General features: G+C 44.0%; 8 protein-coding genes and 1 non-coding gene across 20 annotated transcripts; 5 read left to right on the top strand and 4 right to left on the bottom strand.

The window, feature by feature from the left end:
- Nucleotides 1–70,850: 70,850 nt before the first annotated feature.
- Nucleotides 70,851–73,311, bottom strand: Actrt3 (actin related protein T3). Its single transcript, XM_057757269.1, has 2 exons — nucleotides 73,097–73,311; nucleotides 70,851–72,383 (listed from the first exon to the last, which is right to left on the bottom strand). The coding sequence occupies exons 1-2, from the start codon at nucleotides 73,294–73,296 to the stop codon at nucleotides 71,468–71,470; spliced, it is 1,116 nt and encodes a 371-aa protein (XP_057613252.1). The 5' UTR covers nucleotides 73,297–73,311; the 3' UTR covers nucleotides 70,851–71,467.
- A 1,247-nt stretch (nucleotides 73,312–74,558) lies between these two features.
- On the top strand, nucleotides 74,559–74,631 carry Trnav-aac (transfer RNA valine (anticodon AAC)). The gene has a single exon. It is a non-coding gene; the product is annotated as a tRNA-Val (tRNA).
- Nucleotides 74,632–75,524: 893 nt separating this feature from the next.
- Mynn (myoneurin) lies at nucleotides 75,525–98,149 on the top strand. 6 transcript variants are annotated; one of them, XM_057756821.1, is made up of 9 exons: nucleotides 75,525–76,098; nucleotides 76,906–77,197; nucleotides 83,676–84,055; nucleotides 84,149–84,469; nucleotides 85,651–85,810; nucleotides 90,768–90,946; nucleotides 91,780–91,863; nucleotides 93,182–93,268; nucleotides 95,873–98,149. In XM_057756821.1, exons 2-9 carry the CDS (start codon nucleotides 76,932–76,934, stop codon nucleotides 96,130–96,132), a joined length of 1,737 nt encoding a protein of 578 aa, XP_057612804.1. In that variant the 5' UTR covers nucleotides 75,525–76,098; nucleotides 76,906–76,931; the 3' UTR covers nucleotides 96,133–98,149. The 6 variants fall into 6 exon arrangements, with proteins under 6 accessions (XP_057612804.1, XP_057612801.1, XP_057612803.1 ...); XM_057756818.1 differs by having other exon boundaries at nucleotides 83,676–84,469; nucleotides 95,873–98,148; XM_057756824.1 differs by lacking the exon at nucleotides 75,525–76,098 and adding an exon at nucleotides 77,680–77,799 and having other exon boundaries at nucleotides 77,160–77,197; nucleotides 83,676–84,469; nucleotides 95,873–98,148.
- Nucleotides 98,150–105,416: 7,267 nt separating this feature from the next.
- On the bottom strand, nucleotides 105,417–137,080 carry Lrrc34 (leucine rich repeat containing 34). Its single transcript, XM_057756825.1, has 11 exons — nucleotides 136,965–137,080; nucleotides 136,383–136,505; nucleotides 135,091–135,212; nucleotides 134,927–134,991; nucleotides 134,314–134,397; nucleotides 117,710–117,838; nucleotides 114,476–114,571; nucleotides 110,821–110,975; nucleotides 110,102–110,257; nucleotides 109,197–109,323; nucleotides 105,417–105,981 (listed from the first exon to the last, which is right to left on the bottom strand). The coding sequence occupies exons 2-11, from the start codon at nucleotides 136,490–136,492 to the stop codon at nucleotides 105,778–105,780; spliced, it is 1,248 nt and encodes a 415-aa protein (XP_057612808.1). The 5' UTR covers nucleotides 136,493–136,505; nucleotides 136,965–137,080; the 3' UTR covers nucleotides 105,417–105,777.
- A 638-nt stretch (nucleotides 137,081–137,718) lies between these two features.
- On the top strand, nucleotides 137,719–157,327 carry Lrriq4 (leucine rich repeats and IQ motif containing 4). Its single transcript, XM_057756738.1, has 7 exons — nucleotides 137,719–137,750; nucleotides 139,974–141,024; nucleotides 145,196–145,369; nucleotides 148,059–148,197; nucleotides 149,160–149,356; nucleotides 152,236–152,364; nucleotides 156,362–157,327. The coding sequence occupies exons 1-7, from the start codon at nucleotides 137,719–137,721 to the stop codon at nucleotides 157,325–157,327; spliced, it is 2,688 nt and encodes an 895-aa protein (XP_057612721.1).
- LOC130866020 (ral guanine nucleotide dissociation stimulator-like) lies at nucleotides 156,716–187,417 on the top strand. 7 transcript variants are annotated; one of them, XM_057757246.1, is made up of 10 exons: nucleotides 156,719–156,772; nucleotides 159,379–159,463; nucleotides 162,984–163,092; nucleotides 164,765–164,870; nucleotides 173,033–173,237; nucleotides 175,332–175,424; nucleotides 181,577–182,064; nucleotides 182,571–182,618; nucleotides 183,084–183,284; nucleotides 185,825–187,417. In XM_057757246.1, the coding sequence occupies exons 7-9, from the start codon at nucleotides 181,664–181,666 to the stop codon at nucleotides 183,271–183,273; spliced, it is 639 nt and encodes a 212-aa protein (XP_057613229.1). In that variant the 5' UTR covers nucleotides 156,719–156,772; nucleotides 159,379–159,463; nucleotides 162,984–163,092; nucleotides 164,765–164,870; nucleotides 173,033–173,237; nucleotides 175,332–175,424; nucleotides 181,577–181,663; the 3' UTR covers nucleotides 183,274–183,284; nucleotides 185,825–187,417. The 7 variants fall into 7 exon arrangements, with proteins under 7 accessions (XP_057613227.1, XP_057613231.1, XP_057613229.1 ...); XM_057757245.1 differs by having other exon boundaries at nucleotides 160,589–163,092; XM_057757244.1 differs by having other exon boundaries at nucleotides 156,716–156,772; nucleotides 159,379–163,092.
- Nucleotides 187,418–187,665: 248 nt separating this feature from the next.
- Anxa5 (annexin A5) lies at nucleotides 187,666–216,841 on the bottom strand. The gene is made up of 13 exons (XM_057757242.1): nucleotides 216,695–216,841; nucleotides 216,536–216,572; nucleotides 204,148–204,232; nucleotides 202,982–203,076; nucleotides 202,560–202,673; nucleotides 201,195–201,285; nucleotides 198,478–198,557; nucleotides 197,390–197,446; nucleotides 193,142–193,235; nucleotides 191,962–192,057; nucleotides 190,206–190,264; nucleotides 189,897–190,019; nucleotides 187,666–188,958 (listed from the first exon to the last, which is right to left on the bottom strand). Exons 2-13 carry the CDS (start codon nucleotides 216,542–216,544, stop codon nucleotides 188,896–188,898), a joined length of 966 nt encoding a protein of 321 aa, XP_057613225.1. The 5' UTR covers nucleotides 216,545–216,572; nucleotides 216,695–216,841; the 3' UTR covers nucleotides 187,666–188,895.
- A 9,031-nt stretch (nucleotides 216,842–225,872) lies between these two features.
- On the top strand, nucleotides 225,873–228,114 carry Dhrsx (dehydrogenase/reductase X-linked). Its single transcript, XM_057757024.1, has one exon. It carries the CDS (start codon nucleotides 225,889–225,891, stop codon nucleotides 226,894–226,896), a length of 1,008 nt encoding a protein of 335 aa, XP_057613007.1. The 5' UTR covers nucleotides 225,873–225,888; the 3' UTR covers nucleotides 226,897–228,114.
- Nucleotides 228,115–256,453: 28,339 nt separating this feature from the next.
- Nucleotides 256,454–263,199, bottom strand: Smim43 (small integral membrane protein 43). Its single transcript, XM_057757238.1, has 3 exons — nucleotides 262,781–263,199; nucleotides 261,969–262,073; nucleotides 256,454–257,805 (listed from the first exon to the last, which is right to left on the bottom strand). Exon 1 carries the CDS (start codon nucleotides 263,008–263,010, stop codon nucleotides 262,819–262,821), a length of 192 nt encoding a protein of 63 aa, XP_057613221.1. The 5' UTR covers nucleotides 263,011–263,199; the 3' UTR covers nucleotides 256,454–257,805; nucleotides 261,969–262,073; nucleotides 262,781–262,818.
- Nucleotides 263,200–288,358: the final 25,159 nt, after the last annotated feature.

Here is a 288,358-nt window from a genome sequence, read left to right as displayed (position 1 = left end):
CTGCGAATTTTAAGATTTTAAGAGTTAATCTATTGAAGATTCAAATGCCTGTTCTCCATTTTAATCAACTGTGTGAATGAGTTTAGACAGATAACTGAGCTTCTCTGCGTCCCCATAATAACTGGAACTATTTATAGTTCCAAATTCTGATGTTCTGAAAGTTAGAATAGACAAGGCTTCATGTGTGTGTATGTATGTGCACGAGAGTGTGCATGTGTGTGTGAGTGTATGTGAGTGTGTGTGTGTGTGTGTGTGTGTGTGTGTGTGTGTGTGGTCTTGAGCTCTGTCTTTCTCATTCACAGCTGCAATGGGATATTTTCCCCCCTCTGGTCAGTCGGCTGTCTCTGCAAATAACGGAACCCAAGGGTGTGATGTGTATGAAATTGCTGTAACTGGATCTTCACCGTAACCTTGCAGCTTTGAATGGGCACCAGTGTGCGTATGGGTTTGGGTTACACAGTTTTAAAAGATGCTTGTGTCTGTGAGTCCTGACAAATCAGTTCCTAATACCAAGCTACTGTCAATATGCGGCACCAAAGAAGGTCCAGACCGTCCCCAGACAGGCTGACAACCCAGCAGACCCCAGCACAACAGAAAGATGCCTCTCTCTTCCCTGGCTGCACAACACAACTTCCAGAAAGGTTATTTCAAGATGTCTACAGTTCCCAGTTACCCTGTTCTGTGAGTTGAAAGCCACAGAGGAATTCCAACAGAAAGCAATTTTTAGCAAAGTTCTTTTTCTTTCATCCTTTTTGAAATCCTTTTCTGTTTCCTCAGCACTTTTCACTTTAACTCTCCACAACTGTGGCTGCTGCCTTTACTTTCAGTACATGAAATCATTAAGGTTAGTTCACTGCCAGGAGATGGGAGATTTGTTATACTTTTTTATAGAGGGTACTTTAATATTATTTATTCAGATGTATGGTTGTGGTTGACATGAGAATATCAACACACAATCAAACCATATCAGTTCTCCTAATGGACTTTAAAGCTTATAATAGATTTCCACAGCTTTTAAAAGTGTGATCTACAGAATCCATGCTGAGATGGTTATGAACAAGACTGTAACCAGAACCTCAGTACTCAATAACTTAATTCTCTTGAATTGAGTCCAAGGCAGACCTGGAAACCTTCAAATTCCTCTATAGAGTGAGTGCGTCCTAAAACCACGACAGTGTGACACAGGTGTGCTGGGCTTACAAGAGCCACATCACAATATGGCGGCCCGCTTCATGCTGTTTATTAAATGATGAGTCCTCCAGGACACTAAAAAATACGATTTGACCTCCAAAATTTGATTTATACTCACTTTCCCTAGAAACGTAGTAGCCATTTTAAATGGTGGTGCATGTCCCATTTCAAACCGCTCAATCCTTTCAAAGACTAAGGTCAAGAAGCATGCCACAGCTCTGGGACTGGGAAAGCAACAGTTTCTACACAGAATAGTCCTGCCCAGAAACAAATGCTGGGCTGATCTACAGAACTCTCTCCACTTGGAGTTCTCAAGTAGGCATGATAGATAGAGGTCAACAGGTACTGAGCTTTGTTCTAGAAAACACCATGATCTTTACTAGGTGTAACTCTGCAAATCAACTCTATAAGCACTTTTAGAACACCCTTCTTAAAACTGAAGAAGAGTCGGGCAGGAAAATAGCAAGTTCAAAGCTAGCCAGAACTACATGATGAGACTTTGTCTCAAAACAAAACCACCAGAACACTATAAACAAACAAGGAAAACTCAGAAAGAACGTTCTGTTTTGAAGAATTAAAGAATTCTAACATTAGCCTGAGCACATATACACATAAAAATAATTGTCCGTAGGCAAAAATATCGCCATCCAAGTCAAACCTAGGTTTTCCCCTAATCTGTTTGGAATTGGACTAGAATTCTAATATTGGACGTTCATGGGCACTTTAGAGACAGTTGACTCCTGAATGCAGCCCAAAGAAACCAAGATAATGAAGAGTATTTAGATGTCGCTCTTCTTGTTTTGATAATGTCCTGCCAAGATTTTCATATTCGTGTCCAAAATGTCGAAGGCCAAATTGGCATGCCACCTTCTTTATCAAACTCAATGAGCAATTCAGCATTTCACATGCCATCCCCAGTGGGGACATTCAGATGTGTTGCATTGGCTCAGGAACCTCCTTTTTTTTTAATATTTATTTATGTATTATTTATACAATATTCTGTCTGTGTGTATGTCTGCAGGCCAGAAGAGGGCACCAGACCCCATTACAAATGGTCGTGAGCCACTATGTGGTTGCCAGGAATTGAACTCAGGACTTTTGGAAGAACAGGCAATGCTCTTAAACCACTGAGCCATCTCTCCAGCCCAGGCACCTCCTTTTCTAATACATCCCTGACTGTCCACTTCCTACAGGCATTTCTGGTGGCATCATTGTACTCCAAGTGCTCAAAGGTTCAGAAGCGTGATCTATGCCCTGAAAACCCAGGAATCTGGGAATCTGAGGCAGGAGGATCTCCAGATTGAGGTCAGACTGTGGTACATTGTGATATCCTGTCTGAAAAAAAAAATGTAAGAACTATTCAAAATCTGTCAGTTAATTTCAAGATACAGACCCTTAAAACTGCCTTTCAATTATAGGTATTCTATGGAGGGAAACATGAAGAGGTAGGACAAAAAAATCAGGTACCCAACAGAAAAAGCATAAAGAATCTTACTCAGGGGTTAATGAGATGGCTCAGTAATTAAGAACACTTGTTGCTCTTACAGAGACGCCAGGTTCAGTTCCCAGCCTCCACATGGCATCTTACAACAGTCTTTAACTCCTGTTCCAGGGGAATTTGACACCCTCCCCTGGCCTCTGTGGGTACCAGCATGCTTTACAGGAGGTCCACAGGCATCCATGTAGGCAAAACACACACTCACGTAGAAAATAATAACAAATAAACCTTTTAAATAGGATAAATCTGCCTGAGGTGTGGGATTCAGGAAGAACTAAGTTTGGGACTATGGAGTGGGTGCATATTATGGCAAAACCATTTATGGATTTGTCTTGGAAAGAATCAGGGAATCTTAATCCTCTGAGTGGGGGACTGTGCCATCATACCTGTGCCTCAGTGAGGCCAAGCAGACTGAGGCACACTCGGCCTGGCCCTCTACTGAGATCCAGGCGAGTACCACTCCAGTAACTTGGAGATGTAGTTCTGTCCTCCAGCATCAACAATCAATTTCCTGTGGCATTCTTACTTACTCTATGTGTTGGCTTTGTCTGGGCCTCTGTTATTTCTCTTGGTGGACTTAAATTCATTGAGGGAATATTTGCACCTAACTCTTCTGGCACCTAATTCTAACATTTTCTAAATGTAGGGCTTTCGTTTTGAAAGAACTTCAACGCGTGCTAGGCCAGCTCCGTTTTAAACCCTGCCTCCTTTTCAGTTGTTGGTGTCTTCCTCTTCTCTAACAAGTAATATGTTGGATTTTCTTAGTCTTTGTCAAAAAAAAAAAAATCTATCATTTTTTATGCTTGATTCTGAATAACTTCCTCATACCTATGTTCAAGTTCAGTATTCTTCTTTTTTTTTTTTTTTTGGATTTTCGAGACAGGGTTTCTCCGTAGCTTTTGGTTCCTGTCTTAGAACTAGCTCTTGTAGACCAGGCTGGTCTCGAACTCACAGATCCGCCTGCCTCTGCCTCCCGAGTGCTGGGATTAAAGGCGTGCGCCACCACCGCCCGGCCAGTATTCTTTCTTTAGTTGTGTCTAATAAGCAATTTAACCTTTCAATTAATTTTTAAACTTTCTAAGATTTATATTTAATTGTTTTAAAATGTGCTAATTATTGTTTCATTGGCCCTATTGACTCTTGTTTTTGACCTCAAGGTTAGGATTTTTTAAAAATTTTAAACATGTTTATTTTATGGCTGTATTAATTCCTAGGGTTCTGATTTCTAATCCCATTCTTTGTAATACTGAGCATTGCTGGTGGCTTTTATGTCAGCCTGACACAATTTAGAGTCATCTAAAAAGAGAACCTCAGCTGAGGAAATATCTCCACGAGACATGAGATTGGGTTGTTTGGACATTTCTCAATTACTGATCAATGGGGGAAGGGTGCAGTCCCCTGTGGGTGGTGTCATTCATGAGCTGGTAGTCCTAGATTCCATAAGAATGCAGTTTGAGCAAGCCATGTGGAGCAAGCCAGTAAGCAGCACTCCTCCATGGCCTCTACCTCCAGGTTCTTGCCTTATTTGAGTTCCTACACTGATGGACTAAGACATAGAAGCCAAATAAACAATTTCCTTCCCAACTTGCTTTTGGACATGGGGTTTCATTAGAGCCATAGCCGCCCTAACTAGAAAAGGCATATTGTTTCCCTGTGTTGTAGAATTGTAAAATGTGGCTTCCCCCACTGCGGAAACTGTGTTCAAAATGACTTGAGGACATATCCTTCCAGGAATGTTTCTGTCCCTTTTTGTCGCCGTCTCCGAGGCTATCATCAATTATTTTCATTAATGTAACCATCTGAGGTTTCCATTGCATAGAGGAAGTGTCATGAAAACTACAGATATAGGCTACAGGCCTCTTGGGAACAATTGCCAGGACACTGTTCTGTTTCCTAGAGGCTAAATGGCTTAGGGGCCTCCTTCTTGTCTCTGTTCAGAATGAGCTAATAAGTTTCCACACTCGTTCAGTGAAAGAGCACATGTTCCAGATGTGGCTCTATGCTCTTGTTCTGAGCTCAGCCTCCCCAATCACGTCAGACTAGAGCTCTGGGTCCTGGTCCCAGGAATGGCTGAGACCTAAATCCTGAGTTTTCAAGGTATTTGTCTTTACTTCTTATGACCTAAGCTGCCAAACTTTGGGTTCCCTCTTAGGTTTGACCCCAGAAACTTTCCTCACTTTTGTCCAAGAACGATTGTGTTATTAAGCATAGGTACTTCAGCAATTTGTGAAGTAAAAAGCTGCAGATTATTTAATGCATTAAACTAACAGGAAACCTAGACCTGTGGTGATTTGCTGTTAGTGAACTTCCGATTCATTTTTTTTCTTATTTTTCTTTTTATTTTAAAAGAAATCTGTAGGCCCCAAAGCAAATGTCGCTTGTAAGTAGAATCACACACACCCCCCAAAAAAAAACTTTCCACATATTTTAATCAACCTAAAATTTATCTCTACCTCCCTTCTCCACCCACCAAATGCACCTTCCACATCTGAGATCCAGCCTTCCCCTACTGTTTTCCGTGACAGTAACAACTCCAAAGCAACAATGATGATTTATGCAGCGGTTGAACGCTTGCACTGTTAACCGCTGTGCTGTTGTTATTTACACGGCTTCTTTCGTAGGAATAATTCTGTCATTTCTAATCTTATTTTATAGCAGGACTAACTGATGTTCCTTAAGTTTAAGAAACTTTGAGAAGGAAACTAACTTGCAGGAAGTTAGCCCCATGAAATCTCTAATGCTTGTCTGGGTTCTCTCCCAATAACAAAGCAATCCTTACATAGTTAATACCAACAGAGAGTGGAGGGGATACTGTTCAGTATAGTATGGTATGGTATGGTATGGTATGGTATGGTATGGTATGGTATGGTATGGTATGGTATGGTATGGTATAGTATATATAGTATAGTAAATATAGTATAGTATAGTATATATAGTATAGTATAGTATATATAGTATAGTATGTATAGTATATATAGTATAGTATATATAGTATAGTATAGTATATAAGTATAGTATAGAATAGTATAGTATAGTGTATATAGTATATGTAGTATAGTATAGTATATATAGTATAGAATAGTATAGTATAGAGTAGAATAGTATAGTATAGTATAGTATATATAGTATAGCATAGCATGGCATAGTATAGTATATATAGAATAGTATAGTATAGTATATGTAGTATAGTATAGCATATATAGTATAGCATATATAGTATAGTATATATAGTATAGTATAGAATAGTATAGTATAGTGTATATAGTATAGTGTAGTATATGTAGTATAGTATAGTATAGTATAGTATATATAGTATAGTATAGAATAGTATAGTATAGAATAGTATAGTATAGTATATATAGTATAGTATATATAGTATAGTATAGCATAGCATAGTATAGTGTATATATAGTATAGTATAGTATATGTAGTATAGTATATATAGTATAGTATAGTATAGTATAGTATAGTATAGTATAGTATAGTATGTATAGTATAGTATAGTATAGTATAGTATAGTATAGTATAGTGCAAAGAGTTACAGTGCCTGACAATTAAGGCACAATTCAATATAATTAATAATGCAAGGAAAGTGTCTGAAGTCTACTGAAGAAAAAGTGTGAGCTGTTGGTGGCACGCAGGGGGGAGGGAGGTCAGAGAGCTCGCAAAGGAGACTTTCCAGGGAATAAACCAGCAGGAGGCCAGCCAGGCCCTTGACATCATTAGCTATCTGGTCAAGTCACATCAAATCTGACCAACTGTATCCTTGTACTTCTCCTCTTAGACAGTGAAGACTCTACCAGGTTGAATCTTCCATCCTCTAGGCTATCGCAGTGGTTTTATGTCATTCACTTACCTCACCCGACCCGGAATTCCAACAGTGTGTGCACTGCTCCTTCAGGGGTAGACTTGGCTCAGTATCCCATGTACTTTGCACTATACCTGGTGAATGACGAGAAAGTCTTTCGAGTCTTGGTCAGTATTTATGTGTAGTTGATGTGCTTCTGAGCTACTGGTTGGTTGATTTGTTGGTTGGTTGGTTGATTTGTTGGTTGGTTGGTTGGTTGGTTGGCTGGCTGGCTGGCTGGCTGGCTGGCTGGCTGGTTGGTTGGGAGTTTAGTGACAATTTTAAAATACAGCCCCCAATTTTTATGACACTGTCCTCATGAAGAAGTGAAATCTCTATCTCTTCTCCATGAAGCATGGAAGACTGGTGATTGTTTCAGTGAAAAGAAAAATGCAGCCAGACCTTCAAGACACACAACCTTCAAGACCTGACCATAAAAGCTCCTGCAGCTGTGGCCCGTGTTTATTGTAACCTCTGCCTTTTGTATGTGCCCAAACTGTAACAGTCATGCTGTTATAGTTTATTGTCTCTGGAAGGCTCAGCTGAGTCCGGCCCTTGCACTATCCCAGCAGAGGAACCTAAAAGGTGAATGAAGAAGTGACCAGATGAGCCCATATCCCAGCGACTGGCGTCACCTCCAGCCATTTGAGTATTTCCAGTTGAGGACCCAGACGATGATGAGGCTAGCAGCAGCATGTACCCCAGGCATAAGAAAACCGGGCATAGCTATATCTCTATGTTGGTGTGTTTGGTATGCAGCAGTCAGTAACTAGAGTGTTGCTTTTATTGGACATTCGTGATGGAATTACTGATAGCATGGTCAGATCAAGCTGATAGCGTAAGGGACTTCCTTTGTGCTCGTAAAAAGGACTAGGTGGGGGCTGCCCTTGTGTTCAGAATCAAAAGTCTACACTTGAATTTCAGCTTTCTCGACATGCTTTGAGCACTTGGCTGGCGCCTATATGCTGAATCTGTTTCACTGATTCTATCTTGACCCATGCCTGAACTCAGCCAGGACGGATGGGAATAGTGACTTCTTGGCCATTGTGGCCACCTCCTCTTGGAGCTGGGCCTTGCCTCTTCATCACTCATATTACTGGAATGCCTGCCAACTACTTATTCTGCTGTTGTTACCCAGAATTCCTAGCGCCAATTCAACGTTCGTATTCAGGACCAATGACTGAGTACTGGCTTCCTTCCAGGCTGCTACCTTGGCTTCACCAAGACAGCTCCAACTTCACGCCCAACCATCATACCCCAGATGGCACTTCTTATCAGGAGTTGTTAACAAACAGCTTGGCAAGAGACCCACCCTCCTCTCTGCAATTAGTCCAGGCAAATTGTCTAACAGTAAACACACCTGCAGAGATACGGAGAGAGAATGTGCAATATAAGACTGTGCTCAGTGGGGGACAATTGGCTCTCTCTGGATCCCAGAGGACAAGGCAATAGGAACTCCTGAGACATCTGTTCTGTTCCCAGGCATCACTCATGCTAAGAAGTGGGCAGAGCCTGGCATAGAAGGTCATGCTTATGATCCCTGTACTTGGAAGATTGAAGGAGGAGGATAAGAAATTCAAGGTCATACTTGGAGACACAGTCTGAGGGCCAGCATGGGCCGTGAGAGACCCTGTCTGAAAAAGGAAAAGGATTAGGAAAAAGAGCAAAAGGGGAAAGGAGGAAAAAGAGGAGGAGAAAGAGGAGGTGGAAGAGGAGGAGGACTAGCTAGGAGGTAAAGGAGAGGAGGAAGGAGAGAGGAAACGGAATTTTTGAGGTGATCCCTGTGCTGTGGGAGGGCTCTTCTGGCTTCTATGTGAAGCATGTGAGCCTGACTAGGCCTTCCCAAAGATCTGAGGACTGTGTAATCTCCCCTAGTAAAACTCTTCTGCCTACTCCACCCAGAGTAGATTATTTTATCTGGAGTTAAGAGCCTGGGTCTCTCATCCCCAATATCTTGTTCTTACAAGTCACTTAGATATCCTACAGCTCTAGACTGTTTATTTGATTTTTTTTTTTTACTTGCAGTTCTCAGTGGAAATACAAAGGATGGACTCTGAGCCTTACTTTAGCAGTAGGACACGAACAGGGACTAGGCAGAAATGTGAAAAACAAACACAGAAACCTACCACACACCCAGCTAGGCCCAGCAGTACATCTGAGCACTAGAGAACAGGAGGCAGAAGGATCTGGAGCTTGGCTACCCTGGGTTGCATGATAAGGCAGAGGTTGGGGGTAGAGGTCAGGTGATAGGGTGTTTGCCTGCGTGCAAGCTTACGTCTGAAGTCTGATCTCTAGGACCGTGTCATCTGGAGACGGTGGTGCACACCTGTAACCCCAGTATTTAGGGGGTGAAAGCAAGGAGGTCACAAGTTCTAGATCATTCTTTGTTACATAGCAAGTTAGAGACCAGCCTCATACACATGAGAGTCTTTCCCAGAAAGAAAAGAAGAAACAAGTATGCACACACACACACAAACACACACACACCACAGTCAGTCAGATATGACATATTAAAAGAGCATTACATTAGGTAAAAAAAAATATTTTTGTTACTGTTTTGTTTTGGGTGTTTGTTTATTTATTTGTTGAGACAGAATCTGTCTGCATGGTTCTGGTTATTGTGGAATATTTGTACACTGTGTGAAGAAGTGTTGCTGTGATTGGTGTAATAAAAAGCTGAACAGCCAATCGCTAGGCAGGAGCGATAGGCGGAACTTCTGGGCAGAGAGAGGAGGAGAAGAAAATTGAGGCATGCAGGAGACTATGGAGATGTGGATCAAGTCAGACACATCGTAGAATATAGATTAATAAAAATATGGGTTAATTTAAGTTATAAGACTAGTGGGAAAAGTTTAAACTAATGGCTAAGCTTTCATAACTAATAAGTCAGTCTCCATGTTGTTATTTCTGAGCCGGCAGCACAAAGGAAAGCCCAGCTACATATGGCATCCAGTGTGGAAGCTCAAACATTCCTACAGGGCCTGAGAAAGCAGTCTCTCAGGCAGGCTCAGGTCTTTTAAGAGGCCGTGCTGTACCGCCTAGCACTTGAGCAGTCAGTACTGGACACAAATTCCCAGAGCTGGGGCAAGTAACTGCAGCTCTAGTCCAGTACCCACTGACGTGAGACTAGGCTCTCACAGAACTGAAGGTGGGGCAGAGGCACCCACCAGCTGGCCATATGCTAAACAGTGTATTTGGCTCACACAGTCAGAGGCGGCTGCAGACACAGGGGAAAAAAAAAAGACAAGTCCAGGCCAAGAAAACCTCTAAACAAGTCATTGTGTTCAAAAATGCAGTTAGATGCTAAAGAAAGAAAAGGGAGTATAGACAGTCATAAAAAATAAACAATTAAAAAAGAAAGAAGTCTTTAAAGAGAGAGTAAAACAATGTAAAAAGAGTAAACCCTGTAAAGATGAAAAACGCACAGGGCGCCTGGATCCTGGATGTTGCTTTGTTGACTTTAAATTTTTAAATGATAATGAAGAAAACAATAGCTGCTGAGAGACACTGGATTATGGAAACTGCTAAATTAAATTAACCTGTATATATTTTAAAAGGTGTTAACTTCAAAATGGAAGTCAAAAAACATGTTAAAAGCCCGGCAGTGGTGACACACGCCTTTAATCCCAGCATTCAGCAAGCAGAAGCCAGGAAGATCTCTGTGATTCGAGGTTAGCCTGGTCTACAAGAGCTAGTTCTAGGACAGGCTCCAAAAACTACAGAGAAACCCGACTCGAAAAACCAAACAAACAAAAATACATTGTATTGGGGAAGGGGTTATGCCATTGTTTCCACAGGAAACAAAAAATTATGGTTCTCTTCTTACTGGAGATCAGATTTGATTGGGGGAGATCCCCTGAAAATCTTGGCTACAGACGTGAAAAAACCAAGAAACTACAGGACAGGTGATGTACATGCTGATCCCTCTTCTATGGGAACAGCTCTGAGACTGGATGAGATATGATGAATCTTGTTGGCTACAGAGTCCTCATGACTTATTATTACATGTCATCGTTTCGTATGGCATGAACAGAGGTTTGGAATACAGTCCAAACAAGCTTATAAAGTTGACAGATGTCTTCATCTGCTCAAAGATAAAACAAAAAAATTATCTCTAACTGATTTATGTACACAACACATTCCATACTTGTATTAATGTGTATATATATATATATATATATATATATATATATATATATTACCTTTAAAAGCTTGTGTCTCTTCAGGGGGAAAAAAAAAAGGACCAGAAACCAATGAAGACATAGCCCAAGCAGTCCAGCCTCATAGCGCCTCTGTTACAGTTTCCTCACAATTTTACCTTGAGAACAACTTCAAAGCTGCTGAGATGGTCCAGCCTTACAAACTATTCCAGCCAGAACTTCAGATAAGCTCTACACTTTCCCATCACACAGAGACTAAACAAAAAAATAATACAGCTAGCTCTCCCAAAACTGATAATTATCTCAGTTTTCTCAGGGTTCCCTAAAGATGCTGACACCCCCCCAAAAAAAAAAAACAAAAAAAAAAAAACAAGAAGCAGTTGAAAGAACACAACGTCCACATTCTCAGAAAATGGGGTGGGTGGTTTTTGGTAATTCAATGGATTAGGGATGCTTACCATCATTTAAGGGGGTGGCTACAAATTGTTACTGGTCATAGTCAGGAAGAACACTAAGCAAAGGAGATTAAATTCAGGGATCCCCTTCTAAAACAACAAAAAGGGGGAGGATATAGGAATAGAGAATAGAAAGGCAACTATTAATCTCAAATATTTTACATTGGTATGGTTTTTTTATATAGATACAAATTTAAGTATATTTTTGTTTTTATATACTGTATATGTTTCTACTTTTGTTTAAGGTATTATACCTATGCAGCTCATTTTAAAGTGTAATATAAATTTTTAGTCCTTGAAAGCTATTATTATAAACTACTTAGGATAATTAAGAAATGCAGGTTACTAGTTAGTCATCTATAATGATGAAGCTTGTAGTCAGGTATTTCAGAACAACACTCCAGAGATCTACAGAATATGACACTTAAGATGTTTTACTAATATAAGGCTTTTCATGACACTGAGACACGTCCGCTCCTGGAAGCACCTACTACTTCAAAAAAGATGATGAACATTGAAGAACCTCCATATAGAGTCTACTTTCTGTGTGACAAAATTAGCCACTGGGGAAAGAAATTTCCCTTGCCTCAACTGCTGACAGAACACTATCCAAATTGGAGAAGCAGGAAACAGAAGAAGGCAACTGCCAAACTTTACCAAGACAAAGTGGGATGGCCCTTCAAAATTCCTCCTTCACAGAAAAGTCTGTCAGATATTTTAGGCCTGTAGGCTGAATATGTAGGCAGAGGAACCCTGGAGCGACTATCCAGGCAGCCAAATGTCTCTGTCATTTCTTAGTTTTGGGAGTTGCTTGCTTTGCACTTCCTGTTTAATCAGGTAGGATAGTTATGGTTTTCCTTATTGCCAAATTCAGAAAAGAAACTCACATAAGACATGTAAAGTTTATAGAGGTTGAAAGACATTAAAAACTTTAGTTGTTTATCTAAGAATATGTTAATGTCTAAAGGGATATTTTTAGGATGGTAATACAAGTTATGATAAAAAATAGTTTAGACATAAAACAGTAGATTCATGAAGATAGAACAGACAATAGAGTAATTTCTCCAAATTAGGCAAATACAAATGGATTAGGCATTGTGAATGTAACCTTTATTTGGTAATTGTTCTTTTTTTTTTTTCTTTTTGGTTTTTCAAGACAGGATTTCTCTGTGTAACAGTCCTAGCTATCCTGGAATTAGCTCTCTAGATCAGGCTGGCCTTAAACTCACAGAGATCCACCTGCCTCTGCCTCCTGAGTGCTGGGATTAAAGGTGTGCGCCCGTTGCCCAGCTGATAATTGTTTTTATTTTATTAGTTTTACTATGTAAAAGCTAAAAACCCTTCCTTTTTATTTATACAAAAGGGGAAATGTTTTGGTATATTTATACACTGTGTGAAGATGTGTTGCTGTGATTGATATAGTAAAAAGCTGGGTGGCCAATAGCAAGGCAGGAGAGATAGGCAGAAATCCTGGGCAGAGAGAGGAAGAGAAGGCAAATGAAGCATGCGAAGAAGACACACAGAATGGGAGAGAAGTACAATCTATATGGTAGAACATAGATTAATTTTAAAAATGGATTAATTTAAAAGAGCTAGTAGGAAAAGCTTAAGCTAATGGCCAAGCTTTCATAATTAATACGTCTCCACGTCATTATTTGTGATATGGCTGCCCTAAGGAAAGTCCAACTACATCTGGTTGTTCTGGGACTTACTATGTGGACCAGGCTGACCATGAACACACAGAGCTCTACCTGCCTCTGCCTCCTGAGTGCTGCTGGCATTAAAGGCATGCATCACCACACCTGGCATATTAACTAAAGTTTTTAGTGTTCACATTGATAAGTAATCAAAGTATTGTAATGATAATAAAGCATTTTAACTGCTTATCTTTTAAGTTTCATATTCAAATTACTTTTGAGGGAAATGCTTCATAAAGGATATAATATGTTTTATAGTGAAATGTCTATGGAGTTTACGCTTGGAGAAGAATATTTTTATTGGCTAGGATGTCTAATCAACAAAAGTTCAGAAATTGCTGCTGTGAACTCAAAGCAGTCATTCCTCAATGAGTTTCAGAAGACTACTTACACAGCTTTACTTGGTTTGGAGATTTCTAGTAGCAAAAATCTTTCTTCAGGATCCTGTCACTAAAAACAAATGATTTGCTTCCACAGGGTTTCCCACCTCTTCTCTCCTGAAGGGTCATGAGAGCTGCAGTTTGCACCGTTGATAAACTAGACCTCTCTCTCTTTTTACTGCTCAGGAAGCTAAGTCCCAGAAAGGAACCATCATGGCTGACGGTAACCTGATGACAGAACTGGATCCCAGCTTACAGTTCCTGAATATCTTCTCGGCTCAGTCTTCCTATTATAAGAAATGGTTTCGCTTAAACACATTTACACAGAAAGTTGGAAGTTCTCGTTTGTGCCGCTGGATGTTTTGTTGCTGTTTGGTTTGGTTTGGGGATTTTGTGTTGACTTTTAGTTTGTTCATTTGTTGACTTCCGAGCTGTTTGAGAGCTGTTTGGAAATCTGAAGCTGGAGGTTATCTGAAAAACTAGAGGGAAGTGTTGAAGAAGCTCTCTGTCAACCGGTCCTCAGCACCTGGAAGCAGAGTTGCTGCTGTAAACGCTTCTTAAAGGGTGATCGTTGTGTGCTTTCTTGGTTTTCATCAAGTGAATCTGGCTTGGAAGCCCAGCCAAAGCCTTCCCCCTGGATCCCATCACCAGCACTGTCATCTGATGGAAACACAGCGTTGCCCCAAGCCCTGTCTCTCGCTCACACATGTGGACTCTAACCAACAGAGAAATAAACTATAGCGACTCCAGGCTAGCATCTCTGAACTTGGCCGAGATTGATGACAATGGTAATGAAAACACTCCTTTCCCTGACAAACACTACTAGTAAGTCAACACTTAAAAGGGGATAGCTTTAGGAGCAAATACCGCATTAGCTCTTGTCATTGAGATTCCTTTTGGCAGTAATATATTCTGGGGATTAAGTTAAACCAAATGTTTGAAACAATGGAAACACGGTCGGTCGTGTTAACAGCTAGGATTGCTGTCCCTAGCATTTACTGTAGTTACATTCAAATTTACCCTTTGGACATGGTTTGATTATTTTCACCCCTTTTCGGTACATTTTATTTTAGTTTAAAACCAATAAAAAAAATCCTTTAACACTTCCAATGTCTTGCAGTTTATTTTCTCTTAAATGTATATGCATTTTTATTTTTATTTCTTATGGCAGTAAGCAATGAAAGCCCTGTTTGAACAAATTCTATAATTTTTTTTGCCCACATTTAACCCCATTTGGTACCCACAAGTTTTAGAACCAGCTATAGCTCTGGTTACTAGGTGGCATTATTCTTTGATTACTCTTTGATTTCACATCTGTTTTCCTCCACTTAATTCCTTTACACATAGGTGAGCAAAAGCCCTGTTTAGAGCTTACAGCCTGGGAGCATATCTCTCTGGGCCCTATCAGCTCACCTCCTGAGAGCTCCTGAAATGACTCTGGCCACTCCTGTTTGAATAATTCAACAATACTGGTAACTTCTTCACTGCACACAGGCAAACACACTTTGATATTCATAGTGCTTAGTAGTTCTAAAACTGTTCTGACCCAGTATTTTTGTTAACCGGTATGAAGGCAATCATTTTTATCTCATTAGACCACAGAAATATCTTAAGCGTTATTTTATTTCATACTTTTTATTATGTGTGTTTTGCCTACGTGCATATCTGTACACTAGGCGCATGCAGTGTCTCAAAGGTCAGATGGCGTCAGATGCCCTGGAACTGGAGGTACAGGAGGATGTGAGCTGCTGTGTGGCTCCTAGGAACCAGACCCAGGTCCTCTGGAATAACAGGCATCCAATGGTTCATCCCTCTTCTCTGGCACATTCCTTTGTCAGAGTCCTCTAGCATTGTTAAATTTACTGCCACATTGCCCCCATCCTAGAACTAGATCTCCCAACATTCCTGGGGGAAAACATATTAACCTTGACAACATTTTAATTTTGAATCAATAGCAAAAGAATCAATTGAACATGCAGCACAGATCAAAGCCCTATTATGCTTTGGATTGTCAGTTTCCCACATTGCACACCCCACTCTATCCCAAATCTGTACCTCTCTGCCCAGCCTATCACCCTTGGCTGATGATCTGGTCTCACCATTTGGGGAAAGAAATAGAAATCTCAAGAGATTTCTATTCAAGAGACTATGTCTATCTTTTTTCCTCCGTGTCTACAAACTTACCCTCATATATGCCCATGCTTTTAAATAAAAAGATCTATTTTTAGTTACACATGTGTGTATGTGCACATGAAGCCAGAAGACAGCAGCAGATTCCCTGAATGTAGTTACATGTGGTTGTGAGCTGCCCAATATGGGTACCAGGAACAGAACTCGCCAATCCTCAAGAGCCAAGTGCTTGTAACCCTGAGGCATCTCTCCAGCCCCATATGAGAGCTTTCTGCTCTCCTCCTCCATTATGAGTAAAGATTTCTTCTGAGCTGGAAAGATGGGTTATCAGTTAAGATCACTTGCTGCTCTTCCAGAGGACCCAAGTTTGGTACCCAGCATCCACACCAGATGGCATAACTGCCTTTAACTTCAGCTCCTTTTTTGGACCTCTATGGACACTGGCATGTGCATGGTAGACACAAACACAAAAACACACACATACACATAAATAAATGTAAAATGAATCTTTAAAAAATGGCAAGAGCTAGATATATGTCTCAGTGGCTAAAAGCACTGGACTTGCTGAGGTCCTGAGTTCAATTCCCAATATGTACATGGCATCTCAAAATTGTCTGTAACTGTAGACTCTTGTGATCCGATGCACTCTTCTGGTATACAGACACAAATGCAAACACAACACCAATAAACATAAACTATATAAACAAGCAATAAAAAGAGCCCCCCCCAATCAAAGGCTGACCAACCACTTTGTGTGATTCAATTTTGTACGCTAACTCAGCCATTCCTTCTAAATTAGTTGTCATCCATACCAATACATTACTAAGTTTTCTTCATGGCATTTGCTCAACAAATAAAGTAATTTTAGCTGATATTCCTAGAGCACCAAAAGCTTCATTAGAAGATAGTCTCTAGGTGTAATGAAAAGACTTAGGTGAGATGATGAAATTTTTTTTTAAAGACTTATTTATTTACTTATTATGTATACAACATTCCTTCCATGTGTGCCTGCATGCCAGAAGAGGGCACCAGATCTCATTATAGATGGCTGTGAGCCACCATGTGGTTGCTGGGAATTGAACTCAAGACCTCTGGAAGAGCAGCCAGTGCTCTTAACCGCTGAGCCATCTCTCCAGCCCCAATGATGAAATTAAAGAACACTGAAGTCTCCACCTCATCTTTAAGAGCATGGCTGCATCATACAGTACTGTGCTTCCTCAAATGGCCTTTGCAGTGGTTTGAAATACAATATAATTACTTTCCCACTTTAGCGGGAATACCCAGGTTCTTTAATAATAAGTCTCATGGGCCAGAGGGCTTTCGACCATGAATTCTGTTTACCTGTCAACAAGGAGCAACAACTCTGCATTCTGCCTTTGGTAACGGTACTGAGCCCACCAGTATGCAAACCCTGCAGCGACTTAGTGATCTGTCTACGCATTGATCTGGTCCTTCCTACCCATGCTATCAAAGCTCTTTCCCCACCATGCTAAGAAATGACTGCTTTCTCTGCTGAATTTTCTTTTAATAGAAGATTGCAACATGTTTCCCTTCTAAGTGGCAACACCTCTTCTTTCAAAATTTCAAGCACATACACAATAAATAAATGCAATTTATTTATTTATAAATAGAGCTGACATATTGTCCCTCTGAACAACACTGAAGTTCTGCTAGGCAAAAGAAAAGGGGGGACTGGTTGGTGTCGAGCCGTGTCTGACTCCGACTCACAAGGACATTGACATTCACACTATGGGATGATTGGCACAAATTATTGCCTCCAGGTTGAGGCAGAGGTAGTGGAGGGCTTTACCTAGGACTTATCACTTGAATTGAATTCCAAATGAAAAAAAAAAAAAAAAACAGAATTGCCAAGATTTAAAAAAGGAAAGGGCTATTTCAGGAGAAGACCAAGGGGGCTGACGGGCACTGAAGGAGGGTGGCCATTCATCAGAACACACTCAGCCACCACGGAAAGAAATGCAGCTCAGATGAGCAGCATAGAGGCAAGTGCCTGCATGTGGCTGGCACAAGCCGTTCAACCAATGTCACCAAGTTTCCCTTCCCTCTTTCTGATTCTATGTTGGATGGTAAGCCAGTACAGGCTTGAATCCCACTAGACAGCACCCCAACAGAGACAATGAGGATGTGTATACATCTCACTGGAATGAGTACGTCTGTGTACATCATTCTGGCCTAGCATGTTGGAGAGGAAAACAAGATGTAATGGCTGGCCAAGGTTGATTTTATGCCTATCCTGGAGCACTACATAAACTGCTTGAACCTGTAGCAGCAAAAAGGGCCGCCTAGCAGAAAACTGGGGGTAAATAAAGAGTACCACCAATTTGAAAATGTTTCCTACAGAAAGTAAATTATTTGAGCACACAAGATACTGATGAATTAACTGATTTCAGTGGGAGACATGAAGCCTCTGAAATGAGACTAGGTTTTAGGTTGGTGATTTTTGGCATTGAATAAACTGGTGACCATCCACCACCCACAGAAGACCAAGTTAGGATGGGAGGAGGACGCAGAAGTGAGAGATAGCGGTCGTTCTAACAGCAGCAGTAGCTACACATACTGAGAAGCTGCAGAGAGGAAGAGCAAAGCACAGGAAATACAGGTCTAGCACTGTGGTGTAACAGTTTATATATTTTTCTCTTTTTTCAACCTATAGATCATTTGCATATATATTAAGGCTCCCTGTCTAGTGTTTTTACGGGGCTCCTGAGTGTGCAAACAAGTCGGTCTCTGCATCTGTGTCTGTTTCCTGTGCCTTTTCTTTGACTCTTTTCCTTCTGTTTGCTTTGTCCTATCCTGATGTGTTGGTTTTTTGTTTTATCTTAACTTATTTTATTATTGTCTCTTAGAAGCCTAAGGGGGGTGGATCCAGATGGGAGGGGAGGTGGAGAGGAACTGGGAGGAATAAAGGGAGGGGCAACTGCAATCAAAATACACTTTGTAGAGAAGAAACGCTATTGTCAATAAAAGAGTAAAAAGGTACTAATCCCATTCATAATCACCTCCCCAACACCCCACCTCTGATTACTGTCACCCAGGGATTTGGGTTTCAAGCTGTGAATTTATAGGGGGAGCACAAGCATTCAAACCACAGCACCTGCGCTTTCTCCACACGTAGCTAATACTTAAATCAAATTATAACCAGGAAGTTTGCTGGCAAGTGCTTAGGAATATGAACTGAGATGCTGTTGGTAAGATCCAAATGTTCCACGTACTGGATTCCAACCATCTAACTCAGTCATTTTCAAATCCTACTTCTATTTTATTAGAAACAGGGCACAGTGCAGGAGAAAGTACTACAAAGAATGCACACGCAGACCTATAGATGCACACACACAGACTCTGCCCCCCTCTCTGTGCTCTGGCTGAATGGTAGCCTACCCAGAGTCCCATCCTGGCAAACCCACAACCCGGAGGAGGCCAGAAGAGCCATGGGGAGAGGAATGCCAGAGGCAAGGTAAGTCGCCAACTTGTCTGGTTTCACATTCACAATAGAAACTTCAGGGTACAGCCTCAACAGGTTCACGCGTTCCAGGGTAGGGTGTGTGGATTAGGAAAATTAGGTAGGCCAGGTGGTGGTGGCGGCACACGCCTTTAATCCCAGCACTTGGGAGGCAGAGGTAGGCGGATCTCTGTGAGTGTGAGGCCAGTCTGGTCTACAAGAGCTAGTTCCAGGATAGTTAGGGCTGTTACACAGAGGAAACCTGCCTTGAGGGGGGTAAGGGGAGTGAACAACAAAAAAAAAAAAAACAGAAAAATTAGGTCAGAGAAACAGAAATTTGAAAGAAAGACAGAGACATAGAATAGAACCGGGAGGACTACCTAGTATACACTGAATACTGAATACACCCACGTTTATTTTCCATACACTTATATACCCCAATCCAAAAGGAGGGGGAAGAAGGCAAAAGACTGCTTTAACATAACACAAAGGACAGCCAGAACAATTACTTGCTTCAATACTTGAGATACTAAACCACTATTTTCTGAGTTAAGCATTCTGATGTTTGGGGCAGGAATATACCTTAGATCAAGTATCCTGTAGGCAGCCACTCCCTGAGTCAAACCTGTTTTTAAACGAAGGAGCAGGAATAGCCTTGAATTTTCTGTCCTTTGCTAGAGGTGGGGTGGATCCACCTTTATGGGCAATCTTAATATCCAAAACAACAAGTGGCCACACCTTAACACACAGCATATCTTGTCTGTAGCCACACCTTAAGTCAGACCTATTGTCGATAACTTTGAAAGAGCAAGAGTAGGGGCAAATACTCTAACCTACAGTCAAGACGGAGCAGACCCACACCTGTGGGTCCCCACAGGGAGTCCACGAAGCTGTTTCCTAACAGGTTTAACTAATAAGGGAGGGCCCATCCTGAATGTGGGCAGCGCCATTCCCTGGCCTGAGACCCCAGACTGAATGAAAAGGAGAAAGCAAACTGAGTGCTGTAATTTGTCACGTGACTGACGTCTCAGTTCCTGACACCAGGCCTTCCCTGCCAACAAGTACTGTTCCTTCACACTGTGAACCAGAAAATTGCTTCCTTTGCTTTTTTCAGGTATTTCATCACCACAATGGGAAAAGCTGCGAATACACAGGCTGTGCAGAGACACAGGAACACGGACGACTGTGGTACACCTGGAGCACTGTCCTGGACCACAGTAGCCAGATTGTGCCTGAAATCACAGTGCTTGGGACGGGGAGGCAGGAGGATCGTGGGTCTGAGGATGCCTGGGCTGCATCGGGAGGTCCCAGTCAGTCTCAGTTACACAGTGGAAAAAAACAAACAAAAACAGAATACCCTATTTGGTGAGGAGATATTGAGAAGAGCGAGTAAACAATCCCCTGGTGGAGAGGCCTGTTATCCCAGCTGTCCAGGGTGCAGAAGCAGGAGAATCAAGCAGCAAGCTCAAGGCCAGGGATGAGGGAGACAGCTCAGTGGTAACGTGCTTGGCATGGAAGCACAAAGACCTAAGGGTTTGGGTCTCCGGCACTCAGGTTAAAGGCAGGTGGGACCGCAAAGACCTGTCATCTCAGAACTGGGGAGTCAGGGACAGGATGACCCCTGGGGCTGACTGAACCACCAGCCTGGCCAAACTGGTAAGCTCCACGGTAAGAGACCTTGCCTCAGAAAGTAAGGAGGAAGAGACTTGATGGCCTCCACATACAAGCGTGCACACACGCGTTACAGCTCTGAGGGGGAAGCCTTCCCCAAAGGAAGTGTCACAGCTCCGAGGGACAACATACGCTGGCAGCTGGGAGCCAAGGGATACCACGAAGTCACACCATACAACAAACCTCACAGAAGAAATTTATTAGGAAGGAAAAACCTGAGATGGCTGTCTCTGCTCAGGCAAGAAGCAGCAGAGAACTGAGCAGAAGACAGGGTTTATAGAGGGTTCCTTGGGGGCGGACAGGACTTTCCAGGGTGGAGATTTCTAGAGTGGGGATTAGAGAAATTTCAAGTCCTGAGCTTGGTTTTTTTTTTTTTTTACTCTGTAAGACGGAGCTTGACCACCTGTGTCTGAAGCTGTCATGATGAGATTTCAATTTTAGAAATATTAGTTTCTTCTGTGGGAAAGGTGCAGTCAGCCCAAGAGCAGTAAGTAGTTAAGGGGTCTATACTATAGCTCAGGCAACCATTGCACACCCTTAACCCCTCGTGCTAGGGATGTGCCGCCACACTCCTAGGCCTCCAGCAGAAGGCACCTGCATCTCATCAGCAGCAAGCTTTCTCTCATGCCTATAGCAGGCCTGAAGTGTCAGAGATGAATGCCCTGGCTACATCCTCAGCCAGGGAGGACCGGGCTGGTGAATAGTTCTGGGGCATCTGTTCTGCCTCAATTGAGAGTAAGCTCCAGGCCACAGTGGCAGCCAGCTGGAGAGCAGACATTCTGGCTGCTCGCCCTGGTCTCCCTTTTACTTGTGTTCTGTGTTGAAAACGCCGTCCTTGTGCCCTCCACGGCTCACATAAATTACTTAGGTCTTCCTCCCAGCCCGTGCTTTTGGTGGAATCTCAACCAAGATGAGTCCGCCATGGGTGAGGAAGGATGAGGCCTGTAGAAAGCAAAGAATGTGGAGCTGTGGAGGGGACCTGGTTCAGATCCGAGCACAGTTCAATCCCCCAGAACCCACGGAAAAAGAGTCAGGTGGAGTGTTACATGCGCGCAGTCTCAGCAAATGTTGCCTGCTTATAATCTCAGCACTGGGGAGGTAGTGGAGAATGAAGATCCCTGGGGCTCCCGGACCAGCCAGTTGAGCTTCATTGCCAAGTCCCAGGCGCTGCAACACCTTCTCAAGAGAAAGATGACTAGTACTCCTGAGGAAAGACACAGGAGGGTGTCTTCCGGTTTCCACACACAAACAGGAGTGCACACAGATAAACATACAGCACCACAGACAAAGGAAATAGGCTGGAGATGTGTTCCAAAAATGTTGAGACTAACTAGGAAAGGCACTAGGGAATTACGGGAATCCACCCAGGCTTCTGATTTGAGTGACTGTGGACTCACCACGCAGTGAAGCAAAGGTGAAGGAAGATGAAGGCTCCGAGCTGACCACTGAGAGCTAGCTAAGCATGTGAGTGGAGAAGTGGAATATTGGACACACCAACTGGACCTGAGAAGACTGGCCCAAGTGGAGATTTGTATTTAGTACAACGACTTCTGTCATTTTTGTGGTCAGTACATAAATCCCTTTCATATTTGTGAAGAATAAAGACTAAATGGAGGCAGAAGCCTGTCCTCCCTGAGAGATGTCACATTTGTTTACATGTAGGGGGTGTGCATGACAATCTGTTATTCAGAGTGGTGTAGCAGAACTGATGGTCTGAGTGACTGCAGCTATACCCTCCCCTTTCTATAGGTCCCCACAGGTCATCTTTGGAGAAGAACACCAAGAATTCATACTAGTTCATCACCATGGTCAACTATGCACCAAATGCTGATTGAAAAGGGGCGGGGGGATCAATGTTACATTTCTTATCCTGAGAGACAGATCTGTGGATTAGCTTTTAGTTGTTGTTGCTGTAAGCATAACTATGCACATGGAACACTGTTTCACATATCCCAGTCTGGCCTCAGACTCACTACTTAGCTGAGGATGTCCTTGAACTCCTGATCCTGCTGCATTCACCTCCCAAGTGCTGAGGCTGTGGGTACGTACCACCACACATGGTTTATACAATGCTGGGTATGGAACTCGGCTCTCAGACCTCCAGTCCACCCACCTGTGTGCCGCCAGCGTCTTTCTGTGGTAAACGATAGACATTTTCCTCTCCTTGGCAGCCACCAAAGAAATAAGAATTCTGCCTTCCCACTCCTGACCCTGAGGAAGGCTCCCCTCGTGTGGTCTCCAGTCTTGTCACTGTGTCACTTGGCTCTGTAAGCTTTGCAGGACCCTCTCCATCCCACACACACACACCCCTCCCCTGCTCCCCACGAGAAGGAACTTGGACTGGTTTCTCAAGGACTGTCTAGAGAGTTTGTGAGGGACACCAGTTTGGGCGACTGAAAGGGAACCCATTCCCACGGCTGGAATAAAATCTCTGCCTTTGGGGGCTCCCTCCCATCCCATTCATCCTTTGGGGGCTCCCTCCCATCCCATTCATCCTTTGGGGGCTCCCTCCCATCGCATTCATCTTGCTTGAACATCCTGCACTTCCCGGCTTTATTCGCTCGCCATTTTATCCCAGCATCCTATGGAGAATTTGATCAGAAGAGAAGCTCAGCGTATAAACTCGCCACACCTGCACATTTTATTGCAAGTGTGTTGTTTGTTTGCTTGATTCAGATGGGAAGGAATGGTGGGAAATTAAGAACCACAGGAAAGCTGTCCTCACAGTTCGGTTCCTCTGCTGCCGTGGGCTCCTTTCCAGTTGGTGCAGCAAGAGATCCGGGGCCTGTATTTGCTTTTCTTGGCATCTTCAGAGGTGATGTCTACAGCTGAAGACACTGGGGCTGTTGCCAGAAGCCCTGTTGGAGCTGGGACTATGTGATTTCAGGTTCTAAGATCTCATCTGCTCGCAACGATGGGGAACATTTTGATCTTGGCAGAGACTCTCATGCCGACACTCCAAACTCACCAGCTTCTTCTCCCTGCTTCTCAGATCCCAAGCAGAGCAACCGAGTGACTTCTGGACACACACAACTGGGTAGCAACACCATCTCTGGAATTCCCCGTGTCTCCCTGGGGGAACTTGTCACTGTGGACACAAACACGATTACCAACTACTAGTGACCTGGCAGCACTTTAACACGTTCCCAGGAGAGCAAAGAAGAGCAAAACGTCCTTTCCTGGTAGCTGGCTCCACTGTCCTGCCCACTTCAAACCGGGAAAGTAAATGTTTTGGCTGTGCAGCTGAGCACTGGCTGAATGCAGCAAAACAAACCCCATGCCTGGAAAGTACAGTATTCATGTATTTACAGCCAAGGGTCTTGATCTATGATACGACCTCCTGCACATGTCTCTACTCTAGCCTGCTCTCTCTCTACTCTCTGACATTCTTTTCTTTTTTTTTTTTTTTTTTTTTTTTGGTTTTTCGAGACAGGGTTTCTCTGTGGCTTTGGAGCATGTCCTGGAAATAGCTCTGTAGACCAGGCTGGTCTCGAACTCACAGAGATCCGCCTGCCTTTGCCTCCCAAGTGCTGGGATTAAAGGCGTGCGCCACCATCGCCCGACTTTACTCTCTGACATTCTTGTCTTAGGTTTTTCTGCTATGCCTTATTTTTCCTCAGAATCTTGTTATATTGTTTGTCCTGCTTCCACTGACTTCTCCCCACTGCCCATGTTTGTAACTCATATTGACTGCATAAAGTCTCCAAACTGTCTTTGATGAGAACAAAGCATTTCTGGAAGCACAAGAGTGTGGAGCTTTGAGGCAGCCTGCTTCTGTAACTGAGCAAAGCAAAGTTATACTCCCGAGCGTGGGGGGAGCAGCTTGACACAACCCTTGCACGATGTTCTTGTACATCCTAGTGTGTATATCCCTTAAAGGATTCTGGGATCTTACCTCCCCACCCATTAATTCTCCAGTTGCTGGTCCTCACCTTCTGTGTCATGATGAGACCAGTACCACTATGTGATAAGTGCAGAAAAAGCAACTGGGCGGTGGTGATGCATGCCTTTAATCCCATCACTCAGGAGGACGAGACAGGCAGATCTCTGTGAGTTTGAGGCCAGCCTGGTCTCCGGAGTGAGTTCTAAGACAGGCTCCAAAGCTACAGAGAAACCCTTTAAAAAAAAAAAAACAGCAAAAGAAGAAGGAGGAGGAAGAGAAAGAGAGAAAGAAGAGGAAGAGGAGGAAGAAGAGGAGGAGGAGGAAAAGGAAGAAGAAGAAGAAGAAGAGGAGGAGGAGGAGGAGGAGGAGGAGGAGGAGGAGGAGGAGGAGGAGGAGAAAGAAGATAGATAGATAGATAGATAGATAGATAGATAGATAGATAGATAGATAGATGATAGATAAGATAGATAATGTCTTCTCATGGCTTAAATTGAGAAGTCTAGGGCTGTAAAGACAGCTCAGTGGCTACAGGCATCAGTTGCTCCTGCCGAGGACCTGGTTTGGTTCCCACCACCCACATGGCAGCTCACAACCATCTAGAATTCCATTTCCAGGGGATCCAGCACCCTCTTCTGATCTCAGCTGGCAGCAGGCAAGCACATAGTGTAAGCAAATACTCATACACACAAAATAAAAATTCATCAAAAGACATATTAAACAATCCCACTACCCTGACTCTCCCATCATGTTTTCTGAATGTCTGCATTCTACTTGTATGTTTCCTTTGCTTCATAGCAAATTACCATAAATTTAGAGACTGAAAGCAAAGCCTGTGTGTTACCTCATAGTTTCTACAAGCCAGAAGTCTGAGCAATGTTACTGGTTTTCTGTGTAAGGCATTCCAAAGCTGAAATCTTGGTGCTGGGTGGTGGGACTTCAGTCCCTAATATCAGGGTCTTCTCCTGTGCTCCCCAGTTCTGTGTGTACAGGACTGAAGTGAGGTCCTTGGGGGTTGTTGCTTGTTTGTTCTATTGACTGTTTTGTTAGTTACTCTCAGAAGCTACCCTAATCACAGAGCTGTCTCCAAATCCAGGGTGACAAAGGGCCTTTTTCTTTTTTTCTAGCTCAGCTAGACAGCATCGTATTGGCTGTGCTACTCACACTCGAGGAGAGACCATACAAGGAATAAAATTCTGCCAGCAAGCTCTACTGATGTTGGGCTACCTACAAACCCAGAATGTACCCTTTTTCCTTAAAACAATGGCACATCAATAACTTCCCCCATCCTGTTTCTGTGGTCAGTATGTGTGGAGGCCACGCCACTGTGGTGTGCACAGTCTTTGTTCCACTCACGTTACTATACTATGCCTTATTCTAGTGTTCCCTAACTGGTGGCTGCTCAGACACATCCTGGTCTTCGCTCTACTATGTGACAAAGTCATCCTCTAATGAAAAGCTTTGAATAATCATTTCTTTGTCTGGGTCAATGAAATTCGCTGCATGAACTTCTCTTTATAGAGACAGCATCACTTTGTTCCCTTTCTCCCAAATATTTTAGCACAGTTTGCAGCTTCAGAGTCTTCCTTTGTGTGACGAGGTTGAGTAACTTGAGTAATTTAAGAGAAAAGTCATATTTCTTGTTCTGTGGATGGTTCATGTTCTTTGCTGATTTGTGTTGGTTTGTTGATATGCCCTCAATTCCTAGAAGCAGCTAATCCTTTTTTTGTGATAAAAAAATGTAAAATAATCTGCAAGTTTGTTCTTGTCTTTTGACTTCTAATGTTGTTTTGCTATAAAGAAATTTCTCAAATATGCAATTGAATTTGGTGATCTATCACCTTTGGATTTTGAACTGAAAGGCAGTCCTGATTCCATTTTTTTTAAGGGAAGCCACCAAGTTTTTTGTTTGCTTTTTTGTTTTCTTGTGTCAGTAGCTTCTTTCTTTCTTTTGTTTTTTTGTTTGTTTGTTTTGTTTTGTTTTGTTTTGGAGATAGGGTTTCTCTAAATAGCCCTGGCTCTCCAGGAACTCTTTCTGTAGACCATGCTGGCTTTGAATTCAGAGCGGGTGTGCACCATGCCTAACCAGTTTCATTTTTTCATATTTAAATCCTGGTGCTCTTGGAACTCAAGGTTTTAATCTAGGACTACCACTTTCAAATCTCTCCAATCAGTATTTTTTTTTTTTTTACTTCTCAAGGAAGGGGAGGAATAATGGCCACTGGAAGGCAGTGTAGAGAAGACCCTCTTCCTGGGTGCTGCTCCGCTCAAGTGTAATAGAGGGGACCACACGGATCCAGGGTCTGGCAGCACGCATACCAACATCCAGACACTCCGATGGGCTGAACTTGAAGAACTCAACAATCAGGAATGAGCAGTGAGAGCGGGAAGATGAGTCACTGATTTCCGAGTTATGGTGCTGCCTGCTGTTGGATTGCTGGGTTGGTTTTCAGTGTTGTGGAATGAACTTGGGCCTTGAGCATGCTGGGGAAGCTCTGGCAGCCTTCTGTGTTCCTATTCTTGAGAAAGTACCTCCTTGTCAGCAAAGGTTACGAAATTTTTAAGCCCTAGTGTCCTATGGTTCTTTCCAAGTCTTCAAGAATGTTCTCAATGTTCTTTGAATCTTCAAAGTTTAAATACAGTAATAGGTACCTTTGGCAAACCATTTGTAGATTTGAAGAACGCACAAACTTGTGTGACCATGCCAGCACTCATGCTACAGAACAGGCTGACAACTCCTAAAACATTCTCTCAGGCTACTACTGTTAGTGCTTCCCAAAGCAGAAAACCCATCTGCTCTTCACCCCAGAGCTTTGCCTGCTCCAGAATTACGTCATACACATGGAATCCTGCTGCTGTGGTCTGTGTTTCTGTCCTCCCCGAATCATGTGCTGAAACCTGATCCCCTGTGTGTTTGTGTTAAGAGGTGGGAACATGGGGAGGGGGTTAAGTCAGAAGTGCAGAGAATTGACATGTAGGATTAGTGTTCTGATAAGAGAGGCCCCAGGACCTGCAAGGTGGCTCTATAGGTGAAGGCGCCCCTTCGTCAGGCCGGATGACCTGAGTTCCATCCTTGGTACCCACCTGATGGAGAGAGAGAAAGCACTTCTAGGGTGCTCCTCTGACTTTCAGAGGCAGGCCATGGCATGAACACGCACGTGCGCAGATGCACATATGCACACACACAGAGGGTAAACAAAAATGCAGTAAAAGAAAAAGAGGCCTGAAGGACCTTTCTCCTCTTACTGTGTGAGAACGTACACTGGTCATCATCTGTGGGAAACTGGCCTTCAGTGGACACTGCTCTTCTCCCACCTGGAACATGGTCTCGCCAGTCTCCTAAATGGTGTGCACTAAATTTACATTGTTTATAAATTACTCAGTTTAGGCTACTGTGTTATATTTACCCTCAGCTACCTACTGTGCAGTCTTTTGAGAGTGGCTTCTGTCCCTCTAACACAACACTCTGGAGACTCATTCATGCTGTTATAAATGAAACAAGCTCTTGTTTTTCCTTCTGCAGGATAGGGTGCTATTAGATCAGTGTCATGGTTTGTGCAGGGTGAAGTTTCTAACTTCATGTTTCCAGTTTTCGGGGACTAAAAACATTACAACCGTATCTATAACATAGAGATCTTCTCTCTCCCTCGTGTGTGTGTGTGTGTGTTCTTTTTTTAGACAGGGTTCCATTGTATAGCCCAGGCTGGCCTGTAACTTGTGATAGCCCTGCCTCCACCTTCCAAGTGCTAGGTTATAGGTGTAAGTAGCCACACCCAGACTCTCTCCTTCCTTTTCTCTATTTTCTCTCTCTTCCCTTCTCTTTCATTTTTCTTTCCTTTTTTAAAGCAACTAGTACATTTTTTCACTGCTAGTAAAACACTCAGTTGATTTTTCAAGATGTGTTTTAATATGCTATGTACTTACTAAACTTATTTAGTTCTAGGAGTTCTTTTAGATGCCTTTTTTTCCCAAAGATTTTAGAAATTATGTGAATGCATGTCTGTCTTTGTGGAGGTTACACACATGCATGTGGTTCCTGAGGAGGCCACAAGAGGGCATCAGACCCCCTGGAGCTGATGGTAGGAAGCTGCCGTACATTAGCACTGGAACTGTAAACGCTGGTCCTCTGCAAAAGCAGTGTGTTCTCTTAACCACTGAGCATCTCTCCAGTCTTGCCTCTTACGTAGACAGTCATCTGTTAGTAGAAACAGTTTCATTTCTTCCTCTCTTGCCATCCTTAGGCATCTTTCCCTTGCCTCACTGTATCTACTGACTTCCAGTTGTTGGGTAGGTTGGATGGAAGTGGGCAGGCTGTGTTCTCCCCAATCCCAGGAAAACACTGTTCTATCAAGAAGCAGAACACCGATGCAGGGGGTTTGTAGATCCATTTAATAATGTTAAGTGGTCCACTTCTATGGCCTGCCACAGGGCATGGTAGGCTATAGCTGAGAGCTGAGTACACGCCTTCCCCTCACACTGTTCTGGCAAGGGTGTGTTATTACAGCAAAAGGAAAAGCTAAAACACTTATATTTCCACCACGAATAGACATTGAGCTTTGCCATATGGGTCTTCCTCATCTGTTACTTTATCAAATGGTTTTTATTCTCTGAGAGGTTATATATAATGGGTTACACTGATTGAGTTTTGGATGCTGAATCTTGTATTCCTGGTGCAAGCCCTACTGTATGTACATTATCTCTTTATATATTGCTAGATTCGATATTCTCTTATTTAATTGGGGATTTTGCAGTTATATTCAGGAAGGAGATTAATCGATAGATTTCTTGTAATGTATGCCTGCTTTTGGAATCAGAACAACATTGGCCTCATATAATTAAACTAGGAAGATGTCAGGCTTTTGTGTTTTCTAGAAGAGATTACACAGTGCTGATGTGATTTCCTTCTCTGTTTGATAGAATTAACTACCGGAACAATCTGAGCCTGGTTTGTTTGTCAGAAGATTTAAAAATACAAACAAACTTCTTTAAAAGATATAGGTCTCAGGTGGTGGTGGTAGCACACACCTTTAATCCCAGCAGAGGCAGTCGAATCTCTGAGTTCAAGGCCAGCCTGGTCTACAGAGCAAGTTCCAGGACAACCAGAGCTACACAGAGAAACTCTGCTGAAAAACCCACACATAGATAGATAGATAGATAGATAGATAGATAGATAGATAGATAGATAGACAGACAGATATACAGATAGATGATAGATAGATAGATAGATAGATAGATAGATAGATAGATAGATAGATAGATAGATATTTAAAAGACACAGGCCTCTCCATTTTATCTCAGGAAGTGCTGGATATGTGTGCCTTTTGAGTGGTTTTATTTTTTATACACTGATGTGGGATTTCCCCTCTGTGTGCTGTGATTATCATTAATGAATAAAGAAACTGTCTTGAGCACATGATAGAATAGAACAGAGGTAGGTGGGGAAAACTAAACTGAATGCTGGGAGAAAGAAGGCAGAGTTAGGGAGAAGTCATGTAGCCCTGCTGGAGATAGACATCGGAACTTTACCAGGTAAGCCACTGTCATATGGAGATGGGTTAAATTAAGATATAAGAGTTAGCCAATTAGAAGCTAGAGCTAAAGGGCCAAGCAGTGTTTTAAATAATATAGTTTCTGTGTGATTATTTTGGGAGTCTGGGTGGCCCGGAAATGAACAAGTGCCCTCCTCATTACAACAATAGACTTGGAGAGGTTAATAAGTAGATGTTTCTAACTATTCTTTTTACTCCAGTGTTGACAGCTGGAGCTGGAACCTTGTGATGTTAAGCACTTGCTCTACCTCCAAACGCACCTTTACCCTTTTTACTCTTCTTTTAACAAGATTGGGCTCTAGGTGGCATTTTTTCTTCTGCTCCTGATGTTGGTAATAAGTGATTGTCTTAGTCACTGTGGGTGGAGGATGGTGAAGGATGGAGACTTTACATCACTGCCACGCTGAGATGCTGTATGTGGGTCCAGTTAGAAGACACAAAGCTTTCTAATTCAGAGATGAAGTTCAGCCTGTCTGCAGCAGTTTCATGGACACAGATTCCTATGAGACAACGCAAAGGGCGGATGATACCTGAGATTGTAACCAGTTGTGTCAGAGGAGAGAAAGACTGTGCTTAGGGAGTCAGCGTCTTCTCTATTGAATGGGCATCTTAGGTTTTTCTCCTGTTGCTGTTGACAAGAGACTCTAACAAAAGCAGCGCAAAGGAGAAATGGCTGATTCGGCTCACAGTGTCCAGCTGTAGTTCACCAGTCAGCAAAGGCACAGAAACAAGAGCTTGAGGCAGCTGGTCCCAGCACATCTGCAGACAAGCTGGCAGTGGCGACTGTATGCTAACTCTCAGTCCACTTTCTCTAAAACGGTCCTGTCAACATTAAAGTGGGTTTTCCCATGTCAGTTATTAAGAGAATCTCCCCATGTGCTCAGAGGTCCATGTCCTGGGTAATGGTGGATTCTGTCAAATTGACACCACCACCCATGACAGTGAGTGTGTCCTTCCTTTGCTCTGCAGGGACATCATCCCAGTTACACAAGACAGTAAGCACGCCTGGTGTTAGACGGTGATACTATCTTCTGAGGATGTGTATTGACACTGACAGAAAGTCTGTAACAAAACATAGTCAGTGTCCTACTCTAAGCATCCCGAGCATAAGCCAGCCCTTCTCTAGATGCACGAGAGCCTGGGTTCCATGCTCGATACCTCAAAAAGAAATTAAAGAGTGAACCATCCCCCGTATAATTTTCTAATTCCCTGGCTAGAAATTTAGCATTAAATTAATCATTCCAAAACAATGGTTCAATTTGTGTTCATTGACTATTGTTTTTCTTTAGTCTATTTTTTTCCCATTTTTTGAGATGAAGTTTCACATCTAGCTCAGGCTGACCTAGGATTCACTATGTAACAGGCTGTCCTTGAATTTGCTGCAGTGTCCCAGCCTACTAAGTTCTGGCATGATAGGCATGTGCCACCATTCCCAGGGGCAGTGTTACTTTTTTCCTCTTTTATAATTTCATAATGGAATGTCACTATGCACCTGCTTTCATGAGAAACAAAGGCCCAAGAAGAGATCTTGAAACCAAGGATCATGATGTACGTGCTCGATGCCTGTATCTGAAGACAGATGTCATAACCTGCAGACAGAGCACCCGTATTCTGAAGCATCCCCACCACTGAGCAATATAGTGGCTTTCAAGTAAGGGCATGAATGGGTAATTACCTCAGTGGCAACAAGACGGAACTAGAACATGCTGCCCTCCCAAGTCTATTCACAAAGGTCATCTTTGGCCCTGGAATAAAGTCCCCATCAAACTTGTTAGTACAGGAAGAAAATGGAAAACAGAAGCTAAAAGAAGAAAGATAAGAAGCAAAAGATTTTGGGTGGGGTATGATCAAAGAGTTATTCACTGCAAGCTCTTTGGACTCTTAATCCTCCTAAAGACCCCTGGTGCTATGATTCACACCAAGAAAAGTGAACGAGCTTGTCCAAATTTACACTGGGTAGACCCAAGCCTCGCAGCAAATGAAAAACAAAAAGAGAATATAAGGTAGAGGAAGGGGTGAGAGGAAGGAAACACTGAGGATGTTATAAAAGTCATTTTATAAGGTACACACACGCGTGCGCATGCACGTACACCCACACACTCACACACATACACACACATATATACACACACGCACACACTCACGCACATACACACGTGCGTGCGCACGTGCACACACACACACACACTGTATCACAGTCACTCTACCCAGGGGATAGTGGTCCTTCCAGAAGTCATAAGTTTCCAAAGGGAAAGGGGAGGTGTCTCACAGTTGGAACTGGGCTTTTCATTTGGAAGGCTATGCTGAGAGTTTTCCTGGAAGGAATTAAAGGGATTATGGGGGGGGGGTTATAAGCAAAACACATTATGTGTATGTGTTTAATAATTAATAAAATATTACTTTATAACTGATATTTTAACAAAATATTATTTTATTTATTTATTTTTAAATTTATTTATTTATTATGTATACAATATTCTGTCTGTGTATATGCCTGAAGGTCAGAAGAGGGCACCAAACCCCATTACAGATGGTTGTGAGCCACCATGTGGTTGCTGGGAATTGAACTCATGACCTTTGGAAGAGCAGGCAATGCTCTTAACCTCTGAGCCATCTCTCCAGCCCCCAAAATATTATTTTTTAAAAATAGTGTGAAGTAATAGGAAAATGTGGCTGAGAAATCATGAGACATGGATTTTCTACTTAATAAATTTGCACCATTTCTCATGATATGGCACAGGAACTGTGGCAGGCTAAGGAAGACTCCATGTGGTAGCAAAACCTAAAGGTGGCACACTGGGGTGGCACAAGCATCACCAAGGGCATTCTTGCTGTTTTCAATACTTCTGCTTATATAAATATACTTGTATGTCTTCTGAGAACTGAGTATCCAAATCATCTTTTATACTTATTTGTGTCTGTGTGCGCGCGTGCGTGCGTGTGTGCATGCGTGTGTGTGTGTGTGTGTGTGTGTGTGTGTGTGTGTGTGTGTGTGATGAGGGGGCATGCCCATACCACCACATGCATGTGGATGTCAGAAGAAAACTTAAGGGAACTGGTTCTCTCCTTCTACCATGTTGGTCCTCGGAACTCACTCAGGTAATGGGACCTGGTGGCAAATGCCTTTATCTGCTGAGCCGTTTCAGTGGCTCTGAATTGTCAGATGCCCTTACGTATAGTGAATATTAATGCTAGTCAGAGGGAGAGATCACAGACATTTCTTCCCATTCTCACGCTATCTTGTCACGCTGCTGATTGGCTCCTTTGTACACAGAAGCTTTTGAGTTCAAGATAATCCCACTGGGCTATTTTTACCTTTAATGTCTGTGTTTTAGTGTCCAATCTTCAGAATCCCTTAAGTTTTGAAGGAAGAGTAAAAGTCACAATCTATAAGAATTACAAGCTAACAGCGTTGGTCCAAGTATCCAACCTTGCCATCCAACCTGGAGGGTAATGCATATTCAAACATACCTTTTAAAAAATATATCTATTTATTTATTATGTATACGATATTCTGTCTGTGTGTATGCCTGCAGGCCAGAAGAGGGCACCAGACCCCATTACAGATGGTTGTGAGCCACCATGTGGTTGCTGGGAATTGAACTCAGGACCTTTGGAAGAGCAGGCAATGCTCTTAACCTCTGAGCCATCTCTCCAGGCCCTCAAACATATCTTTTGCTCTGCTCATAAAGTTGGTAAGAAAAAAGAATCCCACAAACTAACTTGGAAAATAATAAAGTTTTTTTTCTATTAACAAATTTATAATAAATCTGATTAATATAAATATATTCACATCAAATTTAATGAAGATAATACAAATCTGCCCTAATGTCAACATTTAAAAATATAAAATAAAGCATAAGAATAGAATATTAGCTTGCATGACTCAACCTGGAACTATTCCCTTTTATTAATGGCTGTGTGATCTTGAATCAATTACTCATATTTTCTAAGTCTTCCAAGATTGGAAAAGCAATGGCTATATTGCAGTTTGTTTGATGACAGGTGGCTATGAAACCAAAATAGAATTAATTACATCAATTTCTCTTTCCTTCCATCAACTCCTCCTATGCATCCCACTCTGTCTGTCTGTCTGTCTGTCTGTCTATCTGTCTATCTACCTATCTATCTATCTATCTACCTATCTATCTATTTATCTATCTATCTAATTCCTGCTCCCTCCCCACCTCTAATGGCTTCTTTTTTATTTTGTTTTATATACACACACACACTTTGGTAGATACATAAATGGATATATATATATATATATATATATTCCTAAATTTATAAATACACTTACACTGCCTTATGTTCCATGTATATATATGCCTCAGAGTTGACCATTTGGTATTGAGTAACCAAGTGGGACTCTTCCTTGGGAAAACTATTTTCTACTGCTCTCAGCGTTCTTTAGTTGCCTGTAGGTTTTACCCAGGGTTGGGACCCTGTGCTATATCCCCCTTTGTGTTACCATGCCTGCTGGTATTGTTCTTCCTTAGGACCTGTTGAAGAAGCCATACTGTGGAGACTTCATGGGTAGAGCTGCCCTGACATGTCTGGGAGATGCACTCTCACAGCAGACATCCTGGTCCTCTGGCTCTTAGGATCTCCCCACCTCCCTCTTCCCGGGTGTTCCCTCCACTGTAAACGCAAGAGCTGCATCGCAGATGGGTCAGTTGGCGCTGGGCACCACACAATCACTTATCATCTGCATTTTTATCAGCAGTGGTTTTCTGAAGTGGTTGTGACTCTTGCAAAGAGAAGTTTCTTTGTTGAGGAAGAATATACATTGAAGGCTACACGTACCTATGAGCATAAGGAGAAGTATTTATCATGTAGTTAAGGCCTATGCTGGTAGGCTGGAGAGATGGCTCAGTGGTTAAGAGCCTTGGCTACTCTTCCAAAGGTCCTGAGTTCAATTCCCAGCAACCATATGGAGACTCACGTCCATCTATAATAATATCTGGTGCCCTCTTCTGGCCTGCAGGCATACATGCATGAAGAACACTATATACATAATAAATAAATAAATAAATCTTTTTAAAAAAAAAAAGAATTATGCTGGTTTACTAAAGTGGAAGCTGTGACTTCTCTAAGACCCATGACCTCACTCACTTTGGGTAGCTGGCTAGGCTTCCAGATATCAGGCATGATTTCCCTGTTGTTGAGTAGGCCTCAAGTCCAGTGTCATTTCTGCACCCTTGGAGTTATTATGTCATGCTTGTCATGCTGTGGCTCATAGGCCCTGTCTTTGTCAGGGTTTCTATTTCTGTGGTGAAACACCATGACCAGAAGTCACTTGGGGAGGAGAGGGTTTATTTGACACACACTTCCACACATAGTTCATTACTGAAGGAAATCAAAGCAGGAATTCAAGCGGGAAGCCGGGTTGGAACCTGGAGGCAGGAGCTGATGCAGAGGCCATGGAGGGTGCTGCTTACTGGCTTGCTCATCTTGGTTTTCTCAGCCTACTTTCTTGTATAACCCAGATCACTAGCTCAGGAAAGGCACCAACCACTCCCCCATCAGTCACTAAGTTTTTTTTTTCTTTAAGATTTTATTTATTTATTATGTATAAAGTGTTCTGCCTGCATCTATGCCTGCAATCCAGAAGAGGGCACCAGATCCCATTACAGATGGTTGTGAGCCACCATGTGGTTGCTGGAAATTGAACTCAGAACCTTTGGAAGAGCAGGCAGTGCTCTTAACCACTGAGCTATATGTCCAGCCCATCATCAGTCACTAGTTTTAAAAATGCCTCCCAGCTTGATCTTTGGAGGCGTTTTCTTAACTGACATCCCATCCTTTCACATAACTCTAGCTGATATCAAGGTGATGTAAAGCTACAAGTTCCACAGCTGGGTGGGACTATTAGTTGTGTCTCTCCCTTGAATACTTACACAGCACCTGCAGAAGGATTTCTTAAAACATTGTCACCTATGACAGAAAGAAATTCTTCCTTTTTAATAACCATTTCCCCATTTCAATAGCTCTCTCCTTTAGATCAGACAGCGTATGTCTGAAAGGACCTGAACAGAATAATGCAGAAAAGTTGTCTGTAGTTGGCCGGGGGCTCTCGGAGGCACTTACCATAATCTGTTTAATTACTCCAGCATGCTGTGTGGCTGCTGTGCTGGGGTCACCAGAAAACGCAACCATGTGGTACGTGGGATACAGAACATCTTCTACTGATTGAAGTCTATCCCCTGTGGAAATGTTTTAACGGGGTCCTTGAAGCATGTCCTAAGAAATGCTGTCAACATGTATTCTTCCTTGTCAGGCCTTTATTTTGTCAGGAATCTCTAGAGTTCCGTCTTTCTGTCTGTGGTTTACCGCTGTGTCTCCCATCTGTTCTCAAAGGTGGCATAGCTATGTTCAACAAAACAGAGGGTAGCTGACTTAGGGAGGAACATCGGCAACACTGCTTCTCGAGAGAAATCTCCCCATCAAATAAATCACCAGCACAGTCATCATGTTCTGCTATGCAACAGTCACACCCATACTACCTGATCATGCACGTGGAAAAGAACAGACAGCAGAGACAGCAAAGGAGAACATCCAATCAGCCACGTGGTGATGCTGTAAACCCCTAGCAGGGAGAATTTCAAAAGAAGGAAAAGGCTATAAGGAAATGGATAGCTTACTCGGAATTTATAGAACAGAAAGATTTTTTTTAAATAACAACAACATCTTCGACTCTAGCAAAAGTAAAAGATGAGTAATCATCTAAGAATCTACAGCTGAGCCAGGCACAGTGGAAATACCATTTTGTAGCACCCTGCAAGCCCGGGACAGAGGCTAACAAGAACACTGTGCATTAATTTTTCATTTTCCCACTTAACTGTACATCAGAATGCTGCTATAGAAGGCAACAGTAGGAACCCTATCAAATTACAAATGTATATACTCTTGACCTTTCCATACTATGCACTTTCTCTGCACTCACAGTCACACATGGGCAAAGGACTCTAAGTCAATTGGTAAAACACTCTTTAAAATAGTGGAAGGTTAGGTAGAGCCAGGGGTAGTGGTACCCACTTAGCAGGTTGAGGCAGGAGGACTGAGAGCTTGAGATCAGTCTGGAACACACTGTAAGACTCAGTCTGGGACCAGTCTGACAGTTTAAATGGTTGTAGCAAGTCTGACAACCAGAGTGAGATCCCCAGGACCAACACTATAGAAGGAAATAAATTTTCCAGGTGGTTCTGCGTTCTCCTGTATATACACACATACACAATAAACAAATGTTTAAAAATATCAAATCAAATGCCATTTATTGGCTATTAACTAAATAAATTAGAGCATATCACACAACTGACTACATCAGCTGGAAAAAAGAGAGAGAAAATGTTCTTTGGGGGAATTTTTGAAATAAAGTCTTCCTGACTTCCTGACCAAGTCTCCTGAGTTCTGGCACTACAAGTGTGTGTCAGCATGCCCAGTTTAAAATAAATGAATTATTTACAGGCCTAGGGATATAGTTCAGAGCTAGAGTACTTGCCTAGGATACATGAGGTCCTAGATTTGATACTCAACACCAAGACACACTAAAAATTATTTACATATTTTCCTATATTAATTGCATAATTACTTATGAATTTTCCCATATCACTATGTGAAAGGTTTCATGACACAATGTGAAGTAAAGGAAGTTTGCATCTTTAGATCTCCCATCCTCTTGGATTGGTAGGATAAACATAGTAAAAAATGGCAATCTTGCCGGGCGGTGGTGGCGCATGCCTTTAATCCCAGCACTCGGGAGGCAGAGGCAGGCGGATCTCTGTGAGTTCGAGGCCAGCCTGGTCTACAAAGGGAGTTCCAGGACAGGCTCCAAAGCTACAGAGAAACCCTGTCTCGAAACCCCCCCCCCAAAAAAAAAGAAAGAAAAGAAAAGAAAAAAACCCAGAATAGCCAACATAACCCTATATAATAAAGGAACTTCTGAGGCATCACCATCCCCGACCTCAAGCTCTATTTTAGAGCTACAGTAACAAAAACAGCCTTGTATTGGCATAAAAATAGACAGATGGACAAATGGAATCAAATCAAAGACCCTAATATTAATCCACACACCTATGAAAACTTGATTTTTGACAAACAAGCTGAAATTGTACAATAGAAAAAAGAAAGCAACTTCAACAAATGGTGCTGGCATAACTGGATGTCATCACATAGAAGAATGAAAACAAATCCATATCTACCGCCATGCACAAAACTCAAGTCCAAATGGATCAAAGACCACACACAACATTAAGCCCAACCACACTGAACCTCATAGAAGAGAAAGTGGAAAGTACACTTGAATGCATTGGCATAGGAGACTAATTCCTAAATATAACACCAGTAGCACAGACACTGAGAGCAACAATTAATAAATGGGACCTCCTGAAACTGAGAAGATTCTGTAAGGCAAAGGACACAGTCAACAAAACAAAGCAACAGCCTTTGGAATGGGAAAAGATCTTCCATCAACCCCACATCTGACAGAAGATTGATCTCCAAAATATACAAAGAACTCAAGAAACTAGACACCAAAATATCAAGTAACCCAATTAAAAAATGGGGTACTGATCTAAATAGAGAATTCTCAATAGAAGAAACTCAGATGGCTAAAAGACATTTAAGGAATTGCTCGATATCCTTAACCATCAGGGAAATGAAAATCAAAACAACTCTGAGATACCATCTTACACCTGTCAGAATGGCTAGGATCAGAAACACTGATGGCAGCTTATGCTGCTGGAGGATGTGGAGAAAGGGGAACCCTCCTCCACTGCTGGTGGGAGTGCGAACTTGTACGGCTACTTTAGAAATCAGTATGGTGGTTTCTCAGAAAAATGGGAATCAATCTACCTCAAGACCCAACAATACCACTTTTAGACATATATCCAAAGGAAGCGCACTCATACCACAAGGACATTTGCTCAACTATGTTCATAGCAGCATTATTCGTAATAGCCAGAACCTGGAAACCTAGATTCCCATCAACCGAAGAATGGATAAAGAAAATATGGTGGCGGGGAGGAGGCAGAAATCTTTAATAAATAAATAAACATTATATGACTAAACATACAAGAAAAAAAGAAAAGAAAATATGGTACTTTTACACAATGGAGTACTACTCAGTGGTTAAAAAAGAAAAAGCAATGAAATCTTGAAATTTGCAAGCAAATTAACAGAAATGGAAAAAAACATCCTGAGTGAGGTAACCCAGACCCCAAAGAACAAACATGACATGTATTCACTCATAACTGGATATTAGACATAAAGTGAAGGATAACCAGCCTGAAGCTAAGTAACAAAGAGAACCCTAAGAGAGACATACATGAATTCACCTAGAAAGTAGAAATAGACATGATCTCCTGAAACCTTTATTAATAAGTGATGGAAGCAGATGCAGAGATCCACAACTAATCACTGGGCAGAGTTTCCAGAGTCCCGTCAAAGAGAGGGAGGAGTGATAATATGAGCAAAGGGGTCAAGACCATGATGGGGACACCCACAGAAACAGCTGACCCTAAATAATGGGCGCTCAGTCCGGACTGACAACCAGGGAACCTGCATAAGAGGGTTCTAGGCCCCCTGAAAGCAGGCGACAGTGAGTGGCCTGGGCAGCTTGTGGGGCCACTGGCAGTGGGACCAGGAGCAATCCCTAATGAATGGTCTGGCTTTGGGGGCCCATTTTCTACAAAGAGAAACCTTGCTCAGCCTAGACACAAGGGGGAGGGCCTTGGTCCTGCCTCAACTTGGTGATGTGACAGATTTGTTGACTCCCCATGGGAGGGCTTACTCTCTCTGAGGAGCAGGTGGGGGTGCAGTGAGTAGAAGGTGCTGGGGGTGGGAAGAAGGACGGAGGGGGAACTGGGATTCTTATGTAATAAAATAAAATATATATATAAATAAAGGAAGCTAGGGACAGGAGAGTGTGTATGCTCTATGCATGGCCCAGTTTCCATTCAGCTGCTATTCCACAAAGCTCCAACCAAAAGCAACCCGTGGGGCTTGCCCTAGCTCTCGTTCTCTCTGGCTGTCTCCAGCTGGAAGAAATGGTAAAAGCAGGAGCAAGAGAGCCAAGCCCACAGACTGTCAGGACAAAGGCAATGCACAAGTTCCGAATACTGGTACACAGGAGGCCTCAAAGAAGACATCTTTTCAGGAAGACACCGCTCTCAATAGAGAAGGTCGTTCGTGTCTTAAGCAGACCCTACACAGATTACTAGCTAACATTTTTAAATATTTGTCATCTAAATTTAAAGTTATATATGTTGTAGTAATCAAATAGCAGGATTCATGTGATATACCACTGAGAGGATAATAATCTACAATATGACAAATACAATAGAAAATAAAATCTAGAATTTTTTTCAAATGAAAATGATCCCGCCTCAGTCTGCACAGAAGAATTAAAATTAGGTCATGAAGTGATCGTATCCACCTTAATTCTTCTCACTTGTTATTTGAATGCTTTTGAGAATCAATCAGACGAGAGTCCCGCCTTGGAGAATAAAAGAAAAGGAATGAATATAGAGGAGAAGTCAGGCAGTGAATACCTATTCACAGCCGCCCCCAGCCGCATGCTGTTAAACAGGACGTGTGACGCCTCCTGACGCGGAGGGAAGCTTGCAGTCTTAAGACCTTAGGTCCGCACTTACCTTTGTAGAGTAGAAGCCATAAAACTAGATGAGAGTAAAGGCTGCTGTGCAACAAGACAGATGTGTTATAAAGAAACACGCCATTTCCTATGTACGTAGACAGACATAAACACCAAGGGTGTCCTTAGCTGGTCTCGGTGCATTCAGTTATAGCCATCTTAATATGATGAGAGAAATGAACTTTGGGATTTTGCCTAAAGTAAGATATCTTATAAATAGTAAAGGCAAAATGAGCAGGGATCCTAAAAGAGTACCCTTCAACTGCGAAACCCATCGCCTCACAGGGAGCAATGAGAGAAATAGCTTTCCTCCGTAGAAAACACCCACAAAGACGGACTGAAAATAATTCCCTTCATTTAACTATAAATCCATCAGAACTTCCTGGAATATGAGCACTTCACTTCTGTAGCACCTATGTTCAGTAGATCGCACATTCTGCTCCCTTCTCGGGATTTCAAGAGTTCTCAGTGAGAAATTTAAAACAAAAAGGTCAATGTAAACCTTCAGAATCCTAAAGAGTTTTGTGCAGAAATCAACACTTGCCAACACCAGCAGACATAGAAATAGATCCAATCTTATTCCCCTTTGAAATTCCAAAACATTTACTCTCTGGGCTGTAGAGATAAGCTCAACAGTTAAGAATGCTTACTGCTCTTGCACAGGACCCAAGTTTGTTTTCCAGTTCCTATGATTGACAGCTCACAGCTACCTGAAACTCCAGCTCCAAGGGATCCCCTGTGCTCCCCTGGCCTCCTTCAACACTGCACGCACACACACACACACATTTAAAAATAAAGATAAAAAGTATTTAGGGCTGGAGAGAGAACTCAGTGGTTAAGTGCACATTCTGCTCTTCCAGAGGACCCAGGTTTGATTCCTGGAACTCACGTGGTACTTGTACCATCTGTAACTCCAGTTCCAGAGAACTCAACAACCTTTTTACTGGCCTCTTGGGTCACAAAGCACAGACATACATGCAGGCAAATCACTCATACACATAAAATTAAATTTTAAAAATTTAAAATACTTTTAAAAATTAAAATATTTTTAAAACATTTACCCTTAAAATTCAGCTACACAACATAAATCATTTTATCCTTTAAAATGAATCGAAGCCAGGAAGTGATTACACACACTTTTAATCCCAGCATTCAAGAAGTAGAGGTAGGCAGATCTCTGTGAGCTTGAGGCCAACCTAATCCTACAGAGCAAGTTCCAGGACAGGCTCTGAAAAGCTACAGAGAAACCCTGTCTTGAAAACTCAAAAACAAATAAACAGTTAGAATTAATCCAAAATGATTATTGTCAGATTTATTGGTTGTAAAAGTCTTGATCAGCATGATGTCATGCTGAAACTGTGTTAATTTGATAATAATAACATCAGGTATGATCCACCTCCTCTTTTTTTTTGGTTTTTCGTGACAGGGTTTCTCTGTGGTTTTGGAGCCTGTCCTGGAACTAGCTCTTGTAGACCAGGCTGGTCTCGAACTCACAGAGATCCGCCTGCCTCTGCCTCCCAAGTGCTGGATTAAAGGCGTGCGCCACCACCGCCCGGCTCCACCTCCGCTTTTTATTTGTATTTTGTGTATAGTTTGAAGTTCAGTACAGTCCCCTGTCCACCCACACTCCCAGCATCCCTACCCTGGGTCCCCTGTCCACCCACACTCCCAGCATCCCTACCCTGGGTCCCCTTATCCACACACACTCCCAGCATCCCTACCCTGGTCCCCTTATCCACACACATTCCCAGCATCCCTACCCTGGGACCCGTTATCCACACACACTCCCAGCATCCCTACCCTGGGTCCCCTGTCCACCCACACTCCCAGCATCCCTACCCTTGGTTCCCCATTCACCCACACTCCAGCATCCCTCCAAGAAGTCACTGTCTACAATGCAGTGGTGGTTTTGTTTTCATAGACTTGAAAACATCTCTTCGGTCAAAAATTTAAATGTAAGATCACTGATATGCAAATCATTTTCATCTCCCGTTTGCAATGTTAAATAGACTATTTCACTTTCCTGGGTGACAGGGAGGAAAACATCAAATCCTACAACAGTGGAGCAATTACACTTTTTGCTAGAGGTGAGCAAATATTGCCATCTACTGTCAAGAAAGATAAAATGGTCAAGCCAGGAGATTTCAGCCTCATCGAGGTTTAGACGTATTAGACACACTGCTGCACAATCACAACGAGGGAAACAGCTCAACAGTCCCTTCTCATTCGTGTGCATATTTACTATTCATAAAGTAATTTGAGAACAAATCATAACAATATGCAATAGATGAAGAGAGCTTGCCCCTAAAATTAGAAAAAAATGTATGGGTAACTATTCTTACTTTTGATTAAAAATTGGAGGCGAATCATGTTTTATTGGTTTTCATCTGTACAAGACTGGGCATAATGTCGCACACCTTTAATCCCAACACTCCGGAGGATCTCTGTGAGTTCAAGGCCCGCCCTTCCTTTCTTTTTTTGGTTTTTTGTTTTTTTTTTTGTTGTTGTTGTTGTATTTGTCTTTTTTTGTTTTTCGAGACAGGGTTTCTCCATGTAGCCCTGGCTGTCCCAGAACTCACTCTGTAGACCAGGTTGGCCTCAAACTCACAGAGATCCACCTGTCTCTGCCTCCCAAATGCTGGGATTAAAGGCGTGCGCCATCATCATCCGGCCAAGGCCTGCCTTTTCTATACAGCAAAATCCAGGTTAGGAAGGGCTACACCATGAACCTGTCTCCTTCTCCCCCCAAAATTTAAGTGATATTTCCCTTTTTAAATTAACATAATTTCATTTAAAAAGTTAACTTCACATCAGTCAATTTCTTTTTTGTCTTCTCATAAAACCCACAGGAAGTGCAGATGACAAAGTATTTAATGTATAACTCACTTATGAGCTTGTTTTCTTGAGAAAAGTAAGATAGTTCTCACTTGCCTTGGTTAGGCCTCTAATAATACACACAAAAAAGCTCAAATACAGAGGAAGCCACTGTAGAGGGGGAAAAAAAGCTGTCACAAAAGCAAATATCCAAGTCAGAGAATCCAGGCACATGGCACGTCTGCTGCCAGTCAAGAGAGATGGAGTTCTAAGCCCTCCGATCAATCAGTGTGAAGAACGGCCTGTCCGCACTCTGGAGGCAGGTAGTAAGCTGGAAGAAACTCTTCAGGAGTGGAAATTCAGTTCTCTGGCACACCAAAAAGTACTTTCCCCTTTAAAGAATATTTATTAAATTCTGTTAGCAGCCAAACATGGTTCCATTTTTTACTTTTTATTATTTTCATTATCAGTGTATATGATGCGCGCGCGCGCGCGTGTGTGTGTGTGTGTGTGTGTGTGTGTATACATGCCTATCACTCCCTGGGCATCAAGGGGCAGTTCACGGCTGCTGGTGGGCAGAGAGACATTTTCCTCATCATCTGACCGTGCTCCTGTAAACAGTCCCAGTGGAACCGCAGGGTCTCACACGCACACAACAATGAGCTTCTTTATACACGCATGCTTACACTACTCCAGTGCTCGGTCTGCCTTTTACACTTGTCCCCACACACCACAAAACCTAAAGATTCCTTTCCTTTTCTCCTTGCACATCCACACAGGGGCTTTCTTTGTCCAGTCAACCCATGTGCCACACTTTGTCTTTGCGTCTGTCTTCTAGGAGAGAGATGACACCCACAGTGGAGTGACCTGTGGCCTCCGACGGGTCAAACACACTCCAGTGGATGGCCTCACACCCACGGGCACATAGACAGAATGAACTAGACTGAAGAGAGATATTTTTAAAAAGAGAAGATGAGATTATGAGGGGGTTGGATATGGATCTGGGAGGAGCTCCAGAGAGAGGTGGGGAGAGGATATAGTCAAACTACCTTGTATGCATGTATGAAATTCTCAAATAATTAATTAAAAATTATAATTTCAAGTTTTACCATATTAAATATTTTAAAATACATGGTTCAGTAGCATTAAGAACATTCATTTACCTTGCTGTGATATAAGTTCCCAGGGATTATTTCTTGTAAAAAAAGGAAGAACTTCTTTTTTTTTTTGGTTTTTCGAGACAGGGTTTCGCTGTGGTTTTGGAGCCTGTCCTGGAACTTGCTATTGTAGACCAGGCTGGTCTCGAACTCACAGAGATCCGCCTGCCTCTGCCTCCCGAGTGCTGGGATTAAAGGCGTGCGCCACCACTGCCCGGCTGAAGAACTTCTTGATAAAAATGAAATTTTCAATGAATTAATTAACATGTCAGAGTTACAGAAAATATGTATACTAAACATCGACTGTGGGCCAGGTTTCCACGTGCATCAGAAACACAATGAAAAAGAAACCATGTCCAGGATACAGCTCAGCACAGAGTGCTTGGACCGCGTGTGCAAGTTAGAAGTTCTGCGGTAGAAGGAAAGTAGCTGTGTGAAATAAAATAAAAGGTGACAAATTGGTTCCCGCCTGGGGGGACACAGCAAGAATCTAGGAAACCGACTAGCTGGCGATGGGCAGAGAAAGGATGTTTTCGTAGACCCCAGGTCAGTGATGAATGTCACATGCTCAGCCTGCACAAGCCAGAGTGTCTGCTAAGAAGTATCATGCAGAGCTGTCCCAGCCGCACGTGCCTGGTATGACAAAGGGATTGAAACATGTGGCGGCAGAGATGCGGAGCATGGAGAAACAGGAGGACACCACAAAGGAGTGGACAGCCTAGGCCACGAGGCTCAGAGCAGAGGCAGAAGGAAAGAACGGTTTAACACTGCCTGGTCTCTGGAAGAATAACAAGATGGGCTAAGGACAGTAGGATATAGAGGGAATGAGAAAAGAAAACTTTGTTGCTGTTGTTGTTTTTCCAAGACAGGGTTTCTCTGTGTAGTTTTGACTGTCCTGGAACAAGCTCTTGTAGACCAGGCTGGCCTCGAACTCATGGAGATCCACCTGCCTCTGCCTCCCAAGTGCTGGGATTAAAGACGTGCCGCCACCACCTGGCCAAAACTGTTTTATTTTATTAGTTTTTGAGTTTTATACATTATCTTTTGATCATATCTGGCACTTTCCCCAACTTTTCACAGATACACCCCCTACACCCATCTTTCTCAACCCTCCCAACTCTATGTCCTCCCCTGCTCTTTTCCAGACCAATTTGTACTGCCCAAATAGTCCTAGATGTGTGGCCTCCCACAGGAGGTGATCAACTCATCCTGCACTACACGCTTAGAGAGAACAGTCTCTCCCTCCTCAACAGCTAACAACCGTCAGTGACTTCACGGCTGAGGTGGAACTGTGTGCCCAGCTCCCTCCTCCTGCTGAGGTTTGGTCTGGCTTGGGCTCATGCAGGTCTTGTGCAGGCCGGCCCAAACCCTGTGAGCTCATATGTGCAGCTGCCCTAGATGAAAGTATTAAAAAACAAAACAAAAAACCCCAACTTTTACCCATCAGGATTTTCTGATTCTTCTACAATTTAACTACTCAAGGTGTGTTTCATTTTTAGTTTTCCAATAAAGCCATTCTTTACCATTTGAAAACAATTGTTTTGAATTTCTTAACAGGGTCATAGGAAGTTGTAAGAATGACACACAGCAGTTCCATGGACTCTTCAGCTAGTTTATCTATTTATCTATCTACCTACTTATTTACTAATTTTTAAGACAGGCTTTCTCTGTATAACAGCCCTAGCTGTCCTGGAACTAGCTCTTGTAGGCCAGCCTGGCCTCAACCTCACAGAGATCTTCCTGCCTCTGCCTCCTGAGTGCTTGGATTACAGGTGTGCACCACCACCGCCTGGCTCACCTAGTTTTTTTTTTTTTTTTTTTTTTTGGTTTTTCGAGACAGGGTTTCTCTGTGGCTTTGGAGCCTGTCCTGGAACTAGCTCTTGTAGACCAGGCTGGTCTCGAACTCACAGAGATCCGCCTGCCTCTGCCTCCCGAGTGCTGGGATTAAAGGCGTGCGCCACCATCGCCCGGCTTCACCTAGTTTTATATAAAGTTCAGTGTCAAGAGCAGGACCCACTAAGGGACATTTTGGTTGTCCCTAGTTTGGGGCTGTTAAGCATAAAGCTGCTACGGACCACTGTGTAGAGGTTTTGTATAAATGCACATTTTCTTTTTTTTGTTTGTTTGTTTTTTTTTGTTTTGTTTTTCGAGACAGGGTTTCTCTGTGGTTTTGGAGCCTGTCCTGGAACTAGCTCTGTAGACCAGGCTGGTCTCGAACTCACAGAGATCCACCTGCCTCTGCCTCCCAAGTGCTGGGATTAAAGGCGTGCGCCACCACCGCCCGGCTTAAATGCACATTTTCATTTTTGAGATAAAGGACAGATCAGTGGTTGCCAGGGGTAAGTTTGTTGGGGAAAAGGAAAGGAGAGAATTAACTATGAAGGAGTAGATGAAATAGTTTTCTGTCTTGATTTCATTTTTTCTGGGATAATGTTCCGAAGTGACTTCTGGGCCTCAAATGTTTAGTCTGTCATCCCCAACCTCTTCTCCCCCCACCCCCACCCCCACACAATATTGAAAGGATAATCTTTCCGTTGAATTATCATTTAATCTACATCTTAAAAGTAAGACACAAGAGCTTGAGGTGGTGACACACATCTATAACCCTAGAACTTAGGAAACTGAGTGGCAGGATTCTGAGTCTGAGGCCAGTTTAGACCTCATAATGTTCCAGGCCAGCCTTAGCTGCCTAGTGAGAATTATCTCAAAAAGAAATAAGAAAGGGAGAAAGCAGAGCTAGAGGAGGGAAAAGGAAGGAAAAGGAGGGAAGGTTGGGGGTGCGGGGAGTGAAAGGTAGAGAGAAGAAAAAGAAAGAACAGAGAATGATAGCCTTTTAGTGGCTTTGGAGAGAAATAGACTTGCAGCTGAATCTGATATTACTATAATCAGCTGTTGGACCGAGAAAAATCAGTTAACCCTGCTATAGTTTTGTCATTTTTTTCTCAAGTGAAAATTTCTGTAACCTCTCAATGACTGCAAAATAGTGCCCAGTATCAGCACGGTAATTTCCCAATTTAGTGTTTACAAAACAAGCAGAATTTCTGGGCATGAGGTGCACAGTCCCACCAATTATTAAGTGAATAGGAAGTGGAGCTAAGTAGAACTGAGAGGGTAGAATATGGCACACTTAATACTTAGTCAAGAGAAGCAGGGGTCTAGGCAAATAATACCCATTACTCAAGAGGCTGAGGCGGGCCAGTTGAGCCTGCAGGAACTGAAGTCCAGCCTGTATAACAGCGAGAGCACAAGGCAGGGTGAATAGGAGGCATACTGGAGACTTGGGAAGCGAGTTAGAAAACTGAGGAGCTGGCTAACATCTAGAACTGGACAGCTGAAAGGGTCCCTAAAATAAAGTCTCAAGACTCACGTAGGAAAAACACAACAAAACTCAGGAAGGTGTGGAATGTGATTGCTAATTTCAGCTTGCCTGAAGATCAGAATGCAAAGCTAAACCACTAGAGGCCAGAGAGTGGTGGCTCACACCTTTAACCCCAGGACTCAGAGACAGACAGATCTCAGTGAGTTCAAGGCTACCCAACATTGATCCAGAAACGGATCCAGGTGGTGGTGGCTCACACCTTTAACCCCAGTGTTTGGGAGTCACACACCTTTTAATCCTAGCACTAGGAGGTGAGACAGGAGCAATATGGCTGGGTGGAGAGAAGAATATAAACGGGAAGAGACAGGAACTCACTAGAGTGTGGAGTCTGAGGATTCGTGGAGACAGGATCTCGCCCTTTCGGGCTGAGCATTGGTAGAGGTAAAAGGTCTCTCTAGTGGCTTGCTGCTCTGGCTTTTTATTATTCGTGTTACAGACAAGGGTCTGGTTGCTGACAGTTTCCTAAGCTACAGGGACTGTGAAACATTAAGACACATAAACAAGGGGAAGGCAGCCGGGCAGTGGTGGCGCACGCCTTTAATCCCAGCTACTCCGGAGGCAGAGGCAGGAGGATCTCTGTTGAGTTCAAGGCCAGCCTGGTCTACTAGAGCAGGCACCAAAAACTACAGAGAAACCCTGTCTCGGAAAAAAAAGGAGAAGGGGGGAGGCTAAACAGTTTTTATATTCCATTCAGCAAACACTGACTCGTTCTTGGCATTAGGTCTATGGCTAAGACTAAAAACAAAGCCGTACCATGCAGAAGTGCTGATGGCAATGGATGACGTCACCCAAGAGAGGCCAGCTCTTGGTGCGAGCCTGGGCAGGTAGAGAAGATCAAATAGAAGCAAAGACTTTTGACACTGTGTGTCAAGTTCAAGGGGACCAACAAAAGCTAAAGGGCAGAAATATTCCTAGATTCTAGTATGCATGGCATACAGCGACCAAACAAGTGACGTAGATACGCTTCTGATTCTAAACCGGCTTCTTGAGGCCGAAGAGATGGGTCAGCACATAGAATTGATTCTGATTCTAAACAGGCTTCTTGAGGCTGAAGAGATGGGTCAGCACATAGAGTTGCCTGCTCCCATGCCTGATGATCTCATTTCAGTCTGTAGGGCCCACAGACGGAAGGGGACAAGGAATTTCCTCAGTTTCCTCCCACACAAACATCATGGCATCACACTACCCCAAAAACAAACAAACAAATAAAGTAGTAGAACAGATTTCGTATTATCTATGTTCTGCCAACTACTGCTTCTATGAAGCCCCAAATCCATTGAACATTCAAAAAGAAACCAAAGACCTACCTATAAATGACTTGAAATAGGAAAAAAAAAAAAACCCGAGATTATCTCATGTAAGATTATAAGATTAGTATAATAATGTATGCCTTCATATACTTTGGGAAGAAAATAGCAGGAAACTGACTGAAGACGTCTCCCACAATGAAATAAAAGTGTTTTAGTCTTGTGAAGAAGTCCAGGGTACTGGTCCAGGGAAGTCAAAAGCACAGCGCATCAATGGCCACAGGGCAAGTCCAGGCCACCATGCATTTGGTGCTTCCTGCCACCTTCCCACGCAAGCTCTTATGACCACAGAGTTAAGATGTGTGCACAGGGTAAATCAAGATAAACTGACGGCATTTATCTGGAAGGCTACAATCAAAAAATAGATAATTGATCCAGACTTTCATCAATCACTCTTTGGTTAGTTGAATTTTGAATGACTGAATTCTTCTTTTTTATATTATTATTATTAATTTATTTTTATTCTTTTTAATTAAAATTCCCACCTGCTCCCCGTTTCCCATTTCCCTCCCCCTCCTCCCAAATATTGCCCCCTCCCCCCACTCCCGACTGAATTCTTCTTGAGGTCATCCTTTTGTATTTCCTGCTTTGCCAAACACCTCCTCTAAGGTCAGAATGAAACTTCCTCCACACGTTTAAATGACTTTCCTTCACCTTCATTCCCAGGTACATGAGGAGATGATTCAAACTGATTCTTGTAAGAAAACGGACTGCAGCATAAATTACATCCAATGGTTCACCTAACCCAACCTTTTAAAGTATCTGTGAGTGAAAGAAGGCCGCCCTAGAGACTTCTCTTTAGAACAGGGCTTGTGTTTACATGAACACCCCAGGTGTCTGCAAGACCGGACAGCACAGCTGAGATCTAAGCACAGATACTTTCTCTCTGTTTAGTGCTCTGTTTCCACGTGGGGACATTAAGTCAGCTTCCCTGCTCCAGATTTCACATATCAAGTCATCTATTCTGGTACTCTTCTCATTTTTGATGAAGAGTTGGTTTTTAAAGTGAGAGTGGCAGGGCTGGAGAGATGGCTCAGTGGTTAAGAGCACTGACTGCTCTTCCAGAGATCCTGAGTTCAATTCCCAGCAACCATATGGTGGCTCACAACCACCTGTAATGAGATCTGGTGCCCTCTTCTGGCCTGCAACAGACATGCAGACAGAATACTGTATACATAATTAATAAATCTTTAAAAATAAATAAACTTTGAGAGTGGCCACTGAGTGTGGTGATTACACCTGTAATCTCAGCACCTACCTGAGTGTACCAGGCTTTTTCTTTTTGAGCCACCAACCAGCACCAGATCATGACATGGAAACTTCTTATTAGTTGGGAATGCTTTGTAGAGAGCCATGTGGAATCACACCTGATGGCTATGCATAGAGAGCTGCGTGGAGTCGCACCTGATGGTGCTGGCTCCTGCCCTCCACGATCCCGAAAGCGAGTGCTCTCTGTGATAATCAACTCCTAATATCAACTAGGCCTGACTATTATCATGCAATGATTGTCAGCTGCTTACATATGCATGGACCTATGAGCAGTGCCCATCTGGCAATCCAGGATTGGTAGCCCATGCCTACTTAAGGGATGGGAGAGGTTTGCCCTGGGAGAGAGGAAGAGAGAGAGGGAGAGAGTTAGTGAGAGAGAGAAAGAGAGAGAGAGATTTTACAATTGTTAACAAGGTCCTGAATAAACTGCTTAGCAAGAAGAGCTCCGGGGTTGCGCGTCTTCCTTGCTGGCCGAGGGAGACTGCGACAATGTTGTCTTACTAGCTCTTATAACTTAATCTGTTTCTATTCATCTATGTTTTGCCTCAGAGATTTTTACCTTTCTCTCTGTATGCCCTACTTTAACTTTTTTTTTTTTTAATTTGGTTTTTGGTTTTTGTTTTGTGGCTGTTGGCTGGCTAGTGACTGCCTGACTTCTGGCTCCAGGCATGTCCCTCTCGTTCTCCCTCATTCTCTTCTCCTCTTCTTCTGTTTTTTTCCTGAATCTAGATTTGTTTGTTTGTTTGGTTGGTTTGTTTGTTTTAAGGATTTTATTTAGCCGGGCGATGGTGGCGCACGCCTTTAATCCCAGCACTCGGGAGGCAGAGGCAGGCGGATCTCTGTGAGTTCGAGACCAGCCTGGTCTACAGAGCTAGTTCCAGGACAGGCTCCAAAGCCACAGAGAAACCCTGTCTCGAAAAACCAAAAATAAATAAATAAATAAATAAATAAATAAATAAATATTTTATTTATTATGTATACAGTGTTCTGTATGCATGTACACCTGCAGGTCAGAAGAGGGCACCAGATCTCATAGATGGTTGTGAGCCACCATGTGGTTGCTGGGTCTTGAACTCAGGACCTCTGGAAGAGGAGACACTACTCTTAACCTCTGAGCCATCTCTCCAGCCCCACCCCACCCCCTTTTTTTTTAAAGATTTTTTTTGTTTTTTGTTTTTTCAAGACAGGGTTTCTCTGTTGCTTTGGATCCTGTCCTGGAACTAGCTCGAACCTAGATTTTTTTTTCCTCCAACTTATTCTCTTTGCCTGCCAGCCCCACCTATACCTCTCCCGGCCAGCTATTGGTCATTCAGCTTTTTATTAGACCAGGCAGGCAAAGGGAAACAAATGCAATACATATTTACATAACTGAACAAATACAGCAAAACAAATGTAACACATTCTTACATTGCTAAACAAACACAACATAAGCAGATGTAACATACCTTTACACAGTTAAAGTAATATCCCACAGCATAAGCAAATGTAACACATCTTTACAAAATTAAAATAATATTCTACAAAACATGAGTCTGAGGCAAGATCATCAGACCAAGGCCAGCAAGGGCATCATGGAGTTCCAAAACAGCCTGATTTCACCATAGCCCCACCCCCCTGAACTGGCAGCTAGGGTTACCTCTTCTGGGGGTTGGGGGCATTGGTGAGGACAAGAGAGCATAGAAATAATGACACAGTTGATGTAGGGACAAAAATCCCCATTCATGGTCTTGACCATAAGTCTAAAACAGTATCTTTGGTCCTGACCTGAACGGAGGTCAGAAATGCCAAAACACGCTGGGGTTCAGATTCCTACCATTGCTCCTAAATTATTTTATGGATCCCTCTTCAGACGAGGAACTGTTACAGAAACACTGGAGGCCCAGTATTGGAAAGCTGTTGCCTTCTAGCCAAAAGTATGCAATCTACTTCTAGGTAGAAACATTCTATAGTCTCTTCCTCTTAAGGGATTTAACCCAGTCAGGCCAACCAACCATCTGACCAAGCATGTTAGTAAGGATTCCCTAGGGGGATGTGTTCTTAATTTCTTTTCTATTCCAGTGATAAGAGACCATGACCAAGGCATCTTATAAAACAGAGTTTAATTGGGCTTATGACTCCAGAGGATTAGAGCCCACGATGGGGGAGCAAAGGCATGGCAACAGGTGGCTGGGGCAGGAGCTGAGAGCTCACATCTGATGTCACAACCAGTGAGGCAAAGAGGACACCAGAAATGGTGGGAATCTTTTGAAACCCCAGTGACACACCTCCTTCAACAAAGTCACACCCCTAATCCTTTCCAAACAGTTCTACCAACTGGCAACCAAGTATTCTAACATATGAGTCTATGGGGGCCATTCTCATCCAATCACCACAGATGGACACACACACAGACACACACAGACACACACAATTTATTGTCAGCTTATGTTAAAATAGTAACAACAACTGAATCCTACCCAGAGGCTCGTAGTAGTTTGATCTTTGAGGCTGGGTGGCTCAGCAGTTGGAGCAGCTCAGCAGGTGCTGTCTCTCACTGGGGAGAGCAGAAACCAAGTAGGTGAACAGTCTACAAGGGTGAGCGCATCACCAGATCCAGTCTGGTTCTACAAACCTAAAAGGCTCCTAGATGACTGGTGGGGTCTGTAGTCCATGCTGAACACCTGGAAACGCTGTTGCTGGTAACAGAGAAGGGATCAGCAGCAGTAACGGTAAATCAACTCAGAGGCAAGAAGCAAAGCCAGCAATGCTGGCCAAAACCCAAGAATGTTTTCTCTGGTTCTTCGGCCTTTGAACTCTTTCTCTAAGGCTCCCCTCCTCGGCATGTGGCTGCTTGTCTGCCATATGATTGAACTCTATGCTGGCTTAACTCAAGCAGTATGACTTTCTCACTCTGTCATCCCAGTAGCTTGCCTGCCCTGAAGTTTTTAATTTTTTTTTCAAACTCTAATAAAAATGCCCTTGAACTTAAAAGGGGAGATAATCTATTTGAAACATTTGGGCAAAGCGTTGTACATGAGATCATCTCTGATGTCACGGAAAAAGGCAGTCACGAGATATCTATTCTCCTTTGCTTTCTATTTTAGCGATAAAACACCGACTAAAAGCAGCCTGAGGAGGAAAGTTTATTTGATTTACACTTCACAGGGCATCACTGAGACAAGCCAGGATAGGAACTGAAGGCAAGAACCTGGACACAAGAACTGAAGCAGATCCCATAGAGGATGCTGCCTGCTAACTTACACTCCATGGCTGGCTCAGCCTACTGCTTTATACAACCCGGACCACCTGCTCTGTGGTGGCTCGGGGCTGGGCCCTCCCACATCAATCAATAATGACCCAATCTGATAGAAGCATTTTCTCAATTGAGCATCCCTCTTCTAAGATGCCTCCAGCTTGTACCAAAATGACAAACTACCCAGCACACTTCTATCCCTCCGATTTCCCACCATCAAATTGTCATTGTTGATCTAGATCTGGGGACCAAGTTCCTTGCCTCCTGCCCTTCTCTTTCCCAAAGCCAATCTGTCTCCTGATAACTGTCTTCACGGAAGCCTCTCACTCCAGGATCAGCCCTTTTTGTCAACAATCTCATCAACCAGGCTTTTCAACTCTGCTTGTTTCTTCCCCTTCACAGGTAAACTAAAGAACTGTCTGTGACTCCCACTTCTCCAGGAGTTCTGAGTGGTTCAGTTCTCAGCTTCCTGCATCCTGGCCTCTTGTCTTGCACGCTGGCTCGCAAGAACTACTGATGCACATCCCTAGGGGGGCTGTGTTGTTCAGACTGAGACCCTTTAGGAGGAAAAGGCACAGTTTTAAATGCTCAGGAATGGTAGGGGTTGTACCTGCCCCATATACAAATTAGGACCTAAGGCCAACCTATCCACGTCTTCACTGGGATGTTGCAAATTTCTCTCAGGATGAAAACAGGCCACCATTTTCCTGACAACAGGACTTAGTCTTGTGTTGAAGCAGTGGCTACAGCAATGTGTGCTCGGTCACATGAGGTTGATGGTTGTTGTGGAACCAAAGGGACCTGTTTCTAGAGAGATTTCTGTAAAGCCTCAGGCCCACCTAACAGTAAAGAAAAATTTTATTGGTGATACTAAAGAAAATACAAAAGAATATAATTTGAGAGAGTTTTGAAAAGTATGAAAACCATCCAAAAGATTGAAACCATCCAAGTTACGGAAGACAGGCAAAGTGGGGGAAAGGATTTGCTTTTGTAACTAAAAAAAAAAAAAGATTTCATTTTATGTGCATGAGTGTTTTGCTTACACCTCATTCCTGTGCCTGGTGCACGAGGAGGTCAGAAAAGGGCATTGGAGCCGGGCGGTGGTGGCACACGCCTTTAATCCCAGCACTCGGGAGGCAGAGGCAGGCGGATCTCTGTGAGTTCGAGGCCAGCCTGGTCTACAAGAGTTAGTTCCAGGACAGGAACCAAAAGCTACGGAGAAACCCTGTCTCAAAAATCCAAAAAAAAAAAAAAAAAGGCATTCATTGATTGGACTCTATGGAACTGGAGTTATGGGTAGTTATGAGCTCCCATGTGGGTGCTGGGAATTGAACCCAGGTCCTCTTCAAGAGCAACAAATGCTCTTAACCACTGTGCCATCTCTCCAGCCCCTGCATTTGAAACTTTTGATAATCATGACACAGCAGATGTCCTCCATCTCCCTCTCCCCCATATCTACTCCTCCATCTCCCTTAAAACAAACAAACCCACAGGCCTCCCAGAGGTATCAACTGAACACAGCACACCAAATCACAATAAGACTAGGCACAAACCCTCATATCAAGGCTGGGTGAGGCAACCCAGTAGGAGGAAAAGGGTTTGAAGCACAAGCAGAGAATCAGAGACATCCCCGCTCCCACTGTTAGGGGTCCCACAAGAGCTCTAAGCTACATAATCATAATGTATTCGCAGAAGACCTAACTCAGACCCATACAGGACTCGTGATTGTCACTTTAGTATCCGGAGACCCTATGAACCCTGCTTAGTTGATTCTGTGGGTCTCTGCATTTGCTCCCATCAGAGGAAAATGCCTCTCTGATGACAACTGGGCGAGGCACTGATTTATGAGTGCAGCAGAATATCATTAGGAATTCATTTCATTGACTTTTGTTTTTTGCAGTCATATTTGGTTCTAACCAGGATCTTCCCAGACTCTGAAGCTATAGATTCAGAATGTGGTGTCAATTGGCTGCCTGTGCCTGAGATCTTTTATCAGCTGTAGTTTTGCTTTGTCTTTTTCTTTTCACTGTGGTGGGAATATAACTCGATAAATTGTGGTAGTGATACCAGGAACTAAAAAAGAAAGAAAAAAAGGAATTTTTAACCATTAAAAATTAACTTATAGATCAAAATTATCTTAGAAAATATTCTTACTGGGTTGGAGAGATGGCTCAGTGGTTAAGAGCATTGCCTGCTCTTCCAAAGGTCCTGAGTTCAATTCCCAGCAACTACATGGTGGCTCACAACCATCTGTAATGAGGTCTGGTGCCCTCTTCTGGCCTGGAGACATACACACAGACAGAATATTGTATACACAATAAATAAATAAATAAATAAATATTTTTTAAAAAAAGAAACTATTCTTACTTCATTTATAAGAGTTTTCTATTTTATATTTATAGGCATCTCTCTGTAAACAAGCAATCAAATGTGGTGAAAGCTAGAGCCAGGAAAAGAGCAAGATGGACAGGAGAGAAGGGACGGGAACGAAGGCGAGTCTGCACTGTCACGTATCTAGATTCCGAATATGGAAGAAAGCGTGAGGTTCCAGTCATTTCCTGTAAACGTTCTTTTCATCTTTCTTTATGGCAGAATAAAATCCCATTGTATACATGAACTGCACTTTCTTAATACATTCATCTGTTGATGGACATCTAGGGGGGCTCCATTTCTCAGCCATTGTAATAGCATAGCAGTAAACACGGCTGAGCAAACACTGTGTGGAATGCAGCGGCTGGCGGAGTCAAGTCATACTGTAGTCCTGGCTTTGGCTCTGTCTTCTGTACCAGCCGACAGTCCCAGCAGCATAAGGGCTCTGACTCCCTTACCTTTGCGGTCTTTTTTTTTTTTTTTTAATGACATCCATTCTTCAAGCAGTGAAGAGACTGTGACCATCACTTTGTGGAAATGGAAAAGGAAATGCCTGTCCTTTTCTGGGGACTATCTAAGCATGGCATCTTCATTTCTTGTTGGTTTAGGTTGTTTCTTCCTTGAGAAGTGGTCATAAGGACATCACTGTGGTCCATGTGGTTCAGTCCTCTTTGCCTATAAATGACTCAATTTTAGATCAAACAGGTATCCAGTGCATAGATGCAGACTTGCCTGGGCGGGGGGGATGTGAAAGTGGGGATTACATAAGTAGCATTTAAAAACAACTAGCTGGCCAGGATTGGTGCTCCCCTTTAATCCCAGCACTCGGGAGGCAAACACAGGTGGATCTCTGTGAGTTCGAGGCCAGAGCGGTCTACAAAGTGAGTTCCAGGACAGGCTCCAAAGCTACTAGAAAAACCATTTTAAAAGGAACAATTAACAATTATATTGATTGTATAAGTATATTCTTATTGTCTGTATCAGAAGTATTAAAAGGCATAATTTTATAGGGGCTGAGGAGATGGCTCAGTGGGCAAGGTGCTTGCTGTGCAAGCATGAGGACCTAAGTTCAAGCCCAGCACCCATACAAAGAGAGAATGGTGGCGTGCACCTCGATCCAAGGACTGGGGAGACAAAGATAAACTTTGGGCCTGACTCAGTTAACTTTAGTGAGAGATGTCTAAAAACAAACAAACAAACAAACAAAAACGGTAGAGAGCAACTGAAGAAGACACCTGTGCTGAGCCCTGGCGTCAACACAAATGCATACATACATGAGCATACACAAGAGCTAGTGCACACACACACAAACAAGCATAATTAGAAGCCTGACGCATACCTACTCTGCAACCTAAAATATTGAGGCATTGAAGGTGAAAATCATCTCTAAAAGTCCTCCTAGATAGAAAGATTATATAAGCAGATTACATGGCCCAGTTCTGTGTTGTTTAAACCCTAAATTCTCCACTTAAACTAGACCTATTTCCTCCTTACTTTTCTCAATTCTATAAATGCCATTAATCTACATTTTGTTGTTGTTGTTTTTTTCAAAACAGTGTTTCTCTTTATAGCTGTCCTGGCTGTCCTGGAACTCACTTTGTAGACCAGGCTGGCCTTGAACTCACTGAGGTCCAACTGTCTCTGCCTCCCAGTTGCTGGGATTAAAGGCATGCACCACCACCGCCTGGCTCATGCATCTAGATCTTAATCGAGTAAACTGAACATCATGCCCAGTACTTTGCCTTTCCCTCTGTCCAACACACCTTTTGATAGGTTTCAAAAATATACAGCTCAATCGCAGGCCACAACTGCCCAAATGACTGGGTAGCCCACTTGTGGCCCTTCTCCATTCTCTCTGTTCCCCCCAAACCCAATGGTGGGGTCACCCCTAGCACTGTAACAGACCATCTCCTGCTGGCCTCCCTTTCCCCCAGCCTCTAACAGCAGCATCCCCCGTGAACACACCAGGTAAGCAGGCCATAGGATCTTCTCTGAAAATCCAAAGAAGAAACAAAGAGCAAGGAACAAAACACTCACCCACCAAAGACAAACCCAGAAATCAGCAGCTATAATCACCACAAACCCAGATGCCTAGACACCAATATAAAAGCACAATCAATAAAAGGCAGGGCACTATGTCTCCACCAGAGAACAGCCATGCTACCACAGCAGGTCCCAAATATTCCAACACTATTGAAGCACAAGAAAAAGACCTTAAAACCACAGTATCCAGACAACAGAGGTCCTTAAAGAGGAAACAAATAGCCAGGTGGTGGTGGCACATGCCTTTAATCCCAGCACTCGGGAGGCAGAGGCAGGCAGATCTCTGTGAGTTCGAGGCCAGCCTGGTCTACAAGAGCTAGTTCCAGGACAGGAACCAAAAAACTACGGAGAAACCCTGTCTTGGAAAAAAAAATAAGAGGAAACAAATAAATCCCTTAAAGAAATCCAGGAAAAGATAAACAATTGGAGAAAATGAATAACTCTCTTAAAGAAAGAAAAAAAAAACTTGAAGGAAACAAATAAAACTGTTCAAGACTGTTCAAGGCCTGAAAGTGGAAATATAAGCAATAAAGAAAACACAAACTGAGAGAATTCTGGAAATGAAAAATTTAGGAATTCAAACAGGAACTACAGAGGCAAGCTTCACCAACAGAATACAAAAGATGGAGGAGAGAATCTCAGGCATTGAAAATACGATGAAAGAAATACATACATCAGTCAAAGAAAATTTTAAGTTTAAAAAGTTACACAAATTAATCCCAGCACTCGGGAGGCAGAGGCAGGCGGATCTCTGTGAGTTCGAGACCAGCCTGGTCTACAGAGCTAGTTCCAGAACAGGCTCCAAAGCCATAGAGAAACCCTGTCTCGAAAAAAAAAAAAAATTACACAAAATATCTAGGAGATCTGGGACATTATGAAAAGACAAAACCTAAGAATAATAGGAATAGAAGAAGAATCCCAGCTCAAAGTTCCAGAAAATATTTTCAAAAAAATCATATAGAATAGTCCTAACCGGGCTGGAGAGATGGCTCAGAGGTTAAGAGCATTGCCTGCTCTTCCAAAGGTCCTGAGTTCAATTCCCAGCAACCACATGGTGGCTCACAACCATCTGTAATGAGGTCTGGTGCCCTCTTCTGGCCTGCAGGCATACACACAGACAGAATGTTGTATACATAATAATTAAATAAATATTTTTTTTAAAAAAAAAGAATAGTCCTAACCTACAGAAGGAGATGCCTATAAAAGTACAAGACGTTTACAGAACACCAAATAAATTGGACAGAAAAGAAAGTTCCCTTGCCATATAATAATCAAAATACTAAACATACAAAACAAAGGAAGGTGTTGAAAGTGGGGAAAGACCAAGTAACATATAAATGCAGAATTACATTATTACCTATCAGAATTACACCTGACTTCTCAGAAGGGCCTGGACAGATGTGCTGCAGACTCTATATGAGGATTTTTGCCTTCTCCTATTGTATCTTGTTTGTGTGTGTGTGTGTGTGTGTGTGTGAGTGAGTGTGTGTATGTTTGTTGTCTCTTGGAAGTGCTCTTTTCTGAAGGGAAACGGGGAGTGGATCTGCAGGAGAGGGGAAGTGGAAAGGTATGGGTGGAATGGAAGGAGGAGAAACTCTGGTCAGGATGTATTGTACAAGGAAAGAATCTATTCTCAATTTAAAAAAGAGATTACATTTTGAGAGCTCATGAATGAGTGCAGCAGTGTCTCATGGGTTGGGATGTGGACTGAAGAAAAAGGAAAAGTCCCTCAGTTGTCAGGATACTTACCACGGCTATACAAAGCCCTGGACTCATAACCCTAATTCTTAGTATTTGTAGAGTAGCTAAACTACCCATTAAAGTTGCTTGTCTAAGACAGGTTTTACTATGTAGATCAGGTTGGCTTTGAACTCTTTAATTCTTTTGCCTTAGCCTCTTGAGTACTGGGATTATAGTTTTGTATCATATACAACCACTAAAACGTTTTGTAGCCTCAAAAAGCAATAACCCGTTCCCATGGTCATGTGGTGAAAACTTTGATTAACCCAGATAGACTGCCAACTAAGCATGGACAAAGAAATTCTGCCTTCCTTTGCCCTATGAAGTAGCGCTTTCACATTTTTGAACCTTTTTTCCCTCCACATTTGATAGTGGTTTTGCTGTTTAAAATCGACTCCCAAGCAGAGCTCAAATGTCAGCTAATGTTCATTCCTGACCAAAAGAAAAGAGTATTCTTCAGGTACGAGTTAGTGTTGTTGAAACTGATGTTAAGGAATTAACAATATAAGTTAACTAAGATGTTTTAAAACAGAAATACTTGTAATATATTGATTTGTTGATAAAAAATGTTGACAGAGGCTCCTGGGAGCCTAATGCTTTATTTCTTCTAGGGACAATGGCTCATTATTTGCTATTTCATCGTTAACAGAATGTATTGCCCAAGAACTACAAACAATAAGAACTACAAACACATTGGTTTTTCCACTATAAAAAAATGTCAAGGAGGAGCTGGAGAAATGGCTCAGTGGTTAAGAGCACTGTCTGCTCTTCCAGAGGTCCTGAGTTCAATTCCCAGCAACCACATGGTGGCTCCAAACCACCTGTAATGAGATCTGGCGCCCTCCTCTGGCGTGTGGGTATACATGGAGGCAGAAAGTTGTATACATAATAAATAAATAAATGTTTAAAAAAAAAGAAAAAAAAATGTCAAGGAAAGTTGGGGAGGGAGGCGGATACAGAAAATAAACCAGGGTACACAGGTAGTCATGGATGTTTTTACTCTGAACCAGAAAATCATGGCAAAATTAATGCCCAATGCCTTTCCCAAGTGAAATAATACAGCCTAGAACTCAGCATTATGAACAGGGAGCTGGTCTAGAATTTGAAAGGCAAGTTTACTGAAAAGAAGGAAGAGGAAAAGATTACAGTTAGGATAAGAGAAAAGAAGACGAAGAGGAACACGAAGAGGATGACATTTAAATCCCTCCAGGCAGTCTCTTACCTTCTAGAACAGTAACATTTGAGCAAAACTATCATCTACAACAGAGCAATGGGTAACATGTCTTTTCTGTCAACCAAACATATGGACTTAATTAAAACACTCGACGGATTCTTTCTTAATTAAATCATTTGAAGTGGGAAGACTCATTTCTAATCTAGATCTTTTGAGGTGGGAAGATCCACCTTTAATCTGGGCTACACCTTGGCCGGGCAGTGGTGGCGCACGCCTTTAATCCCAGCACTCGGGAGGCAGAGGCAGGAGGATCTCTGTGAGTTCGAGACCAGCCTGGTCTACAGAGCTAGTTCCAGGACAGGCTCCAAAACCACAGAGAAACCCTGTCTCGAAAAAACAACAACAAAACAACCTGGGCCACACCTTCTGTTGTCGGCTATAGAAAGAACACGGAAGAAGGAAGCTTGCTCACTGCCTGCTTGCTCTCATTCTCCACGGCAAACTCATCCTTTTACTAGCATTGGAGCGTACTTCTTCAGGATTCCAATTTATACTAGAACGTGCCTGAGACAGCCAGTCTTTGAGACTGGACAACTACTGAATCGGTAGACCTTCCATTGGTAGACAGACATTGTTGGATCACAGCCTGTAAGCCAGTCTAATACATCCCCTTTCCAAAGACAGACAGACAGACAGACAGACAGACAGATAGATAGATGGACGGATGACTCATTCTACCAGTTCTATCTTCTAGAGAACCCTGACTAGTACAGGTAATATTTGCCATAACTATTTATTATCTACAAATAGTTTTTTGGTTTTTTTTTTTTTTTTTTTTTTTTTTTTGATTTTCAAGACAGGGTTTCTCCGTAGCTTTTGGTTCCTGTCCTGGAGCTAGCTTTTCTAGACCAGGCTGGCCTTGAACTCACAGAGATCCGCCTGCCTCTGCCTCCCGAGTGCTGGGATTAAAGGCGTGCGCCACCACCGCCCGGCCTCTACAAATAGTTTTAATATAAATTGTTGGATCAATTCAATGGCCCTTTCTTACAATATTATATAGTAATTTGCCAAAACATTTGTAATTTTTCTTTGGAATGTTTGTAAGACATTAATTAGAGTTAGACAACAGTGGGTTTATCTTAAAATTTAACTTTTTGCCCATGGTGGTCCATTCCTATAACCCAGCACTCTAGAGGCTGAAGTAAGATCACAAGGCAAAATAAGCCTAGGCATATAGCAAAACTATCCCAAACAACAATACAATTTTTAAAATTAAACCACTATTTTTTCTTAATAGTTTTTACCTTTCTTCCTTTTGTTTCTTTTTCTTTCTTTTTTTCTTTCTTTTTTGCCTTCCTCCCTCTCTCCCTCTCACTCTCTCTCCCTCCCTCCTTCCTTTTTTTTAAATTAAAGTCGAATCACAATCTATGGCTATCCTTTCCCTCAAGGCCTAAAATACAGCAGGAATTTTCTAAATGCGAAGATTCGAAAGTACCACTAGATGGGGCAAGAACTAAAGACATCTTTATCTGCAAGTGATGTGTTTCGAGGGTTTGGAGCTAATCTTAGAGGATTTAAGGAGCTCAAGGTCAGCCTCAAAACAGAGGCTGTAAAGCTCAGTAGGAAGTGTTTGCTGAGCTTGTGAAATCCAGCACAACAGGAACCTGCGCACCTATGACACCTGAACTCAGGAAATAGAGTTCAAGATCATCCCTGTACTAAACGGCAACTTTGAGGCCCGACTAAATTACTTGGGACTCTTTCTTTAAAGGGGGAAATGGAGGATAGCGGCCATTTTAAGTGCTACCAATTCCAATCCTGCTTGAGCGGTGTGCTTAGCGAGTTCCAGACTGCCCGAAGCTACAGTCTGAGACCTTGGATTTAAAAAGTTAAACAACAACAACAAAAAAAAAAAACAGTTGTTTTTGTTTTCAAAAGACACAGAGCTGTTACGCCAAGAACGTGTAAAAGGGATTGCCACCAGAACTCCATGCTTCCCACACCAGTGCTCTTCTCAGTAAATGTGCTGGCAAATTCTTACAGAACATTACAATAAACCAGAATTGTAGGTCTTAAAACCCTTTCCATTTTTTGTACGTATAATGCTTGTGTATGTGAGCGCAGGTGTTCTCAGTATCTTAGGACAGAAACTTGGTTGATCTTTGCTGCTCATGCCAGCTCACACTTCCACGGCCACTTCCTTCCATAAGAGCATGGCCTGCTGGGATCATTGGTCTGTACTACCACCCCCAGCCTCACTGGGGCTCTGGGGACTGGAACTCAGTCCTCACACTTAAACAGAAAGTATTTTACCCACTGAATCATCTCTCCAGACCCAAACTATACTTACACACACACCATCACGTATATGTGCTGGTGTGTGTGTGTGTGTGTGTGTGTGTGTGTGGTGTATGCTGCGTTTTTTTGTTTTGTCTGGGTACTGAATCCAGAACTCTTGACATGCTGGGTAAGCTATCTCTTAAGCTACAATCCAAATCTTTTTCCCAGTCTTTTGTACAGTAATACTAAGAAAGGTAAGTTGCTATATGCATAGAGCACACATTACAGATATAACCCACTTTATCTCCTCGATGCTTATTTTTTTTTTTTTTTTTGGTTTTTCGAGACAGGGTTTCTTTTTTTTTTTCTTTTCTTTTTTTTTTTTTTGGTTTTTCGAGACAGGGTTTCTCTGTGGTTTTGGAGCCTGTCCTGGAACTAGCTCTTGTAGACCAGGCTGGTCTCGAACTCACAGAGATCCACCTGCCTCTGCCTCCCAAGTGCTAGGATTAAAGGCGTGCGCCACCACCGCCCGGCTCTCTGTGGTTTTTGGAGCCTGTCCTGGAACTAGCTCTTGTAGACCAGGCTGGTCTCGAACTCACAGAGATCCGCCTGCCTCTGCCTCCCGAGTGCTGGGATTAAAGGCGTGCGCCACCATCGCCCGGCTGGAACTAGCTCTTGTAGACCAGGCTGGACTTGAACTCAGAGATTCGCCTGCCTCTGCCTCCCGAGTGCTGGGATTAAAGGCGTGCGCCACCAACGCCCGGCTCCTCGATGCTTTTATACATAGGCTGTCTACCATCTCAGAATTGTACTCCCGAGTAAGGCAAGGTACTGCTTTGGGATGGAAGACTCACAAACATGGAGCTACTTTGGGGGGAATTGGCGGGCTAACCTGGACCAGTACTCTTCTTTTGGTGGACTTTTACTTGCACCATCATCGCCCTGTTGGAAAAGAAACCAAACTCAATGTGTGAAGACTGGCGGGAGAAGAGGGCATTCTATATTTCTCTAAATTCCTCAGCTTAATGTTTTGCATCCAAAGACAAAAGCAAAATTTTAGTTTAGAAAACGATTAGATTTTCTAATTCTTCACAAAATGTTTAAGGACCTCATACACAAAAGAAATCCTATAGGACGGAAATACTCAAGACTACGGAGCATCAGGACCTTAAGTTTAAGGACATTATTCGCTGCTAGTTCAGGCCAGCCAACTGCAGCAAGAGCTGCAGGGCAGACACGTGACTGGAATACAAACGACCGAGATTGGGAATGAAGGCAAACAGCACGGTTCGACTGCCACCTGACTCATTTCCCACTCCGGCCATGAGCACACACCTTGGCCCCATCCCTCTGGGTCCCGGGTGCTAGAGGCCCGCTCTGCAGCAGGACGTTTCCCCCGCGGGAGTGGGGGTTGTAGGAGCCGAGCTCTGGGTGTACTTCCTACAGCTCAGGGAAGCCACCGAACACGGACCAGCTCCGTTACTGTGCTTGCGGCGCTGTCCGGGCCTGGCCCCAGCCCCTGATACTCCGCGGCTGACAGAGACGAACTCTTCGCGGCGGCAGCGGAGTCCGAGAACTCCAGGCCGACCGCGGCCTCTAGGCGGGTGCGGGGCTGGGCAGCCCGGAGCCGCAAGGTTCTAGGCTGACGCGCTTTGCGCTGGCATTTTTTGTGGTTGAGAACGCACGACGATCTGCTGACAGGTCTGAACTTTCTGGCCCGCTGAGAGCCAGCGAGAAAAACAGCGGGCGACGCCGAAAGACCAACACCTACAGCTCTAGTTTTTAGGGTTAGAGAAGCCGCGCGCCGCCCGTCCGCCCGTCGGGACGCCCTTAAATACCAGGGTCAGCGCGCGCGCTGATTGGTCGGCGCCCAACTCTCGCCCGTGCTTGCACTCTCGCGCTCTCTCGCGAACGTCCTCCCACGCCCTTTAACCCCACCCCCTTCCCCCCCCACCTCCCCTTTCCCTTTCCCCGCCTCTTTTTTTCCTAGGCGTTCTCTCTCAAAAAAATAAAATAAAACTGGGCGGTGGTGGCGCAATCCCAGCACTGAGGAGGCAGAGGCAGAAGCAGATGGAGCTCTGTGAGTTCGAGGCCAGCCTGGTCTACAAGCGCTAGTGTCAGGACAGGCGCCAAAGCTACACAGAGAAACCCTGCCTCGGAAAATGAATGAATGAATGAATGAATGAATGAATGAATGAATGAATGAATGAATGAATGAATGAATGAATGAATGAAACGGTCAATTTCCTGCTGTGAGCACAAGCACACACAAACATCAGAGGTGGGCTGGAGAGATGGCTCAGAGGTTAAGAACATTGCTTGTTCTTCCAAAGGTCCTGAGTTCAATTCCCAGCAACCACATGGTGGCTCACAACCATCTGTAATTGGGGTCTGGTGCCCTCTTCTGGTCTGCAGACATACACACAGACAGAATATTGTATACATAATAAATAAATTAAAAAAAAAAACATCAGAGGTGATATTAGTGATATTTTCACTAACACCCCTCCCCCCAGACCCAACCACCCCTGCCGCATGGCTTGCTGGCATAAATCTTTTTCTTTCTTTTTTTTTTTTTTTTTTTTTTTTTTTTTGCTTTTTTCAAGACAGGGTTTCTCTGTGGTTTTGGAGCCTGTCCTGGAACTAGCTCTTGTAGACCAGGCTGGTCTCGAACTCACAGAGATCCGCCTGCCTCTGCCTCCCGAGTGCTGGGATTAAAGGCATGCACCACCATCGCCGGCTATTAGGGATCAACCTACCCCAAGATCCAGTAATACCACTATTGGGAATATACCCAAGAGATGCCACATCAAATGACAAAAGTATCTGTTCAACTATGTTCATAGCAGCATTGTTTGTAATAGCCAAAACCTGGAAACAACCTAGATGCCCTTCAATGGAGGAATGGATGAAGAAAGTGTGGAATATATACATATTAGAGTACTACTCAGCAGTAAAAAACAATGACTTCTCGAATTTTGCGTGCAAATGGATGGAAATAGAAAACACTATCCTGAGTGAGGTATCCCAGACCCAAAAAGAGGAACATGGGATGTACTCACTCATAATCGGTTTCTAGCCATAAGTAAAAGACATTAAGCATATAATGTGCGATCCTATAGAAGTTAAATAAGAAAGTGAACCCAAAGAAAATCATATAGTCATCCGCATGGAGAGGGGGAAGTAGACAAGATTGCAGGGCAAAAAATGGGAACTTGCGGGTGAGGTGGCATGGGGCAAAGGGGAAATGGGATGAGAAATATGAGAAGGGGAGGATGGGAGGAGCTCGGGGGATTGGGATGGTTGGGATATAGGAAGGATGGATACGGGAGCAGCGAAGTATATATCCTATCTAAGGGAGCCATCTTAGGGTTGGCAAGAGACTTGACTCTAGAGGGGTTCGCAGGTGTCCAGGAATATGTCCCCAGCTGGTACCTTGGGCAACTAAGGAGAGGGAACCTGAAATGACCCTATCCTATACTGATGAATATCTTGCATATCACCTTAGAACCTTCATCTGGCGATGGATCAAGGTAGAGACAGAGTCTCAATTTGGAGCAACGGTCTGAGCTCTTAAGGTCCAAATGAGGAGCAGAAGGAGGGAGAACAAGAGCAAAAAATCAGGACCACGAGGGATGCACCCACCCACTGTGACAGTGGAACTGATTTATTAGGAGCCCACCAAGGCCAGCTGGTCTGGGACTGAATAAGCATGGGTTGATTCCGGACTCTCTGAGCATGGCGGTCAACGAAGACTGATGAGAAGCCAAGGACAATGGCACTAGGTTTCAATCCTAATACATGAACTGGCTTTGTGGGAGCTTAGCCTGTTTAGAAGCTCACCTTCCTGGACGTAGATAGAAGACCTTCGTCTTCCCGCAGGGCAGAGAATTTGGACTGCTCTTCAGTATCGAGAGGGAGGGGGAATGGTGTGGGGGGAGGAGAAGAGGAGTGGGGATAGGGGGAGGGGAGTGGGGGGAGGGGGCAATATTTGGGAGGAGGGGAGGGAAATGGGAAACGGGGAGCAGGTGGAAATTTTAATTAAAAAAGAATAAAAAATAAAAAATAAAAAAAAAAAAAAAAAAAAAAAAAAAGACAGGGTTTCTCTGTGGTTTTGGAGCCTGTCCTGGAACTAGCTCTTGTAGACCAGGCTGGTCTCGAACTCACAGAGATCCGCCTGCCTCTGCCTCCCGAGTGCTGGGATTAAAGGCATGCACCACCATCGCCGGCTAGCATAAATCTTTAATCCCAACACTTAAGACACAGGCAAGGGATCTAGGAGTTTGAGGCTAGCCTGTTCTACATAGTTAGGTCCAGAAAGAAAAAGGAACTAAAAGGGTTGAGGGTAGAGGCACAAGTCTATAATCCCAGCATTTAGGATGCTGGGGCAGGAGGTCAGCAGTTCAAGGGCAGCGAAAAGTTAAAAATCTCCTTTTTTATTGTTTTGTTTTCAGGTTGAGTTACTTGCCCGCCCACCCTTTTCACACCCGAGTTCTGTTTTTCCTCCGCTGTTCTTCCCCGGGCAGCGAAGGCTTCTAACCAACTTGGTGTCTACATATCCACTAGGAGAACACCACCGTGGACATGAAGAGTACAGAGACGGAAAACCTTCCAAGAGCACCGCTAGTGACGGAAAAAGACAAATTTTGTTGTTGCAATTTTTGGTGTTTTTGTTGGTGGTGGTGGTGGTGGTGGTGGTGGTGGTGGTGGTGGTGGTGGTGGTGGTTTTGTTTTTTGTTTTTTCGAGACAGGGTTTCTCTATAGCTTTGGAGCCTGTCCTGGAACTAGCTCTTGTAGACCAGGCTGGCCTCGAACTCACAGAGATCCGCCTGCCTCTGCCTCCCGAGTGCTGGGATTAAAGGCGTGCGCCACCACCGCCCAGCGGAAGACAAAAAATGCATAAATTGGCATGGTGGCTCCTAGCTGTAGAATTCAGAACCTAAAAAGGGGGCCCCAGTAGCCATGGTTCAGCGGTAAAGGCACTTAACACCAAGTCTGATAACCTGAGTTCCACCTCTGGAACCCACACAGGGTCCTACTTATAAGGAAACAAACAAACATGTTAGAAACAAACAAATGACAAAAAAACAACAGGAGGCTTGCAAGAGATGCTCTCTGCTCAGGCCCTGCTTGCAGAGCTCTCTCTAGCTAGCAGCTACCTACACCATATACAAAGACCAGCGGGGAACATAGAAATTGTTCATCCTTGAAGTGAACCCAGAGTCTTGTGTCCCTTCCAGCTCCCTGTGGTACCCGCGAGTGACTGTGTTTGCCACAGCACCTAATATCAGTCAAGGTACACAGCCTCACTAAGTGGACCAGATTGACCTTGAATTTGCTGCAATCCTCCAGCCTTTGCTTCTCCTGAGAGGGCAAGCAACTGAGTAAACCACCATACCCAGCTTCTAAGACATTTAAATTCCAACCATTTCTTAAGCCCAGTCCCAAACCAAACCTCTCAGTGCATTCCTTAAGCACGGACTTGTATTGGACCCTGTGATCATTTTACGGTTAAGTACACTAAATCTACCCTCTGCTAGAATGGAAATTTAGCATCGAATGCTACATTTCTTAGTAGACTTGTGGGCTTTGCTTTGCTTTGCTTTTGACAGTTTCTGTATGTTGTGGGGAGTGGAAGAAGCCCCTGACTGAGTGAAGTTGAGTGAATGGGACCTTTGACAGGTTACAACCATGACAAAGACCTGTGGAGGGCCAAGGTCTCAGACCCATGGCAAATTGGCAAAGCCATTTTCCCATGTGAACCCGTCTCATTTTGATTTTGATCCAAGTAGAAATGTTTATAGAAGTAAAATCCAATTTATATGTGAAAATTAATTGTTGGACCTAAACCCAACACAAAAATAATTCTAATGAACTCAATACACAATAGCTAAATCCAAACTGGGATTAGATACCTACTAATTAGACTTAAACCTTATTAACTCACTAACAAAATTATTTGCCAGAGAACTACTAGCTACAGTTTAAAACTCAAAGGACTTGACAGTACCATCTAGATCCATTTAGAAGAGCCTGTTCTATAATCAATAAAGTCCATTATACCTCATCATCCCATGCTAATTCAGCCTATATACCACCATCTTCAGCAAACCCTAAAAAGGAGCAATCATAAGCAAAAGAATAACCATAAAATCATTAGCTTAAGGTGTAGCCTGTAATATGGGAAGCAAGGGGCTGTATTCTCTGAACAAGAACACCCACATTTCCCTTTATGAAACTGAAAGGACTCAGGAGGAGTTAGTAGTAAATGAAGAAAATAGCTAATCTGAAGGGGCTGGAGAGATGGCTCAGTGGTTAAGAGCATTGCCTATTCTTCCAAAGGTCCTGAGTTCAAATCCCAGCAACCACATGGTGGCTCACAACCATCTATAATGAGGTCTGGTGACCTCTTGTGGCCTGCAGACAGAATATTGTATACATAATAAATAAATATTTAAAAAAATAGCTGATCTGGAGTGTGCACACATCACCTGTCACCCTCCTCAAATGAAATACATGATACCTGATATATAATCACCCGTCAATCAAACTATGAGAGGAGATAAATCATAAGGCAAGCATACCAGAAAGTGTGTCGCTGGGAAAAATGACTCCTGGGGACAGAAAACATTTATCACAAGTACCTGAGGAATGCTGACTGTTGTCTAACTACCAAAAATCCTTCTATAGTCCAACTTGAATTCCTTTCTAGACATATGGACTCATCTTCTTTATTGTGTGAAGTGAGGATGTGACCTCTCAAAGATGTGGGTGAGGGGAAGGTTGTTACGGTAGACCTATGGGAGAGAACAGACAGAGGCGTCTGGAAGAGTTCAGAGAAGGGAGAGAAGCAGCGTAGCACACTGGACATGGCCAGCCTACTGAATGGCCCAGGAGAAAAAGCATGGGACAGTACCAAGTGAGGGGGCCGAGTAGAAGACCAGGGGAGCTCACGGCCAAAATCGCAGGGTTATATAGAAATGAGAAGCCAGGGGAAGGGAAGACCATGACTGGCAAAGTTTAAGGTAAGGGACGGGTGAGAAGAGCTGAGAGGAGCCAGGGGTACCAAGTGAGCCTGGAGGCCAGCATGCTCGTTGGTATGTTGACAGGCACCAGGGTTCGCCATTCGTCTGGAGTTTCTTTTGGACCTGACACTTAAAAATCTGCAAGAATTGTCCACCCCTGCTCTTTCTTACTCCTTTGCCTCTCTTGTAGACAGCCCTGGCCACGCCCAGTTGCCTTCTCTCTCAGCTTTGGACTTCTCCAGAAGCCTTGGATACTTCCCCCTAACTGAGTGGCCATTTTGGCAGTTTCTTTCCTGTGCCCCATCTCATACAACTGTGACCATTATTATTACAAAATGAAAAAAAAAAAGAAGAAACGAAAGGAGGAAGGACATGACTGCTTCTAAGTTCAGTGCGGGAGAAAGTTTATTGTAGGCAAAAGGGAGACATAGCCAGAGGCAGAGACAAATGGGAGCATCCAGAGTGGTCATGACCCTGAGCCATGTGCGGAGGGCAAGGGCAAAGAGGGGAACCAGGTCCAGCAGCCAGGAGGCCCAAGGAGAGGAGAGGTAAACAAAATGGATTATATAGGGAAGGGCAGATGGGAGGAGAGAAATTTAGGGTAGGGGTGGGGTATGCCATCCAGGAGGGCCCTGTAACAGGCAGGGATAGAGGAATGCCGGGAGAACCTGGCAGTTAGTGTCCAGTCTGGTGTGTTAAATAGGCACCTTCGCTATTTGTTCTGGGTTTGAAACCTAACAATTGCACCATTTCCTGCCCTGTTATATTGAGAACCAGGCCCAAAGTCACAAGCCTCTAAATTCCAGCCGCCTGGGTGAGTGAAGCCCAGGGATTACAAATTGAAATCCAGCCTGGGCAATGAATGTAACAGGAGATACTATCTTGAAATACAAAGTTAAAAAGAGGGCTGGGGATATAGGTCAGTGATAGAGTGCTTAGCACGCACGAGACTCTAAATCTGAGTCCCAGAACTACCAAAAACATTTTAGGAAAGAAAGTGGCCATTCCAATAATAGAAATGTTTTTTTGTTCTCCCAGAATTAGAATACCCACAGTGTTTTGTTGTGTACACTCAAAAATGTTTTACTCATCATTTTTTGTCTGCATTTCAGAAGCATCTTTGGTGTACTATATTGGGTCCAACTTCTTCAAATTCTGCAGCAGTGATCCACATGTCTTGGAAGGCAGACAAAGATGCAAGGATAGACCCCCCCATCCACACTGATATTTTCCTCTCTGGGGGAGCGATAACCTGCACAGGGGTATTGGCCGGTGCCATCTTTGCCACATCCTTAACCAGCCGCTTGTCTAAACCAGGGAAACTGGTGGATCCTCCAGCAAGTATAATATTGGAGAAGAAGGCATTCCTGAGATCTGTGTCGCAATTCATGATGCTGCTGAGACACATCTTATCAATGCCAGGCGTGTCAACATTCAGAAGCCTTGGCGAGAAGAGGGCCTCTGGGCAACGGAAGACCTGGTTATGAAGTTTGATAGTCTTCCCATCAGGCAGTGTGTACATTTTCTCTAGGCCAGGTTCCTTGGCCATTTCCTCCTCATAGTTCATCGCCACATAACAGATATTCTCCTTAATGTCCGTAACAATCTTTCTGTCCCCAGTTCTAAGCAGCATGACACCATCGTCCTTCAACAACATCATGAGGTAGCTGGTGAGGTCAAGTCCCGCCACATCTAGCTGTTTTACACCATGAGGTAGACAGTAACCCTCAAAGACTGGCACACACTGAGTAATCCCAGCACCTGAATTCAGCACCAGGCCAGTGGTGAAGCCGGCAGCAAAGAGTGCCAACACAGCCTGGACAGACAGATAGAAGGCAGGGACGCCCAGGTTTTCAAAGAACACTTCAGAGATGTGCTGCCGGTCCAGCAGCGGGTTCAGTGCAGGCTCTGTAACCAAGACTGGGCCATCCCTGGGCTTCAGGTTCAGGCTACAGTCATAGATATGCTTCCACATGATCTCCATGTCCCCCCAGGAAGAAATGAGGCCCCGGTCCACCGGATAGCTGGAGGAAGAACAATAAGATACATAAGTCTTGTGCTTTTGTTGTTAATGGTGGTTTTTAGATTTTTTATAAAATTATATATATGAATTATATAATATAAGTATATTACATAATTAATATATAATAGAATTTATATACATAATATATTACACACACACACACACACACACATATATATATATATATATATAATTTGATAGTTCTTGTTTTGAGAGAGTCTCACTGCGTAGCCCCGGCTAAGCCTAGAATTCAATTTGTAGACCAAGCTGGTCTGGAATTCAGACTCTTGCCTCTGCTTCTGCTGGGATTAAAGGTGTGCTACATAGATCTTTAACATGTGTCCTCTCTGGTCTGTTTCAGCTAATGTGAGTATTGATTAGTATTGCTTTCTGGTCAACAACAGAAGATAAATGGCAGTAAATGGCTACCTTTCTCTACAGGCATTTTGCTTAGCCAGCATTTTTTCCTCTTTGGAGAATGTGACTTCAAAAAGTTGGGAAATTTCCACATTCTGGTAGTTGTAAATAGTTCAAGAGACCATGCCAAATGACCAAAGCTATAACTTAAGTCATATTCTTAGGCGAAATACATTTGTGTAAAGAGAACAGAGGTTTTTGTGAGGGGGTTTCTCTCCCTGGTCCTTTCAGGGTGGCTTTAGTTCTGGACTCTCTGCCCTCTCCCACACCCACCCAGGCTGCAGCATCTCCTGGTACCTGATGGACAGGAAGCTCCTGCGCTCCTGAGCTTGGTCACCCACACACAGCTCCAGCGCGCAGTCCACTGCAGTGTTGTGGCCCTTGGCCCGGCCCAGGATGTTCGGGTAAACGAACTGGGGCTCCCGGGTCCCAGCCAGGCCCGCCTTGATCATTCCCGAACCACTGTCGATCACCACCGGTGGCTGGTAGCCGCTCATGTCGCCGGCGCTGCTGCCTGTGCGGCCTCGGGACCGCCCCTCCCGGAGGACCTGCACCCGGAGCCCCGCGTCACAGAGGACCCAGCCACCCGCCGGCCCGTGCCGCCGCTTCTCTGGGCTGAGTCTCAATGCAGCCGCTGGAAACTCGCAACCTGAACACCAGAACACCAGGCTTCCCTCGCGAAACATACGAAAGCTCACGATTTGCGATTTGCGAGGAACTTTCTAGAAAACTATAACAAGCTTTTTTTTTTTTTTTTTTTTTTTTTTTTTTTTTTTAAATGACTGTCCCAAAGTCCTTGAGTTAACCGGAGTGTTTCTGGGCCACGGGGAGACTGGTGGACACCCTTGAAACCGGGGGATGACCTGGGAATATTGCAGGAAGGCTCAACTTCGGGGGGGGGGGTGGATGCTGGGGTGTGAAACGAGTTTATGTCCTGTAGGTATCGTAGATAATGCCACGTCTTTCCTGTAGTTTCTAAAGGTGTACGCAATTAAAAGGGCAGAACGCTTTTGGTTGTTTTGTAAGACATTTTAGCAAGGCTGGCCAAGATAACTCACTAGAATTCCCCTCTTCAGCCTCTGAGTTCTGGGGTGCTTAGCTTCCCCCCTCCCCCATCTTTCCCATTCCTCATTTCTTCTTCTTTTCCTCTTCTTTTTCATCTTTTTGGATTCTATCTCTAGGTTCTCTGAAGCTAATTTTCATTTCCTGGGGTTGATATTTAGAAATAAGGACACGTCTGTCAGTTGGTAAGAAAAGAAATTCCTTAGATTATTATGAAGTTCAGTTCAGAAGAAAGTACGTTGCGCGGCAAACAGCGTCTTTGGTTTCTGATCTGGCGCATCCCTCATTTAGGGGTTTTAAAACTGGGCACAAATTAGGACCTTTGGTAAGTATTCAGAAACAGTATGGGGAAAGAAAATGTGATTTACACGTCCTCCCACCAGAAGCAAGCCGAGGGGAGGGGACCCTGGCAACTGCGTGCCACAGCTTCTCCAACAGGAGAGCATAACCTGCCGGAACCGAGACGAAAACCAAGCAAAAGGGCCAGAAACGAGGGTGTCTGGTCTCTAGCGGCAGGGATTTGCAAGGAGTTTGCAAGCAAGTTCAGACTTTGAAATCGTTTCAGCACCATTTAGTTAACGATGTGGCCTCCCCCCTCCCCTTTCCCCACTGAAAATTACATGAGTCTTTAAACATTTACAAAGCGTATATGAGAACATCACATATCAAGAGCCATTCACCAGCCCCAGCCAGCTGGGTTTCCGTAGTGTAGTGGTTATCACGTTCGCCTAACACGCGAAAGGTCCCCGGTTCGAAACCGGGCGGAAACACATGCTCTTCCGGTTTTTTCCTTCCCTTCTAACCATTGTTTGTTGTCTGGGCTTTTCAAAAGCTAGGCTCTCAAAACCCTGATGACAAATCCTGCAAGTGGTAACTTGCCACCTGGGGAAATACGCTAAGAAATCTGTTTTTACTCAACTATTTTAATGTTGAAAACAAACACCCCGAGAACACCAAGCAAAAAGTACTGATGAGGTGGCTGTTGATCCACCAGCCAAATAAAACCAACTGTTAGCTCTATCTCCTCTGGAACACTTCTGTATTTGCCACTTACTTTTTCCTCTCGAGATTCCCCTTTCCCTTCCATTGCCAAACTGTGTTTTATTCTTAATCTGTATGACAAGTTCACTATGTATTTCAGAATTAACCCGTTATCGAAAGGAGCCCGACAAAAGGGTAAAATTAAAAATAAATTTATATTCAAATATAAAATAAAGTAGCCTCAACATTCTTCTTATTAACACGTCTATGGTTTTATTCACGAATTCTTACAGAGATGTTACAATGCAAAGATTCCGGTAGGGGAAAAGTCTCAGATTTTCTGAGACTGTCTTTTAAAATAAGTCATGGGTAAATTCCGTAAGGTCCAAAAACAACTTTTTTAACAACAAAGTTGTGGTTTTTAAGATTTAAAACGTCCGCAGAGTCTAGGGAGGAATCTACTCGAACACATCAAAACTTGCTGGCACTTTCGTGCAGTGCAGCGATAACTGTGTGCTTCTTTACTGCAGAAAATCTGAATTCGATGTAAATAATTGTGCTAAAATTGTCCTGGTTCAGACGCTGGAAAACCTTTTTCCGGTAGAAAGCCCACCTTCCTCTCATGTTGCGCATGCCCAGTGCGCCCGCTGGTTTGCTTGGCTTTGGTGCTTCTCTGCCTTCTGTCTGCAGGGTAAGGGCCTCCTGGAAGATGCGCGTCAGCGGGCCGGCTCAAGCAGAACTCTGGGGGTCCCAAGAGCTTTCGGGTATGCAAGAGAGGAAGGAGTGATTGGTCTCGACTCAAGCACATCCCTCCCATCGGCCACGGTCAAGAGCCAGGGTGCACAGCGCCGTCGTCGCCACTGGAGGGGCGCTAATGGAGAGGAGGACAGGAGAGAAAGAGAACTACAAGTCCCAGCATGCAGTGCGCAGCGCGGCTCCCGCAGAGGCGGGCTGTGCACTCGAGCCGGGGGTCGGCCCAGATGCTGCGGGCTGACCAGGTGAGCGTCTGGCGTAGGATGTGAGTGAGCACTGGAAATGTGTCCCGGCGGCCGGGCATGCCGGGACGGTAGGCCTCTGAGAACCAGCTCGCCCGCCCTGGCGGACCTCTGGAGTCCTAGCGCCGGTGCCCACCCCGGACCGCACGTCCGGACGTGACGCCGCAGCGGAGGAGGAAGGGAGAGGCGGGGCGCCGCGGTGACGTCCTCCCAAGATGGCGGCGAGAGAGTGAAGAAACTGTTTCCCTTGGGCGGCTACCGGTGAGTGCCGCCCTCTGCCCGGCCCGCGGTCCTCGCGATCTTGGCTCCCGAGGTCCTGCGTGGCCTGGCGCCTCGGAGGTCGAGCGCGTTTCGGGGTGAAGGAGCTGTCCTGGGAGGGGCAGCGTCCGCGGTGGCCGGAGCTGCAGCCCGTGCCGTGGGAACTCGCGGGAGTGCGAGCTGGGAGGAGGGCAGGGCAGCGGAGGCCCGGGCGGACTGGCTGGGGCTGTCACCCGGAGGCTGCCAGGCTGGCCGCGGGCAGGCGAGGGGTGTGTCCGCCTCTGGGGAGTGGCGGGGCCTTTGACAGCCCTCGTCTGGTCGGGGCGTTCCCGCCCCCCTAGCACCTGCCTAGCGCTAGGGAGGAACCACCCCGTCTAAGCCTACAGGTTTCAGTGACCAGAGAGCAATGAAAACACCTCGCATCGCGTTCTTATCCCCGTGCCTCAAGGAGTCATTTCTCAGTTTATTTGTTTAGGCACCTTCAGGTAAATATTTCTTCTGAGCTTGAAAGTTTGAGGGGTCAACTCTAAAAGTTTAGGATTTTAAGACCTTTTTTTTACAACTCATGAAATTGACTTTGTTCGCCATCGTTTATTGCATTGGCGTCCTAGTTCAGTAAAACAAAGAAAGACAGTCACCGCGTGTGTTTGATGAGGCTATGCGGGAGCGGGGTGGAGGCGCAAAGTAAGAGCTCTCTCTGTTTGTCCTGTTTAGCCTTTGACCCTTCTCCACCCTTCCCTACCTCTGCTTGGGTGGGTGTCTCATGATAGCTGATGCTTATTGACTTCACTGTCTCTTCTTGTCTTTCAGATCAAGGGTAAAATTCTGATACCAAAATGCAGTATTCGCACCACTGTGAGCACCTTTTAGAGAGACTGAACAAACAGCGGGAAGCCGGCTTTCTCTGTGACTGTACCGTAGTGATTGGAGACATCCAGTTTAAGGCGCACAGGAATGTGCTTGCCTCCTTTAGTGAGTATTTTGGTGCGATCTACAGAAGCACTTCTGAGAACAATGTTTTTCTTGATCAGAGTCAGGTGAAGGCTGACGGATTTCAGAAACTGTTGGAGTTTATATATACAGGAACTTTAAATCTCGACAGGTAAAGTACACGTTTTTGCTCAGTTATGAAAGCTAGGCAGATGGCCTTTAGAGCTACAGTGCATTCATAGTTTCCCATTCACGGCACACTCATCCTCAGTCTTAATGTGCACCCTATATGCATGCACGCACATATGTGTTTATATGTGTGTATATGTGTATATAAGTATACATACTATATACAATACTCATACACACACATGACTTCAGTAGCTCTGTTTAGGATGAAAAAATGTTTGATAATCACAAAAAAGCACACCTTAACATCAAGAGTTCTGTCCAACGTACTTATTTACTCAAAAAAAAAAAGAATCTTTATTTGAATTTCGCAAATGTGAATTTTAAATGGTAGATTCTAAGTAAATTTCAGTTTCTCATTGCTTTTGGGCTTCGTGGTCCTCAGGCCTTCTGCTTATGAGGTATTTGGAGTAGAGTGTTGAAAGGACCACCTCTGGGCTCACATCCTGGCGCCTTCCATTGCAGCTCTAAATAGCCATGCACAGAACGTCCTGACTGTGCTTCTAAACCAGCACTTTGTGTGAAGATGAGGAACAAGAACTCTGTTGCTGTTGTTAACCTACCCAAAGCTTAATCAAGCCAGAGGTTTGCTGTGCTTCTCTTAAGACTCTTAAGTATTGGGCTCCAGCGACGCCTCCAGTGCTTGGGTGCCAGCCACGTCAGAATGAGTAGCTGATTTTTGGTCCCCAGCACCAAAACGAAAGCATTTTTGTAAGAACAGTGCACCAGGGTGGGCACAGGTGGTTCTCTGGATCCCACTAGCCAGCCAGCCTGCCTAGCGGTGTCTGTGAGAGACCCTGTCTCATAAGAGAAGGTGAGAAGTAGCAGAGGAAGACAGCTAGCGTCATCTGTGGCCACCGCACACAAACACATGTACATCTGCATGTACGCGTGCAGATGAATGCACACGTACTGCTGTGTCAGAAGATGCTGCTGCCCTTTCAATAGTAGGTTCTTCAGACTCTTATTGTGCAGATATATTGTGTCCTTCTATACAAATTAGACTAATAGTGATATATTCCTACTTGGTAGAGAGGGCAAAACCAAAGAGAATTTGGTCAAATTATGCATGCTTTCTTTCCTTCGTTTCTTGTACGAAGCATGACACGAGTAGAGTATTGATTGATAGAACAGATTTACAAGTCATTCATGGCAGTACAGGCCTTTAATTCCAGAGTTTGACATGCAGAGGCAGGCGGATCTCTGTGAGTTCCAGGCCAGCCAGAACTACTAAAAGAAAAAAACATTACAGACAGCCGGGCGGTGGTGGCACACGCCTTTAATCCCAGCACTTGGGAGGCAGAGGCAGGTGGATCTCTGTGAGTTCGAGACCAGCCTGGTCTACAGAGCTAGTTCCAGGACAGGCTCCAAAACCACAGAGAAACCCTGTCTCGAAAAACAAAAAAAAAAAACAAAAAACATTACAGACATTGGAATTAGATCTTCCTGGCTGGGTGGTCCTATATCTCCTTTAATAAGCCCTTTCTGGGCCTTAGTCTCCTCGTAGATGTAAGGTGGTCATTACTATTAGTATTGCTTTAAAGGCGAAGTGAAGACTTAATTGAAGCCCCACCTTGCAACAAGCGTTAGTTTACTTTATATTTTATATTCTTTCCTCTTTGCCCTGTTTGCTTCTACATTCCTCAAATGAAGATTAGAAGGAGAAAGAACTGTAAAATTCTGCTGCCTACTGGAAAGCACTGTTTTTGTACACATTCTTTTCCAGACCATCTCTGCAGATGTATGCATGTACACAATTGAGATCCTTTCCTTGTGTCTTGCAGCTTCTTATGAGAATGTACTTTTTTGGTTTCTCGAGACAGGGTTTCTCTGTAGCTTTGGAGCCTGTCTTGGAACTAGCTCGTGTAGACCCTGCTGGCCTCGAACTCACAGAGATCTGCCTGCCTCTGCCTCCCAAGTTCTGGGATTAAAGGCATGCACTACCAGCACCGGCGAGAGAATGTACTTCTTACTCATGCTAGAACCAAAATGCTGTTTAATTTTTTTTTTTGAAAAGGAAGTATTCATGTTTTAGACATGTTTTATGGGAATAATCAGCAGTGATAAATTAATCTCCCACAGTTATTTAAAAGTGGTAAATAATTGATTAATTGGACGTTTTGATTGATTGCTTCTGGTTAAAGATTGTAGGAGCTCCCCTCCCCCGACTCAGTTCTCGTACTTTCTGAACCATCTGGCACCTGCCCTCTTCATCCAACAGCAGCTAGTTGGTGAGTTTTTTCTTACTAGCCATCCTGACCGTCCCCACGACATCAGGTGATGACCGTTGACCATTCTGTGTGCCTGCTCTGCCTTGTGGGGGTGGAAAGATGCACCTCACCATGCTTTCCAATATGGCTGGCAGGCACATTCCATTCAGTTTAGCTTGGCTGGAGGTTATTCTGCCAAAATCCGGTGTCTGTTCCTAACAATTTAGCAATTCTGTCAATGGGTCCCTGGGTTTCTTTTTCAGACCAATTTGCCTCTTTCTTGGTGGCAGGGCTTGGGTGACAATCCTTTTTTCCCAATGACCTCCCTATTGACCACTCAAGACCCTGGCTTACCAACCACCATTAGTAATGAGACTGGCTCAAGAAACTCCCGCTCAAGCCGGGCAGTGGTGGCGCACGCCTTTAATCCCAGCACTCGGGAGGCAGAGGCAGGCAGATCTCTGTGAGTTCCAGACCAGCCTGGTCTACAAGAGCTAGTTCCAGGACAGGTCCAAAACCACAGAGAGAAACCCTGTCTCGAAAAACCAAAAAAAAAAAAAAAAAAAAGAAAGAAACTCCCGCTCAAACCCAGCATTACTGGTGCACCGTAGCACTCAAGAATGGCCCTTATATCTCCTAAGCTTTGCCATCTCTGTGGGTATGGAGAGACTGAAGGAGGCTCCCTCTCCCTCTTCTTCCTCCTAGCCTTCCTCTCAGAGATTCTGCATGTCTCTACTTTCTTCTACCTCTTGCCCTTACACCTTCTGTTCCTTGTCTTATGTCCTATCGAAACTGCTGCCTCCCACCCGGAAGCCAAACTAAACCTTTGGTCCCACCGATAAACGCCCCCCCCCCCCATTCTGTTCTCTCTCTCCTCGCAGACACCTTCTGTCCAGTCCCTTCACCCTTCCCTCTGCCTCTCATCTTGGCCCAGGTTGCTCCTCTTGGTTGGCACCCTCCTGCAACTCAGGTTCAACTCTGGATTCTCCCAGATGTCCTGCTTCTGCCTATCCTCTCCCTTTTATCTACAATAAATCTTCTCTTCCACTATACCTAGGAGCGGTCATGTCCTTTTTTTTTTTTTCATTCAACTGCTCTTGCAGATGACTCTAAGTTCACAGCACTCAGGGTGACTCACAACTTTCTGTAAGCTCAGCTCTAGAGAAATTTAATGCTCTCTTCTGTTTCTGTGGGCATCTGCACTCAAATCACACTTTCTCTACACATACACATGCACATAATTAACAAAAATATATCTCATTAAAAAACTTATTGTTTCATTGTATGGGTGTTTGTTTTAGCCTGTGTGTATGTCTGCAGCACTTGCATGTCTGGTGCCCATGGAAGCCAGAAGAGGGCGTTTGGATCCCCTGGAACTGGATGTGGGTGCTAGGAGGGAAACCCAGGTCCTTTGGAAAAGCAACCAGTGCTCTTAATTGCTGAGCCATCTCTCCAGCCCCCCAAAATGAATGTCTTTCTTTCTCTCTGATAAAAAGGGAGGGAAAGAAGCAATATAGTAGAATATTAAGTGATCTTAAGAGCTAGATTGCCTTGGTTATTTCTTGGTTTTAACAAGTTACTTGATTTCTTTGTATCTCTTGGTGAGGGGTGGGGGATACAGACAAAGGGGGGGCAGCAAGGGAAGGAGGGAGGGCGGGAGAGAATATGTGTTTGTCTTGATTAGGATTGAACCCAGTGCTTCTTGTTAATCTACCCAAGCATTCTCCCACTGAACTTCCCCAGGCACAGCCCTTGAGAATTGTTATACATAATTAAATGACTTTCAGTGACTATCCAAAAGATAAAAAGGAGTTTGGAAGCACTGTTGCTTAACACATATCATAAAAACACCTTTTCCAAAAAAGATTTATGCAGGGCTGTGGTGGTACACTTTAATCCTAGCACTCAGGAGGCAGAGGCAGGCGGATCTCTGTGAGTTCAAGGCCAACCTGGTCTACTAGAGCTAGTTCCAGGACAGGCTCCAAAACTATAGCAAAACCCTGTCTTCAAACAAAGATTTGTTTTACTAATTTTTTTTCACGTGTTTGTGAATGGCCTTGGAGACTAGAAAAGAGCACTGGGCCCTTAGGAGCTTGAGCTACCTGGTGTGGGTACTGAGAACTGTTTGTTTTTTTTTTTTGGTTTTTCGAGACAGGGTTTCTCTGTGGTTTTGGAGCCTGTCCTGGAACTAGCTCTTGTAGACCAGGCTGGTCTCGAACTCACAGAGATCCACCTGCCTCTGCCTCCCGAGTGCTGGGATTAAAGGCGTGCGCCACCACCGCCCGGCGGGTACTGAGAACTGAACTGTAGTCCTTCTTAAGAGCAACAAGAAGATCAGTCTTTGAAGAAAAACTCTTGATTGGTTTTCTTCATCCAGTGTCTTAACTGAGATTATAAGCTTTGGAGTAATTTGTGGAGATTATTGTTTTGGCATTATACAGTTAGTATGTGACCTAATTAATGCTATTAGATTTTTTTAAGCGTTTATTTCACCTTATCTGTTTGGTGATTCATTTGATTGAACACAAAGCACAAATATACTTTGAGATTTAGTTAAATATATTAAGTGGTAGAGTAAGCTTTGTTTTCTATGAAAATATGTATAATGAAATGTTTATTGTCAGTGGTGATGCTGTAACATACATATAAAGTACATTTTCTGATATATGTTTGGGACACAGACTTTTATTTTTACAAATGGAGAATTAACTCAATTGTAAAGATTCATGATATATTCTAAAAATTACCACAATGAGCCATAAGAAAATAATTTATTGAATAATATTTTCTTATGTAGGGGGAGACTCAGACACAATATATGCCAGAAGTTGATATGTAATAAGTTTAAAAACTTGAATGAATTTTCCCATAGAATAAAATATTTTCATTGGGGGAATAGGTTTTCACATTCACTCATATGGCTCTTCAATGAGTTGAAAATGATTGTCATAAAAGACATTTTAAACAGCCAGGAGAACACTAAATGAGGCAAAAGTACAGCACAGTGGAACTCTCTGAGACAGAGTGTGACTAGGTGGTGGTCAGAGATTAGCGCACTTGCAGGATAGTCTTGGAAATTCCAAATAAGTCAATGCACTGATTATTTTTTATTTTGCTTCAAATTTTTTTTTTCTTTTTTGAGACAGGGTTTCTCTGTGGTTTTGGAGTCTGTCCTGGAACTAGCTCTTGTAGACCAGGCTGGTCTCGAACTTACAGAGATCCACCTGCCTCTGCCTCCCGAGTGCTGGGATTAAAGGCGTGCGCCACCACCGCCAGGCTTTGCTTCAAATTTTATCCCCTCTTAAAAAATCAATAATTTAATATCAACTAAACTCTTGTTTTTACAACCGAGGAATTTTAAGCCAGCAATGTTCCCTCACCTTGGTTAATTCATAGAATGCTAGACCCAGTGCTAAATATAGCAGTTACCCTTGTCTTGTACTCCCAGCAGATGATCAATTTGACTGGGATATTGAACAGTGTGGTTTGTCTCTCATACAAAGCTAACGTGATACACTTTCCTGGCAGTAAGCTGAGCTAGAGAGAGGTCAGCACATTCAAAATTCAAAACCTTTGTCCCTCCCAGTTTTTTTTTTTTTTTTTTTCGAGACAGGGTTTCTCTGTGGTTTTGGAGCCTGTCCTGGAACTAGCTCTTGTAGACCAGGCTGGCCTTGAACTCACAGAGATCCGCCTGTCTCTGCCTGTGTGTGTTTTTGTGAGTGCAGATGCACCCGTGTGTACCACAGCATACATGTGGACATCAGAGGACCATTCTGGGACTGGTTCCTCTTTCTTGCTGAGGCAGGGTCTTGTGTGTCTCTGCTGTAGGAGCGCTGAGATACCAGGTATGCACCATCACATCGGATCTTACATGGGTTTTTGGGTCTTTGGGCTTGCTCAGCTAATGCTTGTACCTGTGGAGCCAGCTTACTGACCACCCAACAACCATTTTTCAATTCAAATGTTTTTGTTTTGTTTGGTTTTTGTTTTTTTAAGCAGTCAGAAAATAAAACATTTTGTTATTCATCAACCTCTATAAGTGGGCATTCTTTTTATTTTTTTAGTATCTATATAATCAGAGATACCTGTTCAAACATTCTGTCAAATTACATTTTATAAATTTTTTACTTAGTTTAAATCTTTCCAGAATTCTGCTTCATTATTTCTTTAAAAGGCATTCAGGTGTATGTGCACTTGCTTCAGGTTTTCCTTTTGATCAGAATATTGTCATCGAGCCTTGTTTCCTTACAGTTGGAATGTTAAAGAAATTCATCAGGCTGCTGACTATCTCAAAGTAGAAGAGGTAGTTACTAAATGTAAGATAAAGATGGAAGACTTTGCTTTTATTGCTAGTCCCTCTTCTACAGAAATATCTAGTATTACTGCAAACATTGAATTGAATCAACAGACCTGTCTTCTAAGTCTTCGAGATTATAACAATCGGGAGAAGTCAGAAGTATCCACAGACTTAGTTCAGGCAAATCCTAAACAACGGGTATTGGCAAAGAAATCGTCTCAAAGTAAAAAGAAGAAAAAGGCTTTCAATCCACAGAAACCAGTACAGAATAAAGCAGCGCAATACCCCAGTGATGTTTTAGAGAGTTCGCCTGTGGAGCTGTTCCTAGATACAGGTAAGTTGTCCTCACCTGTAAACGAACAAGTCATCCAGGGAAATGATAATTCAGAACTCGAGTTGACCTCAGTTGTGGAAAATACTTTTCCAGCACAAGATATTGTGCAAACTGTTACAGTCAAACGGAAACGCGGCAAGTCACAGTCACACTGTGCTCTGAAAGAACACTCCATGTCTAATATAGCCAGTGTAAAGAGTCCCTATGACCTGGAGAGCACTGGCGAAGAGCTGGATCAGCGGTATTCCAAGACCAAGCCAATGTGTAACACATGCGGGAAGGTGTTTTCAGAAGCCAGCAGCTTGAGAAGGCACATGAGAATACATAAAGGAGTCAAACCCTATGTCTGCCACTTGTGTGGAAAGGCTTTTACCCAGTGTAACCAGCTGAAAACACACGTAAGAACTCATACAGGTGAGACTGCTTTGTTTTCCTGTTCTGCAATGGCTTGTGTTGTTTTGGTTTCTGTTCTGTTTGGTTCTAGGGACTGAGCCCAAGGCCTCCACTGAGCACACCCTGTGCTACTAAGTTGCATCTCCAGCCAGTAGAGATATTAGCACACAGCATTGATGGCCTTTCCACAAAATTGGCCGTGTTCTTTTATTTGTAAAATGTTTTAGCATTAGACTCTTAAAATCTTATTCGTAATTGTAATCAAGTATTAACAGCTTGTTGTTATAGTTGGTACTTTAAGTTCTAGTGCATCAGGTTCTTACACCATTTTCTCTTATAAGCATAAACTTGGTCCTAACCCCAGGCCCTAGCTGGGTATGGAACCTAGGGCCTTGAACATACTGTGCAAGTACTCCACCACTAAGCTGTAGTGCTTCACCCTTCCACAGATGGCTTTTTTATTTGAGACAGTGTCTTGCTAAGTTGTTCAAGATGGCCTTGAACTTACCTTGTAAGTCTTGGATTTGCAGTGCCCCTGCATCAGCCTCCAGAGTAGTTAGGATTTTAGAGCTGTGCCATTAGGCCTGGCTTGGTTCTAGCTTTTAAAGTATTTAACAGAGACAATATTAAAACTCAGTCCAAGCCGGGCGGTGGTGGCGCACGCCTTTAATCCCAGCACTCGGGAGGCAGAGGCAGGCGGATCTCTGTGAGTTCAAGACCAGCCTGGTCTACAAGAGCTAGTTCCAGGCTCCAAAACCACAGAGAAACCCTGTCTCAAAAAGCCAAAAAAAAAAAAAAAAAAAAAAAAAAAAACCTCAGTCCAATATTTACGTATTACCAATACTTCTTTTTACTTGTTCCTAGACTATTGGTTTTTGAACATTGTTCTCTATCAGTTTCTCTGTTTATCTGTTTTACATGATCTGCTGGCAAAGTGTGAGCATCCATTAGTACACATAGTACACATTGTGTTTTATACATTTTTCTTGCCTTTCACTGTTATGATGAATTTCTTTCCTGCTAGTTAGTGTTTTCAGTAGTCTGGAAGGACATCCCATTTGCTTTTGTTACTTAGAAGTTACCATTTTCTCTAAGACAAAAACCAGTACTGTTAGTGCTCTTAAAGCCTTCAAAGTTTATAACTTTAGCAAGTTAAACAGGATTTTTTTTCCTTCCTAATACAAATATTATTGTTCTTTCAGGGGAAAGGCCATACAAATGTGAACTGTGCGATAAAGGGTTTGCTCAGAAATGCCAACTGGTCTTCCACAGTCGCATGCATCATGGTGAGGAAAAACCCTATAAATGTGATGTGTGCAATTTACAGTTTGCAACTTCTAGCAATCTCAAGATTCATGCAAGGTAAAAAAAGCAAAAAACTCCGAGTTGTTTGATCTTTGAGTAAGTTAATTAGTTAATTATTGTAATTTAATGAGTACTTTTTTATTGTTTTTTGAGACGAAGTTTCTCTGTGTAATAGCCCTGACTGTCCTGGAACTCCTGCTGTAGACCAGGTTGGCCTCGAACTCACGGAAATCCATCTGCCTCTGCCTCCCAAGTGCTGTTATTAAAGGTGTGCGCCACCATTACCCAGCGTGGGTGGGCTTTGTTGTTGTTGTTATTGTTTGTTGGTTTTTTTTTTTTTTGGATGAGTACATTTTTATGAGTGCCCAGAACAAGCCTCATGTTACACCATGCTGCTGATTTTATGCTTGCCCTACCGAGATTTCACCTTGCTTTTGTCTTCCTTGCATTTCCTCATTCCTTTCTTTTGGAATGGGAGTTGTGCTGTGGAATGTGTGTAAGCTGTGTTTTCATTTTTACAAGTGCTCACAACTCAGTTGCCCCAATCTCTGAGACTTTAGACCTGGACTTCTGAGAGATTCTCTCACTCTTAGAGATAGATGAATGCATTCTCATGGGGATGGGCTTGAACATTTAGGGCTGGAGGTAGAATTTAGTTTGGATCTGAAATACCTCCCGGATTCTCATTTCTGGAAGGTGTAGTTCTAGTATAACGGTCAGGGATGATTTTTGGGGAAGTGGCTCTGACCTAATCAGAGATTTAGGGGAGGTGACATTTTAGGTGTTAAGACCTAGTTAAATAACTGAGTCCTGAGCCTCTGGGGTTTGTGTTTTGCCTCGCCCACCCCCACAGCCTCTTCCTCTGCTTTTGCCTGGTTGCGGTGATAGCTCCACCATGATCTCCCAAGGGACTGTGGCTACAGTAGACTCTGAATGCCTCAGTATGTGGGCAAGGTGCCTAGTACTTTATTCTCAAAGCAAATGAACTTACATTTTCACTTTTCACACCCTGTAGCTTTTTTTGTTTGGTTGGTTTTTTTTTTGGTTTTTCGAGACAGGGTTTCTCTGTGGTTTTGGAGCCTGTCCTGGAACTAGCTCTGTAGACCAGGCTGGTCTCGAACTCACAGAGATCCGCCTGCCTCTGCCTCCCAAGTGCTGGGATTAAAGGCGTGCGCCACCACCGCCCGGCACCCTGTAACTTTTGATGGGTAAAATTTGACCATTTTTTACCCTCTTGGTTTTTTGTTTGTTTGTTTGTTTGGGTTTTTTGTTTTGTTTTGTTTTTTTGAGACAGGATCTTGCCGTATAGCCCAGGCTCATCTCAAAACCCAAATCCTCCTATCTTTCCCTCCTAAGAGCTGAGATTATAAAAATATACCATTGATTGGAATTTTTGTTTGTTTTGTTTATGGTGGTAGAAGTTAAGCTGAAGGTCTCTAACATGCTAGACACGAGCTTTACAGCTGAGCTCTGTTTCCCGCCATTGACTTCATTCTCACTGTGCAGGTGTGTTCTTCCTTGGGCCCTACTTATCTGCACTTCTTTTCTAGCCAAACCTCCAAGTTTTTCAAAAAGTCCCACTTTGCCTTTACTTGGAGTAAATCTGGCTAAAAGTCACCCATGACGTCTTTGTACTGTGTAGCCTCAAAATTTCTTCCAATGGAATAGTTAAGTCTTTTTTTTCTGTATAATTTTTTATTGATGTTTATTGAGCTCTGCATTTTTCTCTGCTCCCCTCCCTGCCTCTCCCCTTCCACCTTCAATCCTGCCCCAAGGTCCCCATGCTCCCAATTTACTCAGGAGATCTTGTCTTTTTCTACTTTCTACTTCCCATGTAGATTAGATCTATGTAAGTCTCTCTTAGTGTCTGCATTGTTGTCTAAGTTCTCTGGGATTGTGGTTTGTAGGCTGGCTTTCTTTGCTTTATGTTTAAAAACCACCCATGTATGATAATACATGAGTGAATGCCACATACAGAGGCATTCAGAGTACATGTGATAATTGTCTTTCTGTGTCTGGGTTACCTCACTCAAAATAATGTTTTATGGCTCCATCCATTTTCCTGCAAAACTCAAGCTGTTATTTTTTTCTGCTGTGTAGTACTCCATTGGGTAAATGTACCACATTTTCCTTATCCATTCTTCTATTGAGGGGCATTCAGGTTGTTTCCAGGTTCTGGCTATGACAAACAAAGCTGCTATGAACATAGTTGAGCACATGTCCTTGTGGCACCATTGAGCATCCTTTGGATATATACCCAAAAGTGGTATTACTGGGTCTTGAGGAAGGTTGTTTCCTAATTTTCTGAGAAATCTCCACACTGACATCCAAAGGGGTTGTACCAGCTTGCATTCCCACCAGCAGTGCAGAAATGTTCCCTTTTCCCCACAACCTCTCCAGCATAAGTTGTCATCAGTGGTTTTGATCTTGGCCATTCTTATAGGTGTAAGATGGAATCTCAGAGTTGTTTTGATTTGCATTTCTCTGATGGCTAAGGATGTTGAACATTTCCTTAAGTGTCTTTTAGCTATTTTAGATTCCTCTGTTGAGAGGTCTCTGTTTAGGTCTGTACTCCTTTTTTTTTTTTTTTTTTTTTTGTTGGATAATGTGATTTTTTGGTATCCAATATTTTGAGTTCTTTGTATATTTTGGAGATCAGACTTTTGTCTGATGTGGGGTTAGTGAAGATCTTTTCCCATTCTGTAGGCTGTCGTTTTGTCTTGTTGACCGTGTCCTTTGCTTTACAGAAGCTTTTCAGTTTCAGGAGGTCCCATTTATTAATTGTTTCTCTCAGTGTCTGTGCTGCTAGGGTTATATTTAGGAAGTGGTTCCCTGTGCCAATGTGTTCAAGTGTACTTCCTACTTTCTCTTCTATAAGGTTCAGTGTGGCTGGCTTTATGTTGAGGTCTGTGATCCATTTGGACTTGGGTTTTGTGCATGGTGATAGATATGGGTCTGTTTTTATATTTCTACATGTTGATATCCAGTTATGCCAGCACCACTTGTAAATATGCTTTCTTTTTTCCATTTGATATTTTTTGCAAAGATCAGGTGTTTGAAGATGTGTGGATTGATATCCAGGTCTTCTATTCAGTTCCATTGGTCCTCCTGCCTGTTCTTATGCCAGTACCAGGCTGTTTCCAGTACTGTAGCTCTGTAGTAGAGTTTGAAGTCAGGGATTGTTGCCTCCAGAAATAGTTAAGTCTTTAAACCCAGTTCAGAGTCTTACAGCACGGATAAAATGTACACAGGTTATTTGCCAGTGTGCAAAATTGTTCTCAAGTTCAGTTCCCGGCAGCACTGTTTTCTTCTACAACTCGTGAACACGGTCTTTGTTGTCATATTCCCTTTGCTGTTTCTCTCCTCCCCCTCCCCTTTCTAAAAATTGTGGTCCAGTTGACCTCAGACTTACTATTTCCACCTCAGCCTCTTGAGTGTTGGAGTTATTAGTATGCATCCCTCAATCTACTTGTCCACATTTCTGTGAGAATTATGGTCTTCTGAATTTGTATCAGAATGACCCACTAAGCTCTTTTTGTGTCTTCCTAGAACTTCCCTAACCTGTATATCTAAAGTTTTCCTAATTCCTCCTAAAGTCAATTCTAAAAGCTTCTGGACCACATTGTGAAATACAGTCCTAGTGAACTCATCACTGGTACTATTGTTTTCTATATACCCAGCTGTCCCTGAGACAATCTCTGAGGCAGCTACCCTAAGATGGGAAGATCTCTGTTGGCAGATAGTTCGATTGGCTTCATAACTTCTGGGCCTTAGGTAAAGCAAACCAATATGACAGAGAGGGTGTGGTGGAAGCCACTGCTCATCTTATGGTAGCCAAGAAGCAGAAGCTGAAAAGGGGACTTGAAACAAGATCTATCTTTCGAAGGTATAATCTCAGTGACCTACTTCTTCTAGTGAGGCTCTACCTAAGATCACCACAAGCTGGGGACCAAGCCTTTGCACTTGGCCTTTAGGGAGCATTCTAGATTCAACTATTATTAACACTTGGAGTTAGGGGATTTGTTTTAGTTTAGCTAAAACAAATTGAACATTCAAATGACAGAAGGAAAACGAGATATATATACACAGGTGCTATAGGTAGGATGCAATGATATGGAACTTTCCATTCTTTAAATTACATTTTTATCTTATGTGTGTTTGTGTATATCTTTGCAATGCATGGCATGCCTGTGGAGGCCAGAGGACACCCAAAGGAGTTGGGAACCCAATGATCACACTTAGGTGGAAGCAGGCCTTTCTGCCTACTGAGCCAATTCACTGGCCCCAGATTTTCTTGTGATTTAGTAAACTATGAAGCAACTGTCAGCTGGGTGTGAGGAAGAACTTTCGACCAGTAAGATGGACTGGCAAAGGAATTGTTGTGTTTGGGGTTTGGTAATAACTATTGTGCTGCTAGTTGCTTTTTGTCAACTTGACGCAAACCTAGACATGTAGGAAGCTGAAATCTTGGTTAAGAACATTCCCTTCATCAGGTTGCTTGTAGGCAAACCTATAGGTCATTTCCTTGATTAACCATTAATGGGAGAAGTCCCAGATCACTGTGGTTGGTGTCATCCCTGGGGTGTGTAAGAAAGCAGGTTGAACAAGCCATGAGGACCAAGCCAGTAAGCAGCTCCCCTCCATGGCCTCTACTTCAGTTCTTGCCTTGTTTTCCCTCAGTGATGGATTGTGATATGGAAATAGAAGCTGAAATAAACTCTCTCCTCCCCAAGTTGCTTTTGGTTATAATCTTTATCACAGCAGCAGAAACCCTAAGACAACTATATAATGATGATGGCAAAAGTTTTTTTTAACTTATTTCAGAAATGTTGTTTTGATAACTTAAAAAAATGGGGGGTGGGTTTTACATAGAAACAACTATTGAATTTAAATGTGTAGTCTTAGCCTATTAAGATAAAATAAAATGCTGCATGAAAAACTATGTAAAAAATACTTGATGTATGTATTAACCTCTAGATTACTTATCATTGTATTACTTTCTGTTTACTAACAGGAAGCACAGTGGAGAGAAGCCATATGTGTGCGATAGATGTGGGCAGAGATTTGCCCAAGCCAGCACACTGACCTACCATGTCCGTAGGCACACGGGAGAAAAGCCTTATGTGTGTGATACCTGTGGGAAGGCATTTGCGGTCTCTAGTTCTCTTATTACTCATTCTCGGAAACATACAGGTAAGAGTTCATGCAGACTGGCCGCAGTAAGAGCACAGGTAAAAGAATGGGAACTGGGCTCTTACCAGAGGTAGATTATAGACTTCTTAGTTAGATATCTACATTTGGTATTTTTGGAGCTATGTTCATGATTTTCACATTACTCTTAGATTAAATACAAGGTAGGTGAAAGTTTTATCTTGTAGCTTAGGCTTGTTGAAGTAGGATAATTCTGAAAGATAATATGTGAATTGAATTGAGACATGTTTTTATGACTAGAGCAAACCTCGTTAACCTTTTTTTGAGAATTTATCTCCCTTGAATAAGCATGTGAAGGTGGAATTAAGCTGGAGGTGGGTTAGACAACTTGTTTTGTGACCTGGGACCTCCTTTGCATAGACACCCTGAGATTTGGAACACAGACAGATGCATCAAGTGCAAATTACCAGTTCTGAAACCAAGGGACCCTTCGTTTGTAAGGTGGACTGCTGATGATCTTCCTCACATGTTTACATTCTTCTTGGATAATAAAGTAGAAGCAAAATTTGAAATGTGGCTTCAATTTTTTATTTTTTTATTTTTTTGGTTTTAAGAAACACATTGCCCAGGAGATCTCTTCTAGGGAAGATAAGACATTTGCAGAAGTAATATTTTAATATGGGAAAAATATCAAGCTAGATAGATGATATAAAACTATAGTTTGTTATGTTGGATTACTGAAAATGCCTCTAAGATACAATGTAGAAAGGCTTTCATATAGATGATATTTTTAAAAGCTTACTTTAGATCACTTGTAATTGATAATATTACGTTGGTATAGTACGCCACTTCGCTATCTTTTATTTTCCATCTAGGTGAAAAACCATACATATGTGGTATTTGTGGGAAAAGTTTTATTTCCTCAGGAGAGCTCAACAAACACTTTCGATCCCATACAGGTCTGTGTTTAGGGAGAACGTATCATTTTTTGTTCTCTCTTAATTCCTTTGTATGTAAACCTTGACTTTGAAACCATTGTGGGCTATATAGTTTCTAGTCATAACTTTGATAATAAGGTTTTAATGTATACATGTCAGGTTTTTATTTGTTCACTTCTTTATTTTTTAAAGTTGTTTAGAGTATAATTTAAACTTGGTTAAGAATTGTGTAGAAGCCGGGCGGTGGTGGCGCACGCCTTTAATCCCAGCACTTGGGAGGCAGAGGCAGGCGGATCTCTGTGAGTTCGAGACCAGCCTGGTCTACAGAGCTAGTTCCAGGACAGGCTCCAAAGCCACAGAGAAACCCTGTCTCAAAAAACCAAAAAAAAAAAAGAATTGTGTAGATTTTCCAAGAAATATGCCAGGTGTCTATTAAACAAAAATGTTTGTAGTAAATGAATAAATATATAAAAAAAATGAATAGATAACACCAGGGAGCTGTCAGAATTAGCAAGTGGTGTTCTTATATGCAAGTTTCCAGAATAGATTATAATATCAACATGTTTATTTTAACATGTAATATGTAAATAGCATGAAGAAAATGTTGAATATTAAAAATTAAAAGAAAGGAAAATGCTACTTTTAAAATATACTGTTCATTTCTTTTCAAAAACCTGTCTTCATAATTCTTGTCCAGAGTAATAGAAGGGTCTTGGTGAATTCATTGCAGCTCCTGTATCCTCATGTTCCTTGGTTTTGGGGTACGGCATTACGTGGTTCTTCAGCCATTGCCCGACCCCCATAGTGCCGGAGAGCAAACTCAGAGCCTTACAGGTGCAGGAATCACAGCCTACCTCTCCGCTACATCCCAGCCCAAACAGTTCTTATTTGAAAGTACTTATATTGTAGAATATCGTCAGTCTTTCTTAGAGGACTTCCTCATTGTTGAGGTGTATGAGAGCAAAAATTATAGCTATACTTTTTCCTAGTTCTGTAGCCAGATTTTAGCATATGAATGGCATCTAATATGTATCTGATAGCAGTAAAAAAGATTATTTTTTGAGAATTTCAGATAATGAACATGCTTAATTTCCCTGTGATTGGCTTCTACTTTCTGTAAAGTAGAGTGAGCCTGTGTCTAGGGTTCTCAGCTCACTTAATTTCGTGAGCTTGGTCTCTACTTTCTATAAAGTTCACCTTTGTGTCTAGGGTTCTCAGCTAACTGTCACAATCAGTGATTAAAGTGACTTTTTCCTTTATTTTTAGAATATTTGATAGTTTTGTGTCTGCTGGCATGTTGAAAATACCGAGTTTTTAAAGTTCTGATCTTGTTTTTCAGGAGAACGGCCATTTATCTGCGAATTATGTGGAAACTCTTACACAGACATTAAAAATTTGAAGAAGCACAAAGCAAAGGTCCATTCTGGTGAGTGCATGTGCTTAAAGCCTGCGCAGCCCTCTGGTGGGGCCGGAGCAGGTCAAGAAAGACATTTCAGCAGTGTAAGTCGGACAGGTATTTAAAACTAGATGTCGGCAGATGTGGTGGCTCATGCTCATCATCTCAGCAGTCAGGTAGCTGAAGCAGAAAGGTCTGAAAGAAAGACCAGCCTGACTACAAATCTAGTGAAACCCTGTCTCAAACAACAGATAGAAAATCCCAAAGAAACAGGGCTCAAGGCTCCTGTGCGTAGGCCTAATAACCCAAATTCGATTCCCAGATCTCCCAGATAACAGGAGAGAACAATCTCCTGAGAGTTGTCCTCTCACACGCATACACACACACACACACACACACACACACAACAAGCAAGTAAATAAACTGAATTTTAGAAAACAAAAAGCAAAACATAGATATATACATATAAAGTAGCTTTATAATTTACAGAAAATTTGTCTTTCCAGTTCTTTTGAAATATTGAACTTCAGTTTTTTAAAAAGAAAACACAAAATCTCCAGGGTCTGGATCGATGGCTCAGCACTGCTGCTCTTGAGAGGACTGGGTCAGAGTCGCAGCGCTGACACGGCAGCTCCCAACTGTCTGGAGCTCAGTTCCAGTGGAGGGCCCCACAGGCATCAGTTACATGTCAGGCAAAACACTCGTACATATAAAATAATAATAATAATAATAAATACTTCAACTATTTCCTCCTTTAAAAATATGATTTGCCAGCCGGGCGGTGGTGATGCATGAACATTTTTAATCCCAGCACTCAGAAAGCAGAGGCAGACAGATCTCTGAGAGTTTGAGGCCAGCCTGGTCTACAGAGCAAGTTCCTGGACAGACTCTAAAGCTATACAGAGAAACCCTGTATCTTAAAGCAAGCATATATGTGTATATGCATACATATGTATATGCATACATACGTATATACATACACACACATATGATTTGCCACAAAGCATGGTGACACATATCACACACTGAACTTAAGAGGACAGAGGCAGGAAGATTGTGGTTCAGTGTGAGCTACATGGGCATCCCTGCCTCAGAACAAACCATGACTTCTGAGTAGTTTCAAAAATGAAAGTTAATATAAGCAAGCTAAGTAGCATTACTCTCCAGAATGTAGTCCGGGTGATTCAGACAGTAGTTAGGAGGAAAAGAGTTATCGTGAAGAAGAGCCTAGAAATGTGGAAGGACATAGAACTCTGGTAGCTCAAAAATGCTCCATCAGTGTAGGCAGCCAGAGTGCAGACTTGTAGGCCTGTGACTCACTGTACTTATGGCATTTTACCAAGATGAAAAGTATTACAAGTATGGAGATGATGATAATGGGTGTGATAGAATACTTACCTAGCATGCATGAAGCCCTAGGTGCAATATCCAGCTCCAAAAACTAAACATTCTGTTAATAAAAGTCATTGTAAGGGTTAGGCAGAAACCTCTGACAGCCGTAGTAAGTGTTCAGCAGTCTAGTTAATATCTATGGAGTACACATAACTGCACGGTAGACAGAGTTGAGCAAGAGCTTACAGCGTGGATGTAACTCCAGAGATCTAACTGAATAAGATTGTCAGACACGATGAATACAAGTGCTAAATAAGAGTTCTTCTGAAGCATCGGAATGGGCTTACGTTTAACCTAGACAAGCCCATGCCTACAGTCCCAGCACTCGGATGCTGAGGGAAAAAAGTGGCTGACTGCAAGTTCAAAGCCAGCTTGGGCTGCATAATGACAGTATCTAAAAAAGGGGAGGACTGTCAGAAAAGAAAGAATTTATTCTTACGAAGTTGAAGAGAGAAAAGTTCAGAAAATGGAGATAGCAAGATGGGTCAGTTCAAGCAGAAGACATTGTGATGAGTCACCAAGATGAGACAGCACAGGTTGTTTGTTGACTGGTTAGGCTGAAGAAGACAGAATTGCAGCTTAGTGAGACAAGTGATGTACTGTTAGCTGTCTGCTGAGGCTGCTGGAGTCCTGTCAGCATTTCTAGGGTGGCAGCAACATGTTAAAAGCTAAAGTCAAGCAAAGGTGTATCTTTAGTCAGTGTGACAGTTTCTCACCTCGGGAGAAATGGTAAGCGTTGTACTGCAGACTTAAGCCACAGAATAACAGAAACTGCTTGTTAAAATAGCCAGTGTACAAAGGTTTATTTACTTTACTGCCCGTGTTTGGAGAGAATTAGAAAAGTTTAGCTGAACATTTAGCCTCAAGGAATGTCTAGCCCAGTTAAGGATTTGAGGCATGACTAAGTACAGTGTTAAACAAGAGTAAGAGGAATAGGTGCCACAGGTACGAATATGAAATTTGACAAATATGTAATAAGGTAGATGAGAAAAAGTTCACCCAGGTTTCGAATGGTTAAACCTATTGATATAGTGGTATTTGTGCTTGACTCTACTCTTGAAGCCCAGATATGCCCAACACTAAGTATCAATATAATCAGGCACATTGGTGAGAGAGAAACAGGTCGCACATGGGTTTGGCGACTAAGCGTAATTTCTAGGACTTGTAAGTAGATTAGCCTACCTCAGACAATTCTTTAGTTTGTATTGTTAAAGATAGGATACTTTCTGACTTCCATTTCAGGTACAGATAAAACTCCAGATGGCAGTGTAGAGGACCGTGCTTTAAGTGAACAGGATCCCACACAAAGAAGTCCTTTGTCAGAAACTCTAGACGTGAAGCCTTCAGAGATGACTCTCCCCTTAGCGCTTCCACTGGGAACTGAAGACCATATGCTTCTGCCTGTCACAGACAGTCAGTCTCCAACGTCTGACACACTGTTGAGGGCAACTGGGAATGGATATTCAGAGCCACAGTTGATTTTTTTACAACAGTTATATTGACTTTGAGGGCGTGGAACTGCTCAGACATCCCTGGTAGTAAACAAACATCTCTGGTAATGTGCATATTCATATTAATCCCCATTCATTTGAGCTGTGTGGCCATTATGTTATGTGTAGAAGTAAAAGTACCCAACCCTGCATCCATCGGTGCTCATGTTGGTTTTTGGCTCTCACTGTAAACTGCCTTTCAGGGAGAGACTTCCACTGTGGCAGCACTATTTTGGGTGGTAAGTTTTAGACACTGTTAAAGCTGCCTTAATTCCATTCTTATTTTTGACTTCTTTGTTTCTGAGGTAAAATCTGACCTGTGGATTTTTTTTTTTTTATTGTTCTTTCCTAACTGTTTAAGCAAAATCTATAGTACTATCAACTTCAAAGTATTTCTGTTTGTAAACCCTGTGGACCAGTATATAAACTGTTGGGGGGGTTCAATTTCATATTTATACCTATGAAAATTTAGATACTAAGGAAGAATTGTGCTATTTATTAATATATTCCTTTAGAGGTAACTTTTCTAATAGAGCCAAAAGAAGTATTTCTCTTAAAACCCAGAAAAATGTATGTACATTTGTGTTCATTTAGAATGAACTTAGTATTCTGGACAAAGCCAATAGTCAAATCAGTTTTTGTTTTGAGTTGAGACTATATTTTTTTAAATAGATATTTGGTGTTTTTAAGTGGTCAAAAGACAGTTTTGAAATTTGATTCATTTTATATTTTATTAGATTTTTAGATTATTGGAAGTGAATATATAACAAGTTTGAAAATTTTGATAAGCCTATCTTTTATCGGATATGCACTTTTTAAAATAAATGTTCTAAAAAGAATTTTCTAGATATAAAACACATACTAGAAATCACTTGGCTTCTCAATTTGATATTATTGCATAGAAAAATCAAGAAACTTGAGTAGCTTGCCTAAAGCAACACACACATATACACACACACAAATAGGATTACTATCCTAACTTCAGTTATAAGCTACACTTTTTGATTATCAGTTTATTTACCATTTTCTATTTGAGTTTTCTATAAGTATGGGCTTTTAAATTTTATAAATCAGACTACAACTTTTGGTTGTTGGCTCTAGCTGCGTAGTGGTCCTCTCATTCCAGGAGGACGTAGAGAATTCAGTGTCACCCCATCCTAGACGCTTGCTGCCACTTTCCTCCATGTTAATTTATTTCACTGCCTCACCCTTGTATTTTAAATTACAGTTTCAGAAGGTTAGTTCCCGTAGTGCTGATAAAAATCGCGACTATTTCTCATTTCTGCCATAAGTTAGTTATGCTTACTTGTTTTCATGATTTAAACTACACTGAAATAAATTCAATATGTTTACCAATATTGAATTCTTTAGTCATAATTCCCTGTTTGGGTCCAAGTCTCAGAAATGAGAAGACATAATAAAAGCACTCAGTTCCTATAGACAGAAGTAGCGATACCTTTTCTAGAGCATATAGCATTTTCACAGTAAATTACCACCAGTGAACAGACTTAACTGGAGAGAGTGTGAAATAACCACCTTTGTGTAATGAACTTATTATTTTACTATTAGCTAAGAAATCTGTCTGTATGTTAAATGAGCATTCTGAGTTGGAATAAAATTTGTAAGGTTATAAAATGTTCAGCTAATTATTCTGGTCTAAGATCAATAGCAATTTGCTGGAATGTAACTAAAGAAAATTTGAGAGTCAACCCCTTTTAACAAGTTTGCCCAAGTGGAGAAGTTATGTGTAATTCACATCTTCATTCATCCAAGCATCTAATTCTTGGGGCCTCCAACCAGCTCCCAAATAAAGACACGGAGACTTATTTGAATTATGAATCCTTGGCCTTAGTTTAGGCTTGTCCCACTAGTTCTTAACTTAATTCTACACGATTCCATGCATCTACGTTCGCCTTTATTTCATTCTGTATGTTCTATTCTTCTGATTCCTTCATATCTGTCTGTCCGACCCCTGGCATCTCGCTGCCTTCTCTCTCTCTTTTTCTTCTCTGCTCCCTAGCCTAAATAACTTCCTACTTCCTCTCCCTGCTGGGAAGTCCTATCCCTCCTCCCTTGGTGTTGGCAGTTCACCTTATTAGACCAATCAGGTACCTTAGGCAGGCAAGGTAAAACAGCACACATCGTAACACAGTTAACAAATGCAACACATTTTTACATAGTTAAACAAATATTCCGCAACATAAACAAATACAACACATCTTTGCATTTTTTAAAGTGCTATAACTGACATAGTAGCACGTATGTGCAATCACAGCATTCTGTAAAGTTGAAACAAGAATACTAAAAAGATTCTATGATGATGTCATAGTTCTATAAGGGCAAAAATTGCCCAGTTTTCTCAAATGTAATGATAGTCTTTTTGTATTTATCTTTTTAAATTTTCAGCTAGTCTCACTTTATAGTCCAGACTGCCCTAGCTCTTCTGTGCAGCCTAAGGTGCCCTCATATTCAAGACTCTCCTCCCTCATCCTCCAGACAGGTAATACAATGGCTAACCTGGTAATTAGCATTTTGAAAGCTTCCAAATTTGTCATTTTCAGTATTATTTTATATGATTGCAATATGGAATAGGTAAGTTTTCTTTTTAATTTGCATTACCTGCATAGCTAAAAATTTTAAGTTGATGTGGCTTTAGTTATCATTTGCTCTTCTAGAATTTCATGTGAAGAAAGCCGAAAGCCTGGGTGTTCTCTCTTCCTTTCTCAGTACTACGCTGTTACTTATTCGAGCCTATGTGTATTGTAGATGTATCTAGTCATCACTCTAACACACAGAATCCCTGGGCTAAGCACTTTGTTTTGTTGTGATGTGGTGTTTTGGGAAAGACCTGTAAGTATTATAGAAGGTTTTGGAAGTCTTTAAAATGATGAATATCTTAGAAACTATGTTCTAATTTTGTTTTGTATTTGTATTATTTAACTCTAGTGTTAGCTTTTAGACTTTTTAAAAAAGAAATTGTAGATTATATATTATATGAATTTTGCAGTTTATCAAGGTTTATTTTGGGGTTAAGCCCACTAAACCTCTCAGGGTCCAAAAAGATTCACTACAGCAGGCGAAAACTGGCTGGGGAAGGACAGCCCGACTGACTTGAGCACGGTCCTCCTGCATGTTTCTTTACTGCTTGGGGGAAGGAAGGGAAGGAGGAGGAAAAGGGGGCTGTGCTCCACAAAAGCTTTCAATTTTATAGGCATACAGACAAGTTAGCAGTTCTGTAGACAGTAACAGTAGTATCAAACATGCATTTTACAGAATCAAAAACAAAACAAAACAAAAAACTGTGGGCCTGACAAGGAGGCATCTTACACCTCAGAGGGGGTGTGGCTGTGAAGCTCCCTGATAGCTGGGAACACAGCCTTGTTCCCAGGTAGCCAGAGCCTGGGTGGGAGGCAAGGTGCCTGATTTGCCTCAGTGTAGTTGGCAGAGTTAAAAGGAATCTCCTTTGAGGCTTGTTTTTGACGCCAGCAGGATGTCCAAGTGAGAATTCTCCTCTCTGAAGCTAGTTTTAGGAACTCAGGCCTTTTTCCAGTATAAGCAGGTCATTAAAATGTTAATCAAAACCAAGGTGAAGGGTAATAACAGCATATTAGCAGTTTGTTAAGGTAGAGCAGACCAGTAGATTACACCTTTCTGAGTTTCTGTTAGAGCAGACATACTGCCTCCTGTTTAGGGCTCCTTTCTTATCAGAGAGTGCTGTCAATAAAGAAAGTTGTGGGGACTAGTTTTATGTGGATTTTGGGTATGAGAACAAAGGTTTGACTGAATGCTTTCACACCAGGGCTTCACAGTGTGGGAAGGTGTTCTGTTGCCCTATAGGAAAAGTCAGATATATACTTCTGGATACTATAGGAGGGAGAAATGCCATAGGTTTCTACAGAATTCACAGTGATTTATCCAAGACAGGTGTTCCCACAGCTCTGTTGAGCGGGCTTCTCCATGTGAACATACTTCCCGTGGGTCTGTTGGTCTGCTAGCTGTACATTTGCTCACCACAGCTGTTGAATAGTATTCGTGTTTAATTCCATGGGATTATTTCAGTAGACCATTTTAGAAAGCTTTTTCAAGATGGAAAGTTCTGTCAGTTTATTGCAAAAATAGTTTATCGTTTCTGTACATTTTAATCCTGCAGGAATGGCAGTACCAGAGTAGTTAAAGCAGATAGTTGGTTATATACACTAATTTTTAAAATATCCTAGGCCAATAGTTGTAATGCCTTTACTCTTATCGGAGTGGCGTTTAAGAATAATGACATCCATACCCGCTCAGCTTCATCCACTGAGTCAGCTGGTGCTTGGGCAGATATACCAGAAAAGCCCTGCAGCTGATCTCAGCATGTCCCATAACCCTGGAGCCATCATCCTGAGCACTCCTGGTGTTCTGTCTTTGAAAAGCACTTAAAATGGAATTCTTGAAATAGAATTTTCTATCTTTTACATGGAGATTTTAGTCTATTTGGCTGGAAATACCACCAAATAAAACAACTAAGTTGTGTTTTTCACTTACTCATTTGAACAACAATGAAACTGAATTATAGGAACATTGTTTTTGTTTGTTTGAGACAAGGTTTTACCGTGTGTAACTGTGTTGAGCTTGGATGCATCAAATAGCCCAGAGTAACCTGAAGTCACAGTGATCTTCTTGCCTTAGACTCCTCTGTCTTGGGATTATAGCCATGCATTCATCTCTTGAGACCATGGTGTCTTTTGCCCTCTTCAACCTTTTCCCCCATTTACTGATGAAAGATTTGCTGTATTTAAGGATTTATCATATAAACAGAGTAACCTTCCCTAAAATGTACAAAAACAAGTAACTCTACCCACCTTACAGTTAGGTGAGAAAAATCAACAACAGAAAAATAAGCCATAATGCTGAGTACAGTACAGGAAGTTAAGAAAGGAGGTGTGAGCAGCCAAGAGTAGTGGAATGGAGAGAGAAGGGGCCATTGTTCACAGGCAGACAAGTGAAATGATTGATGGAAATGACATGTGGCTGATTGAAGAGGAGCTAGGCAGAATGCAGAAAGTGTCTGATGAGAAGCACCCATACTTACTTATTTGAAATAGTTTTTTGATAGGGTGACATAGCCACATTTATAACTCACGATATCACACCCTCTGGTGGTTGACTGCTGGTTTGTGACCTCAGTTGACCCAGTGCCTTACCAGAAGTGGTCCTTAGGCTGGCAGCCGGTCGCATTCCCAAGAACTTGGGTCATGAAATGCAGCAAAATTAAGTAAGATAGGGAAATGAAAAGCTTAGAAGTCAGTGGAGGAAGTCCAAGTCTACAGGAAGTGAAGTGTACTAGAGAACGCTGGTGTTTTAACCAAGAGATCACGTCTCAGACAAAGACACAGTGAACCCTGTTCATAGAATAGCATGAAAATGAGAGTGTGGAGGGTAAATAAGGTCAGTATTATTAGGTTTTGCTTTGTTTTTTTTTTCCCTTTTTAATGCAATGTATTCTGATCATTGTTTTTTTTTTATTTTTTTATATAATATTTATTTATTTATTATGTATACAATATTCTTTCTGCGTGTATGCCTGAAGTCCAGAAGAGGGCACCAGACCTCATAACAGATGGTTGTGAGCTACCATGTGGTTGCTGGGAATTGAACTCAGGACCTTTGGAAGAGCAGGCAATGCTCTTAACCGCTGAGCCATCTCTCCAGCCCTCTGATCATTGTTTTGCCCTCCCTCTAATACTCCAAGCTCCTCCACACTTCTCTCTACCTGTATCCAACTCCAGGCCCTTTGTCTCTCTGTTTAAAAAATGAAAAAAAGGAAGGAAGAAAGAAAAAGACACAAAAATGGAAGCCAAAATATACAGCAAAAGACCAAATAAGACAGAAAATACCCAAAAAATCAATTTGAGACAGTCTACAAAAATACAAAAACAAAAAACCATTTAAGTTTTTGTATGTTTGTTTGTTTGTGTTTTTAAACAGGGTTTCTCTGTTAACGGCACTGGCTGTCCTGGAACTTGCTTTGTAGCCCACACTGGCCTCAAACTCACAGAGATCCACCTGCCTCTGCCTCCTGAGTGCTGGGATTCCAGGTGTGCACTACCACACAGCCTCCTGATAGCTTTTTGTGTCGGCCATCTAGGACGGGCGTGGGGCCTGTCCTGAACTGAGTGGATGTTGGTAGTGGATAGCTTCTTGTTTAGGGGTGTGAGCCTATCTGCTGCCTCTCTCAGCGCTGGGACCCTGTCTGACTAAGTGTGCAGGCCCTGTGAGTGCACCAGACCTGCTGATCTGGAGGATGCTGTTCCCGTGGAGTCGTCCACCCACCCTGAGGTGTGCAGAAGACATTCTAGTGCCGTGAATGCTCCTCAGTAGGCCTCTGGCTAACAACTGAATTTTATGTAATCTATTCCTGGCACTGGAAGTTTCACTTGGTGGTGGAATATGTCTAGTTGGGGCATTCTCTCCCCTGCTGTTTGGTGACCTCATTTAGACTTCTTTCATGTATGTATATGTTTTAGGAAGTTTCTCTAGTAGTGGGATTCTTAGTGTTAGCTGTCCCTCCTTCTCCTCTCTCTTCCTCACCCACCCCTTCCCAGTCAGTCCTCCCACTCTAGGCCCCTCCCACTGCCATCTCTTCATAACAGTATATTCTATTTCTCCTTCTTTGGGAGATCCTCTCTTCCCCACTAATCCCTTACCTGGTACCTAACCTCTGGTTGTCTGGGTTGTAGCACACGTATCACAGGCTTTAAAGCTAAATTTTACTTATGTGTTCTCTAGAAAAACACCTGATAGAATGTGTGTATATATATATATATATATATATATATATATATATATATATATATATATATTTCATATGTATATCAAAATATATATGGGATTTATTTGAGTACTTATAGGCTGTAGCTTGACTAGTTCAACAATGGCTGTCTCAGAATCCTGGAAAAGTATACTTCTAATACCAGTGAAGGAATGAACTTGCCTGCAAGAGTGAGGTCAAGCAGGCAAAAAGCAAAAGTGTCCTTCTTCCATGTCCTTTATATAAGCTGTGGCCCAGATTTAAGGTGGATCTTCTGACTTCAAATGGTATAATTAAGAAAAATCCCTCCTAGTGTGCCCAGGTGCTTGAGGTTTAGTTAGCTCCAGATGTAGTCCAGTTGAGAGTCCAGAACAGCCATCATAACATGTAAGATAAACATACCATGTTTATCTTCTGGAAGTCAGGATGAGGATTTTGTGCTGTTTATCAGCTGAGTAGTGTTCTGTTGGATGAATACACCATGTTCTCACTATCCATTCATCTGTTGACGGACATCCAGGCTGTCTTCAGTTTCTGAACAGCAACAAACATGCTTGAGCAAGTGTCTCTGTAGTAGGATGTAGAGTTCTTTGGGTATATGCCAAATGTGGCATAATCGGATTTCCAGGTATAGCTTCCTGAGGAACCGCCACACCGATTTCCATGGTAGTTGTACAAGTTTGCACTCCCTGCAGCAGTGAATAAGTGCTCCCCTTATCCCACATCCTCAGCAGCATGAGCTATTGTGTTGTATTGATCTTGCCTGTTGCGAGTGGTATCAGATGAAATCTCAAAGTAATTTTAATTCGCATCTTTCTGATGACTAAGTGTTGAAACATTGAAGTGTTTCTCAGTCATTTCTATTTTGTCTTCATATTATTTTTAAGCTGTGGCACTTAACTTTTTGCCTTCAGAGTTAAATCATTATTAGTATAATGTGACTCATGACTTTAATCAGCTATATTTAAGCAGGATCTCAGAAGATGATTGCTAAAAGGGAAGTAGAAGTTACGATACGTTGTAATTTTATTCAGTATAAGATGTAGAGAGGAAGTGGAGTTCTCCTGCGGAACTTGTTTATCTCCTCAAGCCCTTACCTGACTAAGGTAACTAAGGGTTAGCCTAGAGGGAAGCAGCAGCTTAGCCTGCTCTCACTGGCCTGCTCATCTCTTGGAAGAACACTTTCTGTCTTATCTCTCAGATGGTATCCAGATGTAGAAAGGGGCCTAAATGACAATAGCATCAGAATAAATGGGTCTGAGCATTCTGCTGGCCTCTGAGGCAGTAAAAATGACTGATGTGGGATTTCCCTCTGTATGCTGTGATTACCATTAATGAATAAAGAAACTGCTTTGGACCTATAGAAAGGCAGAATTTAGCTAGGCGGGAAAAACTAAGCTGAATGCTGGGAGGAAGAAGGGCGGAGTGAGAGAGATGCCATGGAGCTGCCACCAGAGATAGACATGCTGATAGGCCCACAACCTCATGGTGATATACAGATTAATAGAAATGGGATGTAAGAGTTATTCAATAAGAAGCTAGAGCTAATGGGCCAAGAATTGACTTAATTAATACAGTTTTTGTGTGATTATTTTGGGTCTGGGCATCCAGGAACCAACAAGCGGCTCGTGCCTTCCTCCAACAAATAACCTATAAAATTGCATCATCAAAACTTTCCAAAAAAAAAAAAAAAAAAAAAAAACCTGGCCTCACTTCAGTGAAGTGTGGCCTGCTCATTAAGATGCCATCTTTAAGCCGGGCGGTGGTGGCGCACGCCTTTAATCCCAGCACTCGGGAGGCAGAGGCAGGCGGATCTCTGTGAGTTCGAGGCCAGCCTGGTCTACAAGAGCTAGTTCCAGGACAGGCTCCAAAACCACAGAGAAACCCTGTCTCGAAAAACCCCCCCCCCAAAAAAAAAAAAAAAAAAAAAAGATGCCATCTTTAGTAGCTCAATATAGGTCCAAATGTAGGTTGGTCATCTTCTGTATCCATCTCGTAAGAACATGCAAACACTTGGGTCCTACTGTAGCACCTAGGAGTAGACCGAAACCTGAGAAAGCAAACTGCATTGCTAAGGGATTTGAGTATCTAACCCTGAAAGGCCATCTCTTGACTGACTTGGCATATGATGGAATGCTTCTCCAGGGCAGTAAGATGGATTACAGTTAACACCAATAACAGTGGATTGCACTAATAGTGAGTGAACAAGAGCCAGACACAGAAAGGGAGTATAAACCCAGGATAGCCACTGTCTTTGTAAGGAAGCTTTCTTTTTCTTTTTTTTTTTCTTTATGATTTTCGAGACAGGGTTTCTTCATAGCTTTTTTTTGGTTCCTGTCCTGGAACTAGCTCTTGTAGACCAGGCTGGCCTCGAACTCAGATCCACCTGCCTCTGCCTCCGAGTGCTGGAATTAAAGGTGTGCGCCACCACCGCCCGGCGCAAGAAAGCTTTCTATTTTCTTGTTTTATTGGTATTAACACCTGTCTGCAATGGCTAACAGTCTATGTGGAATACTTTTGAACTTTGAACTTGGGAATCTCCTGCAATCCACTGGGAGTTTCTGAGCTGCACCTTTTCTGTCATACAGTCTTTAGTGATCTTTGCCTATTATTCTATTGTCTGGGTTTTATTGTGTGTGTTTGTTACTTGTGTTATAAAAAGAATTAGAATAGCTCCATGGTTTCTTTGGATGATTGTTTAGTCTCTATATTAAGAATCAGTTTTTTCTCAACAAGGGGCAAGTACACAGTTTAACAAATTTGATAAAAATAACTTGTTCTAATTTATAGAAGAAAAAATAGACTATAAAATATTAGTCTCTCAAAATGATGAGGCAAGTGTGTGAGAACGATTTTCACGCTGTTTCTTATAGATGTTGCCCAACTGGAACAAGAGCAAAGCCTGCGTTAGACGAGTGGTCATAAGCATTGCCATAGGTTGGTGACCAGTAGTAATGCCTTTTAAGGCCATTGGAGACCTCTGCGAGGTAGACACGTCCATCCACCACATATGGCTGCACATCTGTACTGTCTGGCTTTAGCCGGCCACTCTCCATCAAATCTGAATACGCCTAGGATTTTTAGAAAACTGTCATTAGTAATATAATTTATTCACTTTACAGTGGTTGTGTAAACACATAATCAATTTAGCTGTGCTATTTTGTAGATTAAAATAAAAATTCTTTGCTGGGCAGTGGTGGTGCACGCCTTTGATTCCAGCCCTCAGGAGGCAGAGGCAGAAGGATCTCTGTGAGTTCAAGGCCAGCCTGGTCTACAGAGTGAGTTCCAGGACAGGCTTCAAAGCTACAGAGAAACCCTGTCTCAAAAAACCAAAAAATAATAAAATATTCTTAATAACATTGCTGAATTTCAGTATTATTCTTGATATAAGTAAATTGTATTATTTATACATAATGAAAGCATAATGTTATAAAACTGATTTCTCAGTTTTACCATATAAGGCATTCTTTCATACATAAGTCCTTGTGAATCTTAGTTAATTCCCTGTAATGGTAATTTTGTGATCCATGGTCACATTTTTCATGTACCCTTAAGAGGGTGGTGGTAGGTAGAGTGGGGAGCCCCATGTGTTGGCACATGCCTGTATTCTCAGCTCTGCAGAAGCTGAGGCAGGAGGATGGCTGAGTTCAAGCCCAGCTGATTGCATAGCAAAATCCTGCCTTCCTCAAATAAATCTGATGATTAAAATCTGATAATTAGTAGGACCTCACACCTCAGAATAAATAAACAACCCCATATGGAGTTCAGTTCAGATGAGTCCCCCGAAGTCAATATGGAAGTTTAGTTTTAAGAAAAGACAATTCCATGGTATTAGATGTGACCTACAATAAAAGAATTATTGTAGAGTTTTCTTTGTGTGTCCCTATGGCTTCTTGGTCTTAATTGCGTCATACACTTTTTTTGTTTTGTTTTGGTTTGGTTTTTTGAGACAGGGTTTCTCTGTGGTTTTGAAGCCTGTCCTGGAACTAGCTCTTGTAGACCAGGCTGGTCTCGAACTCACAGAGATCCGCCTGCCTCTGCCTCCCAAGTGCTGGGATTAAAGGCATGCGCCACCACCGCCCGGCTACACATACACTCTTATGAGCTGTTTTGTCAATAAAGTTGCCATTGTAGAAAAACGGGAGAAATTTTGACATGAAAAGATTTCCAAGTTTGGTTTTGCTTTCTCCAACAGAAATTCATTACTTTTGGCTGCATAGTTTACATAGCTTGTGCTGTGCGGACTCCCAAAGGACACGAGTATTTCTCTGAAGATGATGGGTAGGTTTTTAGGGCACTTTTATTTTTGGCCATTCCTTCTACAAATATTACGCTATTTTCCTCTTCTCCTTTTAAATGAGAAATTTTTTCACTATGCTTTCTGTCTCTAAAGGAGCATGATTCTCAGCAGCTCATGGAACTTTTTCCAAAGCTGACCACATACTCGAACACAACACGAGTCTCAACAGATACGAAAAAATTTGAAATACCATCCTGTGTCCTGCCGGACCACTATGAATTACTGCTATATCAACAACATCAGAAAGCTTGAAAATTCATGGAAATTGAATAACTTGCTACTGAATGAAAAATAGGTCAAGACAGAAATCAAAAAGGAAATTAAAAACTTTTTAGAATTGAATGAAAATGAAAACACACCATACCCAAATCTATGGAACACAATGAAGGAGAGGCTATGAGGCAAGTTCATAGCACTAAATGCCTACATCAAAGAATTGGAGAAATCTCATTAGTAACTTAACAGCACACCTGAAGGCTCTAGAACAAAAAAAAAAAAAAAAAAAGCATTCAAAAGGACTAGGTGGCAAGAAATAGACTCAGGGTTGAAATCATTAAAAGAGAGACAGCCGGGCGGTGGTGGCGCACGCCTTTAATCCCAGCACTCGGAAGGCAGAGGCAGGCGGATCTCTGTGAGTTCGAGGCCAGCCTGGTCTACAAGAGCTAGTTCCGGGACGGGCACCAAAGCTACAGAGAAACCCTGTCTCGAAAAACAAAACAAAACAAAAAAAAAAAAAAAAACACAAAATCAGTAAGACTAACAAACCCTTGTTAAATTAATTAAAAGGTGGAGAGAAGAGATCCGAAGTAATAAAATTAGAGATGAAAAGATATTGATCCCAAGGAAATTTAGAAAATCGTAAGGACACACTTTAAATATCTGTGCTCCAGTAAATTGGAAAATTTAAAAGACGCAGATAAATTTTTTTAATTAATTAATTAATTAATTAATTATGTATACAATATTCTGTCTGTGTGCATGTCTGCAGGCCAGAAGAGGGCACCAGACCTCTTTACAGATGGTTGTGAGCCACCATGTGGTTGCTGGGAATTGAACTCAGGACCTTTGGAAAAGCAGGCAATGCTCTTAACCACTGAGCCATCTCTCCAGCCCGATAAATTTCTTCATATGTACCATATACCAAAGTTAAATCAAGATCAGTTTAAACAGACCTATATCCCCTAGTAAAATAGAAGCAGTAATTAAGTCTCCTAAGCTGGACCTGGACAGATGGCTCAGCAGTTAAGAGCAGTGGCTGCTCTTCTAGATGTTCTGAGTTCAATTCCCAGCACACACATGGCAGCTCACAACCGTCTGTAACTGCAGTCCCACGGTAACCAGCGCCCTCTTCCAGTGTGCATACCTGCAGACAAAACAACCTTATACACAAAATACATAAACCAATCTTTTTTTAAAAATGTCCCCTAACAACAACAAAAAAGCCCAGGGCCAGATGGATTCAGCACAGACTTTCAAGGAAGAATTAATGCCAATACTCTGTCTCGCTAATAGAAGGGCCATTGTCTAATCCTTTTCTACAAGGACACATTTAACCCTGATACCTAAATCACACAAAGAACCAACAAAGAGCACAAAGTCCACCCACCACGATCAAGTAGGCGCCATTCCAGAAACGCAGGGATGGTTGGGCGTAGGTAAGTAGTGTGAAGGACTTGGGGTTCACATGCAGAACACTAAGCGCTACACAGCTTCTACAGTGCCCTACTCCTCCTGTGTCAACAGGAGGACATTTGCTACATCAGATCAGGTGTGATTTCTGTTCTCATTTGGAGGAACTGGAAACTGTGACTCAGTGATCCTTAATACTTGTACAGAGCATTTGCTATCTTTCCGAGCGGCAACTTTGTTAGGGTATAAGTTAAAAATTGCCCAAAGGATAGTATGACACCATTCTTTGCATCCACGTATGAAAGGAACTTAGACGTATTGGAGAGCCCAGCAAAAGTCTGAATTGAAAACACTTACCACACATGTAGCCTCATCGAATTTATTCCCCCAAATGTAGATATGAGATAATACGAGGTTTGTTTTCATCGACTGTGAAAGTGCAACGAGCCCTTCGCCTTCTATCTTGTTGCTCACTACGGACAATCTGTAGAAAGAAAATAGTCATGGAATTCTGAGATCCCACAAACAATCTTAAGTCAGCATCAGCACTTACTAACCTCATTTTATTAACAGGTTTTAATGTGGTCATCCAAACATTGGCTGTTTAAGGCCTTTAATCCAGGGAACCCACTTTCTATTAAATGTGTCATGGACCCAGGAATGGTTCCAACATTTTGAAATTAGCCTGATTTTCCCCCCCTTCATTAAGATTTATTTATGCATTTGGGTGCTTTGTATGTATGTCTGTACACCAGAAGAGGGCACCAGATCTCACAGATAGTTGTGAGTCACCCTGTTGCTGGGAACTGAACTTGGGACCTTAACTCAGTGCTCTTAAGCACTAAGTCATCTCTTCAGCCCCTATTTAGTAAATGACTACATTAACACATTACATATGTAAGTGTTGTGTTAAATACTTATGAATTTTTTGTTAGAGTTCAGGATAAATAAGAGTTTTCGGGCTGGAGAGATGGCTTAGCTTGGAGCATTTGCCGCTCATGAAAGGACCAAGGCTCTGTTCCCAGCATCTGCCTCGGGCAGCTTGCACCAGGTTTAACTCCAGGTCCAGGGCTGTGATTCCTTCTTGGGCCTCTGTGTACACATTCGGTGCATGTGAGAACACATATGCATAAATAAAAGGAGAAATAAAGATTTTTCTCATGAGTTTGAATACACAATTACCCTATTAGATTCACCCAATTTTTAAAATATACTACTTAGAATTTTTATTTATTTTGATTAAATATAAAAGCCATACTAACGCTTTAAGACTCCTGTTGTGGAAAGTTAGAGTTTCACTGAGGTACTTTGCACCTGCGTTTTCTATTCTGTTAAAAGAAAGATCTATTACTTCCAGGGTAGTATTGCTTTTCAGTACATCTGCCAAATACACCATTCCATCACGAGTTATTTTATTGCTGGGGAAGGAAGCATATTTAGCAATATTTTAAAAACACAAAGTAGTATTCTTGTATTCATAAAATACTTGAGACCATATAGTAAGCTTTTTATTTTCTGTTTGCTGAACTTCGAAAAATAAAAATTCCCCATGAGGGGCCAGAGAAATGGCTCAAAGGTTAAGAGCACTGACTGCTCATTCAGAGGTCCTGAGTTCAATTCCCTGAAACCATATAGTGGCTCACAACCATCTGTAATGAGATATGACACCCTCTTCTGGCAGGCAGCCATGCACACAGGCAGACCACTATCTATAATAAATAAATAAATGAATCTTTAAAAGAATTAACCATCCCAACATTTAAAAAAATCTCCATGAAATAATGCTCCCACCTGTCTAGCAATCAAGTTATCACAGATGTATTACAGTATAAGCTAACCTAATACATTCTACAGCCTACAATAAAAGTTCACCAACAGTTATGATTGATAGTCACTGAAAACAGTGTCTAACATGTATGAACATTTGTGTAGAGTATTCCCAAGACTGAATCTTTGCATTATTATGTAAATTAACGCTTACCAGCTGACATCAAGATAGCGCAGGCTGCTGTTCAGAGTCAATGCACTGCACAGCTGCTGCATGCCAAAATTTTTCATGTCATGTTTACACATATGCAGTTCAACAAGGAAGTGATTTTCTTTCAACATGTGGCCCATGTGAACTGTAGACTCTTCCTAAAAATAGGTAAGATCTTTTCTGAGTTTGAAATATTACTTTTCCATTTCAAGAGCATATATATTCTTGAAGTTAGGTAGAATTTTGTTTTGTTCTGTTTCTTGGTACAGGGTGTCGTTATATAGCTAGGGCTCTGTTGCCCAGCCTCCTGAGGACTGGTGGTTACGGGTGTATTCTACCACATCTGGCCTTAAATTAGCTTGTTAAAAATATTACACTAAAGGCAAAACTAGGCCAGGCGGTGGTGGCGCATGCCTTCAATCCCAGCACTCAGGAGTCAGAGGCAGGCGGATCTCTGTAAGTTCGAGGTCAGCCTGGTCTACAAAGTGAATTCTAGGACAGTTAGGGCTATACAGAGAAACCCTGTCTCCAAAAGCCAAAACCAAACCAGCAGCAAAAACACACACAAAAAAAATAGGAAGGTTGAGCAGTGGTAGTTCACACATTTAGTTCCAGCACTTGGGAGGCAGAGGCAGGTGGATCTCTGTGAGTTCAAGGCCAGCATGGTCTACAGAGTGAGTTCCAGAATAGCCAGGGCTACATGGAGAAACCCTGTCTCAAAAAAAGAAAATGAAACAAAAATTCTATTAAGACTCTTAGTTTGGGGCTAGAGATATGGCTCACTGGGTAATAAGGACCTGAGTTCAGATTCCCAGTATTCATATAGAAGCCAGGCATGACCATATATATATTCCTGAAACCTCATTGTTGGCTGGTAAGGATAGGCAGATCATGGGAGCTCAAGTCCAAACAGTGAGCTTTGTTCAGTGAGAGGCCCTGTCTGAAGGCAATAATGCAGAGACTAAATTAAGAAGACCTCTGGCATTTTCCTCGGACATCTGCACACACCCTCACAGGCACACACAATCACATACCACAGACACACACACAACAAAAAACACTGCCATATTTGCACTTGACATCTTTTTTTAAAAAAAAATAAAACCATTTACTGCCTCAAATCATATTGTGTGTGTTTGTGTGTGTATGTGTGTGTATTTGTGTTTGTGTGTGTGCTTATGTGTGTGTGTTTGTGTGTGCTTATGTGTGTGTGTTTGCGTGTGTGTGTGCTTTTTTGTGTTTGTGCATGCTTGTGTTTGTACTCGTGTGTGTATTTGTGTTTGTGTGTGTGTTTGTGTGTATGCGTGTGTGTGTGTGTGTGCCTAAGGGGAGCACAAGGGAGTGGACCAGGTCTCACGGTGTAGCCTGGGCTGGCCTGGGAACTCATCATCCTACCTCGACCTCCCAAGAGTACTGGGATTGTGACATGTACCGCTATGTGTAGGTTCCAAATGAATGTGTACCTTCTTAGATAAGTAGCAGGAACTTGTAAAAAGTAGTAACTAAGTGACGTAAAAAGAGGGTGGGTTGGGCTGGAGAGATGGCTCAGTGGTTAAGAGCACTGTTTGTTCTTCCAGATGTCTTGAGTTCAATTCCCAGCAACCACATGGTGGCTCCAAACCATCTGTAATGAGATCTGGCGCCCTCCTCTGGCACCAGAGGCAGAATAATAAATAAATATATCTTTAAAAAAAAAAAAAAAAAGAGGGTGGGTAATTTGGTTTACAGTGACAATAATAGTTATTTTTAGAGGAAAACCAACAAAGCAATTCGTATATCTTATTTGTGTAAACCTTCCCCATTCCCATAGTATTTCCCTGTCTTTGTCACCGATCACCATCTTGATGGCTTAAGATACAGATATTTCTCAATCTTATTCTGTTTTGAGATCCTCAGCTCTGCTTTATCTGCCTGCCTCCCGTCCTTTTATAGTGATTCTAAGTTGTGGAATAGGTCTGTTCATTTCTAAAGTTTACAGTCTAGATGCCACTAGGCGAAAGGCATGCATGTGCACACGTATTTCCTGCTCAGGGATAATCAACACCAGGTAATTTATCCAAACCAAGTTTTTATCCAAACCAAGCATAGGTTGGCCAAAGCAATTTTGTTAAGAAGTCCCTGTAACATACTTTGTGAACAAGTCACAGTATTTTCCTCATCTTTTTTTTTTTTTTTAAGATTTATTTATTTATTTATTATGTATACAACATTCTCTGCATGTATGCCTGCATACCAGAAGAGGGCGCCAGATTTCATCATAGATGGTTGTGAGCCACCATGTGGTTGCTGGGAATTGAACTCAGGACCTCTGGAAGAACAGCCAGTGCTCTTAACTTCGAGACAGGGTTTCTCTGTGCTTTGGAGCCTGTCCTGGAACTAGAGACCAGGCTGGTCTCGAACTCACAGAGATCCGCCTACCTCTGCCTCCCAAGTGCTGGGATTAAAGGCGTGCGCCACCACCGCCCGGCTTTTCCTCATCTTTTTAAAAAATTGTTTAGACTTATTTCTGTGTGTGCATGCTTTGCCACTTGTGTCTGTGCACCATGAGTGTGTCTGGTGCTTGCAGGAGCCAAACATGAAAAGCAGCACTTTAAAATGTGCTAAATCCTCAGTGACAGAAAGGAGGAACAATGGCACAGGTAATTTTAAATTACGGATGATATTTTGAAAGTTCAAGGTTTATTTGAACAGTGGCCCGTTAGTGCATTGTTTGAACCAGATAAAATGCTCCAGGCCTTTCTTTTGTCCTCTGTTGAGGCCTGTGAAAGAATGGGTTCTTACTGGTTTTGTTTTGTTTTTATTGAGCTATATATTTTCCCCCCATTCCCTTTCCTTCTACTCCCCTTCCCTTCAACCCTCTTCCAAGGTCCTCATACTCCCAATTTACTCAGGAAATCTTGTCTTTTTCTACTTCCCATGTAGATTAGGTCCATGTATATCTCTATTAGAGTCCTCATTGTTGTCTAGGTTCTCTAGGATTGTGAATTGTAGGCTGGTTTTCTTTGCTTTAAGCGTTCTTATTTTTATGAATTTTTCATTTTACCAGAGGGGGTGAGCATGTGTGTGCGTGCACAGGTCACAGTGTGCGTGTGGAGGTCAGAGGACAGCGGACAGGAATCAGTTCTGCTCTCCCACCCTGCCCTTGAACTCAGGCCATCAGGTTTGGCAGCAGGAACTTTTTAGTCCCTGAAACACCTTGCCAATCCAAGTTCTTATTTCCTTAAGGAGAAGAATCCCACCCAAAAGGATGTGGGAAAAGGCAGCCACACTGTCATCTTCCTCCAACAAGAGCCTTAATCTATAGACGGGATCAAGTTCAGACTTGCCAAACTATGCATGCACTTGCGTTGTTTCAAGATGTAATGCCATATCAATACAGCAAATGATAAAACAGTGGAGACCGGGCTTCCAACCTGGCTTTAAGCATACATACTCTCTTTCACCTAACTGTCATACACAGGTTTACACAGAACCTAAGTTTCACAAGCTTGCTGCGAAAGTACCAGCAGCTAAATACTTGCAAGTCACCAAGAAGTGACGTAATTTTCCTTTAATACTTTTACAAGTATTAAAGTTCTAAGAATGCAGTGTATTCATGCACCATAAACCCCAGCTGGACCTTAGTCCGATGGACAGTGTCGTCACTTTGAATACTGACCTGTTCTCCATACAATATAGGTCGGTTCAGGTTTATCGCCTTGATCACTTTGTTCTGAGTCAGCACTGTGGTAAATGCTATCACGCTTTGCAGTCCCTACAAACAGGCAAATCGATGGAGGAAGTTGACAGTGTATTAATCTCCCCGCATTACAATCACAAGATAACTGAGTTCTGACTAAACGGTTTGTAAAAAAGTTAAAACATCCCTTCTCAGAACTGAGTTGCCGTATTCCTCCACCCCACTCTAAAGTCTGCCGCATGCGTAGGGGGTTCCTAACATTTCAGTGCCCATTTCCTAAGCGTGACCCTGGGCTTGCTCCTAAGTCCTTTAGGCTCCCCACAAATGAGACAGACCCGTGGACAGCAGCTAAGCCTCATATGTGTACATCCTGTGCAGGCTTTTTTTTTTTTTTTTTTTTTTTTACATTCTTACAGGTACATTATGTGAGTGCAACTGGGCAGGTCATTAAAACACTTTTATTTATTTATTTGTTTGTTTACTTATTTATTTATTACGTATACAATGTTCTGTCTGTGTGTATGCCTGAAGGCCAGAAGAGGGCACCAGACCTCATTACAGATGGTTGTGAGCCACCATGTGGTTGCTGGGAATTGAACTCAGGACCTTTGGAAGAGCAGGCAATGCTCTTAACCTCTGAGCCATCTCTCCAGCCCCATTAAAACACTTTTTATAGCTCCTGCAGGTCTCTCCAACTCTCTCACTGGAGGGCCTGCCCTCTCTCACCTTTGTGAGGGACAACCACACACATGCACGCGCGCGCGCGCACACACACACACACACAGCCTGTGATGCTGGTAAATAGCTTTCTCTCACCACCTCTCATTCAGTTGGTCAGTAATCTGAACACCTGCCTCCAGAAGAAGCCTCCGATCAGCTCATCTCTGAATATGTGCTACACCTGCCCAAGCATCCCTTGCCGCAAACATGGACGGCTGCAGCAGCTCTCCCAGTGGCCCACTGGCTTCTCTTTGCTGCCGTCCACTTTCCTCAGAGAAACTGTCAGACTATGTCCCTCAGCTTCAAGCCTGCTCATGATTCGCATCTATATCAACGTCCCATTCTCTGCCCCCACAACCTTGCCATGAACTTCTGCTCTTGAGGGCACTCCTAACTCTGCTCACCCACCCACCTCCCTTGTGACCTCTCATACTTAATATGGGAGGAGTTTGGTACTGTTTTGCTGTCTAATTAATTCCACCCTGTTCATTTCGGTTTTATTTATTGTAGTACTGAGGACCGAGCCTAAGCTCTTATGCATGCTATGTGTGGACTCAAACTCAGCCCTTTTTAATTTTTTTTTTATTATTATTTTGAGACAAGGCCTGGTGAAGCTGTCCAAACTGGTCTTGAATTCATTCTGTAACCCCAGGCTTCCTGACTCCTAAGTCTTACTGATGTGGGAGTGTCATATCAATCTGTTGATTTCATTGGTTAAGTAATAAAGAAACTGCTTGGCCCTCATAGGTTAAAACATAGGTGGGTGGAGTAAATAGAACAGAATGCTGGGAGGAAGAGGAAGTGAGCTCAGACTCGACAGCTCTGCTCTCTGGAGCAGACGCCATGCTCCCCTCTCCCTGGCAGACGCGATGAAGCTCCGACCCAGGATGGACGTAGGCTAGATCTTCCCGGTAAGCACACCTTGGGGTGCTACACAAATGAATAGAAATGGGCCAAGCAGTGTTTAAAAGAATACAATGCGTGTGTTGTTATTTTGGGTATAAAGCTAACCATGCGGGAGCCGGGCAGGAAGAAAAGCAGGTCCGCAGCTCATACTACATCTTACCTCCTCAGGTTTCAGACATCCATCTCATCAAATAAAATTACCTCCTCTCCAACATCAGAGTAGCTGGTTTCCTTTAAAGTACTTTCCTCTGTTGACTGACATTTTTCCTGAGTAAACTACAAACCCTCATGAGGGCAGAGGCCATCTCAGATTCACGGTTGCAACCTTTTAGTATCTCAAGTGACTGGTGTGTAAAGAGTGACCCTTGATTCACTGCTTCCCAGAATTATACGGGCTACATTTACCTTTAAAAACATCCTTCCTCTCAGGAGGCAGAGGCAGGCAGATCTCTGTGAGTTCGAGACCAGCCTGGTCTACAAGAGCTAGTTCCACGACAGGCTCCGAAGCTACAGAGAAACCCTGTCTCGAAAAACCAAAAAAAGGGGACTGGAGAGATGGCTCAGAGGTTAAAAGCACTGACCACTCTTCCTGAGGTTCTGAGTTCAATTTCCAGCAACCACATGGTGGCTCACAACCATCTGTAATGAGATCTGGTGCCCTCTTTTGACGTACAAGCAGAACACTGTATAGATAATAAATAAAAACCTTAAAAAAAAAATCCTTCCAACCCATTGTAGATTTTGTGTCCTGCTGATGTGGCATTAATCGGAGGTCACACAACAGTTTTAAAGGTCTCAAGATTTGAAAGCATGATCAAGAAAAGTGCAATTTAGAATTTGAAGGCACGCAAAAAATGCAAGTATTATTATCTGGTGGATGAAGCCTCCAGAGCAGCTTTTAGCCTCAACACAGCTTTCCCAGGACAATGTACTCATTGTGAAATAGTTTCTGTCAGAGGAAATTTATATTAATACCGATGAAGTGGTATTTGTTGAATGTAAATGAGCCTGTCTATTTCTGTAAGTCACATATAGGTTAAGATGGGTTATGCTTAGAGTTTAGACATCTCTTTATTATGCTAGTTATTATCCAACTGTGTTTACTGTAATATGATTTTTAAAACTTTGTTTTATGTACAAGTGTCTTGCCTACATGTATTATGTGCATTATGAATATATAGTGTCAGTGAGGCCAGAAGAGGCACCAGATCCTCTAGAACTGGAGTTACAGATGGTTGTGAGCTGCCACATGGGTGCTTGGAACAGTCCTCTGTAAGAGCAGGAAAGGCTTCTAAGTCCTGGGCCATCTCTACAGTCCCTGTGATCTGATTAACAGTCCACATCACCGTGTGAATGGAAAACCACATTTCCCACGGGGTAGAGTAATCATTGATAAATATCTTGTCAAGGCAGCAGTATATGCATACAGTTCCAGCACTTGGGAGACAGGGGCAGGAGAACTCTGAATTCAAGCTGGCTTGGGCTACATGGTGAGACCTTTGCTCGGGAACAAACCAGAAGAAACCCATCCTCTAGCTTCTTGCGCTGTTCCCCTGGGAGAAGAACCCACGGCATGAACCAGCTCACCAGGTCACAGTCGCCCAGGTCCAGTTTCTCCAGGGATGAGTTAATCTGCAGCATGGCAGCAAAAAACATGCCACCCGTATTTGCAATCTTATTTCCAGTCATTCTCAAGTATTTGAGAGTTTTGTTTTTCTGGAGAAAAAAAAAACAATCAAAACTTAGTTGCATAAATTTGAATCCACAAAATTCTCAATTAAATGAGTCAGGAGGTCATATTACTATTTGCAAATTCATTTTTATAGAGAAAGAGTAAGATATATTCTGAAAAAGTAACATCTAATTTCTCATAATAGCTGAGTATTTTTTAAAAGATGACCAAGCAACAAACACCCAGGAAATGGGAGATTTTAATGAGCTTTCATGGAAACTCTGTAGGTCTGTTTCATAAGAAAAGCTTATTCCTGAGGTGAAATTCACATGGCGAGAACTGACTGTTCTACATTGTTCTACAATGTTCAGTCACCAGGCTGCGCAGCCAGCACTCTAACTACTTCCTGGACACTTCCCGTCATCCCTTGAAAGCTGCCCTGTATCCAGCTGTCCTTCCCCATGTCCCACATTACTTGTGTGTGTCTGTATGTCTGTGTATGTGTGTCTGTGTGTGTTTGTATGTGTGTGTGTGTGTATGTGCATGTGTCTGTGTGTATGTGTGTGTGTCTGTGTGTATGTGCATGTATCTCTGTGTGTGTCTGTGTGTGTGTATGTGTGTCTGTGTGTGTGTATGTGCATGTGTCTGTGTGTGTGTATGTGTGTCTGGGTATCTTTGTGTGTGTGTAAGTGCGTGTGTCTGTGTGTGTGTGTATGTGTGTCTGTGTGTGTCTGGGTATCTGTGTGTGTATGTGCATCTGTGTATGTGTTTGTGTGTCTGTGTGCATGTGTCTGTGTGTCTGTGTCTGTGTGTGTGTCCGGGTATCTGTGTGTATGTGCATGTGTCTGTGTATGTGTGTGTCTGTGTGTGTGTGTGTGTGTGTAAGTAAGTGCATGTGTCTGTGTGTTGAGGGATCGAAACCAGTGCCTCACATGTGCCAGGCCAGTCGTTCTCAACTTGTGAGTAGAGACGCCAGGGGGTAAAAGACCCTTTCACAGGGTTCACATATCAGATATCCTGCATACCTGATGTTTACATTGTGATTCATAACAGTAGTAAAATTACAGTTATGAAGCAGCAACAAAATAACTATATTGTTGGGGTCACCATGCCATGGAGTATTAAAGGGTCGCAGCACTAGGAAGGTTGAGAACTGCTGTTTGGCAAATGTTCTGCCATTGAGATATATCCCCAACTCCCATTTTTATATTATGTGTATGGGTGTTTGCCTGCATGTATGTACTTGCACCATGTATGTGCCTGGTGCCCATGGAGACCAATGGAGGATGTTGGATCCCATGGAACTAGAGTTAAAGTCAGCTATGAGTTGCTATGTTGGTGCTGGGAACAGAATCCAGGTTTCATGCAAGAGCAGCAAATGCAGGAAAAAATAAAACAAAATAAAAACAAATAAATCCAACTGTTGTCTGAAAGTAGCTCACCTCATTAGCAATGGCACAAGACTGAACACCATCTAAGAAGCAAGTACACACTGAAAATAATGTCAGAAACAGTGACATTCAGGCCAACTTAGAAGACAGAGACCCCACATAATCATAAAGGGAACACTTCATCAAGAAGAGACAGTGATTCAAATATATTGTATAACAAATACTACTGGACATAAAGTGGAAGGCCCAGATACAATGAGCTCTAGGCTCAGAAAACCTGTCTCAAAAAATTAGGTGGCCAGTGATAGAGGAAGACACAACATCAACCTCTGGCCTACACACACACACACGAAAAAGCAAGAACAACCCAAATCCAAAAGTGATGAAATGGACACTAAGAGGGTAATCCATAGACTCCCCTAGACAAAAAGTTGAACAAGAGGAACAAACTCTTAGCCAGACTAACGAGAAGAAAGAGAACACTCTATGAAGTTAGTGATGGAAAGGGTTTGTTACAACAAGATGAAATCTAAGATTCTTAAGGAATATGTTGAAAGCATATTAAGCATATTCCAACAAACTGGAAAGTCTAGGGGAAAAATGAATGCTCCTAGGCACATAGGACCCACCAAAATTAAATCCAGAGGCTGTAAGTAAGGAAAGGAAAGAATCCACATGGTCTCACACCATACATGGAAAGTCCTAAGTGGTCCACCCCGAAAAGCTGTTCAAACTGATAAGTCCAGGGAGAGAAAAATGCAAGACTTACCTAAAATCAATTCTATTTCTCTATTCTAGAAATGAATGACCCCAAGTAATGTTAAGAAAATAATTCCTGGGAGCATGGGGACCATGGGAGAGGGCTGAAGGGGAGGGGAGAAAAAGAGGAGGGAGCGGAGAAAAATATATAGCTCAATAAAACCAATAAAAAATTTAAAAATTAATAAAAAATGAAAAATTAGAAAAGAAAAGAATTCCAAGCCAAGTGTGGTAATAAGCATTCTTAATTCCAGCACTCAGGAAGCAGAGGCAGGCATATCTCTGATTTGAGACCAACTTAGCCTATACAGTTCTGTGGTGCAGGAGGTCCTTCTGTCTATGTGTTGCTTTCATTGGTTGATAAAGGAACTGCTTTGGGCCTATAGCAGAGCTGTAGGAGAACAGAGCTAGGCAGAGAAAACTAAACTGACTGCTGGGAGGAAGAAGGGGGAAGTAAAACACCGTGGAGCCGCCAGAATCAGACATGCTGAATCTTTGCATCAAAACCACTGCCACATGGTGGTATACAGATTAATAGAAATGGGTTAAATTAATATAAGAGTTAGCCAATAAGAAGCTAGAGCAAACGGGCCAAGCAGTGTTTTAATTAATACAGTTCTTGTGTGATTATTTTGGGGCTAAGCTAGCAGGGCAGCTGGGAACCTAACCTTGCAACAGTTCTAGGCCATACAAGGCTACACAGTGAGACCCTTTAAAAAAATGAAATTGTTCCATTTTAGTAGAATAAAACTGCATAAAATATAGTGGATATAGTTAACAAAACAAGGACAAGACTTGAATACTGAAGGATGTAAACCACTATACATTTCAAAGGAGATAAAGAGCCAAGTAGTCAGAATATCTCATGTTCATGGACTGGAATAGTTGGCATTGTTAAACTGACAGGATTCCCCAAACTATCTACAGACCTAACTAATCAAAACCCCAGCTGCTTTTCTTCTTGAAATCGACAAAGTGCTCTTAAAATTTGTATGGAAATGCAACTGACCCAGAAGAATCAATATAATATTGAAAAATCATTACAGATCTATGACTCCTATCTTCATTTTTAAAAGCTATAATTTAGAAACAAGATAGCCTGGTGTTAGAGCAGAGACAGACAGTGGACTCTCAAAGCCTGAGAGGACTATAGAAACAAGCCTCACATTGATGCGCAACCAGTTTTTAAATTGATTTTTTATTTGTTTGTGGGCCCATATTTCGGTTTGGCACAGTAGCCATTAGCCTGGTCTGAGCTAGGCACATAGCTCTGCAGACAAGCTGTCGCCTCCTTAACAAAAGTCAGGATGTGCTGCTCCTAGTTTCTTTTGTTAGAATGTGGATTACCTGAGGAGAGATGTTGGCTAAAGCTGATGACTCGAGAGTTTCAGAGGTTCGGTGCTTCCTTCCTTTTGTAACTAAGAGGATGTCTTATAGAGATGCTAATTCATGGCCTACCTGACTGCTAGATGCAGACGTGACCTAAGCCCAGGCACCTGGTTGCCTTGGAGACAGCCTAATGTGTTTTCCCCCACTGAATGGAGATATAAGAGGTTCCGAGAATAAAGAGTCATTCTGGCCTTTTCCAAGAGGACCTTGTAAGCTGTGTCGGTTTTATTCCTCGCGACTCCGTTTCAGCCGGGTTAGGGAATCTATGTTGGACCCACATGGGCTCCGACATAATGGCGCCGTAACGTGGGGCTGACGACTGAACCCCGAGAAAAAGATAACGTGGTGCTGACGAATGAACCCCGAGAAAAAGACAACGTGGTGCTGGCTACTGAACCCCGAGATGAATGCCAGAGCAAGAAGTACGAAAAGGAACGTGGTGCTGACCGCCGAACTCTATGACCCCGGAGAAGGGACAACACGAGAGAGACAGTGAATGCTGATCACTGGATCCCAGAGGGAAAGCGGACTAATGACAGAGGAGAACGTGAGGCTGATCAGCGCACCCCAAAAAGCAAGGAAGAGGTGACCAGACATGAGGAACCCGCGAGAAAAAAAAAAATCGGTAGATGCGTGAGTAGTGAGCGCTCAGAAACAGAGACGTAGAACAGAGAAAGAAATGTAGAAAAAAAAGGGGTAAAATTTAAATTGGTAGTAAAAATTTGTAAATAAGTTAGATATAAAATAAGGAAAAAGTATTCGGGTATATATGTTGGCAACTTAATTTAGAGTGGAGCAGAACAATGACAGAGTTATTGAAAATCTGTAAGCAAGATAGATGCAGAATTGCAACTTTTATTGCCTGCTAAATTAGTAGGAAAAGATAAGAAAAAAAATGACTTGGCCCGAGAATCACCAAGTTACTGCAGAGATTGAATAGCCACATGCTCACAGCCAGTTAATCTAACCCACCTGCAGGTAAAAGACAAGCAAGAGCAAGAATAAGTTTAGAGAGCAAATTTGACCTCACACAGTCTATAGAACAGAGGAGAGGATTCAGAAATTCTCTTAATTTTATGATTTACAAGTTAAAATAAAAAAGATAGTTAAAAATCTGCCTTCCAGAGCTCAGAAACAAAGTCTAACAAAGAGAGCCTGTGTCCTACCCCCTGCCATGCAGCGCAGCTTCAACTGGAAGAAAAAAGCCAGGTTTAAATTAAGGTAGTCTCTGAGATAAGTAGGTTAAAATGCTTTTTTTCCATCTCACAATTTTGCCTTTTTGTCAAAAGTCTGTTGTTTATATGTAAGTGAATTCGTATGCAAGGTGGATTGATTCCAGTACTGTGGCTCTGTAGTAAAGTTTGAAGTCAGAGATTGTGATGCATTCAGAAGTTCCTTGATTGTACAGGATTTTGGGATTGTTTAGGCTATTCTGAGTTTTTGTCTTCTCATAAAGTTGAGGATTTCTTTCGGAGTCTAAAGAATTTTGATATAAGTTTGGGCATTTGCATTAAATCTATGGATTGCTTTCAGTAAGATTGTCGGTTTTGCTAGGTTGGCGCTGTTTTTACAAGAGAATAGGAGCTCTTTACATTTTCTGATGGCTTAAGTTTATTCAAAGGTTTAAAGTTTTTATACAGGTTTTTCAATTTGTGTGATTAGAGTTACTCAAAGATTTGTGGTATTTGTGGCTATCTCATTTATGATGTATGTAGAAGAGACGCATTTGGGTTGTTTTCAGATTCTATGCATGATAAAGTAATTCTGCTGTGGACATGGCTGAGCACGTGTCCTTGTGGTATGGTTGAGCATCTTTGTATATAGGCCCAGAGGAGGTATAGCTGACTTTTAAAGTAGTTTGTTGCCTAATTTTCTGAGAATTCGACAGCAATGGAGGAGTTTCTCTTTAAGTATAAGTTGTGAGCAGTGTTTTTGATCTTGGTCATGTTACAGAGATAAGATGAGGTCTCAGAGTTGTTTAGATTTGCATTTCTCCAATTGTAAGGGATGTTATATTTGAGCATTTTTTTTTCAATGTCTTCAAGTCATTCTAAGTTCATCTATGGAGAGTTTTCAGTTTAGGTCTGTTGCATATATTTTTAGTGGATTAATTGTTCTTTTGGTGACTAATTTCCTTAGTCTTGTATGTTTTTGAAGTGGATTAGTGATTGGTAAAGATATTTTCCAGTTGTATAGGTTATTATGTCATGTTGATTAAGTCCTTTGCTATATAGAAGCTTCTCAGTTCAAGAGATCTTATTGTTTCTCTCAAAGTGTATGCCAATGAGGCTGTGTTAGAGTTGTACCAGTGCATTCGAGTGTTAATTCTAAAATTTTTTTAAAAGAGGTTAAGTATTGGTTTTATGTTGAGGTCTTAGAAAAGAGAAGATGGATTTGGTTCATCTGATGCATTTTGGATACAGACTATAGGTCCTCAGAGACCAGAACTCACTTTGTTTATAATTGGAAAAAAATTTTCTGGCCTCCTGGATACTGGCGCGGATACTTCCGTCATAACCGCCAGTCAGTGGCCTTCTAAGTGGCCCAAAACAGAGACTATTACACAGTTACAAGGAATTGGTCAGACTAGAAATCCTGAACAGAGTAGCAATGAACTGCATTGGAAAGATGAGGAAGGACATGAAGGAACTTTTAAGCCGTATATTATTCCCCATTTACCTGTGAACTTATGGGGCAGAGATGTCATGTCCAGAATGGGAGTATATTTATACTCTCCCAGCACGGCTGTTACTAATCAGATGTTTCAACAAGGATTATTACCTAATCAAGGTTTAGGCAAAAATAATAGGGGAAAGGTAGATCCTGTCGCATCAGACGGTAGACCTTCTAGAGCAGGATTAGGGTATTTTTAGGAGAGGTCACTGAAAGACCTGCACTCCATGCAGACCCGATAATATGGAAAAGTGATGAACCTGTATGGGTGAATCAGTGGCCTCTAACAGAAGAAAAATTGCAAGCTGCCCAGCAGTTAGTGCAGGAACAGCTGGATAGTGGACATATTTCACCATCTAATTCTCCATGGAATTCTCCAATTTTTGTTATTAAAAAAAATCGGGAAAGTGGAGATTAATTCAGGATTTAAGAGAGGTCAATGCAACCATGGAACCAATGGGCTCTTTACAACCAGGGCTGCCGTCCCCGGCAGCCATTCCAAAAAGCACGCATAAGATTATCTTAGACTTGAAAGATTGTTATTATACAATTCCGCTAGCGCCACAAGATTGTCAAAGATTTGCTTTTAGCATTCCTTCAGTTAATTTTAAAGAGCCAATGAGGAGGTATCAATGGAATGTCTTACCCCAGGGTATGTTAAATAGTGCTACATTATGCCAAAAATTCGTAGCCCAAGCTATACAGGAGGTTAGAAATCAATTTCCACAGGTTTACGCAATCCATTACACAGACGACATCTTGCTAGCTCATAAAAATGAAGATACTTTACTAGAGACATATGCGTTGTTACAGCAGTGTCTAAGCCATGCAGGTTTAGTTATCGCTCCTGAGAAAGTACAGAGGCACCCGCCTTTTCAATATCTAGGTCATATATTATACCCCAAAGAAATTAAGCCTCAAAAGATAGAAATCAGGAAGGATGACTTAAAAACTCTTAATGACTTTCAAAGGTTATTAGGAAATATACAGTGGCTAAGACCTTATTTGAGGTTTCCTACAGGAGCCCTTGAGCCTTTAAGTGAAATACTTAAAGGAGACAGTGATCCAAATTCTAGCAGGCAGCTTTCAGAAGCCGCCAGACAGACTCTCTCACAGATAGAGCAGGCTATACAGGAACAGCAGGTGTGCTATATTGATTATAGCCAGACATGGCAAGCATGTATTTTACCTACAAGGCTGACTCCTACAGCAGTCTTATGGCAGAACGGACCACTTTTATGGGTGCATCTGCCTGTATCACCAGCAAAAGTATTAAATCCTTATTTTGAAGCAGTAGCATGCTTAGCTCAAAAGAGCAGAATGGAATCTAGAAAATATTTTGGCAAAGAACCAGCTATAATCAATGTGCCTTACACTAAGCAACAAATTGAATGGTTATTTCAAAATAGTGACTCATGGGCAATTGCATTTGCTCAGTTTCAAGGTCAGATTAATAATCTTTTCCCAGCTGACCAGTTACTACAGTTTACACAGCAACATTCATTCATTTTTCCTAAAATAGTAGCAAAGAATCCCTTAAAAGATGCTTTGTTAATTTTCACTAATGGCTCATCTAATGGAAAAGCTGCTTATGTTGTCAATGGCAAAGGACATGTGGTACAGACAGAACCAGCTTCAGCTCAAATAGTTGAACTGCGGGCTGTAGCTATGGTATTTAAGAATTTTGATGATAAGGCTTTCAATTTATATACTGATAGCCGGTATATTTATGAAGCATTAAGGATCCTGGAAACAGTGTCATATATAGCAACTAGCAATGAACAAGTTAAAATATTGTTTCAGCAGATTCAGAAAGCCATACAATGTAGAAAGTTACCATGTTTTGTGGGACATATCAGAGCGCATTCAAGTCTTCCTGGTCCGTTAGCTGAAGGTAATGCTCTAGCTGACGAACTTACAAAAATTATTGCCATATCTCAGGTTGAACTTGCACAGCAATCACATGCTTTGCATCATCAAAACAGCTTAAGTTTAAGAAAACAATTTAAGTTGACCAGAGAAGCTGCTCGGCAAATTGTTAAACAGTGTGAAAGATGCCCACAATATCTACCTGTGCCTCATTTGGGGGTAAATCCCCGAGGACTGCTTCCTAACCATATATGGCAAATGGATATAACTCACATTACTGAGTTTGGAAAATTGAGATATGTGCATGTGACAATTGATACTTACTCAGGATTTATAATGGCCACAGCACAAACTGGGGAAGCTGCCAAGCATGCAATAACTCATTGCTTAAAATGCTTTTCATGCATGGGAACCCCAAAGGTAATAAAGACGGACAATGGATCCGGATATGTTAACAAAGCTTTTCAAAGATTTTGTGCTCAATGGAATATCGTTCATAAGACTGGTATTCCATATAATCCTCAAGGACAAGGAATTGTGGAGCGTGCACATGGCTCCTTGAAAACACAACTCCAAAAAATAAAGACAGGGGAGTTGTATCCTCAGACGCCACACAATGCCTTAAATCATGCATTGTTTACGCTAAACTTTCTAAATACAGATGTCCATGAGCAATCAGCCGCAGACAGATTGTGGCATAGTGGTACAAAATCCACATTTGCTAAAGCCAAATGGAAAGATCTGTGTACTGGGATTTGGAAGGGACCCGACCCCATCCTAATATGGGGTCGAGGGCATGTCTGTGTTTTCTCACAGGACGAAAACCAAGCAAGATGGCTTCCAGAGCGGCTAATTCGATGCACTCAGCAGAAGGACTGCGGAACTGAGGACAACGTGGCTGACAACCGCGCCGCAGAAGGAACAGAAAGAAAACGGCTCCAGGAGGAATCCAGTAACCCAGCCCACAGAGAGGAGCCTGATCCAAACCTACAACTTGCAGGACTGCAAAGAGACTTCGGACAAAGAGATCCTGCTGAGAGGAGCTGACTGCGGTGTCTGCTGCTGGCTGTGGTGTGAAACCTGTTGCTTCAGAACTAAGATACAAACTGAACATTTGAGTGTTCTCGGTTTATGGGACAGAACTCATTTTGAATAAAGTATTAAACCTGAGAACTAAGACCTAAGCTTTCCCCTCAGGGAAAGAAAGATGCAAAATAAAGTATGACTAAAATCCCTCTTCATTTAACAAGGGGGCAGACTAAGGGTTTAACAGCCACACAGAGACTGAAAATGAGATTTAATAACAACAAATGGTATTATACTCTTAACGGTAATGACCTGATATTTACAGCTGCATATAAGGTGATGGGAAAAATCTGGTAATGACCAATGGTACGAAATACATCGGTAATGACCGAGAAGAATATAAATTTACGGTAAAGAAAAATATGAAATTATGAATAATTGGAGAGCTGGTACTGACCGGCCAAAAGTGAAATTATGAATAATTGGAGAGCTGGTACTGACCGGCGAAAGGTGAAATTATGAATAATTGGAAAGCTGGTACTGACCGGCTAAAGGTGAAATTCTGAAGAATCAGAGAGCTGGTACTGACCGGCTAAAAATAAAATTATGAAGAATTGGAGGGCTGGTATTGACCGGCTAAACACGAAATTATGAATAATTTGGAGAGCTGGTATTGACCGGCTAAATATGAAATTATGAAAATTGGGAGAGCTGGTTTTGACCGGCCAAATATGAAATTACGGTATTAGAAATTTGAAGATCGGTATTGACCGATGATGTGGAAAGATCATGATTGTGAATTGCTGCGATTGACAGTTGGCTAAAAGAGAGGTTGTGACTATGAATGTTGAGAGTTGATATGTGTGCTGAGAAAGTAAACTCTGAATGATGTTCTGTACCAGCGGAAGAAACATCTTCAACTCAGGTGATTCTACTCTCCTTTAAGATAGGAGAATATAGTTATTGGGAGCATAATTATTCATAAAGCATTATGATACATCCTGACAAGAGATATGGCTGATATACAAGGCCTGAAAAGTATATTTCTCTCCACTAATCTCTTCTTTTTACAGAGGTCGGCAGTCAATGACGGGTTTGAAGCTTCTTCTCCCCAGATGCCTAAGACAGGAGCTTGCATAATTGATGCCTGTTCCAATGACGGGAAAATTTGGGTAAATAAAGAGGACTTTGCCCAAACCAGACGCGGCGTGTCTGTCCTGTTGCAGACGCACAGGAGTTATTAAAATTAATAAGAGAGAGTGGATTGTTGAGATTATGGTATAATTATATTGATTCCCCTTCTTGCTCTCTTTCCCAAATGATGTTTTGAAAAAGATGCCAAGACAATTGAATAGGAGAAGGAATAGTTTTTAATGTGTGTCTGTGTGATAACAAAATATTCACATATAAAGAATAAAGTTAGACTCCTACTGCTCACTATATACAAAAATTAAGTCATGATGGGTGAATGGAAGAAAACTCTAAGAATCAAACAGGCATGTAAATCCTTGCAACTTTTGGTTAGCCAAAGCTGCTTTAGATAGAACACTTAGATTAAGGTATAATAATCCTACCAACTAAATAAATGTGAGCTTTGTTGAGACAAAATGTTTTGTTTTAAAGAGCAAGAAAGTGAGGGAAAATATTATCAATCATAAATCTGATGGGTTTTTTCCTCTGGAATATATAAAGAACATTTACAACTCCAAAAGACTGCCAGCCAGTTACAGGGTGCACCACTGTAGCCCGTGTGCTCGGACACCTGAAGCCAAAGGATCACTTGGGCAGAGGTTCAAGATTAACCTGAGCAAAATGATGATAGCATCTCAAACCGGACAAAATCCAGGCTCTGAAAGGCGGCAAATGATTTGAACAAAAGTTCCTCCCAAGGAAGTACACATGAGAACCATGGGAAGGTGTTAAGTCCATCAGTAATTAGGGGGCTCCTCACACACACTCAGATAGTAGGGATTAAGATGGTTAAAAGGTGCGACTACCTTGGAAAACAATTAGGCAGTTCCTTAATATATTTTACAGAACTATCAAATGGCCCAGCAATTCCACTCCTAGGTATATACCTTTTGCGGGAGATCTGTACACTGTGTGAAAATGTGTTGCTGTGATTGGTATAACAGGATGCTGAACAGTCAATAGCTAGGCAGAAGAAAATAGGTGGGACTTCCAGGCAGAGAGAGATCTCTGGGAAAAAGAAAGGTGGCATTTTACCAGCAAATTCAGAGCAAATTGGACATGCCATACTGAGGAGAGGTAACCAAGTCATGTGGCAGAACATAGATTAAATTATGGGTTGTTTTAAGCTATAAGAGTTAATTGAGAAAAAGCCTAAGCTAAGGTCAAGCTTTCATAATTAATAAGTCTCTGTGTCATTATTTGGGGGGCTGGCAGTCCTGACAATAAAGTACTTCTATATATACCCTCCACCAATAGAAAATAATTGTCTACATAGAAACATGAAGGTTCAAAATAACATTATTCATAATAGCTAAAAGTGAAAACTCAAATGTCTATCAACTGATGAACACAATATGATGTACCCACAAAATGGAATATTACTGAACAATAGAAAATGTGTTTGGGGGCTGGAGAGATGACTCAGCAGTTAAGACACTGGCTGCTCTTCCAGAGGATCTAAGTTTGATTACCCAACTAGCAGTTCACAACCATCCATAACTCCAATTCCAGGGACGCTGACACCCTCTTCTGGCCTCCCAGTACACCAGGCAAGCATATGGTGCACAGACATGCACACAGACAAACTGTGTTACAACATCAATGAACCTCGAAAATATTAAGTCATATCATATATGATTCCGTTTATATGAAATAATCAGAATAAGTATAAATGGTTAGTGGCTACAAAGGCTGGGAGTAGAAGGGTTTTCTGTGGAGGTTATAAGAATGTCCTAATTATAGCTTCTTGGTAGGGAAAAGCACTGCCTTGCAAACGTGAGCACTTGAATTCAAATCCCCAGCACGCAAATAAAAAGTCAAGCATGGCTGCGCATGCCTGCAACTCCAGTGATGTGGGATTCCCCTCTGTGTGCTGTGATTACCATTGACTAATAAAGAACTGCTTTGAAGCTTTGTCAGGGCAGAACAGAGCTAGGCGGGGAAAACTAAACTGAATGCTGGTAGGAAGAAGGAAGACAGAGTCGGAGAGAAGCCATGTAGCCCCGCCAGAGCCAGATGCTGGAATTTTACCCAGTAAGCCGCAGCCTTGTGGCAATACACAGATTAATAGAAATGGGTAAAATTAAGATATAAGAGCCAACAAGAAGCTGGAGCTAATGGGCCAAGCAGTGATTTAATCAATACAGTTTTTGTGTGGTTATTTGGGAGTCTGGACAGACGGGAAGCAAACAAGTGGCCTCCCTACTACACTCCTGCACAGAGACGCAGAGACCCTTGAGTGTTCGGTGACTAGCCGGCCTAATCTACATGGAAGGCTTCCCACTTCCTGAGAAGTTTATTATGGCAATAATGTCGGGGGTCATAAAGGAAGACACTGGACTTCCTGTTCTGACTTCCATATGCAAGAACACAGGCACAAGCACCCACATATGCCTGTAAACCCCTCCCTGAGTGATCACATATATATACACACACATAAAAATATTCTAAAAATAATGGTCGTGGTTACACAACTCTATAAATAAACTTATTTATAGACATGGTCTCACTATGTAACCCTGGCTGACCTGACTCTGTATGTAAACCACACCAGCCTCAAAGTCACAGAAATCCTCCTGCCTCTGTGTGCCACCATTCCCAGTCGCTCAAAATACACTTTCCTTGAGTTGAAAACTTTGGAAGAATATGCTTTGTGTATACAAATTACATTGCAATCGATTTTGTTAAATTTTTAAGGAAGAAAAGGCTTGCAGTTCAGTTTGGAGATGGAGTTTATCATAGCATAGTGACGTGGATGGTCACATTGCAACCACACTCAGTAGGCAAGGTGAAATGGATGCCGGGGCTCGTCAGGCTTTCCCACCTTCCATAGTTTATCCACTCTACATCCCATAGGCCATGGAATGGTGCCTCCCACATTTACTTCACAGACTCCTCAGAGGTATGTCTCCTGTGTGATCCTAAGTCCAGTCAGGTTGACAGTACCTTTAAACATAAATCTACTCTTTGTCAACTTGAAACCTAACCACATCACTTATAAGCGACATGGTCACTGTTTCTCAGAGGCACATGGCCATCTCGTAAGCGTCATGCAGTGATCTCATTTCTAAGTTCCCCCTAAGTCTTAGCAGTTCCCACTTCATACTAAAGTCTAAGATCAAAAATCTGCTCCGAGAGTCAAGGTACTCTCAACTGTGAGCCGCTGTAAAATGAGGAAAGAAGTCGCACACTTCCAGTATCCATCCTCATTCCAGCAGAGATGTAAAAGAAGACATGGAAGGAGCAGGCAGACAACAGCAAGATCCAACCTGAGGCTGCATGTCCAGCATCTGGTCTCCACTAGGGTTAGGTCTCTGCCCTTCCAGCTCTGTTCTCTGTGGCCAATTATGGCCTCTTTCAAGAGCTGGCTCCTCTTGCTGCCTACAGCTTCCCTCAGTAAACATCCCATGTTTCTAATGTGTCCAGCACCCTGACTTTCCATTATCACTTAGACTCCACCTCTCAAACCTGCATGCACAGCCCAGAAGCCCCACAGAAAGATCTAACCCTGTTACACCTTGTATGGCCTCAGCATTATTCTGGAACCTTGGTGCAGGTCTTCACAAATCTCCCACACTTGTATCTTGTGGACCTGCAAAACTTCCACTACATGGAAGATGCCCCCTGGGTGCTGCTGCCAGCTCACGATACAACAGGATCTCCTTGGACCATAGCAGACTTTGCATGTCTTCATAGTTGGACCTAGCAAGGAAACTTCCTGATGCGCCCATCTTCCAACAGGGTACCCTGAAGGCTATATTTCAGGACATGTACTTTTAGATAAATTCGCATTGCTACAACCTGGAGTTTTCCACCCAACAGTCTTGTATTCTAGGCAATGTTCCTACTGTATGGTGCAAAGTGTGAGGATTTCTTGAAAGTGGTACTCACCTTACCAGTCACAGACACTTGGTCAGCACATGCCATCTCCAATCCTTTAGCCGTGCTCACCTCCCTTCCTCACCAGGCTGTGCCTCTCTCCTGTATTTCTGCTGCTCTGCACTGTTAATCTAAGAGCCCTGACTGAACAGTAACAGTGCACAGCCTCGACACTATGCTGTCTTGGAACTGCCTCCACCAAATAACTTCAGTCTCACTCGAGATTTTAGGACACAGAAGATAACCAGATTCTCTGTCAGACCACAACACAAATGCTCTCTGAGCCAGTTCCTGGATAAGTCTGTTCCCCTCTGCAACCTCCCCTCTGAGCCTGTCTCCTCATCCTCATTTCCTTTTCTTTCCTTTTTAGATTCTATTTATTTGCATTTTATAGTTTGGCCTGTGTACATGTCTGTGCAGCAGTTGTGTGCCTGAGGCCCACAGAGACCACAAGAGGGCGTCGGTTCCCTGGAACTGGAGTTAGAGGCAGTTGTGGGTGCTGTGAACCAAGTCTGGTTCCTCTGCAAGAACAAGTGTTCTTAACTTCTGAGCCATCTCCATCATTATCATCGTGTGTGTGTGTGTGTGTGTGTGTGTGTGTGTGTGTGTGTGTGTGATGTGATGTGGAAAGCAGAGGACAACTTTTCCAGACTTGGTTTGCTCCTTCTACCATGGATTCCAGAGAATAAACTCGGGTCATCCAGCTTGCATGCAAGCACTTTTACTCACTGAGCCATCTCAGTGTCTGATGGGGAACTTCCTTCAGACACTGGCCTTTGAGAAGCTGGACCAGGTTGGGTGTGGCCTTGGGTACAAAAAGGCACTGCCTGCCCACTCTCTCCCCCCCTACACCCCCCCTCACACCTGGATGCTGGTTTCCGTTACTGTTTCCAGTTGTGATCTGTGAGTTCCCCTTTAAATAAAGAACCTGTTATTATACCCTATTCAGAACTAGTGTGGGGTTCCTTTATTCGCCTTCCCCTTCATCTGGCCCATTCCCCTTCAAATGTCCACATTTCCACCTGCACCCCGGGCTTCCAAACTCTCAACACATGGCTCATTAAACCCCATTTACACCTGCTCATGATAACAAGTGTTTCTACATTCCTTCCCCAAACTAGTTCTAAAGACCTACAGCCTACAGAGGTTTACTCCAGTACCACCGTCTCAGTAGCAGTTTCTTGTATTGCTTACATTCTTCTTGCTGTGACTGAATACCTGCCAAGAAGCAACTTGAGGGAGGAAAAGGTGATTTCTCATTCATGGATTGGGAAACAAAGCCTACCATGATGGGGAAGGCATGGCAGGAGGGACGAAAGGTGACTGGGTCAGGGTACTGCAGTCAGGGTCAAAGAGAAACAGTACATTCCTTTAGAGACAAGGTCTTACCTATGTAGCCTGGACTAGCCGGAAACTCAGTCACCTTCCTGCTTCTTCCTTCCAAGTTTTGAGGTTACAAGGGTGTACCATCATAACTCAGCAAAGTTGTTTAGTATTTTTTAAAAAAGATTTGTTTACTTATTATATATACAGTGTTCTGTCTGTATGTCTGCCTGCAGGCCAGAAGAGAGCACCAGATCTCATTAAGGATGGTTGTGAGCCACCATGTGTTGCTGGGAACTCAGGACCTCTGGAAGAGCAGCCAATGCTCTTAACCGCTGAGCCATCTCTCCAACCCTGTTTAGTAATTTTTTAATGAGTCCAAAGCTCTTAAGTAAGAGCTACACTTTTATAAACTGAACTACACTAAAACTATATATTTAAGGAGCTAAAGAACTGTCTCCATGGTTAAGGGCTATCACTGCTCTTACAAAAGACCTGGGCTTGGTTCCCAGAACTCACATGATGGTAACAGTCACCTGCCACTCCAGTTCCAGCAGATCGAATGCCCTCTTCTGACCTCTGCAGGCACTGTGTACACATACATGCAGGCTCATACACACTAAAAAATAAATAAATTTTTGGGACTGGAGAGATGGCTCATCAGGTGAAAAAAATGCTCTTCCAGAGGACTCAGGTTCGATTCCCAGCACCCATAGGCATCTCACAACCATATGTAACTCTAGTTCCTGGGGATCTGACCTCCTCTTCTGGCTTCTGCAAGTACTAGGAATGCATGCGGTGCATAGACATGTATGCAGGCAAAACACCCATACACAGACATACACACATGCTCACACGCACGCATACACACATGCCTGCACACGCATGCACACAGTCACAAACCTCCAGCCAAAATTGAAATAACATAAGCTCACATTAACTTTGGTTATGCTGTTTCTAAACTACAAGAAGTTAAAATTCACAGATGAAATACAACTTTGTGGTATATAAATGCTTACATGTAGTGCTTTAGCAATCAATTCTCCACCTTCAGGTCCAATATCATTAAACATAAGATTTAAGTAAGTGATACATGGCTGTTTCTATAAGAAGAAGAGAAAGGAACTATTACATTTTTATTACTGGAAATCAATTAATCTATCACACAATTTATTTAATTAAAAAATCTCCATATAAAATCTAACAGAATTCCAGCAAAGGCAATCACTATTTAAGGAGAAAATCAAAAGGAAGTCACTCTTGTCTTTTTTTTTTTTTTTTTCCTTTTTGGTTTTTTGAGACAGGGTTTCTCTGTAACTCTCGTCTTTCAAACACTGCAATTGCAATATCATCAAAAGGAAAAGACTCGGTTTAGTTTCCCCAACACCTGAATGTATGGACATCTTTGAGTATTTAACCAGGGTGTACATACAGGTTTGCAAAAGACAGCTCAGGAGCTCCTGGCCACAGCTCTCCCGAGCGCAAGCACAGGTGGATTTCCATGCATTCTGAGAATTAGACATACACCTGAGACTTAGCATCCTTGTGTTTCCATGCTTAGTGTTTGCCTGTGTACCATTGTCTACATGGTTTCCTCTCAGCAGATGAGGCTGTTTGGTGGCAATGTAATACCTGAAGCAGTTTTGCAGCGTAGTAGGCACCGACATCGCCTATGAGGTTATACTTCACATCCAGACCTGAAACACACGGGGGAACAGAAACCGGTGTTCCTTACAAAGAATGCTTCAAATCAGGAAAATGAAAAGCAGACGCTGTTCATTCTTACGCATACGTACCAGTGATACACGTCTGGTTACCTAAAACTTTGGAAAGAAGCCAAAAATCTTCACCTGTCATTCTTTGTGTTGGGACTAAGCGGTTATTACCAGCAATATTTAATGTGATTCCTTCTTCTGGTCTGCCAAAATAAGAAAGACAGAAAAAGTGAGGAGAGACAATGTTGACAATGAGACAAGAGTTAAAAACCCTTCATATGTGAAAAGTAGTAACAAAGAAAGTCAGAAATCAGTTTAACATAGCTAAATTCCCCACCATTAATTTCTCTCATACACCCCACTGTCCAGCTTTTTATTTCTCTTATAATAAAACATTCCTACAAAAAGAAATTTAAGACCCAGGCTCTGTTGGTGAACACTTTTTTGGGGGGCTTTTCGAAACAGGGTTTCTTTGTGTAGCCCTGGTTCTCCAGTCTGGCATCTAACTCCCAGCCTTCTGCCACTGCATCCTGAGAGCTGGGGTTAAAGGTTTGTGCCACTTAATCCAGCACCAAGGCAGAGGTTGGCAGATCTCTGTGATTTGGGGGTCAGCCTCTTCTATAGAGCAAGTTCCAGGACATCTAGAACCACACAGAGAAACCCTTACTCAAAACAAAACAAACAAAGAAACAAAAACAAAAACAAAAAAAAAAAAAGGAAAGAAGTGGGGGCCAGAGAAAGAAATTTAAGGGAGAATGTGTTGGTTTCAGCATTTGATTCCAAGTCATCTACCCTTGAAGAGAATTTGCAGTGGAAGGAGCCTTACATCATACCCACAGTCAAGAGCAGACAGAAGCCAGACGTGGAGCGTTCGTTTTTAATCCCAGCACTTGCTCAGCCAGCTTTCTTATACCACGCAAGACCACATGCCCAGGGCTGGCACCTCTCACAGTGGGTATTCTACATTCACTACTAATCAAGAAAATTTCCCCACTGGCTTTGGTACAGGCAATCTGGTGGGGGCATTTTCTCAATTGTGGCATCTCTTTCCAGGTAAATCTAATGTGTCAAGTTGACAAAACAAAACAGAAACAAGAGCATCAATTAGACCAAAGGATATGCCTTAATTCTACCAGCCACAGGAACCAAGATAACTACGGGGGTTCTGGCTTGAGGGTTCCTGGTCCAGTGCTCTCCCCGATGTCAGATATCGCACCTGGGATTTCAAAGTGTTACACGTCTACCTAGGTCCCTAAATCAAAAGCTATGTCTACGCTACCAAGCTATCTTCAAATGGGAATAAAGCCACTGGATTTCACAGACAGGAGGGTCAGTGAGTACTTTTGATACAGCTGAATATTTATCTTCCTTACCCCTTTTCAATTTCTTCATCCAGTTTTTGGAGTATATCCAGTATAAAAGGGTTAGCTTTCCGTATGTTTTCTGAACAAAAGTGACGGTACTGTTCCTGGAGGTTAGCCATAGACTCTGGAGCTCTGGAAACATAAATACTTCATCATCACAGATCAGTTATCCCCAGAGTTTCAACAACTTTCTTTCAAAGGAATGTGTGTGTGTGGGGGGGGAGGGTAGTGAGGATGAGGAAGAAAGAGAGAACTTAGGATGGAGGGAGGGGACCAAACAGGCTATAAATCCACCAGAGAGAGTGGGAAGACTGTGGTTATGGGGGGGGGGGGCAGACTATGCACCAGAGGGGGGGGAGACTGTGACTACCTGAGGGGGGTGGGCAGACTGTGTACCAGACGGGGGAGGGGGATGGGGGGGAGTTGTGGTTATCTGAGAGGGGGCAGACTATGCACCAGAGGAGGGGAGACTGTGGTGCCTGAAAGGAAGTATGGGCAAATATAGCTCCAGTTAGAACCCTAACTGAAAAGGAGCACGGCGGGTGGGGGTGGGGTGGGAATTACACTCTACCATGAGTTAGTTGTTCTTACCCAAGGAGAAAGAGAAGCCAGAGCAGGGCTCCCTCCCACTGAACTACTTTCTTCAGGCTACTAACTTCTTGAGATGGAAGACCAGCGCTTCTGGTGTCTGCTCCTACAAGCGCCAGGGAGCAGAGACAGGCGTTGACTCTCTAAGCTGGACCTTTGAGAAGGCAGCAGCTGCACCCTCGGAAAACAAACAGCCTTATTCTCCCCTGTAGGGAACAGGACGCGAGCAGTCAGGCGGTCAGCCCCGCCCAGTCCTGCTCCATCAGCCTCCACCCCGGAAGACTCAGTGTCAGGACCTCTCCCTTTGTCATCTTATTTCCCTTATTATCCTTTCTCCAGCCAACCCCCAACAAACATCCCAAGCCAAAGTGGTGGCAGGAGCTCTTATTTCTGTGGGTGCCAGGCAAACGCTCATTGAGTACAACATCCCTAACCTTATGCTTTATTTGTTAAATTCATGGATGCAGACATACTCAAAGTGCATGCGGAAGTATGCTATGTATGAATAAAAATATCATGATGTAACCCCTTCTTCTATAAGCTAACTTAAAAATAAAAAAAATAGATGAAGAAATTAAAAGAAAACATGGGTGGTCTAGAAGTGGGAGCCCAGAAACCTCTCAGGAGCCTCCTGCTTGTCTGGGATGGTTTCTTGGGGCTTCCGCATACTCGGGCGCAGAAGAGACCACACCACCTTCCCCAGAACCTAAAAGCAAAGCAGCAGATACTACCCTTCCTCACAAAGTCAGGAGGATCAATGGCGGTCAAGGGCACCCCAGAGTTCTGCCTGTACCTGAAGCTTCTGCAGGTGGGATCCACCGCCCTTTGTTTGACCTGAAGCTACAGGGCCGGGTTCCTCTAACCCCGCTAGCTCTGTGGTCTGGACCGCCGAAGAGTAAGGTTGCGGCTGGACTTTCTCAACCTGCTCCTACCAGGCCAGCAAACCCAGTTGCTCCCATGGCAACCACAGAGCTTCCTCCAGAAGGATGGGGGAAGAGGCGGGGCTACAGTTGGGAGGGCGGGGCACACTGTAATCGGTAGACAGTGATCTTAAATTTACCCACTCTGAATTATAGACACTGAGGGAGAGCTTGTAGGACAGGGAGCCTACCCTGCTGGGCTAGGGACCAGGGCTACAAATCCCGGTGACCCAGCCCTCCTCCCCCAAAAGGACGCGAAAGGTTAAGCTCGGAATCTGGTGATAAAACCTTCAAGAGGGGTTGTAATAGCTTAAAGGGTTTTGTAAAGGAGTGAAGCCCCCTGGAGGGGTTTCCTGGAGAAGGCGACTTCGGGAGTAGTCTGAGATAGTCCGCCCAGGGCCAAGCTGCAGAGGCACAGGTACAGATAATATCTAGATTATGGAGGCAGGCAAGGCCATAGTCGTGTGAAAGCTGAACATCTTCTTTATAGTAAGGCAGTGAGGGTTGTGGGTCAGGATGTTAGAGACCTTTAGGTGCCGATTGCAGATCCACGGATGGAAGGTGAATTTGGAGTATCTAGTCTGGAAGAAGAGCCTTGAAATAGCCCCCAGAAGCCCAAGAGAGGCAATAAGGCCTCAGCTAGCGCTGGAGCCAGGGACTCCCAAGGAGTATTGCAGGATGGCACGGTCTGGGAGCAAGCGACACAGAAAGACTGAGACTAAGATCCGTCTTGGACCAGTTTGCACCTTCCTCAAAGACCTCTTGACGCTATCCAGTGGAGAACAGACCCTGCACTTGAGAGCGCTCCAGACTGAAAGAACTGCCCCTCTTGACCCACGCGTGACTATTACAAGTTGTTTTCTTTGGCAGGTTCTCCTGTCCCAGGCATGGTTTTGTTCCCTTGGTTGGCTTTTGGTTTGCTACGGAAGGCTGGCTTCTCTGTCTACCAGCCTCACCAGGCAGGAGGGAGACTTCCCACAGGCCTCCACTTATGGAGAAAAAGTGGCTGAGCCCTAGATTTTTCACCCCTTAGCTTGATTTGCAGTGACAACTCTGATGACTTTATGAAGATATATAATATAGAAATTTCCCCAATATTTTCAGGAGGTGATGGCAAGAGCAATGATCTTTTGCAAATTTCCACAATTCATTTGAGACTAAATTAAAATAAGCATCTTAAAAGTTAAATTGTTAATCTCTGTGAGTTCTAGACCAGCCTGGTCTACAAGAGCTAGTTCCAGGACAGGCTCCAAAGCCACAGAGAAACCCTGTCTCTAAAAACCAAAAAAAAAAAAAAAAAAAAAAAAAGTTAATTTGTTTCTTTTATTCTGTTGTTTTCGAGATAGGGTCTCACTGTGTAGCTCTGACTGTCCTGAAACTCACTATGTAGAGCAGGTTGGTCTCAAAATCACACAGATCCACCTTCCTCTGCCTCCCCTGTGTTGGGATTAATGGTGTGCCCCACTGTGGCCAGTTTTGAAAGTTTTATTTTTATTTTTATTATGTAGACAATGTGCTGTCTGCATGTTTGCCTGCAGATCAGAAGAGGGCATCAAATCTCATTATGGGTGGTTACAAGCCACCACGTAGTTGCTGGGAATTAAACTCAGGACCTCTGGAAGAGCAGTCAATGCTCTTAACCTCTGAGCCATCTCTCCAGCCCTGAAAGATTTTTTTTTAATTATGCATATATGGTGGGGTAGGCGGAGGTATGTATGTATGAGTTCAGGTGAGTGTATGTGATTCCCCTGGAGCCTCCAACTGGGTGATGGGCCACCAGCTGAGTTCCTCTGCCAGAGCAGTAAGTGCTCTTAAAGGCTGAGCCATTTCTTTAGTCCCCAAACAAGCTATTTTTTTAAAAAAATGAAATTAGGTGATCTGTGTGTTAACACAGGCACACAAACTTACTAGAAAGAGGAGTTTGCGCTTTAACTCTTAACCTAACATGAAATGCAAGAAAATATAAATTTTGTGTTGCAAAATAATTTCAGTCATTTAACCATTTGCCCGTCGTCGCCATCGCCCCCGCGCCCAGTTATTAAATCTGGTTGTCAGGGAAATCTGTTTTATTTTTTTTCCCTCCCTTTCACAGATTTGGGATCATGGAACTTTCCTTAAAAGTCTTGTCAAAAGAAGTACTGAAACCAGAACAATTACCCAAGGTTCTTCAGAGAAATGACTCCCAGCGGGTCACTGATAGAACCTATTTCATTGATGGTTCCAACCAGGGTCTGAAAACCATCCCATCAGAGATTTTGGCATTGAAAGAAATAGAAGAACTGCATCTGGAGAACAACCAGATTTCAGAAATCCCCCAGGACATTCAGAATTTAAAGAATGTCAAGGTCCTCTACCTGCACAAGAACAAACTGCAGGGTCTAAGCCCGGAGCTGGGGTTTCTGAGCAGCCTGGAGTCCCTGGACCTGAGTGGCAACCCGCTGCTCTACTCCTCCCTGCGGGTACTCAGTTGCCTGCGCACGCTTCGGGAGCTGAGGCTCTACCAAACCGGCCTGAGAGAGGTTCCCTCGGTGATTTGCAAATCGCTGCACCACCTGGAGCTGTTAGGGCTGTCCGGGAACAATCTGAAATCGCTGCCCAAGGAAATCGTGAACCAGAGCAAGCTCAAGGAGATCTACCTGAAACACAATCAGTTCTCGGCTTTCCCTAGCGATCTCTGTGCCCTTTTCAACCTAGAGGTGATCGATCTGGACCACAACAAGCTTAAAGCCATCCCGGATGAAATCGGGAACCTGGTGGGGCTGCAGCAATTCTACGTGGCGTCTAACAACCTGCCTCTTCTACCGGAGTCTCTGAGCCGGTGCACCAAGCTGTTGGTGCTGGATTTGACCCAAAACCTCCTCCACTCCCTCCCGCCCAGCCTGCAGCTGCTCACCGAGCTCAAGGAAGTCGGGCTGAGTGGGAACCTCCTGGAGAAGGTGCCCCGCCTCCTGTGCCGCTGGTCGGCGCTGAACCTGCTCTACCTGCGCAACACGGGCCTGCGCGGACTTCGGCGCTCCTTCAAGCGCCTGGTCAACCTGCTCTTCCTGGATCTCAGTCAGAACCACATTGACCACTTCCCCGCGCAGATCTGCGCGCTCAGGAACCTGGAGATCCTGGCGCTGGACGATAACAAAGTGACACAGGTATTCCTTCCTTCCCGCTGTCACTTTCCCGCTCGCCTTTCCTTGATGTGGCACTATGTCTAGCCAGTATATTGAACCAGCTACTGTCAAAACAACAAACAAACAAACAAACACAGGCTTATCAAAGATAGATATTCCACAAGGTGGCACTTTATTTTCTTCCTTTCCAAATGATAATTCTAACCTCCATCTAGTGTTCTCTTAGGATTGGGCTGCAGCCACTGGGGTGTTTTCATTCTTAAGGGCATGTGAGGCAAAACCGAACTGAGTTGTTTTAAGGGTCAGAGTGCCAAGATTCTAGCCAAGTTTTGGATTTCAGGGTCTCTCCTACTAACACAGGCCACCCGACAGTTTCCATAAAGCATGGGCTTTAGCCCCTGGCCTCTGAAAATACTTTCGTTCTTAACTTCCCATTCCCAGGACACTCAAGAACAGGTTGGGATTTGTTTGTGTGTTTGTTCTTTCCTGGAGAAACTGTCCCATGGGTGTGGAGATGCACTTTGGAATTGCTCAGCACGGCATTGTTGAACATCTGAAGACCAGCAGAGCATAGGCAGATAAGCTGCAGGATCCTCATAGAATGTGGTCTAAACAATGTAAGCTAACTGAAGCTGTCTGTGCCCCTGTGGAGACAACACAAATGGTGATGCCTATAGAATAAGGGGGGGGGGAACCCCGATAAACAATATATTCCTTCATTCATTGCTGAACTGCACAAAATTACAAATATGGAGGCCAGAGACATGGCCCACTGGGTAAAAGTGTTTGCTGCCAAGCTTGGCAACTTGAGTTTGATCCCAGAGAAGCAGAGGGAACATTGTGGAAGGACAGAACTGACTTCTACACTTACTGTGTAGCATACAGGCTCACAGGCACACCTACACAAATAAATAAACATAATAAGCTTTTAATATTACACATATAAAATAAACAAACACATATATACCACCCACTTAATGAATATTTATAACGATAAAAGCATGAAAAGCAATAAAAACATAAAAAATATGAATTGGAAGGAGAGTAACCAAATTCCCAAGAGTGGCTGCCTTTGGGAGGAGGGGTCAAAAAAGGCATTAAAGCCCCGTGCTTGTCTGGCCTGTGGAAGTTCCTAGTTCATTCACCAGGGCTATAAATAAGCAAATAAGTAAATAAGCACAATAAGCTTGGGGTCTGGAGACACGAAAGCTGTCTGCAAGCTAGTGGGTGGCTTGCGGGAAGCACAATTCAGTGGAAACAAGAGAGACTCTTACGAGGTGGAAGGTGAACGCTCACTTCCAAAAGCTGCCCTCTGACCTCCACACACATGAACTGACTGTGCCCCAGCACACACCCAGGGAGGCACTGAGAGAGTCAGAGAGACAGAGATGGGGAGAAATTCCTTTCCGTGGAGAAAGTGTTTTGTATCACAGCTGGAGTAACTCAAATGAAGTACCTGTAGGAAGATTCTCTAGTTTTGCCCTCTGTTGTTACCAACCACAGCTGGAGGGGGGAAGGGGTTAATTCATCTCATACTTCATGGTCAGTCCATCACTGAGGGAAGTTAGAACGGGAACTCAGACAGCTGCGGAAGCAGCATCCACGAGGACTGCTCTACACGGGCTGCTCCCCACGAGGACAGCTCCCCACTTGCTGCTCCCATGCTTACATCTGGTTACCTTTCTTAGACAGTCCAACCCCCTGCAGAGGGATGCCTTGCACAGTGGGTTGGGCCCTCCTGCATCCATTAGAAAGCAGGAAAATACTCCCACAGACATGTTCACAGAGTGCTCTGATGGAAGCAGTTCCTCAAGTGTGGTTCCATCTTCCCGGTGTGTTCAGTTAAAACCAAAATGAGCGGCCGGGCGGTGGTGGCGCACGCCTTTAATCCCAGCACTTGGGAGGCAGAGGCAGGCGGATCTCTGTGAGTTCGAGACCAGCCTGGTCTACAAGAGCTAGTTCCAGGACAGGCTCCAAAACCACAGAGAAACCCTGTCTCAAAAAACCAAAAAAAAAAAAAAAAACAAAACCAAAATGAGCCACTACAGAAGGATAACACTGTCCTAATCATGACAGAATCATGAACGATAGCTAATCTTTTCTTTTTCTTTCTTTTCTGTTTTCAAGACAGGGTTTCTTTGTAACTTTGGAGCCTGTCCTGGAACTAGCTCTTGCAGACCAGGCTGGCCTTGAACTCACAGAGATCCGTGTGGCTCTGTCTCCCGAGTGCTGGGATTAAAGGCGTGCGCCACCACCACCGGCACTAACCTTTTTCTTGAGAGAAACTTTAAATTCTCAAAGGAGAGACTTGCATGAGTTCTGCTTGCTAACAAAAGAAACCCCAGCTTACCCCATGAACCAAACTGTGCTGGAGAGTAGACATGTAGACAAATAGGATTGGACTGACTGTGAAAACCTTTATGACCTGTTCCTCATGGTTTTCAGTTATTCCGATTGTATTGTTTGTGCTTTTGTCTCCTCCACTATCAGTTTGTCTGACTTAGAATCACAGGCTTGTTTTCCTTCCTTGTTATATGTGACCTTGAGACCCACCTGATTGGTTTCTGGCTCTGAAAACTTGGCAGTAGCTTCTCGCCTTGCCTAGCTAAGTGTGAAAATAGGGTTCATTAGGTACCTAAAATGATTTCACCTCTGTAGTAAATTACTATTAAAAGAGAAAGCAAAAACAGAGTATTCAACCTCAAAATGTTCAACTATGGTGTCATAAATAATTGCTCCATGTTGATACTCTGCAGATTCGGTGTCCAGAGTTTTCAATTTTTATAGTTTTTCTATGCATATGAACGGATGCATGATATGATGTGTGTTCACGGGGCTGTGCACCACAGTAGGCACACGGTGCTCGGATGACGACTTTGTGGAGCTGTGCACTCACCAAAGACTGGGGAGATGCTAGGAGGAAGACAGGAAAATGAGGAATGATTTCCCACGAAGAATGAATGTGTCACCAAAGGCATCAATTCCAAGAAAAAACTATATTACGATTATTGTTATTATAATATTCCACATCATTGTAGTGCTCTTTCTTCCAACATCATCAAACATTCTCTGGGTAACACAGGTACAACGAAGCAACATCAGTTGACCCAGGTTGTGGAAAGCAGAGGAATGGCAGCATTACCTATGGACTGAGGCTGGCCCTGTGCTTTCAGAGACTTGACTTCTGATTTGAAGAGTTGACTATAAGATCCCATACCAATTCTCAAAAGAAGCAAGATGATGTTGTTCAAGGAAAGTGATAGCACAGATTCTAGACAGATACACTGTCCAGATCAATAGACCACATGAGTAAGGAAGCTCATGGCCCACTCGCTGTTCTATGCTTCATGCTGTGGGTTAATAGGAAGGAGGACTAGTCACTGGGGGGAGTAGTCTGGGTGGCTTTCTATTTTGATTGATAGATTAAGTCCTATATTCATTTATTTCCTGCTACACATGGTCCTTCCTATAATGCATCTAGTTTTAATCCCATCCTCACGTAATTACACATAGACATAAGATAGTAAATAGACTATCCCTAAAGGTTACTAGAGAACAGAATTTTGCCTTACTGCACATGCACCCCTATCTAGTTGAGGCCACATTGGCCCATCTATTCATCATACCTGAATATACTGGGAATATGCTTGAAAAGATACTATCTGAATTGGATTGTCACCAGCACAGGACAGTTTGTACTTTCGTTCAGAGATGTGAGCACACGTAGCCTGATGTAGGTGAGAGTTCCAGGGGGGCTCTGAGCTTGCATTGTTTAGAGAGGGATGTATGTGCACAGGCAGGTATGTACATTATTACAAGAGGAGGATGGGGTGTTGCTAACCCCAAACCAAATACTGTCCTACACTTGCCTGCCTCAACAGGAAACAGGTGGAACCCCAGACTGCTGATCTGCGAACATACATGGTAAATTGTATAGTACACGTGTAACGTATATGGAAGCTGTCTGTTGCTAGGGGACACTAAGCAACTCTACATTTCACAACTTGTTTCAAAGCCAAAAGCTCAACTTTAAAATTCTCGCCATGAATTTAGCACTGGGAGTTTGTATACAACTTGGGTGGCACTAACATCAATACTGATCACCCACTACTGCCAGACAACACAGAAAACTTAGTTTTGAGTGTTTAAAAACAGTCTCAACCTTAACTGTAGCTTTCTGGAATACTTCCAGTTACCATCGACCATGAGCTCACTTTCAAAACTGAAGATACTTGGACTCACAGGGAATGACTTTTCATCCTTCCCAGAGGAAATCTTTTCCTTAGTGTCTCTGGAGAAATTATACATCGGACAAGACCAGGGATCCAAGTTTACCTACCTGCCAGAAAACATCAAGAAATTGCAGGTAAGCCCTTTCAATGAACAGACAAGAAGTGCATGCTGCTCTCCTCCACAGCCTATGCTGAGAGAACTCGAGGCAATGTTTCCAATACTGCAGAAAACATGTATCTGCTTTAGATTTCCAGTCCCAAACCATGGCTTTCACATTTTGAGGCTCTCACTGTTACTGAATAAGCCCTATAACCCTCTACTGTGATAGTTTGTCTTGTAAAAATTCTTTTTCTGTCCTGCCAACCAGCTCCCAAATAATAACATGGAGACATACAAACCATGACAGCTAAGCCTATAGCTTAGGATTGTTTCTAACTAATTCTTAGGACTTAAAACTAACCTGTCTATATTAGTCTACATTCTGCCACATAGCTTGTGACTGTTACCTCTTGTCCTGCACTTCCTGTATGCTCTGTGTCTCCTGGTATCACTGCTTTTCTGTTTCCCAGAAGTCCCCGGAAGTCCTTTGTCCCCGGAAGTCCCACCTAAACTCTTCCTATCTAACTATTGGCCATTCATATTCTCATTAAAACAATCAGAGGCACCTTGGCAAAGACACATCTTCACAGTGTAAACAAATATTCTGCGACAATGTCTTTTTAAAACATATCTTTTATTTATTCTCTGACAATTTTATACACATATGCAATGCATCTTGATCATAGCCACCTCAGCTTCTCTGCTTATTTCCACAAGATACTCCCCCAAAACATCTGCCTCTGTCTTAGGTGACTATGGCTGTGATGACAAACCATGACCAAAAGCAGCTTGGGGAGGAAAGGGTTTATTTCATTTATAGTTCCTTATAACAGTTCATCCTCAAAAGCCGTGAGGGCAGGAACCTGGAGGCAGGAGCTGATGCAGAGGCCATGGAGGGGTGCTGCTTACTGGCTTGCTCCTCATGGCTTGCTCAGCCTGCTTTCTTATAGAACCCAGGACCACCAACCCAGGAATGGCACCACCCACAATGGGCTAGGCCTTCTACCACTAACCACTAATTAAGAAAATACCTCACAGCTGGATCTCATTTTCTTAATTGTGGTTTCCTCCTTTCAGATAACTCCAGCCTGTATCAAGTTGACATAAAACTAGCCAGCACACCCTCCAACCTTCATGTCCATTCTTTTTCTTTAAAAAATCTGACGGTGTCCATTACTGCTGCCTACTGGAATGTTGATTGACCTTTGTGTGGATTGAATTTGTGCAGGCAACCACAGCTTCTCCTAGTTTTTGTAAGTCATGTCCAGAAAACAACATTCCACAGCATCCCGCCCCATCTTCTGCTTTTCTTTCCTCATCCTCTTCTATTGTATTCCCCGAGTTTGATGGGATCACTATTGATGTCATACACGGACTACTTAATTTTACCATTTATGAGTCTCCACATTAACTCTTGCCTAATATAGGAAGAAGCTTCTCTGGCCAAGGTTGAGGGCAGAAATAATCTATGGGTATAAATGTAAGTATTATACAGGCAGTTGACAACATGAGCATTCAGGAAAACCACAGTAATAATTTCTTCACTGGCGCTATGACCTCCCCAGCCATGGGCTTTTGACCAGGTTTGTAGTACCAGGTACACATTCCCTCCTGTGCAGGCCTCAATCCTAGCAGAGTGGTTGGTTACCCCGTAACTCACATGCTGCTACTGCATCAACGGCTCTTCAGAATGTCTCTCTACTGTTGTATTTTGTTATGTTCTATTTGTAGAAATGGACTCATGCCATTTTCTGCTTAATTTATATTTTTCAGAGGTATCCCCTTGAAAATGACATTGTTCAGAACTTAAAGTATCCTATGAGTAACATGATTGGGAGCCTAAATTTTGGTACCCAGGATTCCCTGCAAGAAGTGACGTGACCTGACCTTCTTGTTTAGTGATAGATGATCTGATGACGGGTTCATAGTTCTTTGCTGAATCCTAGCAAGATAACTCCATTTACAGAAGTGTCTTTATAAAGTATGGCTATATGTAGTTTGTCTTTATGTAGTTTGGCTAATTTAACCTCTATGATTTGGGGCACTTAGTTGAAGAATTATAGCCATTTCCAAAGATAACTCGCTGTTGGAAGGGAGTACATGGTATGCGCTGTAATGATCCAAGTTACTTTTCCCTGAGGTTCTGATAAAATTTAGTCACAGTATTCTCATTTCCTCTGTAAGTCCAATGGCTTTATTCAAAAGCAATTGTTTTCCTTGATATTAACTCTGCAAATATTTATTAGTTATTCTTCTTGCCATGGGAACCAGTACGCCTCACTAAACCATACATGGGAGGATGGTTTATTTGGGCTCACAGGGGAGGGCTTTCAGTCCATCACACTAGGGAAGACATCGTGTCCGGACTGGCTTTGCGTACGGCAGCAAGAATAGGTGGCAGAGGTTCCTTAACCTCGGCAGTCCAGGAAACAGTGAGGTAGGCCAAAGCTAGGCCAAGTATGACCTCCCACGGTCTGGATTCTGCCAGTCGGGCCCACTTACAGGCTCCACCAGCTTCAGGAAGCACCACAGATTGGGGAGGAAGCATGAAACATGAGCCTTGAGGGACAGTTCAGATTCAAACTACAACAAACCAGCTTCTCCCATTGTTCCAAGGCATAACTTCCCTCCTGCACACGAATGGGCACTCACAAGTAAGTCTGGTTATTGTAATGCACTTGTTAAGATGACTGACCTCACCACACGCTCTCATGTTATGACAGAAGCTTAAAGAGCTATATATAGAAAACAATCAACTGGAGCAGCTGCCTGCGTCCTTGGGGTTAATGCCAAACCTGGAAGTTCTTGATTGTCGGCATAATCTTCTTAAGCAACTCCCAGACGCCATTTGCCATGCACAAGGTGAGGAACTTCCCAGGTCCACAGCCCAGTAGGAGGAGTCCCACATTGTTAATGAATGACTTCCTTGCCTTAAGAAAGACCAATTTCAGAGTTTGTAGGGCTTAGTCCTGTACCATTAGCTGCGGACAGGCTCTCTAGCCACCCGAGGGAAGCCAGGCGCCTCTGTATTTGTTTTTTTTTTTTTTTTTTTTTCAAGACAGGGTTTCTCTGTGGCTTTGGAGCCTGTCCTGGAACTAGCTCTTGTAGATCAGGCTGGTCTCGAACTCACAGAGATCCGCCTGCCTCTGCCTCCCGAGTGCTGGGATTAAAGGCGTGCGCCACCACCGCCCGGCACGCCTCTGTATTTGTATAGCTAAGATCTTGCAAAGGTATTTATAAACTATTATAACAATTATACATTTGAATGAAAAAGCGAAGCAAATAGTGGTTGCTATGAAAGTTAACATACATCTGTACTTACTTTCAATACACCAGTGCCAGCAGTCATCGACTAAGCACATACGATATGGCAGCATTTAGAGTTCGTGTAATTATTTAATTATGTAATTTTGTTTATGTAATTATGCAAGTCTACGTAATTATGGTTTAATGTTTATCTAGATCACTAAGTCATTTGAAAAACCCAGAATGATGAAATCAGAGGATATTTGTAATTTTTAGATTGCTTGGAAAGAACAATTACACTTGATTCCTAAACACTCAAGTATTGTTTGGCTGAGTCACTCCTTATCCATGTATCATCCACCTGCCCTCCCATCCAGCAAGTCTTGGCTGAGCACTAGCTGGCTTCTCTTTATGAGGTGGAAGAGCAGACACAGACAGACGTTTGATTTGGTGGTACTAGACGCCAGGGATCTGGTGTCTCCCTCCTCTCCAGCCACTTACCAGTGGATTTCACCTGGGTGACTTGCGGCATGGCGACCCTAAGCTACGTCGACCAATTACAGTGAAAATCTTTGTAGGTTTGAGAGAGCTGCTGCTGGAGGACAACTTACTCACCCGCCTCCCGGAGGACCTGGACCACCTGGTGAACCTCAAGGTCCTAACGCTGATGAACAACCCCATGGAAGACCCCCCAATGGCAGTGTGTGCCCAAGGCAAAGATGCCATATGGAACTGCCTGAAGGAAAATAGACTTAGGAAAATAATGGCCATGAAGGTATGCTCAACACATGTTCTTTTTTTTTTTATTTAAAAATTTTTATTCTTGGACAACTTTATGCATGTATATAATGCATCTTTTTTTTTTTTTTTGGTTTTTCGAGACAGGGTTTCTCTGTAGTTTTTGGAGCCTGTCCTGGAACTAGCTCTTGTAGACCAGGCTGGTCTCAAACTCACAGAGATCCGCCTGCCTCTGCCTCCCAAGTGCTGGGATTAAAGGCGTGCGCCACCACCGCCCGGCGTTTTTTTTTTCTTTCTTGAATATGGTTTACACCATCTGCCTGCCTCTGCCTCCCTGTGATTGTTCATGAATCTCAGTTCTTGAGAGGCAGAGGCCAGTGGATTTCTGAGTCCCAGGCCAATTTAATCTATATAGTTCCAGGCCAGCTACACAGTCAGCTCCAGGTTAGTCAGGGATAACTAGTGAGATCTTACCTTAAAAAAAAATAGAAGGAAGAAATGAGTGTTATTTAGGGGCAAAAATCAAGGTAAGGGGACCTGAGATTGCTAGAAGCTAAGCCTTATTTATTCAAGGTGGGTTGGCGGGTAGATGTGTGTGAAGGCACACGGGTGCTACACTCAAGAGTGGAGTCAGAGAGAGTGGGAGAAACAGTCTAATAACAAACGGTCAACTCTGAACACGCATAGGTCACATTATACAGACTGATCAGGTTATGTTTAGGAATATCTCCATATATATGTATGTATGTATATATATATATGTACATATATACATGTCACAACAATTAGGGAAAAAATAAGACATTAATTTGAAAAAGAGCAAAGAGAATATATGGGCAGGTTCGGAGGGAGGAAAGAGAAGGGAGAAATGATGTGATAATTTATAATCAAATATAATCAAAAATCAAAGAAAAAGAATTAAAAGAAGAGTAGAGGTCAGACAAAAACCTGCAGGGGTATGTTCTCTTTGTTCCAGCAAGTGGATCCTAGGGATCCAGCTCAGGTTACCAGCTTGGCAGCAGCTATCTGTACCTGAGGAGTGTCTCGCACCCCATGTTCCTTCCTTTCTTCTTCTTTACCTCCCTCCCCACTCTCTCTTTCCCGTTCGTGTGTGTGTGTGCTGATTTGCCTGGGTGATCAGTCATCTTTGCAAAGATGACTGTTTTGACTTGGGCGCAATAACAGATACCACAGAACGGATGGATTAAAGGGCTGGATTTTACTTTTCCTAGTTAAAGAAATGGTGACTTTGACATCAGGCTCCAGCTTGGCTGGGTTCTAGGGTTCTAGTGTGGTCTATTCCACTGGGGGCAGGCAGGGCTTCAACATAAAGGGGGAACACAGGTCAGTCTGCAGCAATAAGTGAGCAAGCTCTGGAGAGGGCACACCGCCTGAATACTGGACAGAGGATTTGGGGCAGAGCAAACAGCTAAAGCAGAGGCCCTGGGTCAGCATGGTGCCTGGTGTATCCAAGCAAGAGAGTGACCCATGTGTCCAGAGCAGATGACAAGGAAAGAGCAGATAAGAGAATCAAGAAATGATAGGGTACGGTCAAGTCAGATTGAGCCTTGAAGCCATGGTGAGGACTTCTGCTTTTGTTTGGCGAGAAATGAGGAGCCAATCATTGGAGGGTCTGAGTGGAGTGCACCGTGAGAGGACAGGTGCTCTCACACAGGTGGGCAGCAGCAGGGTCTGGGGAGCCATGGGGGCTGCTTTTCTGCTCCTTCAATGAGAATGAGCAGAGGGCACAGTTGAGGTCTCTCAACTGCCCATACTCTGTGCGGTCATTCCTTACTGCTCTCAGTATTTGTGAAGTCAGACATTTCCTTATTTATTTTAAGGCAGGGTCTCATGTAGCCCAGGCCAGCCTGGGACTCAGTGTATAGCCAGGGATATCCCTGAACTTCTGACCCTCATATTTCTATCCCCCAGGTGCTGTGATTTCAAGCATGGCCACCAAATCAATTTATGTGGCATGGGGTCTCAGACCTAGGACTTCATGCATGCTTGGGTCAGCCAAGCTCTACCTCAAGCCCCTGTCATACACCTAGTGACCCTCCCACCACTGCACATGGCCCTGTGGAGGCCCAAAAATATGAGCCTATTTGCACCTTGTCTGAAAGTCGGAGAGTTTGAGGTTGCTCAAAACTGTTGACAACCAGGGTTACACACCCTGACCTAGGGCGTGGTTACTTGGTTCTTTTGGCGTTAAGAGGGCCCACTTCACCCTGACCAATGGTCAGGAAATTCCGTACTTCTGCTCCTTCTTCTGACATAGGAGGTTTGACCTTGGGAGTGATTGCCTTTAGGATACTTGGTCCAGGGTGGGTTCACTGTAAACAACAGAATGCTAGTGACTTGATATCTCAAAGTATTGAAGCTAGAACTGTTCTAGTTGCCCCGAGGATCACAGGATCACGTTAAAGCGGTCTTTTGTCTTCTTCCCCCTGGGGTATAAAAGTATGTGGGAAATTAAACGCGGGGATTTCACTATTCACCAGAACTCCCTCCTGGGAGCCCTCCTTCCTCTGTTTTCTGTTTTCTTGTTTTCGCTTGCATCTTCGTCCTCCTTACCATTTTACTGATCCCCATTCCCCTACCCTGGTAAGTGGTGTTTTTGTCAAAGCTGGTCTCTGACAGGCCCTCTACCCGATTGCTTTGAGACACAGTCTCTCAGCCAACTGGAGGATACCATTTCTTTTAGCCTAGCTGGCCAGTGAGCTCTGAGGATCTGCCTGCTTCTCCCGTCCAGTGCTGGAGTTACAAGCATGTGACACATAAAATGTTGGGGATTTGAACTCAGGTTCTCACACTGCACAGCAAGTGTTCTTATCCATGGTGTCTCCCAACCCTTCATGGAAGCTGCAGTCAGACCATGGCAAACTGACACTGAGTCTGGGTCCACCTTGTTTTCAGGTTCAGGCATGGTGGCGTGGAACCATGGTGCGGAAAGGATATGGGACTTTTGAAGAGCTACAGAGAGCCCGAAGAAAAGGGAAAAACTCTCCAAAAGATAAGAAAGGGAAAAAGGCTGCTGCCAAAGGAAAACCCGCAAAAAGGAAATAAAAAATAATTGTGGAAATGAATGAATGAAGGTGAAGATTGTTAACAGATCAGGAAGGCCATGTGTCTAGAGCCCAGACACAGCCGCAGGAAAATTATCCACCAACTTAAGGTTATCTGCAATAATGAAAGATTCTTAATTTTGCTGAAATGTTTATGGGAAGCATGACATAACACCTGGTAAGTGCTTCAAGATAGCTTGCTAGAGGAGAAAGAGGACATGGGTTCAGATGAAGCCAGACAGGGCCAGCTGTTAGCGACAACCACGGAAGTGGGTGATGAGCATGTGGGGCCTTGCATTCTTCTGTCTACTTAAAAGCATTTGGGGAAGTCAGGTATTTACAAGAAGTTCCAGGGAAACACAACAGATCCAAGAACCTTCCACAGAGTACACAATGCTAGGGTAAATAAGGCAAGAACACTGATGTTGGTTCAGCCAACAGAACTTACTCAGATTTCAGCAGTTACGTGTGTACATTGTGTAGCTCAATGCAATTGTGTCACACACAGCTTTGTACAAACACCGCTGTAGTCAGACACGCTGCTCTTCACAAGTCTCCACTGTGACATCCTTTTGCTGTCACACTGCCACTTCCCACCAAATCCTACCTCACCCTCCATTTCCCACCAAATGATATCTACCTGCAATTTCCCTAAAACTTCTCATTGTATTTATTTACTCTGTGTGTGTGTGTGCGTGTTTGTGTGCGTGTTTGTGTTTGTGTGTGTGTGAATGAGTCTGCCACAGCACATAGAAGGAGGTCACAGGGCAAATTTTGGGACAGTCAGTTCTCTCTGTCCACCATGTGAAGGTCTTGTGATCTCACACAGGTCAACAGGCCTCGTGGCAAGCACCTTTATTTCACCAGCTCCAGGAATGACTTTTTTTTTTAATTCTTCAAACTTTTATTGATTCCCTGCAGATTTCACACCATTTATCTGATCCCACCCATCTCCCCGCTTTGAATTCACCCTCCACCTGTCCTTGCAACTTCCTCCCAAATAAAACAAAATTTAAAAGAAAATCCCCAAACCAAGCAAAGCAAACAAAAGAAACAAAAACCAAAATGAAACAAAAAAGGGAGTGGGGGGAGAATCCAGTCGTGGAGGCTGTAGTGGCCGAGGGTGTCACGCAGTTCACCCTTTAGACCTTCATCCTCACTTCCAAGCCTTCGTTGCCGTGACTCATTGGTCTGGTCTGAGGTCTCCGGCCCCTGCTACACCACTGATCCTGCAGTTTTGGATCTGTAAGTTCATCCCCTTCTCCTGCTCCAACGGGTCATAGATGGGGTGGGTGTTGGGTGGTGGGCTAATTCAGAGCCCTGGTTCTGGGCCTAGGTGGTAGCTGGGTTGGCCAGCCCACCAGCTCTCCCCGACCATCACCACCCAGGTGGGCTCTCCAGCACTGCCTCGGCCAGCCCACCCAATGCAGCCTACACAAGAGTGGGGCCAGTTCTCCTGTTCTCAGGCCCTCAGATCCAGGTCACCTTCATTCACACTATGGAGGCTAGGGGCAAATCTCCTGCCCTCAGGGCGGGCTCCTCGTTCCACCACCAACAGGATCAGCTCCAATGTGCTGCTCTGGCAGGTGCAGGGTCCACTTTCCTGCGTGATGCCCGCTGTGGGCAGCAAGTGGGGGCACCTTTCCCTCATCCAGGGCACCAGATAGCAGACAAGGGGAGACAGGGCCAGCTCTGCTGCTCTCCTACCCTCAGGGCTGGCTCACTTGTGCCCCCCAACAACAGGGCCAGATCTAGTGTGCTGCCCAGGTGAGGTGCATACCCATGGTGAAGGGTGGGGCCAGCTTTCCTGATTATGGGGTTCAGCTCTCCTGCCCACCTCCCCATGGTAACACAGGAACACAGGCATGGACATCAACACAGACCCCAGCCACAGCAGGACCATGAACCCAGACATTTCCTTCTGGAGCAGTCCTGGCCCAGATGACACTACCCCAGGTGACAGCATAGACCACTGAGATTGCCATGGCCTAGCAGCGCCATAGCCCTCAGACACCAACATGGTCATAGGTTGAGGCCTAGACCCTGGGTATCCGTGTAGCCTTTGGTGACACCATGAACCACCAGGCACCAACACAAATCCTGGTTGTAGTCGGTCCACGGACTCAGACGTGGTCTTTGGCAGCAGCCCAGGTCCAGACATCACCTTGGACTTGGGTGGCCAGCAGGCCATTTATATTAGCGTGTATAAATAAATTTGTCTTTGGGCTGTTGGCTCACAAAAAACAACACAGAGACTTATTAATTATGAATGCTTGGCCTATAGTTTAGGCTTGTACCACATAAATTAACCCATTTCTATTAATATATGTGTTGTCACGTGACTAGTGGTTTTCACTTCTCCTGTGTAACTTGCTCCCTCTGCATCTGGCTGGTGACTCCTCCTTTTTTCTACCCAGAGCTCTCTCTGTTCAGAAGTCCCGCCTATACCTCCTGCCTAGCTATTGGCTATTCAGCTTTCTATTAAACCAGTCCAATGACACATTTTCACACAGCGTAAAGGAATATTCCAGAAGTGTGTTCCTCACCACCCTCACCTCTTCTGATTCACACCTCTCTCCAGTCCATGAATGGCTCCATCTCCCTCTCTCCTCCACCTCCCCACCCTCTGCTTGGTCACTATAATGGTGTCCGACTGTCTGGTGCCTCTGCACTTGGTTGAGTTCTTGCGCCCACCAGCAGCCACAGGGCATGGTGCGGAGCTGTTGCTGTTGCTGCGTCTCTGGCCCAGGGCTAGAGAAACCCCCTGGGACTGACTTTGTAAAGCAAGCATAGTCTTTTGCTTAACTGGAAGCTTAACTGACCAGTGGGTCTGGTCAGTTTGTGTGTTGCCTTTGCTGTTGGGCACGTGGCCTAGGCTTGCAATCTGTTTAAGCATGTACACATTACTGAATGGTTATTCATTATGAATAAAAGGTCTTTGTATAAACACAGATGCTTATGAATTCTTGGGGGGTACCCAAGAGGAAGGAACCCACAGAGCACCTCCTTCTAATGCTCTCAAAACCACCTCATCTTACTGACTTTACTTTTGAACAGTACTGATCTTAAATATAATTTTATCACGTTTTAAAATTTATTATTAGGGGAGGCATGTGCATGCCATGGTACGTGTGTGGAGACCAGAGGACAACTTGCTTCGTCATGTAGGTCCCGGGGATTGAACTAAGATCGTCAGGCTTGGCAGCAGGCACTTTTACAGGCTGAGCCATCACACAGATTTTACATCTGTACATCTTTTTTTTTTTTTTTTTTTTTTTTTTTGGTTTTTCGAGACAGGGTTTCTCTGCGGCTTTGGTTCCTGTCCTGGAACTAGCTCTGTAGACCAGAGTGGTCTCAAACTCACAGAGATCCGCCTGCCTCCGCCTCCCGAGTGCTGGGATTAAAGGCGTGCGCCACCACCGCCCAGCACATCTGTACATCTTTTAAGCAATGGTTGTGTCTCTGTTTATTCATAGTGTCATGTAGGGAAAAAAAAACCCAGGTTGACTTGCATGTATCGGAATACAAATGTATCTCAGACATCCTTGCTGTTCAGTGACTCACCCTCTAGGAAATGAAACATTTAAAAGTCGCTTAGTGTAACACAAAAACATTCAGTTACTATCAATTTGAGCACTTCTCTCTGGTCTAGAAGGCTCTAAAATAACAAGTCACCTACTAAATAAACGCCAGACTTGAAGTGGCCTGCAGTCTCCTTCATCCCAACTCTGCCTTGCTCTTTCCATCTTAACTGCCCTGGGCTCTTCCTGCCTTCGGGATTCTGAAGATGACTTCTGAGCAGGACCTGGGGGAGTGGAACACAGCCCAAGCTTTGGGAAGGCAGCGGTGTAACCAACCCCTCACACTGAGAAAGCGCTGGTGACTGAGGTCCCCAACCACGCATCGCTAAATGCGCTTCTAGCTGACTCTGCCGTTGTCTTTCATCTTCTACGTGGAACCTCACGGAACTGAGAGAGGCGCGACGGGGCTCGCTGGGGCAGGAAGCGCCACAGGGGACGCCGTGCGACCCCGCGGTCCCGTGTCCTCCCCGGAACGGCCTCACCCCGGCGCCGGGGCCTCCGAGGGCTGGGGCTCGGGAACCAGCCGGGTGTCTCGGACGCCCCGGCAGGGCTGAGAGCCGGGGCTCGGTGCAGCCTGCCGTCACCGGACCCACTCCGCGACCGCCTCCGCCGCCCCGGGCGAGCTCGGAGCCCGCACCCGCGGAGAGCCTCCCGCAGCCCGGAGCCCGCGGCGGGTTACGTAACGGGCCGCGAACAGCCGCGCTCTCGCGAGATTTACGCCGCCTCCCCGTCCAGGCTCCAAATCAGAAGGAACTGGGCGGAGCGGCCGACATGGCTGAACGCAGGCGACTCAAGAAGCGGATCCAGGTAGCTCGACAGGAGCCGTGGGTCGGGGGCCTGGGCGCGCCGGGAGGCGGAGGGAGCGGGGAAGACGTCCGAGCGGGCGGGCGGCGGCAGGATGTCTCGGGGGCAGGATGCCGTGACGGGCCTGTGGCGGGGCGGTGCTGCCGGCCGCTCGTCCGCGGGGTCTGCGGGGCGGCGGGGAAGGAAGGGAGGGAGGAGGAGCGGCGCTCGGAACCCCGCGCCCGGCCCCGCGTTCCTGCGGCGGCGGCGGGCCTGGCACTGCGCGGCGAGACCGGCCTCCTCCGGAGCGCGCACGCGGGGCTCCGGGCCTCCCGTCCCTTCCCGTTTTTCTTGGCGCTGCCGAAATTAAGGCCACGGTGGCTGGGGTGGGAGGCGGCGGAGGGCGGAACCGAGGGCCGAGCCGCTGCTTTGTGCTCCCGGTCACCTGCCCCGGGCCCGGCCTGCGAGCTCCCGGTGCAGATGTTAGGTGGCGGCGGCCCTCCCCTCCCTCTCTGGAGTTCTTTTAACCGCACAGCCTACTGGACGCTCGCCGGCTTTCTTCCAGGCGACGCGATGTAAACAAACCCAGCCCGGTCGGTGCTGCGGTGAGCTGGTGGCACCTTTCCTATGCCAGCTCGTCAGCCTCCTCCCTGCATACCATCCCCCTCAGCCCGCACGGATGGATGTCATCTGTGCATCTCTTTCCCGCAGTGCTCTCCCAGTTGTTCGTTCTTTGTTGAACGTCCATAAGGGTTAAATAGCGATGTGACGAGTGTGACGAGCGCCTCACGATCTCACCCAGAAACCCAAAGGCGTAATAAGTTGATGGCATGTGCTAAATTGTTAATAAACAGTCACAAGTTTTCTCACTCTGTCTTTCTGTTCCTCGCTCAAGATGGCTTTTTCTTTTTTCATTTTATGTCTACTTGTAAAGTTTTATTGATTAATTAACCCACGGGTCTTTTGAACTATGTAAGTTAAAGTTTAAACCTTTTAAAAATACTGTGGGAAAGATACTAACGCTCAGTAAGTTTGGAATTTGGCTGCCATAACAGTAATTTTGAACAGGGTACAGAAGGGAACTAGAGACATATTCCAACTTCACATAGGTCTTTACACCAAAGTGTCAAGACAACAGCAGTTTCTAATTCTGCTGTTCCTGGGCTTTTGAAATTCAGTATTGCGGTCTAACATGGACAGTTATTGTGTTACAATTTGTTGTGAAGTTGTTGAAGTTGTTCCTCCTGTACTGCCCATATTTACCCCTGGCAGTACAAATTTGTACTTTTTTGCTCCTTAATACACATTATTTTACAGCTTCATCTGCTCTTCAATATTGTCATAAAGGTAATAATGTGCTTTTTAAATGGCTGCTCATATTTCAGCTATGAACACAGGTTGAACAGGAAAGTAGGTGAAGAGGCTTATAGCCCTCTAAGGTGGGGGCCACTCAGACGTCCTGGACTTGTTTGTACTCCAGCTCCACTAGTTAGCGAGGGCTTGGAAGTTTTGTTTTTTTTAACTTCTGCTTTTACAGGGATTGTTTATCTTAGGAAAACTCTTTGTAGAGTTGTAGAGTTGATAGGAAAACATTAAGTAAATGAATGACTTATTAAAAGTTATAAAAATGCTTGGGGGAGGGTGGCTGGAGAGATGGCTCAGTAGTTAAGAGCACTGACTGCTCTTCCAGAGGACCTGGGTTCAATTCCCAGCACCCACATGGCAGCTCACAACTGTCTGAAGATCCAGATCCAGGGGATCTGACACCTTCTCACTAATGCACATAAAATAAAGTTAAATCAAACATAAAAAAATGCTTGGTACTTAACCTCTTTCTTGCCCTCCTTTACCAGAATAAAGAAATTGGTTAGGTTATATTGATTTTTGTTTATCACTCCTTAATAAACTTAAATGTAATTAACAGCCACCTATTTGGTAAATTAACCATTAGGCTGTAAATTATATGAAATATGGCTGTTTAGTTTGTTTGAGACTCTAGTTATTAAAAGTCAGCTTGGTATTATGAAATTAAATTTTTTTCTTATTCTCTACTTTAATTTCTATATGGCAGTATAGAATGTTTGTGGGAGATCTGACTTACCATTGTTATACAGCCCAATAATTTTTAATGCTCATCTTTTGCTTATGTGTGGTTATGTGCACAAGGGTCCAGGTGCCAGTGGAGGCCAGAAAGGGGTGTCACCTCCTGTGGAGCTGGAGTTACAGGCCTCCTGACAGTGGGTGCTAGCATCCAAGCTGAGGTCTTCTGGACAAGCAGTACGTGCTTAACCACTGAGACATTGCTTCAGCCTCTTCCAACTGTCCAAGGAGGGCATTCCTCAGTTCTTTTATTCTTGTCAAGAATCAAAAGCTCTCATATTGGCGTTACTTGAGATTAAAAGATTGAGTGTAATGACTAAATTCAGAGTTTGTTACAGGAAAAAGCATTTGTACACTAACTGTTGAGTTTCCTGTTGTTACTTGATGGTTTTGTTTAGAAATGATTTTTAAATAGATTCTATTGATCTTGAATTATGGTGACTTTGTTGGGAGGGGAGGGATGTTTGATACAAACACTTAAGTTGAGAGTTTTGTTTTATTTTTGTAGCAAATTCATTTTCTTTTTTCAGGACAGAACAACTTTGGAATCTGGTTCCCCAACAGAGTTGGAAGCATGGGAACTGTATTCACATTTCTTTCTCGGACTCAGATCAGGTCACTTAAACTGTGAAGTGAGCTTATATGTTAATTGATGTTGTGTTGTAGAATTTGAACAACTGAGATTCTCTAATGAAAGTGATGTCAAGCCAAACTAATGAAATATTTAAAAACAAAACGAAAAATAATTATTTTTAGGAAATACAGTGACTTTATAGATGAACAAGGCACTAGAAGCATTGATTTAGAATTCTAGTATTATGAGGTTTAAAAATGGAAAAGGATCTGATATAGCTTATTCTGAATTCTCTGTCCTCAATTTAGTCTTGTAGATGAGATGGCTCGGGGCAGAGGCATGTGCCTGATGGCTTGAGTTTGATCCCACAAGGTGAAAAGAGCAAACTGATCTCTAAAATTGTCCTTACTTTTCTACTTGTACATGCTATCACTCTCTCTCTCAGACACACACACACATACATACACACACATACATACACACACATACACACACACACACACACACACACAGAGAGAGAGAGAGAGAGAGAGAGAGAGAGAGAGAGAAATACATTCAGCCTGTAGTAGGCTTGGAGCTTACTGATCTCACCCTCATTTTACTGACAAACTGATGTCCAGTGAGGTTGTTTGACTTGAACTAGGATTGCCTTTTAAGTTAGTAAAGTTAGATTTAGAGTAATCATCTAATTCCCATCTTATCATTGATTAAAAAAATAAGTTTTGAAATACTTTAATCCCAAACTATTTTACATATATATGCTTAATTTTGTGTATACCTGTGTATCTTTGTGGAGATCTGTGCACCTTTGTGCACCTGAGGGCAGAAAAGGGCATCAGATCTGGAACTGGAGTTGCAGGCAGTGGTGGCCACCCAGGACAGGTGCTGGGAAGAATGCTAGTGTGTGTCTTAACCATGGGGCTATCCTGTCCCCCAAATTTTGAATATAAAATATTTTAGCAAAGATTTAGTGTCACTTATTCCTGCTCAGAGAATCATTCCATCTAGTATCCCGCTTGTCTATAGAAACTAGCTCAACTTAGAAATCTTCAGATGACTTTTGTATCTAAGAACTGTATGACCTCCGTAAATTGTTTTTATTCTGCCCATCTGTTTCACTGGCAGTAAAATCCTGACTTACCATGGATTTATATGCCTCGTTTCAGGAAAGAGAAGAAAAATGTTTGGAACTGTTCAGCCAGACTCCTTAGGACCTTCTAAAAGGAATGAAGGAACCTCTAAATCCAATTCTCAGTCTGAAACTTCATCCTCTCCCCCACTGCAACATACAGGATTAATAAAGAATTTTGCAGTATTATAGCAAACCTGTTGCCACAGGAACTATAAAAGAAGCAAATTGGAGAGGGTAGTTCTATTGTTAGCTTACAGAGCTTTATGGCTTTAAGCAAATAATTTAAGATCCCCTCTAATTTTCAGAATATCTTCTATTAACCTGTTTGCATTTTCTGTAATGCAAATTGCTGATGCTACTGTCTTAAGGCAGTCTTTCTGATACTAAAACCCCAGCAGGTGCTCCAAATGATACATTTTCATGAAGAGCTGTGGGCAGTAACTAGTATGAGTTACTGATACTTTAGGAGAGTGCTAGTAGACAATTGAATTCTGTGTCCACTTGAAAAAGTTTCTCAGTTGTTACTTTTTCTGATTCTTTCTGTCCATGGTTTTTTAGTAGTGCCTTTACCAAGGAAAATATAGAGTTGGGGGGAAGTCGATTAACTTCATTGTTAAAGTGAAATTTAAAGAATTTTTGCAGTTACTTAACAGTGTCTGACTTGCTATACATAGTCAACTTTCCTGGGTTTTTATGTCTTGATATTTAACCAATCAGGAGAATAACACATTTATCTGTGCTAATGGTTTAATTGAAGGTTAGTATACCATGCCCAAAGTCATGATTGTTCTCTAGAATCACCTTTTTTACACATCTTCTGTTTTTGAAAACGTAAAAAAAAAATACTTTGAGCATATTCACCTAAGTCCTCCCAGATCCCTTTGTACCTCCCTACCCACCCAACTTTGTGTTTCTGTTTTACTGATTAATATAGAAATCTGCTATTTAGTATCTACTCATGTCATTTACTCTTTACCATTAATCCTATGTACTCTACATTTGAAATATTTCAAATAGGTATATTTCCTTCTGATTCTTAGACTAGTATCACGTCACATTTATTTGACTGTTACCATAGTCTCCTAACTACTTTTCATATTTTTCCCCTATTCATTTTGCCTGCAATCATAAAAAATCATATTTGTTACTTTCCTATTTGTGTTCTGTTGAAAAACATAGTGACCTTCTGCTCCATATGGAATAAAGGTAAAATTTCTCAGCATGTCTTAAGGACTCTGTATTCTCTCTGTACAAATTTAGCCTCCTAGTACATTATAACCAGTTTCATTAAAGTCAAGTCTTTGCTCATTTTCAGCTTCATTGTTTATGCTGCTCATTCAGTGTGCTCAGGGCTTGTCTTTCAAATTCAAGTTCTCTCTAAGATTCTGTGCACTGATATTTCACTTCTACTTTGTATATTTCCAAAACATTTTTATTATCATTCCTTTGGGAAAACAGCAATTGCTGTTCGGGGCATTTATGTAACAAAGCACAGATATCCTGCTGTCCTAATATATAGTGTAGTATCCAAAGATAATAGGATAAACACTCGGGAAGTATGTATTTAATTGAATGAATGCCTTGCATTTATTGAGGCATAGTTATTTAACTGGGTTTCCTTCCTTTGATTTCAAATCAAGTTCATCCTGGTAACAAGTTACCAGTTAAATGGATAAACTTTTAAGTTAACAGCGGGTGCAATGAATGAGGAAAAACATTTAGTAGATGTTGTTTTTGCTATAAAATAGAATTGGTTGAACTTTTAATTTTCATTGCCACGATTAATTATATGGTGGTAGCTGAATTTGTATAGAAATTTGGGAATAGATACAGAAGAGTAGACATAGGAAAGGATACAGCAGATTCTCCAAACTGCTCTGTGTTACTGCACTACCGTCAATAGCAATGTCCCTTTCTGCATTTCTCTTTCCGCCTGTCTTACTGGTGAAGAGAAAGTCCCAGACATCATCTGTGTCCTGGGGGAAAGGAAGGGACTCAGTGCCAGTCGTCAGCACTTCAGTTCTTCTGGTCACTGCCTTGAGAATTTTTACAAACTCAGCCATTGATCAAGACACATAGCTTTGACTGTGTTTTAACATTTATTTATGGCACCTGTTTCTACTTACTGTGCCATGTAGGCTGTAATTATTGGCAGCATCTTATTTTTTACATTATTGCTTTGTGAGTATTAGAAGAAGCCATACAAATGAAGGAAACCATATAAAATAGTGACTGTACTGGAAAACAGCCTAGTGATCTGTAATTGAAGGAAACCATATAGGGCGGTTTGTACTTAGAAAATGTTGTGAAGAGTGTTCAGTTTTTCTTTTGAATGTTAGCAGATCTGCTCCACAGATGTGCACATTACTCTGTAGAGCTTGAATTTCTCAAGTACATAAGCACACTAAATTAATATTCCTATGTTGCAGGAAGTTGATGAGCCGTCAAAAGAAGAGAAGGCTGTAGTCAAGTATCTTCGATTCAACTGTCCAACAAAGTCCACCAATATGATGGGTCATCGAGTTGATTATTTTATTGGTAGGATTACATCTCTAAAGTCTCACTACTATACGAATGCTATGAAGTTCCTTGAATTAGGATATGTAAAGTTATGAAAGAGCTTGCATGTGTAATTATTAAAGCTGGGCGATGAGCTTGTGGCAATTGATAATCTTCGTTTTTCCTTTATGATTGAAAAGAAAAAAGATAAAGTGCTTCATAATTAGTTTTGTTGGAAATTTTAAAAATAAGATTTGTTTTCAATGTTTGTATGAAATACTACCTTTTGTTCAGATAGTATGATTACATGGAACTAGCTAGTACATTGTTCATATATATCCATTCAACCTCATAAGCTGATATCATCTATAATAAAGCCTGTTAGAAGGAGGGTGAGGGCCGCTTGTTTGTCCTGGCCACCCCCCCCCCAGCTTACACCCGAAATAACCACACAGAAACTGTATTAATTAAAACACTGCTTGGCCATTAGTTCTAACTTCTTATTGGCTAACTCTTACATATTAGTTTAATCCATTTCCCTTCATCTGTGTATTGGCACGTGGCAGTGGCTTACAGGAGATCTTTTTTTTTTTTTTTTTAATTTTTTTTTTATTTTTGAGACAGGGTTTCTCTGTAGCTTTTTTGGTTCCGGTCCTAGAACTAGCTCTTGTAGACCAGGCTGGCCTCAAACTCACAGAGATCCGCCTGCCTCTGCCTCCCGAGTGCTGGGATTAAAGATGTGCACCACCACCGCCCAGCTTTACAGGAGATTCTAACCGGTGTCCGTCTTAGGCAGGGGATCCATGGCTTCTCTCACTCTGCCCTTCTTCGTCCCAGCATTCAGTTCTGTTTTCTCTGCCTACCTAAGTTCTGCTCTATCAACTAGGTCTAGGCAGTTTCTTTATTCATTAACCAATGAAAGCAACATACAAGCAGAAGAAACTCCTACACCAAATACCTTAATAAGAAATATTTCTGTCTTCTTGGCTACACTTGAATTTCTTTTCTTTCTTTCCTTTTTTTTTTTTTTTTTTTTTTTTGTTTGTTTTTCAAGACAGGGTTTCTCTGTAGCTTTGGAGTCTAGCCTGTAACTAGCTCTTGTAGCCCAGACTGGCCTCCAACTCACAGAGACCCACCTGCCTCTGCCTTCCAAGTGCTGGGATTAAAGGCATTCACCACAAACACCCATCTTGAATTTCTTTATACAGAAGGAATTCCTTCTTTTTATGTTATTAATGATTTTGGTAGTCATTAAAATTTTAGAAAAAAGAAACACAGTAATCTCTAAATCTAATGTATTTATTTGCTGGGGACAGTAGTAGATTGCTCAGAGGGATTCTTCAGTGATTTATTTTAAGTTGAGAATTTTCATTACTGTTGAAGGAAGAAGGAAGTATTTGAGGTTATTTTTTATTGTGATCATTCAATGATTGATGGTTATATATGAATATTTTTGAGAGGATTTTTTTGTTACAAACATTTTCCCATTAATTTATTTTGCTTTGAGTAATCTTATTTATTTGCCAACATTGCTGTGGAGATGCTTATTAATATATTTCATGTGTTGGCCTTATAAAAAACACTAATGGTAGTCATTAGACTTAATATTCTATTCTGTTTTATTTTTGTTGTCAGAATGTTGTGTTTATAAAATGATTTCATTAGACATATTTATGTATACTGAATTTTAAATAACAAATTTCTTCTGTAGCTTCAAAAGCAGTGGATTGCCTCTTGGATTCAAAATGGACAAAGGCCAAGAAAGGAGAGGAGGCTTTATTTACAACCAGGGAGTCTGTGGTTGACTACTGCAACAGGTGATGTTTCTTGATAAAGCATGACAGTTAATATGTCAGCTGTCTCCATAGTGCTGAAGCCTCTCAACTCCTTTTGTTACTAACCATAATGAGCTTTATATGTGACCTGGATTTTACCGGTGGAAAGAAATATAGTTGTTCTTAGACCGACAATATTTTAAAATGTTTGTAATTTGTAGTTATGTTCTTTTGTTGTTGCATATTTGCCAGGGCTTCTAAATGAAAAAATCAAGAAAAAAGCTTAAACATGTCTACATTGAACAAGTTCTGTGTAGAAAATGGTCAGAGAAGGTTTTTTCCAGGGTTGGCTATTAACTCTGTCAGCCTTAGCTGTTAGTGGCTTTACTCTGGAATAAGCCAAGCTTCCTTGCTGTTTCCAGCGATTGCTAACACCATGTTCCTTCTAATAATCAAACAGCTGCACTGTCCTCGCAGGCTCTTCTTGAAGATCAGGATGAAGTGTGCACCCCTTGGTGCCGCACACATTTTTCATTTAGTTACTTTTCTTCGTAAAGACACTTGTGGTAAAGAATTTATACCTAAAAAAGCAAACCAAATTACCTTCCTCTTTCTGCTTAATATTTAAAGAGTATACTTACTAATCTGTATTAGCTAAATTTTGCTTTATGGTACCAAAGTTTAACATCTGAGTATTTGAGATTTTAGATTATATGTTTGCATGGGAGGTATATAAAGCACTTAATGATGACAGTGCTTAATAACCCTTAAGTATCCACCATCCACCAGGTGTAGTGGTGCATGCTTATAATGCCCCATTGGAGAGCTGGGGGCAGAAATACCAGGAATTCAAGGATATTCTTGCCTACAAAGTGAGTTGGAGGCCAGCCTGGACTACTTGAGATCCTTTCTTACAAAAAAAAAAAAAAAAAAAAAAGGAAAGAAAGATAATATTATTTGTAACATGAGGGCCTGCTTGTTAGGGTTTCTATCCTGCCCAGTTCCCACAGCCGTTTAACTCCCAAGAAAATCACATGGAGAGTGTATTAGTTATAAATTGATTGGCCCATTATCTCAGGCTTCTTATTAACTCTTATATTAGCCCATTATTCTAGTATTTGTTAGCTACATGGCTCGGTACCTTTTTCATTGTGGCAGGTCGCATCTTCATTCTTCCCTGTCTGGGCAGGACTGGGAAGGAATGGGCTTCCTCCTTCCCACAATTTTTCTATTCTCATTGACCCACCTGTAAGCGTTTATTTAAAATAGGATTGACAGAATATAGACAATTGTCCCACACCAATTATTCATCTGAGAACCCTCTTTAAAAACTGTTAATATTTATCAAATACTTCTTAAATTTCTTAGTTACTGAATGACTGGAGATGAGTAATGAGCATTTCAGAAACAAGTTTTATTTGGGGAGTAGGAGTGATCTAACAGTGATGCAGTTTATATTTACTGTCTTGTGCAGTGATTTGTCTGATGAGAATTTCAAAATACAAACTTCCTTCTCTGCTTCAAGTTGTGTGTGTGTACACGCAGGCATGAGTGTGCGTGAGTAGTATAGAAAGTTAAGAGCTGCAGGAACTGGCACACAGCAGAGTGCAAAGCCTCCCTGAGGTCAGAAAACAGAGAGTAAAGCTCGAAATGGAGCCTTCAGGTCCCTTACTCTCCATCCTTGCAGCGGATCTCCTCCAGCAAGTTCATGATGCGTTTATTGGAGCAGAAGTTAATCTGTGTCACCTGCCATTATTACTACTAAGGATATTAAATCTGTGAGCCTAAATATCTCATCAGGAGAGCAGCTAGTATTAATTCACATACTGTGGCCATTTAGGAACCTTAATACATTGTTATATGAAAAGTTCTAAAAGATACTGAAGCTGAAGAGATGGCTTTGGGGTTACCTTGCTGCTCTTGGTCAGGAGCCCAGTTTGTTTCCCGGCACCCATGTGACAGATTATGATCCTCTGCTACTCCAGTTCCAGAGGATCTGGTACCCTTTTCTGACCTGTGAGGACATCAAGTGTACACGTACAGTACACTTACATAGTGCAGGACACTCGACATACACATAAAAAAAATCTTTAAAAAAAAAAGAGATCTGGGGCTGGAGAGATGGCTCAGAGGTTAAGAGCACTGTCTGCTCTTCTAAAGGTGCTGAGTTCAATTCCCAGCAACCACATAGGGTCTGGTGCCCTCTTCTGGCCTGCAGGCATACACACAACACAGAATATTGTATACATAATAAACAAATATTAAAAAAAGAGAGATCTGGAACTTGGGAGAATGACCTAGAGACGAACTCACTTTGAATTGCTAGATCTTCCTATTCATGTCCAGTTGTTTGTGTGCTTTCTGTACTAAAATAAAGGACTGGACCTAAGATGGTATCAGCCACTTCCGATATAACCATAAAGTCCTCCTTATGACCAGTTCTCATGGGTTCCTGCTCAGCTGTAGAGGAAACCACAGTAAGATGTGTCCAGTTTCATTTCTAAAGCAACTAAGTAAAGTCTGAGGGGAAATGCCAGATCGAGAAAATCTATGCTAGTATTTTAGGTATATTGTCTTATTTTACATGTATGGGTATTTGTGTTCTGTGTGTACCTGGTACCTGTGGAAGTTAAAAAAGGATATCAGATTCCTCTGGGACTAGAGTTACAGATGGTTATCAGCTGACATGTGGTTGCTGGGAACTAAACCCTAGTCCTCTACAAGAGTAGCAAGTACTCTAAACTGCTGTGTCATCTCTCCAGTCCCTATGATGTATTTTTTTAGTATATATTTTATGCATAAACTCTTTAATTTTTGTGAGACGTTGTATCACCAACCCACAATCTAGTATCTTAATATTTTCTTTACTCTTAAACCCATGGAGTAGTATAGTCAGTAAAATGCCAATAAACAACAATTGTACTTACCATATAATACCAGTAAAAATACAAAGATGACTGTGAATTGGGTTTATGATTCTATCGATGCAAAACCTCAAATACAGATTGTAGCATTAAGACAAGCTTTCATCTTATAACTGAGGAGATGTAAAGGATTTTTAAATTACTTTAAATTTCCCTTATTCTGATTGTAATTCCTTCATAATAAAGAAAACTTTCTCTAGAAAAAAAAACCAGTGATACCAGATTTGATAAATAACTAATATTCATGGGCGGGCTCTTGGGCAATAAAAACTATTACATAAGAAACAGTAGAAGGATCACAGTGTTCTTTTATTCTTTTTTTATTTTTGGTAAATATGAGTTAGATTTCAGGCCATAGAAATATTAAAGTACAACATAGGGGCTGGAGAGATTGCTCAGTGGTTAAGAGCACTGACTCAATTCAATTCCCAGAAACCATATGGTGGCTCACAGCCATCTATAATGAGACCTGGCGCCCCCTTCTGACTTGTGGGCACACATGGAAGAAATGCTGTACACATAATTAAATAAATAAATATTTAAAAAAAATAATAAAGTACAACATAAACCTTTGCGCATGTAAAGTGTTAAATAATTTGATCAATGTCTGGGTAATTTGAATCTGATTGGAATTCCCAGATGCTTCTTTCTAGCTGACTCCAATGCACTTTTCTAAATTAGTCTCCAGTCATACACATTTTAAAGGATATTAATTTAGTATTTCACTTTCCAGTGGCCTGAACATAACATGTTATGATAGAAATGATCTTTATAGTTACGGGTTTCTGAAGGGATGTTTACATATTATACGCACTCTTTCTTCATTTGCTACCATTCAAAAAAAAAAATTCTCTTTGCTCTTGTTTGTTTGCCACATTTCTTCTCTAATCTGGTCTTTGTGTGGTGCTAACTTGCCTCTTTCCCTGCTTGATTCTCTTTTCGCTCAGGTCCCCTAACCCACATTAACCTTTGTTATCTGTGGTTCTCTGGCTCTAAACTCACAAGAGATCCTCCTGCTTCTGCCTCCCAAGTGCTGGGATTAAAGGCCTGAGCCACCATCCCCTGGTGATTTCAGTGTTTTTTAATGACTTTCCACAACATTCCATTGTGTAAATGTACCACATTTTCTTTTTCCATTTATTCATCACTGAACATCAAGATTATTTACAATTTCTGGTTTTAGAGCAGCAATAAACATGACTGAGCAAGTGTCTCTAGTAGAATGAAACCTCCTTTAGGTTTATGTCCAAGAGTGCTGTAGCTGAATCTTGAGGTAGATTGATTCCCATCTTCCTGAGGAATGGCCACGCTGATTTATTTCCTTAGTGGCTGTGCAAGTCTACACTCGTACCAACAGTGAAACTGTGTTCCCTTGTTCTACACCCTTGCCAGCATGAACTGTCAATTGTGTCATTAATCTTGGCCATTATGTTTGTTGTAAGATGAAATTTCCAAGTAGTTTTGATTTGCATTTCCCTGATGACTAACGGTGTTGAACTTCTCCTTAAGTGCTTCTTAGCCATTTGGGCTTCTTGTTTTGAGAAATCTGTTTAGATCTGTATCCCATTTTTTAACTGGGTTATTTGTTTTCTTGATGTTTAGTTTTTTGAGTTCTTTATATATTTTGGTTATCAGCCCTCTGTGGGATGTGTAGTTGCTAAAAAATCTTTTCTCCATTCTGAAGCTTGCTGCTTTGTCCAGATGACATTATCTTTTGCTGTGCAGAGGCTTCTCAGTTTCATGAGGTCCCATTGTTGATTATAGTGCCAGTGCTATGTTCTGTTCAGAAAGTAGTCTCCTGAGCCAGCGAGTTCAAGGCTACTCCCACTTTATCTGATTCAGTGTTGAGGTCTTTGATCCATTTGGAGTTGAGTTTTATGTAGGGTGATAAATATGGGTCTGTTTGGGTCCTTGTATGTGCTACTGTCCAATTTGACCAGAACCATCTATTCAAGATGCTTTCTTTTTTCCAGTGTGTATTTCTGAGTTGTATATCAAAATTAGGTGTCCGTAGATATATGGATTTATGTCTGTGTCTTCAATTTGAGTTTATTAACAGACATGTCTGTTTCTATGCCAATGCCATGCTGTTTTCATTCCTATAGTTTACAGTACAATCTGAGGTCAGGGATGATGAGACCTCCAGAAGTTCTATACTAGTCAGGATTATTTTGCCTATCCTGGTTTTGTGTGTGTGTTTCCATATGAAGCTGAAAATTTTCCTTTCAATATCTGTGAAGAATTGTGTTAGAGTTTTGATGGGGTTTGCATTGAATCTGTAGATTGCTTTGGTAGGATGGCCATTTTTACTATTTAATCCTACTGATCCATGAGCATGGGTGAACTTTCTATCTTTTGATATCTTTTTTAGCGTCTTAAATTTTTTTTATCATATAAGTCTTTCATTTGTTTGGTTGGAGTTACCCCAAGATACTTTGTATTATTTATGACTATTGTGAAAGGTGTTTCCCCACCTTCTTTCTCAGTCTGTTTGTTATTTGTATATAAGAGGGCTACTGATTCTTATGAGTTAATTTGTATCTGGCTACTTTGCTGAAAGTGCTTATCAGCTGAAGGAGTTCCCTGGTGGAGTTTTTAGGGTCACTTACTTATACTGTTATATCATCTGCAAATAAGGATCCTTTGACTTTCTCCTTTCCTGTTTTCATCCCCCTTGGTCTCCTTCAGTTGTTTTATTTCTTCAGCTGAACCTTCAAGTACTATATCGAGTAAGTGTTGAGAGAGTGCACAGCCTTGTCTTAGTCCTCGTTTTAGTGGAATTGCTCTTAGTTTCTCTCCATTTGAGCTAATGTTGGCTGAGGGCTTGCTGGGAAGTGCCTTTATTAGGCTGTGATTACATGTGTGGCTTTGCTGTGTGTGGGCAGCCATGCTGGATGAGCAGCAGAAGCAGCAGCCTTGCTAGGTCTGTGCCCTTCTGCAACTTCTTATTGAGGAATTTTTTTTTTTTTTTTTGTTAAATGACTGAGAAAGTTTTTTCCACAGAGAAAACTGAAGACACAAACTAATGATGTAGAGACAATTCTAAATTGCTGTAATATTACTTTATAGTTAATCACATTACCATTTTGAGCAGAAGTTTTAATATGTGGGTATCTATAATCTAATAAAATTTGGGTGTTCCCATTAAAATTATATATTTCCCATTAAATATTGAGTGGTAATGTAAGCAAAATTAGAATATATCTTCTATAATAATTTTTCAAGACATTCTGAAGTAAAAATCTTCAGAAATTCTTCTTCTTATTCAAGTAACTCACTAGCCTACTGCTTTTAAATTCCCCTTTGTATTTACAAGTAGTAATCATTAAAGTTTCATTTCAAATTTTTGTTTATTTATACATTACCAAGCAGATATAAATAACATTTATGGGGGGGGCAGTTGGAACAGTTTCACAATTGGATTTAAATATCTGCTTCTGAACAAGAATAGGCCAGATGAGGAGATCTTGACATTTGCTGTGTAGGATGCCCATGAGCTAGAATTAATTGGGTAGCACAAGGAAATCCAATCAAGCAAGAAAGAGTATAGATGCCCCAGAAGTCACAACCTAATGACCAGAACAAACTAGTCACCTGGACAGAAAGGGCAACTGTACTAAACAAGGGATACTGAGCATGCTGGGTTGTACACCAGGGAGGCATAAGTAGCAGGGTGAATAGTCACCATTAGGGATGGAGGACTAGTTATATAGCTTCTAGATTGTGCTGTGACCATTGTATACCATATTTCCAAGGCAAGAATGAAGAATAATATCAGGAACTGTGAAATCAGAGCATGAACTTTAAAAAGATGGTGTATAACAATGGGAAGAACCAGGTGGTTTCTTGGGTAGGATATAATGGTAGGAAGAAAAAAAAAGATTGGCTTAGTATGGGATCAGCTAAGCTTCTGAAATTGTTAGATAATTGAATGAGATCTAATTTTTCATGGTTTAAGTTTAGGGAAGGAGCAAACTTATAAATAATCCAGTAAGTTAGTAGATAAGTGCTATTGACAAGATAGCAGGAAGTGAAAGGTCTAACACGAATTCTAATTGGTCTTAATTATGACAACTCAGACTCAGCTATCAGGGGGAAAGCTGAAGGGTCTCTAAGCAGAGAGGCCAGTCGCTAGAGTTACCTCTACCAATGCTCAGATAGAAGGGGCTATCCGTCCTGTCTGTGGGAATCCTCTAACTGCGAGCTCAGACTGAATCTGAGCTCCTGTCTCCTGCATTATATTCATCTCTCGGCCCAGCCATTATCACTCCTGTCTCTACCTCCCTACTGCTGGAATTAAACCTTTGTGTGAGCTCTGTTTCTCTTTCAGACAGATTCAATCTCGTGTAGACAAGGCTGGCCTTGAACTCACAGAAATCCATCTGCCTCTGTCTCCTGAGTGCTGAGGTTAAAGGTGTGCACCACTCACTGGCCTCTGTGGCTAACTAGTGGCTTAGCTCTGTACTCTGATATTCAGGCAAGCTTTATTTGTTAGATTACAAACAAAATATCACTACAGAAAGGGGATAAAATGGGCATATGTATTTTAAGTCAGTTAGGTTGTAATTCAGAGAAACCTTGAAAGGAGTCAGAGTGAAACCAGAGCTCATGCCTTTTGGAGGAAGGATATTCCACATGGTGGGAACAGTCTTTGAACGACTGACCTGGGAATGCGGTGTTTGCCTCATACACCAGTGTTTAGATTCTTGGTGTGAGAATCCTTGTCAACGTGCAGGACTGTCATCTTAGTATATGTATTTAAGATACTTTATCACAGCAGTAGACTTAATGATGAAGTACATGTCGAGAAACAGCCCTCCATAAGACAGCTGGGAAGACATGAGTAGTACAAAGCAGTCGTCAACAGAGATTCCCATGTTGACATTTCTTTAATAAACTATTTTTCCTTTGACTCTTGTGTTAGAGACATAACATTGAGAATGAGTCTTAATTAATGTCATTGAGACTGTCATAGAGACTATGCGGGTAAGTCTCAAAGCAGTAATGTCCCTTATGTTAGTTCAAGTGACAGTTTTAACAGCTTTTCAGAGTCTGATTGGCTTTTTTCCTTTGTGGAATTCCTCATACTCTTTTGTATGCTTGTTCTACTTGACTGTATTTTTTTCATAGTCTTACTGATGATAATTTCTTTTATGAGTTGCCAGTTCATATCTTCCTTTGCTCATTTTATTTGGGTCTTGATATTCTTGCTTTTTTAAAAAGTTTGTGTCTTTGTAATTCATGGGAACTGTAGTACTAGAACTGTTGCTTTTCCCACAGGCTTTTAAAGAAACAGTTTTTTCATCGGGCCCTGAAAGTAATGAAAATGAAGTATGATAAAGACATAAAAAAAGAAAAAAGATAAAGGAAAATTTCTGAAAGTGGGAAAGAAGATAAAAAGAGCAAGAAAGAAAATATAAAAGAAGAAAAGACAAAAACGGAAGAAGAGAAAAAGAAAGATTGTGAAAAGGAGGAGTCCAAAAAGGTAAGTTTCCTGAAGTTAAATTAAAACTTAAAAAGTCACTATGGGGGCTGGAGGGATGGCGCAGAGGCCGTTCTTCAGGGGACCCAGTCAGTTTCCAACACCCACGTGAGGCTCATAACCTCTGAACTCCAGTTCCGGGGATGTCTTCTGGCGCGCTCTCTCTCTCTCTCTCTCTCTCTCTCTCTCTCTCTCTCTCTCTCTCTCTCTCTCTCTCTCTCTCTTCTTTAATTTTATTGATATTTATTGAGCTCTATATTTTTCTCTGATCCCCTGCCTGCCTTTCCCTTCCCCCTTCAACCCTCCCCCAAGGTCCACATGCTCCCAATTTACTCAGGAGATCTTGTCTTTTTCTACTTTCTACTTCCCATGTAGATTAGATCTATGTAAGTCTCTCTTAGTGTCCTCATTGTTGTCTAAGTTCTCTGGGATTGTGGTTTGTGGGCTGGTTTTCTTTGCTTTATGTTTAAAAAAAGTGAGTGAGTAAATGTGATAAGTGTCTTTCTGTGTCTGGGTTACCTCACTCAAAATAATGTTTTCTAGCTCCATCCATTTTCCTGTAAAATTCAAGCTGTTGTTATTTTTTTCTGCTGTGTAGTACTCCATTGTGTAAATGTACCACATTTTTGTTATCCATTCTTCGATGGAAGGGCATTTAGGTTGTTCCCAGGTTCTGGCTATGATAAACAAAGCTTCTGTGAACATAGTTGAGCACATGTCCTTGTGGCACGATTGAGCATCCTTTGGATATATACCCAAAAGTGGTATTACTGGGTCTTGAGGAAGGTTGTTTCCCAATTTTCTGAGAAATCACCACACTAACATCCAAAGGGGCTGTACCAGCTTGCATTCCCACCAGCAATGCTGAAGTGTTCCTTTTCCCCACAACCTCTCCAGCATAAGTTGTCATCAGTGGTTTTGATCTTGGCCATTCTTACAGGTGTAAGATGGAATCTCAGAGTTGTTTTGATTTGCATTTCTCTGATGACTAAGGATGTTTACCATTTCCTTAAGTGTCTTTCAGCCATTTTAGATTCCTCTGTTGAGAGGTCTCTATTTAGGTCTGTACTCCATTTTTTTTTTTTTATTATTGGATTATGTGATCTTTTGGTGTCCAATTTCTTGAGTTCTTTGTATAAATTTTGGATACCAAACCTCTGTCTGATGTGGGGTTAGTGAAGATCTTTTTTCATTCTGTAGGCTGTTGTTTTGTCTTGTTGGCCATGTCCTTTGCTTTACAGAAGCTTTTCAGTTTCAGGAGGTCCCGTTTATTAATTGTTTCTCTCAGTGTTTGTGCTGCTGGGTTATATTTAGGAAGGGTTCCCTGTGCCAATGCGTTCAAATGTACTTCCCACTTTCTCTTCTATAAGGTTCAGTGTGGCTGGCTTTATGTTGAGGTCTTTAATCCATTTGGACTTGAGTTTTGTGCGTGGTGATAGATATGGGTCTATTTTCATTCTTCTACATGTTGATATCCAGTTATGCCAGCACCACTTGTTAAATATGCTTTCTTTTTTCATTTGATTTTTTTGCTTTTTTTTAATCAAAGATCAGGTGTTCAAAGATGTGTCGATTGATATCCGGGCCCTCTATTCGGTGCCATTGGTCCTCCTTTCTGTTCTTATGCCAATACCAGGGTGTTTTCAGTACCGCTGCTCTGTAGCAGAGTTTGAAGTCAGGGATTGTGATGCCTCCAGAAGTTCTTTTATTGCGTAGGATTGTGTTGGCTATCCTGGGATTTTTGCTTTTCCAAATGAAGTTGAGTACCGTTCTTTCGAGGTCTTTGAAGAATTTTGCTGGGCATTGTGTTGAATCTGTTTCTGGCTCTATTAAAAGCTCTGCATGCACATGTTTTAGACAAAATGCAGGGAAAACATCCATACACAAGTTGGAAAAGTAAAAATCATTTGTACATGTGACCTTTAATTGGCCTATGATCATAAAGCTTTTACAGCCGCATGAGATAACTGTAGGGCTATCTGTAAATACTGATCTCAAGGATTTTTATTAGTGTTGAAATCATCAGATTTCTCTCTTCATTAATGTTACAGTGTTTGCTGTCTGAAGCATTTATTCTATTCACCTGTCTGTTCATAGGAGGAAACTCCAGGAACTCCAAAAAAGAAGGAAACTAAGAAAAAATTCACACTTGAGCCACATGATGATCAAGTTTTTCTGGATGGAGATGAGGTGAGATTAGACTATTGGGTTTGAGTATGATAGAACGCCAGTTTTTCATAGAAAATCTTAGAAATATATTTGATACCATCACTATGAAAAGAAATAATTTAGAAAAATATAATACTAAATTTAAGTACATGAAAGTAACTTTCAAAATATTCACTTTCCTAATCTAGATTTATAAGAAGTTAGAATCAGATTTGACTCGTTATGAGTGATGTGAAACCTGAAATTACGATCGCGTAGTGTAGAGCAGATGCTGGTCTCTTTCTCACTAGTGTAGTCTAGGGGTGAGCAGCACAGGCCTGGAGCTCCATGGCGGGCCTGAGATCCTCCTCTCTTTTCCCTGTGTTAGAATCTTCTGGCCAAGGTGCCTCATGATCCACGAAGACCATTAACCTTAAAACTACATCCACAGAGAGAAGGAATGAGAGGCACGTTTATTCCTTTTCAGCAAACCATCTTATGGACGCACACTTGGATTTACTGATTACCTGAAATAAAGTCTTCAAAATGCACTTTTTATACTGAGGGTTTAATTTGCCCAGTCAAAATGCAGAGTTTCTATTATCTTAGAGAGAAACAGCAGAATGGTTCATGGGAATCACCTACTGTTTCTGGCTCTTCAACGGTCTTTCATCAGACACAGCTCCTGAGAGGCTTGAAATTTTCAACATTGCTAATGCTTTGTTCAAGGACATAGTTCCATTCTATCTTTTGTAGTGAGATTTATGTGGTGATGGCTTTGCATGAAGGCTGTTATGGTAGTCACTTTACTACAAAAATAGTAACTATGTCTTAGCAGCTGAACTGATGTGAATTTCAAAACATATTCTTTCTTAATTCACTGATACCAATTATCAAATATGTAAAAAGCCTGGCTCCTAGGGCTCTCTGTTTGAAATTCTGCAATGGGAAGAGCTTAGATATCCTGAGTTAAGCGTTGAGTACATCAGTATGTGCCAGATGCTTCACAGATGGTGGAAATGGTGTAGTAAAATACAGTGCAATTCTCTGTAAAGAATTTTAGAGTCCGCTAAAGACATAGGCACCTACACATCTTTCTGTATTCTGTATAATGTAGTAAGCATTGCTGGTTACCAGTTAGGTAGGAGACGGTAGACACCTGACGTAAGTCTTCAGAACCCACTGGCAGATTGCCCATTGTACCAGGAAGGAATTATAGGTCTGTCCTGGAGGAAGCAGGCTGAACAAAAGGTGAACACTTGTCATCTTGAAAAGGTTAGTTTGTTTACACACATACCCACACACTCAAGAAACACCATGTCTCTGGACTTTTAAAATTGGAAAATGTCTCTTTTTAAAATATAGCAGTTTAGGATTTTATTTAGTGGTGAGTAGCAAAACTAGTGTTTGTGAATCTAATTCCCAGGGAATATGTAAACAGTATAATGAAGGTTGGGTTGAAATCCTAAGTGTTAGAAATATAAGTAGATCAGAATCAAAACAACAAAAAGTTTGTTCAAAATGGAACTTGGAAATGAAAGAATGCTGTACTTTACAGAAACTGAGACCCTTTTAATGATTGAGTATAGTTCTGATCTGAAAGGAAAAAGTTCTTCGGGTCTTAGGAGATTGGGGTGCGTTCGAGGAGCTACAGTGTGGAGTACACTTGACTACAATGTGACTGTAGAATTTTTAAGCACTGAGGTTTCTTGATTCTAGGTTTAAGTGTGGATCTATGACCCAGTTCACATTAAAACATTTGTCATAGGATTAATTCTTGGTAAGTAGGCAGATATAAGTAGTTTTTCAGTGTAATCTAGAGTTTAGAGGGCAAAGTGTAGCACCCCAAAGGTAAATATTTCTAAATTTAATACAAAGTAAGAACTGTTTAAGAAGATACTTTACATAAAATTAGAATATAAGTAATAAACTAAAATTGTTTGCAACAACTAAAGCAAATATTTTTAAGAGATTAACATGGTAGAGCAGCCTGGTTAAATAGAGACAGGTGTAGCCACACATAGGAGGAAACACAGGGCCAGTCTTTGTGAGTAAGACTTGATTTTAACAGTGAAGTAGCGAGGACTAAGGTTACAAAAGGTATCAGTGAAAGTGAGAGGGGAGGGAGGACACACTCCAACAATCGATGGCACATATATCAGGCAGTTTGACAATACTTTTCAAATTGTAGGTGTAAATCCCTTGACCCTGTACGTCTTGCAGGAATTTATCCTGTATTCACCCATTTTGTGCCCACAGTTAAGCACAGTGTGTGCCCTTGTTTAGTATTTTAATCCACATACTTCAGACTACATTTAAAGAAAACAGTCTGGCAAATAACTCCAGAGAGCAGATGAAGATGTTGGTGACGGTGTGCATGGCCTTGCTGCGGGTCACCACGTAGACACCAGAGAGTTGCCAAGGAGGCCAGGGCAAAAATGAGTGCTCCCACCAGTTTAGCGCGCGCTGGCAGCTCTGGAGTGTAAACCAGCCGCCGAAGCCCATAGAGATGAACGAACTGCTCCCGAGTCAGGTTTTGCTCACTCAGCAGCCTGGAGAATTGCTCCGTGGTGATGTTGAGCGCCTGCATGCTGAGCCTGTGCTGCCAGACTTCTGCTTTGGCTGATCCAAGGCTAAGTCCCTGCTGACAGAGAGCTCAGGAGGGAGGACAGCCGGACAAAACAGGCAAACAAGAGCAGGAGGTGGGGCCTGGGACTGATGAGGATGGGCGGAGCCCGCATCCACCTGCTGTTGTCAGCTTCTGTTAGCTCTTGGTCTTGTGAGGTTGAAACTGGAGACTCGAATTTTCCACTTCCCATAGTTTCCTCATGAGAGATAAGGTGAGTCTACATACCATCGCAATTAAAAACGAGCATACACAAGAGGGAGCTACAGTGATAGCGGAGTGGTCCCTTGTATCCCTCACTGCACTTAACTCCTGTGTGTCTCACTTAATATGCAGCAACACAGACCCAGGAACTGGACTGTGTGTGTGTGTGTGTGTGCGCGCGCGCGCGCGCGCGCGCGTGCTCGCTCGTGTGCTCGCCCTAGCTACCAATGACCTTCCCATTTAAAGTCACACCCTCCTGCCCCTTACATGTTTATTTAACATTGGCCAATTGCTGGGTAATTTGGTCATGCCAGGCTTTGTTAGAAGCTGCTACATGTGACTTGAATATTTAATTTGTAAGGAGACCCCTGAGGTATTTTCCAAAGTTTCAGTTCCATCTCACATTTCTATTTACAGTGCGTGAGCCTGAATTTTCCTCACACCCTTCTTAGTCTTTGGTTTTGCTGGTATTTATTATTTATTTAAGTGTGTATGTGTGTGTGTGTGTGTGTTTACTGCACGTGACTGTGCATGTATGAGGAAGCCAAAGCAAAAGTAGCCTGTTTCTCTATCCCTCCTTGAGTTAATGACTTGAGTTAGGGTCTCTCACTGCCCCCTGAGGTTGCTGTGTTGGGTAGGCTGGTTGGGCATTGAGCTCTTAGGATCCTAAGGAGGGTTAGATGCCTGCAACCACAGCATGGGGGCTGGGGGTTATGGAGATGCGATGGTTTTAGCCTCTGGTCCTTATGATTGCACAGCAAGCTGTTATCCATGCAGCCATCTCCTCAGCCCCATCAATATGTATAGTTAAAAAAAATCTAGCTGTGCCAATGGACGTGTAGAGCTGTAGTGGGGTCTTTGTGCCATCCAGGGGTCCGGTGACACTGAGTCCTCGTGTATTTACTTGTACCTCAGGCCTAGTATCTCCTCCAGTAAAATTATGTCCACATGATTTGCCCATTTTCTAATTGAGCTGTTTACTTTTTATGTGTTTAGAGGCTCATTTAGATTCTAGACTCAAGTCCTTTCTCAAGGAGGTGGTTTGCAAACATTTTCCTATAGTTTGTGGCTTAATTATTTTCTTACCAGTATCTTTCCCAGAATGAAACTTACAATTTTGATTGCATTGATTTTGCTTTGACTTTTGTAGTCTATTCCTAGTGATTTTTATTCTTTCTTTTCTTACTGATTAACTTTTAAATTTTGTAGACAAAGTAATTGATTTCATTATGGCATTTTCATAAACATATTTTGTTTTTTCAAGTCATTTCCCTCCACCATTGCCTTCCCACATCCCTCTCTCCCTCTTACATTACAGATCTCTTTCTGTCCACAAAGAGATCTACTTCCCTGTCACATGTATTCCATTAGCTTTTCCCCATCCCCCACTCTGAGGATCTCTGTTGCCCCTCTGCTTCCTACTTTTATGATCGATCTCTCTCTCTCTCTCTCTCTCTCTCTCTCTCTCCTCTCTCTCTCTCTCTGTTTGAGGATGTTGATGAGGTAACATGGTCTACCAGTGTGGGGTGGCCTGGTAATACTCTTGAGCCTTGCAAGGAGTCACAGGGCTGTACCAGTTGAAGCCCTGTCCACACCCCCACTGCCCCCTGCTCTAGGGATGTGCCACCGCCTCCTTAGTAAAGGAGAGCTGGCCCGTGCTCTGCCTGCTACGGACAAATGATTACTTTGAACCCTTCTAATTTAAGTACAGAAATAAATTTTCATGTAAATTGTCGAATATTGAACAAAAATAGACTACAAATTCATGATACTACTGTTTTGTATAAATTCATGTATATATTTGAGATATTATTAACAGTGCCATGACTATTTTTTTTTACCATTTTTTAAGTTTAAGGTTTATTTAGTTTTACATTTTTTTTTAAAGATTTATTTACCCATTATGAATAGGTATTCAGCCTGCATGTATGTCTGCATGCCAGACCAGAAGAGGGCACCAGATCTCATTCCGGATGGGTGTGAGGAACCATGGGGTTGGTGGGAATTGAACTCAAGACCCATAGAAGAGCAGCCAGTGCGCCTACCCACACCTCAGACTTGTACTTAAAAACATCCCACTGCACTTTCCCCTGGCACTCTCACAGGCTGTGTCCCTTTCCTCCACACTGGGGCAGTAGTGAAGCTCAGCAGTCATTGGGGACGATGGGAAGGGGGAGGAGCTGCTGAAGGCTCCAGGCCTCCTGGCTGGATCTTTCCCCAGTGTCTTTCCCTGCACCGCTTCCCTTGCTGGCAAACTTTCAGAATAAAGGAGGAGACATCATGATGCCTAGGTGCAGAGACCTGAAGGAGTCTGTAACATAAATCAAAAAAAAAAAAAAAAAAAAAAATTCAAAAAAGCACACGATTATAATTATCTATACAAATGCCTCACTCTTGACCCTGGTTATGGTGCATGCTTTCATTCCCAGTACTCAGGAAGCAGAAACAGGTGGATCTCTGGGAGTTCCAGGCCGGCCTGGTCTACAGAGTGAGTTCCAGGACAGCCATGGCTATACAAAGAAATCCTGTCTCAAAACAACACAAAACAAAACAAAATGTTTTTTTAAAAAATGCTAAAAAAAAAAAAAAAGTCCCACTCTAGATCCTCATGAAAACCCAACACACAGATGATGTGTGCTCGTATTTCAGAGAACACACACAGAGTAGCCTAGAAGCGAGGCAACATGGCAAGGGTTTAAGGTGTGCTGGGGCAATTTGGGTTGGGTTTAGAATTCCAGATGCAGGTCAACAGTAGGAGCTCAGATTGTAAAGCCGAGGTGCTGCCTGTACCCAGACATCCCTAGGAGCAGTGGAATGGGAAGCACCTTTGTATCTGTGTCAGGTAGTTCAAGTGGGAGAAGGGAGTGGGGCCTAAGAGACTTTTGGGAAAGCCCTGTGTGAGGAGAAGACTCAGGCATGGGGACCCCAGGAGTGACCTCACTTCTTTAACAGTGACATCACAATGCAGAAACCTGCAACCAGGCAGCCAACTGCTTAGAGACAGCACAGAAGGCTCATTTGTCTTGAGACAAGAGTTAAGTTTAGTAATGGCTTCGTGTTGTTGGTGGAGTTGCTGCTGCATGAGTAATGGGAGGAAGAAAAGTAGAAGCCATGGCCTTGGAGGTATATGGAGACGCCTGGTTCGCTCTTGGCGCCAGCACCTCTGGCCATTCGGCCAGATAAGACGGGGCAGCGAGAGCCAGACCAATGCAGGCCAGGTAACCACTCTGAAATCTCGGTTTTCCCAAATTTCACTCTTGGTGTTTGGCAGAGTGAAAGGGTCAGGAAAACGTGGAATGATAATAACCAATCATGAATTGCAGTCCTGTGCCAGTTTGAACCACCCACCCTCATCTCTCCTCAGGTGGCAGAAGACCAGAAAAACCGCTGCCCTGGGGACCTTACTGAGTCCGTCTCCAGGGACCAGAAGGAGCACCTCTCCGGGGACCCGATGGTCTCCTCCCTGGAGTCCCAGCTGGTGTACCTCCCCAGAGACCTGATGGGCTCTGCCACAGAGGACCAGCTGGAGTCCATCCCCGGGGACACAATGGACTGCACCCTGGAGGTCCAGCTGGAGTCCATCCTGGTGGACTCGATGGACCCTGCCCCCGGGGACCTGACTGAGTCCTTCCCTGGGGACCCAGTAGACTCCGCCCTGCAGGACCAGCTGGAGGACCAGAAGGACTCAGTCCCCGGGGACCCTAAGATCTTAGACTTCGGGCATCTGGATGAAGTGGTCAAAGACCTGATCACTTCCTTTCAGAACGGGGACCGCGAGTATCTCATCGCCTTCCTGAGCACCTACCCTGCGCATACCACCATCGAACAGGTGCTGGATGTCATCTTCAGGCGGTGAGTGCCCACTTCCGAGCTCAGAGGCCTCACATCCTCTTGTCGTTTATGGGAAGCCTCTGCTTTTCTATGAGCCTACCTAGTTGCTAGAGTCTTGTCAGAAGCCAGCAGCATGTAGTCAGACATTACTACCTCCAGGTTGGGCCCTAGGGACTGCTGTGACCCTAATGAGTGTGAGTGTGGGTGTCCTCTGCACCTTCAGGAAGCTCTCTATCCTTGGCCAGTTTTTCTGAAGCATTGGCCAAAGCGCTTCTCCCATTGTAAAGGAGGTTCTAGAATTCATATTGGAGCACCCGATAGAGATGGGTCTTGAGTGGAGACCCGAGGAGGATAATCCGAGGGAACCTGTGTCCACTGAGATGTCCGGGTAGACATACTGCACAACATATTTGAAGCACCTACAGAATGCAGGTGAACTAATAACCTGAGACTTTGATTCTGCTCCAGGAGTCTTTTAGGTAGGGAACTGGGACTCCACAGGTAACATCCTTCCTGATCTCCTCCAGGTATGCACGCTTCCGCCCCGGCTGCCAGGAGGATGAGCGGCTCAAGAAGTAAGTGAGCTTTACAACATGAGAAAGAAAGGCCTTGGCTCTGCAGGGTGGGCTCCCTTGGGTACCAAGGGTGAGGGATGGCCGATGCTTGGGGCTCACGCTCCACGTTTCTATCACCATACACCATACTGAGGTCTAAGCATTGACTGGAGGGTGAAAAGAACTGCATGGGCACGGTCCTTGCCAAGTGGGGATGTGGGGAAAGCCTGTGGCCTCCGGTGGCCCTCTGAGACTCTACTACCTTCATCTCAGTCCATGGCGTGAAGGCTCACTCAGCTGTGCTCCATTAGAGCCTGAGCATTGGACATATGGAGCTCCCTGCTCACATGGACCTCTCAGCCCTGCTCATTGTATGGCTAAGGGCTGGGTAGCCTCTCCTTTGCAGTCTCGCATGCATGGAGTCTTGGGCGGGGTGGCAAAGGAAAGTCTAGGACACTGAGTGTCCTGTCTGTCCCTTTCCACCAGCACCATCTGCACCCTCCTGGACATGTGGACGAGTGTCTTCCCTGGGGACTTTGCCACAACATCGGGCATGTCCGCACTGAAGAGGGTAAAAACCTACCTGATCATCCACTTTCCGTACTCGGACGTCCTCATACGTGTGCACGAGCTCCTTACGAGACTGCTCTCAGAAACTTCGGAGGAGAGCGATTAACAACAAGCCAGGTAGGTGCTTGACACTGTGAGGAGGTCTCAGGACCTGGTCTCAGGTCTCAGGAATGATTGGGGGATTGCCACACCGACTCCAGTGTCATCTGTGTGACATGACATACGTCATTATGCCGGACGGGAGCTACATGTCCTATGGGACTAGGCTTCCTGGAGGTCAATAGCAGACGGCCTGGTATAGGCCGCCATTGAGGCATAGATGGGTTTCTCGATTAGCTGGCTATGCAGGATATGGGCTTTGCACGATCTCTTTTATGATAATGATATTCATTATATCTACAAGACAAGGATTATCTCTTCAGGAACAGCTCTGGGATAGGGAAGCACAGTATGGGAATGTATAAGACTACAGCAGAGCCAGGCAATGGTGGCGCACGCCTTTAATCCCAGCACTCGGGAGGCAGAGGCAGGCAGATCTCTGTGAGTTCGAGACCAGCCTGGTCTACAGAGCTAGTTCCAGGACAGGCTCCAAAACCACAGAGAAACCGTCTCGAAAAACCAAAAAAAAAAAAAAAAAAAAAGTACAGCAGAACCCTTGCCATACATGGAGGTGTATGATGAGCAAGGGAATAGACGGGTTAATGTTGATGGACAAAGAGTGGTATAATATACTTTGAATTTTATGGATAGGCTTGCTAGATCCAGACCCCCATGGTGTCTGCTGCATAAGAAGGTACAAAAAAGTGTATTTCGGCAGGTGCAGAGAGCTTTGGGAAGGTCATGAAAGCGATAATGAAACAGAAACCTTCTGTTCTTGGGTAAGATAAAAGCACTTGTCTGAGGTTTACGTTGCCAGGTACAAGAGTTCCTCTTCAAAGGATGTTTTATGTCAAACATAAAGGATGATAATATGCTTTTCTTAGAAATCGCTCATGTAACTAAAAGAAGCTTTCATATTTGCCACGCCAGCACAGCAACTGGAGTTGTTCTGAACAAGGGACGTCGGGATTAACACACAGCACTACTTCAGGTTCTGCGGACAAGCAGTTATTCCACTTTTCCACACAGTATATATAGCCCTCAGCAGGAAGCTCACCACCGCAACTCACATGGCTTAGGGTTAAACATCCTTAGAAACATTGCTGAAAACAACAGATGGTTCCTGTTTTTGTTCCTGTTTTCAACCAACCTCAAGAGTGCAAAAACAGATCAGGTGGGGGTGTAAAGGCCTGTCTTCTAGGGACCCAACAATTCCCCCCTTTTTATTTTTTAAAAGCATGAGAACCCCGTCTTGGGTGAGCTCTCTATACCAGGACAGTTGCCCGTCGTAGGGATCCCTCAAGACTTCTGCAGCCAGACTTGGGGTGCTTCCTGATTACCGGAAGACAGCCCGAGCAACACTTGTTGAGTGACAGTGTGCTGTACGTGGGATTGCCACATAAAGCGGCAGAGAATCCAAAAACAGATAACCCCAATAGCAATAACAGCACAAGTGAGAGCTGGGGCCATGGCATTCCACTGACTGGATCCAGACACAGCAGGGGCCCATGTGCTACTAATACTAATAATAAGATGAGCTGTCTGCAGGGTAAAATTCAAAAAGGAGGAATTCCAAGGGCCATCTAAACATGCATTCAACTGTTCAACCACATCAGAAGCATTTACAACATTAGCAGGTGTAACGTACAAGACATTTGTTGCAGGAGTCAAAGGGAATCTACCTGTTCTTGCAAAAGCGCAATTTGTTGATTTAAATTTAAAGGTCCAAGTCCAATATGAGAGTCCAGAGCACTCCATGTCTGCAGGGACTCACTAACCCTTCCAGACAGCTGATCCACAGTCTCTGCAGTCACAGCCGTCTGCAAAATGGCAACTCCAGCAACCGTAGCCGCAGTGGCAGTGACAGCAATAGCAGCAACAATTGCAGCTGTTCGCCCGCTGTCAATAAAGGACGATCTCCTGACCATTCTTGAGACACCAGCACAGGCAAAGGAATCAGAGCAGGCACTCGGATGATCAAAGCTCCATCAGAATCGTCCCAGCAATTACTCAGCTTGCAGATCCTGGAAGAACAATTAAGAATATCGCCCTTGCCGGGCGGTGGTGGCACACGCCTTTAATCCCAGCACTTGGGAGACAGAGACAGGTGGATCTCTGTGAGTTCGAGACCAGCCTGGTCTACAAGAGCTAGTTCCAGGACAGGCTCCAAAACCACAGAGAAACCCTGTCTCGAAAAAAACAAAAAAAAAAAAGAATATCGCCCTCCAAAGTACCATTCCATAATACAAAGAAAAATGGGGCAAGAATGCAAGCAGAGGATCAAATAGTCATATTGCGTCCAGCAGTATAACAAATCAGGCTCTTGAGTGATACATTCTCCCCACATAACTGTGGGGTGGAGATTAAAATCTCTATCAACATCCCAACATCGAAGAGCAGGCTTGGGACCGCAGGTATATGTTATATTTGTTTTCAAATCCTCTTTCAGGATGGGATGCAGTATGAGTATGATTATTTTATGCAATACTAACTGGCATTAAAAGTGGGGGGTTCTTACCAGACCCCCCCATCACCCATGATTCTGTTGTCGTTACCAGAGTCATCACCCGAAGCAGGAGCGCTGCGATCTTCATCCTGAGTCACCGGCCGTGATTCTGTTGTCGTTACCAGAGTCATCACCCGAAGCAGGAGCGCTGCGATCTTCATCCTGAGTCACCGGCCGTACACACCGCTCTGGCACCCAAATTGGTTTGTAAACGCCTGGAGGAAAACCACATACAGTCCCCCTCACTTTTGCCAACAAGGGGGTTGGTTCCATCCATCTTCATGTTTGCAGATATTACCAACAAACCCATCCTAGGCTCTGAGCCCTAACTTGTGTATGGGGCTCCATAGGCGAGCGCCCTTCAGCATCCACAGTCAAAAAATTTAAAATAAAGGGAATGGTGGATAATTGAGTTGCTGGGGAGAATATGAACTCCCCCTTTTTATTTTTTGAAAATATTGCTTGAGGGTCTGATTGGCTCTTTCCACGATTGCTTGACCCATTGGGTTATACAGGATGTCTGTTTTATGGGAAATTTCATAGAATGAACAAAAGGATAAAAAAGATTTTGCTGATATATGCTGGGTCATTATCTGTCTTAATAACCTCAGGTTTGCCCATATAGGCAAAAGCAGATAGGCAGTGTGCAATGGCATCTTTCGCTCGTTCTCCCGAATGCAAGGATGTGAAAGTTACTCCTGAAAAGGTGTCTACTGACACATGGACAAACTTGTGTCCCTGCGGTGGGCAGGTGTGTAACATCCATCTGCCCAATGGGTCCCCCGTTTACACTGTGGGCACTTTCCTGGTCTGACAGCTCCAAGAGAGCTGTGGACAATTTTTTTTATATATGTTTAGGGCACCACAGTTAAAGTAGGTTTCATCCCCAGTTGTCCGGGGTCCTCGCCCTGGCAGCGGCAATCACCTGGCCCTAAATCAAGTGCCCATCAATATCCCGGCAGATCTGGATGTACTCATTTAAGCTTTTTAGCCTTTGTGGCCGCAAGGCTTCCTTACAGTATTTATTTGCATTCTCAAATGCCAGCTGCTTAACTATGGGCATAGCTGTGGTCACATCACCAAACAATTTCCCGGCCAACTGCAATAGCCTATCTACATAGTCCTGAAATGGTGCTGAAGGCCCTTGTCAAACTTTGGACAGCTGATCCCCGGCAGGCCTGTTTGGCAGGGCTTTCCAACCTTTGGTAGCCGCAGCGGCAGGATGGAGCACAATTTGATCGGCCAAGTCAGCATAAGCTCCTGCTCCAGTTAGCATGTCTAGATTGCACTGTGCCAGTCCCGCTTGAGCATTTAACCTAGCCGTTTGTAAACAATTTTCTTGATATTCTCCCCTCCATAATAAGTAATCTCCTCCCGATAGCACTGCATGGCATAGCTGCTGCCAATCGCTAGGTGTAAGATTCTACCATGACAAGAGTAAAGGGGCCTGAGCGCCGTAGGCCGCCATGGCCTCTTTCAACTGCTTCATCTCCTTAAAGCTCAAGGCCACATGTTGTCTCAGCATCTGTCCTGGATTGTTAGGATCAGGTACCTCTATGACCCTCGAGGTACCTGAATTCAGTAAAATCGCAGCGGATTCAAACCACTGTCTTGTGAGTTGTGTCTGTCATCGCCAACCTCGTGCCTTCCTGTTACCAGGACCCTGCTTCTCCCACGGTCTCAGTGGCTCCACTGAGCCGGTCCGTGGCAGGGTTACAAACTGGATAAATACAACACACGGCAAAGTGTTTCCATCTTTATTTAAAGCCCAAAGAGTTGTTTTTCTTTTTCTGATAGAGTTCACACTGTAGCCCAGGCTGGCCTAGGACTCCCAGCTGTCCTTTTGTCTCAACTTTCCGTGTTGAGTTACAGGTGTGAGCCACCACACCCAGCTCGGGGCTCTTGAGTTCGTCAGCCTTTGTTGCCCAGCTTATGCATGAAATGTGGAACGTGGCTCAGCGCCTGTGGAGCTTGGGAGGGGAAACCCAACTTTCCGTGATCTCACACACAATTTTTACAGTTTCCTTAGTGATTTTGTAGAGCACTGAGGGCTGTGAAAAGGTTGCTGTTATTTAAATTTTTTGAAGGGAGATTAATATTTTACTTAGAAGAAAGGTAACCCTGAATACGCAGCGTAAGTACAAATAGCAAATAACTCCACGGAAAAGCACCCTGGATGCAGGAAACTGAAAGGCAAGTATTAGGAAAGCTGAAGAAATGCTTCTAAAAATACTGTCTGTGCTTTTACGTAACAGGAGAGAGGGCAAAGAGCAAAAGTCAAAGCTAGCACTCTGAAATTTTAGATTGTGCAAAAAGTACTTTTTCTGCTAGTAAGAAACACACAGGATTGTGAGCTGATGAAATAAACCTCTTTCCTCTTCGTCACCAGGAAACTCACACACACTCTCACACCCATGCATGCACGCACACACATGTACACCCACCCATGCACGCACACCCTTCCACACACGTGCGCACAAATGCACCTGTGTGCCACTCCACCCCACGCCCAGCCAGGACACCTCCCTAAGCCCCCAGTCCTTCACCATCCTTCATCTTGCTGCATTAGGAAATTTGGTTTGCAGGGCTGCATTTTCAGTACTCCAGGATGTACTATAATTTTAGCTTTTACTAATACCACTGTCAAATGCCAGGATTCAAAAGAGCATCAATGTTAGATAAGCTTTGTCGACGCACATAGGATTCCGAGGGAAGGGAATGTTTATTTGTCATTAATCTTCCTGATATGACCTTCATAATGTTGTAGGTCTAATAAAGCACTGAGCTTGATTGGCAGCATTTCTAGGAGTTCACAATTTCACGGCTAAGGTTCCGATCAAGGTAATACAGTTATTAATATAAAGGAAGCTTTAAAAAGATTATAAAAAGCAATCTGCCCTCAGTACAGACAATATTAATAACTCAGACACACATGGGAGTTAAGGCCAGCACTAATGTCAACAGGGAGATCAGGAGGTCGTGCCACTGTTGCCATCTGTGACACATCTGATGATTAGCATGCTAGCACAAGTAAGGCAGCTTGTCAGGCACAGGAAGGTGAGCATGGCTGCAGTCGCTGAAGGAAGCTGATGGAGGAGACGGCACTATGTACTCCTGGCTCTCTCAGTCATCCTCTCCTCCACAGAGCAGCAGCAGAGTTTTCTTATAGTCTCCAGATGTGTCGCCCTGGAACCAGACACAGTTAGCTCAATGACTCACAAACGCCACCGGAAATAAGAGATCAGGAGCTATCCGGGCACGGATTGTGTTGCTATGACTTTTCTCCCGACTGGGAATTTTTCCTCATGACTCCCGCAACAGGAATGCTATGCAGGGAATTTCCTAGCAACGCTGCTTGGTTTAACTTCTAATTTGACCCCTCAAGAGCTGTTCTCTTAATTACAGTGAAGTATGTTTTTCCATCTAAAAAGAGAGGGCAAGGAAACTTTCCCAAGTATGTTAAGATCATCACACTTTACAAACAGACGCCCAGTTTCTCTCAGGCTAACAAAGGCGAAGGTACAGGCCCACCTGGGTGCTAGGGCTTTGCTTCAGACACAAGCACACAACATGCTTCCTCAAGCTGGCCTCAGCCCCAAGTATGTGTGAAGTACTAGTGTCTTAAGTGTGCCGACTCTCTAGAGCCCTCCAGTCCAAGCGCACACACACACACACACACACCACTTACATTAAGGACAAAGCTTTGCTAAACTGAGACCCTGCTCTACACACAGGCCACAGGAACTTTAATGCCCCCACAGGAAAGCCTGTCAAAAGACCCGAGGCCAAACTCCAAGGTCAGACTTGCTTTCCTTTTACAGTGATGGCTGTGTTGCCTTGGTCCCTTGCTGCAGATATGACCTGACACCAGAGAAAAAGCGAGGAGAGAGAAGTGTTGACAGAGACAGTCGATGCCGATGAACACAGAAGGACATGTTCTAGCCATGGGCAAAGCCTTGGCTCTGTTGGACCATGGTCAGGCCTGACATCCAACTCTCTCTTTGTCCTCCTCGGAACCCCTAGCTCTAACCATGTAAGCACAGGAACTGGAGGGTTCTTTCACCCGTTTCCTACATGCCACCTATGGTCTGGCTCTGGGTTTCTAATGCGAGACGAAGCTCTACCTTGATCATAGAATACAGAGAAGTGGCGAAGTTCTTCCTAAACTCCTTCCTGATGTTAAACAGATCAATCTCGCTCCTCGACACCACAACTCTGATGAGGGTGTGATCATCCGTCCCGGCACCCTTTAGAGGAGAAAGAACACAGGCATTGAGTCTTCACATACAGCATCAAACGCCCCTGGTCTCAGTCACTTCAGTTTAGCGGTTTAGTAGCAACCCATTTGAAGATGTGAATTCCCAGGTGGTTTTCTAAAGCATAATCAGAGAAGGGCACATTCGTTAGACAGACGGTTCACGGTGTCCACTCACCTTCATCGCATAGTAGAGGGTCTCTGCAAGGTAGGCTGGTATGCTCCGAATAGACTTCACTAGGACAACACATAATACGGCTGTCAGATGCTATTCTGACATGAGAAGATTGATGTAATCGCAGTGCGAACACTGCCTCATGTGCTCTCAGTCCTGTTTCTAAGTGTGAGATGTGCTGCAGAGGGGCTCATCGGCACGCTGCTAGGGTTCCCTCACCAAATACTTTAGGCACTGGTTTGGTTCTCCACAGAGGTCTATGTGGGCACAGAAAGGCACTGGACCAGAGGCTCAAGTCTTTTCTGGGCCCCTTTGTTCTCTGTGGTCTTCGTTGGGTAGTTAACATGCCACAGCCTTTGTCACTGATGTGTTATGTAAGTAATTGGAAGTTTCTGTTCCAGATGTTCAGTCAAATGGTACAAGACTACTATAACCTCTGGAAGCACTTGTGTGCTCTCCTAATCCTCCAAACTAAAACTCACAATTCATGTAGGCAGCCTGCATGTATCCACTGCAGTCCAGATGCCGGGCCAGACCGTCAGGGAAGCATCCTCCTCCCTCCCAACACACACAGCGGACACAGTTAAGGCTGTGCAGACCACAGTCCACTCAGCAAAGGACACATGGCATATAGAAACTTTATGGGATAAAAAACAACAATCCTTCAGCTGTGAGGTTTCTGAATTCTTCCTTTTCAAAGTTTAAGGAAAATAGCTTTTTAGGCAGACTGAGAAATTGTCATCTGGCTAGGGGGAGAAATCTCTATCTTTGATGTGTTAGGAGATGGGATGGTGGTTGTTTGGGGGTTAAATAACTTGGGGTTGTCAAGTGCTCACAATAACTGTGACTTCCATGTGTGTGTTCATCATCAAAGAGCCAAGTGTCCAGCTCACTGGCGGTGTGTTCATGTAAAAGGAGACTTTTTAGAGTGGACTATTTGCATAACTTTTGCTTAATTTCCACAAAACAAAAAGCCAGAATGAGCTCCACGTTGAATGCTCAGGACAGGCAGACAAATGACAGACTGGCTGCCTTCAGACCATGTGAAACCAGGACCTTGAACCCTCAGGATTTGGGGAATGGATAAAAACCCACAGTCAACTACAGACTCACTCCCCCAGTAATTCTGAGCACTTAATGAAAGATCCAAGTGATTTAACCTGAAAACAACCACCACTCCATCATGTCGAAGGTACACATTTTTTTTTTCCTACCCAGATAATAACTTCTCAGTCTGCATGCAAAGCTGTGAGGACGGTATTCAAAGTAGTCTAAAAGCGCACAGGAATCAGTCAAGCCATACTCGCATGCTCTGTGGTAACGTCCCCAGCATCAAAGGCCCACAGTACATTTTCTATCTATTGTTTTCTTCTGAGACAGGGTTTCTCTGTGTTGCAGTCCTGGCTGTCCCAGAACTCACTCTGTAGACGGGGTGGCCTTAAACTCACAGAGATCCTCCTGCCTCTGCTGAGATTAAAGGTGTGAGCCACCACACCTGGCTGAACTGTTTTTAATGTGGCTCTAAAATAAGTCCTACTAATGTCCTTAGTACTTACAAACAACTGGGCAAATAACCAGATAATCTGTATCCACAACCTCAGCCTAGACTTCCCAAAGGGAAACTCGAGTTCAGTTCATCCAACGCCATGTCATTCCCTTATTTTCCATGAAGAAACATGGTTATATTCAGATTTAGTCTCAACTGGATGGAATCAAATCATCTCACAGGAAATATTACACACATTGTGAATTCACCTACCCACAGCCAGGAGCAACTGCTCCAAGTTCCCGGAAGTCTCTCGATCGATGGTTTCCTCAATCTGAAATCCTGAGATTGTCATGTACTTGTCAAACACTAGAAAAGTAAAAAAGAACATGCCTTCACAATCGATGAAGAAACCCCTCCACCACCTTCCATGCTGTGAGGGCCACCCTGTGCCAAGCCCTAAGCAACAGTTTACTTATGTTGTAATGCATGTCATTAATTAGAAGTTTGCAAAATTGAGCTTGCTTTTGTTTGTCGTGAGAAGAGTTTACAATGTCACACAGGCTGGCCTCAACTTTGACCCTCCTGTCTCTGCTCTCCAAAGGCTCACTTGAGATGTGGCCAATCTTTACAATGTCGCAGAGTTGCACCCTTTTAGTTTTTGTCTAAAGTTATTAGACAGAGCCTGTTAGCCAGGATGAATGTCGAAATAAGGCCCAGATGTGACAGTGGCTTGCCTGAGGAGCTGGGCAGGCTTAAGCATGGAGGTTATACTTAGGCATAAGGCACCACGCTTGGCTTCTAAACATTGCTTCACAGATGCTGATTTCCTGGCTTCTTGCTGGTTTTAATCAGTGAGAGCAACAGGCAAATCTGCTGGGAGAGATTCTCCTTCCTTCTAAAAGGTGGTCAACAAGTAGAACTGATTTAACGTTTTCTCCTCTTCCTGTTGTGAAAACCAGGTTTGGAGCCACAGCAGCCACCTTGTGATGATGAGGTAATGAGCCTAAGAAGGGACACGCTAAGGACAGTGTGGCAGGAAACAGAAGGATACAGGTCCTACCAAATCACCACATCATCCCCACAGAAATAAAGGCCAACTGTTAAAGCCATGATGAGGGCTTTTTGTCACTTGGCCACCAAACTAATTCTCAACTGGCATTGACAGCTGCACTGAATGGATGCCTACGAATCTTAGGGACCAATGTGCAGCAAGTTCTTAGAATGTGGCCCTCCTTGGCGCCCGACAAGACTCCAGCATAAAGACTGGACCTCTGAGGGTGAAGGGACTGCTGAGGACACCTAGCTTTGTAAAAGCAGCAGTAGCAGTGTCAAGAACTCTGCGATTTCTCCTGATCAAACTGTGGAAACTGATTTTTCTCTGGGGCTCTTTCCAGATTTCCCAAAGCACTGGTCTCAAGCAGTTGGTTTTTTGTTTTTGTTTTTTACTTACCTCTTCTCAAATGAGACACACTGCGTGTCCCAAAGATGGTGATAAACTTTTCTTCATCTGTCCCCCACTTCAGCTCCCCAGCCTGGAACAGCGCCTGTAATGAACCACCCTGCGTGAGTCAGTCACTTTTCTGGTTTCCCAAGCACTCTGTACCTTCCTGAACAGTGATTCTGCCTGCCTGTGTACCAACTTAATGGGTCACATACTAAGCATTGAAATGACACAGGAGCTCATGTTTCCACGATGTTGGCAGGAATATCCCATCTTCTAGGAGATGCCGTGGTCTGCGAGAGTTCCTGCCATCTCGCTGCTGGACACTGGCTCACAGACAGGAAAGTGACCCAGTGAAGAGTTCCTTGGTTCTGTTTTGCTCTTCCTATAGTTGCTGTCGTGTCTATAGCACGTGACAAAAAGCAGACTCCATAATTCCTGTTTGCATCAGTGATGTAAGCAGAGTTAGCTATAGAACACCTTGGTACACAACCACACAGTTCATGGTGAAACGCTTAACGTTGCAGGAGAGCACAGTGGTTGGGATCTAAGGGCACTTATACTCTTGAAACCACCCGAGTACCCATATTCAACTTTGACATAAAAAATAGAAATACTCACAAAGTTCATGCACAAGTTAAAAAAATTTAACCTATATTTAATAAATTACAAAACTTATACATGATCGTTATGAAATCTAAGGTCACCTGAGGTGTACCAATCTTTACAAGGTCATACCTTTTTAGTTATGGGCTGTGTGTTTGTTTTGTGTTTTTTGTTTGGTTTTTCAGACAGTGTTTCTGTAGCTTTGGTTCCTGTCCTGTAACTAGCTCTTGTAGACCAAGCTGTCCTCGAACTCATAGAGATCCGCCTGCCTCTGCCTCCTGAGTGCTGGGATTAAAGGCGTGCGCCACCACCACCTGGCTTTTAGTTACTGTTTTAACAGACTTAACCTTGTTAAACCAAAGGAATGTAATTTGCCTGGAGATGGCTTTCTTCCTCAAGGACACTCCAAATAAAGACAAGACAGGACAGTAACTTGCCTCTTGATCTTGGTGGTACAAGCATGTGATTATAGTGATCTAGAGCTATTTTTTATTTTACCAGCAGAGAATTAAAAGATAAGACCCCTCCATGCATCCTTGTGCTCAATAAACACAATTCCCTTTTCCTCCTCTCTCCTTTCTCTAAGAGTCCAATCCTGCCCAGAGCAAGAACTGGGCAAGAAAGATGACAAGCATCAGTTTTAACATTCTTAAAATATTAAATCAGTTTAACACATTTAAAAAAGGTGAGACTGAGGGCTGTAGAGACAGCTCAGCAGTTAAGAGGACTGGCTGCTCTTCCAAAGGACCCGGGTTCAATTCCCAGCACTCACATGGCAGTTCACAACTGTCTGTAACTGGAGTTCCTGGGGATCTGACACCCTCTCACAGACAGACACACAGGCAAAACCCCAATGCACATAAAATAAATAAATTATAGAAAACATTTTTTAAAAGGTGAAATTGAAGCCGGGCGGTGGTGGCGCACACCTTTAATCCCAGCCCTTGGGAGGCAGAAGCAGGCGGATCTCTGTGAGTTCGAGACCAGCCTGGTCTACAAGAGCTAGTTCCAGGACAGGTTCCAAAACCACAGAGAAACCCTGTCTCGAAAAACCAAAAAAAAAAAAGGTGAAATTGATTTAACATGTTTAAAGTAATAGTAAAAAAAAATGAAATATTGCCCGTGAGTTCAGTTCCCAAGTGAATGACTCACTGTGGCTTTTCAGATTCCCAAGATAACAGACCTGCCTCAGTGCCAAGTATCAGTAGAGAAAACCTCCAAAGCCCTCTGTCTCCACTTCCGCCCCACCGAGACATCACAGGTCCCACCTCTGAAGCCAGTCTCGCTGCCTTTGCTAACAGGTGTGTGTGTGGGGGGTGGCTCCCCAGACCTGGGAGAAGCAGACTGCACAAGGCTGGGTCACTGGTGCGAACAGTCAAGAGGACGTGGCCAGTGCAGCTTGTTCTCTGCTGGTCCTGGCCATGGTGAAGGAAGGAAAGCCTGGGTTCTGTCGGGGGATATTAAAGTCCGCCCCATGAAGTAGTATTCACACGTGCAAATTCTCACTTTCAGTTATCCTAAATGGTCACATCTGCTGCATGACAGGTAAGCGATGTGTCCACAGGCTGGGTAATCAGCACAGTCCAGATAAGGACATTGGTGCCTGGGAGTCTATGGGAATCATGGCCCCGTCCTGACCTGAAGGGCCTGAACTGAAGCCCAAGATCTCCAGTGATCAGAGGTCCATGGACAGGAGAGACGGTTCCACGCAACATATGGTGAGAGGAAAAAAAAATCAATGAGAAGGTTCAAGGGGAGTGTTTCCCCTAGGCCTCACACAACACAGTGCCGATTACATCAGATTACATATGCTGGGAAGTCTGTCCATGGGGCCCTAATGTAGGTCTCCCCTCTGTCATCTCAGACTACCTACAGTTCACTTCCCAAGCCATAGCCACTGAAAAACCTCCAGAGCGCCTAGTCCTGAGAGCAGGAATGTGAGAACTACACCATCTCTCACAAAAGCCTAAAGAAATCCATGCCTGGAAAGCCATGTGGTCATCTGAAACGGGGTGAAGCCCCTAGCTGGGGGATCGATGACTCGATCGATGTCTGAAGGTGGACTTGTTGGATCTGAGCTTTTAACCTACAGTTAACAAATGCTTCAAAAGATAAGAAACCAGAACAGGGAGCTGACATTGACCATGAGGCTTGTTTGGGGAAGAGAGAGGGTGCTGGGATCACAGAGTCAGGCTGGGAATTGGAGCTCCAACGTTATTCAGAGGACCTGGGCTTGTTTCCTTGATCACAGTTGGGAAAGGCCTCCTGGACCGAGTGTGACCCTTACACGTCAGTGGCTGACTGAATGCCAGCGCTACTGTAGGAGCCGAGGCCGGCACGGAACTGACACGGGGCCCTAGATAGGCAGGCTGAGGCAGGAAGGCAGGGACAGGAAGCCTGGGGTGCTTCAGTTCTGCATGAGGGCCACCTAACTCATGCCTTCAAGGTCAGGAAGGGCCACACTGGAAGCATCTAAAGGGGGACTGACCTTTGGAAAGACGGGGTAGAAACAGGAGAAGGAAAGAGAACTCAAGATGGGGTGGGAGGCTGAAGACAAGGATTACAAGGTTTAAGGAAAAACATACATAGGCCTGGACTTTATCCTGAGGATGATGAACCCCTAAGTTTGCAAGGCTTAGATAGGAACACGGTACAGTTGATATTTCCCAGGCAGGACGGGCATGAGTAAAATACTGGACAGTAAGCCCTCAGCAAATGCGTCCTTTCTTCTCCGGTGAGATACTGGACAGTAAGCCCTCAGCAAATGCGTCCTTTCTTCTCCAGTGAGATACTGGACAGTAAGCCCTCAGCAAACACTTCCTTTCTTCTCTGGTGAGGGCGGGATCACAACGATCGAAGCTGTTAAGAAATCAACCACTCAAAATATAACCTTTCCCTCTTTAGCAAAGCCAGATGACATACTGCTGGCAGCTGCATGGAGTGCTCAGCCAGATCTCCCCTTTGCAGTGGCGCCCTAACTGAAGCAGACCAGAGGCAGGGCTACAGCGAGAGAGTCCAGGAACACAAGTACTCTAGGACCAATCGCCCGGTTTCAGCTCTCACGTTTCACATTTCCTAAGCCTTCTTCCTGACATGGGAGTGTCTTATCAGCCACACTGAGACTGCACTGGTATTCAGAAGTCCCTGAAGTGAAATGTTTCATTTGGGGGTTGATAGAAAAGTAGTTGTCAAAAGAACGGTTATTCTGTTTACAATGCTATCAAGGGAAACAGAATTTCTTAATGCTGAAATAAACTAATACGTCAATTCTTTTGTAATAAAATGTCAATTGTACCATAAACACCTTATTTGTCTTCCTTATTTTATCCTACTTAAAAAACCTCTTCCATTATGGCAATGGAACAGTAACATGGGGATTTTTTTTTAAATAAAATTCTCTATTTTGTGAATGATGATAAAGAACATGTCTAGCTTTAATTTGCAATATAATTTTATTTCAGCTTTGGATTCAATTATTTTGTTGCCCAGATCAGAGTAAGAAAAATGTACCTTTTTGGGTCATATGTTTTGTAGGTAGCTGCTAAATATATTTGTTAAGGTTCTTAAAATACACATTGTGATTTTTCATTATTATAAATTCTTTTTATTTCTAAGTCCTAACAATGTTGTCATATAATACACCTTACTTACCTGAGCATCCAGTTCAACTTGAGCATCATCAATCGCAGTATCGGGGTCTCTATTTGCCTGTAAGAAAGGACATCACACACTGGACCACAGAGCATCTTCATTCTGATGGAAAGATGCACCTGATGCCTGAGCCAAGGCACGCTTTCTCCCTGGAAAATTATGCTTGGGCTAAGATCATATAAACCTTACAGTGGCCGGGCAGTGGTGGCGCACGCCTTTAATCCCAGCACTCGGGAGGCAGAGGCAGGAGGATCTCTGTGAGTTCGAGACCAGCCTGGTCTACAAGAGCTAGTTCCAGGACAGGCTCCAAAAACCACAGAGAAACCTTGTCTCGAAAAAAACCAAAAAAAAAACAAACCAAAAAAAAAAAAAACAAAAAAAAACCCTTACAGTGCTAAGATCATACCATCAACCCTACAGTGCTGAGATCATATCAACCCTACAGTGCTGAGATCATATCATCACCCCTACAGTGCTGAGATCATATCAACCCTACAGTGCTGAGATCATATCGACCCTACAGTACTGAGATCATATCACCCCTACAGTGCTGAGATCATATCAACCCTACAGTGCTGAGATCATATCACCCCTACAGTGCTGAGATCATATCACCCCTACAGTGCTGAGATCATATCAACCCTACAGTGCTAAGATGGTATCACCCCTACAGTGCTGAGATCATATCACTCCTACAGTGCTAAGATGATATCACCCTACAGTGCTGAGATCATATCAACCCTACAGCGCTGAGATCATACCACCCTACAGTACTGAGATCATATCACCCTACAGTGCTGAAATCATATCGCCCACACAGCATGCTGCACTGCCACACAGCAGTGTCCAAACCAGCATGACCTTGCTGATTCTAAAGTCTATGAGTGAACAGGCTGCATATAGCTGCCCAGAACGAATGAATGAGTTGGCTCTTTGCAGTCTGAATCAGACATTCTACAGCGCAAACAGGCACAGGCAGCAGGCGGGCGTCAGAGTGGGAATCTGCACAATTCAGGAACTATTGAACTTAATACGGGATGTCATTCCAGCCTGCCCCTTAGTCAACTCTGTTAAGTCTCTACCAGTACCTGAAGGAGGACCACCAACATCCTCTGGTAGTACCCTGAGGTGTCCCCAACCACGTCATCTTCCAGGCTGGAACCGTATTCTGCAAAACAATGATTTCATAGTTGGTCATAGCATCTCTTAGCTAGAAAAACCCTGGAACATTTACCAAATGAACAAGACATACAGGAAGACACGCATATTTGAGTAACAAAAACTTGCTCTATGCCATCAATGAGTGCTCTAAACATGGATGACAAATTCAATAAGTGAGCAGCTGGATGAACATGGACTCTATTGACATCCCCCAAAAGCATTCCTCAAGCCTAAATTATGACAGCCACTTAGAAACTCTCTCTCCCAATGTTAGTAAGTGAACAGACAGGACAGTGCGAAGCTTAAAACCATGGTAATCGTGAACTGAAGTTCTGCTTTTTCAAATTTTTTTTATATTTATTTATTATGTATACAATACTTTGTCTGCATGTATGCCTACAGGCCAGAAGAGGGCACCAAACCCCATTATAGATGGTTGTGAGCCACCATGTGGCCGCTGGGAACTGAACTCAGGACCTCTGAAAGAGCAGCCAGTGCTCTTAACCTCTGAGCCATCTCTCCAGCCCTTCTTCAAATGTTTTTTTTGTTTGTTTGTTTGTTTTTCGAGACAGGGTTTCTTTGTGGTTTTGGAGCCTGTCCTGGAACTAGCTCTTGTAGACCAGGCTGGTCTCGAACTCAGAGATCCGCCTGCCTCTGCCTCCCGAGTGCTGGGATTAAAGGCGTGCGCCACCACCACCCAGCCCTTCTTCAAATGTTTTATGTGTTTTTTTTTTTTTTTTGCTAGATGTTTTCCATCCTCAGAATTCTTGTCTTTGCATGGTCATATCTCCCACTAATAAGATATTTTCCCTTTGCAACAATTAAGTTACTTCTGACAGACAGCAATGACATTTTAAAGTATGACCCCCCCCCCCACCTCCGGTTCCAAATCCTCAACCTGAGGTCACAGGAAGGAAGAACCGAGCCCTTCTGAGTCGTAGAGCCTTTAGCTAACTCTCAAGCTGCTATTTTAAAATAGTCTTGCTATAAGGCATCAAAATATTTAATCAGCACTTGAAAACAGAATATGTTAAAAGCCCGACCCTTCTATTCTATGTGTGAGAACCAGCTACCCAGATACAAAGCCTGTAAGCATCTGATTCCCTTCCTCTACTCCAGTACCCGTAATTAGTTCCAAATCCTCCCTACATTTCTGCTCTGATCTGTACTCTTTGTGCCGCCATCTCCCCGCAACCTTGGTGGCGCCATAATTCCTACACAACTTCCTCACTGCCTCCCTACAGAGCTATCGATCCAATCTCTCTATATATATATCCAATCACATCTAGCCTCAAACCCCCTCCCTCCTTCAATTGTTCCTTCAACATTCCATCAGCCCTTATACCGCTGACTCACAGGCGCGTTCATCTTCCAGGCATGCAGATTCTCTACACTCCCTACCAACCTATAACACACACATGTGCCCTCCTCCCTGCGGTCAGGCTCCATTAGATCCCCCAGTCTGTGCTCCTCAGCACAGGTACATGTTAACTGCTGATCAAAGTTACCTTAGTACTGGAGACCCATCTTAGCCTTTCCTCCCAGTTTGCTGACTGACAAGGAATAAATACTAAATAAATAAATGTGTGTATATAAGGTATACATCGTGCTTGATACACTGTGAAATGGTTACTGGTACCCCATGTAGTTTTCTGTGAATGGTGAAACACTCAGGTTCTAGTTCCTTAGCAAGTTTCAGTTGTATGATACGGTGTTATGAATAGTCTCCACGCTCCAACCGCATCCCCAGAACTTGTCCCCCCCACCTCACTGTCCGGCGAGCACCATCTCCCACCATCTCTCTTCACCGTCTCTCCTGTCCAGCCTTGGCAAACACCATGCCACTTTCTACTCTACAGCTTTGCCTGTTTTATCACTTGGTTGGAGCCGACCCAAGTGAAGCAATCACAAAGTGTTTGTCTTTCTGCACCCAGCTCACTTCACTTAAGTTTCATAATGCCTTCCAGCTCGGGCAATGGTTTAGCAGCCGTACATTTCACACTGTTCTTACCTGGTGGGTTAACAACATCACAGCTAAATTCTATAAGCTAAGCCTACAGAGAGCCATGACCACTGGCGAACATTCCAGGCTGAGTCCAACGACATAAAAACCGGACAAGATCAGAGTCTCTTCATTTTCATTTCATGGACTTGAATACATTCAAAGCATTGACATATGAACTAGACTAAAATACAGACTTTGTTTTCACAGATGAAAAAAATAGGTTACACGAAAAATAACATCCAAGAATACAAGACGCTTTAGCCAAGCACTCCCAGCAGATGAACAGCATACCTTTATCAATGTCTTAACAACTCCAGTCTGGAAAAGAGTTTCAGTCTTTTTTCCCGCTCCCCAAAATGTCTTCTACATAGCTCTTAACATCTAGTATAAAGTTGAGTTTGTTTGAAGAAACTTAACACAGAAGGCCAGTCTATTCCTATAGTGTCTGCAGGTCTCAGGCCAAAACAAACTGCATCTCCCTTACAGGTGTTGTCAAGTTTGCTCCTTGATTATTTTGTTTGTTGTCTGTTTTTATTGAAGAACAGTCTGACTGACTCACAGTTCATTCAGCAGACAATCAGAACTACAAGGGGCCACAGCCACATTAGGATGGGAAGGCGGTGACCTCCAGCTGCTTACCTTCCTCATAAACCTGTTTGATGGCCCGTAGCTCTTCGGGTGTCCTTGAGGCAATAATCTCTGTCAATACTTTTTCATTGGTCCCGGCTCCCTGTTGGAAGATTTGTTTTTAATGGCAAAAACATGTCAATGAGATAAAAAAGGAAAAGCTATTTCCCTGGATGTTACCCAAATTACATAATTACAAAAATATCCAAAAAACATGAATTTCTTTGTATACATGGTCTATTACTACAGAGTTAACAAATTCTACACTAATTTTCTTTCCAGCAGCAATCTGATTCTATCTAATTATATTTTACTTTTCATTTTGCACAACAAAAACTAAAGTTTACTTTTCTATATCTATCAAACATACTGTTAGAGTTAAGATCTTTAATGCTGTCCTCCTAAAAGCCCAAATGTTAAAGTCTGCTCACCAGATAGCACTAGGGGCTGCTAACCAAACCCTTAAAAAGCTTTTAGGTCCCTGGGGGATGTCTTTAAAGGAGTTGATGGGACAACAGCTGTCTCTTCTCTTCACTGGCCTCCTGTCTGAGTACAGGCCCCAAACGTTGGGGCCAGTTATTTGTGGGCAAGAGTCAAAATCAACCCTTATTGCTTAAATAGAGCATCTCAGGTAGCAGAACAGAAAGATGGCCGACAATGGAGTCTCTTGCAGGAACTCACTTTCTCTTTCTGAAAAATAGTTTTAACTGGTTTCCCTCTCTGTGCCTATAGACGTCATGCCTGCCCTGCTACGTCAGAACATACAAGCAGCAATGTGGCTAAATTTAGGTGTTCTGTTTAAGATAACATAGTTTCTATCTCTGTTTCTTTACAAAAACTCAAACACTAAAACACCTAAGTTCATCCTACGGGAAAATCTGAGTTGTTCACAAGTGTTTGAGATGTATTCTGTTAAAAAGCCTTTTCTTAAGGTCCTAAGGTCGCATTTACTCCAAAACTGTAATTGCAGAAAGGCACAGACACTCAGCAAAGTCAGCCTCCTTCCGTTGTGCGGGTGGGATCCCTTGTTGCTTACTTTGTCTACCGATTCAGAACCCACTTAGGACAAGTTGCTCCTGTCAGTGTCTGAGCAAATGTTTCAACACAGTCAGCTTCTGCCTTTCTATTTGAAAGATTAAACTATCTCATCTGTAACCTTTCCAAAGCCTAATGATAAAATGGAAGTACAGAACTCCAGCATGCTAACATTTTAGACAGTATTTTTGAGTTTAACTATACAAGAAGATTAAATGACACGCCCCTTTACTTCTTATTGACTCCACAGTTTTGTTTCCTCAGCATCCTTTGCTGAAATGAGTCAAATAAAACACAGGCTAATTACCAACAGAAAGAAGGCCCCATGCATGCGCCCTTTACCTTCAGAGCATGTTTCAGTTCGTAGGCATCATAGAGCCGCGAAGGCTTCATCAGAGCCACAATTAGTTTCTCAAACTTCCCAGTCAGTTCTGACTTCAGGTCATCCAGAAGGTCCTAGGTCAGACAACACAAACTCAGTGACCACGCTAGTCCCACACAGGAAGGACAGCTTTGCTCCAGCCAGTTCTCTACGTTGCTTCTTCAAGTATTTCAGATGCTATTTGTGCTGAACAACGCCCTAAGGAATGGACCTTCGACATTTGACCCACACCTCCAACAGCGGTATTCTCCTATCCTGGAGGTGGAGAGGAGGGGCCCTGAAAAACTTCCTTACAGATCTGGGGTGATTGTTTTACTTCTCAAACTCTTTTAAAAACCACAGCCGGACTCTCCCTCCCGCCTTGGCTGGGTCGCGGTCTCACCTTGCCAAACAGAGTCTTAAACTCCTCAGCGATTTCCTGGCGCTGAGCATTGCTTCGAGACGTCAGCAGGGTCAGGATGCTCTCCTCATCAGTGCCTGGAATTGATGGGTAACAAAGACAGCTTGCCTCCCACACACCTATTTTCTAAGCAACCTCCAATTAGCTCAGCAGTCACTCTGTGCTCTTAGTGCACTCTATAAAAATATAAGACACAGCTTACACAGAAGAAAATATAAAATTAAGAGGATTTAACTATCATGTTTCACACACACACACACACACACACACACACACAACCTTCTGTCCTCAGTTGGACAAACACTCCTGGCTTTTAAAATCTCGGTGTGCCTACCTCTCATGCATAGTTACACAGTTAGCCAAGTAAGAGCAATTCACAAAGCATAATGTGTTGGGTTTCGGGAGATGAGAGAAGAAAAAAACCATAGTGCCTGGCTTCATATTATAGATAATTTGGGGTGGAAAACTTAAAAAGCTACAGATAGCTGTGAGCTAAAGCAGAATGGCAAACACCCTAGGGAGGTTCAAGTGCTACATGAGACGCAAAGCCGGGTCTCCTGGCTAATAAGAGTAGAGAGGAGTTTGGGGGAAGGAGGTACCCCCAGAGTCTTGGCAGATGAAGACTTCTGAAAGGCAGCCATAAAAGGATAAGCTTAGAATAAGGTGAAAGCTCACAGAATAGAAAAGTGTGAGACTTGCATGTACAGAGACAGCCAGGCCTGGCTGGATCAGAGATATTAAACAGCACTGGGAGATGAGTTTGAAACGGGCCTTGGGGATGCCATGGGCAATCTTTCAAGGTGAGGATAATGAGAATCCAGTGTAGAAGTCTGAGAGCAGATCAGCCAGTTACACACAAAAGCCCTCAAGAGGTCAGCAACTGGTTAGAAAGATACTGGGGCAGTGGGGGGGGGCTAAAGCAGGGGATGTGGACGTGATGGGCAAGGCCCCTGAGCTACCAGTTTCCCTCATACTATGTGTAAGCTGGACTGGTGATCCCAGAACACAGAGCTGATGTCACTTGCATATCAAATTCTAGAGAATGAATCTTCAGGATGGTCAAAGACACCATTTCATTATTTGAGTGAATTTGTACACGTCTTCCACCCTGTTTTCTTGGTCTTTTAGAATGAACAGGTCCAACTTACCCAAGCCTTTCATGGCCTTCCGAAGAGTTTCTGCGTCAGCCCTGCTATCAAATCCAGGGAAGTCAGTCACTGTGCCTCTGAGAACCTGGGACAGACAGAAGGACAGTATTATTCAGACTGTGACCAACGTCAGAAAGCTAGTAACACCGCAGCCCAGTCTCCCTTTGCCCGGTGCTGTGTTTGACCGCTAAGTAAATTTACCATCCGGTACAATTTGTGAGCCACCTGAAAGGGGGAGAAGTGACAGGGCCAGTCAAGGGGAGGAGACACCCAGCCGCTGACAATAGTATCCCTCATCTCCCTCACTATGCTCGCCCAACCAAGGCCTCCTGCTTCACTGTCAGGCCTGCAGGCTTCCTCCCTGCTAAAGCTCTCCCACTTCAATCTGAGCCTGCTTTAAAATGTGACACCCTGCTCTAAACACTCAGTTGGAAAGGTAGCTCCTTGTTTACATAGACTTCATACTGGGTCTTCAGACAGCTCAGAGGTTTCTGAGAACACTTGGGAACTTGTGCGCCATGATGGGCGCCACGACGGGCGCTCCTCTTTCCAAGCCCCCCTGTTTCCCATTGCTGCATGACGTGTTCCTACTAATCTCCCATGATGCCTAAAGCAGGAAAGCGGCAGGCACAGAAGGGGGAAGAGAAGAAACTGAGGTCGGGGACAGCCCAAGGGAAACGTAAAGGCTGCCTGTAAAGTCGCCAACGTCATGGGTCAACTGTCAGCATGATTTCAAGCGCACAAGAAGAAAATGATCTGTCCCTTGGGGAAAGGGTTAAGTGCTACAGCAGACTGGAAAAAGCGTCAGGTTGGATAGGAAAGTCAGCACGGGAAAGGTCTCCAAAAGCTACGCGAAAAGCACAGAGTTGATCCTGCAGTCAACAAGGAACACTGTAGACAGTGGCGCCAGGAACAAGTCAGCTCTGCTCAGCACTGTGACTGACAGCGATGGGGACAAAGGAAAAGACTATCTAAGAGTACAGCCAAGACTCTCCGAGACTAACAGCAGAGATGGTAAGAAGGAACTGAACAAATGCAACTTTGCAGTAACATGAGAGGGGGGATGGGCAGGAACCGAGTCTGAGCTGCTGGTCTGGGCTTGGAATTCAGATGCAGCTGACCCTGCATCTGTCCATTGCAGGCACACGGGCAAAGGGCAGGCTGTGAGTGACAAGGTCATACAGATGGTGGCTAGGCTACTGGAACGGGGACATCCAACCACAATAATAAGGTGGGAAAAAGTGGGTGGAACAAGGATTCGGATCAGAATGGCAACAGCTCTCTGCTGAGGGCAGCAAAGGGCCCAGGGCTCTGCTGGGTGCCCTGGAGACTGTCTCAGGGAGACACAATTCTGAAAATGACTCCAGCTTAGCCAGTCACTCAGTGCCCATCAAGCAACTACGCAGCAGTTAGGACTTGACTCCAAGCCATGGGCCTGTGGCTCCTTGATCATGTGGTGCTGAACAGCTTCCCAAGGCAAGAAGACGGAGGGGACAGAGGCTCCCAGAATGCCCTAGTTATGGTGTCATGACACACCATGACCAAAGCAACTTGAGGAAAGGGTTTATTTGGCTTACACTTCCACATCCCTGTTTATCACTGAAGGAAGTCAGGACAGGAACTCAAACATGGCAGGAACCTGGAGGCAGGAGCTGATGCAGAGACCATGGAGGGCTGCTGCTTACTGGCTTGCTCCTCATGGCTTGCTCAGATTGCTTTCTTATAGAACTAGGACCACCAGCCCAGGGATGGCACCACCCACAATGGGCTAGGCCCTCCCCCATCAATCATTAATTAAGAAAATGCATTATAGCTGGATGGTGGTGGTGCAGGCCTTGAGTCCCAGCACTCAGAAGGCAGAGGCAGGTGGATCTCTGTGAAGTTCAAGGACAGCCTGGTCTACCAGAGCTACTAGCTCCAGACTCCAAAGCTACAGAGAAATCCTGTCTTAAAAAAAAAAAAAAAAAATCAAACGAACAAAAATGCCTTCTAGGCTTGACTACAACTCCATCTTATTGAGGCATTTCTCAGCTGAGATTTCCTCTGCTCAGATAACGTTAACTTGTGTGAAGTAAACATAAAACTATTCAGCACACAGAAGAGAGGAAGAGGACGGGAGGTGTGGCAGATGTATCCCTGTGGCAATGGGTCCTGCAAGGCGATGAGGTGGATTGCTTCGGGAAAACCACATCTCACAAACAATAGTCTGTAAAAATCAGCTTTGTAAAATAGTTTGAAAAGCAGAAATGTTGATCTGCTTTATAAGTTATGGAGAAACTGCAAGGAGACAGAGTTAAACATGGGCAAGGTTGAACAAAAAGACAGAAGACAAAATATGCCTGGCCTACGGACTGAAGAAAACTTCCTGGGAGGTAGACGGAGGAAAATACCCATAAAGATTTCAGCTATTGGCTAGAAGGCATAAGTTCCTGCCATATACTTAAGAGCTTTCTAGAAATTGTGATTCAGTTTTGCCACATTCCATCGAGGGCTAGCAAGGTCACACGGCAGCACTAGAGACCAGACGTGAGTCATACATCTGCGTCATGACGACAAAGCCCTGCTTGGGGCGCTGCCTGCCCCTGCTACCCACACAAAATGCAATGTGATTCTGAGGGGTTCATCCAGGAGACTCCCATTTCCAGAAATCCCCATAGTCCATCAGAATAAGCTTCATCTGGTGCCTCGTTCTGCCTCAGTTTACCCTCATTTCTCTTCATCTCTCATCACCAATTCCCCAGGAAAGGAATTACTTGACCTACTTAGACAACACCTGTTCAAAACCTAGAATTCACTTTTTAATTCTCATCTTAAAAAATATCCACTCCTTAGCTCAATAGCTTTCTTGCCTGGAAAGGTGGGGAGACAGGAAGACAGAGTGTTCTGTACCCCTTCCCATGAAGTAGGAAGGTCCAACTGGGTGAACAAACTTAACGGCTCAGCAATATTCCCTGTGATACTGCTGGGGAAAAATCTTAATCACTGAATAATTGAATGGTTAAGAAAAGATGGAAAAGTCAGCCTGACGTGATTGTGCATTGCAAAATGAAATAAACCCAAGAAAAAAATCAGGACTTCTAACAGACCACGGGGTGAACACATCCAGGTCAGACATACGATCCCAACCCCTGCTTCTCACAGGACCAGTGGGTGAACACATCCAGGTCAGACATACGATCCCAACCCCTGCTTCTCACAGGACCAGTGAGTGAACGCATCCAGGTCAGACATGATCTCAACCCCTGCTTCTCACAGGACCAGTGGGTGAACACATCCAGGTCAGACATACGATCCCAACCCCTGCTTCTCACAGGACCAGTGGGTGAACACATCCAGGTCAGACATACGATCCCAACCCCTGCTTCTCACAGGACCAGTGGGTGAACACATCCAGGCATCCAGGTCAGACATACGATCCCAACCCCTGCTTCTCACAGGACCAGTGGGTGAATGCATCCAGGTCAGACATACGATCCCAACCCTTGTGCTGGCCCTGTCAGCAGAGGAAGGCTGGCTCCAAGCCCTTGGTTTACTGCTCTCAAGACTTTCATTGCCTTCCTCCTTTTTGCCTCGTCTCAGTCGGTCAAACCATCCAACTACCTTGACCTCTTTCTCACGGTCAGGAACAACGGGATCACTATTTAAGTTATTTGCACAATGGTAGAAAAGCTCCAATGACAAAATCAGGGTTTGTAAACATGACTGAGAATTCTGTGAGACGGGCCCTGTAGGACACGCCTATAACCCAGCTGCTCAGGAGTCTGGGATAGGAAGAACAAAAGCGCAGGGCAATAGAGTGACTTCCCGGCTAGCTCAGGCAACTTAAGGAGACCATGTCTCAAAATAAAAACAAAAAGAGGGCTGGGGACATAGCTCAGTGGTAAAGCATTTGCCTAGTATATGTGAGGCCCTGAGTTCTGTCCCCAATAGCAGTTTTAAAGAAAGAAAATCTTTGGTATGGTTTGTTTTCTTTTTAAATTTCCCTGACAGTGAGGAACGTCCTCCATTGGCAAACATCAGTAAAATCAAAAGTAACACAGTGCTCTTAGAAGCTGCCTACAGTAAGGGTGGCCCCTCCTCTGTGGATGTGTGCAAGAACTTTAACTCCCATAAGCTCCTGCGGCAGGGGAGAGTCTGCTGTTTCACCTCAGCCTTCAGCAGGGCATCCTGTGGACACTTGGAAAGTGTAAGAACCAACCAACTCGTTTGCAAGGCAATCAGAAAACAATCAGGTTTATAGAAGGGTCAACAGCTTGAAGCTTCATTTCCTCTTGTATTTAAGAAGTACAAATCTAGTGACTATGACTTAAACTATGCTAAGGTAGAAGAGAGTCTTAGTGCTGTTTAGTTAGGCAGAGACAAACAATATAAAAGTCAACAGAAGTGAGAGGAGTTAGGGAGTGTGGGTACCTTGCTGTTTAGTAGGGAATGTAGACAAACACTTTAAAATTATGTATATGAGTGTTTTACCTGCATGTATGTTTATGCATCACACAAGTGCCTACAGAAGCCAGAACAGGGCATCAGATCCCCAAGATGGTTATAAGCATTGTTGGTACTGGAAAGCAAGCCTGGATCCTCTACAAAAGTAAGTACCCTGAGCCATCTATCTCTCCAGGCCCCATTAAAGTGTTCTTTGCTGTTTTTGTTTGTTTTTGTTTTTCAAGACAGGATTTCTTCTGTAACTTTTGGAGACTGTCCTGGAACTAGCTCTTGTATCCCAAGCTGGCCTCGAACTCACAGAGATCCGCCTGCCTCTGCCTCCTGAGTGCTGGGATTAAAGGCGTGCGCCACCACCGCCCGGCTTGTTGTTTTTTTAAAAATCTTACGTGTATGCCTGTGAACCTGTATGAGTCTATGTGCACCAGAGGAGTAAGGGTGCCCAGAGGCCAGAATTAGACATTTAATCCCCTGGAACTGGAGTTAAAGACAGTTGTGAACTCCCCAGTGTAGAATCTAAATATTAAATAGGAACTCAAAGGCAACAAATCCACTTCTCTCTTCTCCGCCCAAACCTAAACTCAGCAAGCCAGCCATCCTGATCTACACCTAGCCCTTCATCAACCACCACCTCACTCACTTACCAAAGCCGCCCCCTTCTCCCGTTGGTCCCTCCTATCCAGTCTCAGCTGTGCCTGGCATGATGATGAAGTCACTGCCTAGTCTACTTCCTTGGTGGTAGTGGAGCAGTCCCCAGGATTATCAGAACAGGTTCCCTCCCAAGTTCAACACAGCAACCCCTCTTCCACAACCCCCAGAAATGCAGCAACTATCAGGATCCACACACAAATGGAAGTAAAGACAACAGAAACAAGTTTCCAAAGAAATGAAGTCAAATGCACCGGTTCCTTCCAATTAAGGGTTTATATGTTTATATACTGTGTAAACCACTAGACAGAAAAGATGGATCCAAACATATTTAAAGCAAACATCATTGGAGCACTAATTGTAATTCGATTAACGCGTTTGTGCGATGTCAGAATAGTAAACAGTTATACAACTAAGTATCTTCCAGAAACGGATCTGTGATGTAGAAATACACTTATTCTATGTTGAACTCTGAAGGCATTATAGGAAGAAAATCACAGAGCGCACACCACTACGTCACTTAAGCACAGGAGCAGGTCTTCCAAGGAGCTCAGAAAAGCGATAAGGAAACCAGGGCTTGCTGCTGCCAACCAAGTGAGCAGCGTCTTGCAAAGCAGCCAAGTGACTTTCTCAGAATCCAAATCTCAGAGTCAAAGGGACCTGCATCCTGAGCCAGGGCGGCAGAAGCCATGGGTAACAAGCAACCTTGGTCCTGGATCCAGAGATCAGCTGAGAGATAACTGACCTGGATCTAAGTCAGTGTCTAGAGAATCCTCTGTAATGAGATCGTGGAAAATGTACTTGTTTACCTGGCTCCTGCCAGCTCCGAAAGGGTCTTTGTAAATTATTATTATGAGCCCACAATTCTAAACCAACCCCCAAATTTTCAAACCAACCCTTATACAGTTTAAATATATACCACTGAGATAACTGATACTCTTGGAGTTTCTTCTGATTTATGGAGCCCGGTTCTGTTTTCATGACATTCCTGCCTCTGGGAATACATTAACTCTTTAGGAACAGCAAAACTAATAAAACTAGGTTCAGAGTTCTCAAAATTGAATTCTTAAAATTTGATTATGTGTGGGGCTGGAGAGATGGCTGAGTGGCTAGGAGCACTGACTGCTCTTCCAGAGTTCCTGAGTTCAATTCCCAGCAACCACATGGTGGCTTACAGCCATCTATAATGAGATCTGGTACTTCTTTCTGGTGTGGAGGCGCACATAGAAGGAAGGCTGTATACATAATAAATAAATAAATCTAAAAAAAATTGATTATGTGAAAGTTACGTCCTTAAACTTAATTAAATATATGAAATGGTTCATTTGTCTATGAAATACAGACAACTCTTTTTCCAAGCCAAAGAAAACAAGCCCATGAACTTTTAAGTATTTAAAGTAAATTGGAATGCCTATTAATTTGGTTGTAGCTAGACAATGAAAAACTAGCTGTGGTGTTACATGGACCTGTGAGCAAAATAAACCCTTTCCTCCCCAAGTTGCTTTTGGTCATGGTGTTTCATCATGGTAACAGTAACCCTAACTACCAGGATGGTACAGTATTGCCATGGCAACCTGATGATGTTTTGGGGAAGACTGTGGAAGACTTTGGACCATTTGGGCTACAAAAGCCAATGAGTGTACAAACCTTGGCAAGCTTTCCGTAGGAGCTTGGAAGATAAGGATGTTGAGAGCAATGCAGATGTTGGAGGCCTGTCAGATGATCGAGGCCTGGCTTGTGAGGTTTCAGAAGGAAGTAAAGACTCTACTGGGTAGAAAGTAGATTCTTTAGTGTCTGGGCAGCTGGAGCAGAACTGGCTGTGGTTAACAAAAAACCAGAACCGCTGAAGTAAAATCTTTGCTTTGCAAGGACAATGGATGCTGGTCAGCTGGGGCTAATGAATCAGCTACGACTGAGAAGAGACCAGCATCACTGAGGTGAAGCAGTGTAGAAGTGTTTCCTCAGGGTCAGCACACAGACACTGCGGTCCAGAGGTGGCCAAGGTTGTATCTTACGCTGGCAGCTGAACTTGGTAATATAAGAGTCCTCCAAGAGGTACTGGTTTTGAAGGCATGGAGGGGTCATGGAGGGCAGCTGAGACTTGGCACCGTGTGGCAGAGTCGGAGCCCTGTTGAGAGCCCAGGGAAGGCTACCGGTGAGAGTGCAGCTCAGTACAGCAGGGGACTCCATCACTTTTGGAGAAGCCGGTACCACGGGACAACAGCAGCAGAAGTGGAGCGGAGAGAGCTTGGAAGACAAGCTGTGAGTGCTGGGGAAGTGACCACACCCTTGGGAGGATCTCAGGAGATCTTGAGTGGATCCAGACATCGGGCATGGAGTTACTAACGCTTTTGGAGTTTGGTTTCACTTTGTTCAAATGGCCTGCACCCTTGTTCTTCCTTCTCAAAGTAAGACAGTATTTAACTTATTTTTGATTTTTAGATGATCCCACAATGGAGAGACCTTGAACTTTTAAAGATATTTTGAAGTTTTGCAGACTTTGGCTTTCAAAAGAGACTGAGTTGCATTTTTTGTTGTTGCTTTTTTGTTTTTTATTTTTATTTATTTATTTTTATTTTTTTTTTTGGTTTTTGGTTTTTGGAGACAGGGTTTCTCTGTGGTTTTTGGAGCCTGTCCTGGAACTAGCTCTTGTAGACCAGGCTGGTCTCGAACTCACAAAGATCCGCCTGCCTCTGCCTCCCAAGTGCTGGGATTAAAGGCGTGTGCCACCACCGCCCGGCTTGTTGTTGCTTTTTTGTAGAGGTGACTTTTCTGTGGGGCACTTCGAGACAGGGTTTCTCTGTGTAACCTTGGCTGTCCTGGAATGTACTCTGTAGACCAGGTTGGCCTCAAACTCACAGAGATCCGCCTGCCTCTGCCTCCCCCTCCTGAGTGCTAGAAACTAATGGCATGTGTCACCAACACCAGGGAGGCTTAGTATTTTTAAAGAGAACAAATTTTTAAAGACTGTCAGATTTTTTAAAATTTAGAATGTATCCATATATATTGATATTTATGTGTAGTCTTGGGGATGAACAAGAAAGGAAAGGTCGTAGCTTAGCAGTGATGTGTTTGTGTGTCAGGTTGATAGGGGGGTCAGTTGTGCTGGCTAGTTTTATGTCAACTTGACACAAGCTAGGGTCACTGCAGAGGAGGGAATGTCAACTGAGAAAATTCCCTCCAAAAGATGAGGCTGTAGGCAAGCCTGTAGCACATTTTCTTATTTAGTGACTGATGTGGGAGGGCCCAGCCGATCATAGGTGGTTCCAACCCTGGGTTGACAGTCCTGGGTTCAATTAAAACATCAGACTGAGCAAGCCATGATGAGCAAGCCAGTAGGCAGCACTGCTCCATGGCCTGTGCATCAGCTCCTGCCTCCAGGTTCCTGCCCTGTGTGAGCTCCTGCCCTTACTGCTTTAAACCAGAAAAACAGACAGACAGACAGACAGACAGACAAAAAACCTGAAAGTGAAATAAACCCTTTCCCCCCCAAGTTGTTTTTGGTCATGGTGTTTCATCACAGCAATAGTAACCCTAGCTAAGACAACAGCATAAAATTTAAGAAAAAAAAAAAAAGCTCTAAAACCCAATTTTTAAAATCTAGCCTAATAAAATCTAGCCTAATATATGTTAAGTCTAACTGAAGAAACATACTAAGATGTAAAGAAAAAATTACATTTATATAAGAATTTAAATGTAGAAAAAGATACAATGACTTATACATATTTTACTATATAAAGATCATTCAGGGGCTGGAGCAATGGCTCAGAGGTTAAGAGCATTGCCTGCTCTTCCAAAGATCCTGAGTCATTTCCCAGCAACCACATGGTGGTTCACAACCATCTGTAATGGGGTCTGGTGCCCTCTTCTGGCCTTCAGGCATAACGCAGAAAGAATATTGTATACATAATAAATAAATAAATAAATAAATAAATCATTCAGGCATCATTGACAACTTTGTTAATTCTTAATAAATAATTTGAATGGGTTGGCATTTAAATTTACTATAGTAGAAAATGTTACTACTAATCCAAAAACCATAGTAAATCGTGACTCATGTAGCGGCACTGTGATGCTAAAATAAGAGGGGCATTGTGGTTTAAATCATATAACTCATTCAAATGAGACTTTCAAGCACACATTTAAAAATAACTAGTGTCCACTAACTGCTTACAGGTACATGAGAGTTTATTTGTAATTTAAACTTTCCCTAGGCATCATAGAAGATCCACGGTGTGTTCTTTGAGGAAGACTAAGAAAGCCACCTCTGTCAAACAGTCTGTCCATAGCTGCTAAGGGACCAGGAATAGGACCAATGAAGAAGCGGGTCACATGGTGTTACTCTGGATTCTTCCAGTTCTGCGTGTATTTGCCAAGCAGGCTAATACAAATTACACACCTTTCAGTGTGATCTTCTGCCTCAGTTCTAGTCCCTGTTCTCATGGGCTTAAGGTAAAATGTAACTGAAAAGGAAATTACTGTGGTGAGCCCCCCAGGCTCCATGGACTGTTACAAACTCAGGACCACACAGACAGCCCTGGTTTAATTCACTGGTTGACAAAACAAGACAAAAAGACAAGAATGTGGGGGGAATAAAGCCTGTAGAGAGAAGGTGGGGTTGGGAGAGCTGGGAGGGACATGGGAGGGAGCTAGAAGCAAGGCAGGAGAAATCAGAATGCACCGTTTACATTCATGAACTTGTTGAAGAAATCTGTCTAACAAAAAGTAAAATACGTAACTGAAAAATACAACAATATGTATATAAGGGACAAAGAGGAAAGAGTGGGGGAGGGAAGGGGAATGGCTATGGAGGGGAGGAATGGAAATCCGCGGTACCACCAGAGATCAGCCACTTCTTTGTAGTCAATGCTTAGCTAGATGGTCATACTCGTGTTCTATCCAAACATGGCTAGACCGCCATGGTTAAACATGGTGGTTCTGGGTTTCTCCACTTTCATAAATGGTGCATTCCCAACACAAATAAAGGGAGATTATCATATATAAGTATGTATTTCAAGTCCATAAATATGAAGACTTACTATGTGGGAAGCTACATTTCACGTTTTCAATAAGCAAGAGACACTAATGCTCAAACAATGAATTTTTAACTGCTGAAGTGCACACCCCTAAGATAGAAATCTGATCCCATTGCTCCCAGGTGTCACGGAGTGCAAGTCTCTGGTTCCTGTCTCCTTAGGTCAACAAAAGTATTTCCATGGAAACTCGGTGAAACCTAATGAGAAGCTGCAGCTTTCCTCCAGCGACACCAGAGCCCAAAGGATTTAGACAGCGGAGCGCAGTTAGAGCCAGGCATACTGGTGCACACCTGAAATCCCAGCACTCGGGAGGGAGAGGCAGGAGAACCAGGGGTTCAAAGTCGTCCTCAGCTACACAGTAAGTAAAGGGCCAGAGTGAGCCTTTTGGTCCCCAAAACCACTAGGGAGAGGGGAGACAGCAGCTGTCCAGTGTGGACGTTCTGATCATCACCAAACGCAAATGTAAGATACCAAACACTATTCTAATCTGAAATGTTCTTAACAGAATGGTTTACTTCTGTGGTCTCCACAGATTCCTGACGAAGCTGCAGAAAGTTCAACATATAACAATGTTTCCAATACTACCCTGGATATAGAGTGGGTATAACAGAAAAGAATTGATTGAGAAACTTCAAGGGGGCTGTGGTGGCCCATACTTGTCATGTCCACACTTGGGAGGCTGAGGCAGGGGGATCTCAGAAAAAAAGAAGCCCACCCTTAGAGTGCATGCAAGCTCTACTCCAGCCTGGGCTACACATGGGGACCTTGTCCAAACAAAAACACTTGAGACATCATTGGGAAATTTACGAGAGATTTGAAGAATAAGCCAAGTCAGCAAGGACAGAGGAAGCTTCTCTGAGAGGCTTGCAAACCACCATGTCTGTCACATCAGCATACGAAGAGAACCACGATTCTGAGAAGTAAAGCTAATCCCACAAAAACACACTTGATGCTGAGGACCTAAGCCCACAGTCCCCTGAGGACACACAAGAGAACTAGGGAAGTGCGAAGGCTGACAAACAGCAGCACTGGAGAAACTTCCCAAAGTTCCAAAGTCGTCTTAATCCCTCGGTTTTCTCTTGGAACGGGCCAGGAAATCTTATCCACTGTACTAAAGCAGCCTGACTACCGAACTAATGGGAGAGCGTGTGTATGCGCAGGAGCAATGTTTGCGTCGGCTAAAGGCGGTCGGGACTCTGACAAGCCAGTCAGTTTGGCAAGATGTGTGAAATTAGTTTAGGGGTGGAAACGTTTCATTCTTTAGGTTTTTGAGACAATCTCCTATAGCCAAGGCCCTTGATGACCAAAGATGACCTTTAACTCCTGATCCCCCTGCCTCCACCTCCCATGATGTGTAGCCACTCTGGCCTCGTGGGTGGAATATTTTAGGAATGATATGATCAAGTTTTTATATGATCAACTTTTAAAATTACTATACAAACCAGGCGATGGTGACGCACAGCTTTAAACTCAGCAGCTGGGAGGCAGAGGCAGGCAGATCTCTCTCTCTCTCCGAGTTCGAGGCCATCCTGATTAGGAGGCGCCAGTTCTAGGACAACCAGGGTTACACAGAGAAACTCCGTCTTGAAAAACAACAAAACAAAAAACAAATTCCTATATAAACTAGCTTTTCTTTGGTACAGTCTTAACAAATACTAAGAGATTAAAAAAAAAAAACAATATCAACAACAAACACCTATTAGGTAGTCAACTTCTGAAAGAGTCCCAAGGCAAATTCAATTCACAACTCGTTTCGCGAGTTCATTACTTTGGTTCAGTGCCTTTAGCGGAGGAAGGGGGCGGGAGCAGGGCTGATGAACAGTCCGTTCTTTTTAAACAAACTGCTCGGAGTGCTGGACTAAGCGCCCTTGAAACACCATGGAAACCGCCCGCGCACACCCAGTATTCAAACACAGGAAACTGCGGGAAAAATTAAAAAAAAAAAAAAATTAGGGAAGCCAAAAGGGCGTTCGCCTCACATGACCAAGAGAACTGTTCCTGCTCGGGTTCTAATTTTGGCAACTCTGAATTTGGGGCGCCCCGATTCACATGTACACACCAGCTGGTTCTGGACTCTCCGGGGCGAGGGAGGAAACAGGAGAGCGGATACAGAGGGGGACACCAAGAGGTCACGGAGAAGGCACAGAGCAGACCGTGGAAGGGGAAAGCAGAGACCAAGAGACTCCGAAAACAGCTTCATCTCCCCGAACTCTGCTGTTTCTGGAGAGGGTCCCGATCGCCCCCACAGCTGGCGCACGGCTTACCTGGGCCATGATGCTGTCGGTCAGGAGCGAGCCGGAGCTGCGGGGGAGGGGGGGAGAGAAAGAGAAGGTCACAGGAGCCTGGTCTCCTTCCCCAGAAAGGGCTCCTCGCCACCCCACGCCCTCGGTGGAGGAGCCGCTCCCGGGACCACGGCCACTCACCAGGACGGTAGAGCGCAGACTGCGGACGAGAAGGGGACCGATGCTCACGCCGAGGAACAGGGCAGTACTCCGCGGCTCGGTGCAACGGAAACGCCCTGGCCAGCCCAGCCCGACCCTGCCCCGCCCCGCCCCGCCCCTGCTAAGGCCGCACACCCACCAAGGCCCCGCCCCCAGCTACGAAGCTCTGCAAGCTCTGCCTTGTCCCAGCCACTTAGCCGCACCCCTAACTACGGTCCTTTCCTTGCGGGACCCACGCCCCCCACCACGACCACGTCCCTAAATCTCAAGTCCGGCCACGCCCCCTAGCAGGGCCACGCCCTGCCACGTCCTCTGTGCTCCCGCGCCTGCGTGGGGCGCGGCTGGTCCACGTCCACCCTCGGCTGTACTGAACTCGTTTCGATCCCACAGGCCTGGTTGGGACTGGAGAGCCGGGGACTGTCACGTCGCGTCCCACAGCATCTTCCACCGCACGCTGAGCGAGGAGCAGTGAGGGCCTTCCCCAGATGGTTTTCAAGAGTTTAGCGTAATGTCTGTGCCTTGATGGCCTTGTCGCAGATGCAGTTTTGTGTAGCCTACGTGGCTATGTCAAAGCCTCTGGAAATAGTTTTAGTTCCAAACCCAGCCAGGAACTCGCAAGAGTCTTGCGGGGTGCAGGGTGACTAACGTGACTCCGGAAAAGCAGCCGGTGCCCCTCTCAGGTTCGCTGGTGTGGGAGGGACTGACCCTCCCCCGCCCGCCGGGATTGCCGATGAGGCAATAGGACAGGGGCGCCCTAGCCACGGATGTTCTAGAAGGAAATGTCAGGATCAAGTCTTGAGAAAGAAGCCAATCGCGTGAAAGAATGTGGTTGTTCAGGGCTTGTAATTTTCTGGGCGCCACATGCTTAGTCTGGCCCTGACAAGGTCCAGTAGATTGATGGTTTTCTGGCAAAGGAGACACAACTGCCAAGTGGGGGGAGCCTGCCACCTTCCCATGGCCTTACCCCTGTCCCACTGCCTTTCCTCATGTGCTAAGTAGAATCCCTTCTCCAGGGACCTAGCCGCTCCGCATAGCCGAGCACATTTCAGCACCTCTCCTAGGGGATTGCTGTTGTTGTTTTTCAGAGATTACTTGGGTTTTTATTCTGTTCTTTTCCTGCACTCAAGGGATCCTCCCACAGGACTCTCTAAGGACTACAATGCCATCGTCGCAGGCATTGCCCTGTCCCCCGCCCCTGAGCATTTTTTAAGACCCACGTATCCCTCAGTCGCTCATACTTGTCTACTTTCTGACCACAGGTAATAGCATCTCCTTCTAACTGACCTAGGCATTGTTTTTCCCACCCACACCTACTCAGCTGCGTGTTCCTCCTTTCTCTTTCTACTCTGAAGTTAGGAGCAGAGGAGCCTGTTTAAGAATGTTGATGTAGAAAACGATGCCTTGCGTGGGTAGTTGGAAAAATGCTCTCTCCGGCAGTCAGGTAGAAGAGCGGGAGTTATTACGCCCAGAATCTTGATCGTCCCCAGCGAATGTTTCTTTTACTTCCAGTTACAACTAGTTTATTCACCTGGACCCTAGACGGCTCTAAACCCTCACTCTGGAAGAGCAAGCCCATTTTCCGTATCCAGTATGTCCAGTGTGGTGGGTCCTATACTGAAGATAAAGCAGAGCTTGTGGGCGAGGGAGAGGACCGCTATTTCCCAAAGGAGATTGGGAAAGTTTCCTAACCAAAGACGCCTGAATTAATATGATTGAGTGTGCTGAGCACCTGGGAAAACAGGCCTAAGATACCCCACCTTAAAATTCTAAAAATAGCACACGTACAGACACTGAGGAGACAGCATGCGTGGAAGAATGCACAGGATAATGCAATACGGCTGTCTTCTGAGCAACGGGAGTTCATTTCTCAGCTGTCTAGAAGCTGGAAAATTCAGGATCAAGGCTCTGCAGACTCAGGGTCTGGTGAGGCTCTGCTCAGAGAACATCATCTCAGTGAAGCTTCACATGGCACAAGATGCTCCCAGGCTCCTTAGGGGGTCTCATTTGTAAGGGCACTAATCTCAATCATGAAGTGAAATCTTCATGATTAATTGCTTCTTTAAGGCAATCCTATGAGCTTGGAAGCTGGGTTTTAGCATATCAATGTACGGGTGATATATCAGATCACAACAAGCCTAGATACATCTCAGAATGTTTTCTGGTACCACCACCATGCTAACAGCCTTCATATGTGCTGTCCAAGGACTTAAAGCCAAGACCCTGCAGAATTATAAGATTAGATGTCCTTCCACTGGTGCGTAGCCCAGTGGTCATCAGACAGGCTTTATCCAGTAACTGACTGAAAAAGAGACAGAGCCCCACAGCCAGATATTAGGCTGAGTTCAGGGAATCCTGCTCAAGAGAGGGAAGAAGGATTGTAGGAGCCAGAGGGGTCAAAGACACCACAAGAAAGCCCTCAGAGTCAACTATCCTGGGCTCATAGGGGTTCACAGAGACTGAATTGACAACCAGGGAGCATGTACAGGTCTAGCCTAGGTCCTCTGCATATATGGAACAGTTGTGTAGCTTGGTCAACATTCTAGACAGAATATCATGTCAGCAGAAGTATATGGTAAAGGAACTTCTTCACCTCATGATGGACAGGGCAGCGAGCTGGGAAGCAGATCAGATAGCATCTTCAAGGCAGCACCCAGTGAGGCCCCACCTCCTAAAGTTTCTGTAATCTCCCCAAATGGCACCACCAGCTGAGAACTATTAAACCCAGAAGCCTATGGGAGACATTTCATGTTTAAACCATACTAGTAAATTGACACATTAATGTAGTATAGAATGGGATTTTGATTTATTGTTTTTCAAGAAAGACTGCTGCTTAATATAATTTGCTAGTATTCAGAATTATCAAGAGTTATTAAAATGAGTTCAAAATAAGCTTTGAGAGAATTTTCCTAGAAGAACAGATGTATTCTCAGACAGAACCTGAATTCTGGGGAAGACTCATTCCTGACTCAACTAAAATTTTGTCTTATGATTTTATTAGTATACGACCTTGGGCTTTGATTTTTTTGTTGTTGTTGCTTTGCTTATTTTTTATTTATTTTTTGAGACAGGGTTTCTATGTGTAGCCCTGGCTGTCCTGAACTCACTAAGTATACCAGGCTGGCCTTGAACTCAGTGATCCGCCTACCTCTGCCTCCTGAGTGCTGAAATTATAGACATGCACCACCACCGCCTGGCTATGATTTTTCTTTATTTGGGATGGTGGCTAAGATTACATGAGCTGCCTTTTCAGTTCCTAAAATAACAGGATGATTGATTTTAGTTTCTCATGCCTCTTTCTCCTTCCAAAAAACTGTTGCCGCCAAACCCAACCCTCATTTTTCATGCCGATGATTCAGTCCCCACCCATCCCACTCTAAAAAAGAAAATACTGTCCCAACCCATCCTACTCAAAAGTGAAAATACAGCTCTTTAAATCCATTCACAGCACTACAGCTGTGAGCCTAGCCACCAGCTACCACATACCCCTGGCACCCACACACCCGTGACACCCACACACCCTTGGCTACCACACACTCCTGGCACCCACACATCCTTGGCTAACATACCCTAGCACCCACACACCTGTGGCACCCACACACCTGTGGCACCCACACACCCTTGGCTACCACACAACCGTGGCACGCACACACCCGTGGCACCCACACACCCGTCCGTGGCACCTACACACCCTTGGCTACCATACACCCGTAGCACCCACACACCCTTGGATACCACACACTCGTGGTACCCACACACCCCGGTTCATTTCAGCTTCTGGGGTCTGCATGATGGCCTTCTTAACATTAGCATCATTCACCCGTTGTTCATTCATAAATTTATCGCGTGCCTTGCCATTGACACCGAGAGCACAGCGGTGGGAGGAAAGGCACACGAAGTCTGCCTAGCCAGCCCTTGACCTGACAGGTTGCCATGACAGCAGTATTCTGTTAACCAGCTGCTGGGGAGTGAGGGACGTGGGCAAGGGAAAGGTCCTCGTGGGGTGTCAACCTAACTGCGCTCCAGGCTACCCAGATGTCAGCTTAGATGCTGCTTCTCGTCATGTATGAGGATTTCTGCAGCAGACTGGCATTGATTGGCAATTAGAGTAAAGCAGACTCTTCCCCCCATAGGCCTAACCCCGTTTGTTAAGGGCCAGGAAGAGGTTCACTTCTGCATGACAGCCAGGGTGGTCTTCTGCCCACTGGGCTTCAGGTTCAGGTTTGAATTTGAATCTACCCATCATTCTCCATTGTGCTCTCCCACCAGCCTCCCTTGGTCTCCTGCAGGTGGTACAGCCCTTAACTTCCCCAATCACATGAGCAATTTCTTATCTGTCTCATTGTGTATGTGTGTGCACATGTATATCTCATTGGTCCTATCTTTCAAACTAATACGAAGGGGAAAAACAACTTCTGTTACTAATGTGCGGGATTTTCCATTCACAATAAGCAATTCTCAGACTCTTTAGATACTAACTATATAAGCTTCAATTTAATTTTGACTCTACCTGGGGTAAAGGTCTACCTGATAGACTATGGGCTTACTCTCATAAGACCATGCTCATTCCAGACACCCATTGAGTCCTGGGTAGTCTGCACTTTAAAAAAGTTAAATTTACGTTATGGGTCTAAGTGTGCTGCTTACATGTATATATGGATACCATGTCATGCCTTGTGCCAAAGCACGTCAAAATGGGGTGTCACATCCCTTGGGACTAAAGCTGGAGTTATGGATTGTAGTGAGGTACTGGGAACGGAAGCAGAGCCTCCTCTGAAAAGCAGCAGCAAGTGCTCCTGACTGCTGAGCCAATTCCCAGTCCCTCATCTGCATTTCTGAACGATGGCTAGAGATCAGGTTTCCCACAGCCTCTTCTTCAGGTCTCATACATAATTGACCATAATGGCTCACAAGATTCAGTAAGACATTTACATACGCTTATCAGTTCATTATAAAACAATTACAAAAGACTCAGCCCAAGAGGAATATGGGAGAGGCACAGAGCTGACAGACCTCAGCCGCACCCTGCTTGTGTGCTGGCAGCTTACTAAGGGGTGAAACTACAGGAGTAATCCTTCTGATCATTTCCACTTTAGGAACATCCTGTACACTTATGAATAAGATGTTGGTGTGCTGGGCCAAGCCCTGAAAGAGGATGCTTTGGGGCCAGCATTTTTGATGGGCAAAGGAAAGCCTACCCTTGCCGTGCAGCTGCTGTTCTGGGGCCTCAGCCATGACTCCTGGTTCTCAGCAGTATTCCCCTCAAGGAGCCACCTGACTGGGCAATCCTGTCTCGGTACTTTGACTACACCTCATGGAAAGCCCTAAGTTACACAACCCAGCAAGCCTGCTCTGGATTTCTGACCCACAGGCATGGTGACACTTTCCAGCTTTAAGGGTAATGTGTCACAAAGCCACAGCTAACATTCAAACAGTCCATGTCAGAGGTCAACAGGACAGAAATTCCAGGGCCAACTTCCAAGGTCATGGTACTCACTCTTCATGGATTTTGAATGATATCCACCGCCTGTCTTTGATTTCTCCCACTTCGCTTTGAAATGTGATTTAAAAAGTTATGTGGAAGAATAATTTGAACGGTTAGCTGGGGACAGCTTGGGTGAGCTATCTGGGAACAGCTTGGGTGAGCTATCTAGGGATAGCTTAGGTGGGCTATCTGGGGACAGCCTGAGTGTGTCGTCTGGGGACAGCTTGGGTGGGTTGTCTGAATGATGTTCACAGAGTGAACAACAAAGAACAGTTCCAAATTTCTGCCACCACTTACATGGCTTAAGGCCTCTGGCGTGGAAACTGAGACAGTCTCTTCATTCAAGCTCTTACCTTTCTAGACTCCGTACATCCATCCTATCAGAGTCTCTGGGAAACAAATCAAGAAATCTAAGTCATGTTTTTATAATCCGCCAGGCCCTGGTATTGATCTTCTATACTGGAAGACGGCAGGGAGCGTGTGTGTGGGGGGAAGTGGGTGAATAATATGTAGTTGATTAATATTAAGTAGGTAAAAAATGAAAGTAATAATAATAGCATGAAGTTATTTCAAAAAACAGATGAACCAAAGGAATGAGGCATAGGAAGGAAGAATCTGTTCTGTTTCCATCCAGAGGTAGTTTAAGAACAGGAACCTATGTTCTGGTGATGAGTCAGGAGACTTCTAGGCTTATTTTAGGGAGGGCCTCTCAGTTTACTAAAAGGAAGGAGATAAGATTGATATAATCACAGAGGAGACTATGTTTTTCAGAATTTACTAGTTAATAAACATATGTTCATTTCAACAGATGTATATAAAGACAATGCAAAATAGTGTACAATTCAAAATCAAAACACATTTTAAAAAGTGAGCTTTCAGAACACACAAGTGAAGCAAAGCCACTATTTCCAAGTACTCTGAGCAATTGCCCTTGAGAAGGGCAAGCCGCTGGCACCAGAGTGGGGTTCATTCTTCTGCCTTACTCTTCTGGCCAAGCAAACGCAGGCTGCAGAAGGGGCCCTCAAGGTTAGGAAAGGCCCAGCAGGGCCCAACAGAGGACAATAACCTCAGTGGCCTGCAGAAGTCAGCCCGTTCCAGCGTGACTCATCGTCCAGGAATCCCGGGAGGCCACCAAAAGGGAAACTCAAGAGGGAACACGTGCAAACAAAGCCCTCCCAGTTTCAGCCTGAGGCAGCTCAAGGGACACCTATGCTGCAGCTGTGACAGAGGGGATGGCCATGTAAGCACCAGAGGCCTGGGGAGCGAGTGAGAGCCAGCGTGCTGTCCTGAAAACGACTACTCTGGAGAGAAAAGGCCACCGGCTCACAGGCCATGAGCACTCCTACGCAAGTTAAAGACCCTTCTGGGGTCCCTTGGGTCTAGGAGCCATACTCCTTGGCAAGCCTTACCGCTGGCTGGCTAAATGAAATAACCGTAACTCAGAAAGGGGTCTAGGAAGCAAGCTGAGTCTACTTGCTCACTGTTTCCATTGTCCTCACTATTTTCCTTGGTGTCTGCAACTTTCTTATCTCTAAACTCTCCCCTGAAAGAATCCCTTCAAACCCTAACACTTGCTGACAAACTTGTACCCACACCTTTCCCTGGAGACAACTTGCTGTAGTGGCATTTTATTTGCATTTTAATAAATAAAGACCGCCTTAAGTTCAGAAAGTAAAATAGCCCCACTGGTCAGTCTTAAAGACCAGGCAGTGGTAACACACACCTTTAATCCCAGTAGATGCACTAGTTACCATAGAAACTGGGAGGTGCATTCATTTAATCCCAGCCCTAGAGAGAATTATAAAATGGGAGGAGACAGCTCTCAGATACAGTCTCATTCTGAGATTCCTGGAGGCAGAATCGCCATTTTGGACTGAGGTTGAGGTAAGAGCTATTGGCTGGCTGTTATGCCTTTTTGGTCTTCAGGTTGAACCCCAGTATCAGTCTCTGGGTTTTTATTAACCATGCCATCAGTTTGCACCTGCCCAGTTGAGTGGCTCTATACCTGCCACCTCCTGCCAACTAAGATCTCTGTAGCTGAGAGTCCCACATCCAGCAGTTGCTTGGCTCATGCAGCCTGAAACAAGTGGTTCCCTACAAAGACGGCCCCCCGATCTTGGGCCCTATTTTCCCTTTTTCCTCAAGCATTTGCTGACTGTGGAGTTCATTCTCCAGTATTTTTCTGAAAAAGATTCAAAGGATGCCAAACGCTTTAAACTTGCATCTTTGAAATGCCTTGAATCTACCCCTTCTTACTTACTAAGAAACAGGGCATGAGGTCATTTTCCATCTGGGTGGTAAGGGAGGCAGTGAGAAGTCTGGGCCATTCCTGTCTTTGCTCTCTTTAATCTCTCGGACATCTCAGGATCTTTTCTTCAGCTCCATAGTGCAAAAGTTTCACACAGCATTCAGGAGCAACTTTTTAAATATTTCTCTAAAATTACCTTACCTTTTTTATATTCTCTTTCTGGAACCCCTGTCTATCGGTGTTGGGCTTTTTGAATTCTAGTATCTTCCTTTTTTCTATTTTTTAACTTTTTTTTTTTTTTTTTGGTTTTTCGAGACAGGGTTTCTCTGTAGCTTTGGAGCCTGTCCTGGAACTAGCTCTTTTTTTTTTTTTTTTTTTTTTTTTTTGGTTTTTCGAGACAGGGTTTCTCTGTGGCTTTTTGAGCCTGTCCTGGAACTAGCTCTGTAGACCATGCTGGTCTCGAACTCACTGAGATCCGCCTGCCTCTGCCTCCCGAGTGCTGGGATTAAAGGCGTGCGCCACCATCGCCCGGCTGTGGAACTAGCTCTTGTAGACCAGGCTGGCCTCGAACTCACAGAGATCCGCCTGCCTCTGCCTCCCGAGTGCTGGGATTAAAGGCGTGCACCACCACCGCCCGGCTATTTCTTAACTTTTAAACTGACTTTCTGGATGGTTTCATTTTATACTCTAAAATCGGTTACACTTAACATCAGGAAGTAATGTGTTCTTCTCTGCACGGCTTTGTACCACGCCTTCCTCTCCCCTCACCATCTCTGCTTACCCACGTGAAGCTATTAACCAGGGGTGTTCACGTGTTTGTTCCTAAGATTTTTTTCTGCTCCCAGCCCAGCTGCTGCTTTTCGCGTGTTTGTTTAGATCCATCAAGATCTATACATTCAGCGTGTATGGCTGATGTCTCAAGCCTGTCTACTATGCGCAGCAACACCTGCCTGCAATATCAGCTCTCAAGAGGCAGAAGACATTTACAATCAGCCTAGGCTACAGAGCAAGACCACGCCTCAAAATAAACAAACTGGGCGGTGGAGGCACATTCCTTTAATCCCAGCATTTGAGAGGCTGAGGCAGGTGGATCTTTGTGAGTTTGAGGGACTTCTGGACTTCTAAGAGAGGCTCCAAAGCTATACAGAGAAACCCTGTCTCAAAAAACAAACAAACAAACAAACAAACAAAACAAAATAAAACAAAACAAAAAGTCAAATAGACAAAGGAAAAGAGGCTGGAACGCAATCCCGAGGGTGGCTTGCAGGCAGCTTCCCTGCGGGGCTCAGCTGCCCTAACCAAGGATGTAAAAGTTCAGGAGCTGGAGATTCTCACGCCTCCCCACCCCAACCCCGCCCGCTCCCTCTCCGTCTCTGAGCGCGCCGTGGGCGGGGACCCGGGCTCACCGATGGAAGGTCAGAGGCCGAGGGGGCGGAGCCGGTCGCCATGTTGACGCTCCGCGCGCTGCGGGCCACCGTCCTGGTCTACGCGGTGGGCGCCGCCGTGTTGTTGGCGCAGCTGCTGCGCCGCCTGCGCGGGGGCTTCCGGGAGCCGGCGCTGCCGGCACAGCCCGACCGCGTGGCCATCGTGACGGGCGGAACCGACGGCATCGGGCTGGCCACGGCGCGGCGGCTGGCCCGGCTGGGCATGCGCGTGGTCATAGCCGGGAACAACGCGGCGAAGGCGAACGACGTCGTCTCCCGGATCCGCGAGGAGACGAAGAACGAGAAGGTGCACTTCCTGTTCTGCGACCTGGCCTCCCTCCGCTCCGTCCGGAAGTTCGCCCGCGACTTCCTGTCGCGCGGCCTCCCGCTGCACGTGCTGGTCAACAACGCCGGCGTCATGATGGTGCCCCCCGGCCGCACCGAGGACGGCTTCGAGCACCACTTCGGTGTCAACTTCCTGGGCCACTTCCTGCTGACGCACCTGCTGCTGGGTGCACTGACGTCGGCGGGGTCGCCGGGTCAGAGGTCCAGGGTGGTCACCGTGGCGTCGGCCACGCACTACGTGGGGGACCTGGACCCGGCGGACCCGCAGGACCGGAAGTCGCCCTACTCGGCGCACGCGGCCTACGCGCGGAGCAAGCTGGCGCTCGTGCTGTTCTCGCAGCGGCTGCAGCGGCTGCTGGCGGCGCGCGGCGACCCCGTGACCGCCAACCTGGTCGACCCGGGCGTCGTGGACACGGCGCTCTTCCGCCACGTGTGGTGGGGCACGCGGGCCGTGCAGCGGGCGCTCGGCTGGCTGCTCTTCAAGACCCCCGACGAGGGCGCCTGGACTTCCGTCTACGCTGCCGCCGCCCCGGAGCTGGAAGGGGTCGGCGGCCGCTACCTCTACAACGAGGCCGAGACAGAACCGCTGGGCCTTGCGCGGGATGTGGAGCTGCAGGCGCGGCTGTGGGCGGAGAGCTGCCGGCTGGCGGGGATCCCCGACGGGATGGGCTTCGGCGTGGAGTAGGCCCGCGCCCGCGATGGCACCACGGACTCTGCACCAAGCACCTACATGGACCTGATGCTGTGATGATGTGGGCGTGTGACATCATCGCCCGCTGCCGCCTCTCCCCCCAGGCTCCCATGGGGCCCCCAGCCAGGCGGTGGGGCACCATAAAGGATTCTGCACCAAGAAAACAATAAGAATTCTGCTGCTAATTGATTTCATTCACAGACATGCAATAAATCTCTTACTCAACCCTTGCTCTAACATCTCTATTCTCCCTTGTTTCAGACCATCAGACTTCCTAGTTCCAACTGTGGTTTCAACTTTGCCTCGTAACGGTTTTAAAACTAACCCACCTCTTCATTTCTCGAATTCCATAGTTTCATACCTATCCTTATGACCACATGCCTTGTTAGCTGTATACAATCACTTTACTGTCAAACTTTGTATAATGTTGAAAGGAATGGTCATGAACACGAATTCACACTGCGGTTTTTAATCTTTCCCATCTGTGTTTCCTGTTGAATCTGAGCTAGGCTGAGGTGAGGACTCCGACACTCGGCCCAGTCCAGTGTAAACCCCGACACAGGTTAGGAGCTCTCTGAGCATGGACACCCGAATCCAAGTCAGTGGTGTTTATCACTCACCAGGCTTCGTGTTCCTCCGAAACGTTTTACATCTCCCCATTCATCTGCTTCTTATTCCTTTAGGGAACACATGGCTGTTCTTAGTTTGAGTTTCAAAACCTACATCTTTGGTAAAACTAAAAATCCTCACAACAAACATTGTAATAACTTTGTTAAGCAAACCATGCCTCTAAAAGCAGAAGATTGACCTGAAAGACGGCTACTCTTATCCCTCAAGAGAAAGCAAAGCCCTATGGGAAGAAAAACCATTAGCTAGTGTGTCGAGACAATTGGGAGCATTTTGCAAACTGGGGATAGACCCAGGGCCATGTGTGTACAGGGTTCCAGCATTCCTGCTGGGTCGCTGCAGTTTCTTCTCTTTAGACTGAGTCAGGGACAGAAGCTTTCCTTTGTAGCCATGAATGAAAAGTACCCAGAGAAAGACAGGACTCAAGGGAATATAGGTTATGAGGAGACAGGAAGTGCCCATGCTGGGGTTCTTCATGAACAAATGATCCCTCGCCCCAGCCTCGATGCTTCAGCACTTCATAAGCTTCTTGATGCCAATGCACAATCCTAAGAAATCCTCAAATTCCCTAAGGTTAAGTTTCATCACCCACCTAAAATGGAAATTTAGAATTAAAGCATTCGGTTATAAACATCGTGTTTCCTCAATCTCTTCATCCGTTCTTTCATCTTTCTTACTCTTCTGTTTTGAGACAGGGTCTCACTATGTAGCTCAGGCTAGCCTGGAATTCACTATACAGACCAGGCTAGCCTCAAACTCTCAACCGCATGGTGATCCTTCTGCCTCTGTCTCCCTAGTGCTGGATTACAGATTTGAGCTATCATACCCAGCCTCATTTTCACATACACTATGCAATATGGTGATTCTGATCACTAAATAGCCATTTTAAAATTCGCATATATTTAGTTGACAAGATGGCCTTCTTAGTTAGGTTTCTGTTCCTGTGAAGCCACACTATGACCATGGCAAGTCTTAAAGGGAAAACATTTCAATGGGGCTGGCTTACAGTCCAGAGGTTTAGTTCATTATTGCATAGTAGGAAGCGTGGTGGTGTGCAGGCAGACATGGTGCTGGAGAAAGGAGCTGAGATTGCTGCATCCGGATGGGTAGACAGCAGGAAGTGAAAGCCACACTGGCCAGGCTTGAGCTTCTGAAACCTCCAAGTCCCCTAGTGAAGCACTTCCTCTGACAAAGCCACACCTCCTAATAGGGCTACTCCCTATGGGCCTATGAGGGCCATTCTTACTCAAACCACCACAAAGGCTTAGCAAGTAAAGGTGCTTATTGCCAACTTTGACAATCTGAGTTTGATCCCTGGAACTCACAGATAAGAACTGATTCCCACACTTGGCCATCTTACCTCTATACTTGGTTAACATGGTATATTAGGGTTCTTTAGAGTCACAGTACTTATAGAATTAAATCCCGTGTGTGTGTGTGTGTGTGTGTGTGTGTGTGTGTGTGTGTGCCTGTGCGTGCATGAGTGCTTGCTTGGGGCTGATATATGGGAATGACTTACAGGCTGCAGTCCGACGTAGTTGCTCAGTCCCATGAGGCTGGGTTTCTCAGCTGGTCTTCTGCACACGCTGGAATCCAGTGAAGGAGACTGGCGAGGAGAGGGAAACAGCTGAAGAATAAATAATCCCTTCTTTCTTCCATTGTCCTGTATACACTTCCAGCAGAAGGTGTGGCCCAGATTCCTGCCTCAAGATCCAAATCGAAAGCCTGTTGTCTTCCTGCCTCAAGGTCCAGATCACAAGTATGCCTCCATTTCTGGATTATAGTTCATTCCAGATATAGTCTAGTTGACAACTGAGAATAGGCATCACATATGGCCTGTGTGTGTGCACACAAACACACACAAAAATAAATGAATATGATAACAAATTTTACTTCGGAAAGCCAGAATAATATTTAATGGCAAGTATATTAACATATCAACATGCTAATTTAGGACAAGTCACCTGTAAAATTATACATGTGGTCAATGGGACATGTGGATTTCTCACCTAAATTATATAATGGATTATTATGAACCTCTTTGGCTGGTTTGGCTTGATGTTTCTTGAGACAAGATCTCATACAGCTCAGGCTGCTCTTGAACTTCTGATTTTTCTGCCTTCACCTCATAAGTGTTGGGGTTGCAGCTGTTATCACCGTGCTCATTTTATTAATCAATAGGAAAAATAAAGACTAAGAAATCATCTGTCGGGCTGGAGAGATGGCTCAGAGGTTAAGAGCATTGCCTGCTCTTCCAAAGGTCCTGAGTTCAATTCCCAGCAACCACATGATGGCTCACAGCCATCTGTAATGGGGTCTGGTGCCCTCTTCTGGCCTGCAGGCATACACACAGACAGAATATTGTATACATAATAAATAAGTAAATATTAAAAAAAAAAGAAAGAAATCATCTGTCATGAATGTATGTCAGGAAGTCCTTCAGCCGAGATGAAGCTCAGGTTAGAGACTTGCTGAGGCTTCTGGGAAGGCTGAAATCCACAGATAGGGTGGGTCTGGAAGCCTGGAAGGGTTGCTGAGACATCTGGAGTTGGGCAAGACGATCCTGGAAAAAGAGGCATCTTGGAGAGGAAACTTGATGTTTTGAAACTGACTTTTCCTTTGGACAATTGCTCACTCTGAGAAAGTCAGAAAGCCAGGCCTGACACAGGGGAGCCGCTAAGGCCGAGGCGACGGCAGACCCACGGCCTTGGGGCTGGAGGAGTCTTCTGAGGTGTAAAGTCAGGGTATAAAGTGTGGTCAGGGTGTAAAGTGTGGTCTGACCAAATTCTGATGCTCCATTAAAAATCAAGCAGAAAACCTCTGAAAACTGAACAGCTGGGCTTTTTATTTTTTGTTATTGCTGTTCTTTTGTCTCAAAAGACACAATGAGGACCAGGCCCTGGAAGACCTCTTAGGTAGAATTATCTCCAGAAACAGGCTGAGTCCGAGACAGCAAAAAGCCTCAGGGGCTTACAGAGCAACGTCCCCCTCGAGGACATTCTAGCGATGGTAAAGCTATAGATACTGAAAACATTGGAAGTTTTCAAGGCTTGGGCAAGAGGACTTTTGTGTGTGTGTGGGTGGGGGGGCTCTGCCTGATCCTTTAATGTGATACGGGTCATTCGCTGGAACACATAGTACACATACCATCATGAGACCAGGTGGTAAACTTTGCACACTGGATGACGGTGAAGCAATGGCAGGCTCGTCATTGGTGAAAGTCCTACTCTGGTGGGCACAGTGTTGACAACTGGGGAAGGCAGTGTGCGGAGGAAGATGGGAATCTCTGCGGTTCTTCTCAATTGTGCTGTGAACCTAAAACTAAGCTTTGAAATAAAGATGACAGAAAGTAAAAGAAAGAGGAAATAAATAAAAAGGAGAAATAGGAAGGAAGGAAAGAAAAGGAAGGAAGGAAGGAAGGAAGGAAGGAAGGAAGGAAGGAAGGAAGGAAGGAAGGAAGGAAGGAAGGAAGACAGCAGGCAGGCAGGCCAACTTTCATTGCACCTGGAGCTGAGTCTGTGAGTCTGTCCTGGCTGTCCTCAGATCCCAGAGGAAAAACGGAATAGACATCTAATCCAGGGACTTTAGCTGCCACGAAGCCACAAACAATGTCACTGTTGATTTCTCATCTTGATAAGATCTAGAACCACCCAAACGGAGCCTCTGGGCACACCCATGAGGTCTGTTCTTAATTAGGTTATTTGAAATGGGAAGCCCCACCCTAAATACGATCTTAGGTTCCACCTCCCTTCCGAGTTCACCTACCTGAGCTGCTGGTGACTTCGTGCTGCTGCTGCCGCCACCATCAAGGCCACCACCACCACCTCCATCCTTCACTGACATCACAGCCTAGCACTCTGCCTCTCAGCATGAAGACCAGCTTCCTTCAGGAATCCCCTAGGCCTTAAGCCCCAGCGTGAGACTGTGGAGTCAGTCGTCTAGGTTTGTGGGACTGAGGCAGACATCGATGGACTACCTGTTAGTATCCAGGCACACCCTGGCCCTGCCCCTTGGGCACAGTCACCCCTCGGCTTTCAACAAGCATTTCCACTGTGTGCAGTGCCCAGGGTGCTCTAAGAGACAAGCTGTGCCCACACCTGGTCACTCTCTTCCCAGCAAGCCTATCTCAGTGGTCTTTCCTCTCCTCTTCTCTCTCTCTCCTCCCTCTTTCCCTGTCTCTCTGTCCCTCTCTCATTCTCTCTTCCTGACCTTTAAATAAAACTCCACACCCAGGCTCTCTTTGCATGCCGTACTTGGTCACCAGCCACCGTTTGGGTCCGACCTGCTATGGGACACTGCAAAGGTCCCTCCAGCGCCACATCTCACACTACCAGGCTGTATCATGTAAACCAATTGATCTAACAAATCCCTTTTAATATCTCTATTCTGATGGTTCTGTACCTCTGGAGAACCTGGACTAGTACAAATAGTAATTCTGACGAATGTATATAGGAAAAATTGGTGTAAAAAATAAAAAGTATGTTATTGCTTAAAGGCAAATATATATATGGAGTATAATATATACCGAAAGAGTGTATCATCTTATCACATTTTGAGTGTTTACTGTATATCAGATATTGTCCTAAGTGCATCCAATGTCTTCCAACACTCCTGTGAAATAAATACTATTAGTGTTCCCTCTTTATGAACAAAGAAACGGAAGTGCAAGATGGTTAAATAAATGGTTGTGGTCAAAGACGAGTAAATAAAAGAGCTAGAACTGGAGCTCAGGCAGTGTCTTCATTGGTGTTCTATTGCCATCAAGAGACACCCTAACTAAGGCAACTCCTATAAAAGAAAACATTAAATTGGGGGCTTGCTTACAGTTTTAGAGGGCCACTGTGTCACGAAGCAGACAGGGATGGTGCTGAGCAGTGGCTGTGAGCTTTACATCCTGACCTGTAAGCAACAGGCAGAGGGAGGGGACTGCCCTGGTGTGGCCTTTGGAAACCTTGAAGCCCTCTCCTAGCGACTCGCTTCCCCAACAAGGCCACACCTCCCAATCCTTGCCAAACAGTTCCCCTAACTGGGGCCCAGGCACACAAACATGTGAGTCTATGTGGGCCATTCTCACGCAAACTCCCACAGGCAGTGACTCTTCATAGCAGGAGAGGCAGCTTTTCCTCTCTTTCACCTACTTGTTTTTGAAAATACGTGAAATCCTTTCTCAGCTTTCTTTTTTCCCCATCTCATCCCTCCCCCCCCCACCGCACTGAAAGTTTCAGATCCCCGCCTGCAATTGCTTTCAGTGCAAATATGACATGTGTCAGTCAGGGGTGGTGCTGATCCAGCTGACGAACAGCTGGCGCGATGCTAAGGACTTGCCTGCACAGCAGACCTCTGGGAGGGACACTGCCTCTGTGCGTTTCCTGCCCTCGTAGTCCTCAAGTCCCCCAAGCTCATTCCTCATCCGTGAAGAAGCCAGTCCCAGCGGGCTTGGAATTGGCTATCACTGGCTTCTGCAACAGCTTCTAACAAGGGTGTTAACTCTGCCTATACATCCTAACAGTGGTTCCAAGGAGATCTGTGCATGAGGCCTCCATCAAGTTCATACCTCGCGGTGGGGGGAGCACATGAGGAAACAGGGAAAGCTAGCTTCCAAAATACTGAATGGAAACTCTGATCTCCATCCCTGATTGAAAGTCACAGAGCATTACTGATGGGCGTTTCCAGACCCATGGCGTTTCTCCAAGACCACAGCTTTCTTTCAGCTCGTCAGTGGGAAGAGGAAGAACACCAACACATGCCTGGTGGGTTGCCTGCCCGAGGAGGAGCCCCACCACCTCACATTTTCCCTAGCAACGCGGAAAACAAGTGTCCAACACAGAAAGGGGATCCTCGGAGGAAGGGCACAGCCCCAAACATCTCTAACTACTTGCAGCTCAGAACAAAACTCGACACCACCGTCTTAAAAGCTGACGATGAAAGCGACTTCTCATCACAGAGCAGAAATGTCCAATGAGCCCATTGTCCTCACAGGTCAGAGCAAAGTCTGCTGATGGCTTATGGCTTTTGTTGGCTTTACGGATAAGAGCCAATACAGGCAATCGCTTTGCCTCAAGTCTAACAGCGTCTAATTATCTCTCTTTCCCCAAAGATAACCCTGGTAATAAAATAAAGGGCTGAGTGATGAATGACAGCTTCAATCATATCTCCGTAGGTCTCACTGTCGCCTCAGCCATGGAGACCTCATTCAGTCTATAATCTATATTATGGAACAGCCTTGAACCTTCTCATTCATTCAAGGGCCCCTTTATCTCGCTAAGAAAAGTACCCAGAAAAACCATCACTGCCCTGTTCGTGTTTCCACAGTACCAAACACTGGTCTCTTGTTCTCACAATGTCTCATGAGCATTCTTTTATGCTTATCTGTGTCACCTGCCAGATCTCAAGCCTTTTGAGGATCTGAAGTGTGTCATAGTTGGAATCCTTGGGGTTTTAAGCGCCCAGGGTTGGGAGGGGATATCAGTTCGGTGTGTGTTTGTTGAGAGTGGGGCTTTATTGGTGAAGATGTCCTTGTTCCAACTATGTCACTTTACAAATATTTCATTTGTTTCCATCTGAATCCACGAAGCTGATGGTACACAGGGTTATTGAGTGTGTTGTCGTTCAGCGCGTGCTCACCCTGGTTGTTCCTGCCGATATGACTATTATTTCTAGGCAGCCCTGAAATACCATTCAGAATGCTGGAAGAAATGCCTCTGAGCTCCTGGTCCTTTGCAAACAGGACCCCTGGGGGAAGACGTATGTAAGACCCAGGACACGTGTGTACAGACAGGAATGATAGTTCAGACGCTCTGCTGGTCCAGGATTGAAGTTTGCACCATGTATCTTTCTGGTTGGTTTGTTTGTTTGTTTTGCCTTTGGTTTTGGTTTTTCAAGACAGGGTTTCTCTGTGTATCAGCCCTAGCTGTCCTGGAATTAGTTCTGTAGACCAAGCTGACCTCAAACTGACAGAGATCCACCTGCCTCTGTCTCCCGGGTGCGGGGATTAAAGGCGTGTGCCACCACCATCGGGCTTGTTTCTGCATTTCTAAAAGTTTGACTTTATTTCATCTTCATATGTAGATCAGAGAAGTTATTCGTATTATTCTAATTCTTGAAGACGAGGGAAATGAGACAGAGATAAATTGCTGAGGATTATGCCCTGGTAGGTGAGTCACTGGCCACAGATCTCATGATTTTGTCTCAAGTTGTAGCAGAGAGCAAACGAACCACAGGACTGACATTAAATGCTTCCTGGAATAGTGTCCAATTCATCCTCCCGAGTCAGCAGTATCCCTAGGCCTCCTCCACCTGTGCTGCTACTGAGGGACCAGCAGTGCTTCCCAAACCATGTGGTTGTTGGGGTCCCCTCAGCCCATCAGCAGATCTGCTGGAATCACTTCTTTAAGGCACAGAATTCATCTGCTTTTTAAAAGACAACAAGCCAAGCCATTATTAGATATTATACAGTCATAATAAAATAGGAATGCATAAAATTTCCCCTGGCAGTCTCTGCCAAAATTGTCCTGCATCTAGTCACAAAACCTAAATGTTGGGTCTCAATATATTGGAGCCCACCATTAGTCGCGGATCCTTATCAAATAGACGTGAAAATAACAGGGTGGCTTTTTTTTTTTTTTTTTTTGGTTTTTCGAGACAGGGTTTCTCTGTGGCTTTGGAGCCTGTCCTGGAACTAGCTCTTGTAGACCAGGCTGGTCTCGAACTCACAGAGATCCGCCTGCCTCTGCCTCCCGAGTGCTGGGATTAAAGGCGAACAGGGTGTTTTTAAATTTCATCAGAGTGAGGTAAGGGAAAGTTGTTCCTGGCCTCTGGTGAGTAGAGGCAGTGGAGGTGCCCCAAACCAAAGTGTGCAGGGTAGCGCCTGGCAACGAGGAACTGTCCAGCCATCGCTGAGTAGCTGGGAAGCAGCATTTTCCACTATACAGCAAGCAAAGTCCCAAGAAGCTAGCTCTTTCTGCTCATCCTAGACCCAAACCAAAGTGACAAACATTTCCATGTAGGAAGTCTTAGCCCTGTGGTGGTGACCTCCATCTTGATTCATAATAGGCTGTCAAGGAGGTGCTGTCAGCTTGGAGGAAAAGTAGGCAGGTCAGAGGTGCTGAGAAGTAATGGTATCACTTTAAAAATAAACCTTCACTAATGGTCTATTTAATAACCACAGCAGCGGGGCTATTTGTAAGGTCTGCACCTCCTTCCTGCGGGAGCACAGAGCCAGCAGCTAATGCGTTCATTAGCTGTGTTTACTTTGTAGTGATAACAGCCACAGTCATGGCCGAACATTTGCTATCTGCCTGATGTGAGCCACCTCAGCAATGCACTGTTAATCCCCGGGCTGTGCCCTCTCCTCTTCTCGGGACGTGTCCTCTCTTGGACACACATCTCTATTAAGGTAGGAAGTGAGAAGGAGCGCCACCTGGTGGATTAAATGTGTAGCACAATTTACCGAACCGTCGCAGTTCAGTGTGTGCAAGGGCTGCGGTCTGTAGGACCTGTGCTGCGCCTGCCTAGGTTCCAAAGGAACCCGGGACAGTGGCTAGCTAACTGGTGCCTGTTTAACTCACAAGAGGAGACACTGGTTGCCAGGCTCTCTCAGCATTGCAAGTACCTGTTCCAGAGTCCGGGCTCCTCTCGGCTCTTCTCACCATCTCCCCCGACCCCCAGCCCCGCTCCCCCCCCCCCCCGCCCCCTACCCTAAACCTCTCCAGCCTTTGAGTTTCTCTTCCCTTCCCCCAGCTTCTGCTTGCTATATAACACAGTCATATTGTCCATGTGGTCTCTTTGGTTCGTATTTGTCCTCTTGTTTCTTCTATCTCTTCTGGTCCCCTCTCTCGAGCCTCTCTTTTCTCTTCTGGTCTTGGTCTTTATACCCCCTCAGCCCTCAGCCCAGGCCTTCTCTCATGGCCTGATCTATTTGCTGATCATATTCAGTCTGGACTCCTTCAGATTCCTCTGGCTGTCTCTCCCTCATATCTACAGTAAAACCCTTCTCAACCATACCTAGGAGTGGGAGTGGTACTGTACTCATTTTCATTCTCTGCCCTCAAGGAATTTGAAAAGAAAAATAAATTATATTGTTCTGTTTCACAAATGCTCACATTCACGACTCCTCTCGGGTGAAATCAGTTGTTTCATTTTTCTCAAGGAATCAATATCAGAGAAAAGGGAACCTTGCCTTGCTTGGAAGCTTGGGGTCTCAGGGAAGGGAGCCTGAGCCAAGAAGGACCTCCGAGACTTGCTCAGGTCTAGCCTTTCAGGTTGGTCTTGGCCCTGCAGAGAGACAAAGGTTCAGCTGAGTCCCCATCCCAGCCAGAAACACACTATTTGTCGCTATAAACGTTTCCCAAGGGGCTGGAGAGATGGCTCAGAGGTTAAGAGCACTGACTGCTCTTCCAAAGGTCCTGAGTTCAATTCCCAGCAACCACATGGCGGCTCACAACCATCTGTAAGGAGGTCTGGTGCCCTCTTCGGGCCTGCAGGCATACACACAGAATATTGTATACATAATAAATAAATAAATATTTTAAAAAAAAAGTTTCCCAAGACGCTTCTTCGGCTTGACTTGATGGGTTGACTTGATGGGCATCTGCTTTTTGACCACCTTGTTTGCCAGAAGAATCCTGTGTCTTGGGTGAGCATCGCTGGCTCCCACTTGTTACAGGAATTGATAGCGTGGTCCTCAGCCCAGGTTTGGAGACGTTTCAGACCTAGCATTAAGTACCTACGGCTTTCACCAGGAGGAATCAGGTCCAGGCAGAGCAGGGCTGCAGCGCTGGAGCTGAATCGGCTTCTAGAACTTCCGAGGTGCTTTTGTGACTTTGGGTCCCGGCCCTTTGCCCAGGTCCTCAAGAGACCCCTAGCGGCTGCTAGAGTCATAACTTAGGTTCCCTTTCTAACCTACCGCATCCCCTCCAGAAGGCTCTTTGCTCAAGGGAAACCCGGGTGGGGGTGAGGGCTTCCTAACGGGCATGTAGGCTGTGATGGTTGCAACAGGAAACTAACAACATTAACTAGTTTATTATTGTTTTCTAAACACCGAGTGAAGAAATTAATAATAATTAATTTTTATAATATCTATCTGAGCCGGGCGGTGGTGGCGCACGCCTTTAATCCCAGCACTTGGGAGGCAAAGGCAGGCGGATCTCTGTGAGTTTGAGACCAGCCTGGTCTACAAGAGCTAGTTCCAGGACAGGCTCCAATACCACAGAGAAACCCTGTCTCGAAAAACCAAAAAAAAAAAAAAATATCTATCTGACTGAAATAGTCTAGAAGTAAAAAAAAAATGTCTATTCAGACAAAGAAAAGGTTTCTTTTAATTTAAAAATGTGTTTAGAGCTGGGTGTGGTGGCTCACTCCTTTGATCTCAGCACGTGGGAGGCAGAGGCAGGAGGATTTCTGAGTTCAGACTGATCTAGGAAGCAAGTTCCAGACCAGTTAGGATGCAAATCAAACTGCCTGAAAGCAGGAGAGGGCCGTGGCTGAGGAGATGATAAGTGGCGGAGACCGTTGCCATGCAAGCATGAGGGTTGGAGTTCAGATCCCCAGAACCTACGGAAGCGCCAGGCAGGTCTGATGGATGGCCCTCCTGAAATCCCAGTGCCAGGCAGGCAGAGAAAGGATCCCTGTCTAGCTAGACTGGCTGCATCAGGGGGCTCAGTGTTCAAGCGAGAGGCCTTGCCTGGACATATACGGTGGGAAGGGAGGAAGCAGACACTGACATCACCCTCTGGCCTCCTCATGTACACAGACACACATGCATCTGCACCCACACACATTCTGATGTATGTACACACTTGCATGCACACCATACACACACACACACACACAATATAAACTACATGTGTTCAGGAGTATGGAGTTCTCAGCGGCCTTCATGTGGGGAATTTTGGGGTTGAAATACCATAAAACACTTAAATATTCCTTCCTACAGAAAAGAAATTGCTAATTACCTTAGCCATCTTCGGTTATTCCTTTATGTAAGCTTTACTTTATGTTACTCCTGCCTTAAACTTCGTTTGAAATGAATTAAATCACACACACTTTGTTACAGATGCCCCAACTGAGGAAGACCCATTTGAGAGAAGCCTGGCCCATACCCACCACCGGTTTTCGTTGTGTTTTTAAAAAGTGATTTTCACACTTCTGCTTGAAATGACTAGTAGCAAAACGTTTTAACCTTTTTGTCTTCTGAAAATATTTATGTTTTAGAATTCTTACTGTCACTTCCCTCGTGTGTGTGTGTGTGTGTGTGTGTAAGGAAAAGAAGCGACTATATTCCATGGAGCATGGCAGCATGTGCCGACAATCCCAACACAGCGGAGGCAGAGGCAGGAGGATCAGATGTCCAGGGTGGATTTTGACCGCATGGGGTCTAAAGCAGCTTGGGCTACATGAGACCCGGTCTAAAGTAGACAAACAAGCGAAGAATCCACCTAGGTTATTTTTACCGACCGGTTACACCAGCTGTGCTTGGGCAGCCCAGGAGGTTCCAGGCGCTGAGTCAGCAATGCGTGTTCCCACATTCACGCCTCTTGTGCTGTGCCAGGCTGTGGGCTCAGACAGCTTCTGGCTTTTTTTAAAGAAAGAGAGAAGGAAGGAATTATGGTCCCAATAGGATGGCTTGCCACGACATCTCTATCGGGGGTCCTCCGGGACACCAGATGCCCCATGGGAGCGACTACCTGGGTTCTTGTTGCCAATGCTCAGGAGAGGCATGGGGAACAATGCTCTCTAATGCTCCACTGCCATCTGCTTAAGGGCCCAAGCAGCCAGAGAGCCACCCTGTTGGCAGCTGCAAGGACTTTGTATTTGTCACGTCAAGTCTTATCCAAAATTTTGGTTTCCTTACGGTGCTGAAGATCAAGGCCAGGTGGAAGGCAAGGATGCTACCAGCCCGGTGTCTCTCCTTAAATGCTCTCTTTGCATGGTTCCATGTGGCTTCAGGGTAACTCTGTTGCTGGCTTTCTCCCACACCCAGACTGCTGCTGTTCCTTCTCAGGCTGGATCTTTTCCCTGAGCCCGAATTCTGAGCATCATGTGCTAGGATTCATGCAGTTGGCTGATCTCCTTATTCTCTGGTGGTCTCCACTCTTCCACACTCACTTTGTGATGCAGCCTTGTTCATTCCCGCAGCTTTGAAAGATATCTGCATATTTGTAACTGCTGAATGCAGAATTCTAAGCCCATTGTGTTGACACCTGCCCTCCTGTTGTTAGCCAAAGGCGTCAATGTCCTCCCTCTTGCTGAGTGCCAATCAACATGTCCCAGCTGCTCAGGCCATGACATGGAGCTATCCTTGACAACTGTCTTCCTCACATCCCACATGGCTGCGGAACAATGGTTTGACCCTGTAAAGATTTGTTTCTTGTACTTGTTTTAATAAAATGCTGATTGGCCAGTAGCTAGGCAGGAAGTATGGGTGGGGTGACCAGACAGGAAGTAGAGGCGGGGCAATGAGACTAGGAGAATTCTGGGAAGAAGAAAGCTCAGTCTACAGTCCTCACCCAGACACAGAAGGCGCCAAGACGTGACCGCCTCATCCAAAAAGGTACAAAGCCACGGGGTGAACACAGACAAGAATTATGGGCTAATATAAGTTATAAGAGTTAATAAGAAGCCTGCTCTACTATTAATCATACCACTTTATGATTAATGTAGACCTCTGTGTGTTTATTTGGGACTAAACGGCTGCGGGACCTGGTGGGACAGAAACCTCAGTCAACACCACATCAACAGATCAAAATGTATGCTGTAGAATTAGACTCCTGCTCAATCTGCCACACAAAGCAATTCTAACAGGGTGCTTTGATGACGGGCACATTGGGGACGATACCTCTGGAGGCTCCAGGGCTATTCATCACTGTCACTGGTCACAGGGTTCCATATGTCTCAGGCTGTCTTCCTGAACTCCGGGTCCTCCTGCCTCTACGTCCCAACTGCTGGGATGACAGGTATGAACCATCATGCCTGGCTCTAGGGCCATCACACTGTAAAATGTGCTTTAAGCTGATGCCTCTGCCCTCATGTTGCCCACCCCTGCTTGTCTCAACTTGCCGTCGTAAGATTCTAAGAAAGGACGGGCCTCGCCCAATAGCATTCCTCCTCAAAACTTTCTCAGTTCATTCAAAGTGAAAGTTAATATTTTACTAGGAGCTCAAAAACTTGTGTGTCGTGATCTTTGCCCTCACCCTAAGCTGAACACTTCCCCGTTCACAGTCCTACACAGAACCGGTGCCCTCTTTGCTTCCCCTCCCTCAAATGATGTTGCCCCAGGTTTCTTTCTTAGGTATTTAGTCAATGGCACAGCCTGTGGAAAGCTCTAGAAGCTGCCTTCTCCTTACGACTTTGCTGTTTCACATTCTCTTGCTGGCACACACCACCACGAGAGGCTGTGAGGGCAGACATCGCCCTCAAAGATGCTTTTCTACATCCCATGACTTAATGTGATGTGATGGCCTCACCGGGAGAAGAGGAGGGTCCAGAAAGCAAGAGGCGGGAGCAGAATTGTCCATCACTCTTCCACTACTGCAGTGCTTTCTGACTACACTCTGCTCTTGGGTGTCACAGCACAGCTAAGATGAATGTTTACAAAAGAAGTTTGCTTGTTTTACTTTAATAAGCATTTCTAGCCATTAACATAACAAACAGGATCCAGGAAGACAGCTTAGAGGGTAAGGGCACTTACTGCATGGCTAACACCCTGAGTTCAGTCCCAAGAACCCTTAACGTGGAAGGAGAAAGCTGACTTCTCTGACCTCCACATAAGAACATGCTGTGATGTGTGTGTGCGCGCACACACACACACACACACACGCTAAATGTTAAAAAAAAATAATTATAAATGGTCTAAGGCCATAATTTAGTGGTAGAGTGTTTGCCTAGCGTGTGCAAGACCCTGGGTTTATTCAATTCACAAAAACGTGGGAGAAAAAAACGACAAATGTCCAGTGTGGAACAAATAGCCTTTTATGCTACTGAGAATCACAGGTGTATCTTCCCCAGGCTCTTTGAAACCCCAATACCCCCAAAATGCAAGCACTTAGAGAGTTCAGATTGGGAGCATAAACAGCTTCCCAAGTAAGATTTGCAGAATCCTCTGGTCATGACAGTAACTCTGGGCCCCCAGAGAGTGCTATGAGTGTGAAGAGAGGGGCCTTAGAGGAAGTGGTTAAGACACAAGGAATGCACCCTGTCAGTGTGTGTGTGTGGGTAAATTAAGTCAGCCGCACAACCTGAGCAGGCCAGGGAAACACTTAAAATGGATCTGTTTTCATCAAGACTCCAAAGTGAAGCTAATCTGAACCTCCCCAAACCCACTGGGAAGGACACTCGTTGTCGGGACCTCCCCAAGCCCACTGGGAAAGGGACACTGGGAAAGGGACTGCCCAGAACCCACTGGGTAAGGACACACATGCGGACAAATCTGACTGAGGATACAATCTTTGGCACGATCCCTTCCCCAGGACAGACACCCTTGTAGGAAAATAGGAAGCATGGGTTTCAGCGACCAACAAATATGCAGAGAAACAGGTGCTTCCCACAGAAGAAAAGGTCTCTACAGGATAAGACACACGGCAAGGTCTTCACTACAGTGCACTCTGCACAGAATGAGTTCTGAACACGAACCCCTGTAAGTTCCTGCTTCTTCGGAGTCTTCATCACGGGGGACAGAGGAGAGGACAGGTACTAGTGACCTGAGGTGCAGCACCAAGTACCACTTTGCCTCACGTCAGTTACCTGTTGGGCAGATACCCCACAAACACAGCAACAGGACCCCCCCTCACTCCACAGAGAGCCCAGTCTGGGACCACTGAGAGCCAACCTTGCACACCTCTCCCAGGTCACTGAGATGCTCTCTAAATGTACCCGCAGGCTTTCCACTCCCTTGCAGCTAAATTGGTTTCAAAGGTCTGCAGGCACCGACAAAATCCTGCCCCAGCTCGTCTCTAACAGTCCATCTAAAGGTAGCAAGAATATCAACCTTCCAGAACTCTGCGCTCATTCCACAGCCCTGCATGGGAGGCTGGAGAGCCAGGCGTAGAACACAGGTGCAGCTTTCCTTTTGGAAGGCGATGCAAGATCCAGGAGGGCTGGTCCTCCCAGGGCAAGGGTCTAGAGAACAGGAGCCCAGACACTTACTTCTCCAGGGGCAGTCTGGGCCAAGGCTCCGTGGTCACAGATGTCATCATAGAACCTTCAACCAGCGACTGATGGAAGCAGATACAGAGAGCTACAGCAAAGTGTCCCGCGCAACCGTCTCGCCAGCAAGAACGACGCGGCACACACAGGATCCTTCTGCAGAAAGCTTTAATGCATCTTGAGAGGGAGAGCATAAGCTTACAGAGCGGAGACCCCAGAGGACCAAAGCCCAATCCTTTTATAGGTTAATAGTCCTCGCCTCCGACGTGTCACGCTCTGACTGGTTGCAGCTCGTCAGCCCATATGACGCCACGGGAGAGGCAGAGAACAAGGGATGGAAATTTCAGTTGGTGCTGCCGAATGCAGGCGCCATCTTGTAATGGAGTATGCAGGGGTGGCTCCCCACAGCAAAGCACTGGGCCGAGCTACTGGAGACCAGTCCAAGAAAGGCAGGAGCGATAATACGAGCAAAGGGGTCAAGACCATGATGGGGATCCCCACAGAAACAGCTGACCTGAGCTAGTGGGAGCTCACTGTCTCTGGACTGATTGCGGGGGAGCCTGCATAGGACCAAACTAGGCCAACTGAATGTGGAGGACAGTGGTGGGGCTTGGGCGGTCTGTGAGGCCACAGGCAGTGGGACCAGGACTTATCCCTCGTGCTTGAACTGGGATATCTTCCGGCTAGTGGGGTAGGAGGAGGGGAGGGATAGCTCTGTAAACAGAGAAAAGATTGTATGAGAAATTCTTTCTTTTTTTTCTTTTTGGTTTTTCGAGACAGGGTTTCTCTGTAGCTTTGGTGCCTGTCCCGGAACTAGCTCTTGTAGACCAGGCTGGCCTCGAACTCACAGAGATCCGCCTGCCTCTGCCTCCCGAGTGCTGATATTAAAGACGTGCGCCACCTCTGCCCAGCCGTATTAAAATTTCTTAATAATAATAAAAAAAAAGATCGAGGAAGGCATAGGCTGTGACCAGTGGGCATTCTTTATGGGGAGGGATGAACTGGGATTTCTGGGATGGCGCATTCTCGCAGGAGCTGAACTTTTTTGCATGCACTGGAAAGAACTTACTGGGCTTCAAATTTGCTGCAAAGGGAAAATGTCCCCCATTAAAACTCCAGCAACGTGTGGTTTGTCTTAACAGTTGGCTTCATGTCACTGAGAATCAATTGACAAGAGCACCTCGGTGAGAGGTTGTCTAGATCAGGTTGCCCTGGGCACATGTTTTGGCGAGGAAGTGGTCTCGACTGATGGTTGAAGTAGGAAGACCCAGCCCGTTGTGAGCGGCACCCTTCCCCTGAGCAGTAAGCCCTGAATAGTGCAACACAGGAGGCAGCTAGTGGATTGATTGCAAACAAGCTTGGGTGCGTTCATTTCTCTCTGCTCTTGGCTCTGGATATAATATGACTAGCTACTTGGGTTCTTGCTTTGACTTTCTCAAAATTATGGACTGTGACCTAGAATTTGAAGCCAAATGAACTTTTTTCTCTACTCAATTGACTTGGTTAGGTTGTTTGATGAGCACAACAGAAATGCAGCTATCAGGATGAGGTGTCATGCAGGAAGAACAATGGCCCAGGAGCAGACCAAGAAGTCTTGGAAGAGAGCAAGGGTTTCAGTTGTCTCTACAAATGCTAATCAAGTGTAGGTGGTAAGCCGAGTGGATCTGAAACATTAGGAAAAAGTGATTAGCGCTTTGTCAGACAAAGGTGTCTCGCAGCCAGAAGCAGACGGTAATGGGAGTTAACCCAGCCCGAGGAAACACTAGCCAGAAGATACTGAGCCGTCTGTATGTGATAGATGGGCACACGTGTTCAATGCATTTCAAAAGGAGTCTCACTGGCCAGGCCTGTAATCCAAACTACTTGGGATATGAGATCAAGAATCAAAGGTTCAAGGCTATGGGGACTGAAAAGATGGCTGGGTGGTTATAAGTATTTGTTGTTCTTCTAGAAGACTGGATTTTCCTGCCCAAGACCCATGCTGGGCAACTCACAATTGCCTGTAACTCCAGCTCCAGGGAATCCAACACCCTCTTCTGGACTCTTCAGGTACCTGTGTGTGTGCATATGCACACACTTAAATAATACTTTATTTTTTTAAGTCAAGGTCTGCCTGGGCTACGGAGTGAGGCTCTGTTTCAAAGTAAAAACTTCTTATGAACGGCACCACAGGAGTTGGGGCAAGGTCTGTAGGTCCATTGGTAGAGTGCTCACTGGAATGCCTGAGGCCCTGGTTTGAGCCCTAGCACCACATAAGCTGGGTATGGCAAAGCACACTTGTAATTCCATCATTTGGGCTGGGGAGGACCATTCTTAGCTACAGAGAAATTCAAGGGTAGCCTGTGTTGTTGGCTGTTTTCGCTCTTTGCTCTTTGGGGGGGCCCACCACCCAGCTCCCAAATAAAACACATGGAGTTTAATTTTTCGTTATGAATACCCGACCTTAGTTTAGCTTGTTTCTAGCCAGTTTTTCTTAAGTTATCCCATCTATCTTTTGCCTCTGGGCTTTTTCTTTTTCTTACTTCTGTATCTTACTCTGAGGGTAGCTGGATGACTGGGTGGCTGGTCCCTCGAGTCCTCCTCTTTTTCTTGCTCCTAGATCCCCTTCTTTCTCTCCTTTTCCCCTTCTATTTATTCTCTCTGCCTGCCAGCCCCGCCTATCCTTTCTCCTGCCTGGCTATTGGCTGTTCAGCTCTTTATTAGACCAATCAGATGTTCTAGGCAGGCAAATTGACACAGCTTCACAGAGTTAAACAAATGCAACATAAAAGAATGCAACACATCTTTAATAGTCTACAACAAGCCTTGGTTACATAAAACCCTGTCTCAAAAAATGCTTGAGATGTATAGCTCAGGGATTCAATGCCCTCCCAAGTATGCCTCACAGAAGTTCAATACCACAGACATGTATTACCATCTCCGTCTTTCATATGGGCCTGAAGGAGGAGTCAGGATGTCAGGGCTTTGCTGACTTAATTTTAAGCACCGCCTCTCTAACAATAGCGGGTAAGGAGACTTCATGGACTAGAGCTAAATCATGGTGAGATCATTTCTGCTGGGGGAAAAAATGAGGGAGAAAAGTGGAAATCTTATGAAACGGGCATCCTGGCGAGACTTCAGACACACTGGCGCAGCACGACTCAGGACCAGCTGACTCGGAGCCAAATGTTGTCGTGGCTAGCGAGCTTAGCTGTTGGGAAAGCTGTTCTCCAACGACCTGTTCCTGTTGGAGAAGCCAGTGGCAGCCTCTCGCTTCTCCTCCTGACCCAAGAAGCAGAAGAATCCCGCAGAAGGCCATGGGAACCGTACACTTAGTAGGCAAAGGGCCTTGCTTTCAAAGATCAGGCAGGGTAGTCAGAGGCAAAAGAGTCTGGGAATTAGAACGAGTAAGGTGAGCTGAGTCTCAGCCCACGTCAAAATCCAGCGTGATAGCTGTCCGCAGCAAATTGTGAAGCCGGATGAAAACCACCGAGTCAGATCTGTTTTGTTGGGGTAGAAGTGACTGATATTGCAGGTGGAATTCTGGGGCTCCCCTTCGTCAGTTGCAGCCTTTCCTAGCTACACTCTCCTGTGCCCCCGACACCCCAGAAAGCCAGATGTGTTGGCTGTCGGGATCTATAATGAGTCTTGTCACCAGACACAGCAGTGAGGCTGCACGTCTGTCCATTCAGCCTGCAGCAATGTCCCTGGATTCCCTACCAGGTGCCGTAGCTCAGTTGCCCCCTCAGGACCTCCTCTGCCTGCTTAGTGGACAGCCCAGGCTCTTTACTTTTCTGCAGCCAGAGCTCCCTCTTGGATCTGCTTTATCTCTTAGAGGCCCTGTTTCTTCTGAATGTATGAGATAACTTGCCCATCATACCTAGTGTTTATTGCCTGTCTCCCTGCTCCAAGCTAACTCCCACAAAGGGGCATCGATGCTCAACTGTTTTGAGCATTCCATGAGTCAAAGCCACGTAGGTGCTCAAAGCATTTGCTGAATAAATTAAGAAATTTGACCATTAATTAATTAGCAATTAACCAGTCACTAATGGGCTAGATTGGTAGTCTGGTTTCACATGTTACTATTGATAACACATCCAGCTTTTTACATAGGTCCTGGGGATGCAAACTCAGGTCTTCACGCTTACACAGAATGCACGTTATCTTCAACCATCTTCTTAGTTCCCCTACTTCTCATATCTATCTGGACCTCAGCGTGGAGCAAATAAATAACCTGATTAAAGGTATAAATAATTGAATATTTTAATGGAGTTTAAGATTCAGAAAAAAAGGCATAAATCTTCCTTCTTTTCAACACAAAGAGTGAAAAGTCACACAGGAAACCAGGTTTTCAAAGTAAAGAGGTCAAATAAGTTGTGCCCCAGGCATTCACGCCAGCTCAGGCTGGCGAGGCTTCACCCTGAGAAAGCATGCCAAAGGTTAGGCTAGAAGCACACATACAGTTCCACGATGTGTTTTTCCTAAATGGTAATGCATTCATTTTTCAATTAAAGCATCAGTAAAACATTTTTAAAGCTTAAAAAAAATCAGGAAATCCTGTAGCCCACGGTTATTCTAATTTGTTTATGGCCAATTTGTACTTGTGTTTTATATAGTTATAGCCATGGTAACACAAAATTTTATGGCAGAACTTTTTAGCATTAGGATAAAAATGTTTGTTGCTACATGTATTTCATATGTTTCATTTTTATTTTATTTTCTTATTTTTTTAATTCGCAACTTTGGAGGTTCTCTTTCTTTTAAAAAACTAATCTGTGTGTATGGGTGTTTTGCCTGCCTATATTTCTGTACACTGTGTGTGTGTCTGGCGCCCCAGGAGGCTCCCTGGACCAGGAGTTACAGATGGTTGTCACCCACCATGTGGGTGCTGGGAATTGATCGTGGGTCCTACGGGAGAGCAGACAGTGCTCTTAACTACTGATCATCAGCCTGTTACATCCCATCTTTAAGTAACAACATGTTATCTATCACATTGAGTAAATATCTCATATTTAATCATCCTTCAACCACCAGATTGAGTTTGTTGTCAAATATTTACTGAAAATTTCTATAGTGACTTTGCTCTTACAGTAACACAGATGTGTTGAAAATAATGTTTAGCAATGGGCTAAATATTTTCAAAGATTTTAAAACTCTGGCCAGGCTAATATTCTTATGTTTTTGGTTTTTTAAGGAGACAGACGAAGAACGCAATGTCACACTGGAATTACAAAATCTCAGTCCAAATCTGACATCAAAATCTTACGGCAAATGAACTTCCTAAGGTGCTTTTAAGTTCCCTATCACAAGGCGGGCAGTGGTGGTGCACACCTTCAATCACAGCACTCAGGGGGCAGAGGCAGGCGGATCTCTGTGAGTTCGAGGCCAGCCTGGTCTACAGAGCTAGCTAGCTCCAGGACAGTCCTGTCTGTTCCTATCATTAATGATAGAGAATAACCTGAATAGCCTGCCTGCACCAGACCACAGGACGTGATCCTGCTGTGTCTCTTTGGCCTGCATGATATTTATGACTTCTGAAGGATGCTTGAAGGTAGAGAAGATGCCATCAAGCTAGTCAGAGCCCTCCTCTCACCTCTTGCACATGCGTGTGTGCAGATGTGCTCACATATACCTGCACATACACAATTCACAAACAGGAACACACAACACACAGCACAACCACATAAAATTATATACACTCAGCTACACATACATGCACACACACACAGCTATACATACAACATGCAACAGAAATGCGCAACACACACAGGGAACCACATATGCATTAACACATAATATATTGAAATGAGCTTGGACAAACACACACACACAAGCTTACGCCTTCCTGCCATCTCCTTGACTGGCAGAGGTATCCGAGTTTGCGTTGCCCCTATTAATCAAGTGTTAAGAAATGGAGACCCACTGAAGTGGCTCTGTAGTACATGCAAAATGGGTAAATTTAGGAGTTAATGTTGTCCACAGCAACGAACAGTTGACTGAAAAAAATCACCATACAGACTCAGATATGTGCATATTTTAAATGTGTAAAAATTATGTTTTTGTTTGTTCTGTTTCAAAAATTATGCCCTTTGAGATTGCCAAAGACAAGAAAAATAAAGAGGGGGGGGTTTCATTCTGATTGGATGCAAGCCTTCTGGAATAATCCCAAATCTATTAATGAAAGGGATCCTCTGTCTCCCAGTATCCAGTAAGTCTTTTCTCAACAACATCCCAGATGTCATTGGGCTTCAAGCCCTGCACATTCTCAGTCCAGTGATCTAGATGCAGACCCATCACCTGCATCCCTTCTCAGCCTTTTGGCTGAGATCGAGCGCAGTCCAATCCTCAGTACTAGAGCTGCAGCACAGAGATAGGCCCGGTCCATATCCTCACACTGCAGCGGCAGACCAGTGACTGGGTCGGGGCTTGCTTGCGTCCAATCAGAATGATATTCCTTTTTAAACCAGAGTGTAAGGTCATCAAAAGTAAGGACTTGGGGCTAGGGAGATAGCTCAATTAATAAAGTGATCAAGAAAAATCCAATTAATAAAGCCGTGTGAGCATGAGCACCTGAGTTCTTCCCCTTGAGGAACTCTCATGGGAACCGTGGTCTCAGTATCATCATAATCTCAGTCGCTAGGAAGGTAGAGGCAGGTGAGTCACTAATTAGGGGTTCACTAATCAATCTAGTCTAATTAGCAAGGCTCGTGTCAGAGAACTGAGAGACCTCGTCTCAGAAAGCAAGTTGGCCAGTAACTGAGGAACAGCATCCCATGCCGACTTACTTCCACATGTGCGGGTATCCATACAGACATGTATCTATTTGAGCACATGAGGTCTCTGTCTCTCTCACCCACACTACCTTCCTAGCATCTTAAGTGGTATCTGGAACAAAGCAGGTGTTCTATAAATATGACTGAGGGAGGGTCAAAGACCTAAAACAAAGCCGGGAGGTGGCCTGAAAGAAAAACTGGATTTTGATGACACTTGAATGTATCTGTGGTTTTGCTTTGAAGTCTAGAATCAGACAACATTCATTCTGTACAATGGAATGGTGTCTTAATGGGCCCAACAGACTGGTTCTATGAACAGGAAGTGCTTGAAGGAAGCAGAAACAAACAAACAGAACAAAAACAAAAAGGACATTGGCTGTTTCAGAATTACCCCGCTTGTAATGCAGAGAGGGGATGGGAGATAGAAGAGCAGGAGAAGAACTGGTTAGCTAACACGGGGAAATTTCACGCTGTTTCTTTTGTGCGAGGAATAAGACACAAAAAGCATCTTTATTGTTTTGATTTAAATTGTCCTGTTAGGGAGACATGGCTGCTGTCTTGCCAAGTCAGAGGAGTGGCTCACTTCGCCTTGGTGGCGTGCAGCCTAAGAGTCTGTCCATTCTCTTTGTCTAAATCCCTGGGGCTGTGCAGGGCTTTAAATGGTGCCTTTCTCTGCTTTAAGCTCCCTAGTTACTGGGTGAGCTGCTTCTAGACTTTGACCTTGGGAAAAGGATGTCACCTCAGCCAGGAGTTAATTTCCTCATCAGCTAAACACCAGTAGTAGTGTTGGCGTGGCTAAGATGGGATTGGAGGCAGGCGCCACTAACTCTGGCCCACGGTCTTGTTTAGGACTCTGCCTTAGCTAAATCTATTTCTGGGTCTCTCAGCAAGCAGGTCAAGACACAGCCCTTTGTTTTCCGCACCAGTTTGAGTTTGGATGTCTCATTTGCAAGCCAGCAGCCACAAGAAAGCAGGTCTCAGCCGAGGGATGTTGGCAGGGTCAAGAATCTACGCCAGAAAGGGCTTAAATATTTAATAGGTTCAAAACAAGACCATCATTTCTGTTAAGCCAGAGAATTGTAAACAAAGCTAAGCATGGAGATGAATGCCTGAAATTCCAGCCCTGGTGGGAGGGGTGTGAGGAAGGCAAGATTTCAGGGTCATTCTTGGCTGTTTGAGGTCAGTTGGACTTGTCAGGAGAGAGAGGGAGAGAGAGAGAGAGAGAGAGAGAAAGAGAGAGAGAGAGAGAGAGAGAGAGAGAGAGAGAGAGAGAGAGAGAGAGAGAGAGAGAATACAAATTGATAGATAGGAATTTGAAGTATGAAAGAAACAGATTTACTTTTTTGATAACGTATTTAGTTTTGAAAATCCAATGAGTCTTTTCAACAAATGGCACTGGAATAAATGAACATCTAAATTCAAAATCAGAAAAAATGGAAATATCTGGATTCATGTTTCATAATTATAAAATTCCCCTCAAAAGTGGATCACAGGCCTAAACAAAAAATATGAATAAAAGCCTCTAAGGCAGCTGAGGAGGAAAATATAGATAACCTTGAACTTGGCAGTGATTCCAGGATGCAACACCAAAATCATGACCTACCAGAGGAAAAACCTGATCAACTGGATTCCATCTAAATGAGAAACATCTTCAAAAGACACCGCAAAGAGAATAAAGAGACAGTGTGGGACAGGAAGCAGAGACTCACAAAGCAGTTTGAGGAAGGATATAATATGCAAAGCACTCTTCAATTTTTTTATTAAATTTTTTTCATTTACTTTACATACTGACCAGTTTCCCCTCCCTCCTCACCTCCTATTCTCTCCTCCCACCTCCCATCTACACCTCTCCCTCCTCCATCTACTCCTCCATTCTGACAGGGGCAGGCCTCCTATGGGAGTCAACAAAGCCTGACCCATCGAGCTGAAGCAGAACCAAGCTCCTCTCCCTCAGCAAGGCTGGACGAGGCAACCCAGCAAGAACTCTTCAATGATACACTAAGAAAACAAACAATCAAATAAAAAACAGGCAAAAGGTCTAAAGATAAACCCGAGCAAGGACGATACACAGATGTCAGATGAGCACGTGGGATGATGCTCAGCATCCGATGTTGCCAGGGAACTGCAGATTACACAACGATACACTTCTGCACACCTAACTCTCCAAAATAGAAAACACTGGGGGCTGGAGATGGCTCATTGCTGGAAAGCACATGCCACCAAACCCGATGGTCGGGGACCACGTGTTGGAAGGAGAGAACTGACTCCTACAAGTTTTCCTTTGAGTTTCATGCGTGCACTGTGGCGTGTACCCTTCCCCCTTCCTCACAGAGTCAGTAAGAGAGAGACTGCATACAGAAAACACCAGTGACAGTGGGTGCTGACGATGTTCCGGCTGCAGAGCAATTGGAACCCCTCTCTACTGGAAAGGTTAGACAGCAATTTGACAAAACTACAGATTGTCTTACCACACACTATCACAGTCTCTCTCCGTGGTGTTTACCCCAAGAAGCCCGAAAGATTTGTCCACACAGCAACTTGTATGGAAAAGTTCACAGAAGGTTTATCTATAACCGAAACCTTGAAAGCAAGCAGGATGTGCGTCAGTGGGTGCAATAACAAAGTTTAGTATAGCAAGGTAGGAAGAAACAAGCATTTGGTCCACAGCAAGAGGAGGAAGAAGCTTGAATTCATGTTGCTGAATTAAAAAAAGAAGAAGAAAAGAAAAGAAAAGCAATCTGGAAAAGGGCTGCACCCTCCAGAAAACAGGAGACAGTAAGCTGAGTAGTGATTGCCTGGGGCATCAGGAGGGAGGAAGAGAAGGAGATGGAGCACCAATTTTTAGGGCAGTGGAACTTCTGTTAGGGTTTCTCAGTAGCTGTGGAGCCTGTCCTGGAACTCACAGAGATCCGCCTGCCTCTGCCTCCCGAATACTGGGATTAAAGGCATGCACCACCACCGCCTGGCTGGAACATCTTTCTGACGTAGTACATGTCACATCAGCTTGTTAAAACAGCTAGCAATATGACATAGAGAGAATCTTAGCGTAAGCCATACAGACACCGGCCAGCATCAGCACAACAACGTCAGCAAGGCAACTGTCCTCTGGCATGGGCTACAGGGCATTTACCCACAGACGTTTGCGCTGTGTCACACACTAATACAGGGTGTTAAGGCTAATAGAGGAGACGCTGTTACTCAGGGAAGGAGGTGTATTTTATTTTTTTTTAATTAATTTATTTATTTTTAAATATTTATTTATTTATTATGTATACAATATTCTGTCTGTGTGTATGTCTGCAGGCCAGAAGAGGGCACCAGACCTCATTCCAGATGGTTGTGAGCCACCATGTGGTTGCCGGGGAATTGAACTCAGGACCTTTGGAAGAGCAGGCAATGCTCTTAACCGCTGAGCCATCTCTCCAGCCCAGGAGGTGTATTTTAAAACTATTTGCTACGTAACTTTCCTAGTAGTTCAAAAACTGTTCTCCCAAACTATGAAAACTATTTAAAGAATCAATTATACTGGCATTCTGGCTCCATGAATTACAAGCTAGACCTCTAACAAATTACTTAACTTCTCTGAGCCTAAGTGAGCTCTCATTTTTTTTCATATTTTTACTTATTGATTGATTTTATTGAGCTATATATTTTTCTCTGCTCTCCTCCTTTCCTCTCCCCTCCCCTTCTATCCTTTCCCATGGTCCCCATGCTCCCAATTTACTCAGATCTTGTCCTTCTCTACTTCCTATGTAGATTAGATCTATGTATGTCTCTCTTTGGGTCCTCATTGTTGTCTAGGTTCTCTGAGATTGTGAATTGTAGGCTGGTTTTCTTTGCTTTATGTCTTAAAGTCACTTATGAGTGAGTACATATGATAATTTGTCTTCTGGGTCTGGGTTACCTCACTCAATATGATGTTTTCTAGATCCATCCATTTTCCTGCAAAATTCAAGCTGTTGTTGTTTTTTTCTGCTGTGTAGTACTCCATTGTGTAAATGTACCACATTTTCCTTATCCATTCTTCATGTGAGGGGCATTTAGGCTGTTTCCAGGTTCTGGCTATGACAAACAACGCTGCTACGAACATAGCTCAGCACATGTCCTTGTGGCACGATTGGAGCTCTCATTTATAAAATAAAAACAATGATTCCACAAAACAAAAAAGAATAAATAAAAATAAAATAAAAAGTTTCGTAGACTGTGTGTACCCAGAAATGCCACATCTAGTATTTTATTTTGTAGTTATACACATTCTGATCACAGATTTATTTCAAAGGGTTATGTGGTGTTACCAGGAAAGGCAAAAGCCTAGACAGCTACAGGTACATTAAGAAAGAGTCAGTGGCCGGGCGGTGGTGGCGCACGCCTTAAATCCCAGCACTCGGGAGGCAGAGGCAGGCGGATCTCTGTGAGTTCAAGACCAGCCTGGTCTACAAGAGCTAGTTCCAGGACAGGCTCCAAAGCTACAGAGAAACCCTGTCTCGAAAAACCAAAAAAAAAAACCAAAAAAAAAAAAAGAGTCAGTGGAACAAATGATTCTTTTACCTGAGCTGCTATGACATCATTAGAAAGGAGCAGCCACATGTGTGCACTAGAAGCAGCCACGTGTGTACACTAGAAACAGGCACATGTGTACACTAGAAGGGGCCACATGTGTACACTAGAAGCGGCCACTTGTGTGCCCTAGAAATAGGCACGTGTGTACACTAGAAGGGGCCACGTGTGTACACTAGAAGGGGCCATGTGTGTGCACTAGAAGCGGCCATGTGTGTACACTAGAAGTGGCCTCATGAGCAAAGAAGTGCTGTTTTCTTTGCTTATGAATCAAGCCTAAGTAACAAGAGTTACATCTAGGTCTTCAATCAATATGGATTAAATAAATGAATATGGAATGATTGATTCATTTTAAAAACAAACTATAAAATACGCATATAGTTTTCCATTTAGATTTTAAAATATAGGTATGGGCATGAATGTATAGATACATATTTCACATCAAAAGGGTCCTTAACATTTGGTGGCCATGCAGGGCATGGTGGCTCATGCCTGTAATTCCAGCACTCAGGAAGCTAAGGTAGGTGAGTGAAGCGGGATCGCCATAATCGAAGGCCAGCCTATGCTACAGACTGAGACCAAACCTAAACAAACAAAGAGAACATATCATAAAACGACCAATGGAGAACTAAAGAATGCTGCAACAGAGACATGGGCAACTGACAAAAACCAGAGAGAAATGACCGATGCTCACGCTAAGAACGCTCGGAACGCCAATAATAATAACAAAGCGTTCAATACCCTGTGCTTCCGGAAGAGAAGCTGCTCAGAAGGGAGAGTGGACATATGTGCTCTGTTTGTAGAAACATAAACACATATCCCCTTCCTGGGCACCATTCCGTCTTCAGTCACTTTTATAAATATCCAGCAAGGTAAGATACTGCCTGTTATCTTTAACTAAGCATGATGCAAATCAGTGCAGATGGCACAGATATGGGGAACGATACTCATAGACGGAGTAAGCAAAGTTTGCTGCGTAGACTCAGTGAACCACAGTGCAGACTCTTTTCATCACTGAGCTCTGAGTTCAGGGCTTTGTACCAACCGAGAGAAAAGGGGGGACTTCTTGTTCGCCACGACCAACAGAACAGTGAGGCATCCTCCTTAACCCAGAAACATCCCAGACCAGGACTCAGTTTTAAGTGAAGGAAGCCTGGCCTTCACTGGGCTTTTCTTACTGATTTTATGTCAATTCTAAGTATTCTGGCTTCCTGGTGGTACCTCCAGCCTGTGACTAGGAGCCTGTGTTAATAACCCCAGTCATGATACGTACATGAATGACAAGACTTACTACGGAGCTAAGACACTGGCATTTGCAGGGAGGGCCCCGTAGAACAAAAAAGACCCAAGAAGACAGCCACTCTTGTTCCCATTGGATGGTGATGAAGGCAAGGCAGTGAGGTAGGGAGGGAGGAGGAAGGGGGGAGGTAAGGTCTGATCGATAAGAGAGGGGAGAAAGAGGGAGGGAGGGAGGAGGAAGGGAAGAAGAAAGGCGGGGGGGGGGGGGAGAGAAGGAGGAGGGAAGAAAGGAGGAATGAAAAGAGGAAATTTTGAGGAAAGCTCGTTTATTTATATGAAAAGGGAAAATCATCCTTTACCACATATCATATACAAAACTCAATTCAAGATAAATAATAGATTTAGTATAAGTTAAAAGTGTACTTCTGCCAGGCCGTGGTGGCGCACGCCTTTAATCCCAACGCTGGGGAGGCAGAGGCAGGCGGAGTTCTGGGAGCTCTAGGTCAGCCCGGTCTGCAGAGGGAGTTCCAGGACAGGCTCCAAAGCTACACAGAGAAACCCTGTCTCGAAAAATAAAAACAAAAAAACTATACTTCTAAGCCAGGTCTGGCACACGCCTTTAATCCCAGGATTGGGGAGGCAGAGGGACGCAGGTGAATCTCTGTGTGTTTTGGGGCCGGCCTGGTCTACAGAGTGAATTCCAGGACAGCCAGGGCTACATAGAGAAACTCTGCCTCGAAAATCAAAAAACAAACAAAAAAACTGTACTTCTAGCGCAGAAGAAAACACAAGAGAATGTTTTTGGTAACCTGGGTAAGGGCAAGATAGGCAAATGTCAAAAGAGGGCACGGAAAGCAACGAACAAAAGGTGAATACATTTAAAACCTCACAATTAGCCAGGCAGTGGTAGCACACGCCTTTAATCCCAGCACTCGGGAGGCAGAGGCAGGCGGATCTCTGTGAGTTCAAGGCCAGCCTGGTCTACAAGAGCTAGTTCCAGGACAGGAACCAAAAGCTACGGAGAAACCCTGTCTCAGGGAAAAAAAAAAAAAAAAAAAAACAAAAAACAAAAGAAAACTTCACAATTAAAAATATGTCTTTAAAAAATTTCCAATTATATCCGCAGATTAGCCAGAGGAGGAGGAAATCTCTGTGTCTGTGAGAGGAGTATGCCTGGGACACTAACAGTTCCCACCGTGCCACACAACAGCCCAAACAGCGAACGTGGAGACGACATGCTTTACTCAAACTTCAAACATAACAGAAGAATCTCTTAATGATTTTGAAAGGTAACATTAATTGGCGTATAAGGTTGTCCGTTAAAAGGGAAATCATATAAAAATCAATATCTCTTTTCCTCTATTAACCATATCCTAATTTTAGACAACCAAGTTTGGATAATTACATGTTACTAAAAATCACACAAAAAACCTGAACTACTTGTAATTATTATGTTTATTTCACAACTTTAAAAAATATAAACCATTAGGTATCTTGAAAAACATACACAAAATAATCATTTGGCATTTACCATAATAAAAAGTAAACTAAAGCCGGGCGTTGGTGGCGCACGCCTTTAATCCCAGCACTTGGGAGGCAGAGGCAGGCGGATCTCTGTGAGTTTGAGACCAGCCTGGTCTACAAGAGCTAGTTCCAGGACAGGCTCCAAAACCACAGAGAAACACTGTCTCGAAAAACCAAAATAAATAAATAAATAAACAAACTAAAATGGAATAAACAACACAAGACAAAATGACCTCTGCCCTGCTGGAGAGATGGCCCGGTGGTTAAGAGCACCGGCTGCTCTTCCAGAGGTCCTGAGCTCAATTCCCAGCAACCATATGGTAGCTCACAACCATCTGTAATGAGATCTGGAGCCCTCTTCCGGTGTGTAGGCAGACAAAGAGGCAGAACACTGTTTACATAAGAAACAAATAAATCTTTGAAAAAAAAATGACCTCTGTCAGGAACATGGACTGGGGTCATGGGGATGTGGTGGATCAGCCCTGCCATTTTTTCCATGATCACGTGTCACTAAAACCTATTCCATTTGGTACAAGAAGACATGCAATAGGTAGATAATAACATTTTCAATTTAGTTTCCAACATACTAATTTTCTTTTTCCTCAAGGAGACAAACTCAATGCAAGAAGAGCAGGGAAGCCCATGGGGTGTGGAGCACACGACCAGCCGCCTCCTCCCCTTCTGACTCTAAAACGCACACACAAGAGAATGGTACGAACAGTGCATACAAAAGCCACCATCTCCATGTGGCTGTCTCGGGTGAAACAAAATAAGATGTAAGCCCCGCTAGCCATATTTCAGTGTGTACTAGACACATGTGACTAGCGGTTGCCGCGATGGGCACCACAGATATAGAACAGTTCCACATCACAGAGAGTTCTTTTGCACAGCGCCGGGTGTGGGAAGTGTTTCTTCTCCCTCTGCTGGCCAGTACGTAGGCTGTGAGTAGAAGCAGCTCCAGTGGCGATCTCCCAGGATATTCCTGGATTGACAGTGGAGTTGCGGGAAGAGAGGTAGCATTTCTGAGCACAGAGTGCCTTCCTCCATATATGAAAGGGATGGCCTTTGTGGGAATCAAACACAAAACCTTGGTTACCACCAAAATTTAACATGGAAATGATGAAGGGAGCCAAAAGGGAGCAAAAGGAAACAACCTATACTGATCCCACAACAAAGCTCCAAGAAGAGTCGTGAAGACCCACCACCTACACACACATTCTCTCTCTCCCACACACACACAGACACACACACACACATTCTCCCCGCCCCCCCACCACCACAGCCACAAACGTGCAGGCTTCCAGGATACTTGATTAGAAAACCCTGCTGCAGGGGAAGTCAGCTGCCCCGAGAGGAAACCAATCCTGACAAACATTTCCCAGGAACTAAGACCACGACTTCACTCTGTTCAGCCACATCTCTTGGAGGTGTGACCTTACACCCCCACAAGGTGACAGGGAATCACAAGTTTCATCTTTCTTGAACTGTACTATGTTCCAGAGCATAGACTTCTGGTTGTCCACCCAAAATCTACCCCCATTGTTCTTATCTAGAGAGCTCAGATTTTGGTTGAAGACAACAACTCTACCGTTAAAGAGTCTTACAAGGACAATGGCCAGTGACATAGTTCTAGTCAACGAGAGAGGGTCTGTCCGTGGAGAAGCTCTTTAGAAAGAAGTGAATTCAGACTGTTTTTCCTTTCAGCTTTCTCCTCCCTGCGAGGAGCCATGGAAACCATATCAGAATCTGGTGGGGGGTGGGGAACAAAACGGCCTATGGGGCCCAAAAATGGGAGCCTATTTCCACCTTGTCTGAAGGTCAAAGAGTTTCCGTTTGCTCAGACGAAAGGTCAGAGTTGGAACTTACTTCTGTTCCTTTAAGTTTATTGTCTGTTTCTACCTCAAACAAAGGTCCCGCCTAGATTCAGATCAGAGAGTTCTACTCTCTCAAGATTATTGTCAACAGGTGTGGCTAATATCTAGACCTTGTATTTCAGGACTAGAGAAGTAGATGTGTTTCTACCCCTAACAAAAGTCTAAGGATCTAAGTTCCTCCTTCCTTAAGGAGGTAACAATGGGTTCCACCCAGGGAGTGGTCACTGGAACTGCCTCCTGGTACTGTCCTGTTTTCTGTTTTATTTCTGTTTTCACTCATGTCTTTGTTCTCTTTACTATTTTTCTAGCCCCCGTGCCCCTACCCTGGTAAGTGATATTTTTGTGAAAGCTGGTCTCTGACAAATGGCATCACTACATGGGGTGACAGGTGAACACTGGAAAATGGTGCCCAACTTGGGCCAACAGATGCTTGACAAATTCCAATGCTCTTATTGTTCTAATTGCAGATTCAGCTTAGGTAGGCACAAATATCACAGGCTAGCTGAAAAAGTTATTTTGAAAGTACAGAACCCTGCAGTTACTGTCTACATCCTGCGTCAGTATAACTAGAATTCTAAAAGTCTCTAAATCATGATGTAGAGGGGGAAAAAAATTCCAACTATCCTTAAATGGCTTAACCATTCACAATGCTCAAAATTCTCGTTTATAATTGAATTCCAGTGCACTTAGTCTGAAACTAGACAGAATTGGAAACATAGAATGCTGCATTAAAAATAGGGTGTCGCATGTTTTCTGCACTACCTTGTTCCAAGTTTCCACCTCTGCAATGAACCAAAAACAAATCCTTTCCTCCCAGAAGCCCATGCACAGGGTGAACGCTGGAGAAATCCCCCATGCTACATGGAGGACTGCAGCAGATGGCATCGGGCCCACAGCCGCACCTGGCCTTGCAATTGAAGTACAGGCATGGGGAATCCACTTTATGAGACATTTTAGATTTTGCAAAAATGGGAATGTGGTAACATTCTCGCTCTACTTAAAATGATCTTCTCTAGTGGGAACTGTACACCCATTGCCGTCACAAGTTTGGAAATCAGCAAACAACCAAGATTGCCCTCGTAAGATGTGAAGTCATTTTAAACAACTAAAATTTAGACCTAATTACTAAATATCAACATTTGAAATAAAACATTAATAATGCATCTATTCTTATGACCCACAATGAAAGAAATTTGCCTTCTAGCCTGCGCGAAGCCCTTGTGTTGAAAACACAACAATAATATTGTATAATACAATTAGGTTTACAAAATGAGCAGTTATTTTAAGTGCTCCTGACTTACCAAATGTTTTAGTGCTAATTCATATTTACCTTATCTTTCAAAGTATTATCTTTTTTTTAAGATTTATTTATTATGTATACAGCATTCTGCCTACATATATCCTATAGGCCAGTAGAGGGCACCAGATCTCATTACAGATGGTTGTGAGCCACCATGTGGTTGCTGGGAATTGAACTCAGGACCTCTGGAAGAACAGTCAGTGCTCTTAACCTCTGAGCCATCTCTCCAGCCCCCCTTTCAAAGTATTATTGACCAGGCATGGAGGTACAGCCTCAACAGGGGGATTAACCAGGCAGCTGGTGTGTTCCAGGGCATTCTGGACTCGATAGTGAGACTCTATCTTATTTATACATATTATCAGAATTCAGGACTATTGGGACTAGGGTGTGGTCAATGAATTGAGTAATCCATACATACAGGAGGATTGTGGATGCCAATACATTAGATCTAGCTCAAATGTAGTTTTTTGAGCCAAGCTTAGCGGCACACTCCTGTAATACCAGAGCTGGGAGGCAGAGGCAGAATGACAAATTCAAGGTCAATCTGGCACCCAAAGCAAGTCCAGGCTAACTCAGGCTACACAGCAAGCCCAGGCTAACTCAGGCTACACAGCAAGCCCAGGCTATATATCGAGACTCTGCCTCCGGAGAACAAATAAACAAAAAGCATCTCTGCTGTGGAAGATCAGTTTTGTGCTGGGTCTTGGAAAATGGTGATTGGATAAAAAAAAAATAGAAAAGGCAATTCGTTCACAGTTGTGGAATTATCAAAGGTGGAATTACTAACCAGAGGGCAGGGCAAAGATGTCACCAACACATTCTGAGGGCAGATGTGAGGAATCTTCATTCCTGTGTTCTAGAAATAAGTTCCAGGTAAAAGCCAGGTGAGAAGAATAAATATCCTGGGCGGGGCCACATAAATGAGAACATAGTAACAGACAAATTAGTGCAGCGGTGACAGAATCGCCCTGTGGAAAGGCAGCCACTCCTTGCTTAGCAACCTGCCTGTAAAACTGCGGAGATTAGCCTAATACCGAGATGCCCAACTTTTCTGTCCTCTCCAGTCAGTGAAAGGTTGGGGTGAATTACACTCTTGGACCCCAGGAACCCGGGACTTCCAGGAGGATGAAAGGATTACAAAGCCAAGGAGCCAAGCTGGTGGTTAAAAGTAATTTATATCCTGATTATTTACAAAGTATGAAATGATTATTTTCTGCCCTTATAAACAAATATAATTGCTCATTAGTCACTCCCTCGTTCGTTGTCCATGTTCATGATAACCACGCAGCCTTGTAACAAAACATCACTGCGTAGAGATAAGCTAATTAGAGGACTATTGTTCAAATCACAATGCAGATTCATGGCTGCTGAGTTTGCAATTCAGACTGGAAACCGAAATCAAGCCTCACTATATCTCTGATAAAGATGTGACAAGGAGATAAGAATTTACCCGAGAAATAATAGCTAAAACAAACCATTGTCTTTATTTAAGATTAGCTTTATTATGTCAGGATGACTTAGAATATATAGGAAATCAACTTATTGTCTCCAACCAAAATCGTTTCTGGTAGTTACTCCCCTAGATGGGACTGTTTCCACTTTCGTTTAAATTACCAACCATTCCCTTCTGTGTAGTTTCTGTATTATCAGCCTTGGCAAAACATGATGATGTGGGTTTTAACTCTCCATAGACTGTGTGTGTGTGTGTTTGTGTGTGTGTGTAAAATTAGTGTTTCCATGGCATAGTGTGTCCCAAACTTTCCCTACTGAAGACAAATTATATTTGCACCTTAGTACTGTTTTCAAAGGGGGGGGGGAGTAGCTAGCAAATTTGCAAATCCTCCTGGCTTCTTTTTCTAATTCCCACAAGCCCCATCATTTCCACAATTCCTACAAGACATCACCTTGAGTTCTTGATTCTGGAAGAAGCTCTCTGATTCAGAGCAGAAACCCCTCCATTTCCAGGTTCCTGCCTCTTGCATCCCGACCCCCTTCTCTTTGATAGGCCCTGGATCTGGAAACACTCAACCTGAGTGAGAGGCCCCAACATACCTTTCTCGAGAAGATTTCCACCAGCTACTGTCCAGCTTTGCAGGGCTGTGATCGGAGTTTGTGCCACCAGTCAAGGGTACCAGCCTGGGTCCGGATGACGTAGTTCTAAGAAAAGCGATCGGATATGATGAATGAAACAATTTCCCAAACTAACATTGTCTGACCTTGTTTAGGGAGCACAGGTGGGTTTTACTCCTGATGGTCAGCCTTTTCCAAGAGGTTTGATAAATTAACCGCGGGCAGGCCTCTCCCTTCACACAGCTTTTTCTGCTAGCTGGACCCTCTACAAAGCAGCCCCTTTTGCCTGCCCTCCAGGCCGCGTCCAAAGGTCATTTCCCAGAGAATCATTCTCATATTTACCCTCTGATGTCCCAGGGTCTAAACCCACCTTCGACCACCCCGCAGGTTAAACTAGGAGTAGCAATCAAAAGTAGGAGGAAACCTCCTACCCCCAACAGGTCCCTGAATCATTTCTCCCGTGCACACTGAAACGCCCCTCAAAGCAAAGCTCACACCCTTCAGTCATTTAGATAATTAATTTTGTTGGAAGTGGCTGAGCTGAGTTGACTGAATAATAGACTTTTGCACAAATGCAGTTGGTCTGCAAAGAAGAGTTCACAGGTGTGCATACCATTCTCGCCCCCAAACTGACCTCTAACCCTGAGTCTCCCCTCCTGGCATCAGGCTTGTGCTAGAAGAACTCTGCTCCCTGGCCAGACTCTTGTCGCTGCGGTCCCCTGCCCTGGAGCGGGTCCGGAGACCCGGGAGGTGCAAAGAGTGTGTCCCCCTGCCGCCACTCCCGAGGGGTGTACCTGAATCCCCGCGGAGCTGAGACCAGCTCAGCGCTGGGTCACACCGCTTGCTCGTTATTAAAACCCCACGGTTCCCGGTGCAGTGACAGGCGCCCGGGCTGCAGCGTCCCGGCTGTGTTGGCCACCGAGTTCTTCAGCTGCTTGATGACCACGAAGAGCAGGAGGAACAGGAGGAAGAGCAGGAAGAAGAAGAGCGCCAGGTAGAGCAGCAGATTCAGCTCCCACTCCATGCTGGGCACCGCCCGGGCGCTGTGCGCTGCGTTTCTCCTGGAAAGGCTCCGAGCGCTCGCCCCCGGGTCCCCAGCTCAGCTGCGGTTCGCCTGGCCTCCGTGGCTCCCCAGGAGCGCCTGGACCCTTGGACCAGATCTACTAGCGCCGCGGATCTTCTGCGTGGAGATAGGAGCTAGCTAGCTTCTCCAGAGCGTACTTCAGCGGGAGGAGACAGGAGAAACCGCCCAATGTCCCCGGGTGCCTGCAGGTGGCTTCCTGCAGGTATCCTTAAGACTCCCATTGGGAACAGCTATTGGGACTCCTGTTCCCTCCCTTCGTAATTAATGTCCCTGGTAATGTGTACCACTTGCACTTTTCCAAAAGAGGCACAGAAGAGTTAAAGGTGGAGAATTAAAAAAAATTAAAGAATTAAAGAAAGTGCCATCGGAAGGTTGGGAGATGTTCCTTGCTGTGAACAAGAGTCCATAGTTTCCCTTCAAGCTGCCTTGCCCGTTAGAACTGCAGAGGCCATGTAAGACAGAGTGCATTTATTTTCTCTTTGCTATAGGTGTCTACAGAAACACTAACAGTAAAATGAATTTCAAATGTCATATTTTACAAAAGCTTTCTGTTGCCGGTTTGAAATTCAATTTTCTTTTCTTCTTCTTCTTCTTCTTCTTCTTCTTCTTCTTCTTCTTCTTCTTCTTCTTCTTCTTCTTCTTCTTCTTCTTCTCTCCTCCTCCTCCTCCTCCTCCTCCTCCTCCTCCTCCTCCTCCTCCTCCTCCCCCTCCTCCTCCTCCTCCTTCTTCTTCTGTAAAAAGAGAAACAAAATGTCTTCAGGGTTCTTTGTGAGACCCCACCTCAACAGCTCCGTGTTCAGAAGAACCAGTATCTCAGATGGTGAAACTCTGACAGATATGAAGTTCTTTCTCATCGAGTGAGCCACTTAGTTTTTCAGCCATGTCATAAAATGTGTAAAAGAAATTCACTTTAAGGAGCACGGGGTGATTTCGATCCATCATTTCAGGAGTTTGGGTCCTGGTAAGCTGGATCCATTTGCTTTTAGGCCTGCGAGAAATGGAAGCCCCGGGCGTGAGCCCCAGGACAGGCTGCTCGGTTCAGGCGACCAAGGAAAAGTAGAAGTGGACGGATTCAGGGACAAAATGCGCTCTTCAAAGCCACACCCCGAGTTTAGGCCCCACTTCCCGAGAGCTCATTCTTGCCTGAATTTATCAATGGATTCATTCATCCATCCATTGATGTCCTTCCTGTCCTCCTGGTCCAGTCACCTCTCGATTGCCACTGCTGGCTGAGAACCACTCCCTCGACACATGCAGCTTTTGAAGGACACTTTACACACAGATCATAACATTGTGTAACTAAGTATCCCAAAACTCAGTGGCTAAAAACAGCAAGAATGTTAATAATTTTTGCCAGTTACCTGTGGGTCAAGTATTTGAGAATACTTTTAGTCAGGTGTGGTAGCATACCCCTATAATTCCAGCACTTAGGGTCTGAGGCAGGAGGATCATGAGTTTGAGTTTAACTGTAACCTCAAAGCAAGTTTTAGGCCAGCTTGACCCATATAGTAAAATCCCCATCGCGCATGTGTGTGTGCAAGCGCGTGCGCGTGCATGTGTGTGTGTTACTTAATCTGGGTGATTCTAGCTTGGAGATTCTCAAATGCTGTGTCGTTTGCAGACTGTCCTGCAGCCCAGGTTCCCCTTGTAGGACAGAAAACTCACAGCTCTGGGGAGCAGTGCTGGTTGGTGGTGGAAAACCTCAGTCCCTTCAAAATGGGCTTCTCCACACGCCTCCAAAGCCACCAGTATCTGGTACAGCAGGTGAGGTAGCAGAGCTAGGCAGAGGCTTCAGGGCCGTTGCCCACTAGCTATAGGAGTCACACGTCATCATGTCTGCAAAGACACAACGGTTAAACAGCTCAGATCCCCAGGATCCAGGGACACGGTTATCAGGGCTTCCTAGAGACCAAGTCTGGCCGTCACCAAAGCCTGCCCGGGTCATCTCCTGGGCTTCTGGCTTTATTTCATTCTTTATTTGCAAAGATATGAGTGCTGCCGAGACTCAGACTGGGGGGCAGGATGAGGCCCGACAAGCATATCCCAGATTATATGATGGGTTGGGCACAGCCTGTGGCTGTTTCGGTGATGTCAGAGGTCATACAGACAGGATGGTAGGAGTGAACCAAAGGTCAGAGGACTCAGTTCTGGTTTCAGCTCTACCTGGCAATGGTTACAGCTTCCCTCATCTCTCTTGCATTTGCTTACCTTGCCCCTGGATCTGCAGTCAGGGACAAAATGATTGGGATGTTAACAATTTATTTTTTATATATAATGGCAGGTGCTAATGTTCTGTTTTTAGAATCTCCAGTATTACAGGCTACTGTTAAAATTTTTCCAAGTTTTTGCTTCAAGCATCTTAGTGGGTGCAGAGTCAATCAACAAATGGGTGGACTATGGATAGATAGGTAGATGGTAGATAATTGTGATATACCACCATCTCTGTCTCTGTCTCACTATCTCTGTCTCTCTCTCTCTCATACATATTGATCTGCTTCATATCAGGGCTGTGTTGGCACTGGCTTCTAGGAATTATTGTTAAATGCTTCAAGAAAATTACTGAAATACAACTATTATTAGAAATCACATCATATAAATTAATAATGCTAACAACCGAATACATACTCAAGCCTCATCCTCCCATTGATTTTTTTCCATGCATCTCCATCATCAACGCACTTATGTGTCTGTTGCTGCTGTCAGATAGACAAATGTATTCTCCCGATTGTCTCTTCCTAACCATGCTTGCTCAGTGAAGAGACTGTCTTAGTTAGGGTTTCTATTGCTGTGATGAAATACCAAGACCAAACACAACTTGGGTAAGACAGGGTTTCTTTGGCTGATACCACCATATCACTGTTCATCACTGGAAGAAGTCAGGACAGGAACTCAAACAGGACAGAGGCAGAGTTTGACCCCAGGAAATGGACCATTGTACAGATCAGGACCAGAGCCAATTGTTAGTGTTCTCTAATGGGCCTCTGTCATAGACTACTAAATAGAGTCGAAATTCCTATCCACATTTCACAGAGTTCTGACTTCCTAGAATCCCACTGCTCTCCCGGAAGCACCACATGTTCCTCTGGGTAGATTTCTCTGTTTTATGTAATCTTGGCAAGGGAACAGATACCCAAACCAGGTTTCCGTTGCTTCATCCTATTATGGAAACCTGGGTACCAGATATAGTTTCTACCTCCTCTGGAACAGCGCAGAGAGAAGGGCGTGAAGAGTCAGGGCAGAAACACAGCTAGACTCAAACTTGGGAATGGACAGACTGGAGAGGTTCGTGTGTTCACGCGGGGGTGTTCTGAAAGTGAGAACAGTCCAGGGTCAGGACCTGTTTCTTCTGGGTCCACCTGCACAGCAGCCTTGAGCCTTTCCGATTGGGCCCTCTGCCTTGTTTCCATTCTGGAAGCTGCCAGGTACTTTAGGAGACCTCACTCTTGTAGTTAGGCGTCGTGGTTAAAGACAGATTGCAGAGAAGCGCGCTGACTGACAAGAAAAGCATTGCTTACACCACTTCACACGAGATAAGCACCATAATCAACAAGCCGTTTGATAGAAAAATGATATGGCAGCTGGACTTCTTCTGTCTTAGGGTTTTTATTGCTATTAAGAGACACCATGACGACAGAAATTCTTTTTTAAAAAGGACTTCGCAGTCCTACTTTTACGAATACGTTACTCAGTGGATTATACTCTCATACCACTATTTTTTTTTAAAAAAAAAAAAGATTTATTTATTTATTTATTTTTTATTTTTTGGATTTTTCGAGACAGGGTTCTCCGTAGCTTTTGGTTCCTGTCCTGGAACTAGCTCTCGTAGACCAGGCTCACAGAGATCCGCCTGCCTCTGCCTCCCGAGTGCTGGGATTAAAGGCGTGTGCCACCACCGCCCGGTTGATTGATTTATTTATTATATATAGTGTTCTGATTGCATTATGCCTTTATGCCAGAAGAGGGCGCCAGATATCACTATAGATGGTTATGAGTCACCACGTGGTTGCTGGGAATTGAACTCAGGACTTTCTAACCTCTGAGCTATCTCTACAACCCAACCACAGCAACTCTTATAAAGAAAATATTTAATTGGGGTGCCTCACTTGCAGTTTCAGAGGTTCAGTCCAATATCATCATGACTGGGAGCATGGCCGCGTGCAGGCAGATGTAGTGCTGGAGCTGAGAGTCTTATATCTTGCAGGCAACAGGAAGTTGACTGAGACACTGAGCAGTAGGTATACTGAGCTGGAGTCCCCAGGACTGGAGGTAGGGAGGACAGGGTACCCTTGGCAAGACCAGGATGAAAGTGAAGGGGACCCTTCCCTGGAAACCTTGAAGATGTGTGTGTGTGCGGGGGTGGGGTGGGGGGGGTGGGGGGGGTGCACAATTGTGATCCTAGAATTTGAGAGGTCGGGGCAGGAGGCTCTAGGATGCAGGAGACTCTGCCTTGGGGTGGGGGTCGGGGACCTCGGAGGTCAAAACTTCACACGAGCCAGTATCAGCCTGAAGAATGTTCCGGAAAGAGGTTGAAGGATAAAGGTTTTATGCTGACATGCTCAGGTTCACTTCAACTTAGACTGCCCATTTAATCAGCAGCTTAAATGAATTTATAAATGTTAATAAATACCTGTATCCACTCTCAATGGAATTTGCACTCATACTAACTTGATTGCCTCAATAACAGCAGCATTGCGTTTAACCCATGTTCCCTGTATGTTTCAGCTGTCACGGCATTTTATACTGTTAAGTCTCACACCCTGGGACAAATGGCTGAGATGCCTATTTAACATATCAAAGTGGACCCAGTTGCCAGGTTCTCCCAGCATCCCTCAGTCCCTACCTCTTACAGGGTGTGGCTGGCCTACCCCACCCTCTACGCTGAACTCTCCAGCCCAGGGCCTGAGCTGCCCTTTCCCCAGAGGCTCTTCCCTGTATAACCCAGCCTTTTTGGTTACCTACACTTCTTTACCTTTGTCCTCTTGGCTGCTGCTCCTCATTTCTCCTCTTTTCCTTCTCCCTCCCTTTTCCCCTCCCCCACGTGGCCCACCTCAGACTGGTGACATCTGCTCCGGACTCTCCCAGATGTTCCCTCCTTAGCTAAACTCTCCCACATACCTACAGATGTTCCCACCTCTGGCTATACTCTCCCACATACCTACAGATGTTCCCACCTCTAGCTATACTCTCCCACATACCTACAGATGTTCCCACCTCTGGCTATACTCTCCCACATACCTACAGATGTTCCCACCTCTAGCTATACTCTCCCACATACCTACAGATGTTCCCACCTCTGGCTATACTCTCCCACATACCTACAGATGTTCCCACCTCTAGCTATACTCTCCCACATACCTACAGATGTTCCCACCTCTGGCTATACTCTCCCACATACCTACAGATGTTCCCGCCTCTAGCTATACTCTCCCACATACCTACAGATGTTCCCGCCTCTGGCTATACTCTCCACATACCTACAGATGTTCCCGCCTCTAGCTATACTCTCCACATACCTACAGATGTTCCCGCCTCTAGCTATACTCTCCTATATATATCTACAGATGTTCTCTCCTCTGGCTATACTCTCCACATACCTACAGATGTTCCTGCCTCTGGCTATACTCTCCCACATAGCGACAATAACTTTCTACTTCAGCATACCCGGGAGTAGTCATATTCTTCCTTTTTTTTTTTACATTCATACACCATGTAGCGCCATCTGAATGTTAGGTTCTGTGATATAAATGGCTTAGAGGAACAAATCTTTCTCTTCCTAAGCGTGTGTATAAATGGAAATCCATGGAAAGAAAACCTAAGGATTTTAAAGATAGAGAGAAGCTGACTACAGATTTAAGCTGTACACGTTCTTCAGCTACAAAGAGCTCTTGCAATGCACAGGTAGGACTGCTGGACTCCACGCCACCACCCACAAGGTGGACTACGCACACACTCTCACTAACACAGCCTGCCCTTTTCCCTACTCCATCAGGAACTGTGCATTTTCAAGCATGTTTGTCTCCTCCCCACGGGTTTCAGAACAGTCGAATGCTGCTCTAGACCCCACAGTCCTGGTCTAGGACATCCGTGGCACACAGTTAAGAGCTGTTTGACTGCCTGGTCCTCCCCACCCTCACCTTGACGTGGAAGGTATCCCAATAGGCACCACAGACGTTAACAAAAAGATCTGAGAGCAGAGGTACAAAAGCTTCTTTGTCTTGTAATTGTGCTGCAGACTAAAGGGACACCTGGAATTGAATGTGGTCAGTTTTCAGTCTCTAAGCTTACCTGTTAGGGTACCTACAGGATGGAGGCAGCTTTGTAGAGGAAGGAGTAGGGGTAAGAAGCATGAGGCTTCCAGGACCTTTATAAGGCTGGCTCAGTTGGGTCTGAAATGAATCCAAGAGAAACGGAAGAGATGTTTTGCCTTGTGCTGCAGTCGTGAGAGGTCATTTGGCCATGATTGACAGGACTTGATTCTTCTGCACATTCTCCTAGGTGCTGTGGGCCACGGACACTGAGTTAATAGATGTATGTAGCTCTGATTAGATAAGGTAGCTTTCTCCACTTCATTATGTTGTGGAGATGGGATCCATAGTCTCCAGGCTCCAGGACACACTGTACTGGTTAGTTAAGGCTTAGTTTAGTTCCAGCGATCCTAGTGACCAATAATATCTCAGAAGCATTATGGTCACACTGTCCACAACCTTCTGATAATTGCATTTCCCTTGCCTCTTTTTCTTTGTTCACCAGCACAGCACCGTGGCCATTTCTAAGTGGTACCAACTAGAGTCCCTTGAAACTGTCCTCATCCACCCTTGTCATTTCCCAGATGAGGACTGGGAAAGCTACGAGATAGTCACAGCTGTGGGAGGGCAGAAAGCTAGATCCTTCCACTTGAAGATGTTGTGTCAAGTTAACTAACCACCAGCAGCATCCATATCCCATACCGTCTCTTCTCCCACTCCATCCCATGGGAATAGCTGAAGGGATTAGCACAATGCCTTTATTTTTTTTTGATATTTATTGAGCTCTACATTTTTCTCTGCTCCCCTTCCTACCTCTCTCCTCCCCCTTCAACCCTCCCCCAAGATCCCCATGCTCCCAATTTACTCAGAAGGTTTTGTCTTTTTCTACTTCCTACTTCCCATGTAGATTAGATCTATGTAAGTTTCTCTTAGTCTCCTCAGTGTTGTCTAGGTTCTCTGGGATTGTGATTTGTAGGCTGGCTTTCTTTGCTTTATGTTTAAAAACCACCTATGAGTGAGTACATGTGATAATTGTCTCTCTGTGTCTGGGTCACCTCATTCAAAATGATGTTTTCTAGCTCCATCCATTTTCCTGCAAAATTCAAACTGTTATTTTTTTCTGCTGTGTAGTACTTCATTGTGTAAATGTACCACATTTTCCTTATCCATTCTTAGGTCGAGGGGCATTTAGGTTGTTTCCAGGTTCTGGCTATGACAAACAAAGCTGCTATGAACATGATTACCACGATGCTTTTAAAATGAGGTACTCTTCAGTAAGTCAGGCATCTGTGATGAGCTACTTAATCTCACATCTCTGTCTGGGGCTGTCAATGAGGAGGGAGAGAAGAGGGCAGGATTGAAGCAGGGACACCTGGGAAGAGATCTCTGTGAGGGGTGTGTCTTAGTCAGGGTTATCATTGCTGTGAGGAAACAACATGACCAAATTCCAAGCTGGGGGAAGGAGTTTATTGGGCTCACACTTCCACATCATAGTCTGTTATTGAGAGAAGTCAGGACAGGAACGCACACAGGACAGGAATCTGGAGGCAGGAGCTGATGCAGAAGCCATGGAGGAGTGCTGCTTAATGGCTTGTTCATCATGACTCAGCCTGCTTTTTTTTTTTATAGAACCCAGGACCACCAGCCCAGGGATGGCACCTCGTACAGTGAGCTGGGCCCTCCCACAGCCAACACTAATTAAGAAAAGGCTTCTAGGCTCGCCTGCCTCCAGCTTTGTCTTATGGAGGCATTTTCCCATCTGAGGCTCCCTCTTCTCAGATGACTCAGGTTGACTATATATCATAAAACAGGGTCTGGAGGATGGTCCCAAACTTACCACTTAGAATACTTCTGTGAAAACCACTTTCGATTCTGTTCTTGGCTTAGATTGTCTTAAACACAACAGATATCACAATAGATATCAAATCTATCCCGTTACTAAAGAAAAATATTAAGCGGCAGAATGTAACCCTGGGCTGGGCGGTGGTGGCGCACGCCTTTAATCCCAGCACTCGGGAGGCAGAGGCAGGTGGATCTCTGTGAGTTCGAGGCCATCCTGGTCTACAAGAGCTAGTTCCAGGACAGGAACCAAAAGCTACGGAGAAACCCTGTCTCGGGGAAAAAAAAAAAAAAAAAAAAAAAGATTGTAACCCCGGCCAAGCAGTATTGCTTTAGAGTCTTTCCGGTATGTTAGTCACAAACATTGGAGTCAATACCACTGTGGCTAACCCTAGCCGTGGATCAATCCTGTCACGTAGCCAAAGAAAGAATCTTAGCATTATTGAGCTACAGCGTTTTGTTCAACCCAGTTTTTTTTATTGTTTATTTATTTATTAAAGATTTCTGCCTTCTCCCCGCCACCACCTCCCATTTCCTTCCCCCTCCCCCATCAAGTCCCCCTCCCTCATCATCCCCAAGAGTAATCCGGGTTCCCTGCCCTGTGGGAAGTCCAAGGACCACCCACCTCCATCCAGGTCTAGTAAGGTGAGCATCCAAACTGCCTAGGCTCCCACAAAGCCAGTACGTGCAGTAGGATCAAAAACCCATTGCCATTGTTCAACCCAGTTTTAATGACAGCGATGGGACTGCTGACACTAACGAGGTCTACAAACTTATAGGAGTTAATGAGGCTGGGAGCTGCACATGCGCGCGCGCGCACACACGCTCAAGGGAAGGCGAGGCACAGCTAAAACGGGGCGGCTCCGGGAGGAGAAGAAATGGAAAGGAAAGGACAGGACAGTGTTGGTGAATCACCAGCCTGTCAGAGCTGGCGAGTCGGGCAGCTACAGCCTGAGCTCTCACATCTGTTGCTCCAAGCTGTTGTTCACACATCCACAGTCAACACTGAGACACCCAGACTTGGATCCCAGCCCCGGGCCCCCCGGCGCACTCCCTTTCCGATGCTATTGCTGTATTTCAAATGTCGTTGCCTTGGGCATCTCTCTTGCCTGCTGGGTCTCTGGGACACTTTTGGTTACCCACCTAGACCAGAGGCTTGCTTTCTTCCTTAATCAGAATTCCCACTTAATTCAGGAAATCTCCCTCTTGCCCTGTGGCACAGATAAAACTGTTTCAGAGAAGTGGGTCCTGAATGGTCTAAAAATGCACAGAGAGACTAGAATGGTTTCTTATTTTTGTTCTACAAGAGAGCCTGTGGCCTACATTGACTTCATATATGAGTCAGCCTCCCTGCAAAACAGGACAAAGCTTCTGTAGCCATCAAAAGGTTCCAAGACTGTTAAGGAGGGGCGAGATGAAAAACAGTGAAGTCTAGATGCCACAGAATTCCAGCCCAGGGCTGGAGGCGCAAAGGACACATCAGCACTAAAGAGCCTGCTGTCATTGTATTGAAAGGCCACCAAAGCGCTCACTGTGCCCGGGCTGGCAGAGTGAGAGCTAGGGCCACAGTTACTAGCCACTTCCCAGGGCAGCACTAGAAGCCAGGTGGCCAAGAGGTTTCTGAACATCTTTGTGGGACAGGAAGCTTCATGGGAAGCTCCCCAGCAGGAAGCCCAGGTGTTCTCTACAGGAGGAAAGAGAGACCGGCCACAGGCGGGGCAAGAGAACATTGGCCCAGAAGGTTAATGTGATCCTGTAATTCACAGATTAAGGATTCTTTCTCTTTCCTCCCTCCCTTGCTCCATCCCTACTCCCTCCCTTCTCATATATATATAAGCTAATGGGAACCATCCAAGTCTCTGATGGCAGCCAGTCTGCATCCTCCAGAATCAGCCACAGGATAAACTCATTTGATAAACTCTTGGCAAAGCCAACAGAGCCTGCATGAGTTGCAGAGTGGCATGGTTGGGTAGCAATACAACCAGTCCTGAAGGCTTGTTCTTTGTCCTGCTTTGGACAAAATTCCGTTGTAGTGGCATTTCGATTTTATTTTAATAAATAAAGCCTGCCTCAAGATCTGAGAGTAAAACAGCCCCACTGGTCAGCCTTACAGACCAGGTAATGGTAACACACACCTTTAATCCCAGTAGCCACAATGGCACACACCTTTAATCCCAGTAGCCACACTAGTTGCCATAGAAACTGGGCAGTTCGTGCCTTTAATCACGGTGGTGCACACCTTGAATCCCAGCCCTAGAGAGGATTATAAAACGGGAGGAAATAGCTCTTAACACACAATCTCATTCTGAGGTTCCTGGAGGCAGGATCGCCATTTCAGACTGAGGTAGAGGTAGTCAGTGGCTGGCTGTTTTGCTTTTCGGCTCTTCAGGCTGAACCCCAATTTCTGACCCTGAGCTTTTATTAATCATGCTACATTCCATCATCTTTAAATTTGGTATTTCTGAGAGTACTATCATTTTTTCTTATCTAACAGGACTGAAATATTTTAAAGGCATCTAGCACTTTAATGAGAGAGAGAACTGTAACCAAGTGGCGTAATGTGTGAAGCCAACAAAGGACGCCCACACAGCCCACTGGCCACTGGCTCTTTCCTGGGGAGATTTCGACAAGCACATGTTTGATGGCATTTATGCCCTCTTCAATCCCATGTGCTGTCTTTAGTTTAATTAGTCTCAATACCTAATCAAGATGTCCAGCATCAGAGCTGCAGAGGATTTTAAGCCTTTTTCCATTTTCTACAAGTTCAAAAGTCATGGGTTATAAATTCAACAATGAAGAGACTGTCTTATTGTTTTCCTTGTGACCCACAAAGCATGTAAAAGGTCAGGGTACTGATAATCATGATCTTCCCCCCTCCCGCACCCACCTGTGCTTCTTATAATCACTCTCACCTTGGGCCGTAGGCTGCTGGGCTCAGAACGTCACTCCATGGATGGCGTTCCTCCATCCATCCCAGCAGAACCACAGCCATTCCTCACCTAAGAGGAGAGAGAAGCTCACGATGTCACAGTTCTGCCTCTTTTCTCCTGTATTTGTCAGCTGAAACGATTGTTTGAAAGAGGGAACCAGGCAGACACCAGCTTTGCTGTTTTGCTAGTGGTCTTGGCCATTTACCGCGTTACTCTTCCTCTGCCCAATTCCATCAGATTCGGGTGTTAGAGGAAAGTTGGTGAAAACCTAGGAGGCCGGGGTTCTGGGCAGTTCTTGCTGTCACGGGCCCTGAACTCTGGCTGCTGTGGTAACTTCTTTGTGGTCCCTAAATTGGGGACATACACACAATTATCCCCGCACCCTTCTGTTGTTTCTGCCAAAACCAGGTGTGCTGGAAGAGGGAGATTATCCGGGTGAATTGCTTCCCAGCTGCTATGATGACAGGCAAGGCTTGGAACCCAAAGTGACCTCCTCCTGGAGAGCAAATTGCTCTCGGAAGGCCCCTGACTCACAACAGGACACTTCCCCTGCCCTCCCCAGCCGGGACATCATTTCTTTCACTTTTGAGCTATTTGGGGTAACGAGCAGGTTGACTTCCTAAACTGCCTCTCCATCGCTGCAAACCAAGAAGCAAGACTGAGCACCACAGGGCTCCCCCACAAAAACCCTCTACCCCCTCCTACCTTCATGTTCCCCCCCAAACCCTCTTCTCCCTCCTACCTTCATGTCTCCCCCACTCACTGAGGTGCTTGTGCAACGTGGTTAAGGGGTTATCCACTCTAGCACAAACAACTTACCAATGGCTACACACTGAAGAATGACCTCCCCTTTCCCAGGAACAACATGTTAACTAATAGTCCCTTTGGGAGGCACGGGGCTTCATGGGTCCCTCCTTAGTAGATGTAGATCTTGGACCTCCAAGCAATTCCTTTGATTCATCAGATCTGCTGTCCCTGCTTACAAGGCGTCCGTCACCATTAGGCCTGCTGACTGTTGAGATTCCCTCACAGAAAGAGGGGGTTAGGAGAATTATTGGACCCTTACCTAAGATTCCATGCCTCCTCACCTCCCAGGCCATATCTGTAATTCTTCCCTAAATACATATGACCGCAGGGTCTTGATAGGTGCTGGAGTGTATACTGAAGGGAGGTTAATGGAGAGGGGTACCTGTGAGTCTGGGGGGAAATCATGACCCATGCTGAGGAAAGACTTCCCAGTGCAGCGCTTTGGGGGTTGGGAGCCCCTATGCTCTGGCATCCATAATCTGTAAACAGGTTCAATAAAATACTTGGTTATCTGGGTAAAGTTTGGTTTGCCCTTAGGAACTTATGAAGAAGGGGTAGACACGGTTTATGTCTCCCTCGGGAAGGAATTCTTTTACCTATCTATCTATCTATCTATCTATCTATCTATCTATCTATCTATCTCCATTAGAAAAACTATCTTTCCTCATTTTACATACCAATCCCGGGAAGTAATTTTCACCTCACTCCTTCGTGATGGAATGCATGTTGATGGGTCTGCTTTTGTCCAGATCGTGTGTGATAAACACAGCTTCAATGAGTTCATTGCCTGTGGTTATTAGGCCACACATGAATGTATTGTCTAGGCATAAGATGGGAGAATCCGGCATTTTTACCATCGCAAGGAAAAGGTTTCTACTAGTCCTCAGCTAATTTTGAGCACAAATTAATCTCATTTTATATACTTCTTTAGAAACACTGAATAATACTAGAAGAACATTTTGTTACCAAGCGGTTGGCAACCTGTGATTGATGCCTTCTTTTATATCACGACAATCATTTCACAGAAGTATTAGGAAAGTGGTATACTTGGTACATATAGGTCATCCACAAGACTCCATTTCTAATGAATTTCACAAATTCATACTTCTAAGGAAAAGTAATCTCTGTTCTTAGCTTGAACACAAACAGACTATTAATAAAAGAATGATTATTTTGTCTGACATTCTGTAACACACTACTGATAATATTTGTAAAAATTAGCTCATTCACACTGGCAGTATTCTAAAACTATCCTTCATACTGGGATTTTTTTTAATAATGTGAAATTAAGTTGTGATAAGTTTTTTTTTTGTTTGTTTGTTTTTTTTTTTTTTTGGATTTTTCGAGACAGGGTTTCTCCGTAGTTTTTGGTTCCTGTCCTGGAACTAGCTCTTGTAGACCAGGCTGGCCTCGAACTCACAGAGATCCGCCTGCCTCTGCCTCCCGAGTGCTGGGATTAAAGGCATGCGCCACCACCGCCCGGTGTGGGATAAATTTTGTAATGGTGTTGTTTATACTCTCCAGTTATGAAAATTATATAAAAATAAAACAAGTATGTTTTTAAAAAATATTCAATTACTTTTTTCTTTTTTAAAAACTTCTTTATTGGTTCTTTGGGAGTTTCAATTGTATGTTTCTAGTGAATTATTTAATGCAGCTAATCTTTTTCTACAGGCTTTCTAATGGAAACACGAAATTTGTTCAAACTCACCACTGTAGATCCTACGTTGTCGGAACTTAGTATTTGTTACCCTAGAATAGCAAGCATTTTCAAAGAGCATGTGACGTTAGACACTGCTTCCTATCAGAATGTGGTGACTCTGTGTCTGAGCTCTGGAGCCCTGGCTTCATCCTGCAGGGGCCCAACTCTCTGGACCCAGTTGTCTAGTCTGCAGAACAGACAAGGTGCAGAGCAATCTTGGCTCCTTTAAGTCTCAGGTATTTATTGGTGAGCAGACACTGAGACAGAAACTTACAAAGAAAGTTTGATTTTGGCTCACGGCTTTGCTGTGGTCAGCTCATGGCTGCTTGGGCCCATTGCTTTGGGGCATTCACAGTGGAACAAAGCTCTCACATCATAGATGGGGTGTGAAAACAGAGGAAGGGACCAGGATCCTCAATCTGCTTCAAGAGCCTGTCCGGAAAAATTTAACCCTCCTCTGAGGTCTACCTTCCAACCGTGCCTGGTGGGGGCCATGCTGCAGATGAGTTTTCCCCTGAACATCAGATGCCTCACAATATACCAGCCCCAAAGACCTTAATGATGCTTCTTGTCAATGCTAGCCCCAGTAAGCCGTTTCTAAAAAGTTACCGGCTCCAGCGAGCCTGATTCTCACCTAGTCAAATAAAGTTCCTTCGTTTTTCAGATTTGCATAAGTAGGTCATAAAGCTAACCCTCCCTTCTGTGGGCTGAGCTTGAAGGAGTCCGGGTGCTTGGGCTCCAGAGCCGCCTCTTAGGTCTGAGGCTTCCTCCAAGTCTCGGTTCACGTCTCCTATTTGTGCCCCTTGTGCTATCCAACAGGCATCATGGCTCATGATCGCTCATTAAGGTTAGAGTTTGCGCCATTTAATCAAATGTGGGTCACTAGCATCTGTAATCATAAATCAGGACAATAAATGTGGGTCACTAGCACCTGTAACCGTAAGTCAGGACAATAGAAGTAGTTAGGGAAAATGGAGAGAGAAATGGTGGTTGGAATAAAAGGAGAAATAGAAGTTTACTAAAGTTTTGAACAAAGAATGATGGGCTTCAAACAGTATGAGATCCAGGTCTTCATGGAGAAGGATTAAAATCACTTTTTTTAAAAAAGCAACTGATTGACATGGTATACACCTATAAAATCAGGACTTGGGAGCCTGAGACAGGAGGGTGGCAAATTTGAGGCTATATGGGAGACTGTCTCTGTAACCCCACTCTACATATTACCCTCCCCATCTCCCAAATTAAGAGGATTCTCAGGCAACGTGATGCCCTTGGTAGAATGAGTGTGAATTTGTCCGATCTGGTCTGCTCCTGTCTTTCTACACCAGGATGCTCCATTTAGTGGGTGGGTGGGGCTCCCATCTATGTTCTAAACATTCTCTGTCTCAGATCCTTGATGCTTACATTGCTCTCTCCTCCTCCAGGCAGTAGCCCAGGAGCCCAAACCCAAGCCCCTTTGATGCCTGGCTGAGGATGCCCTTCCAAGCTCCAAGCTCTGCAGTGTGTATTAGCATCCTGGCATATGTTAGTGGCTTTGTGTCCCAGAGCCCTGTTTTAAAGGACTCTTTGAAGTCAAAGCTGCTCCTGAATTTGAGGAACCTGTTCTGCTAGTGTTAGGAGTAGATTGTCCATGCAGTGGGTCCTATGAGGCCCTAGGCAACACTCAGACCTAAGCTATGGAGCAATTGGAAGGGAACAGCTGTGTGGTAGAGCGTCAAAGAGTTGGTGGCATCCCTTGTTGCATGGTCCTAGGAGCCCGTTCTCTTGGGGTCCCTTGTCACTGGGCAGTAGCTCACAGGAACTACTCGTGTCCATCCTAGAGGACTCTTGGGCAGTGCAGAGATGAGCGGATGCCATTCCTGTCTCCGAGGAGTTCCCTGCCATTGTGCAGAGCTGTGCCTTCGGAGTTCCAGCATGCTGGGGTCCCGCTGACCAGAGGAAGCACAGGGTGGGAAGGGGAACCTTCTGAGCTGGTTTCTTCAGGAAAATGGGGGTCTTTTCATTTTCACACAGCTCTTCATTGTCCTTGGGAAGCTTTAAAAACAAATTTTTTGGGGGGCTGGAGATTTTTCAGCTCAGCCATTGTGAGCACTCCCCCCCTTTTTAAAATATTTATTTATTTATTTATTATGTGTACAATATTCTGTCTGTGTGTATGTCTGCAGGCCAGAAGAGGGCACCAGACCTCATTACAGATGGTTGTGAGCCACCATGTGGTTGCCGGGAATTGAACTCAGGACCTTTGGAAGAGCAGGCAATGCTCTTAATCACTGAGCCATCTCTCCAGCCCCAGCACTCCCCACTTTTGCAGAGGTCAGTAGTTTATAGACGACACTGTGCTGCCCTTGAGGCACCGACAGCCCTGCCTGCCTCCCTCTCTCAGCTGGTTTGGAGCCATCGGAAGCCCATCTTGGCTTCTTGGAGACTCTATCACTGAGTGTCTGTGTGGTCCCGATTCCGACGCCATTCTTCTGCATCCCCTGTGTGTAGCTCACTCGCTGCAGGCTGTGTCCTCCACCCAAAGCCATCTACGATTGCGTCGCATCTCTGGAGAGATCACCTCTTTGCTTGTTTCCTACTCATGTTCCTTTTTTTTTTTTTTTTTTTTTTTTTCGGTTTTTTGAGACAAGATTTCTCTGTGGTTTTGGAGCCTGTCCTGGAACTAGCTCTTGTAGACCAGGCTGGTCTCGAACTCACAGAGATCCGCCTGCCTCTGCCTCCCGAGTGCTGGGATTAAAGGCGTGCGCCACCACCGCCCGGCTCCTACTCATGTTCCAAGATGGACTAGTGGTGTTCTTTTTGCCTCTGTTCTCCCATCCACCCACACTTGTTCTTTCTTGGCAGCTCAGAAAAGCTTGGCACTGCGCTAGCAGCAGATGCTCCTTGCCAAAAGGGTTCTGACACCAGCTCTGCTGCCAATGGCCCTAACTCTCTACAGCTGTTTCCTCTTTCCTTCTGAGCAGGGTGACACCCACAGAGAGAATGGGGTGAGCTTGGCCCCAGGGATCATCCCTCTGTGTGCCTCTGAGCTCTCTGGCGGCTCTTGAATAGCCAGTGTGTATCACCAAGTGTGAGCACACGGCTGTCCTAAGTACAGGACTTCACAGTGTAAGTCAACCAACTATTGCAGCCTGCTGGGTGCCTCGGGACAGAATCAAGTCTCCCCAGCCAACACCATTAAGTCTACAGTCAAAGCAGGCCTGTAAAGACTGAGGAGACATCTCACTAAAGTGTTGTTATGAGCCAAAGAACCGAGCTCAATCTCCAGACCCTGCTTAAAAAGTTAAGTGCGGTGGCATGCTTGTGATTCCATTGCTAGGGCACTGAAAACAGGCAGATCCCCGGAACTCACTAGTCACCTAGCCTAGCCTAATTGGTGAATCCCAGGCAAGGAGTACACCCTGTCTCAAGGTAGACAACACACGAGGAACAGCACCTGAGGTTGCGTTTGGTCTCCACACAAACATCCATGCATCTTCATCTCCACGAACACACACACATGTACCCTCCTTTCCACACAAAGGACGTGTAAGCCCAAGAGAAGCAGCCACAAAGGGAAGCCACCCATCTCTAATTCCTAGGGCTGTTGAGTCTAGGTAGGAGCCAAATGTTCTCTCCAAGTCCCGATAGGAGCTGCTAAGCGGACTTTGTATTTCTTCCTGATTTTTGTCTACATTAGATGCAATACCTCAAAAGCAAACACACCCCACCACTCTAGTTTGAATTTTATATGTAATTCTTCTCGGTGCTTACCGTTATGCATTTACTTAAGACAATGATAATACAGCAGCATGTATTTCTTTCAGAAGAAAACCCGAGTGTTCTCCATCTAAATAGTGTGCTATACAGAGAAGCTTGTGAGGGTGGGGATTGTGTGAAATTCCCTAGCTCTGAACAATTTGTTAGTCTTAAATCACCAGACTGGCAATGGGGAGGGTATGGTGAGAGAGGAACTGAAAATTAAGGTATAAAAGCTGGGATCTGGGGGTGTTGCCCTTCACCAGAGGGGACACAGAGAATAGCAAGTTTGTGGAGAAGATATCAAAGTTCGTGTGTACGAAGTGAATTAGAAATACCCATGGGACATCTGGAAACACTCAGAGTTGAGTTAAGGGGTCAAATGTGTTGCATGGCAAACACTTTGTGGAGAAGAAAAACCCTCAAAGGAAGCAGAAAAGAAATGGCCACAAAGGAAGGAAAAACGCGAGAGAAACTACAAATCCCTAGAATCGAGGACAGGAAGTCTCTTCAAAGGCAAATGATCCAGAAAAGTCAAATAAGAGGCTGTGTTCTCATTAACTTGAGGACCGGGGGTAGGAGTCGACTGGAACCCTGGAAACACAGCAAGGACACCAGCACGGTGTATCAGCGCTGCTTCAATCCCAGGTCTGCTCTCTGTTCTCTCCTGGAGCCTCTACCATTTGTAGCTGCTCTGGGATTCGGCTAAGACCTCTCCACACTCTGAAAAAGAGAAGAGAGAGCAGGGTGTGGGGTGCGGCTCACAGACTGTGACCAAAGCCCCGCCCAGAGGCTCCCATGCTGGCTGTTGACTGAAACTCCCCAGTTGATGAATTTTAAGCTAAAATATCATGACTTTAAAAACGTAGTTGCTATGAACTTCTAGTTTGACCAGCTGACATTATGGAATTTAATCCTTACCTACTAACCAATGTAATGGTCGGAGGGAAAGTTGAGAAGGGAGGGTTCCACATTTTAATATTTTACAGCTTTTAATACTAGTCTTGGCATCATACCACACCACCTAAACACAAACAATGACAGCAACACACAAAAAGGAAGCTGACTTCAAATGCTCAAAATGATTTCCAAAGGAAGCACACGTAGCTGCAAAGGCTTCCACAGGGAAGAGAGCTGATTTATTCCCAAAGTCCTGTTCATCACCCTGAGATGGTCTAGAGGTCAACAGGCTACATATGCAACATTTTTACATTAAAAAAAGTCCTTCTAAGCATATGGTTTAGTAAAATAGGATTTGCTTACAGGGCAGAAGAATGTCACATTGTGACTCACGTCCTACCTACATTTTCCTGTTGGAACTTTTCTCCGAACAGATGAGTGATCTAATTTTATGTTGGATCAACCCCACAGGTTTGCTGGAGTTACAGCTTCAAATGAACCCAGTTGATCATTGATGCTGGGCATCAGGTGATTGTTGTATATTTAAATGTTCTTCAGGACCGTGCAATCATCTTGTTCCTTTCAGAAAAAGTTAAAGCTATGAAGAAAATGTCTAATGGCCTCATTACTAATGTATATAAGCCATATTTTATCTGGAGGCAAGCAAAGCAGAAGTCCCCAAAGATCCAGAAGTCAAAACTGTAAGCTAAAGGGAGAAAGAACTTTCACTGTTTTCTGGCCGTATCCTAAACCAGGTCCCCAGACACATGGTCTGCCTGCCCTTAGAAATGGATGAGGTGACCATCAGAAGCCAGTCTGGACTCAGTCCAAACAATATGCCAGATAATCTAATGTCCAAGCAACACCAGATTACTTTACAAAATGAATTTGCGAAGCTGATATACCACACACAGGGAGCCTAAAACTGTAAAATAACTGGTTATTACAAGCAATTGTTTAGTCATAACAAAACATGCAGGTGTTTTACTTTGCTAAGGATATAATTGTGCCAAGTCACACATTCAACAAATAGTTATGAGCCTCCATTTGTGTCTTGTGCTGTGACCCCTCGTGTGAGATATACTTATCTGTGAAGTAGAAACCCCTACTAGCAAGAGTCATAAGAGAGGGCTTCAGAACAGACTCAAAAACAGACAGCTTCCACTGAAATCTCGACTGTTACTTAAATACCAGTGTGCCCTTGGGACAGCCATTTTCTTTCTGTTCCTCTCTGCTCATGTGTAAAATGGAGGGACTCTGCTTAACTAGCGACCCCCGAGAAGGGCAAAGAAAGTCACTCAAGAAAAACTAGTAATAGCAGAGCCTAAATACTCCAAGGTAGGAGTTTCCAGGACCCTTTTAGAGGCCAAAGCCACTGGCATGCTATTGTAGCATAATATTATTGCTTTACTTCTTGAAGAACGGTGCTCACATGATCCCACATTATGGCCTTGGCTACCAGCTGACATTTTACTAAAAGTCAACACCATCTGGAGGTCTCCCACTTCTGCTGAAGTTGCAGCTTCCAAACCCAAATTTAGGGTTCTCTCTTCCCAAATTTAGGAGGGGGTGAGATAAAGTCAGTGTTGCATCATTAATTTGTACAGTTGATGGATGATATAGGTTCAGCACCCCTAGAGGTTAGAAATAGTGGAGTCACCAAGACTGTCTAAGAGCATCTTTTCTAAGAGTCAAACAAGCTTAAGACGGCTGTTCCTTATGATGAATGTAATGCGAATCTTCTTTGCCTATGCCCTGGGCTGAATTAAACCTTGTCATGTTTCTGCATCACTGAGCTCTACTATGCGAGTTATGTGCCAAGTCAAAGAAGCAGAACTTGAGTTTGAATACCCAATGATGGCAGATTGTTCTCTTTCTAACTGTGAGATGTGAAGTAATCAAATGAGGGACGCTCAGATTTTCATAGTGAAAGATAGTGATTTAATCAGGGTGACTGTTGTGTTGACACACCATGACCAAAGCAACTCGGGGAGGACAGGGCTTATTCAGCGTATGCTTACACTTTACAGTTCATCATCAAAAGAAGTCAGGACAGGAACTCACACAGGGCAGGAACCTGGAGGCAGGAGCTGATGCAGAGGCCATGGAGGGGTGCTGCTGCTTGCTGGCTTGTTTCTCGTGGTTTGCTCAGCTGCTTTCTGTTTTTAAGATTTATTTTACTTTATTTGAGATAGGGTTTTTCTATGCAACAGTCCTAACGTCCTGCTGTCCTGAAACTCTCTTTGTAGACCAGGCTAGCCTCAAACTCACAGAGATCCACCTGCTTCTGCCTCCCAACTGCTGGGATTAAAGGCACATGCCAGCACTGCTTCTAAGCCTTCTAAGCCTCCTTTCTTATAGAACCCAGGATTGTCAGTCCACAGATGGTAAAACCCACGATGGGCTAGACCCTCCTGATGTGAGATGTCTTTCTGTACGCTGGGAATATGTGTTGCTCTCATTGGCTGATAAATAAAGCTGCTTTGGTCTATGATAAGGTAGGATAGAACCAGGCAGGAAATCCAAGCAAAGATACAGGAGAAGGAGAGTGGAGTCTGGGAGTTGTCAACCAGTTGCTGAGGAAGCAAGACGTAAAGAATGAGGTAATGTCATGGCCACGTGACAATACATAGATTAATAGAAAGAGGTTAACTTAAATTTAAGAGCTAGTTAGTAATAAGCCTGAGCCATCTGCCAAACATTTAAAATTAAACCTCTAAGTGGTTATTTGGGAACTGGAAGACAGGAGAGAAACCTCCAGTTACACCCTCCCTCATCAATCACTAATTAAGAAAATACCCGACAGGCTTGCCTACAGCTAGATCTTGTCTAGGCATTTTCTCAGTTGAGGGGCCCTCATTTCTGATGATTTCAGTTTGTGTCAAGTTGACATAAAACTAGCCAGGGCAGATAGGAAGTAACCTGGTTTGATATTAAAGGTGTAGAACACACTTGGCAGAAAATGGGTCCCCACTTTTTTAAGACAGAGCATGAGGTAAAGTTATGAATGGAGTCTCTGGAAACAAGCTGCATGGTTACGAATCTTGGTTCTACAATTTACTAGCTTTTTTTTTTTTTTTTTTTTTTGATTTTCGAGACAGGGTTTCTCTGTGGTTTTGGAGCCTGTCCTGGAACTAGCTCTGTAGACCAGGCTGGTCTCGAACTCACAGAGATCCGCCTGCCTCTGCCTCCCGAGTGCTGGGATTGAAGGCGTGCGCCACCATCGCCTGGCTTTACTAGCTTTTCAAACGGGAAAATTACAAGTCCTCTATGTTTTGTAACACACATACTTGTAAGCCAGATAGTGAATGCTGGCTCGTGATCAATAACAGCACTGGAGGAGATGCTGGCCATGACGGAAGGAATGTACTATCAAGACCTAAAATGTCTCTTACCATCAAGCATTAAAAAAATCATGTTAAATATGCTTCAAGATTAAGCTGTAACTGAAGGTCACAAAATGTGAAGAAAGAATGAATTGGAAACACTTTAAAGAAAGCACTTTTTTAAAAAAAACCAATTACCCCACCCACCACACAGCAGGAATTTCATCCTGCTTTTCTGATTCCATCCAATTCTGGGAATCTGCAAGCAGCTAACAGTGTCTCCTGGGACTGGGAAGGGGTCCTGAGGGTGCCATCATCTTTCCCAAAGCAAACTGGGCACCCAGAGCTACATGAGACTGGCTTTATTTTTTCTCCAACAAATTCAGAGTAGAGGTTCTGACCTTCACACTATGTGAGGAAATCAATCGCTGGGGCTGTAGCATTCAGACCACCGAGTCCCACTATCAGAGTTCCTGAAACTGTTTTGTCTGGAATGGCATCTGGGAGTTGTATCTTTACCTAGATCACTGCCTAGGCTGCCAAAGAGAGGATTACTGCAGGAAGTGGCAGGGGTTTGTTTTTAAAGATATGTTCTGTTCAGTACAAGTTGTGGAATTTATAAATAGGAAGATCTTGTAATCAGAAATCTAGATAAAAGGAGCAAAAAACCCTTTTTAGTAGGTTGGCTATATTTGAGTAGATTGAGTGATGGGGATAATTGTTAAGACAGGGTCTCTGGCCTCCATCTTTGGAGGCCCCGCCCCTGTGCCCGCCAAACCTTGACCCCTCCCCTGAGGAGGGGCAAGGTAGCCCGACAAAACCTTGACCACGCCCCCAGTCTATTTAAACTGCTCCCTGGAAAGTCCCACGTGGTGTTGTGTCTGTCACCCCCATGGGGGGGGGCACTCGAGAGCGCAGGTATCCCATTAAACCTGGATATTCTTTAATTCAGCTTGTTGTCATTTGGCTTGATTGGAATTTTTGCTTCGGCAGAGAGCTCACATTAGGAAATATTCCTAACAATAATGTTCAGGGAGACAAAGGAAAGGAACTAGCAGCCTATATTTTGTTGTTATTATCTGACTCCTTTAGACCCATCATGCATTGTGTGGGCACCACAGTTCCTGCACAGTCCTATGGTCCTACATATAACCAGCTTTACTTATTTTTCACAATCTGCCTGGGCCCCAATGCCATTGGTTTTACAAGCTCTGTTTAGGTATTTCAAAATGTACAAGCTTTAACATTATTAGACAATAGGCAAGACTTTCCCTTTTGTGCCAAGGAATGAATTGCTATCAATATAAAGTACTTTTAGCTATATAATCTTTAATAGCAATAGAAATTTATCAAGTGAATGCTCTACACAGATACTATATCTCCCACAAAAATGAAAAATTATGATAAACATACTCTAATAAGAAAGTTAAACAAAGAGATCAAAATTAATTCAGAAACTAATCCATAAGCATATTATAAAAATTCAGGGTTTAAAGATAGCAAAATATTACAAAATGTCGAGTTACATTTGAATTTCTGATAAAATAAAACATAACAATTTAACCAAGTGTGGGGACCCTGCAGGTGGTCATGGCAGGCAGGGAAATAAACTTGGATGAGGAGAGAATGAAAGTTTGGTTCAGATGGACTTTGACAGCCTAGATCAGGACTTTGGGGAGCCTGATGTCAGGTGGTTTATTCCCATCAAATGTAAACACAATATAATTTGGAAAAGTTTCCTGCTCTAAGGCAATCCCTGGTGCACAAGGAAACATAATTGCATCTAAACTCAGTCCATGGCACATGCCATTTCTTCCCAGAAGATAGATGGATTCTAGAGATAGGCTACCTGTGCTAGCTCAAGGGCCTAGGGAAAGCTCTGGCTTAGTCTCAGTCATACAAATAGCACAGAGGTCATTTGGGTTATTAGTCACCTGAGGTCTGGTTGTGGGAGCTTGGGTGAGCCTCTGGCTATAAAGTCCATTTAGATGACTAGTCATCTCCGGTCCTGGTGGTAGGGGCTTGATATGGTCTCGCCCAACAGATCAGCAGGCTATTAATCACCTCCAGTTCTTAGCTTTCTGGGTGGAAGAACAGGTTCTATGTTCATTCCTTTGAGAGGACAATCCTGCGTGCTTAACATTCCTGGTTTTCCCTGGAGACCTGTGCTCTTAACAACTAAGTGTATCCTGTATAATATTTGGGACAAATTGGACACATACTAATAATGTGTTTATCTGAAATTCCATTTTAAATGCACATCTTTTGCACTATCTGACAACATAAACTTTATGCTTCTTGCTTGCCATAAATAAACCATTTGTATTGTTCCCTGCCTCCACCTGCCAAGACTTGTGTGCTGAAATCCTAACCCCCCACGTGATGGTTTGGGAAGCTGAAAGGGATTAGCGTGTAAGAGCTCCTGTACCTTGTTAAGGGTGAGGACACATCATGAACACTGTCTGCAAGCCGAGAAACAAGTCCCCACTTGACACAAAGTTGGTTTTGCAATGATCTTGACTCTCCTAGAACTTAGAACTGGGAGGAGTAAATTTCTATTGCTTATTAGGCACCCAGCCCCTGGCATATTGTTATCATGGTCTAAATTAAGACATCACTATAGCAAGTTATCAGAAACTCAAGGGTTCACAGTAACATAACATTTTAGAGTTCTGATGGCCAGAAATCTAAAAGGGATCCATAAGAGAACTTTCTGCTTGGAAACCATGTTCCATCTTCAAAGCTAGCAGGACAGGGTCTTCTTTCTTTTCTGGTCTCAGCTTTTATCACCACCATACCCTTCCCCTAGCCTCTCTTTCCTTCTCCTGCCTTCCACCATTAAAGACTCTTGTAATTACAATAGACTTGCTCAGATAGGACAAGATAATCCAATCCTCCCGAAATTCCAACTAGTCACAGCTACAAGATATTTGCCACATTAAGTGACATATTCCCCATTTTCAGAGATCTGAGGCCATTGAATTGCCTCCCTTGCAATTCTCTTGACACTTGTGTGTCCCACAGTCAGCTAACCCCATTTCTTAGCCACTGTTCCATTGCTGTGAAGAGACATCATAACCAAGACAACTCCTATAAAAGAAAGCATTTAACTGGGGCTTGCTTACAGTTTCAGAGGTTTAGTCCTTTATTATCTTGGTGGGGAGTATGGTGGCATGCAGTCAGGAGTGGAGCAACAGTTGAGAGCTTTGCAGCCTGATCCCTAGGCAAAGAGGGACACTGGGCTTCTGAAACCTTAAGACCCATCTCCAGTGACACACTTCCTCTATATCTCCTAATCCTTGTAATCCTTTCATTTCTACTCCCTGGTGACTAAGCATTCAAATATATGAGTCTGTGGGGGGCATTCTTATTCAAACCACTACACCCCACAATAACAATTTAAGGTCAGATCATATGTGTTGAAATCTAATGGTTGAAGACATTAAAGTTTAATAATAACAGAAACGTTTAATAAAAACTCTCTTATCTGGGTACAATGGCTCATGCCTGTAGTTGTGGTATAGGGGAGACTGGCGAAGGAGGATTATCATGAGTGTGTAGCCGTCCTGAACTACTCTGGATGACAGCCTGACTTATGACATGAAACTGTCTCAAACAAAACAGAAGTTTATTCCTTTCCCGCTACCAAGTTGCCTTGCAGGAAAGAACAAATAGATTATGTCTATAAAAGTCTGTTGTAGCCGGGCAGTGGTGGTGCACACCTTTAATCCCAGCACTTGGGAGGCAGAGGCAGGCGGATCTCTGTGAGTTCGAGGCCAGCCTGGTCTACAAGAGCTAGTT

This window comes from Chionomys nivalis, chromosome 24 (genome assembly GCF_950005125.1).
Source record: "Chionomys nivalis chromosome 24, mChiNiv1.1, whole genome shotgun sequence".
NCBI classification, from domain to species: domain Eukaryota; kingdom Metazoa; phylum Chordata; class Mammalia; order Rodentia; family Cricetidae; genus Chionomys; species Chionomys nivalis.
Note: the sequence above shows the minus strand (reverse complement) of the source record. Positions and strands in the feature narration are given on the sequence as shown.

Coding starts and splice junctions, on each gene's coding strand:
- Lrrc34 (XM_057756825.1), bottom strand. CDS start 136,492: ATGGCTAACCTCCAGGAACAGTACCGTCACTTTTGTTCAGAAAACATA. Junction 114,572..117,709: donor ACCTGGGCGACTGTGACCTG/GTGAGCTGGTTC, acceptor GCCTGTTTGTAG/GGACTGCAAAGCGTGATAGC. Junction 110,976..114,475: donor CTATATTGTATGGAGAACAG/GTCAGTATTCAA, acceptor ACCTATTTTTAG/GAAGAGTCTACAGTTCACAT.
- Lrriq4 (XM_057756738.1), top strand. CDS start 137,719: ATGGCGGTCAAGGGCACCCCAGAGTTCTGCCT. Junction 141,025..145,195: donor ACGATAACAAAGTGACACAG/GTATTCCTTCCT, acceptor GAATACTTCCAG/TTACCATCGACCATGAGCTC. Junction 152,365..156,361: donor AAAAGGCTGCTGCCAAAGGA/AAACCCGCAAAA, acceptor GAACTGAGAGAG/GCGCGACGGGGCTCGCTGGG.
- Actrt3 (XM_057757269.1), bottom strand. CDS start 73,296: ATGAGCGGCTACCAGCCACCGGTGGTGATCGACAGTGGTTCGGGAATG. Junction 72,384..73,096: donor AGGAGCTTCCTGTCCATCAG/GTACCAGGAGAT, acceptor TTCTTCCTCCAG/CTATCCGGTGGACCGGGGCC.
- LOC130866020 (XM_057757244.1), top strand. CDS start 181,664: ATGGTCTCCTCCCTGGAGTCCCAGCTGGTGTACCTCCCCAGAGACCTG. Junction 182,065..182,570: donor CTGGATGTCATCTTCAGGCG/GTGAGTGCCCAC, acceptor GATCTCCTCCAG/GTATGCACGCTTCCGCCCCG. Junction 182,619..183,083: donor GAGGATGAGCGGCTCAAGAA/GTAAGTGAGCTT, acceptor CCTTTCCACCAG/CACCATCTGCACCCTCCTGG.
- Dhrsx (XM_057757024.1), top strand. CDS start 225,889: ATGTTGACGCTCCGCGCGCTGCGGGCCACCGTCCTGGTCTACGCGGTG.
- Anxa5 (XM_057757242.1), bottom strand. Junction 203,077..204,147: donor GAAGGCCATGAAAGGCTTGG/GTAAGTTGGACC, acceptor CATCAATTCCAG/GCACTGATGAGGAGAGCATC. Junction 202,674..202,981: donor TTAAGACTCTGTTTGGCAAG/GTGAGACCGCGA, acceptor TGTCTGACCTAG/GACCTTCTGGATGACCTGAA.
- Mynn (XM_057756818.1), top strand. CDS start 76,932: ATGCAGTATTCGCACCACTGTGAGCACCTTTTAGAGAGACTGAACAAA. Junction 77,198..83,675: donor GGAACTTTAAATCTCGACAG/GTAAAGTACACG, acceptor GTTTCCTTACAG/TTGGAATGTTAAAGAAATTC. Junction 91,864..93,181: donor ACACTTTCGATCCCATACAG/GTCTGTGTTTAG, acceptor CTTGTTTTTCAG/GAGAACGGCCATTTATCTGC.
- Smim43 (XM_057757238.1), bottom strand. CDS start 263,010: ATGGAGTGGGAGCTGAATCTGCTGCTCTACCTGGCGCTCTTCTTCTTC.